The sequence below is a fragment of the Cervus canadensis genome, chromosome 32, assembly GCF_019320065.1.
Source record: "Cervus canadensis isolate Bull #8, Minnesota chromosome 32, ASM1932006v1, whole genome shotgun sequence".
In the NCBI taxonomy this organism is placed as follows: domain Eukaryota; kingdom Metazoa; phylum Chordata; class Mammalia; order Artiodactyla; family Cervidae; genus Cervus; species Cervus canadensis.
Window position 1 is genome coordinate 28,776,879 of NC_057417.1, and position 283,152 is coordinate 29,060,030.

General features: G+C 50.9%; 8 protein-coding genes, 2 long non-coding RNA genes and 1 other non-coding gene across 17 annotated transcripts in view; 8 read left to right on the forward strand and 3 right to left on the reverse strand.

Moving 5' to 3' along the window:
• Positions 1 to 2,865: 2,865 nt before the first annotated feature.
• On the reverse strand, positions 2,866 to 168,236 carry COL26A1 (collagen type XXVI alpha 1 chain). 3 transcript variants are annotated; one of them, XM_043456419.1, is made up of 13 exons: positions 167,842 to 168,236; positions 126,393 to 126,515; positions 98,698 to 98,795; positions 26,686 to 26,747; positions 18,564 to 18,720; positions 16,244 to 16,342; positions 15,454 to 15,606; positions 13,264 to 13,347; positions 11,433 to 11,485; positions 8,514 to 8,549; positions 7,163 to 7,210; positions 5,256 to 5,340; positions 2,866 to 4,487 (listed from the first exon to the last, which is right to left on the reverse strand). In XM_043456419.1, exons 1-13 carry the CDS (start codon positions 167,997 to 167,999, stop codon positions 4,327 to 4,329), a joined length of 1,317 nt encoding a protein of 438 aa, XP_043312354.1. In that variant the 5' UTR covers positions 168,000 to 168,236; the 3' UTR covers positions 2,866 to 4,326. The 3 variants fall into 3 exon arrangements, with proteins under 3 accessions (XP_043312354.1, XP_043312352.1, XP_043312353.1); XM_043456417.1 differs by having other exon boundaries at positions 98,698 to 98,801; XM_043456418.1 differs by having other exon boundaries at positions 13,264 to 13,343; positions 15,450 to 15,606; positions 98,698 to 98,801.
• A 12,401-nt stretch (positions 168,237 to 180,637) lies between these two features.
• Positions 180,638 to 180,710, forward strand: TRNAE-CUC. The gene has a single exon. It is a non-coding gene; the product is annotated as a tRNA-Glu (tRNA).
• Positions 180,711 to 193,360: 12,650 nt separating this feature from the next.
• LOC122433279 lies at positions 193,361 to 194,797 on the reverse strand. The gene is made up of 2 exons (XR_006267061.1): positions 194,697 to 194,797; positions 193,361 to 193,794 (listed from the first exon to the last, which is right to left on the reverse strand). It is a non-coding gene; the product is annotated as an uncharacterized LOC122433279 (long non-coding RNA).
• A 34-nt stretch (positions 194,798 to 194,831) lies between these two features.
• IFT22 (intraflagellar transport 22) lies at positions 194,832 to 199,567 on the forward strand. Its single transcript, XM_043456452.1, has 5 exons — positions 194,832 to 194,972; positions 196,980 to 197,056; positions 197,182 to 197,271; positions 198,112 to 198,314; positions 199,093 to 199,567. Exons 1-5 carry the CDS (start codon positions 194,934 to 194,936, stop codon positions 199,239 to 199,241), a joined length of 558 nt encoding a protein of 185 aa, XP_043312387.1. The 5' UTR covers positions 194,832 to 194,933; the 3' UTR covers positions 199,242 to 199,567.
• Positions 199,568 to 203,626: 4,059 nt separating this feature from the next.
• On the forward strand, positions 203,627 to 215,567 carry LOC122433052. The gene is made up of 4 exons (XR_006267014.1): positions 203,627 to 203,855; positions 203,940 to 204,418; positions 205,891 to 206,173; positions 209,986 to 215,567. It is a non-coding gene; the product is annotated as an uncharacterized LOC122433052 (long non-coding RNA).
• Positions 215,568 to 231,748: 16,181 nt separating this feature from the next.
• FIS1 (fission, mitochondrial 1) lies at positions 231,749 to 242,094 on the forward strand. Of its 2 annotated transcripts, XM_043455491.1 has the most exons (5): positions 238,387 to 238,544; positions 239,425 to 239,557; positions 240,838 to 240,914; positions 241,350 to 241,455; positions 241,784 to 242,094. In XM_043455491.1, exons 1-5 carry the CDS (start codon positions 238,500 to 238,502, stop codon positions 241,879 to 241,881), a joined length of 459 nt encoding a protein of 152 aa, XP_043311426.1. In that variant the 5' UTR covers positions 238,387 to 238,499; the 3' UTR covers positions 241,882 to 242,094. The 2 variants fall into 2 exon arrangements, with proteins under 2 accessions (XP_043311427.1, XP_043311426.1); XM_043455492.1 differs by lacking the exons at positions 238,387 to 238,544; positions 239,425 to 239,557 and adding an exon at positions 231,749 to 232,186.
• A 1,306-nt stretch (positions 242,095 to 243,400) lies between these two features.
• CLDN15 (claudin 15) lies at positions 243,401 to 249,127 on the forward strand. Of its 2 annotated transcripts, XM_043455489.1 has the most exons (6): positions 243,401 to 243,432; positions 243,925 to 244,389; positions 247,025 to 247,254; positions 248,221 to 248,333; positions 248,411 to 248,527; positions 248,608 to 249,127. In XM_043455489.1, the coding sequence occupies exons 1-6, from the start codon at positions 243,416 to 243,418 to the stop codon at positions 248,683 to 248,685; spliced, it is 1,020 nt and encodes a 339-aa protein (XP_043311424.1). In that variant the 5' UTR covers positions 243,401 to 243,415; the 3' UTR covers positions 248,686 to 249,127. The 2 variants fall into 2 exon arrangements, with proteins under 2 accessions (XP_043311424.1, XP_043311425.1); XM_043455490.1 differs by lacking the exon at positions 243,401 to 243,432 and having other exon boundaries at positions 247,090 to 247,254; positions 248,252 to 248,333.
• A 3,168-nt stretch (positions 249,128 to 252,295) lies between these two features.
• On the reverse strand, positions 252,296 to 259,999 carry ZNHIT1 (zinc finger HIT-type containing 1). Of its 2 annotated transcripts, XR_006267001.1 has the most exons (6): positions 259,836 to 259,999; positions 254,895 to 255,065; positions 254,373 to 254,452; positions 254,098 to 254,267; positions 253,788 to 254,007; positions 252,296 to 252,769 (listed from the first exon to the last, which is right to left on the reverse strand). XR_006267001.1 is itself a non-coding variant. In XM_043455423.1 (5 exons), the coding sequence occupies exons 1-5, from the start codon at positions 259,855 to 259,857 to the stop codon at positions 253,986 to 253,988; spliced, it is 465 nt and encodes a 154-aa protein (XP_043311358.1). In that variant the 5' UTR covers positions 259,858 to 259,999; the 3' UTR covers positions 253,771 to 253,985. The 2 variants fall into 2 exon arrangements, 1 of the variants encoding a protein (XP_043311358.1); XM_043455423.1 differs by lacking the exon at positions 252,296 to 252,769 and having other exon boundaries at positions 253,771 to 254,007.
• A 472-nt stretch (positions 260,000 to 260,471) lies between these two features.
• PLOD3 (procollagen-lysine,2-oxoglutarate 5-dioxygenase 3) lies at positions 260,472 to 268,365 on the forward strand. 2 transcript variants are annotated; one of them, XM_043455421.1, is made up of 19 exons: positions 260,472 to 260,938; positions 261,532 to 261,623; positions 261,791 to 261,927; positions 262,012 to 262,175; positions 262,307 to 262,419; positions 262,584 to 262,647; positions 263,203 to 263,300; positions 263,517 to 263,618; positions 263,827 to 263,952; positions 264,158 to 264,279; positions 264,503 to 264,607; positions 264,724 to 264,849; positions 265,142 to 265,283; positions 265,373 to 265,486; positions 265,643 to 265,711; positions 266,228 to 266,332; positions 266,853 to 266,999; positions 267,437 to 267,562; positions 267,916 to 268,365. In XM_043455421.1, the coding sequence occupies exons 1-19, from the start codon at positions 260,803 to 260,805 to the stop codon at positions 268,069 to 268,071; spliced, it is 2,244 nt and encodes a 747-aa protein (XP_043311356.1). In that variant the 5' UTR covers positions 260,472 to 260,802; the 3' UTR covers positions 268,072 to 268,365. The 2 variants fall into 2 exon arrangements, with proteins under 2 accessions (XP_043311356.1, XP_043311357.1); XM_043455422.1 differs by lacking the exons at positions 266,853 to 266,999; positions 267,437 to 267,562; positions 267,916 to 268,365 and adding an exon at positions 266,495 to 266,695 and having other exon boundaries at positions 260,478 to 260,938.
• An 8,173-nt stretch (positions 268,366 to 276,538) lies between these two features.
• LOC122433576 (2-acylglycerol O-acyltransferase 3-like) lies at positions 276,539 to 278,446 on the forward strand. Its single transcript, XM_043456631.1, has 5 exons — positions 276,539 to 276,551; positions 276,685 to 276,712; positions 277,192 to 277,301; positions 277,717 to 277,827; positions 277,918 to 278,446. Exons 1-5 carry the CDS (start codon positions 276,539 to 276,541, stop codon positions 278,115 to 278,117), a joined length of 462 nt encoding a protein of 153 aa, XP_043312566.1. The 3' UTR covers positions 278,118 to 278,446.
• A 1,325-nt stretch (positions 278,447 to 279,771) lies between these two features.
• The window catches only part of LOC122433577 (2-acylglycerol O-acyltransferase 3-like), a 4,691-nt gene continuing 1,310 nt past the window's right edge, over positions 279,772 to 283,152 (forward strand). The window contains exons 1-8 of the mRNA XM_043456632.1: positions 279,772 to 279,780; positions 280,053 to 280,164; positions 280,938 to 281,039; positions 281,225 to 281,479; positions 281,924 to 282,031; positions 282,289 to 282,359; positions 282,629 to 282,833; positions 283,144 to 283,152. The exon at positions 283,144 to 283,152 is cut by the window's right edge and continues 166 nt beyond it. Of these exons, the coding sequence (XP_043312567.1) occupies positions 279,772 to 279,780; positions 280,053 to 280,164; positions 280,938 to 281,039; positions 281,225 to 281,479; positions 281,924 to 282,031; positions 282,289 to 282,359; positions 282,629 to 282,833; positions 283,144 to 283,152 (871 nt within the window). The remainder of the gene's footprint in view (positions 279,781 to 280,052; positions 280,165 to 280,937; positions 281,040 to 281,224; positions 281,480 to 281,923; positions 282,032 to 282,288; positions 282,360 to 282,628; positions 282,834 to 283,143) is intronic.

The window sequence follows — 283,152 nt, forward strand, 5'->3', positions numbered from 1 at the left end:
GGGAAAGGAGATGCTCAGAGGTGACCCCTGAACCCCTGGGGGATCAGGTGAATGTCTGATTAATTTCCAGCCTCACCCTGATTCCCTCCTGGTCCAAAAACAGGTCACCATGTTCTCTTGAGTTCAAGTCCCAAGGGGGTACCCCAGAAAACGGGGGTCCTCTTGGAATGCCCCAAGAACCCTAGCGTGGGCTCACTGGGGCTTCTGGCCAACTTCTGGGTTTCCGACCATGACCATCCAGGCTTTCCTTCCAGGGGCCTGTCCCAAGGCAGCACATGCATGCATGCTAAGTCGCTTCAGTCATGTCTGACTCTGTGACGCTATAGACAGTAGCCCGCCAGGCTCCTCTGTCCATGGTATTCTCTAGGCAAGAATACTGGAGTGGGTTGCCATGCCCTCCTCCAGGGGATCTTCCCAACCCAGGGATCGAACCTGCATCTGTCTCCTACCTTGGCAGGAGAGTTCTTTACCACCCGAGCTACCAGGGAAGCCCCAAGGCGGCATATTCGCTATGAATTTCTGCCTGAGGCCATCATGTTCCCCCAGGCAGGGGCAGAAGTACCCTCTGGCCCCCAGCTCTGCCATCAGCTTCTCATTGCCTGTGTCAGGAGAGACACTAAAAATATTTTATGATCAGTGTAGCAGAGGAGCCCATTCATCACCATAGGTTCTGTTCCTGGCACTGGAGCCCGGTCCTAGATTCCAGGGAGGCTAGAGGAGGGGTCGGGATGGTGGGGGCATGCGGGGAGCTGTGGTCCGTCAGCACAGGGGCCTTTGGATGTTTTAACCACAGGTGCTGCTGACCCGGTGGGAGCCACTGAAGGTCAGCGCAGCCCGAGTCCCCTCCACGCTGTGGCCACCACATGCAGGCACTTGCCAAGAGTCACTGTCTGACCTGAAAGTGAAAGTGTCTTGCGACACAACTATGCTCAGTCATGTCTGACTCTTTGTGACCCCATGGACTGTAGCCCGCCAGGTTCCTCTGTGCATGAGATTCTCCAGGCAAGAATACTGCAGTGGGTTGCCATGCCCTCCTCCAGGGGATCTTCCCGACCCAGGGATCGAACCCGGGTGTCAGATTCTTTACCAACTGAGCCACTGTCTGACCTAGGGGATCCTGAATTTCTGTTTTGGCTGGTGGTCGACTAAGGTAGGGCTGGCAGGGGTTCCTGGCTGTGGGTGTGGAGGAACTGCATCCAGGCCTAGACTCCCAGCACCACACCTGCCCTGCCCAGGAGACCCTGGGGAACCCGGGCAGGGAGAGGGGGGCCCAAGTCAGGGCCCTGAGTCTGCGCCCTTCAATGTCTTGCTCCCCCAGGCTCAGCCAGGCAGGGGGGTGGGGAGAAGAGGGTCCCACGGACTAGGGAGCGGGCCTGGAAGGGAAAGTGTTAGTGAAGAGCTGTCAGCCCCTGTTCTGATTTGATCTGGACACCAGGGCACAGGAGGCAGTGCCTGGAGAGAGGGTGGGTGTGCCCTGAGGGTGGCAGGGGGATGGCGAGCTGAGCAGGCTCGGGGAGGAGATGGGGAGGGGCAGGGTAGGGTGGCAGGGGGAGAGGCTGAGCTGATTCTCCCTCCTTATCCCTCTGGGTGGACCCTGCAGGTGGGTGGTGGGGTGGGGGCTCAGGGATGCCTGCCCCCTGCACTGGGCTGACCCTTAGGAACCCCCTCCCCAGGGTCTGCAGGGAGATGTGCAGTTTTGGGCAGAGGAGGGGGGCCCACACCATGGAAGCCCCATCCCAGATAGCAGGGGCACTCCAGGTGACGTGCCTCACTGTCCGAATCCATCGCAGGACCTGCAGGCTGAGCAGGTCAGGGCCTCCACCCATCAGCACAGACATTCATGGTCACGACGGAACCAAGGACCAGAGGGGCCCGAGCCAGCTGTGGGCTGTGGGCGTCAGAGGAGGCAATGCGTCTGAGGCTCTCGCCCAAAGCCAAGAGCTGTGATTCCCCCAGGGTTATGAGTACCAGTCACCCCGGCCCCATGTCCTGTTCTCTCCCACACCCTGCAGGCACCAAACGCCTTGCGGGGCATCCGCACCCACAGGCGTTACAGAGACAAGACCAGGTGGTTCCTCCGTGTGGCTAGCAGCCACGGGGATGGAGGCTTGGATGACAGTGACAAGTCACAGAGCAGGCTGGGGACCAGGAACAAGGGGCCACTGCTGCTTCATGAGTAAAGGGGGTGCTGCCCACGTGCACATCAGAAAGGTCGTTCCACCATCCAGGTGGAAGGGGGAGGCCGGACTGACGGTGAGAAGCGGCCACAGCCGCCCAGCCCCACTGGGTCAGCTTCTCCCCATCCAGTGTTTAGGGTCCTCCCAGACCGGGCCCCTGGCTCCTGCTTCAGCCCGACACTTCCAGCTGGAAACACACCGTCTTGCCGTGAGAAGGGGGCTGCCGTCAGAGTGTGTGTGGTGGTGGTGGGCCCAGCAAGTCTCTGAGTTCTGGTGGGACGCGGCCTGCAGGAAGCCCTGGGCGGCATTCAGCCAGTCCCCGACCTCAGCTGAGGACTCAGGGGACGGTCCCAGGGCCCCCATCTGGACTTGGGCCTGGACGAAAAAGTCCAGGACCCCAGGCCCGGGGCAGGAGCATGGTGGGGAGGGGTCCTTCTGCCCAGCACCGGGAACCCTCCCACCTCACTCCCTCTAGCAGAGCTGGCCCAGGGCCCAGCCTAGACTGGAGGGTGGGGCGGCCTCCGAAGAGCACCCCTCGCTCTCCTAGGCCCCCACGTGGGGCTCCCAGGGGGCAGAGCCAGGCTGCCCTGCCTCGGGCCCTTGCGGTCCCCTCCTCCCGGGGGCTCCCATCAGATCCCCCAGGGCTGGGCCCGGCCTCCCCGACGGCCGCTACCATGCGACGCCCGACCACAGGGGGAGAGCACCTTTATTGTCAGAGGGTGACCACCCCTCCATGAAGACAGGCCTGCAAGAAGCCACATCCTGGCCCCCCACCCAGCCAGCCCTGCCTCCCGAGGGGCAGTCCAGGCCTCGAGGGCAGGGAGAGGTTATCAGGGCCCAGAGGGATGGAGCACAGCCTCCCAGTAGCACCAAGGGTGGTGGGACAAGTCACTCATGCCACAAGGGGAGACCACGGGGGCGGCGCCAGCACCTGGGAGTGTCTGCGTTTGCTGCCGTGGCTGAGACAGCGAGAGAGGAGCACCAGGGCAGGTCCAGGGCACAGAGGACCCAACGCCCAAGAGGCCTTGAGGGCCCTGGTCTGAGCTGCTCTAGGGCACCGGGACCCAGGACCGGAGCCAGGCTGGGCCCACAGGACCGAGCGCGGAGCGTCTCTCCCCAGCAGGGCCTGGGAATCAGGTGGCGACCCCTCCTTCTCCTTGGGACACAGGACTTGCCTTGTAACTTGAAGGGGCCACCTTAACCCTGCCGGTTCTCAGCGAGTCTGGGAGAGGCCGGGGCTGCAGGGACACCCCCAGCGGGTGCACCGTCCCATTCAATCCTCCTCCTCGCTGCTCAGCGGTGGGAGGCCCTGGGAGGGTGGGTGGGGTCAGAGGGATCAGGATGCAGCAGGGGGCGATGCCAGTTCAGTCTGGGGAGCCTGGCAGCCCAACGCTCCTCTCTCACGGTCTCCAAGTCCACTGACTGTCAGGGGTTTATTCAAGGTCTCCCTGGCCTTCAAGAGCAGCTACAGGCCAAGCTGCCCACCTCCCCACCTGTGAAGTAGACCCCCGAGCCCAGGGAGGGATGTCAAGGAAGGAGGCTGGAGGGCCCCCAGGGTCTCGAGCTGGGCAGGGCCTGCCCTCCTTCCCGGCTGGAGCCTCCGGGGCCGTCTGGCCCAGCGCCTGCCCTGTGTGAGTGTCCCCGTGAAGAGGGGGAGCTGGCAGGTAGAGAGAACACGGGTTCAAATCCTGCCCCGGTCCTCCACGGTCCAGGGGCCTCGGGCAGGTAATTTATCCTCTCCCAGCCTCTGCCCCCAAGTAAAGTGGGAGAAACAAACCTACGTCCTAAGGGTTAAATGAGACAATGTAGGGAAGTTCCTCGGATGGGCCCAGACGACTCAGGGACCCAGTAAATGGCGAGTATTATGACGATTCCCGCGCCCCACCCAGCCACCAGACCCCGTCTCCAGCAGGGAGTGGGGGTGGGGAGGGCAGGGACCAGGGCAGAGCTCGGCCGGGGGCGCTGGGCCCCTCTGGCCCCGGCCCCTGGCGTTGCCATCTGTTCCCAAGGCCCCCGGGAGCCAGTGTCCCTGACGGTCGTGCAGGTCTGGAGCCCAGTCCCATTCAGGGTGCCCTCAGTGCTGACAGCAGCACAGGCCTCGGGGCGGGGTCTCTGGTGGAGCCGGGGCTCCTCCGGGAGAGCTGGCCTCCTACTTCCCACTGCTGGCCCGGCCAGCGCTCCTCTGCCCGGGGTCGGGCCCGAGCAGGGCAGCCAGGGAGCCGTCAGGTGGGGGGCCTCCGCGCTTCATCTTGAGGTTGGCTCTCAGGGCGGCGTCCTGGCCAGAGCCCCCCTCAGGGGTGGCCTGGGGATCTGGAAGGAAAGCAGGAGGGTGGGCTCACACAAGGCCTCAGGAGCCCGCGAAGCCCCTTCACTTCCAGTCCTGCCAGCCAAGGAACCTTTGTGCCCAGTGAGGGTGGGACAAAGCAGCTGCCAGCGTCTAGTCTTCATGCATTCATTCCCTCACTCATTTATTCATCCATTCATTCACTCATTCATTCATCCATTCATTCACTCATCCACTCATCCATTCATTCACTCATTCATTCAGTCTCCCACTCACTCATCTACTTATTCACCATTCACTCATTCATTCATTCTTCAAACAATGCTGACCAGGGCCAGGTTCCAGGCACTGCAGAGGTCCCAGGGAGAGATATAGACACCCCAACCCGTAAGGGAATAGAAGGCTCGGTGGAGAACAGGGAGGAGACAGGAGGGCGGCTTCCCAGAGGAAGAGATCCTAGAACAGGCCCTGAGGCCAGAGCTGGTGTTCAGGAGGCAGAGCGACCAGTCTGAGCAGAGGTGTGGCGGTGGGAGGGGCCCGGGGCGCCTGGATGACGGCTCTGAGTCACCGGACACCAGGCTGTGCTAGGGGAGGGACTTGGGAGCTGTACCTCGTCTCAGGCAGCAGGGAGCCACGGAGGGTTCTTGAGCAGGGGTGGCACAGGGGCAGACTGGCCGCCAGGTGCGGGGCCATCAGGGCAGGGAGAGAGGGGACCAGAGGCAGCACGGGCGAGGGCAGCAGGGGAGGCGGGGCGGAGGGAGATGCTGGACTCGGCGGCCCGGGTCACTGCTCACCGTGGATGCCAATCATGTGTTCCAGGATGAGCACTCTCTCGGCCAAAATCTTCAGGGCCTCCCGCAGCTGCTGCACCCCCTCGCCCTGGGGTGGAGGAAGCCGTGGGGTCAGGGCCGCCCTGCTCCAGCGTCCTGTCCCAGCCCGCCACTTCCCTCTTGTCACCATCGTCAACGCAACGGCCACCACAGGCTAGAGACACCCCGGCACCAGGGCTTGGGTTCGAACTCCAGTTCACAGACACGGAACTTGAAGCCCAGACGAGCCGGCCCCACAGCCCGGAAGTGGCCAAGCCGGAAGTGGCCAAGCCGGAAATGGCCAAGCCCGGGGCTTCACACAGCCCTGGCTGCCTCCGGCCTGAGCTTGCTGCTCCCATGGCCGCCAGCTGCCTCCCTGTGCACCCTTCTTTCTAGAAGATATCCTGCTGTGGGCAGAGCACCTCATACGGGCCCATGGGTGGGAGGCGCTTTGCTGGTCTCCGTCCCGGTCCCACCCATCCGAGGGCAGAGCCGAGGCTGCCGGAAGGCCCGTGGGAGGGCACAAAGATGGCGCCTCTGCGTTCCTGGGAACCGGCCTACACACGGCGAAGGACCTCGGGTGTCAGGACACGTGAATAGGCTGATTAATGGAGAAGACAAGATGACAAGGTCACTTTGAAAAAAAAAAAGTGATGGTAGAGAGGCTAGGCTCCGCCCCGGCGGCAGCAGCAAACAGGAACCTTTTTGGCTGGTGGAACATGACAGCTCTGTCATGACACTTAGATTAATTGCGCTTAAAGCAAAAGAAAACCGGAGAGCATGCTACTGAGTTACACAAGAGAGCCCTTCCCGTCAAAGACCGTGAGAAGCCGGGCTGTGGGTAGTGTCTGGGATGGGGGTGTCCGCGGTGAGGAGCAGGGGCTCCAGGCCCCCTCTGTCAGGACCCAGTTAAGCCCGGGTGCCCGGGCCATGCTGATGAAACTGGACAGGGGGAAGTCGTGGGTACCCTCCCAGTCATCCATCGCAAATGACCCCAGCATCCACATCTTCCTCCCACTGTCTCTCTTGTCCACCATGGCTGCCATGGTTCCAGCCTCTTCCCCCTTCAATCCCATAAGGACCTCTGGAAGGTCCCCTGATCCCAGCTTTACCCCCTCCAGCCCAGCCTGCCTCACACAGCTGCCCACCTCCAATGCCCATCGCCCACCTCTCCAGACACCCCCACCCCTGGCTTAGCATCTCCCCAAGCTCACTCAGGGGGTGCAGCGTGCCCGCTGTGCTGGACATCTGGCCGAGCCCTGTCACACCAGGTGACTCATTCCAGCTTGCCCCACCGCCCTCGTTCCCTTCACGCATCACCCTGGCCCCCAGCCTCCCCTCCGCTTCCCAGAAGGTATGGTCCCTACAGCCGCACTCGCGCTCCATCTGTGTCCCTGCCCTGCCCCGACTTGCTCTGGCTGCTGTGAGCTCCCAACCCCCTTCTTCCATCCGTCCTCTCCCACATCCACCAGCCAGCTCTCCGCCTGCCCATACACCCTTCAGTCCAGTGGCACTGTGACCTTGGGCACGTCCGTGTGCCGGGCGCTGTCATGGGAGGGTCCTAGCCCTGGAGAAAGACCCCACAGCCCGAGGCCTCCTTCAAACAGAGGGTCTTGCCCGCTGGTCCGTGGCTCCTCCGCCCTCTCCGGCGGGGTCGCCCCCACCCTCAGGCCCCGGGCCAGTCATCCCATCTGCGCTCCCCCACTGCAGCTGACTTCACACCGGGCCGCAGTCACGATCCACTCCACTGCCTCCCCCGCCGGGTGGGCCCCCACTCGCACTGCGGCTGACGCCCCGCTCAGGATGAAGTTGTCGGTCCAGCTCTACTGGACTGTCCCGCAAGGACACAGCCAGGGGGCAGGAGGGAAGCACAGGCCCAGGGGCACAGTTACCTCAGTGGCGGCTTTCTCCTCCTCTTCCCCTTTCCCGCCAGGCTCCCCCTGGGAAGAAAGTCACGTGGTCAGTGATGGGTGCTCAGCTTCTCTACCTGGGACCCCTGCACAGGCCGGCATGGGCTTGACTTTAGGGGCTTAATTCTGTTTCTAGGGAGGGAGTGGTCAGGTTGGAACTCAGGTTCCTGCCCTTCCAGGGATCAGGCCCCCTGCCTTTCCCCTCTGTTTCCCTGACTCTAAAATTGGGGCCAGGGACTTCCCCGGTTGGTCCAGTGGTTGAGAAGCCACCTTCCAGGGCGGCGGGACGTGGGTTCAGTTCCTGGTCAAGGAACTAGGATCTCACATGCCGCACTGCAATTAGAGAACCTATGCATGGCAACAGAGACCCAGAGCAGCCAAAATAAATGAAATGTAAAAAAATTAAAATTTAAATAAATAAGTAAAACGGGGCCAGTAATATCAGCCTCACAATAACACCTAGGAGGCCACTTACTCTTATGTGACTTTACCTCTCTGTGCCTCGGTTTTTCCATCTCCAAAATGGGGATAATAACAGTGCCTGCCTCACAGAGCTATTAGGAGGATTAAATAAATCACTGTCGATGACAAGCTTGGGGAAGGCCTGCCTTTGGAGGCTAACACTCCTCAGTTTAAATCTTGGCTCTACTTTGGTATAGCTGTGTGACCTTGGGCAAGTTGCTTAACCTCTCTGGGCCTCAGCTGCCAGTTCTGGCAAAGAGGGAAAATAAAGCACCATCTCACGGGGGCACTGTGAAGCTTAAACCCACTAAGGATGAAGAGGGCCTCCACATAGAAGATGCTCCCCCTTCTCCCCCAGCCGTGTGCCTCTGACATAAGACTTGGGCACCTGCCCACTTCCTTGGCCCTGAAGATGGGGCTGAGTCTTGTGAATTCTTATTTTTAAGATGGGAAATGAGTGGTCAGCCGTCTATATCTATTCCTGGGAAGTTCAGAGAAAGCAAGGGACTCTGCAGGTCACATAGCACATTAACCCAGGGGCCTGGGCTCCTGGCAAAGACCTTAGGACTCTCATCCAAGCCCCTCGACGGGTAGCTATTTCAGTCCTTACTTCATATACCCGGGGACGGGGGGAGTGTCCCACTTCCCAAAGTCACCCCTTCCCAACTTGGGCAGCTGGCACTGCACCCAGGTTGCCCAGTTCTCTCCCTCTGCTCCGTCCTGGCTGGGCTGGATCTGGCCATGCCCGGGGAGGCTGGGGGCCTGAGCTCAGTCAGGCTGCCTGTGGCAAACACCCACCCAGTTGGTACCCGGCGCCTGCATCCGAGCCCATCACCCTGGGGGTGGCCCCCACACACAGCCCCATACTTACAGACGGCCCCGTGGTGCCCCGCTCTCCAGCCAGGCCCTGCAGAAAATCAGACAAAGTAAGTTAGGCTTTGCCCTTCACAACCCCTTAGTCCTCTGCATGCCCTCGCCCTGCTCTGGGCTCTGGAAATCTGAAAAACAGGACAGGAGGAGGGTGGGCGGGAGAGGAAATGGGGGGGGTGCCGCGGCGGGGGGCCTGTCTGCTCCTGGAGCCCCCCCACTGGCCAGTGGATGACCGTGGGCTTCCACTGAGTCCTCCATCTTCTCGTCTGTGAAATGGGCCAATGCCAAGTATGGTCATCACTTGGAGAAGGCACGTGCGTGCGTGCATGCTCAGTCATGTCCGACTCTCTGCGACCTCATGGACTGTAGCCCCCTGGGCTCCCCTGTCCCTGGGATTCTCCAGACAAGAACACTAGAGGGGGTTGCCATCGCCTTCTCCAGGGATCAAACTCGAGTCTCCTGTGTCTCCTGCATTGGCAGGCAGATTCTTCACAGTCTGAGCTACCGGGGAGGCCCTTGGAGAAGGGGACCGGATGGCCGCGCACACATCCCCCCAGCACTCGGAAAGGGCCCTCCTAGAATGAGTGACAGCAGTGCTGGTCTCAGGCTTCCCTGGAGGCTCAGACGGTAAAGAATCCACCTGCCAATGCAGGAGACCCGGGTTCGATCCCGGGGTCGCGAAGATCCCCTGGAGAAGGGAATGGCAACCCCCTCCAGTACTCTTGCTGGGGAATCCCACGGACAGAGAAGCCTGGAGGAGCCATGAAGAGTCACAGGTCACCCATGAAGGGTCACAAGGAATCAGACACGACTGAGCCACTAACGCGACTCCTACTAGTGGTGAAGGCGAGGGTCCCCGCGTGGGCTCCCCATCAGCATTGAGGCCCGGTCAGAAGGCTCCCTGGAGCCCCAGACCTGTGCATCAAGCCGTCCCCCAGCACCCTGACCTGGCTGGCCAGGAGGCGCCCCTGCTCACCCTCTCCAAAGTGGAACTCCTGGTCTCCCCCCGGCCCAGCCGTCCGGCCCCCAACCCGGCGGTCTCTCTTTTCCATGAAATGGCTCTGCGGTCCACAGCCGCTCCTATACGCACCTCGCAGCTAACCTTCCCCTTCCCGCCCTCACCGAATTTATTCCATCAGCCAGACCTGTCAGGTCCACTTTCTAGATACATCTGTGTCCTCTGCGCTGCCCCAGCCTCCTCCCTGATCTCCCTGCTCCACTCCCCCGCCCCCGCCTTCCGCTCCTCAAGCCACAGCCAGAGGGGCCCTGAAAAGACGAAAATGGGGCCCTGGACTCCCCCTCCCTGACACTCGGTAAGGCCCCCTTTCACTGTGACCCGGGTCCGCGCATGGGCTCTGCAGGTACCGCCCTGCCCACTTCCCTCCCACCTCACCTCCCCCGACACGCTTCTTCGCTCAGGACCTGCCTGGTGTTTCCCGGCCTCAGGATCTTTGCACTTATGCTTCCCTTTACCTGAAACGCTCTTGGCATCTTTGCGTGACTGCTCCTTTCTGGGTCCTCGGGTCTCAGCCGAAGCGTCACCTTCTCCTATCTGTCACCCCGCTCCTGTTGCTGTAGGTCCCGCCCCAGTTACTCTCTATCACATCTGCCTCCCCCATCAGACTACCTGCTCGCAGAGGGCAGGGACCCCAAGAAAGCTGGAGTGGGGCCTAGAGTGACCTCGGCCTTGCCGGGACCCCCGATCTACCCCCCTGCTGGGTGACTCTGGCAAATGACAGAACCTCTCTGAGCCTCTGCGTCCCTGTCACTGCGGGGATAACACAGTGGGGACCCTGAAAGGAGTTGGCACGAGCAGGTGGGGGGAAGGGTCAGGGACACCATCATCTCTGACCTTGCCTGTTGTTGTGGGCTTGGGTCTCTAGAGGGGGGTCCTACTGCCCCCAGCCCTTCTCACGAGAGCCTCTGTCAGCCTCACACCCCCTCCTGCCCTTCTGTCAGGGGTGAGCTGTCCAGCCTTGCAGTGGGAGCCCGGCTTTTCAGTCACCCCCGCCCCGCCTCCCACCCAGGCCCGAGTTCCAGGGAACCTGAAGCCCTCGGCCTGGATGAGCTGCAGGAAGCTCTGTGCAGACACCCCCAAACAAAACCCTGCCTGCCTTGGTGTCCAAAGTCCCCTCCTCCTCCGTATGACATCCCCCCCAGACCCCTGGGGCCCTGCAGCACAAGTCACTCCCCCCTGACACTTTATTTCTCTCTTACTCCCTGTTACAACCCACTCCGTCTCAGCAGCCAAGGAGCCGGAGCCCAGAGAGGCTGTCTTTCTGCCCAACATCACACAGCTGAGGAGGCAAAGCCATTGCCCCCCCACCCAGGCAATTCTCATCAAAGAGGGGCCATGGCTGTGATCCTGGCCCAGCTCCACACACCGCCTGCATGACCTCGGGTTACCTCATCTATGAAATGGGAACGATGCTAACTTCTCTGGGGCCCAGGTAGCTGCTGCTGCTGCTGCTAAGTCACTTCAGTCGTGTCCGACTCTGTGCGACCCCATAGACGGCAGCCCACCAGGCTCTGCCGTCCCTGGGATTCTCCAGGCAAGAGCACTGGAGTGGGTTGCCATTTCCTTCTCCAATGCATGAAAGTGAGAAGTGCAAGTGAAGCCGTGTCCAACTCTTAGCGACCCCATGGACTGCAGCCTACCAGGCTCCTCCATCCATGGGATTTTCCAGGCAAGAGTACTGGAGTGGGTTGCCATGGGGCCCAGGTAGGGTGGGCAGCAAAGGGCTGTTGCTAAGAAAACAGGATTCCACGCCTGCCTTCCCCTGGGGCCCACCTGGACCCCGGTGGGGACCAGCTAGTTGGGCTGGTTCCTTCCTGAGCAACTGTGCTGCTAAGAAGCCCGGCCCCTTTCTTCCTGGGGAGACAGTGCCCTCACCCTCCCCAGAGATGGACGAGACCTTACCTGGGATCCAGGTGCACCCGGGGGGCCAGGGGGGCCGTGTGGTCCAGGGGGACCTGCCGGCAGAGTCACAGATGGTCACCTGGAGCCAGAGACTCCCCCTGCCCCCTCATCGGCTCTGGAGAGGGGCCCTCCTACCCACCCTGGGTCTGTCTCCTTGGGCAGCGCAGAAAGGGGAGGTGAATAAATGGTGAGGGAGGGGGCATGGGCTCCCCGGCCCCCTGCCCACCCCCAGAGCGGAGAGCCCACTGCAAGCCCCTCTCGCTGCCTGCAATCCCTAGACCACAGCCCGCTGCTGCTCCCACAGCCTCATCCACGGGGCCGGGGGGCACCCTGCAGCCTCTCCCCAGCCGGTCAGTCCTCGGGCAAATCTCCCTCGAGCCTGCCCTGCCTCGGGACCTCAGACCTCACCTCCCTGAGACCATCCTCCTTGCCTGGGTTACAACTGCTGCCTACCACCCGGAGTGCTGGTCACCCATCCACGCAGCACAACCCCCCTCCCCAAGTGACTTTTCAGACAGGTCCCTCTCTGCCCAGCCTCCTCCACCTTCATTGGTCAAACACCCTCCTGGAAAGTCCCTCTGGGTCCATGCCTTTGTGGTGGCTGTTCCTTCCTCCTGGAGTGTCCCCATCCCCTCCACATCCCAGCCAACTCCCACCAGTCTCAGGCTGAGCGTCACCTCCTCCAGGAAGCCTTCCAGGCACCTACCCCCGCCTCTTCCCTAGGCAAATCCCTGACAGTGACCAGCCACTGCCTTGGGCCACTGCTGGTTTGAATGCCAGCCTCCCCTCTGGGCCAGGGAGCGCCCAGAGGATCAGGCCAGGCCCAATGGGTGCAGTGCAGGGCATGGTGTTCGTGACTAAATGCCCCGAATATTTGGAAGAGTGAGGTCTCTGTGCCCCCTGGACTGCTAGTCTGTACCAGAGTGCCCCCTGACATACCTAGGGAGGACCTACAGCAAAGTGCACCCCTGTGGGGGGTAATGGTTTGGACTTGGTCTAGCTAAAAGGCAAACACCCTCCCAGCACCCTCCTCAATGCTACCTTTTAAATGGGGGCACCCTGGCCCAGCCGCGAGCCCAGCCCTGCTTTCTGGGAGGATTCACCGACAGCAGGAGGGCACCGCCCGCCTTCTCCACTAGAATGTAAGTACCGGGAGGACAGAAATCTTTTGTTTATCTAAGGATCCCAGGAACCCAGGACACTGGCCAGCCTGTAGGAGGTGCTCAGTGGGTGTTTCCTGACTGCGTGAGACACTGAACTACTGGCGGGGAATGACTGCCTGGCCTGGAGCCGAATCAAGAGGCGCCCCCAGCCCACAGGTGCCCAGCGCCTCTGTTGCTTTCATTCAGGAGTAGAACCTGTCAGAGGAGACGGCCACACATCTGGGCTCCCGCCCCACCCCACACCACCCCCTCCCCCAGTGAGGGTCCCATCCCCTCTCCCAGGACCCCGATTTCTGCCTGAAGGCCCCGGGCCCCCTGTCTCGCCCAGGCACCTGCCCTACCAGCTCCCTCGGTCTTCCCACCCACCATCCCCTACGCAGACCTCCTGGACCTAGGCCTCCAGCACCCGGAGTACCCCTGCTCTGGCTTGCTCGAGGGCGGCCTGGGGCTGCTTCATGTGGGTGTCAGGCCACCCAGAAACACTGTGTCCAGTCGCAGGGGAGCTGCCACCCATGAGCCCCCCCTCAAGCCGCTGCTGGCTGGGGCAGACCCAGTGCCCTGCCAAGGCCATGAGCCCCCAACCGGCCCCTTCAGGACCCCCAGCCCAGGTGAAGCCCAGGAGTGGGTACCAGTGGAGACCAGCTGCTGCTGCTGCCCTCTGCACTCACCTGGGGGGCCAGGGGGGCCCCGGGGCCCCGGGACGCCCGCCAACACTGTGTCCACAGCCGCGGAGGCCAGCTGCACGTGTCCATCTGTGGGAAGGGCAGAGTGGCCTGTGACCCGCGGGGCGGGGCTGGGGGGCTAGAGCTGAGTCCCCCAGAGCCAGGAAGAGCGGCCCGACCCTGCTGGGCCTCACTGCAGCGCCTGCCCCCTCGGCTCAGAGGAGCTCCCTCGTGTGTAGTCACTCAGTCGTGTCCGACTCTTTGTGACCCCACAGACTGGGGCCCGCCAGGCTCCTCTGTCCATGGGATTCTCCAGGCAAGAGTATTGGAGTGGGTTGCCAGTTCCTTCTCTGGGAGATCTTCCCGATCCAGGGATCGAAAACGGGTCTCCTGCATTGCAGGCAGATTCTTTACTGACGAGCCAACACAGAGGCCAAATCAGAGAACGGGAAAGCCCTGTGGGCTCTGTTTAAAGTACAAACTTCTTCCTGAAAATTCCAGGCCCTTAGGCTCCGGCTCTGCCTTGCTCACCTCCCCGCTGTCCAGGCCGGGCTCTCTTCCAGGCTCCCCTCCACATGCCCATCCCGACACTCCTGACTAGCTAACTCTTGTGGGGCCTCCTCTAGGAAGCCCTCCCTGACCACTCGTCTGAGCCACAGGACCCCGGGCCGGATGGGGTCTGTCTCGTGGCCTGGGTCCCTCCAGAGTGAGCCCCATGTGACCTCACCCCACGCTGTCCTGACCCAGAAGCAGACAGCCAGGCTTGGAAACCTCTGGGCTGGGGGTGTTCGCCTCTGCCTTTACCCCCTTACCCCCACCACGGAAGCCTGGGCAGCCCTTCCATAGGCCTCCCGGCTGGTGGGCCTCCTATAGCTGCTCAGTGCAGGCTAACCAGGTGCCTCCACAGGGACCCGCCCCCCCACTCTTCCTAAACGTTCACATCTGCGCCCTCCAGGCAGTCTGCCCTCTCTTGGGGACCCCAGGGCTGGGGAAGGAGGGTCCTGTCTGAAGGGGGGATCTGAGCACTGGAGGCCGTCAGCGGCAGACGCCGGGCATCACGCCCAGGCTGGGGCCGGGTGAATTCTCGTGGCCCGGCGATGCCGGGCGGTGGAACCCTTAGACCCCCAAGGTACTAAACAAGCATCACCCTTTCTCCTCCACCAGGGGGCACCACTGAGCCCACCACGACAGTGAGACTGGGTCGCCAGTGACTTCTTTGCTCCGGCCCCCGCACACGCGGAGGGCAGCCCAGGCACCCTGATCCCCTTGGGAATGAGTCCTTCCCTCGTGGCTGGGGGCTGTGTACCCCAGAGCAACTCCGTCCGGATGTATTACCACTCCTGCTCTAGGGATGGGGAAACGGAGGTTGCAAGGAGCGGGACCCTGTGATTCAGGCCCAGGTCTAACGCTCGGGGCAGAGCGGCGCTGCCCGGGGAGCCGGGCGGACAGGGCGGAGGCGGGCGCGGGGCGCGGGGCGGGAGGGGGCTTGGGTTTCTCTGACGGCTGACCAAGAGGTCCCTGTGCCCCCACGGTGCCCGGGATGTCACCCACTCAGAATGCCAAGTCAATCTCATCACCCGCTTCTTAAAACCTTTCTCTTTTCCCAGGGCCCTTAGCCAAAGCCACGCCCTCCATGGGCCGCAGGCCCCACCCCCACCCCATCTCTGGGGCGCCCTCCCTGGACCCGCCCTCCCCCCATGCTCCCGGCGGCGGGTTCTGTGTGTGCTCAAGGGCGCCCTCTTGTGCTAGGCTGTGGCTCCTGCAGGCAGGAGACTTGTTTTGCTCACTGCTGTATCCCGGAGGTTACAACACACAGCCCCACACGTGGGAGGTGCTCCATCCATCAGCGCCTGTCCAGTGGCCTACAGTGAGGGGATTTGTGAAGAGCACAGGGGTGACGGATGACCTTGGTGGTGGTACTGTCACCAGGGGGGACCCCAAGGCCAGGCCAGAGAGCAGAGGGACATCAGGGGGTCAGACCCCAGGGGCAGGAGCTGAGCACAGAGGCAGGGACAGGCCCCTGGGGCCAACAGTGGGGTTTGGGGGACCACCCTCCACCTAGGCTACCCCGTCCCCCCGCCTGGCAAAGCCGAGGCCCTACTCACGGACAGTCTGCTTCACGGGGTCCTTTTGGGGGAGTGGACCCTCTGAATTCTGGCCCGCCCTCCCACCCCAGCCCTCAAGCGTGACACTCACTGTCCTTGTCCGTCGGTGGCTGCAGGGAGTAGAGGACGCCTTGGGGGCCGTTTGGAGGGAGGCCCGGGCTGCCTGCTGGGCCAGGGGGGCCGGGGGGGCCAGGGCGCCCCATCTCTCCAGGAAGCCCACGGGGCCCTGGCGGCCCCAAGAGGCCTGCAGGGGAAAAGAGGAGTCACAGGAGGGCCGGGCCTCATGACTGACATTACAGAGGTGAGAAATAGACCCGGGAGGGCAAGGTGATGGCCTTTAGTCCCAGAGACTCACTGGAGGGTTGTCCTGGGATATAATGAAATGACTTCCCTTCTCCAGCCAGTGCAGAGGGGACCCCGGGCAGCCAGGCGGGAGGTCAGGGAGGTCTGGTCAGTGAAGTCAGTGGGCGCTGTGGCCAGATGACCTCAGCCCTGGGGTAGGGGCAGCGAGGGTGGCTGCCAGCCTGGCCCAGCCCCGTACCTGCCCCGGCAGGGTCCAGGAGCAGCTGCGTGACCTCTCGACGTTGTTTACATGGCGGAGCACAACCTCCAGCCCCCAGCAGCCCCGCCCCCATAGCTGGAGCCTCCTCTTCCCATAGTCCCGGGTGAGACCAGGCCCCAAAGTGCTTGGAAGGAGGCTGCCCCGGGAGGTGGTGGTGGGAGGGAGGGAACCTGGAGCCCTGCTAGATGGCAGTCATCAGCCCCACCAAGAAAGAGGGCGTCTGGGGTGCCTCACCTGCTCGGACAGGGGAGAAACCCCAACCCCCTTCCCCCAGTGGACGAAGTCACGTCGGGGTATGTGTGTGGGCGGGTGTCCTTACCAGGAGGCCCCGCTGGGCCCTTTTCTCCTGCCTGACCACGGTCACCTTTGGAGCCTGGGGGACCTGCAGGCCCTGGTGGTCCCGTCTGTCCAGGGGGCCCTGGGGGTAGAATGAAGTGAGGCCTGAGAACATTGTGGGCTGAGCTGCCTCCATTGGCTCCAGGCTAAACGACCTTGCTGTCTGGTCAGACCTGCCCCCTCACCTGCCATGGGCAAAGGGACCACATCATTCATCACAGTATACAAACCAGTTTTGTTCCTGTTCACTTCTATGATCTCAAGAGCTACTTGTGTTCCCATTTGACAGGTGGGGTAAACTGAGGCTCAGAAAGGTGTGGCCCCTTGCTCAAGGTAGCAGTGCCAGGCTGTAAATGAGTCAGAACCCTCTTTCCACGTCCTGCTGTTTCTTTGCTCAGGCTTGGGGACTGGGATTCAGGCAAAGATCATCCCAATAAGGCCTCCTTAGAGACCCCAGGAAGCCCTGAAAGACTTGCCTGCCCTCTGGGGATCTCCAGGTCCCAAGGGTGGGCAAGAGTAGATGGAGAGGCAGGAGGCCCACTAGTGTGGCCTGCAGACAGCCCCTTCTCCCTCAGAAAGGCCTGGACCCGGGGAGGATGCTCAAAAAATGCTTGCTGAACAGATGGAGGGCTCTTTGGGGACCCCGCTGGGGCTGCCAGTTTCCAGGGATTCCCACTTGGCCCCTGGGATTCCAGGATGCACCCAGGTGTAACCATTTGTAGGGTTTGTGCTCCACCTGGTGGCCATATTGGGAATGACATGCCCCCATAAGAAAGTTGCCTTGGGAGAACAGAAGCCCCTCCCAGCGTCCTCCCTCCCCTCCAGCGGGCACTGGGGCCTGGGGCCTTCAGAAGAGGAGAACCATCCCCCCACTTCCCCCTGACCTCTGCTCCCTCTTCAGTCCCAGAAGAAGGATTTGAAGAAGACAGGTCTTCTGGGAGTGAGACTTTGGGGAGAATGGCTAGAGAGGTGGGCTGGGGACCCGGGGCAAGTGAGACACCCCCTCTTCCCACAGCAGCCCAAGCTCACCCTCCACACGGCCTCCAGGCCCCTCAGAAGCCTGCAGAGTATCTGCTGCTTCCCTGGCCTCGGGACTGGCCACTGGCGGTCAACTCTCCCACTGCTGGGGGTCTGCAGGCAGGGAGGGGTCAGAGTTGGGTCTGGGCGGGATTGCTAAGACGCTGGGGGCTAAACTGGAGGACAGTAGGAGGAAGAGTGTCCCCTGCAAAGGGCTCCGGTGAGGCTGTGAATTATTGAGTCAAAACGGCACTGGATCGCTGGGTGACCCCAGGGGTCACTTCTTTGAAACTTGGTTCTCTCTCCTGTAACTTGAGCTTTACGAGCTCACTGGAATGATTAGCCATGATATGTGTAGAGACTAGAGTGCTATAAAAATACTGAATAACTGGCACAGCACAGATCCTCACCAGTCAGATGAGACCTCAGCCCTGAATCCTGGAGTTCAGCCACACGGATGATGGCAGCTACACCTCCGCTCAGGGTAAAGTCCCAGCACAGTGCCAGGCACGCGGCGGGCATTCAGCAATCCTAACTATAGTATTACAGTTACTATTACGGTTCTGCAGTCCCAGAGAGCGCAGTCCAGTGGAGAGAGACTGCAGAGAGAAATTTACCCCTGACTTCAAAACGTAGTGGGAAGAGTGAAAGCAACAGACCAGTGGGTGTCCCCCAGCTCTGGTCAGAGAATTCAGAGAGGATCCCCCGGGAGGCTGGGGGGAGGCAGCAAGCTCCCCACCCCTGGGGGTGTGCAGGCAGGGCCTGCTCTAAAATCGAGCCAGTCAGGGATGGAGCTGGGCTGGGGGCCTACGTGTAGATGCTAAACGGTGAAGCCAGTTTAGACAGCCAGTGAAGACAGCAGCTGGACTGTGAGACAGTAGGGAATTGTGAGGACGGTGGCAAACTGCAGAGCTCGAATGAGATCTGTGGGGGCGGCCATGACTTAGCTGCAGCCAACTGTTTCTTTCTTTTTTTTTTTTCCAATATTTTTTTGGCCACATCACACGACACATGGGATCTTAGGGACTGAACCTGCACCCCTTACACTCAAAACACCAGGGAAGTCCCAGCCAACTGTTTCTATAAGGGACTGCCAACCCCAATGGCCAGCTCTTCCATTTTTCTAAGAGAAATGAGAAATCCTGACTTTTCTGTGAAATCCCCCAGGTTTTAAATGTTAGCTCAGTTTTCCAAAATGCCCTTTGGGTGTGTATGACCTACTGGTGGAGGCCCTGCGAGGCCTCCCTGCCCATCCCACCCCCCTCCCCCCCCCAGGCCTCACTCACCGGCCGGGCCTGTGGGCCTTCTCCTCTGGGGCCCGGGGTGGGCAAGCGGGATGGCGTCAGGGAGGAGACCCTCATTCCAGGGTGGTGGGGTGCTCTGGGGCATCGGCAAGTCATTGTCTGGGCCTGAGGGCCGCTCTGCTGCTTCCAGAAGGAGAACCTGGACCGCAGAAGGGCAGAGGGTCAGCCCCAGGGCACGGGTGAACGGGGATGTGAGCCCCAGGGGACCAGCAGCTGCCCACTGCTCATGCGACCACCGTCCCCTCGCTGGAATGTTCTCCCACCCCACCCCCAGCCCTTCCCATCTCAGAAAGCCCTCCGACCCTCGGGCTCAGGCAGGGCCCCTGCAGACATGTTCGGAGTCACCATACTTTTCTCCTAGAGTGGCCGTCACTGGGATTAGACAGTGCTTGTCTGAATAATGACCACGGTCACCCCCACTTCACTGGTCCTTCCCTAGAGAGGGACCAGGCAGGCTTGTCCCCCACACTGTCTGGCTCAGGGCACAGTGTGGTCAAGGAATATTTGTGGCAGGATGGATGGGTGCAAGGAGGCAGAGATGGGCAGAGGGAAAGAAAGAAAAGGAAAGGGAAAGGAAGGAAAGAAGAGAAGAAAAGGGAAAAAAAAGGAGAAAGAAAAAGCGGGCCCAACTCGGTGCGTGAGTTTAGCAGGAGCTCCAGGGAAACAAAGGGGGCCATGGTCACTCAGGGCCCGCCTGGAAAGCAGCCCATCCTCTCCCCCGGAGGAGAGCAGGGGTTAAAACCCAAAAGAACACAGGGCCTCAGTAGGGAGACTCTTCCTAATTCACGGCACCTGGGAGCCAGGAGGGCTTCCCTGGTGGCTCAGCTGGTAAAGAATCCGCCTGCAGTGTGGGAGACCCCGGTTTGATTCCTGGGTCGGGAAGATCCCCTGGAGAAGGGATGGGCTGCCCACTCCAGTATTCCTGGGCTTCCCTGGTAGCTCAGATGGTAACGAATACGCCTACTAATGCAGGAGCCACAGGAGACATGGGTTCGATCGCTGGGTCGGGAAGATCCCATGGAAGAGGGCATGGCAACCGACTCCAGCATTCTTGCCTGGAGAGTCCCATGGACAGAGGAGCCTGGCAGGCTACGGTCCACGGGGTGCAAATAGTCAGACACGGCTGAGTAACTAACACTTTCACTGATCAAAATTGCACTTGGGGCTTCCCAGTGGCACAGTGGTAAAGAATCTGCCTGCCAGTGCAGGAGAGGTGCATTCGATCTCTGGATTGGGGAGATTCCCTGGAGGAAGAAATATCAACCCACTCCAGTCTTCTTTCCTGAAGAATTCCATGGACACAGGAACCTGGTGGGCTCCAGTCCGTGGGGTCACAGAGAGCCGGACAGGACTGAAGCCACTCAGCGCCCCGCAGCACAGGGAGCCGGAGGTCCGGCTGTTCCCAAAGAGACCAGCAGGGGGCGCCGCACACCGGGATCTGCAGAGGGCAGGCGGGCAGGTGCTCACCCACCTGGACCTACGCGCCCCAGAAGAGGGGGGCACTGGGGTTCCCCCCCATATCAGATGGAGCCCGACTTCCCGTCCCGATCTGCCAGACAGGAAGGAAGAAGTCCAGCGTCTCACGTTCCCCAACCCCCCTGCCCCGCCCCCCAACCCGGCTCTTAGAAACTCCACATCCGGCTAGATTCTCCAGACTCGGCGCCGTGAGATGAAAGCGTTCCGAGGACGCGGGGCTGAGGGTGGGCCTGTCTGGAGGCCGCTGGGAGCGGAATCGCTGGCGTCTAATTCTGCAGATGCTGCTGCCTGAAGACGTCCAAGCTCCAGCGCCTGGCCTATACCCCACCCCACCCTACCCTGCGCCACCCCAACCACCAGAGTCCTGGCGCACCTTAATTACAGGAGGACCCCATGGGCCCCCGGGCCTCTCCCTGGGCCCTTCGGCCTGCCTGGAGCCCGCTGCCCCTCCCCTCCACCTGCCCCCGTCCCCTCCTGCAGCCCCCCACAACGGCCGTGGGTGAGGACCTCATGCAGGTAAACCCGGCGGAACTCCCCCCCCACCCCCCAAAAAAACCACCAGAGACGCCACACGGTGCGTACACAGGTGACCAGCTCAGCCTCCCCTGCATCTCCTCCACCCGGCTCTGCTCCAGCCGCCCTGAGCTCGCCCAGCCCCCTCAGGCCGAGCCCTCCGCCAGCGCTGCCCCCGCCCCCAGCCCCTGGAAGATTCTGAGACTCCGGAGAGCTGTCCCCTCCTCGCTGAGTCTGTCTGACCCTCTGGGCAGAAAGGGTATCCCCCCAGCCCCTGTACAGTCACTCTGGAGCAACGCAGACCGCCCGCCTTTGGGAGTCAGGACCACCTGGGGAGGGGCGCCCTGCTCGGTCTGGTCGCCAGGCCCCTGCCCACGTGAAGTACCATGTGATGGGGGAGGAGGCTCAGGCCCTGCCACCAGCCAGGCTGGGTCAAATCCCGGCTCTCCCACTAGATAGCCATGATATGCAAGCATCGTGATCTTTGTGGGCCTCAGTTTTCCCATCAGCAAAATGGGGATGATAACACTGACCCTGCAGGGCCACAGAAGATCAGGGGCGCACAGCACGTGGGCACCCGGTTACTCCTGCTAATGCTGGGGTGGCGTTCGGGAGGGGAGTCACGGGAACAAACGGCTGCCTTCACAGCGCCCAGGCCTGGGCTGGGCTGAGGTTTTCTGGGGGCACAGAAAGGGTCCTTCTGAGCGCCTCCTCCCACCAGCTCTGCAGCATCCCCCGGCCTGGGTGACAAAGTTTCCCAAGACCCTTGGGAACAAAGTGGCACCCCAGATCTCAGGTCCCCGTCTGTATTGGGTGGGCTCCTGACCTGTGAGGCTCTGGCGACCCCCAGGGCCTCTGTCTCTCAGCCCCTCTCCTTCCTGATCCTTAAAGGGCTCATGAAACAGGAAGGGCCACTGCAGCCACGCCAGAGGCGAGAAGGAAAGAGAGGCTCAGAGACCGCAAGGGACTTGCCCAAGGTCACCCAGCCAGTTGGCGGTGGGGCCAGGGCCCCGCGTGGCGCCTCATCCACCTCTCCACTGCTGGGCTGCTGCCCTGGCCTCAGTGGAGCGTCACGGAGGCCCTGAGCAGGGGAGCGGCAGGCTCAGACCGCATAGCGGCTCGGGGGTGGAACTCCTCGCGGAGGGGAGGGTTACAATGCCTGCCCCCGCCACGGAGGCGCCGTCCACTGGGATGCTGACCGGCCATGGCCAAGGGGTGGAGCTGGGGGGGTGGGGACAGGGCAAGGAGACTTGGCTGTCGGTGTAGGGGATGGGCGCCCGGGGCCGTGAGCGAGAGGCTGGGGGTGCGAACTGTCAGGACCTGGAGGCCAGGACTTGGGGGCAGGACGTGAAGGCAGGGGGTGGCCCTGTCTCTAGCCTGGCTTGGGGGGGGGGTAGGATCGCCACCATTCAAACAGCGGCACAGGAGAGGACAGGTTTGGGGGTGAAGGTCCCCAGTTGGGGGGATGAGTTGAGATACAGCATCTTGGTGGGGGTGTGGAGGACTCCTCCGGGTGAACACAGGTAACGGGGCCGGGGGGGGCGCCAGGAGCAGGGGGAGTGTGGCTTGGCGGGATCAGGGTGGGGGCAGCCAGACTGGGCTCCTGGGCTCCTTTCGTGGTAGGGCTCCCGGGCTCCCTGAAGGGACCCTCTGCCTACAACCTCACCCCTGCACAAAAGATCAAGCTCACTCCTTCCTGGGGCACCTCCCTCACAGACATCAAGGCCCACAGAGACCATGGACCAAGGCAGAGAAGCCATGGGCACCGTCAAGTTAGAAGCAGCCCACTCCAGAGTTCAAGCCCCCGTGGTCTGGCCGTGGCCAGCCTCCTGGAGAAACTGACCCGTCTCTGCCAGGCTGAGCTCACCGGGGTGCAGTGGGCGGCGTGGGGACTCAGCTGAGAAAACCAGACGCCAGCCAGCCTTCCATCTCAGGGGCTCTGATGACGTCCTTGTGGCCTGGCTGATTGGCCAGGACACCACCCTCCTGCACCAAAGACCAGGCCTCACCCAGGGAAATCCCCTCGGGCTCCCTCCCACTCTGGTCCTTGGAGTCAGAGTGTAAACTGAGGGGAGGAGAGGAAGGCAGGCAGGAAACTTTTTTTCTGCTGGCTTTCTACCCCATGATCCCCCAACAGCTGCTCTAGCCTATCCTAGGAAGGGGGTGGGAGGAATCTAGATCAGCTCCTAGGTTTGGATCCTTAGGCAACTCGGGCACTGCAGGGAGTGAAGGTGGAGCAGTCCTTTGCAGTTGCCTGGCCTCCAACCACCTCCTCTTCCTTGGCTCTAGAACCCTTACTGTGAGCCAGTGAGTATGCCCCAGAGAAGGAATCACCACTGGCCAATTACTCATTTTCCCAGCTCCCTTGTACCTAGGAGGTGGGCATATAGCCTAGTGTTGGCCAATGAGACATAATGAATTTCTTGAGATACTTTGCTTCACCCTCTACTACCTGCCTTTGAACAATGTATAAGGATGTGAGGCTTTGAGCTGCAGCAGCCACTTTGTAATCATGAGGCACTGACCATGAGGCACTCTGGTGACTCAGACGGTAAAGAGTCTGTCTGCAGTGCAGGAGACCAGGGTTCAGTCCCTGGGTCAGGAAGATCCCCTGGAGAAGGGCATGGCAGCCCACTCCAGTATTCTTGCCTGGAGAATTCCATGGACAGAGGAGCCTGGCAGGCTACAGTTCTTGGGGTCGCAGAGAGTTGGACACGACTGAGTAACGATCCTTTAGCACTAACTGACATGAGGACAAAAGCCAATTCACTAAGAAGGTGGAGAGGAAGGCTGTGGAGCGAGTCTGGTTTCTTGAGTCACCAAACCAATCCCAAGACCACAGAGTCTGGACTTCCTATTGAACTAACAATAAATGCTAAGAAATAAGCTGCCAATGGCTGGGTTCGCATTGCTGGCCACTGAATGCATCCCTCTTGACATGTCAAAACAGGCTTCTCGTCTTGAGGAAGCAGAGGTCGAAGTTTCCAGGCCTTGGACTTACTGCTGGCTGCCCAGGTTCTGACTCCCCTTCGGGGATCTGCCTGCCCGCTTCTGCCTTCACCCACCTGACCCCAGCTCCGTGCTCTCTCTGACCCTGTGGGCTCCCCTGACCTCACACGCCCCTGAGGCTGTGGGGCTGTCCTGGCTGCTAGCCTGGCCTGTGTCCCCACCCTCTCTAGGCTGCTGCCCCTCAGGGCCCTCTGATGGGGCGGGTGAAGCTCCGAGGAGCCCTGCTTCTCCAGGGGACACGTGGGCACCCAGCAGGCAGGTGGGCAGCTGGGAGGTGACCCAGACTGGACACAGGGGCTGAGACAGGAGCCTCCCACCGCCATCGGGAAATCCAGAATGGATGGATTTCCATGGCTGCCACCTTTCTGGACACCTGTCTCAAGCTCCCTCGTCTATCTCCCCACCCAAGGGTCACCTGAGGTCATCTCTCTACGAGCCAGGGAGGGGCCGGGAAGTGACCCCTTCCGCTTCCACCTTTCAGGGCAGCAGGCTGAGGCCCAGAGCTGAGAAGGGCCCTGTTATCACTGGGTCATCACTGGGACAGCCTGATCCCCACAGTCTGCGGAGGAGACCCCCTGAGGTCTGCGGAGGAGTCACGACCCTCACCCTCGGGGCCGGAGAGTAAGCCCACCTCCAGCCCTCCGCTTTGGCCGGGCCGGGGTGCGTCATCCCCAGGCAGAGGGCGGCGCAGGGTGGGGGCACCAAGGGAGGACTTGCCCATGGCGGGCAGGCATGGGTGAGGGCTGGGGCGGGGGGACAGCGGGCATGGTGCCAGTCCTGCCTCAGAGCTGTGACTTGTAACACCCCGAGGTGCTAGGCCGGCGCTCTGCCAAACCACGCGGAGGTTTCAGGTGTCTGGAAAATGTCTGTCAGGCCAGCGAGCCTGGGGAGCCCGCCTTTTCTAGAGTCTCGGGTACCATGAGTTCCTTCTAGCATCTTCCCCAGCATCTCTCATCCCTGCCAGGGCTGCCCCAGCCCCAGCTTGGCTCATGTGGCAGCATCCGCTCCCTGAAGCCTTCCGCCCCCACCCTGCAGAGCCGCTGACCCAGGGAGGGCACGGGGTCTCCACCCCCGGCCTCTGCCCAGGCACCTGGGCTGCTGGGGGACCCTCCTGCCTGCGGGGACAAGGGAGGCCATTCACGCTTCTGCCGTGGGGCTCCTCCCATGTACCCGTGCCTCCATCAGAAGAGGCCACAGCGAGGTGGCACATATGGGAACAGAGAACCTCACACCTGTCCAGCACGGGGCCCCCACCCTGGCCCCTGAGGCCCCGAGCGGTCCTGCGAGGCTGGCACCCCCGCGCACTCCACAGGGGAGGAGGTGGGGCTCAGTGGGTCACCCAGCAGGCGGGTGGGGGGTGGTCCCACACGTGCCCGGCTCCAGCTGCCAGTCACCGCAGCCCCCATTGCACTGGGCAGACGTCCCCACGGTCAGGCTTCAGGGCAGGAGGCACGGCCGAAGGGTGACGCAGCATTGGCCAGGGCTGCGTGCGTCTGTGTGCATCTGTGCGTGTGTATGTGTGTTTATGTATATGTCTGTATGTGTCTCTCTGTGTGTGTATTTATATGTGTGGCTATGTGTGTCTGTGTATCTGTGTGTGTATCTGTCTATGTGTCTGTGTGTGTATCTGTCTATGTCTCTGTGTGTGTGTCTGTGTGTGTGTCTATCTATGTGTGTGTCTGTGTGTGTGTCTATCTATGTGTGTGTCTGTGTGTGTGTGTATCTGTGTGTGTCTGTGTGTGTGTGTATCTGTCTGTGTGTGTATCTGTCTGTGTGTCTGTGTGTGTATCTGTGTGTGTGTGTGTATCTCTCTGTGTGTCTGTGCGCGTATCTGTCTATGTGTGTGTCTGTGTGTGTGTGTATCTCTGTGTGTCTGTGTGTGTGTCTGTGTGTGTGTCTATGTGTGTGTATCTGTCTGTGTGTGTATCTGTCTGTGTGTCTGTGTGTGTATCTGTGTGTGTGTGTGTATCTCTCTATGTGTGTCTGTGCGCGTATCTGTCTATGTGTGTGTCTGTGTGTGTGTGTCTGCAGGGAGGCCCTGCCTGTCAGGCTCCCCTGGGCTGGGGTCCGACCTCTGGGTCTGCTCCGTGTTCCCGCCGTGGGGGTCTCGCAGCCCACCTCGGCGCCCTGTCCCCACTCCGGCCTCCCTGCCGGCCGGCCATGCTCACAGCGCCCTCCCGGGCAGCGCCCTGGCCCAGCTGTTGCAGTCTGCCCTTGAGAGAGCGCTGTCTCGGCTCAGGTCAGTCCAGCCCCCCGTGCTGGCTCTGCCCTGGGCCAGGAGCCCCCAGCAGTCCCGCTGCCCCCAGAGGCTCCTTGGAGGTTGGAGGCACAGCAGCCGCAGCCCCCAAGCCTGCCTCCCCCAGACCAGTCACCCCGCGCTGCTTTCCAGGTGAAGGCGGTGGGGCTTGTCCGCAGGGGCACGTGGGGACGGGCAGCACGCAGAAGCGCGTCCCAGCGAGGGCCAGGCCGGCCCCCAGGCAGGCTCTGCACTGTCTCCCAGGGGCCAGAGCCCCAGGTGTCCCCCTGGGGCCGCTTCCCTGACACACCCGCACCTCTCACATCCTACCCTTCTCTGAGCCCTGTCCTCCTCACGCTGCTGCCTGGGGCCACTCCCAGATAAGTGACCTGGGCTTTACTGAGCCCTTCTGCCTCTGGGCAGTGGGCTGCTCCACCCCGCTGCCCCTTGATGTAGGCGGGGAGAAAGCTCGCAGGGGCCAGGCGGCTCCTCCTCCATCAGCTCCTGAGCCCAGCCCCATGCAAGACCAGGAAGGAGGAGCCAGAGTGGGGGTCAGCAGCCCTGGGGGGACAGCGACTTCCCTCCTCTTTCCACTGAGGGGTCAGCATCTGGGCTTCTGGTCTCCCAGCCATCGCGGCCTACACACAGACCAGCCTGCTGCCTGGGGCCCTCGGGTTTCTTACACATCCCACTCCCCTCTCCCACCCCAGGAGGCTGTCCCGGCCTAGAGAAAGTTACCTAGAGCCACTGAGGCCCCAGATAGCACCCAGCCCCCGGGACCAGGCTGCTCAGGCCTGCTGGGCTCCCTGGGGCTGACACCAGCTCCTCCCTCTTCAACTCCCTAGGCCCAGGATCCCCAGACCATCTGACCTTGGCCTCCAGCGTGGTCAGCCGCTCGCTCATGTCGCTGAGCCGGGTACAGTTCATACATTCTGAAAGAGAAGAGGTGAGAGTGGAGTGGATCCTGGGGAGAGAGCAGCCTGGCCAGGCAGGATAGCCTCTGCTCAGGCAGGCAGGGAAATCTCTGAGTTGCTGCCTGGAAAACTCCTACACATCCTTCAGAGCCCTATCTTTAGTGCCCCCTCCTCCAGGCAGCCTGCCTGACCTCCGAGCCTCCTTTCTGGGCATCCACAGCAGAGTATTGCGAATCGTCTGAGCTACGACCTGGGATGCCTCATCAGCCTGTGAGTGTTATATGTGCAGGGTCTTTGTCTATTTTGTTTGTTTATGAATTTCAGTACCTGGCACAAAGTAGTGGCTCAAAAAAGGAGGACTTCCCTGGTGGCACAGTGGATGGGAATTCCCTTGCCAGTGCAGGGGACCTGGTTCGATCCCTGGTCTGGGAGGATTCCACATGCCGCAAGCTACTAAGCCTGTATGCCTCAACTACTGAAGCCTGCAAGCTCTAGGGCCCTCAAGCTGTAACTAATGAGCTCCTGTGCCAAAACTACTGAAGCCCGCACCCTAGGGCTGGCAAGTCGCAACTACTGAGCCTACATGCTGCAACTACTGAAGCCCGTGTGCCTAGAGCCTGTGTTCCACAACAAGAGAAGCCACTGCAATGAGAAGCCCGTGCACCGCAACTAGAGAATGGCCCCTGCTTGCCACAACTAAAGAAAAGCCTGTGCAGGAACAAAAACCCAGTGCAGCCAAAGATAAATAAAAAATAAATAAATAGAGCAGTGTGTACATGTCGAAAAATATTTTTTTGAAATAAACTCCACCATTTAAAAAAAAAATCTGATAGTTAATGAATGGGTAGTAAATGAGACACACTCCCTGCCTTTGAGAACTACAGTCTGAGGAAGGGGACAGGTAAAAAGACACAGGCTGCTAAGGGCTGTAAGAACAGAACGTGTAAAAGAGCAACGTGAAAGTGAAAGTTGTTCAGTTGTGTCCAACTCTTTGAGACCCTGTGGATATATTGTCGATGGAATTCTCCAGGCCAGAATAATGGAGTGGGAGCCATTCCCTTCTCCAGTGGATCTTCCCAAATCAGGGATCAAATCCAGGTCTCCCACATTGCAGGCGGATTCTTAACCAGCTGAGCCATCAGGGAAGCCCAAGAATACTGGAGTGGGTAGCCTATCTGGGGTTGCCAAAGCCCATCTGGGCTGGGGGTGGTCCAGGAGGGCTTCCTGGAGGCAGTGGCATCTAAGGTGAGGCCTGAGGGATGCACAGTGATTAATCAGATTCCACAGAAGGAAGAATTAGTGCTGACACCAGAGGGGAACAGAACGGGGAGGGTCTTCCAGCAGCCTAGCGGGCCAGAGCACACCTGGGGACCACCAAGGCTGGAGCAGGAGGACAGTGGGGAGGAGCCTGGCAGTGTCCTGAGACCAATGGGCAGCTGTTGGAGGGGGTGAAAGCCAAGGTCAGATTTGCATTTTTAAAAGCTTGCTCTGGCAGCAGAGTGTACCGTGGGAGGCTGTGGGAGGGCCCTGGAGCCGGAAGGCCAATTAGGAGACTAGTAATGGTTAACCTCCCAGGCACACATCTCCCTGGGCTGTAATCATCTATTTATGTCTGTCTCCCCCAGAGACCCAGAGCTGTTTAATGAGGAAATAGATGGTTCAAAGCTCTTCCTAAGAGCTTTTATTGCTCTGGAAGTCAAGAGATAGATTCCTCCCTCAGTTCAAAGCCTGACCCCACAGGCCCCCCTTTCTGGTCAAGCAGACACATGAGAGGGATTAGGGTAACTCAGCATGTCCCACTTGGCGTCCAGAGGCCCCTTGGCTGCGGCGAGGACCCCATGCTCACTGGCAGGGTCTCCGCCCCCCATCATCAGCCCTGTCTGTCTTTGGAGAAGTCCTGTATCTTTATCACTGAACATGAACCACCTTGGAAATGTCCCTGTTTTACAATAACGCTTGTCCTGTGAGAGATGCAACGAAACTCCAGGATCTTAGGACCTTGGGAACAGATGGTTCAAGCTGTGTCTTCCCCAGGGGTGCCCAGCCTCGGGTCCCTGGGGGCTGACAGCCCCTTACTTTCTGCTCACCAGCCCTACCCTGGTTTCTGTGGGCCGGCGGGGACACCCTCATCCTCATCTCCTTCCCCATCCACCCTGGGCTGTGCCCAGTTCATGGTTTATAAGCCTTTTTTTTTTATTTTTAGAAACAGAACTCTTTTTCTTCCCCCAATAAAACCTTGTCAGTAACCCGGATACATAAAAGAGATTAAAGACTGAGGTATAAACACTGGAACTTTAAAACAACTAGAAGAATGTCTGACTCAGGGACGGGGCAGGACTTCACAAAGGACCAGCAGGAACGGAGGTGGTTTTCTGGTTAAATGCGGGGGGTTGAACACACATGTTTCCCTCCAACTCCTCCCAGCAAAAGGGATGGTAAAGAAAGTAAAAGGTACAAGGCACAGAGCAGAGAGACGGGCAGAGGGGACTTCTCAAGGATGAGTCACTAGGGGAAAGGCAGAGAGGGGCCGAGTCCCAGGCTGGCAGACACAGGAGGGCTTGGAGAACAGGGAGGGCTGATGGTCCTCTCTGGGCTCAGGGATACACCCCAGGGGAAAGGCCCACAGGCACTGAAATTTGGGGGGGCCCTCTGTACAATTTGGAGGTGGGAGGAGGGCAGCTCTCTGGAATGGCTCTGCGGGTAAAGAATCCACCTGCAATGCAGGAGATGCAGGAGACGCAGGTTCGATCCTAGGTTGGGAAGATGCCCTGGAGGAGGAAGTGGCAACTCACTATAGTATTCTTGCCTGAAAGACCCCATGGACAGAGGACCCTGGCGAGCTAGAGTCCAGAGGGTCGCACAGAGTCGGACACGACTGAGCACGCACACATACCCTGTACAATGGCCAGGTGCCCCTAGGCCCCCAGTCTACAAGGCCAGACACACGGAAAGATCCCCAGGGGACATTCAGTGCCTCCCTCCTAAATACGGCAGGATCCTGGTGCCTCTGAAAGCGGCCTTTCGTGGGAAAGACAGACATCGAAGCAAAACAAGCCATGTGTCATGCCACCCACCCCACCTCCACCCACCCACTCCCGCCCATCCATCCACCCACTCATCCGTCCTCCAGCCCGACATTCACACCCCGTCCCCTACCCATCCCCGGCCACCCCCTCCTCCACCTGGAGGCCTGGTGGGTGCCCGTGGGCCCCTTGGTGACCCTGTGCTCATATCCTTTTGCTTTTGTTCTAGATGTGGACCATTTTTTAAAGTCTTCATCGAATCTGTTACAACATTTCTTCGCTTTTCATGTCTTGGCACTTCGGCCACGAGGCATGTGGGATCTTAGCTCCTCCACCAGGGATCGAACCAGCAACCCCTGCATGGGAAGACGAAGTCTCAACCAACCACCAGACCGCCAGGGGGGCCCCACCCTGTGCTAATGCTGATGCGCAGGGGGTAGGGTAGCGGGAATGGGGTGCCTGCCCTCGCAGCAGAGGCCCAAGAGCATCTTATGGGACAAAAAGGGCGTCGACTCTGGAAGCGGGCTGGTCCGGAGAACTTTCTGGCTTGAGCTTCATCTGTTCCCTGCATACACAGGAGGGCGCCACCCCACCCTGGGGACCACCTCCCGAAGGAAGAAGGTGGGGCAGGATGGCCACGGGTTAGGTGTCCGTCGGGCCTCAGCTCCACGCAGTGAATGTTCCCGAGGCGTCCGGGACCCGTGAACACATTTCCAGGGTCTGAGGCAGCACACAGACGCCCTGCAGGGGGGCTGGTCAGCAGAGAGAGGGGCTCGCCTGGGGCTCACATAGGAACCTGTTTCTGGAAAGCGTGCGGGTCCCCGGGCCTTGTCTGCGCTGGCACCGGGCACCCTGCTCGGCCCGCGGGGAGCGGCTTGGCTGTCAGCCGGCCTGGGCAGGGGTAGGGAGGGGTCTGGCGCCCCAGCCGCAGAGAGAGGCCCAGCCAGCGGGCAGGGCCCCAGGCTGCCAGCCCGGCCTCCCGTGCCACCTGCCCGGGCAGGCACTCTGAGGCTGGGCGGGTTTTATGGCTCCCCTGGCATCCTGTCATCGACAAGCAATTAAATTATGTGTGTTTAACTTTCTCTAATTATTTCTCAGGGTGGCGGAACTATGGAAACGGGCCTGGCGGGGCGATGCTGGCTGTGTGACCGGCCGAGGCCCTGCCCGCCTGGCTCCGGGCCTCGGTTTCCCCTCCCTGAGAGGCAGACTCTTCCCTTTCTGGGGTTCCGAGGATTCCCACGTTCCCAGCACACGCGGGCCCGCGAGTGTTTCCTAGAGTCTAGGACATAGAGGCAGAACTTGGGCTTGGAGATCTTTGCCAGTATGTGTGGATTGGAGGTGAGGGGTGGGTGTGTGGCTGAGACAGAGGACTGACTGCTCAGTGTGGCCGGCAGAGAGAGAGCTAGGGAGGCCGCTGGCTCACTGTGGGGCTTGGGGCCCGCTTTCTCTCTGTACCTCAGTTTCTCCATCTGTAAAAGGGGTCTATACTTTTTTAAAAGTGAGTTTTATTTCTGTATATATTTTTGACCCTGCGGGGTCTTTGTTGCTGCATGAGGGTTTTCGCTAGTCGCAGGAAGCGGGAGCTACTCTCACGGCGGGTGGGGGGCTTCCCCTCGCGGTGGCTTTTCCTGTCGTGGAGCACAGGCTCTCGGGTGAGCAGGCTTCAGTAGTTGCGGTTCCTGGGCTCTCAAGCACAGGCTCACTAGTTCTAAGGCACGGGCTTAGCTGCTCCGAGGCATGTGGGATCTTCCTGGACCAGGGATCGAACCCATGTCTCCTGCATCGGCAGACAGGTTCTTTACCACTGGGCCACCAGGGAAGCCCTAAAGGGGTTTACACTGACCAGCTCCAGGGGCCCCAGGCTCTCTGCTCCTGCCCCCTGCCCCCTCGGCCTCTCACTGCTGGGCTCGCACCGCCCACTGCAGAGGGTAGGTGGGGCCAACCCACCACGTGCCTTTGGCCAGCACTGCTTCCGGTCGTGGCTCTGAATCCTGAAGTCAGGAGCCTCCCCCTGAATGAGATCGGATTCCCAAGGTCTGGGCTTTGCTGACAGGGCAGGGGTTGGCTACTGCAGGGACTCCTAAAGAGGCAGAGTCGGTCCACTTTGCGGCTGAGACGCTGATGGCGGCAGCCAGGGTGGCCCTGCCCGAGGCCCATCGACCCTCTCAGAGGTGGTCTGCGGGCAGGGGGCATACACAGGGTGGGTGTCACCCGCAGCCCACCCAGTGGGGCCCGGCTGGAGGAGACCCCCACATCCCCTGGGAGACCCCTGACCCTAGCCAAGACTGCAGGGGAAGACAGTTCCACGGAGGTCAGCAGGGTAAGATGCTGCGGGGACAGGGGTGGGGCAGGCCAGCTAGACCGACTGTGAGTGCCTACAGGGCGCCGCAGGAACAAGAGGGTCCTGAGCGGCCTCAGTGTCCCTGACGTGACGAGAGTGGTGGAGGTAAGCGTTCCACTCCCACCCCAAAAAGCCTGACTATCGGGAATGAAAGCTGGCGGCAAAGAGGGGTACTGAGAACTCTCCTCTCTCATGGGAAGCCTTGAAGGGCTAGTGGCCTTTTTAAAACAATATACATATTTAACATATTGAATACATGAGTGCGTTCTTATTGCTTCAGTCAAGTCCGACTCTGCAAACCTACAGGCTGTGGCCCGCCAGCCTCCACTGTCCACGGGATTCTCCAGGCAAGAACACTGGAGCAGGCTGCCCTGCCCTTCTCTAGGGGATCTTTGATTTAAATGTTTAACTGGGTAAAAACACAGAACTTGCTTATGATGCTGCGTGGAAAATATACAAAACTGTGTCTCTTCATGAGCTGGCAGGAGACAAGCCAGCTGCAGGCTGGAGTTCCCGAGTCCCTAGGGATCCCCAGGCTCCTGGGGCCACCAAGAGGTGATCATTCTAGATTTTTCCAATCCTGATGTTTCCAATTCAGCCTGAGGCTCTTAACCGCCCTCTGGTGCTCTGGAGCCGAGCCTCGTGGGTAGCAGAGAGGCCCTGATGGGAATTTTGTAAAATATCAATATCTCTCCTGGACCTGGGAAGTCACCTCTCCAGTTAACTTGTAGAGAGCCTCTTGTCCAGGTGACCGCAGACAGATGGGATTTTTCTAAGACACAGACCCCAAAAGGAAGGGTGGAAAGGGCGAGGCCAGGCCGAAGGTGGGGGCCCTGCCCTGGGTCTCCTCTGTGCTCCCTCACACATGCCAGAGCAATGAACCCCAGCGGGGGCGGGGGGGCCTGCTGGTCGGACAGAGCAATGGCTCCATGCCAGGCCCTGCCGTGGGGCTCATGGACAGGACAGAATAATTAAATTCCATCCTTTTTCTATATCAGGGATCACAGAGAAGGCCAGGAACTTTTTCAGGAACTTCTGCCAAGAGTTTTTATTGAAAAGTAATTTGAGTTCCTTCTTGAAGAGGGGCAGCCTTGCATGGGTGTCCTCACCATGGAAATAAAAATCCCCAAAGGACCAGCTGCACTGAAGCTGCTCAAAGCACAGTGGGAGCTGGCAACCTACCCCCCCACCCCCCAACACCAGCATCCTCTGGACTGCAGAAATTTCCAGCAATGTTCAGAAAAACCCCATGGGGAAAAGAGACAACATGGGTGAGTGAAAACTATTCACCAAGGTTCATCAGTCACCTATGAGGTGAGAGGCAGAAATACCCTGGTATGCGTCCCTCTCTTTGTGAGTGAGGAAGATGAGACTCAAGAGAGGTTTAACAACGTAGTCAAGGTCACCCAGCTTGTTGATTAAAGGCAGCCTTCCCTTCCCAGAAGGCCATGGTGGGCGAGGCTAGATGCCCTGGTTGGGGGAAGAACTCTCCACGCGATGTGAAAACAGTGCCTGGACCATGACTAGACATGGGTGAAGTCTGTGATTTTTGCATCCCCCCAGTTTCCCAGGTGGTGCGAGTGGTAAAGAACCCACCCACCAATGCAGGAGACATAAAAGACGTGGGTTCGATCCTTGGGAAGATCCCCTGGAGGAGGGCATGGCAACCCACTTCAGTATTCTTCCCTGGAGAATGCCATGGACAGAGGAGCGTGGCGGGCTATAGACCACAGGGTCACAAAGAGTCAGACACGACTGGAGTGACTTAGCATGTGCACGTGGCCCTACAGACTCTGCCAATCTGACTGGTCAAGTCTGTCTTCTTCCCTCTCAACCTCCAAATCCAGCCCAGAGTTCAGGATTGTTGGGTCTTGTACCATGGCTGGACCACACCCCAAAACATCTTTGCCCTCAAAAAATCTAAAGAGGAATTATTGGAATTACTAAGTTAATTTAGCAAGGATTATAGAGTTTTCAAAAATCAACCATATTCCTATACATTGACAATAAACCACGTAGAAAATGAAATGTTAAAATACCATTCACACAGCATCAAATTATCTAGGAATATTTCTACTGAAAATTATAAAACATCACTGAGAGAAATTAAAGTAGACTTAAATAAATGAAAAGATACACTATACTTATGGATTGGAAGGTGCCATACTATATATGTTAATTTTCTCCCAGTTGATCTATCCATTCAATGCAACCCCATTCAAAATCTCAGAAGGTTTTTTTGTATGTTCTGTGTGTGTGTCTCAGGTTGTTTCTAAAATATATACAAAAACGCAAAGGTCCAAGAATAGCCAAATGCAAAGATGAAGTAGAACAAATGTGGAAGACTTATACAACCAGAACTGAGATCTATTATAAAACTACAGTAATTAAGACACTGTATTATTGGTGCAAAGACAGACAAATAGATTCACACTTAACACAGTCACCTGGTTTATAAAAAAAGGTATATATGAGTACAGGAGAGAAAGGAAGGACTTCAGTAAAGAGTACTGGCTCAATTGGATATCAAAATGGAGAAGTAAAATAAAAGAATCTGACCCCCCAACCCATACCACACACGACAGTCGATTCCAGATACATTGTAGATCTAACTGTCAAAAGAGAAACCACAGTTTTTTGGAAATTCCCTGATGGTCCGGTGGTTAGGACTCTGTGCTTTCACTGCAGAGGGCACAGGTTCAATCCCCGGTTGGGGAACTAAGATCTCGCACACCATGCCAAATTTCGCCAAAACAGCAATACAAAAACATGAAACGAAAACAAACCAAAAAAAAAACCCAATACAATTTTAATAAAATATAGGTAACTTACCTTCATGACCTCAGAATAGACAAAGATTTCTTCTAATACAAAAAGCACTAACATTAAGGAAAGCTTTGATAAGATGAAGTGCATTAAATGTAAGAATTTCTTTTCATCAGAAGACAGCATTAAGAGAATGAAGAAGCCTATCATCAAGTAGAAGAGGTCCTTGGAATACATAAAACCACAAAATAAGATGCCAAATGGCTGAGTCATTCGTAGAGGGGCTCAACTCCCTAGCTCTATCAGGAAATGCAAATTAAACTACACCCACCAGGACAGCTGAAAATGCAAGACTAACAATGCAAGCATCTGAGTATCCAAGAGGGTGTTAGCCACTGGAACTCTAAGACAGTATCAATGCAATGTCCATGAAATAGCCACGGACATTGTGGCTGTTTCTAATAGGGATGAGCAATTTCCTCTGATAGGAGCAATTCCATCTCTAGGTACAAAAATGAATAATTTCACCAAAAGGCTTGTGTAAGAATAAGCAGTGTTGCTCCAAATAACCAAAAATTTTAATAATCTGAATTCCCATTGGTGGCTGATGGGATAAACTAAATATTCACAAAATGGAATATTACACAGTAAGAAGTGCACAGGAACCACATACCCAGTGGATGAACTCACAGAAATGACAGACCCCAGAGAGCACACACCCATGTCAGTCCATTTACTGAAAGTTCCATCACAGGCAGGACAGCTCGAAGGCGGTGGCCTGTGGGTCAGCAGTTACAGAAGAGGCAGGGGGAGGACTTCGAAGATGATGAAAATAGTCTCTTTCTTGACAAGATTGCTGGTACACAGGCGTGGTCTGTGTAAAACATGTCTAACCCTAACCTTGCTCATCCTAAACCACCAATTTGACATGTCACCCTCCAGTGTTCCCCATCGCCCTGAGGAAAACCCCCGTCCCCCCTGAACAGGCTGCTTGCCATGATCTGAGCACCCCTCACTCTTCTAGTTCTTTGGCATTTGCCTGTCTTGTTATCATATCCAGAAATAGATTCTAACCCACTTCAATGATTAGTAAATTCCTACTGAAGCACCACCTCCTCCAGGGAGCCTTCCTTGACCACTCCAGGAGGACCCAGGCAGCCAGCTTCCTATTAATTGCCAAGAGTGCAATATGCACCTTGCTAAGAGCACACAGCAGCCTGGCTGGGGAACATCTTGTGTACCCCTCTTCCCCGTGGGTCCATGTCTCATCCATTCTCGTATTCTGAGAAGTGGGGCAGGCATACCCCTCTGTCACACGGGGCTGCAAAGAAGCTCATGTGTCCTCTCGGACAGAGGCAGCACCACCTTGGGGGAGGGGGTAAGCAGATCTTGAGGAGACCCTCAGCTCATTGTCCAGGTGGCCCACCTTGGAGGACCTCAGGGAACTTGGGCAGGGGAGGGAAGGGACCGTTCTCCTCCCTCAGCGGGCAGGGGTCGTGTGTCCCAAGCGAACCCTGGCAACTCTGTGCCGGGAGCTTCCTCCCTGCTCCCCGCCCCCGCCACCCTGAGCAGCTGGTTTCCATTTCCACCGAGGCCAGGAGAAGTGGAAGGGGCTTAAGGTAGAGATAAGAAAGCCGTTTGGACGCTGAAGGTCATTACCTTCTGGCTCATGTCTCGGTGGGAGGAGAAGAAGGGAGGAAATGCTCTCTTCCGATTTCACAATAGCAGAGAGGGTCTGGCCCGTGTGGAGCCACGCGGGTCACAATAATGATCAAAAGAAGAAAGAGCAGCTGGCGTTCACGGAGTGCTCACTCTGCCAGCCGCTCACGGAAGGACGAGACCCGAGGCACCACTTTTCACGGATACTTGCCTGATTCCTACAACAACCCAGTGAGGGAAGAACCTTTGTTATCTCTGCTTTGCAGATGAAGCAACCCAGGCACAGAGAGATTAGGTAATTTGCCCAAAGTCACACAGCTAGCAAGTGCCCACGGCTGGATTCAAAGCAGGCAGTCGGGTGGTGGCGGTGGTGGGGGGATACCGCTGGCTCTTAGCCGGCTTAGTTGCACCTCGCATGCTGGATCTTAGTTCCCCAGCCAGGGACTGAACCCACGTTTGTTTGAGGCAACATCTTTCTCATCAGCACTGTTTCCAGTGGACTGCGGAGGGACTCCCCTTCAGACTGACTGGCACAGCTGGGAGAAGTCTCCAGAAATCCATGAGTATGCAGCAGCCAGAATTCTGCAAGATCAAGGTCTTCTTGGTCCTACTCAGAATTCTGCTGGAGTGGGGTTCCCACAGCTGGGGGTACTTGGATTAAAGGGGTCATGTACCCGTTTGCTCAGTGGAGAGACTTCCAGTCTCCTAGGACTGTCCCACAGGACTCGAGGGGTGTTTTATCCAGAAGTAAGAGATTCAGGGTCTTCTCTGAAGGCTCAGTGGTAAAGAATCCGCCTGCCAATGTGGAGACACGGGTTCGATCCCTGATCCGGGAAGATCCCATAAGCCTTGGAGCAACTAATCCCGGGAGCTGCAACTACTGAGCCCACGTGCCTCAGCAGGGGAAGCCCATGTGCCCTGGAGTCTGTGCTCCGAAACAGAGGAGCCACTGCAATGAGAAGCCCACACACTGCAAATTCAGAGTAGCCCTGACTCGCCGAAACTAGAGAAAATCCCGTGCAGCAACGAAGACCCAGGGCAGCCAAATAAATTAAAAAAGAAGTAAGAGATCCAGTCTCTGCAGCCATTTGAGGGGTTGAGAAAGCGGAGGACACCCCTGCATACATTTTATTTTTCAGGGTTCACCGATCTGGCTGCTTCTCTTGGGTGGATTTCTGAGGTTTGCATTGTTAATCTGAAGTTATTGTCTGAAGTGCTCTCTTTCTTTTTCCCTCATCCAGAACAAAATCATAAATATCTCCAGGGTCCCAGAACGCTGGCAGGCGGCCCTGCCTGGGTCTGAAAGATGACACCAGGCGCAGCCCAGGGAGACCAGCTCTGACTCCCCTCCCCCTCCCCATGGACATGTGGCATCGGTGGACATGCCACCATCATTCCATATCAGCAGGAAAGGATCCTTTTTAACAGGGCTCCGAGCTCAAGGTCAACGTTCAGGAGCCCTAAAGCGAAGCAGGCTGACCGAGGGCCTCCAGAATATGGGAGAGGCTGCCTGATTCTGCTGGGCAGATCACCCACAGTCTTGGACCCAAGGCAGGGCCTCCCCCTCCTGCATCACTGGTCCGGGCTCAGGCGGGTGATGAGCTCTAATCTTAGGGAAACAGACGAGGTGCCCCAAAGACAGCCAGAAGTGGGCAGAGTCACTTGGGGGTTTGGGGCTTTCAGGGGGAAATGGCGGTAGAGTTCAAAGTCCCCAGGTGGGAGGTCTGGGGGACCCCCAGGCATTGGAGGACCCCCTGGGAGCAGCTCTGATCTTTCCCTGTGTGCACTTGGGCAGACCCCTTCCCCTCTCAGGGTCTCTACTCCTCCGAAGGTACGGGAAGGCCCAAGGTGGCTTCAGCTTTAATTCAAGGATCAGCTGGGCTCCAGGGAAGCCCTTGGTCTCTTAACAGCATCGTCTACGTCTCAAAGGTTGTTCAGGGGAGCTGGGATGCGAGTGCGGGGTGCTTCCTCTGACACCAGGTCTCCCAATCTCTCTTTTCTGTTGGTCGCTCTGCATGGCTCATGGGATCTTAGTTCCCCAACCAAGGACTGAACCTGCACCCTCGGCAGTGAGAGCACAGAGTCCTAACCACCGGACCACCAAGGAATTCCCAAAAGGCTCCCAAGTTCTCTATCAGAGGATGAATCCCAGGCTGGAGAGACCACAGGCCTGACCTCCTACCAAAGAAGGGCTCAGAGCAGCAGTTTTCAAATGTTCTTTTTATAAAATAATAATAATAATTTTCTTTATTTTGGCCATGCCAGGTCATAGTTGCGGCATGTGGGATCTAGTTCCTTGACCAGGGATAGAACCCACGCCCCCAGCATTGGGAGTGTGAAGTCTTAGCCACTGGACCACCAGGGAAGTCCCTCAAATGCCTTTTTAAAAGGACGAGGTTTTGTTTCTTTTCCTATACACACGGCTTCTGGAGCCATCAAAAGATAACAAGTCAAAGAGACGTTGCTCTGACTGCATGGGGTGGGAGCCCAGAGCCCCGGCATCAAGCACCGCCTACCCCTCGGCTCAAGGTGGGCAAGAGGGAGACGGGTCTTGGTGCCCCCACCCCCAGTTCTCGGCCACTCAAGGGAACAGCACGTGATGAGACCCACCCCACGTCCAGCGGGGGATGTAGTGACCACACAGAAGGTTCCTGCTTCACAACATGGGGCAGTCTGGGCTCAGCTCCCCTAGACAATGTCTGCGGTTTATATTCTTTCAGGTCTGACCTGCTCCCTCCCTGCATACCTATCTCTCAGGGACCACCTTGCACTGGTCAGCTGCCCCCTCCTAGCCCAGGCCACCTGGCCTCCTGTTGAGACAGGGGATGAGGGAAACCAAGAAGGAGGAGGAGTGGGCAGGTGACAAGACTCCAGATTCCCAGGGTCAAACCTGGACTGCATCCTTCCCCACAGGAGGAGGTTGTCATGGCAACTAAAGGACCACTTGACAGAGCCAGTCCCCACATCAGACACAGACCTTCACTGAGGGTGGAGTTTTCTGCTCATTGCCTGTATTTTCCAGCCTGGACAATCACTCGGACACAATCTGGCTCTTTCTTAGAGACATTTTCCCTCCCCCGACTGACCTGATAGTTTAAAACACATTCGAGCAACAGAGAGGCATTTGTTCAGGATTTACTGTGTTTGCCTAATAGCTCAAGGCTTAGTCATCTCTCTGGGCCCTCCACCTCGACAAGCTGTGTGACCTTGGGGAAGTGACTTAACTCTCTGAACGTCAGCTGCTTTGGCCCGGAGGATGAGGGTAATCAAGGCCACCTTCTCGGACAGAGAAGGGGCAGCTATACTTGTACCCATGTTAGAAAACAAACCTCCTATACCATTGTAAAGACCAGAAGAGCCTTAGGCCTACCTCATTGGGCCCTTTCTTTTAACAGGTGAGAAAATAGATCGGAGGTGGTACGTCGCTCATGGCCATAGCCACATGTTTGAGGTGATGGTCCACCCAGGGCTAAAACCCAGTCCTTCTCACCATTGCAGGGCAGGCACGCCACTACTTCCCGTTAGTCATTTACACCATAGTAAGAACGAATCCATACGCCACCACTGGAAGCCCAACACCATACAAAGAGTTCTGCCTTCCCTCTCTCCTGCCAGGAGAGCCCAGCAGGGAGATAATGTTATCGCCATAATTAAGGAGGGGCGAGAGACAGTTCCGCCCCCAAAGGTAAAACGTGGCCCAGGATCTGGAAATGCCAAGACTCCCTGGTCACCTGCTCCACGTGTGTGCAGATTAGAGGAAGGGACGAGAAACCTTCTGCTCAGGCACAGAGCGTGGTTCCTGGATCCAGGCTCCTACTGGCCGTTTTCCCCGCATCCAGATGCTAGGCTAGAGCCGCGGGAGAAGCTTCTGTTCCATGAGCAGGGCTCTCGTCCACACTGGTCCTACCCCAGGCTCCTGGGAGCCCAGCTGGACTCACCAAGTGGCAGATGTGAGAAAGCCCGGGCCACTGCAGGGGAGGTGAGGGGACAGCCCGAGGCGGACCTTGGAGTCTGATGCTTGCGCCCTGCTCACAGCTGGGCTGCCCTGTGTGGGGGAAAGAGAGCCCCGCCCTCCTCCCTCCAGCCCCTCCAAGCTTTAGGGATGCAGTGGTGGGGTCTGGGGTGCAGATTCTCTCAGGGGAGGGGTCAGTCCAAGTGCCAGGGAGGGGCAGTCTGACCCAGTTACCCCCAGTTCCTTTCTCTCTCTCTTCTTCCACCCAGCTCTGCACACCAGACCCGGGCGCTGCAGCCAGAGACACATCTGGCTGCCTGGGAAGGGGCCCTGACGCCAGCAGAGTCCAAGGAAACAGTCTCGGAGACCCCAAGGGCCTGGGGTGGGGGCAGGGGGTGGGGAGGAGGGGCTGGGGTAGAACCCAAACAGCTCGGGACCCCTTGCTGGCCCAGCCTCAGCCAAGCCCTGAAGGACAACAGGAATCCAGAATTGAGCCTCCCTATTAGTGGGGGCATCTGGTCCCCCTTCCTCCAACACCACCCTCTCAGCCCTGCACCCTTGGAGCGATCCAAGACTACAGAAGTCTGCCAGTCTAGTGGGTGTGAAACGCCCCCGCACTGTGGTTTGAATTTGCATGTTCCACACTGCTAATGAGGCTGAACATCTTTTCATAAGTTTTTGAGCCATGTGTCCCCACCACCTCCCCTCCAGCCTGTGAAAGGCCTGTCCATGTTCTGACCCATTTCTCTATTGGCTATTTCTTGTTGATTCAGGGGAGTTCTTTATTTCCGATGTCAATGTGTTGTCAGTTTTCGGCACTGCAAATATCTCCTCCCAGTCGTGGCCTGTGGGGCTTTTTTTGGTGTTTTTTTTTTTTTTTGCATTTGGTAACGCTGTCTTTTTTCTCAGACAGAAGTTTCCCAAACCATTTGCTTTTAATTCCTTTAAAGGTATGGTGTGGAGTTGTAACAGGTACCTCCGTATCCCACTCACAACTTTCAAAGGGGGGCAAGTCTACTGACTCACTCACACCAGCACGTGATGTTGGCTGTCGGATCAGTAGCGGAGGTCTGTGCGGTCATAAGTTCCTTCCTCTGTCTTGTTTGCCAGGAGTTTCCATCATGAAGAGGTGTTGAATTGTATCCTTAAACTGTTCGTGAGCTGAATCACATGAATAGATTTTCTAAATTCTCCTTGGTCACGATCTATTTCTTTTCATGCATGACTGGATTTAAAATAACTAATATTAAGGATTTTTCACTTGACTCATCTATAGTTCCAACCCGGAACCAACCTGGTGGCCCCAGACGGAGGGTAAATTTCAGTCTTGAATTTGTGGGAGGTTGAGGCCCAAGGCTTTGATTTCTCAGGCTTGTTTTTTTCCTTTCCTGAGTCCAGACACACAAGCTCCCTTGTTGTCATGAACCAGGGGTAGACTTTTCCAGTCTCCTCTTTCACCACGTCTCAGCTATCACTTAACACAGGAGCCCACCCCATCCCCCTCTTCTGGTTCAGGTATAAACTTTGGTCCACATCCCCACCTACCAAAGGGCAACCATAGCCACAGGGTCAGAACCCTCTGCTGCTTTGGCTTACTGGCCACCGGAACGTCAGGGGGTCACAGTGCCTGGGTAAGTCCTGGGGGCCCCCACTTGGTCCCTGCCCTGGAGGGGAGGTACAGAAGGACTGACAACCTCTTCCCTGATTTTTTCCAAGTTGAAGTTCAATTTAAAATGTAAAAGGAATGGTTCTTGAAAATGCTGATGAAAACGGCAAATGGATACCATCTTCCTACTGGTCCGCCAGCTGACCCAAGCACAGGTACATGGTACGTAAGAGCTGGGAGAACTCATAGTCTTCTAAGGGCGAGAGGTCACTCGGGGGGACGTCTCCAGCTGTCCCGTGGTTACGACTCCACCTTCCAGTAGAAGGGGTGTGGGTTCGATCCCCAGCTGGGGAACTGGATCCTGCATGCATGCCACAGCAAAGGAGTCGCAAACTGCAACTAAGACTTAGCATAGCCAAAACTGATTAATTATTTTTTAAAAAAGATAGAGTCCCATAAAAAGACCCTCACAGAGTGGCCTCTGGACCCTCCAGTCCATCTCCTTCACCTCTCCCCTTCTCCACAGCCTCCCTCTGCACCACATCGCATGGCCTGTGGTCCCCAAAACAGACCGTGCCCTTCTCTGGCTCCTGAACTTTGCACATCATCTCTGCGGCAGGGGCCTCCTTGTCCCCATTGACAGACTCCTCCATCGCGGCCAAGCAGTGGGTGTGGAAGGACTGGGGGCCCATGTGGGGAGGTTGGGGGTCCTGGGGGACTTCGAGGAAACCATTGTTCCTTGATGCTTTGGGCAGGGCTGGACTGTGCCCATATTTAGAACCACTGTTCATGAGCTAACTGCAGCCCCACCCTGGGACAGGACATGGGGACTGCAGGTTTGATCAAAGGCTACAGAATCCAGGCCAAGTGCAAATGCCAGGAGGGAGCAAAGCATCGTTTCCTTTGTGAAAAAGGACTGTTTACCCTGAATAAAGATAAAGAGAGGGATGCAGATCGCAGGTGTAAACTATTATATACATATGAGATGGATAAATAACAAGGTCCTACTGCATAGCACTAGCTTCCCCAGTGGCTCAGCAGGTAAAGAATCCACCTGCAATGCAAGAGACAGAGGAGACTCGGGTTTGATTCTTAGGTGGGGAAGATCCCTTGGAGGAGGAAATGGCAGCCCACTCCAGTATTCTTGCCTGGAGAATCCCATGGACAGAGGAGCCTGGCGAGCTGCAGTCCAAAGGGTCACAAAGAGTCGGACATGACTGAATGACTAAGCATGCACTGTATAGCACAGGGAATGACATTCAATATCCTGTGATGAACCATAATGGAAAAGAATATGAAAAAAGAATACATATTTACGTTTGTGTACCCGAATCACTTTGCTGTCCAGCACACATTCACGCAACATCGTAAATCAACTGTATTTCAATAAAATAAGATTTAAAGAAAGAAATGGACACAGAGACTCAGAGAGGAGATGGGAATTAGACAAGATCACCTAAAAGGAGCCAGGGCAGGGTGACCACAAATAAATGAACTCATTTTTTTAAAAGTTGCTGTTGGAAGGTGGTGCCGGGCTGCGTGTGGGAGGTGGACAGGGTCCATTTTCTTAGAAGAGGATCCTGCCCGCTTTTTCTGGACACACAATAGGGTATTCTGGGAAAGCTTGCTGATGGAGTGAGAACTGCCCTGTCCCTTTGGGAAAACCTTTCCTGGCCTGCCCTGAGTGGGATCCAAATGCTGAGGGCATTTCCTATGGAGAAGCAAGACTCCCATCACTTGTGGCTGGTGATCCTGACATCTCCCAGGCCCACACATGACCCCCTGGGACGGGGCAGCTGCAGGGAGCTGGTGGCAGACCCTGGCCTGGGAAGACCAATGGCATCTAATATTCAATCTGACATCATCTGGCCGCGGTTTCCAGAGACTAAAATTAGGCCGAGGAAATTTAGGATGCTGCTTCGAATTTCCAAAAAAAACAGGGGTGGGGGCCAGAAAATGGATCATAAAAGAATTTTTGTGACTCAGTCCTAGCTAGGGAAAACAGCCATGAGCTCCACTTATGGGAAGAGGCAGAGGAACCTTTTATCCATTCACTATAAAGGGAGACCCAAACTCTCTGAGCTAGCACGCTCCCACTAGCGGTTTCCTGGTTTAGCTCCATTTCATCAATGGCTTCCTTAGTGGCTCAGATGGTAAAGAATCTGCCTGTGATGCAGGAGACCTGGGTTCGATCCCTGGATTGGGAATATCCCCTGGAGAAGGGAATGGCTACCCATTCCAGTATTCTTGCCTGGAGACTTCCCATGGACAGAGGAGCCTAGCGTGCCACAGTCCATGGGGTCGCAAAGAGTCGGACATGACTGAGAGACATGCTTTCACTTTTTCTTCTTCGGATCAGACAGACACCAGGCCCTGTCCAGGGTCAGCCAGCAGCTGGCGGGGCTCACCTTGAACCCAACTGCTTGATACAATCCTCTGCCCCCACCAAGGACATTCAGTTTCTTCCCCAGTTATGAGGGATGAGGAGGGTCCCCAAAGTCCTGCTGCTCCATTAGAATAAAGTGTTTATACCCAGGGATCAGCTGAGAAAGGTCCAGGCTACTCTGGACCTGAGAATTTGAGAAGTGACCCCTGTCCCAAGTGGAATGGGACCTGGCAAGGATTAGGGGGTGTCTCCTTGTTTTCCCACCAAGGCTGAAGGACCTTCAATACAGGTTTCTTACTGAGAGATCAGGGAACACTTGGAATCTAGAAGCAAGATGATTGCTCCTGGGCATGTTTTAGGAGAAACTGTCTGAAGTTCTGTCCAATTCTCAGAGTTGGGGATCCATAACTCCTCTAAATGTCAAGACCACGGCCTTGACGTTGCAGTTCAGTTCCACCCCTGACAGATGAGGAGAGAGGGAAGACTGGCTGGAGATGCTGACACACACACGCAGTGCAGCAAGTCAAAAATGGGTGGAAAGATGGAGGAGGGGAAATTCCTGCGCAGAAAAGTCAAGAAACTAGAGGTAGGTTTCTTTGGTGGTTCAGAGTCCACCTTGGTGGTTAAGAATCCACCTGCCAGGGCAGGGGACAAGGGTTCAATCCCTGGTCCAGGAAGATCCCACATGCCGCAGGGTCACTAAGCCCGCGCACCACAGCTCCTGAGCCCACACGTCCTAGAGCCCATGCTCTGCAACAAGGGAAGCCGCCTCCATGTAAAGTCCACACACCGCACCTAGAGAGTAGCCCCCACTCAGCAACGAAGACTAAGTGCAGCCAAAAAAAAGAGAGAGAGAAACCAGGGGTGAGTGAGGGGATGAAGAAATGGAACTGGGAAAATTGCCACAATTGTCAACCATCCGATACAAATGGGGCGCTAGGCTTTTTAAAAGGAGAGGCAAAAAAAAAAAAAATAAATAAAAGGAGAGGCAGAGAATCACATCCCTAGAATAGAAACCACTAACTGCTGGAGGAAAAAGGGAACTTGCACTTCTGGCAAAAGTCTGAGGAGCTCCTTCAGGGGCCTCCTAAAAAGAAGGGTAAGTGGAAACGTGATGTCCCCAACACCTCCACAGCAGAAAACCACATCAGCGCACAAGGAGCCTCTCCCAGGACCTCCAGAGGCTTCCAAGAGCAAGTCTGGGAGAGGCAGCGCCCTCACGTGTCCTGTGGGCCATTATACTGCCCTCACATGGCCGTGGTGGGAATTACAGGAGCAAGCTGGCCTGAACCCCTGCTCCACCCTACACAGAGCCAGGCCCAGAGTAGGCAGGAACTCGACACAGATGTGAGTTTTCCTCCTTGAAATGAAAAGAACAGGACAGTGACCTGAATGGGAAGGAAATCCAAAAAAGAGGGGATGTATGTATACGGATAGCTGATTCACTTTGCTGTGCAGTAGAAACTAACACAATGCTATGAAGCAACTACACTTCAATAAAAGTTAATTTAAAAAAAGAAAGAAAAGAACAGGACACGTCACCATTAAGAACTGTTGAGAGGGAGGGAAATGCTGGGTGGGCATCGGTGAGGAATTTTCTGGTATCTTCAGGATCGTGGTATTCCGAGTGTACCCCTGGCAACACAGCAAAGACTCGGGTCTGCTTTGGGGATTTCATTTCTGACGTACTGGGCAAATGCTTTCAGAGTTGCAGAATAAATAAACAGGAAGCTGGACGGGAAAACTAGCATCCCCCTCCACCCCAAATAGGAGGTTGAAAGTCTGATTTCAACACGAGGGTGCTGTGAGTCTGTGCAGACCGGGAAGATCTGCAGTAGCCCCACCCACGGGAAAGAGAAGCCACAGAGGGATCGGCAATGCACGGGGGCCAGGAGAGGGCGACCCCCGTGCGGCGCAGGCAGAGCCAGCCCAGAACCGGCCCGCCCACGGCGATTGCAACTCGGAACGCGGAGCCCCTGAAGCTGCCGCCACCTGAGTGCTGAGCAGACCCGAGGATTCATCTCCCAGACAAGGAAACGGAGGCTCAGAGAGACAGGCCCTCCCCACAGCACACACTGGGAAGCAGCAAAGCCAAGGAAGGAGCCCAGGCTTTTAGAAACGCCAGAACTGGGACTTCCCTGGTGGTCCAGTGGCTGAGACTCTGCGCTCCCAATGCAGGGGGCGGGGGGCAAGGTCCAATCCCTGGCCAGGGAAGGAGATCCCACGTGCTGCAATGAGGAGCTTGTATGCCACGCTGAAGACCCTGCATGCCGCGATGGAGACCAGGTGCGGCCAAAGAAATAATTTTTTTTTTAAAAAGGTCAGAACTCTGTATCTTGACCAACTGATTTTTATCAAGCTTTCCAAGATCGCTCAATGGAGAAAGAAGAGTCTTTCCCATAAATGGTGCTGGGAACACTGGATATCCATACGCAAAGAATGAAGTGAGACCCCTACCTCACACTATACACAAAAGTTAACCTGAAATGGGTCAACAACCTAAATGTAAAGCTGAAATCATAAAACTCATAGGAGAAAACACAGGGTAAGGCTTTGTGACCTTCAGTTCAGTTCAGTTCATTTCAGTTGCTCAGTCATGTCCAACTCTTTGCGACCCCGTGGACTATAGAGTCCATGGGATTCTCCAGGCCAGAATACTGGAGTGGGTAGCCTTTCCCTTCTCCAGGGGATCTTCCCAACCCAGGGATCGAACCCCAGTCTCCCACATTGCAGGCAGATTCTTTACCAGCTGAGCCACAAGGGAAGCCCCTTGTGACCTTAGATTTGGCAATTAATTCTTAGAAAGTACACCAAAAGCATAAGCAGCAGAAGAAAAAATAGATAAATTGGATTTCACCACAATTAAAACTGTTTGTGCATCAAAGGGCATTATCAAGAATATGAAAAGGCTACTGACAGAATGGAGAAAATATTTGCAAATCCTGTATCTGAAAAGGGTCTAGTGTCCAAAATATCTTACAGTGTGGCAACAAAAAGACAAACAACTCAATTTAAAAAGAGCAAAGAACTTGAATAGACAATTCTCTATTCTCTGTATAGAGAATTGCCACAAGGGAAGCTCCAAGAATACTGGAGTTGGGGGGGCTATCCTTTCTCCAGCGGATCTTCCTGACTCAGGAATCGAACCGGGGTCTGCCTCATTGACAGTGGATTCTTTACCAACTGAGCTATCGGGGAAGCCTATTCTCTGTTTAAGAATGGCCAGCAAACACACGAAAAGATTCTCAACGTCATGAGTTGTTAGGAAAATATGCATCAAGACCACAGTGAGCTACCACTGCACACCCTCTATGATAGTTAACGACAAAAATATTTTTTTGGGGAAAAAAAAAAAAACAGAAAATAGCAAGTATGTATGAGGATGTGGAGAAATATGGAACTCTTGTATATTGCTGCTGGGACTGAACAAATGGTCCAGTTGCTATGGAAAACAGTTTGGTAGTTATTCATTAAGGTAAACATTGAACTACCCTATGATTTAGCAATTCTACCCTTAGATAACTAAAGGTTTTAGCCAAGAACTAAAAACAGGTCTTCAGACAACCAGACATACATATAGGCTATTCACAGCAGCACTACTTCCAAAAGGTAGAAATAGCTTAAATATTCATCAACAGATGAATGGATAAACAAAGGATGGAATACTCTTCAGCCATAAAAAATGAATAATGTACTGATAAAGGTTACAAAATGGACAAACTTCAAAACATTATGCTAAGTGAAAGAAGCCAGATAGAAAAGGTGTGGTTCTATAGATAGAGTCTATATAGATATTGATATGTGATTCTAGATAGATATTGTGTGATTCTATTTATAGGAATAAATATGATAAATCCTCAGAGACAAAGCATAGATCGGTGGGTGCCAGAGGCAGGTAGAAGGGGGCGGTGCAAGGTGGAAAATAATTGGTTAAGGAGGTACAGGTTCAATTCCTGATCAGGGAACTAAGATCTCACATCCCACACGCTACAGGGCACAGCCAAAAAACAACACACACACACAAAAAAACCCAGTGTGGAATAGTAAAATGCTCAAAATGAGCCGGAAGTGATTTTCAGGACAAACTCCAGGAAGTTCCCGCTCTGAAGCCTGCACTGAGCCAGGACCTCAACATTCACAGCCTAGTAAGACCTCATTCCTGCTGGCAAGGTGCTCACAGCTCAGGGACATCTAAGGGGTAAAGGCTATGCCTGAGGGTCACTCAGGGGCTGGGGGAGCCTGGAGCAGGGAAGGGAGGGGACCTGCCTGGCCTTGGTCAGGAAAGGCTTTCTAAGCCTTGAAGTATGAGTGGCCGACCAAGCAAAGAAGGGCAGAGTGCAGTGGGAGAGAGGCCCTCTCTCAGCAGAAGAATGCATGCAAAGGACAGAGATGTGAGACAACCATGATGCTGGTGATGATGATGGTGATGATAAAAGACACTAGTAAAACATGTCAATGCACCAAGCCCTGTTTTAAACATTTTACAAATATTAACTCACTTAATCCCCCCCAAAACCCAATGATGATGGTCTCCCCCTTATCTCCATTTTACAGACGAGGAAACTGATTGGATGCAGAGGTTACAGAAGTTGACAGCAGGTGCGTGGCTGAGCTGTATCCTGTCTCCCAAATCCTCTTTAACCACCGTGCATTTGGAGCCTCAGACAGCTCAATATCCTTGGAGGGTAAGATGTGAGAGGGTCAGAGGCATGGGACATATGAGGGCCCTTAGATGTCTGGATTCGGGAGACTGCGTGCACAACCGTAGGCGGTGCCATCACTACCCAGTCAGCCGAGATTTGTATATTCATTACCACCATTTCCCAGCAGATGGCGGTCAAGTGCCTTGAGAAAGAAGCACCTTTTCCTAATCTGCACAAAGACGCGTCTAGCGGTGGTGCCATTTGGCTTGTGTCCAGAAGGATCTCAAACAGGGAAGGGGGGATGTTCAATTTCCATCTTGGACTGCAGGCTGGTGGGGCGGTCCAGGTGATAGGTGGGTGAGGTCCAACCAGGGGCCAGAGAAGAGAAGATGGGTTCAAGGGCTGTGAATACACGGACTTGGGGATCCCTGGAACTGTTGCAAAGGCAAGTATTGGGGTTTTGAGGTTTCTGGACTCGACAGTCAATAGAGTAACATTCATCCTTAAGCAAGGAGAATCTGGGATTCCCCTGGCCGTCCAGTAGTTGAGCCTCTGAACTTGCAGTGCAAGGGGGTTGGGTTTGATCCCCGGTTAGGAAACAAAGATCCCTCATGCTGTGCAGTGCAGCCAAGAAAACATATTTTTTTTTTAAAAAAAGAGGAGAGAGAAACTGAAGTGGTTCTAGGGAGTGTTGATGAATTGGTTTTTGGACATGTAGGGGGTGAGGGGATCATGGGAATCTAAGAGGGACATCCAGAGGGTGGCTGGACGAAAAGGAGTGAATCTCAGTGCACGACCCTTCAATTTGAGACGCTGGCGCTCTGGCTGGGAATCCCATCGGGTCTCAACCATCTTGCAGAGTTATCGCGGGAAACCTGGGAGGAAGTAGGATCTTTCTGGGGTCTTGGAGCAAGTCGAGATGAAGCCAGGGTTACACTTCTGTCCCGTCTGAGTGGGACCCTGAGTCACTGTCCCCGCTCCTATGCCAAGAAGATCCTTAAACATACTCTCTCCATGAGGGCTGCAGAACCCACTTACTAATAGGAAGGAGTCCGTGTTTCTGGGAACACACAGAGTTCTGACACCCCAGATTGCTGCAGCTGAACCGAAAGAACAAAGCGATCCAGAGACCCACAGCCTGGATGCAGCAGACACAGGCTGGCACCGAGGACCGGCCCCCAACGTCTGGCCCGCTCAAGGTCTGGGGTCCCCTTCTCAGGGCCCTTGAGCCTGAGGCCCTGTCACTGTCCGTGGGGGTTGGGCGGGCAGGTCTGGCCTGGGATGGGTTTGGTTTCTGCTAAGAGGCCCCCACCGGCTCTTTGATTAGCAGCCAAGACATGCTTCTTTCCAAGTCAAAAATAAAATAAAAGAAAGCATGTTACAAAGTGACTCCCTCTCCCCGGCTCATTTTAATGTGGTTTTCGGCATCGGCTTATTAGAGAACATGTGTGTGCAATATGGCTGTCACAGCCGGGATCCCGGGAGGCCGCCGGGCCGTGCAATCAAGACAAGCAGGAAGGAAGTCGAAGGCATGTCTTTGAGGATCAGGTAATTGGTGACTCTCAACTATTTGTCCTCGAGGCTCTGAACGGGTCCACCTTCACCGTGTCCTTTCCCCTTATAAAACCAAGGCTTTCTGGAGCCTGGCAGAGGGGAGGGGAAAAGACAGGGAGGTGGGGGGACAGTCCCGGGTCTGGCTTTTCCTGTCTTCAGGTCCTCAGACGTGGACAAGGTAGGGAGGGGAGAGCGCTGCAGCAGGCGATCAGGAGACGGAAGGTTAGCCTCTATCCAGGCTGTGTTATCTTGGGCAAGTGCCTGTTCGACTCTCGGCTGCTGGGCCTCAGTCTCCTCATCTATTAAGAGTTGGTGGGACTTCCTGGTGGTCCAGTGATTAAGAATCTGCCTGCCAATGCAGGGGACACAGGTTCGATCCCTGGTTTGGGAACTAAAATCCCAGATGCCAAGGGGCAACCAAGCCGGAGAGTCACAACTACTGAGACCGCACTCTGGAGCCCAGGAGCCAAAACTACTGAAGCCCACACACCCTAGAGCTGGTGCTCTGCAACAAGAGAAGCCCACACACCGCAACTAGAGAGCAGCCCCCACTTGCTGCAAAGAGAGGAAGCCCAGGCGCAGCAACGAAGACCCACAGCCGCCACAAAGAAATTTTATTAAGAGAAGGTGCCTGACCTAGATGTCAAAAGGTGACTTTCATCTCTGATGTTCCCTGGTTTCTCTTGGTTCGAAGGGGATATAGGGAGGGAGGAGAGTGAAGCAGGGCTGGAGGTGTGGCCCCCATCCTGATTGGACCTGGCAGCGGGGGGAGTCCTTGCAATCCTGTAGAGTCAGAAGGTGACTTAAAGACAATCGAGCCCACCCCGGTGTGGCACATGACTCTTGGCCTCAATGCCCCTCCACCAAGAGGAAGTCACTGCCTCTCTGGGAACCTACCAGCTGGTCATCTCTCCCTCTCTCCCCCCTGGTCCCAGGTGTGCTCACTGGTCCTCCTTCCCGATCCATGACTCAGCCCTTCAGATGTCAGGGGAGCAAGGACAAGTCTCCTCTGAACCCATATCCTTGGCCCAACAGCCCTCTCTCTGCCCTCCACCTGTAGGTCTGGTGTCCACCCACGGCAGGCTCGTGCAGACAACGGCCCGTTCTGCTAACAGCCACCCCACCTAGCGGGCGCATCCAGAGAGACAAGGCAGCAGAGGGCAGCGCACCTCTTGAGCACCTAGGATGTGCCAGGCACACTTCCAGACCCCTGTTTCACAGTCTTGTGACTTGCCCAAAGTCACCTGATCCGTCTGTAGCACCCAGAAGTATTAGGCGGCCGTGGAACCCAGTGGTTAGGACCCAAGTCCGAGTCCGGCCTCACCGCTATTCAGCTGGGTGAGTCCAGGCCGGTCGCTTAACTTCTCTGAGCCTCAGTGGCCTCACGTGTAGAACAGGGGCCACTTCCTTGGGCGGTGGTGGGGTCCAGTTCACGTAAAGCAGAGCATTGCACAGGGGTGTCAGTGCCATGCTGAGGCGCCACGTGACCCGGCTCCATCGGACTCGACCAGGATGCGGGGGGACCACCAGCCACCTCGCAAAAGACCCCTTTGGGGGAGGGGGTGAAGGCTGCATTTGTTTCTCTGAGAAATGACAAATCCCTACCGATTTTAGAAGGCTTCCAAGAATCGGAAGCACCGATTCATTATCGGAGCCCCTGTTCCCCCGGCCATCAGCCACGCCCCACACTCCCCACCCGGGAGGCTCAGACCAGCAGTGGGAGCCCAGTCACAGGTCTGGTCCTTTCTCCTTGTTCACCTCCCCGTTGTTCTCTGGATGCCCTGCCCCAGCTTACGAGAACCTTCGGGGGCCTGGCTCCGAGGGAGACACACTTGCCGTGGCTGCAAAAGGGTTCCAGGGTGGGTTGCAAATAAAGAGAAAAGCAAATACTGCACAGTTGGTGGCCTTCCCGTGATCACCCCCTGTCCCCGGGCCATTTCTTCATGGCCGGGGAAGGACAATGCCACACACGTGCTGTGTACAAACACTCACACACATGCTTGCACACACACACACACACGCACTCAGGAGCACACACAGCAGGCTCACACACACGGCCACTTCCAGACCCACTCAGGCCCATCCATACACGTGATTGGACACACAAGTACACACACAGGCCACACACACACACACACACACAGTGGGCAGGGCTGGAGTCAGAGAATCTGAACAGCAATTAAGAGCCCAGGCTGTGACGCTTGGTGGCGGGGGCTGCGGGCAAGTCGCTGAATTCCTCAGAGCCCCGGAACCTCATGGGTGTAACAGAAAAGATCATAAAAACCCTCTGTGCCCTGATGGCTTCTCGGGACGCAGGGAGAAGGCAGCAAACAGGGACATTTTATGAATCACAGACTCCAGCACACACAGCAGTGCCCAGCACCAGCATCGCCCAGACAGACAGAAACACTGGCATCTCAGATGTGGAGGGGAGTGTGGTGGAACCCCCCAAATTGGGAGCTGCCTACGAAGGAGGGCACACAGCCTGGATTCCTAAATCTTAAAGCGTGATGAGGGGCCAGTTGGAGACAAAGAAGGGGTCCTGGCTCACTCGGGCTTCCCTGGTGGCTCAGATAGCAAAGAATCTGCCTGCAATACAGGAGACCCAGGTTCGATCCCTGGGCTGGGAAGATCTGGTTCACGCCTGATTTTCCAGCCTTGGTTTCTGAGATACAAAAAACCAGGAACAGGGTGGTGACAGCCGTGCTGCCACCAATACCCTGCGCCCCTGAAGCCTCAGGAAGGAAAGCGTTCAGGAACAGAGGAGAAGGGGAGCCCTGCAGAGCCTCTGCTCCCAGGACCCTAGGCCCGGGTTCCATCGCTGATGAGAGAAGTAATAAAAAAGGTGTGTGACAGGAGGGACCGAGTACATATAACCCAGGCCCGATTCTTTGGGGGTGAAGGGAAAATTGGGATGATCCTGGGGGGAGCAGGCAGGTGGGGTCCTAGGGAGCCACAGGAGGCACCGGGCCAGCAGATGGGCCCTGGGGACAACCAGAGTGAGTGTGCAGACACCACGCAGGGTCCCAGCCCCACCAAGGAGATGCACCCCACAGAGGGCTGGGGGCTGTGCCAAGAGGGAGGGGGGAGTGCCCATCCCTAGAAGTGCCCAGGAAGAGGGTAGACAGCCACAAGAGGGCATGCCCAGGGGAGGACTGGTTCCCCAAGAATGCATGGGCTGAGCCACGCCCCCACACGGGGCCAGGGAAGGGGGCTTCCAGCCAAGCCGCCCTCCCAGGTTGCAGTTGCCAGGCCCTGTTCATGGGTCCCCAAGGATGGTGGGGCTCCCGCTCAACTCCTTCCCAAATCCCGTCTCCTCCCTGGCAGCCTCCAGCCCATTAGAAGGCTCAGCCTCCAGTTTTGAAGGCGTTTTGGAATCAGGGCCAGTTCGTGTGGAAAGCTCAACCGCCCCCCTCTGAACCTCGGTTTCTCCACCTGAACACAAAGTAGGTTGGGCCAAATGACCTCTAAGGCTTTTCAGGGATAATACATCCCACGTGTACTTTTCTAAAGAGCTGTTTGAACTAAGATCGCAGAACCAGGTACACACAGCTCACATACCAGCTCACACAGAGCTTGTGTATGTACCTACATCCTAAGGCCACACGCCTCCCAGGCAGGCACACACTAGGCGCACAGCCCAGGCTTGCACACGAGGTGCAGGTACACACCTGGCTTAGGCACACACATTTTACACACATCTGCACACACACCTAGAGTCTGAGTACCACCGTGGACCAGGGTCTGTGGCAGGCCCTGTGGGGATGAACCCAAGGACCATCTTGCCAAAATGGAGCGTGCGGCTGAGCAGGGATCCTGACCTGGGGCAGAAATAACAGGCAGAGAGTGAAAGAGCCAAAAAGAGGAGCAACTGCTAGAGAGAGCTGGGCTTCCACCTGGAGAGACCCAGGTAGATGTCTTGCAGGGGGTGCCCAGGGAACGTGAACGAAACAGTGGACGATCTGGGGCCCAAAGAGATGGGCCATCTCCAAGGAGAGTCACCTCTGAGTTCACAGCCCCTCCTGGCCTTGCCCCACCACCACCACCACCTCCAGACCCAACGGGGCGGCAGTGGGAGATGGAGCAGGGCTGGCCATGAGGCCCACAGCTCCTACGGCCACCAACCCATTTCCTCCCTAATACTGCAGGCTTATTTCAGTTGGCAAGTCCCTGTGTGATATTTAACGGCCGCGTTTAAATGATCAGGGCGATTTTCTTTTTAATAAGAATAAAAATAAAACACCTCCGGGTACGAGCCCCAACTCCTGAGCCCTGCAGTGAAGGTCTGGTTCTAATGAAGCTGATGGCCCCGCCCCAGAGGCCTGGCTTCATCCCAGAACCGATGCTGCTGGACCAGTGTGAGCAGATGGTCGGCTCACACGGAGGATGTTAAAGATGAGTGTCAGTGACACAGGATGACCCTGGATGTCTGTCATCATAGGCTTTGTCCGAAGACCCCCTTCCGCCCCAGATCAGGGGGTCTCTGGATAAGGCCAGGTGCAGCATGCTCCTTGAGCCTCACTGTGATCTGGAAGGGATGCCATCAGCTCACCAGGCCCTGTTCCATGCCCACTGGGCCATCTATCTACTATGTGGTTCCCGGAACCTCGGATACCTAAGCCCTGGGCATGTCAGCTGGTGGAAAGAAAGCCCCCACTGGGCATTTCATTTTTGTACCCAAATGCTCACAACAGCTCCATTCACAATGACCAAAACCTGGAAAACCTGGAAATACCCCAAAGGTAAATGTCCTTCAACAGGTGAATGGATAAACTGTGGTTCCTTCATACAATGGAATGTCACTCCGTAATCACATAAACAAACTTCTAAATACATGCAACAACATGGACACAGACACCGAATGAATCGAGTCCTATATGAAAGATGACATACTGCAAAATTCCAATTATATATGATAGTCTAGAAATTGCAATGGCAACCCACTCCAGTACTCTTGCCTGGAGAACCCCTTGGACAGTGGAGCCTGGCAGGTCGTGGTCCATAGGGTCGCAAAGAGTTGGACACGAATGAGCAACTTCCCTTTCACTTTTCACTTTCATGCATTGGAGAAGGAAATGGCAACTCACTCCAGTGTTCTTGCCTGGAGAATCCCAGGGACGGGGGAGCCTGGTGGGCTTCCGTCTATGGGGTCGCACAGAGTCGGACACGACTGAAGTGACTTAGCAGCAGCAGCAGCAGCGACTTAGCACTAGAACTTGCAAAGTCAATCTGTAGTTTTAGAAGTCAGGATAGTGATTCCCTTTGTGGGGTAGTGAGTGGGTGGGAGGCGAGAATTCTACCACTGAACCAAGGAGCACACGGAGTCTTGTGGGAGGACCGGAAGTATTCTATCACTATTTCTCTGTCAAGTGTTGTTGATTTGTCTGTCCTTTTATGTACATGTGTGTGTTCAGTCACTCAGTCCAGTCAGACTTTTTGCGACTCCATGGATGTAGCCCGCCAGGCTCCTCTGTCCATGGGATTCTCCAGGCAAGAATCCTGGAGTGGGTTGCCATTTCCTACTTCACCCACTGGGCATTTTTACACACCCTCCCAAACACACCAACTCCCAGCAGAGCCTGAGATGCTCAGATACTAAGGAGGGAAGAGAGAGGCTTGCAAGAACAGTCCTGCTCCTTCTGGCAAGGTGCGGGTCAGCAGCTCAGCTGTGCTAGTGTCTCCAGGCTGCCTCTGCCCTCGTGGGCATGAGTGGTTCCTGCACATGAACTATGGAAAGAGGCAGATTTCCTTCTGGTCCTTACACCTGGATCGAGGCAGACAAGCCCGGGGGGCAAACAAAGGCCTGGCTGCGACTGGCCACGTGCTGGCTATGTAGCCTTTGGCAAGTTACTTGATCTCTCTGAGCCTCAGTTTTGTCATCAGTAAATGGGGATAACAATCATATATGATAGGGACTTCCCTGGCAGTTCAGCGGTTAAGACTCCGTGCTTCCAATACAGAGGGCATGGGTTTGATCCCTGGTTGGGAAACTAAAGCCATATGCCGTGCGGTCTGGCCAAAAATCGATAAGCAAATAAAATGAAAGGTTTAAAAAATTTTAAATAATAAATGATTATATATATTATTATGTTGGGGCTTTCTGGTGGCTCAGACAGTAAAGAATCTGTCTGCAATGCAGGAGGCTCAGGTTGGATCCCTGGGTTGGGAAGATCTCCTGGAGAAAGGAATGACTATGCATATCAGCATTCTTGCCTGGAGAATTCCATGGACAGAGGAGCCTGGCAGGCTACAGTCCATGGGGTGGCAGAGTCGGACAAGATTGAGCAACTAACACTTTCATTGTTAGGTTGTGTAATTACACATATATTACTGGGATGAAATGATATAACATAGAATAGCCTGCTTCATGGCATTGTTGGGAGGATTTCGTGAGAGAGTCTCGGCAGAGTGCTTTGCACAGTGGCTGGCAGTGAGAAAGAATTCACTCACTGTGGTGATGTTTCCACTGTGAATATTCCCACTGGAAGTCTCCACTAAACCACCAAACTGTCAAACACCAAAGTGAATTTACAAACAAGCCATCATGTACGATGCTCTGTGATGGAGAGCTTCTCAGCTTGCCTCCATCAGAGCTATCCAAGGGTTGAGAGGGTTTTTGAAGTTTCATTCAGAGAGGATGGGGCATGCGGGGGGAACCCAGAAGTGCTGACCTCTCACTCAAGACTGGTGAGGAGGCTTCCACAGGACCGGTGGTCCGGCCACTTGAAGAGTTCAAGGGGGGTTCCCTGTCATCACAGGACACTGAGGCTGTTGGACGGTCTTTGCCCTGGAAATCTAGAAGGCTGGTTGGCTGGTTGGTCGCTTTGGTGGTGACACCAACAGGAATTGTAGGATCAGCCTGCGTGGGCATCATTTCAGCTCTTATCCATCCATTGTGGATGAACAAACCTCAGCAGAAGTCAGAGGTGGCCTCCGAATGCCTGGCTGTTCAAAAGGCAGCTGCAGCTGTCAGGAGAGAGTAGACCTATCCAGGTGATGGGATGGGGGCATGCCCCTCCAAAGAGAGAGGCCACTCCAAGCACGGTGGCCCCACACGAAGAGGCCACTGATGTGTATCCCACAGGTAGCCACCCTCCTGCCCTTCTGGCTTTGCCTCCACCCTGAACCCCTGCTTCCGCCCCACCCTGTAGAGGCTGAGAGAGGTGGGGGTGTGGCGATGAGGCAGATAAGGTAAGAACACCTACCCCACTCTGAGCCGGTCAAGGGCTGGGACAGAACTCCCACTTTGAATACATTCTAGAGGGAGCATGGGGACTTCCCTGGCAGTCTACTGGCTAAGACTTTACGCTTCCAGTACAGGGGATGCAGGATCCATCCCCGGTCAGAGTTCTAAGATCCCACGTGCCTCGCTGTGTGGCCAATAAAATAAAAACAGCAAAAAACAAACAAAAAATGGTTATCTGTAAAAACATGAAAACATCAATGATGGAGCATGCATGCAAGCTCAGTCGCTCAGTCATCTCTGACTCTTTGTGACCCTATAGACTGTAGCCCGCCAGGCTCCTCTGTCCATGGGATTCTCCAGGCAAGAGTACTGGAGTGGGTTGCCATGTCCTCCTCCAGGGATCTTCCCGACCCAGGGATCAACCCGGCATCTCCTGTGTCTCTTGCTTTGCAGGCAGATTCTTTACCACTGAGCTACCGGGGAAACCCAGGATGGAGCATGAGAGACAATAATCAAGGCGCTCCCCGACCACACCCAAAAGTCCCACTTCTCACACCTTCCAGGATAAAGGCGTCTGCCCCATGGGAGGGCATGTCCACCGCTTGTTTTCCAGCATCCCTAGAGGGATGAGCAACATTCCAGTGGAGAAAGAGAATTAGCAAGATAATTAACTAGCAATTAGTTAATAATAGTCAGTTATGTGGCACACAACATTTGTCGGGGGTGATACACGCCATGGGGAGAAATAAAGCGGAGCAAAAGAGAAAGTGAGGTGGGGCAGGGGCCACTCTCATCAGATAGCTTAGATGGGAGAGTGTCCTGGCTAGAAGAAACGGTGAGTGCAAAAGCCCTGAGGTGGAAGGAGGCTTGTGGTGTTAAGGTAAAACCAGGGGGTCAGCGGGGCTGAGATGGAGAGAGCAAGGCGGGCCGAGAGGTGGGGGGGGGGGGGGGTAGAAGGCAGATGCCAGAAGTTGCCCTTTCCTGTGGCTGATTCCCAGGGTGGGCGGAGGCCAGTTGGAGAATGGCCCCCACGTACCTGACAACAGATCACACAAGAGTTGGGCTCTGCGAGGCATTTCCTGAAGCATTTCTAGGGCCAGAAGTGAGGGGCCCGGGAGGAGACAGGAGCCCCCAGTCTGTCCCCACCCCTGCGAGGTCCATTACCGCCACGGCTCAGCTGTAAACCAAGTCCTAAAGCCCACCTTCCGGGATGGCAGGGAGGGCGCGGAGACCACAGCTGGGGATGCCAGGTCTCGGGGTCAGCCAGTGGCCCTGGATCCATGCAGGGAGAGGGGCTCCCCCTTCCCCAGCCCGACCTTCCCAGAAACAAGCATACCTCTGCTCCCCCAATCTGGAAAGCATTGAGACCTATGGCTCCATTTCAAGTGCAATTATTACAAACCCTTCAGGGAATGTGAGTTCCAAAATGAAATCTCTCTGTCAAAACTTTCATTAATGCGCCGTCGCTGTGCGCGGATCAGCTTACACCCGTGCCTGCGAGCGCTCGATGGAGACCAGATCCTCAGGGGTGCCGCGTGCAGGGAGCCAGCGCCCGGCCTCTCTGTCCTCCTCGAGTTTGCAAACCCCAAAGAATACATCTCCAGTCTGTGTCTCTTAAATAGCCTTCGCCCTGGGAACACGTCCACTGGGGATTTCACCAAAGCCGGTGACAAACAAGTCAAAGAAGACACACTACTGCTCATTAGCCTCCAAGAGTCTTCGCTGAACTCAAACTGGCATCAGGAGGGAACTCGTGGGTGGGCAGTGTGTGGAGGACACCAAGCATGTTGCAGATACACACATGAAGCTTCGTGGCGTAGGATGCTCCCCAAGGCACACCAGGTTGCTCAGAGCCAGCCTGAGAATCCAGAGCTCCCAACCCCATGCCCAGATCTCACACCTGGAATCTCAATCACTCTGACGCAACTTGGATGGTCCCCGAGGATGGATGCCCTGGGAAGCACCAGGGAACCCAGCCTAGGAGGCAGCCCCGGGATTTAGTTTTCCTATAAAGCAATCGGAGGGCTTTAGTTTGCAGCAATTTCTAGACTAGAAGCTTCCTTCCACCACAGGGCTCTTTTCAAATGGACATGGTGAGGGAGACTAAAGAGCAGAGCAGTGACGCCCACTGTCCCTGAATCCCCTCCCCAATCTGGAATCCTCCTCTTGGAACTCCATGGCTTCTTTCTGAAACATGGGTCTGAGTTCCGCTCGATCCCTGCTCATCAGTCTTGAATGGCTCCCCATCGCTGACAGTTCAAGTCAGCCTGGGCAGGCGGCATCACGGTGTGCGGCCATGCACTCCACACACCCAGAGAACCACTCAGTTCTCCTGGAATCTGCGTCCATGTTTCTGCATTCACTGTTCCCCCACCAAGAGGACTTTCCCAAAGCATCTCACCTGGCCAATTCCTCCTCCTCTTTCCAGGCCCGCCTCCTCAAGGAAGCCCTTTCAGGTCCCTGCGTCCTCTGCTATGGTACATATAAAGCTATAAAGGGCTTCTTTGATGGCTCAAGACGTAAAGAATCTGCTCCTGCAAAGCAGGAGGCATAGTTTCGATCCCTGATTCGGGAAGATCCCCTGGAGAAGGAAATGGCAACCCACTCCAGTACTTTTGCAAGGAAAACCCCATGGACAGAGGAGCCTGGTGGGCTACAGTCCATGGGGTCGCAAAGAGTCGGACATGACTGAACACTCATGCGTGGAAAGCCATATGTAGTTTACCTGTCTCTCTGTCTCCCTGCTGACTGACATGAGCTCCTCAAGGACAAGGACTGGGTCTTATTTTCCTAAATTTTCTACTTGCTGCCTTAGTGCTTTGGGCCATATAGATCATGACAGGTTATGAGTTCAGGTCCTGGCCCTGGTGCTTAGGTGCTGGGTGAGCTCAAGCAAGCTATTCAACTTCTCTCGACCTTGAGAGATAAGCTTCCCTGGCTACAAAGTGATGCCAGCCTCTCACAGTAGCTGGGGATTCAGTGAAGATTCAATGTCTTTATAAGGCTGAGCCCAGTTCCTCGCATGCGAGGTGCTCGGCACAGGACAACTGGAATGAGAGGAACATGAAATGGGATGAATTTCCCACCGCCCTTGCCCCAGAGCGCAGCTCGAAATCCTGGGAGTGCGGAGCGATCGCCTGCCTTGCCCGCCAGCAGCCACACTGTCAACGCCCTACTTCGCTTCCCAAATGCTGCAGACCCATTTTGGTAGCAAACTAGATTAAGAAGAAGAGAAAAAAAAAAAAATGAAGGCTAAAGATGATGAAAGTTTTCCAGAAGGCCAGACAGCATACTGTGAGCCATGAGCACCCACCCCTTGGGGGCATCTTACTGTGATGAGGCCACGCTGCCTCTGGTACCCGGCAGGTATACATTGTGAGTGTGTGTGCTTACTGGCGTCCTGTCCGACTCTTTGCGACCCCATGGACTGTAGTCCGCCAGGCTCCTCTGTCCTTGGGGATTCTTCAGGCAAGAATACTCGAGTGGGTTCCCATGCCCTCCTCCAGCGGATCTTCCCAACCCAGGGACTGAACCCAGGTCTCCCGCATTGCAGGTGGATTCTTTACTGTCTGGGTCACCAGGGAAACCCAAGAATACTGGAGTGGGTAGCCTATCCCTTCTCTAGGGGAACTTGCCAACCCAGGAATTGACCTAGGTCTCCTGCAGTGTAGGTGGGTTCTTTACCAGCTGAGCTACCAGGGTGTACGTTCCTTCCTGCTAACCCCCAACAGAGGTCAACAGCCAAAGCCACTCTGCTCCTGAGACCTGAATGGCTCCTGCTGGACGTGGCCTGCCATGAGATCCGTGGACCTGGCCACAGTCTATTGGTCCAGAAGTCAGCTGGTTTGAGACCTTGCTCCATTCCAGACAGTAGCAAATTATCTTGGAAAGTGTCATGGCAATTCTGCCCGGAGACACAGGGATGCTGGGAGCCGGGTCACATCAAGGGACGCCGAGCCACTTTCTGGTTTATGCAGGGGATCTCGGAAGGCCCCAGGCCCAGAGTGGATGGGGTGCTCAGCCTGCGGGGGGCTGTGGACAGCCCCGAGCCTGTCCACAGAGCCTGCTTGTGCCCTTGAGCCGAATCCCAATGCCAGAAGTCCCCTGGGAACTTGGCGAGCTTCTCTTGGGGAGAAAGGGAAATTGAGGACACGTGCTTCGCAATGCCCCGAGCTGTGAAAGCTCGGGTAACATTACGGCCCAGCGCTGCGTGCCGGTGACAGCGAGGGGTGGCGGCTCCTCTTCCCGGACAGCTCCCTGACAGTCTGACATTCTCAGCGGGTAGTGTAATGCCTCTTTAAGACAGCCCTTGAAATCTTTTCTTCTCTGGGCCAGAAGAGTATCAGGTCAATTAATTTCTCCAACCATGGCAGCTCCTTCAGGCTGCACGTGCCAGAGGGCAGGTTTAGAGGCAGCGGGGACGGTGGGGCGTGATGAGCAGCAGCCCCCTCCCCCAGAGATAAGACGAATCACAGCCAGTGCGGGGCAGCAAGTGACAAGTTCTGATTCCGAGAGGGGGTCTTGCTTGCAACCTGCGGTGATCTGGACAGCCGACGTATGCTCGCCATCACGGAGCAGGGCCAAGCCAAGTCACGTTCACGCCATTAAATCAGTGCAGCTGGGGAACCATAGCCTGGGGAGGAGTGAGGCCTGACCCCCCGCCACGCCTCCCTTCGCTTAATTCACTCACTCACTCACTCATTCAACAAACCAGCCGTTTGCTAGATTTGACTCGGGCGCACAACTCAAATCAGGCACAACTCAACGTCCTGGAACTTACAGACCATCTTGGCCCTCAAGGAACCCTGACTCTGGAGCACAGGTTCTTAGCCAAGGTCTAAGGATAGAAACCAGGAATTTGTGAACTGTGATGGGAAATAGAATTAGAACTTTAAAAAATTTTATTTTTAAATTTATTTTTGGCTGTGCTGGGTCTTTGTTGTTGCACAGGCTTTTCTCTAGTTGCGGCGAGTGAGGGATACTCTCTAGTTGAGTTCTCCGGCTTTTCACTGAGGTGGTTTCTCTTATAGGGGAGCATGGGATCTAAGGTGTGTGGGCTCAGTAGCTGCAGCTCCCGGGCTCCAGAGCACAGGCTCAGTAGCTGTGGGGCACGGGCCGAGCTGCTCTACCGTATGTGGGATCTTGCTGGATCAGGGGTCGAACCTGTGTCTCCTGCACTGTAGACTGATTCTTTACCACTGAGCCACCAAGGAAGCCTTATTTTCACCAGCCTCTAGCTGAAATTCAGCATTTCTTTCCACAGTGATCACATTAACAGCAACATGAACAATGCAGAGGTAGAAATATCACACATACATATATATACTTACTTATTTGGCTGTGCCGGGTCTTAGCTGCAACATGTGGGATCTAGTTCCCTGACCGTGAATGGAACCCGGGCCCCCTGCATTGGGAGCACGGAGTCTTGGCCATTGAACCACCAGGGACCAGTCCTTGTTTTTGCTCTTAAGAAAAAACAAAGAAGGCTTTTCCTAGAAGGTCCCACTGTCTGAGCAAGAAGAGAGAGGAAAAAAATGTCACTTCCGCAAAAGTTCAGTTCTTATCCTCTTAAGGGCTTCCCTGGTGGCTCAGATGGTAAAGAATCTGCCCACAATGTGGGAGACCCAGGGTTCTATCGCTGGGTCAGGAAGATCCCCTGGAGAAAGGAATGGCAGCAAGCTCTAGTATTCTTGCCTGGAGAACCCCCATGGATAGAGGAGCCTGGAGGGTTACCGTCCACGGAGTCGCAAAGAGTTGGACAAGACCGAGTGTTTGAGCTTGCACAAACACACGCGCGTGCACACACACACACACACACACACACACACACACACACGTGGCGGAAATATTCCCACTGTACCCCAAGCCACCAAAACGACATCACTGAATGCAAAGGTGGGAGAGTGCTCATGAGCAAGCAGGCAGGGGCTCTGGAGCACAGCTGACAAGACCACACAGGGGAAAAACTCTGCTGCCCCCATTTCACAGATGAGGAAACTGAGGCTCGAAGAGCTTCCCTGGAGACTCAGAATTGATGTATTTCCACTTTACCACAAGGCCTCCCGGAAAAGCGCATTCTTCTCAGAACTGCCCTGGAGAGCTGGCAGAGGAGAGATTGACAGAGAGACTGGGGGATGCTGTGACTGCCAGGAGCCAGCTGCAAGGGGAGCTCCACCATCCACAGACCCCTGGGCAGAGGGGCTCAGCCCGCCCCTGTCCCACCGTGCCCCCTGCAGCCCTGAGCCCCAGGTGACCTGCCGGCTCACACAGCTTGCAGAAGGGACCAAGCCTGCAATTCCCCCCAGTGACAGATACATTTTTTTTAACCACATGAGCAGCCACCCAGCAGGCAGTATTTACATTTTCCCTGCAAATGCTTTTTATTGTTTTGGTTTTTTCTTTAACGACCGCCTTTCTTCTGAACCAAACAAAAACTCTTTTGTCCAAGCAGTCCCAGGCACTGGAATGTTGTCTGCTCCCCCAGGGACCACATGGGTCCATCTGCCTCTGGACAGTCAGTGGGAGGACAGAGCTGGAGGCTGGGACCTGGCCGCGGTGTGACCTTGGGCTGCTCACCTGACCATCCTTGGTACGTTCATCCCCACACCTCACAGGGATGCCCAAGGGTCAGCGAGAGCAGACGTGATGGGCTCAGGGTGGGCGCTGGCACACGGGGAATTGCTCGGAGCCCTGCAGGGTCCAAACTGGCCCTGGGGCCTCGGCAGGGACATGAGCAAATTGGCAGGTGACTTGGTCTCAGGGTCGTGTCGAGCCCTGGGTGGCTGACTGTGTAGTTACTGTCATTTTCTCCCAGGGTGACAAAGGATGGAATGTATCTGGCACCTCTTTCCCTGGCTCTGACAACTGAGAAGACCCCCAGCTTTGCACTTCCTACAGCTGGGTCAAGGCTCACACACCCCCAGCACCCCCACCCCCACCCGACTTTCTCACCTGTCAGACCTGAGCTCACAGATTCCCAGTGAGGCTACAACAGAGAACATCCCCAGCCCAGCTGAGTGTCCACAAGTTCCAATCCCATGAGGAAACGTGACTTTGGCTGAGAAATTCCAGGGTTTAAACCACAGCGCCCCCAGCTCCACAGACTAAAATCTTTTGCTAAAGGACCCATTCTCACAAAAGGGGGGAAAAAAATATGGTTCTCGTACAAACATTAAATGAGCACGTGTCAAAGATTTTATTTAACATATTAATTAAAGGGGGAACAAACCAGTAAGACACTACAAGCATTTCAAAGGAAAGTTCTTTACAGCCACAAGACCATGTAGGCAAACAAGGGATGCTGGGATGAATTTACAAAGAAACGCAAACAGGCCCATCCCGAGGGCCATAACCAGCTGCATTCCACTGGACTCCATTAATTTACGTTAATACGGACAAGGACTGTTCGCGTTATTCCTGGTGTGGTACAGCTTTACAGGGCTGTAAAATACCTCAGAGACATCGGGAGGTGGGGATCACCCAGAAGAACACACTGGACAGGAGACATGGTCAACTTTTTCCCCCTTTCAAAGTCTGCAGCTTTGCTGGGATGATGGAAAAGCTCTGGAGACCAATGCCAGGCGATGGTTGCACAACAAACGTGAACGGACTTAATATCATGGCCCTGTGTGCTTAAAACTAGTTAAAATGGTCAATTTGTTCTTATGTACATTTTTACCACATTTTCTTTTTTTTTTTTTTTAAAGGCTTCCATGTAAAAGATACTGTACCAACCCCATCAGTGACATGGTGGGTTCACTTTGTGGCCACAGAGACCAGTGCTGCGAAGGGTTTTGACCTGCCCCGGGGGGCTCCTTTCTGCCCAGAGCCCCTTCATACCCAGCTTTAGAGGGTAGGCATCCCTTACAGGGGATGGGCAACCCAAGGGCTCGGGTGTGGGCTGGAGACCTCAGGCCTGCACGTGAACTTGACCATCCCAGAATGCCGGGAGCCAGCACACGAGATCCCGCCCATGACAAGGTCATGAGGAGAAGACCTGACAAGCAAGGCAAGTCAGGACTTCAGGGATTTCGAAAAGCTGCCCCGGCGCTCACCTTAAAGATGACATCTGTCTTTCTGATGCTTGCTATATTAGACTACTCCCTAATTTCTGTGACACGGGTAGAAGGCCTTCCCCGATCTCTTTCCAAGCAGAATCAACTTAGAACTTTAATCAATATGTCCCCCGGATGGTGGTATCCTATAAGATTATCCAGGATGAAAGGAGTGTTTCAATTTAGACCCCTTTGCTGGCATTCTAGCCTGCTTGGCAAATGCGTACTAATGTACATGACTGCTCACAACACCTTAATCATAAACAGCATAAAAAACCTGATTACACAAGAGGCCCTAATAGGCACAGAGCCCTTCGCGGGGTGAGGAAGCCCTATTAGAGAACACAAAAATATTATTCTAAAAGTGGTTATAGTTAAAGATTTAGAAAAATAAGAGTTTAGAATTGTTAATTTTAACCAGGAATGCTAAACAGGGGCTGCCTCACCGGAGCTGCAGAGTCTTTGTGTGGTAAACCTTTTAGATAAATTTAACTGATAACTTCTGCAAAAGGACTGACCTTTGTGTTCAATAAAGAATAGATTACAGAAAACAGCTTTGCACTCACCTAGGTTATAAAATGTCAATAGGCCTCCAGGCCAGAAGATAATGTACAAGACTCTCATAAACAAAGAAGTATGCAGAAAACACCCTGGTTTCATGAAGGACAAGCTGATGTATGTTAAACTATCTTCCCCTTAGAAATGTACCAACTTAGGGTATAAAGGCTACAGTGAAAAATAAAGCATTGCCAGGCCCTGCTGCACATCCCCAGTCTGGTCTATCTTTCTCTCTCTCTCTGTCTCTCTCTCTCTCTCTCGCCGACGCCGTTCATCCTGAGGGTACCCCTGGATCCTGCTGAGGCTGGACCCCGGCACTGGGGGAGGGAGAGGAGCCCTGGACTCCACTCTCCTTGAAGCCCCTTCAAAGCTTATCCCCAGGCAGGGCGGCTGGTCCTAGCCCCTCCCTTTCTTATCAAGTGCGCCCAAGAAGGTGTCCAGGATGGTGGGGAAGAGCACCAAACGCTTGCTCAGAAGGGAAAAGGTGAAGGTCACGTGGAGGACGCTCCCCCATCCCAGCCCCGGGTGCCAGGTCAACCTCCAGCCCCCAGGCCTGGCAGCAGGCAGAGGGGGCAGGCATGGCTGGGGAGCCCAACATGGGGTTGGGGCACTCAGACTACAGCCCAGGCTGCCCGGTGAGGAGAGGGCTCAGGATGCAGACAGCTGCCTCTTCCTCGGCCTCCTGGGTACCAACTGCCCTGGGGACGGGAAAGCCCCTGAGATCTGGCAGGCTGTGCACCCCTGGGCTGAGAGTCTGGACTGTGTATAGCCCTGAGGCACAGGGTACCAAAGAGACCTTTGGGTCTCCCCCACTCCCAGCGCCTGGAGGAAGAGAAGTCCCCAGAACCCGTGCTCCTAGAGGCTCTTTCCCTGAGTCACAGAAAGCACCGTGGGGGCAGGGGACCTGGTGGGGCTGGGACAGGCTGCCCTGTGCCCTGGACACACTCAGCCTTCAGGAGCGAGATCCACAGGCTTGTCCAGGACTTGCACATGCCTGCAACACCTCTGTTGTCTCTCTCGGGCTCAGTGGTGGTGCTGGGCAGAGAATGCCAGACTCAGCGAGGGGCAGTCACCATCCCGGGGTCAGCCATGAGCAAGAGGACTCAGGTCACCAAGCTTGGCCTCGGGTCCAGGCCCAGCGGCTCTGAGGGCAGTGTTCCTGCTCACGTGGCCTTGCCCTTGTCCGGGAGACACCTCCTTGGGGCTTCGTCCCTCCTAAACGTCCAGAGTCCAAGTTCTCTTCCCCACAGAGGTTCTGCTCATCTCTGGGTTTTTCGAACATCTGTGCCTCCTCCTCCCGGCCCTGCATCCTCTCGGCTCCCTTCGTCTGTCTCCCCCAGCACCCTCTGGCCTCCTCTCCCACGCCTGCCTGGAATTCCCTTAATTGGGAGCTGTCGGCCTGGGCTCCCTCCCCCTCCAGCCCCTGGACTGTGTTGAGTTCCCAGTGCCTGTCTGATGACCACGGGGGCAAACAGAGAACTCCGGCCTCCCTGGAGATTGCCCAAAGGCTTTAGAATTAATAGTATGGAGTCTGATTCCAAAATAGCATAAATTACATCCTGGAATCCATTACATTCTGATCTGTTAGGCAGGAGGAAACGTGGTCTGTAGCAAAATAAAAGACATCCTGGAACCCATTACGGACTCTGATAGAAGACAAAGGCAGCAAAAAAAAAGGGACATTATGGGATCGACGTGCCTTATAAACGACGTGTTGGCATCCCCCTTCCACCGGGACGTGGATTAACAACAGATGTACTACACTAATGTCGATTTGTATGCTAATCTAAAACAACTGCATGGCCTTTGCAGACAGAAATGCTATAAATGCAGCCGGGGTCCTATTCCCCACAGCTGCTGGGGACAGAGACAGCGGTCGGCTGGAGGGGTGGGGGTCTGGCTCCAGCCCTTCCCCGCAGAATCGCCTGTGGGGGACCCCCAGCTCAGGGTCAGAGCCCCCAGCCTCCTCATATCTCAAGGTCTCTGCTGAGCCTGGTATGTGAACCCCAAGGCCTGAGGCAACCCCCAACACTGCAGTAAGGCAGATACATGCAGGCTTGGGTTCTGAAGGAGAATTGGAATTGAGAATTCATTAAGGTCCTCTGCGGGGTTTGATCCCTGACCAAACATTTCCCAAGTTCAGGCGTGCTGGAAGGTGAGGAAGGATGCCAGAACATCAGAGAATCTCAGACCCCCTGGGATGACTTAGGCACCCACAGCACCATCCAGGATGGGAGTCAGAGGCTGAGCAAGAGCATGGAGCCATTCCAGAGTCACATGAACACAGCGGCCAGGAGTGGACCCACCCCAAGCCTCCCCTGTCCACTCCCCAACAGCCCAGGCAATACAGGTTTGTAACAGCCTGCTCACAAGAGTGTCAAGACAGTCTGTCTGTCTTGACAGTTCTGTCCCACCAAAGAGCCTTTCCCGAGCCCTCTTCAAGGTCAGGCTCTGTCCGAGATACTGAGATAAATCAGATGATGATCCCAACATTCTGGCCAAAGTAGTCATTCAGAAACAGGTCAGGGGACAGAGGCTGGGACCATGAGGACCACATCTGTGCTGGTCCATGAGCTCCCAACTGTATGTCCCAGTGGAGCCTGGGTGTCCTCTGAAAACACAGTTGCCTATGGCACAAAGGATCCAAACTCACACTTATCACAGAGCACTCACACCTGACTTTAGAATGTGTCTACAACTACACACGTGTCTGGTATGGCATGACATGACTAGCCCCTGAAGCCAAGGGGAGAACCCCTCACACAGGGGAGCTGAAAGGCTGATCGGGCTCCCCTGCTGTTGGGGCTCTGGCAGAAGCAGCATCACCTCTCAGGGCCAATGTGTCTAGAGCTGACCTCTGGCTGCCTCCCACCTCCCTGCGGGTCTCTGGCCCTTTTCCTCCCCTGGTAGAAACAGACAATGTGACTCAGAAGGCAGAATCCAAATTTTGGCTCTACCAGATGAGAAGTGGCATCTCACATGAGTTCCTTAATCTCTTCTGCTCCCGTTTCTTCACATGCAACGCTACCTTGAAGCATTGCCGAGAATTGAGAAAGTAGGACAGGCCTCATAGTGACTCAGATGGTAAAGAACCTGCCTGCGATGCAGGAGACCCTGGTTCGATCCCTGGGTTGGAAAGATCCCCTAGAGAAGGAAATGGCTACCCACTGCAGTATTCTTGCCTGGAGAATTCCATGGACAGAGGAGTCTGGTGGGCTACAGTCAGTCCATGGGGCTGCAAAGAGTCGGACATGACTGAGCAATCAACACTTTCTTTTTTTCAAGAAATAGGACACTTTCCTGGCATAGTGCCGGACACTTAGAAGGTGTCTGAGAAAAGTTCCTACCTTTCTATCCTGCCTGAGGCAGAGACAGATATAATCACCCCATATCCCTACATTTCCTTGACCCTTTGGAGTTGACCAGGGCCACATGACTAGCTTCGGACAGTAAGCTATAAGAGGTTGAGGCAGTGAAAAGTCCACGGCTTTTCAATTCCCCACTTATACTGGGTGCAGGTGCAAGATGGTGGAACTTCTGTCAACTTGGGGCCCTTAGGGACTCTGACATGCTGAGCCCTCCACTGCCCTGCACCAGACATGCAGCTCGAGCAAGAAAGTAACTTTTGTTGGATCAACTCCCCTCTAAGATCATGGGGCTGTTTGTTACCAAGTATAACCTGGTCTATTCTGACTGTCACAATATCCTATGTCATGGGGTTATATGGATGGTATGAAATAATATATATTATTGTAACTAGCATACCTTTGAAAACAAAGATATGTATAGTCAAAGCTATGATTTTTTCCCTAGTTATGTAAGGATGTGAGAGTTGGACCATAAAGAAGGCTGAGCACCAAAGAACTGATGCTTTCAAATTGTGGTGCTGGAGAAGACCCTTGAGAGTCCCTTGGACAGGAAAGGGGTCAAACCAGTCAATACTAAAGGAAATCAACCCTGAATATTCATTGGAAGGACTGATGCTGAAGCTGAAGCTCTAATACTCTGGCCACCTGATTCGAAGAGCTGACTCACTGGAAAAGACCCTGATGCTGGGAAAGATTGAAGGCAGGAGGAGAAGGGGACGACAGAGGATGAGATGGTTGGATGGCATCACTGACTCGATGAACATGAGTTTGAGTGAGCTCCAGGAGATGGTGAAAGACAGGAAAGCCTGGCGTGCTGCAGTCCGTGGGGTCACAGAGAGTCAGACAGGACTTAGCGACTGAACAACAAACAACTAGCATACCATGTGAACACTAACTTTTAGTTTATTGTTTTCTTCCTTAATTTATTCCCTCTTAGAATAAATTTAGCACAACTAAAGATTACAATCTGCACTGGGAGAAAATTAGTTATTTTATTTTCAAAGACCTCCAACTAGGCTACCCACAAATATCAAAAAGAAAAAGAAAAAACACATATGGTATCAATGTAACAGTAATAATCACTGCTAGCATTTATTGAGCACTTGTTCTATGGCTAGATCAATTATGTAAATCCTTAACTGATTCTGATTACTCTTTGTAGAAGGCAACATTATTCCTACGTCCTAAGTGGAGAAATTGAGACAAAAGGAAATTAAGAATGGATTTCAGGTTCTAATAGATGGTATATAAGAAAATCAGAAAAACTTCTTTCTATAAGCACTTAGAAATACTGGATTAAAGAAGAAATGCTGGATAAAACACAATGCAAATTATTTTAAATGCACAGCTGAGTTCCGAAGAAAGAAAGGAAGTATTTACAAGAATAAAGAGGAAACTGAAAATAGAGTAGATACTATATGAGCAGATGCTCTAACTGGACTTGGGAAATGAGGGAGGGGGTTATCACTACAGTAACACTGGCTGCTTCACTGTGATGTTTACACACCATTCTGCTTTCAGTGTCCATGAAGGGGGAAAGGGCAGCATGCCCCATGAAAGGTTTTCTAGAAGACTATCTGTCAGTCAGCACAGGGAGGGAACAATGAAGCTTCTCTCTTTTCCCTAGATTTAAACAGAAAATTTCTACTGATGCAGCCAAATCTCAAGCCTGTGCCTTGTGTGGACCTGGGGTTTGAACTGATATTATAAACCCAGAACAATTTACCAGAAATCCACAAACCAAGAAATTAACATAAAAATCCATTCCTAGCTAGTGATATTCTGGAGTGCCTTATAACACTCTATGGGAGAATGGTTCCATAATCCAGGCTACAGGGGATTCTTAAAAAAAAAAAAAAGCTGTAACAAAGAAGAGCTCCCTATTAAAAAAAGATACATAAAAAACAAGGAAAACAGCTATTATAAGGGAGAGAGCAAAGAAGACAGCCAGGAAGATTAAATCCCAACAACAGGAGAAAATAAAATAACAAAAATAAAGAAAATATGAAATGGCCGATTCAAGCTGAAGTTTGACAGAAAACAACAAAATTCTGTAAAACAATTATCCTTCAATTAAAAAATAAATAAAGAATATTTAAAAATAAATAAATAAATTTTTTTTAATGTAAAAAAAGAAATATATATACATATGTTTTAAAACATTAGAGAGTGGGGGTTTCTTTGGTGGTCCAGTGGTTAAAATTCTGCACTTCCAAAGCAAGGGGCATGGGTTTGATCCCTGGTCAGGGAACTAAGATACCACATGCTGCATAGTGCCACAGCCAAAAATAAATAAGATTTTTTAAAAATAAAATATTAGAGAGCTAAAAGAAAAATGCTAAAAATTGGATAGAAATGGAAAAGAACAAAATATAACCTATGGGAATTAAAAATATGCTAATTAAAAATAAAAATGAAATGGACAGGTAAAAAGGCATATTGGATATTGCTGAGAAGAATATTAATAAAAGTTGTATCTGAGGAAATTTTGTCCAAACTGCAAAAGTGAAACACAAAGAAGGAGTGGTTAAGAGACATGGATGACAGAATGAGGACCCTATCTTTCTAAAAAGAGTTCCAGAAGCAACAAATAGAGAAAATGATAAAGAAGAAAAATCTGGAGAGATTATGACCCAGAATTTTCTAGAACTGATTTTAAAATATATGGATCTTCATATATCAAGGGTTCAAGGATTGTAGGGGGTCATAAACAGATAAATAAGCTGATCCATACAGTGAATCTGCAGACAAAATCTTATAACCAGCCAAAGCAAAAGGATGAACTATCTCCAAAGACATCTTCAGTAGACCTCTCAATAGCAACAATAGTCCAGAAAATAATGGTATAGTAGCTCCAAAGTGCAGGGGAACATGATTACCAACCTAGAATTTTATACCCAACTAAACTATCATTCAAGAGTCGGGACAACATACAAACATTTTTGGACAAACAAAAGAAAGAAGCTGAAACTAAGATATACTAGGGGAATGAAGATCTTTAAATCAATATACAGTATCTCATCTACCAGAGTACAAAAAAAAAAAAAAAATCACATTTGGCAACACCGAATATTGGTAAAAATATAGAGTAATGGGGAACTTTCATACGGTGCTGGTGGAATGGAAAGGAAAGAATGGGATTGGAGAGCAAAACAGCAAAACACTGTCTAGGGGCTTGCTCTAGTTTGAGCAAGCTCCAGGCGTTGGTGATGGACAGGGAAGCCTGGCGTGCTGCAGTCCATGGGGTCACAAAGAGTTGGACTGAACTGAACTGAGGGGCTTCTCTGGTGGCTCAGATAGTAAAGAATCTGCCTGCAATGCAGGAGACCCAGGTCCAAACACTGGCTCAGGAAGGTCCACTGGAGAGGGAAAATGGCAGACCACCCAGTATTTCTGCGTGGGAAACCCCATGGACAGAGGAGCCTGGTGGGCTGCAGTCCATGGGGTTGCAAAGAGTCAGACACAACTTAGCAACTAAACCAGCACCATAGCAGAAGAATTAAAGATCAGCTTTCTCAGTCTGGGCAAGCCCGTGCCTGTGTGCAGGATGATCTGAGGGCATTCTCTATTTGTATTTGTGAAAAAGTGAAAGCAGTATGTCTTTCAGTGGGAGGATAATAAATAAACTGTAGTACATTCATGCAGGAGACTCCTAGAGAGTGATCAATGAACTAGAGGTTAAAAGGTCATCATGGGGACTTCCCTGGTGGTCCAGCAGATAAGACTCCAAGCTCCCAATGCAAGGGGTATGAGTTCAATCCCTGGTTAGGGAACTAGATCCCACATACTGCAACTAAGAGTTTGCATGCAGCAACTAAAGATTTCACATGCCACAACAAAGACCCAGGGCAGCCAAATAAACAAATAAAGACTCTTACAAACTGAGTTCACAGATTTAAGTGAAAAAGCAAACTGTAAAAGCATGCATTCAGCAGAACATTATGTATGCAAATTTAAAAACATGCAATCATATATACTTTTATAGATATTCTATGTGTTAGTCACCCAGTCATGTCTGACTCTTTGTGGCCCCATGGACTGTATAGCCAACCAGGCTCCTCTGTCCATGGAATTCTCCAGGCAAGAACACTGGAATGGGTAGCCATCCCCTTCTTCAAGGGATTTTCCTGACTCAGGGGTCAAACCTGGGTCTCCTGCATTGCAGACAGATTCTTTACCATCTGAGCCACAAGGGAAGTATATATATGTAAAACAATAACACAGAAATTTGCCTCAGAAGGGCACACACCAATTTGAGGTTAGTGTTTTGTCTGGGAAGGAAAAAGAGAAAAGGCATGGATGGTGGGACTTCAGCTGTACCTGGCTTTAGTCATACTTGTTAATATTTCATGTCTTTAAGACACTGTTTTGAATTATTTTAAAATAAAAAATTTTAAAGTTAAAAAAATTGTTTTGAGGCAAATATGACATAATGCTGACAATCACTGTTAAATCTCAGTAGTGGGTACCTATGTCTCTTATAGTTTGAAACAGTTCCTATGTACAATTTTTAAATTAAGAGTTTAACTTGACCATGTGGATGGTAAGAGGTACTAAGGGTTACTGAGCCAAGTTCACCTGCCTCCACAAAGGAACAGCACTCTGTTTTCCTTGGCTTATGTGTTTTCTGCAGAGATGTAAGGTACACATTTGTCAACACTCTCTGAGGACTTCTTTGGTGGTTTAGTGGCTAAGACTCCACGTTCCCAATGCAGGAGGCCCAGGTTTGATCCTTGGTCAGGGAAGTAGATCCCACCTGCCACAACTGAGTTTGCATGCCTCAACAAAAAGATGCCCTGTGCCACAACTAAGACCTGGTACAGCCAAAAAACAAACAAATAAATAAACACTCTCCTGAAACCCCACTGAAGTGACAGGAAGCTTTTGGGGGTTTGGTTTTTTAAAGATATAAACTGACAAGGATAAAGAAAAGAGGAAAGAAACTGACTGCAGCAGAAATGTGAAAACTGCAAAACAAATGCAGAAACGGGAGCAGCCTTTGCTGACCCAAGTGTTGAGTCCCGAGTCAGCAGGGAGATGGGCTGAGAAAAGCTCGGTTCCCTCCTGCAAAGGGCAGTGCATCAGGTACTGAGAAAAGGGAAGTTCTGTGGAGGTGCTAAAAATAGGACAGATGTGAAGTCTACAAGGAGGAAGACATTTCAAGGTACTCACATCACTCAGGCAGAAAACTGGAGACTTATTCTCTGGAGAGAAAAAAAAGGATCTTGTGATGGAATGATACCAGGTGTGAAGCGGGGTGAGGGAGCCATGCTGAAAGCTCGTGGGTTAAGTGCAAGTTAACACTCAAAGGGTCAGACCCGCCCCACCCACCCCTCCCCGCCGTCTCAGCTTCCTTTGTGCAGGTGGCCAGACGTACAGCCTCCAAGTTCAAGATTAGACAGATTATCTCAGGGGAATCTAACCAGTGCCCAAGAACATCACAGAGGGTTTATTACACACTCACTGCACATCTGCACACTCACACACAAACCTCACACACTAACGCACACATGTGCACAGACTTTACACACATCACTACACACAGCACACATATACCACATAGACACACATCCACTCACCAACACACATATCCCCCACGTGCTCACACGTGTCACATGCACCCACCACGCACAGACAGCACCCCTACCCCTCACACACGTCTGCACCTGCACCAGTGCTGTGCATACACGGACCATATGCATAGTCACCACACATATCCCATACTCACAAGGTACACGCACGCATCATAAACACAGATGCACACGATATATGCAAACAGCCCTGCTCTGTGAGTCCACCCTGTGACCTTGACCCTGGCCCTTGGTCTCTGAATGAGGCCTCTGGAGACCTATCCTTCTGCCAAGCCAACCCAGCTGATGACCTGCTTTTCTTCACCCTGCCCAGGGCTTCTCCCTCACAGCTCGGGGATCCCAGAGCTGGCTACAGCCATGGACCAACCCTGTATATAATCATCCATTCATTCATTTATTCCTTACTGAGTGTGGCGTAAGTCCAAAGGCAGGACCTGGGTGTGATTTGCTCTTGGAGCAAAGTGACTTGCTCCAAGATCAATCACTTACCAACCATGTGGCTTTCATCTACCCACTTAAGCACTTAGCCTCACCTTTCTCATCTGTAAAATGGGAGCACCGTGATGCTTGCCTGTTCCCTGGGGTTACTGGGAAGGTAAAAGGAAATCATGTCCCAGGGCCAGGTACCAGGCAGCACGTGTTTCTCATGGGCCAGGCCCTGGTCTGGTTCCCTGGGTGCTCCCAGGAGCTGGGCACTTCTCAGGAGCCTTGAGAACCTCCTAAGACCCCTGCAGGGTAAGCCCCAATTTTCCCATTCATTGATGGGGAAAGTGAGGCTCCAGGAAATCATTTGCTTGTCCAGCATTTCGTAGCTAGGAAGTGGTGGGGCCAGATTTGACTGTAGGTGAAACCCCACATTTTTTTCCTTAGGGTGGCATCCTTGCAGACCAAAAAGCAGCAGAGAAAGACGCAACCCCCAGGCAGCTCAGAGAATAGTTGGAAAAATGAACATGTAGGCAATTGAGAGGAGGAGAAGGGTGGGAGGGAGAGAGTGGGGAGGGGCAGGAGGAGGAAACCCCAAGCCTGGGAGAGAAGTGCTGAAGGAGAGGCCCAGGCAATAAATAACTGTTCAAAGCAGAGCAAGGCACGGGGGTTCTGGAACATTCCAACCCAAGTCAGGAAATACAGCCCCCTCTGAGGGGAAGTTCAGGCAACGCTTGGCCCTAAAGAACATGTGGGAGGTTCTTGTGGGAACAGGGGACCCAGAGCCAAATGTACTCCCTCTGCAGAGCCCGAGGGTCCCCGGGAGGCCTCTCCTCCCCACGACACTTCAGTGGTAAGGAATGAGGGTTTGCGCACATCCTCCAGTGTTTATGGGCTCCGCAGAGCAGGTGGGCACTTCATAAATGCGACAAAATGGTGAAACAGTTGGCTGAGGACAGACCGTCCTCACCCCAGCTGCTCCGCGGTCCCCTGGGGCTCATTCTCCTGTGACGGGATGAACATGACCCTGGTCCACACGTCCTGGGATCACAGAGCCTGTATCCTTCATTCACGCGGTATATACTGCCCTGTGGCACCGATGCCTTCTGAGACTGAATGGCTCCATCCACAGGCAAAGGCCTGAGCATCCTGCAATGCCAGCCGCCCCGTTCAAACGCTCGGTCATCCCTCTGCCACGCGCGTGACTCCTGCCGTGATGCACACCGGGGCATCTGGAAACAGACGCCTGCGTTGTGAGCAACAGCTGCTGGAGCCGCAGTGTGTCATTACCAGATGCCAGGGCCTCCCCTGCCTCAGATCTAGGGACCAAGGTAGGCATCCTCAGTGTATTCAGTACCACCAGCTTACAGAGGCGGTATTATAAAATGTTTATGTTTGACCTTCGTCCCCAGTTCCTGGAATCAAGCTCCCAAAACCCTTGGAATTTCCAGAGTGATGGGAGCCTCTTTTATTATTCACAAAGAGCCCCTTTCAAGCACACCTGAGTTCATGCTAATCAGGTGACTCCAGGTGGGTCCCTAGAGGGCTTTAGGTTGGGGGCTGGTGGCCAAAGGAACCAACCATCTGGTTAGGAGGTTGGAACTTTCAGCCTCAGCCCAGACCACTGGAGAGGGGAGAGGGGCTAGAGACTGACTGCAGTCACCAGGGACCATGACTAAAGCAACCGTGTCTATGTAATGGAATTTCCATAAAGATCCCAGAGGATGGGGCTTAGAGAGCTGGGTGGGTAAACACACAGAGGTGCTTGGGAGGGCGGTGCACCCCAGAGGGTGCGGAAGCTCAGCACCCTCCCCATCCCTCAACCTGCGGCTGTTCCATTTGGCTGTTCCTGAGTTATATCCTTTATGATAAAACTGTAGTGGTAAGTACAGTGCTTTCCTGAGTTCTGTGAGTCACTCTAGTGAATTATCACACTCGAAGGGGTGTCATGGGAACCCACAGATGTGTAGTCAGCAGGGTGGCAGAGAAGGCCATGTGGCCTAGGGACCTCAGTGCAGCTGGCACCTGAAGTGGGGAGCAGTCTGTGACGGAGCCCTTCATGTGTGGGGTGTCCTCTAACTCCGGGCAGTAGGTATCAGAATAGGAATTGGGAGTGTCAAACCCCCAGTAGCGGTCAGAGAATTGGAGAACTGCTGTTGGAACAATGTATTTGGTATCAGAAAGAAAAAAACAAAAGCACAACAGTGTCCATCTTTTCCACAAAGACATCCCCTCAATTTGTTGTTCAGTCGCTCAGTCGTGTCTGACTCTTTGCGACCCCTTGGACTGCAGCATGCCAGGCTTCCCTGTCCATCACCAGAGTTTGCTAAAACTCATGTCCATTGAGTCGGTGATGCCATCCAACCATCTCACCCTCTGTTGTCCCCTTCCCCTCAATTGCTACTGGCTTAACTTTCAGCCCTTTTCAGAGGAGACCCCAGGATCTCCAGAGGAGACCCCAGAGGCCCCCTCTTGACAGCACGGCACTTCACAGCCTCTGAAGCTGCTCCTTTGCCTTGCCACATTTCTCATCACCAAAGCTGCAGGAGGTTGGTCTTAAAATGCAAAAAGGCATTCCTTCTGCTCAACACACGTGTCTACTGCTTTGCTCTGCCAGGTCCTTAAAGATCAGGAGATGGAAACGTTTGTGCTGGAACGTTCTCTCTCTCTTCCATCCCCATTTTACAGATAAGGAAACTGAGGCCCTGTGAGGTTGAGACTTGCCCCAGGTCCACCCAGCTCAGCAGGGCAGCAATCCAGCTCCCGGGTGTCCGGAAACCAGCACTGGTCACTTCCTGCACTGGAGGAAGCTGCCACCTGGGACCAGAGTCTCCGTGAGCCCTGAGGGCCTTGCCCCAAGCACAGATGCCGGAAAGGAAGTGAAAAAGGAAGAAAGGGCCTCTCCTCCTTCTCCTCCTCTGAAAGCAGTCTTCCCCAGCACATGCTGGAGTCACAGAAATCTCTCGTTAAAGTTTTACAGTCTAACCACTGAACATGCTACTTTGTCTCCATAATTTATACCTGACCTGGGTGTCTAGACATGACATCATGGTAAGGTATGCCTCGTTCTGCGGGAAGTTTACAATAACCAGAGCTCCGCCTCGTTGTTACAACAGCCTTGCTCCTGCGGAGGAGAGCCCAGAACCACAGGCTCGCAGACCTCAAAGGCTCACCCCTCGCCAGCAGAACAACCCGGTTTCCAGAGGAGAAACTGACGGGCAGGTGACTTAATGAAGGTCACATACCCAGGAACAGTCTCGGCTTCTGGCCTCACGCTCCCAGTTCTGTCCACACCACCTGCCACCTCCCAGCTTCCATTCCGAGCAACATTGGTGCTGATCAGCTGCCTTGAAGGGGAATCGGTCGGAGCCCAGCCCCTGGCTGCAGACCTCCTCTCCCTCAAGGAGAACAGCACCTCGGCGGGTGAGATCACACCTGGCAGTCGACGCAGGACACCCAGCCCCGGCAGCAGGACTAAGGACCCTGATGCCCTCTCCCTCTTGGGGCCGCTCAGCGTCTCTGGCAGCTGACTGAACCCCACTTCCGTGGCCCCTGGTGCCTGGGAGTCTACGGGTTAAACTTCACATTGTGCTCAGACCTCAGTTCAGTTCAGTTCAGTTCAGTTCATTCGCTCAGTCGTGTCCAACTCTGCGACCCCATGAACCGCAGCACACCCGGCCTCCCTGTCCATCACCAATTCCTGGAGTTTACCCAAACTCATGTCCATCGAGTCAGTGATGCCATCCAGCCATTTCATTCTCTGTCGTCCCCTTCTCCTCCTGCCCCCAGTCCCTCCCAGCACCAAGGTCTTTTCCAATGAGTCAACTCTTCACATGAGGTGACCAAAGTATTGGCATTTCAGCTTCAGCATCAGTCCTTCCAATGAACACCCAGGACTGATCTCCTTTAGGATGGACTGGTTGGATCTCCTTGCAGTCCAAGGGATTCTCAAGAGTCTCCTCCAACACCACAGTTCAAAAACATCATTTTTTCAGTGCTCTGCTTTCTTCACAGTCCAACTTTCACATCCATACATGACCACTGGAAAAACCATAGCCCAACTAGACGGACCTTTGTTGGCAAAGTAATGTCTCTGCTTTTTAATATGCTGTCTAGGTTGGTCATAACTTTCCTTCCAGGAGTAAGCGTCTTTTGATTTCATGGCTGCAGTCACCATCTGCAGTGATTTTGGAGCCCAAAAAAATAAAGTCTGACACTGTTTCCACTGTTTCCCCATCTATTTGCCATGAAGTGATGGGACCAGATGCCATGATCTTAGTTTTCTGAATGTTGAGCTTTAAGCCAACTTTTTCACTCTCCTCTTTCACTTTCATCAAGAGGCTTTTTTATTCCTCTTCACTTTCTGCCATAAGGGTGGTGTCATCTGCATATCTGAGGTTATTGATATTTCTCCCGTCAATCTTGATTCCAGCTTGTGCTTCTTCCAGCTCAGACATCAGTCACGTTCAAAAACAGCAGAGATTAAATCAACCCCCTCCCCTCACATTTCTCACACACACATACACACACACACACACACACACACAAGGACCTAATAGATATTTTCAGGTCCATTTCAGCCCTAAAGCACCCATATTCAGAAGGAAAGGACACCATGATCAGTCGATGTATATTTCTGATACCTAGCACTTGGCATTGTACCCAACAGAGGGCAAGTTGAGAGAACAATAATAGTAACAAGAGCCACTTATTAAGGGCTGCTTGTGCCCATCAGGTACTTTTTAATTCATCTCATTTGATGTACAATAGAATTAATAAGTCTGCAAGACACGCACCATTGAGCCCACTTTACAGATGAGGAAACTGAGGTTCAGAGATAGGAAGAGACTTGCCCACAGAGCGAGGGTGTGGAGACAGCATTTCAGCTCCTGGCCTGGGTTGACGTCTGTGGTATTTCCACTGTCCGGGAGAATGAGAGATACGGAATCCTTCTACAGGGAGAGATGGATCGTTTCATGGTGCTGGGCACCAAGCCCAGACCCCCTGTCTGGGAACTCTAACTGGGAAACGGCCACCCTGGGCAAAGCAGGATCACAGGAAGCAGGGTGTGCGTGACCAACCCTTCCTTTCCTCCAGGATGGGTGGAAAGCCATCGTCCCACGCTGCCCAGGGTACCCTTGCCCTCAGCCAGCTGGCCTGGCTCACCCCACACTCCAGGGGATCATGGGTGGGCCCTTGGGGAGGTAAGACACTGTTCTCCACTCTGCTTGTCCTGTTGTAACATGACCACACTCTGCCCATGGGTTTCCAGTTACATGGGAAGGGCCCTGATGCTTTTATCACTGCAAGGCACTTCCTCATATCTGTGTGGGCTGGGGTTCTCCCCTCCTCTCCCCTCCCCAGCCCAAGCCCAGGAGCTAACTCTGTTAAAATGGTTCAGAGAGAACCTTCCTGAGCTCCCAGTGGACCCCAAGCTGGCCTTTGTTGGTCACATGGCACTGGAAGAAAAATATTTAAATGGAGCCCATAAAGCAAATCAGACGGAGGTCCCACCCACTGATTCGGGTATAGCTCATCCACCACTGTCCCCAGGGACAGAAGAACCAGACAGGGCAGCGAGGATGGCGGCCACGGTGGCCTGTCTGATCTGGAGGAGGATTCGGGAAACCGAGTCTGCTCAGCAAGAGAGAGGCAGAGATACTATATGATGGGAAACTAAAAATACACAGCAGGGCTCACAGACACAGGCCCAGGATGAGATGCAGTATAAATGTATGTGTGCATGCTCAGTCGTGTTGGACTCTTTGCGATCCCATGGACTGCAGCCTGGCTGGTTTCTCTGTCCATGGGATTCTCCAGGCATGGATACTGGAGTGGGTTGCAAATCTCTGCTTCAGGGTATCTTCCTGATCCAGGCATCAAACCTGAGTCTCTTGCATCTCCTGCATTGGCAGGCAGGTTCTTTATCACTGTGCCACCTGGGGAGCCTGGGGTGAGGTGCAGATGAGATATTAAAGAAGCTGACTGTCAGGACTTCCCTGGTGGTCAGTGGTAAGATTCTGCACTCCCAATGCAGGGGGTCCTGGTTTGATCCCTGGTCAAGGAACCAGATTCCACATGCTGCAACTAAGACTCCATGTGCCACAACTAAGAGCTTACATGCCAAAAGCAAAGATCCTGCACGAAGCAACTACACCCCAGTGCAGCCAAATAAATAAATAAATATTTTAAAAGAAGACAAAGCTGCCTCTCTGAACCCGTCCACCCAGGACACGAGGACCCAGGTACCAAAAAGTAAGATGGAGAGAGGGATAGAGGAATGGGTAGATATGTCACCAAGCAAATCTTGGGGGTGGGCCCCATGATGGGATTAGTGAGTGCCTTTACAAGAAGAGGGGCTTCCCTGGTGGCTCAGATGGTAAAAAATCTGCCTTCAATGCAGGAGACCCAGGTTCTATCCCTGGGTTGGAAAGATTCCCTGGAAGAAGGCATGGCAACCCACTCCAGTATTCTTGCCTGGAGAATCCCATGGACAGAGGAGCCTGGCGGGCTACAGTCCATGGGGTCGCAAAGAGTTGGACACGACTGAGCGACTTTCACATAAAGAGACACCGGAGAGCTCTCTCCTTGTCCCTGTGTCCCCACCTCCCTTTGGGGACACAGCGAGAAGGTGATCAGAAAGACAGCTTTCACTGGAAACCAAATCTGCCAGTATCTTGATCTTGGACTGCACGGCTTCCAGAACATTTGTAAAACAAATGTCTGTGGTTTAAGTCCCCTTGTTTCCCTGGTGGCTCAGACAGTAAAGAATCTGCCTGCAATGCGGGAGATCTGGGGCTTGATCCCTGGTTCGGGAGGATCCCCTGGAGAAGGGAATCACTACCCACTCCAGTATTCTGGCCTGGAGAATTCCATGAACAGAGGAGCCTGGCAGGCTGCAGTCCATGGGGTGGCAAAGAGCTGGACATGACTGAGCGACTTTCACTTTCACTAATGCCCCCAGTCTGGGGAATTCTGTTACAACAGTCTGAGCTAAGCAAGCAGATCCAATGAGCCCGTCATCGAGGACATGAGAACACAAAGTGTGCCGTCAGCTCGTACAGGTAAAGTGGGTCCAGCCTATCTCTGGGGCACGCATGCAGCCCAAGGGTGGCCGCATGGAGGAGAACAGCCTGGCCACAGCTCACAGAACAGTGCCTGGGGGGGGGGGGCAGCCTCGTGCCTCCTTGGGGGACCCTGGACATTGCCTGCGGAGGTGGGAAGAGTGAGCCTGGAGACGCCGGGCAGGACCCTGGCACCCGCACCACCTCCTGCCATGGCTCTAGTGTGGCCGGTGAGGATTACGGCGAGGCCCTGAGCACGGACTCCTGCAAGCTCTGCCGGTGCTTTGCACAGGGCAGCTGCTCCCGTGATTCCAGGAGACTCAGCGCCCACCACCCCTTCCTCTCCAGGAAGGCTCTCAACCTCCCATCCTGAGAGCTGGGCCCTCTCAGCCCCACCTTAGGAGCAACTGTGAGAAAATGTCCTGTCCAGTCTTCGGAAGGGCTGGATCCCACCCACCTCCATCCTCTTTCGGGAAAAGACTGAGCTGAGAATCAGGACGGCAGCAGGCTTCAGCAGAGAAAGCCTGGTCCAGGGAACTCATTTCTGCCTGTCAATCCTGGTCTGTCCTTGCTGTCTGCAGAGCTGTCCGGTCCACTCTCCTGGGGAAGGAGAGGATGGTAGCAGGGTCATGTCACTCCTTAAGCACCTGGGTCACGTGGGACACCCTCCCTGGAAGCCCCTCCTCGGCGGGAGGCTCCTGGTTTGCTTCACTCCGTCTCACCCAGCAGACGCCTACATTCTCCAGTCCTCAGTACATCCCGGTTCTAGGACTGTCGTGATGGGTCCAGACCTCCCCCACCCTCCCCGTCTGTCACCTGGGGTCAAGACACAGAGGGATGAGAGCATGAGATGAGAACATGAGGAGCTGTTGATAATACTGCAGTCCTGGAGGTCCCGGGGAGAGAAGCAGAAGTATCTAGAAGACGAGGCTGTCGAGTTGAAAGGGATCCCTGAATGGGGCCCATCCAGCACCACCCACCATGACAGGCCAAGGCTTCTGCCAAGCACAGGTACGTCCCAAACAGTCAACTGCATAGACTCTGTGGGTGGGACTGGGGTAGACCAGTCGCCTCTGCCAGCCACTGGCTCCACCCAGTCTGAGCTAGTATCATGTGGATGAGTTTACAGTTGATGACATTGGCCAAGGCCCCGCTTCCTCTCTCCCGGCCACAGCATGGGTGTGATGTGCTCAGTCCCTGAGACCCCAGCCCCAGCTGGAAGGTTCTGGAAATGCTTTCCTGCAGCAGGCTGATGGCCCACCCATCCTCTCCAGGGCACTGGAGCCGCCCCCAGTCACCCAAAGCCGAAGTGTGTGACCTTGAGCCCTGGTGTGTGAACTTGGCCCCAGAGAGGATCCTAACGCAAAGCAGGAGGAAGAGGAAGACCAGCTCCTGGATCTGCTGAATTCATGAGACTCCTCCTCTCCTTATACTTTCCCCTCTTCTCTTAACATCAGCACCCACCCGCACTGCTGACGTCTCCCCGCCAACACGCAGGCCATGTGCTAGACAGCCCTTCCACTCCTTTCCTGAGTGCTCTGGAAAGAAGCCCACTGGCATCTCTCAGGTCGCTTAGGGGATGAACATGTTCTCCCTGGAGCATCAGACACTAATTGAGGGACCCGGTCCTCCCCCCACCCCCCGCCAAAGGCTGCGCCCGGCGGGTGGAACGCACATCTGCTATCCTTTGCTCAGCCCCTCCTCCTCACCCATGCACAGCCCCCTCTAGCATGGCATCTCACTGCAGCGTGTTTGTGCCATTCCAGGCACACGTGGCCCACCCCCTGGTCTCTGGGCTGGCCGATACTCACCTCTTGAGGAGGTGACTGACTGCAGAGAGACAGAGCCTGACTGTCCTGGGCTCTACCAGCCTTTCCTAGATCTCTGTGGAGGCCCCCATCTCCCTCCTCGTGTTCAGCACATCAGAGGGAGTGACAGGAGAGCCTTGTCTTGCACCCGGAGCCTCTGCCCTGGAGAGACTCTGGACCTCTGCGGCCAGTGGGAAACATCGGGTTCCCCCAGAGGTCATGTAACTCCAGCCAGGAGAGTCTCAGAAAATTAACCAGCTTAGCAACCATCTCCCGTGGCACCATGGTGGCCCCAGCCACGCCCTGCAAAGTGCCCGCCACCGGCAGCGGCCACAGGGAGTGCTGGGAGCCCTCTGGACGTGCAGACAGCCCAGCAGCTGAGCGCTGCGCCTGCGAACTGGGCCAGCCCCCGTGCAAGCGCTTTCCAGAGAAAGAACAGGCAGGTGACATCTGTGGATATTTACAGCCCCACCCAGCATGACGGGAGGTGCCGAAAGATGCTTGCCTGACAACAAAACCCATCTCGACGGCTGGAACCACTCCAGGCTGGGACGGAGTATCAAAGGGCCCCGAATCTCATCAGTGAGGCCACGCTGTCTGTTGAGGCTGTGAGCAGGAGCAGATGCTGAACAGAACAGATTCTCAGCTCACTCTCCCCAACAGGCCAGGGTCAGAAGTCTACCAAAGAGGCCAGCAAAGAAGCAGGTGTTAGAAGCGGCTAAGTGGTCAGTGCCCAAGCGGTCCTCTCCAGCTCAGCCAGTCGGAAAGCAGTGGCCCTTTCTTCTTCCCATCACTTGGTCTTCTGCTTCCCCATGGGCTCCAGCAAGGCCTCACATAGATAATAACATTTCTCTAAGCCTCAGTTACTCGTCTCTACAATGGGGAGACTCAGCCATCCATCATCTGAACCTCTTATCACACACCTGTGAAAACTGCCTTTCTAATCTTTCATTCATTCATTCAAGAAATGTATTGGGTTCCAGCTCCTGGCCAGTGGATGGTGAAAAGACCCTCTGAGTGGTAAGTGGGGCTAAGGCTTTACCTTGCAAGTTGCCAGAAGACCCTGGAAGCAAGGAAGCTGAGGATGGGAAGGTAGTTCTCCCAAAAGGCTTGGCCAAGAAAGGAAGCCCAAAACGGGACTGTGGCTAAAGGGTGACGCAGATTCAGTAAGACTGTTTTCTCAAAGATGAGAGATGCTTCATGTGCTGATGGGAAGAAACCAGTGGGTGAGAAGGATGGAGCTTATGAGGGCGAGGGGATGCTCAGCGGAGTGTAGATCTGAGAAAGTGAGCCGAGCTGGACATAGAGGGTGAGGTCGTGAGCTGGAGGAAGACTCCCTCCCCAATTTCTACCCTCTGGGGGTCACACAGCACCTCTAACTTGCCTTTTGCTGTTGTTCTTTAGTCGTGGCCCACTCTTTTGTGACCCCCATGGACTGTAGTCCACCAGGCTCCTCTGTCCATGGGATTTCCCAGGCAAGAATACTTGGAGTGGGTTGCCCTTTCCTCCTCCAGGGGATCTTCCCAACCCAGGGATTTAGCCCACGTCTCCTACATCAGCAGACGGATTCTTTACCACTGAGCCACCAGGGAAGTCCCTAACACGCCTTTAGCAAAGCCCTTTACTTGGCAGTATTATGATGATCTGCTCACACCTCTATCCCCAGCACCCTCCAACATACTCCTGCCCCCTCCATTTAGGAGCTCCTCAGGTCTCCTTTTCGTCAATGTGACCCAAGCATCTTGCACAGTGTCTAGAACCCCCAGGCTAATTTGAATATATGGCTTGTCCCCCTCCCTTTAATGGCAGCCGTGGTAGCAGTTCTTGGAAACATCATCAGATTCACTAAGAATCATTTCCCTAAAATGCTGAGCTCTGCAAATTAGCCAGGAGGCTACAGCCTTCTCCCAGGAGAACTCCTTCTGGCTTTGAACACTCAGCCATTTAAAACACAAACACACTCATACACAGAGCTCTAGCCAGAGGTGAAATGTCAGCATCGTCTTGGACTCAAATCAGTCAGTTCAGTGCTTGGATGCACTAGCTGAGCTACCTCGCCCCGGGCCTGCCCTAGCCCATATGGAGGCCCAGAGGATTCATTTCCTGTCCTGGCCAGGACTCCAACACGCATGTGCACGCACGCACACACACACACACACACACCACCACACACAGGAAGCATTCCCTGGTTGAATTAAACTTGTCATCTCCTGATGAGTTTGTGGCAAAGCTCCTCCATGACACCAAAGCAACATGAGATCTCGCCTCTAAAACACCAGGGACCAGACCACACACAGCAGGTATTGCGTGAAGGAGCCAGGTGAGAGTCCGGCTGATCTGTCCTTTGTGCTGGGGAAGCTTTGAGTGGGATTTCCCAGTACCTTAAAGGTCGCGGGTAATTTAGAGTAAGGAGCATTTAATCAGGAGCACGAGATTCAGGTCTCAGCTCTGTATCAGCAATTGCTCAGCTGGATGACCTTGGCCAAGTTCCTGGTTCGCAGGCATCTGTCTTCTTCACGTGTCCTCACGTGGCAGAAAGGGTGAGGGAGCTCTCTGGAGTCTCTTATAAGGTCACTAATCCCATTCACAGGGCTTCCCAGGTGGCTCAGCGGTAAAGAATCCTCCTGCCAATGCAGGAGACATGGGTTCGATCCCTGGGTCAGGAAGATCCTGTGGAGAAGGAAATGGCAACCCACCCCAGTATTCTTGCTTGGGAAATCCCATGGACAGAGGAGCCTGGTGAGCTACAGTCCATGGGGTTGCAAAAGAGTCAGACACAACTTAGCAACTCAACAACAACCAACAACAATCCCATTCATAAGGGCTCTACCTTCATGACCTAATTACCTCCCATGCTAGATTGCTTCAGTGGTGCCTGACTCTCTGCAACCCTATAGACCAAAGCCCACCAGGCTTCTCTCAATTACCTTCCAAAGGCCCCTAATATACCTATATCTTGAGGAATAGATTTCAACATATACATCTGGGGGGTAGACACAGATGGTCTGTAGCAGCGTCTGTACTGTGGAAATATAAAATAACATGACTGAAAGGCCTTCTGAAAGTATAAAATTTCAGACGTGAGGAATACTGACGTGATTATACGATGTTGATAAAGGTGTTGGTATCATCTCTGCTGCCAGCCAGTTGAACTCACTTAAAGGGCCATCTGTTGGCAGAAGGTGGCTGAAGGAACACTTTTAAATGTACCTCTAGTGATGAAGTAATGGTCCTCTGTCCCAAGATTACAGCCGACTCCTTTGATCAGCACTGGCAGCAATCATATTCCAGGTACAAAGCTGGTCAACGGCCTTTGCAGATACTAAGTGTCAGCACTGTGTCGGGTACCACAATGGGAAGTTAGTCATGACAACACTACCCTCCAGAATTTCTCAACCTGTCCACAACACTGTAATAATCAACCTTTCTAGGGACTTGTTTGGCAGTATGATTCATAAACCTTGATGTGGTGTACATGCTCCTTGACCCAATAATTCTGCTTAGGAGTTTATTCTAAGGAAATCACTAAAGATGTGGACAAAGATCTAACTAAAAAGATGGTCACAAAGTTCCGAGTGCCAGCCGGATGGAGTAGCTTGTGTCAGACTAATTCCACTTAAGATAAAAACAACACATTCTAGATAAAAATTTTAAACAACTATTTGGAGGCACTAGAGAATAACAAAAAGCCAGCAGAAACTGGTGGGAATCCAAAACTTGCAAACAAGAGAACAGCACTGAGTGAATACCACATTACATGGTTTTTCCCTCAAGGTCATACCCCAGTTCAGGCAATGCAGGGTGGCCAGAATGCAAATCAAAAACTGCAGTTGTTGAGTCTTAAGGCTGCCAGAGAACCTGGAAACTGGGGGAAGAAATCTAATTAGAGAAGAACAACACGGAGCTGAGAGCCTTAAACTCTGTGTACAAACTACCCTGAAATCCTTGGCTGACCCCTGAACTGTGCATGTGTAGGGGAGATTCCAATGAGCTTAGCAGAAAACAACAGTGGGAAAGCTACAAAAGCTGAGCAGATGTATCAGCTGCTGTCTAATAAAAGGAAGGTGATCTAGAGCTTCAGTCTCTCCAAGTTAGGGGGCTTAATAAAAACCTCAGTTAGGTGTTTATTATTATAGCTTGCCTTTGAAACCACAGAAAGGCTACACCTTAGGTGAAAAAGCTGTATCCCAAGTCTGATTTACATATCCACCCCAATAAAGTTAAAAAAACCAAGCCTTCACAAATGTACAGTGATTTAACAGTTTGCTACACAGAAGTCCACACTCTCCCCCAAAAATCTTAATCTCTGAAGTATATTTTTCAAAGTGTCCAGAGACAAGCAAAAGCTATTAACATGGAAGGAAGGAAGGGGAATGAAAGAGAAAGAGATAGAGAAAGAAGTAAACGCTACTCAAGTCAAAAGTGTCAATACAAACAAACCATAAGATGACCCAGATGTTGGAAATAGAAGACAGGGACTTAAAAGCAGCTATTACATACACATCCTTGGATACAAAAATAAATTATGGTCATAATGAGTGAACAGATGGGGAAAGCTTATCAGGGAAATATAAACAAAACAAAAAACCACACATATATACCCACATGGAAATTTCAGAACTGAAAAGCACAATATCTGAAGTGAAAATTTCACTGGAGGGCTTAACAGAAGCTTGTAAAGTCATAAGAAAGAGTCAATGAACTTGACGACAGATCAGTAGAAATTATCCAACCTGAAGAAAAGAGGGGAAAAAACACAGATCCTCAATGACAGTCTCAAGCAATCTAACATGGATGCAAATGGAATCTTAAGAGGAGGGGAGAGAATAAGGCAGAAAAATACATTTGAAGAAATAATTTTCTGACAAAAATTTTCCAAACTTGGTCAGAAACATGGACTTACAGATCCAAGATGTTCAAAGAAACCCAAGCAAGACTTTTAAGATCTCACTTGGTAACATCATAGTCAAACTGCTGAAAGGCAAAGATGAAGAAAAATCTTGAAAACGACCAAAGGAAAAAAGGAAACATTCTTAGTGGGGAAACATGATGACAGCAGACTTCTCACCTGAAATAATGGATGCAAGAGGACAATAGAACGACCAAGCTGTTTAAAATAACTGAAAGAAAAAAAGATCAATCCACAATTATAAACTCAATAAAAATATTCAAAAAATTAATGGAAAATGAAGTATGGTAGATGATGTGGAGAAACTACAGCCCTTGTACATTGCAGGTGGAAATGTGAAATGGTGCAGCCACTATGAAAACAGTCTTGCAGTCCCTCAGCTAGTTAAACAGAAAATTACCATATGACTCAGAAACCCCAATCCTAACTATATATCAAAAAGAATCGAAAACAGGTGTTCAAACAAAAACTTGTACGTGAATGTGCATAGCAGCACTAATCACAATAGTCGAAAGTTGGAAACAACCCAAATTGTCCATCAACTGATGAATGAATAAACAAAAGCAGTGTATCCATCTAATGGAATATTATTCATTATTCAGATACATGCCACAACTTGGATGAAGCTTCAAAACGTTATGTTAAGTAAAAGAAGCCAGACACAAAGGCCTCATATTGAATGATTCCATTTATATGAAATATCTAGAATAGGTAAAGCAGTAGAGACAGGAAGCAGATTCGTGGTTGCCAAGCACTAAGGGAAGGAGACAATGAGGAATGACTGCTTAATGGGTGTAGGGTTTCCCTTTGGGGTGATAAAAAATTCTGGAATTAGATAGCATGATGGTTGCAAAACACTGTGAACATATTTAATACCACTGAATCATATGCTTTAAAATGGCTGAAATGGTAAATTTTATGTTAAGTCACTGATTCAATGGACATGAATTTAAGCAAACTCTGGGGATAATGGAGGACAGAGGAGCCTGGCATGCTACAGTCCATGGGGTCATGAAGAATCAAACATTGCTTAGCAACCAAACAACAACAAATGTATGTTTCTATAGATACAAATATCTATAGCTTTATAGACAGATAGATGATAGAAAGATAAACATTAACACAAAATAGATACTAAAACATTCTTTTTGAGTTCAGAGAATTCACCACAAGTAGATCTGTAGTATGAGAATTGCTGAAAGAACTTCTTGGCGCTGAGGAAAAAGGAATCTAGAAGAAAGCTCAGAGCTTCAGGAAGAAATAAAGATCATTGGAAATGATAACTACAGAACAAAGGGAAGACTGTTTTTCCTTCTCTTCATTTCTTAAATAGTAATCTGACTGTTAATGCAAAAAGCACAATGTTGAATTGTAAAATTTCTAACACATTCACATTTAAAGCATATGACAACAATAGCACAAAGAATGGAGGGAGTAGATAAATGAACTGTTAAAATTTTCTTTCACTGTACATGGAATAGTCCCATATTTACGCTAAGTTTGCTATGATAAGTTAAGGCTACAGATTGTAACCCTTTGGAGCACTAGTATATCATACGAAGAAGTATAACTAAAAGCCGGTAAAGGAAAATATGCAACTTCTGATTCCAGTCATGATAGACTAAGTCATATTGAACTTGCCCTCCCATCATGAACAACTAGAACATGAGATGAAATTTATGAAATGAATGTTCACAGACATGGAACCACGTGGAGCAGTGATTCCTGAGAGAAGGAAAACAAACAAGGTGATTCCTGGGAGCACTTTCTGGACTGGAGCGCATGATGGTGGTAACAAGTAGCACACAGCAATCCGTCTGAACTGAAGAAAGAGAAATGAGAGTACGGCCAGGCTAAGGCAAATCTGGTGGGTGGAATACCGGAGAAAAGAGAATTATACAGACAATTATTCATTCATGGGGGTCAAAAGTTATTGAACTGTATACTTCTGGTGTATGTGAATTAAATACATGTAATGAGTTGTATGTAAATTACACTTCTATAAAGTTGATTTAAAATGTGCAAATAATTATTAACATAAGAAATAGAAAACATGTGTGGCCCTATATAGATGAAAGGGAATGAATTTGTTATCAAAAATTTCCCCACAAATAAAACTACAGGTCCAGATGGTTTCCCTGTGAATTCAAAGTTTAATTAAACACTTGAAAAAGCAATACGATCTTCAAAAAAAAAGAGCTTTCAGAAAACAGAGGAGGGAAAATTTCCCAATTCCTTTTATGAGAACAGCTTAACCCTCATAGTTAAAAATTGATACATAGTAGAAGGAAAGAAATCTACAGATAGACATCAAATATGGAAATATAAAAAAGAATAAAGTATCCAAACGAAGTTCATTCCAGTAATAATAAGGCTACTCCCAGGAACAAAAGATTGGTTTAGTATTCCAAATTAATCAATGTGCTGCATTAACATAACAAAGGATAAAAATATAATCACCTGAATATAGATGCAGAAAAAGCATTTGATAAGATTTAGCACCTATTCCTATTCCTGATGAATACTCTCAACCAACTTGGAAGTGACTGTCCTCATCTGATAAATAGCACACATAGAAAGCATTAGTCGCTCAGTCGTGTCCAACTCTTTGTGACCCCATGGATAGCCCGCCAGCCTCCTCCATCCACGGAACTCTCCAGGCAAGAATACTAGAGTGTGTTGCCATTTCCTTCTCCAATACATAGAAAACCTACTGCTAATAACATATTTAATAATAAATTTTTAAATATTGAGAACTTCTCCCCTATGATCAGGAACAAGTATATCTATTCTCACAACTTCTATTAAACATTTTATTAGACATTCTAGTCAGTCCAATAAGACAAGAAAAAGGAATTAAAAGCAAAATATTTGAAAAGAAAAAGCAAAAATGTTTTTAGTCACAGAAGACATGAGAGTTTATGTAGAAAATCCAAACAAATCAATATGTAAGCTATAATCAATATATAAGCTAATCAATATATAAGAATTAAAAAATGGATTTAGCATGGGTTTCAGACACAAAGTCAATAATAAAAAATCAAATATGTTTCTATATACTATCAGCAAAATAATTATAACACGAAAACTTTAATCCCATTTTTTAGAAGCACCAAAAAAATAGAAATACTTATAAACACATCTAATAAAAGATAAGAAAGCCATCTACTGTGAAAACTACAAAATATTGCTAGAAAAATTAAAGCCTTATATAAATGCAGAGCAATATCATGTTCATGAATCAGAAGATTCACCAGTAAGAGATCCATTCTCCCCAAACTGGGTCTGCAAATTCATCACAATCCTAATCTCAACCCAGTAGACATTTTTGTAGACATTAATAAATGGACTGTAAAATTTTTACGGAAATGCAAAAGAACCAGAGTGGCCAAAACAGACTTAAAAAAGAAGAAAACTAGAATTACATATCATTCCATCCTTACTAGAACAGTTCAGGTTAAAAAAAACTAACACCACCAAATGTTGGTGAGAAAGGGGGACAATTGGAAAACACTCTGCTTGTAGGAGTACAACGTGTTAACACTTCTTTGGAAACAGTTTGGCTGGTTTTATTATTATTATTAAACAACTCAAAAATGAGCAAAAGTCTTGAAGAGACACAAAAGAAGATCTAAGAATGGTTAGTAAGCACTCAGATAGGCATACGGAAAGATGCTCAACATCATAAGTCAACAGGCAAGAGCAAATTAGAAAGCGTTTCATACCCATTGCTGCTGCTGCTTAGTCGCTTCAGTCATGTCTGACTCTGTGTGAACTCATGGACTGTAGCCCGCCAGGCTCCTCTGTCCATGGGGATTCTCCAAGCAAGAATACTGGAGTGGGTTGCCATGCCCTACTCCAAGAGATCTTCCCAACCCAGGGATCAAACCCAGGTCTCCTGCATTGCAGACGGATTCTCTACCATCTGGGCCTCCAGGGAAGCCCAAGAATACTGGAGTGGGTAGCCTATCCATTCTCCAGGGGATCTTCCCAACTCAGGAATAGAACCAGGGTCTCCTGCATTGTAGGTGGATTCTTTACCAGCTGAGCTACTGGGGAAGCCTCGCTTCATACCCACTAAAATGGCTAAAATTAAACGCTGACACCACCAACTGTTGACAAGGATGTGGATCAATTAGAACATACTTTGCTGATAAGAGTGTAACATGGTAAAACCACTTTAGAAAACAGGTTGACTCTTAAAAAGTTAAGCATACATCGCAACCTAGCAATTCCACTTCTAGCGATCTACCCAAGGGAAATAAAAACAGACATGTTGATAGAAAGACATAAACAAGACTGTTGACAGAAGCTTTCTTCATAAAGGCAAAACTATAAACAACTCAAACATCTATCCACAGGAAAATGGGTGAATAAAACCGGTTATTTTTACAATTGGATGGGCTTCCCAGGTGGCAGTAGTAGTGAGGAGTCTGCCTGCCAGTGAAGGAGACATAAGAGACGTGGGTTCATCACCTGGGTCAGAAAGGTACCCTGGAGAAGGGAATGGCAACCCACTCCAGCATTCTTGCCTGGAGAATCCCATGGTCAGAGGAGCCTGATGGGCTACCATCCACAGGGTCACAAAGAGTCGGACACAACTGAAGTGACTTAGCACGTACACACGCATACAATGGAACAATCCTCAGTAACAAAGAAACTACTGATACACATATAAGGACATGAATAAATCTCAAAAACATTATCCTAAGTGAAAGAAAGCATGCCCAAAGGAGTATATACTGTAGGACTCCTTTTACATGAAGTTCAAGCATGGATAAAACTGAGCTATGATGTTAGAAATCAGAACAGAGGTTGTTAAGGGGTGGGGATTTTCTGTGAGGTGATATATGCATGTATCAAAATTCATCAAATTGTACACTTAAAATGGGTATCCGCTGGTATATGTAAATTTTATGTCAGTCAGAGAGAGATGCTTGCAGCAAGATTATGAAAAATTTTTAAATGGAAACAAGTTAAATATTTTCTAGTAGGGGGTTAGTTAATAAAGTGTGTACCCAAATTCCACAGCCATTGAAAATGATAATAGAGAAAGCAATCTATTGACAAGGAGACGTGTTCATGACAATCGATGTGAAAAAAAAAAGTTATCGAATGGTGTGCAGAGTATAACAGACACGAAAGCACAGAAAAAGGTCTGTGGAACTACCCTGGCAGTCCAGTGGTTGAGATTCGCCTTCCAATGCAGGGGGTGTGGGACCCAGGGTGTTCCCCTGGTCCGGGAACTAAGATCTCACAAGCCTCTGGGCAACTAAGCCCACACCACAACTAGAGAGCCCCGCTCTGCAATAAGAGAAGCCTGCGTGCCACAGCAAAGACCCAGTGCAGTCCTTCCCCAACAAAATAAAGGATCTGGAGGTTTTCCTTCAAAGTGAGACTGGGGATCACCTTGAGAGGTAAAATTCTGGATGTTTTCACTTTTCTACACCCAACACGTACTTGCTTGTGCAATAAGAAAAAAATATTTCTAGATAGATGCAGATATTACAGTTAATTCTCCTTATTCAGGGTAGCCACATTTCATCAAGTCCCCAGGGAATCCTGAATCAGTGACCACTGAACCATCGCTTGTGGGGGAAATACAGGATTAGATTCCTGTGAATATCAGGTCACAACATGTTCGTCAACGGATCAATACGATCAATAAGCTTGTTTTATGTGGGCTTCCATCTAAAGACATCTTATTGAATCTACATTGTAGATTCGTTAACATTTAACCCACAGCCAATAGCAGCACTATAACTCATGCCAAACAAAGCTTACTTAACACATGTTATTTTCTCAGGAGGTCACATCAGAGTCTTTTTGCACTAAGAACATTGGCCCACTATGCTTGGGGACATTTTAGACAAGAATATCACTCCCCTCCACCCAAAAAAGAAAGGCACAAAAATGCGAAAAACACGGCATTAAACAGGCTGTGAAAAGGATGCTTGTTTGCATGAGAATTGAAACCAAGACGCAGGGAGCCATTTGGTTCAACCTCCTAACATGGGAACACACATGAGGCGACTCAAATTTTTTCTCTCTCTGCACACAGCTCTGAATGGCCACAAAAGTGCTTCAGGTATTAATTTGGGTTACAAGTAAATTTTAGTAAGATTCACAAATGCAGACTCATCAAATAATTAGGATGGGGGAGTTCCCTGGTGGTCTGGGTGGCTAAGATTCCACGCTCCCAAAGAAGGGGGCCTGGGTTCAATTCTTGGCAAGGGAACTAGATCCCACATGCCACAAGTGAGAGTTTGCATGCTGCAACTAAAGATCCCACATGCTGAAACTAAGATCCGGCACAGGCAAATAATTAAATAAAAATACATATTTTTAAATAATTAGGATCGACGGTATATAGACATGAGGCTTCCCTGGTGGTTCAGTCGGTAAAGAATTCTCCTGCGATGTAGGAGACACGTCTATGAAGGAGAGCATTCTCAAGCCTCGGGCCAGCACTCCTGGGGCATCCAGGGAGGAAATAGAAGCGGAGACCGAGGAGAGGGAAACAGGTCCAGAGACAGGCCATCAGGGAGGCGGGAGCCAGCTACCCCCAGGCAATCCCAGCCCAAGTCGTAAAACCAGAGACCCGACAGCTTGGAAGGAAGGCCAGACGCATCAGAAAAAAAGATGCTCCTCCTGGGGAATCTCATCTGAGGCAAAGCGAAACCACGGAGGAGGGCCTCTCTGACCTGCGGGCTTTCCAGAGAGGTCAGCCTGGGAGCCGAGGGGGAGGTCACGGTCCAGGCCCCTCCATAACCATCTCAGGAATGTGTCTGACGTCACAGACACCGCCCTGGCTTTGCCTTCGGTCATTATGGGTTCCTCCTTGGGAATGTAAAGTCGTTACCAGGGCTTCCAGGAGCCAGTCCCAACCTCAGCCGGGGGCCTCCTGCTCCCAGGAACCCCTCAAGCCCATAGCGTTCCCAGGACCCTCACACTCACAGATGGATAGGAACTGCTCAACCCCAAGTCTCCCTGAAAAAGGCAAGCCTCATCCCAAGTCCTAAGACGCACACATGTCCTCATCGAGATAGGCAAGTCTGGAAGATCCTTCCAGAGCTCTGGCAGAGGCTCTGAGGCTGAGAGTGTCTTGCAAGGTGCCAGCACCTCTTACTAATTAGCTCAGGACACCCAGATGTTTCTGGTGAGCGCGCTGATAACCCACATCGGTGCGGTTGACCAGGGATGATCTTTCTTCCGGAGGGGAGGTGCCACGCGCTCTCAAGGGCAGGCGCCTCTGGGGGCATTTGCCCAGGTCAGAGTCACCCCATCTCCTCTCCCAGGAAGGGGGGGCCCCTGGCCCTGCTTGAACCTACTGCTGTCCTGGTGGGCAGAACCTCCCTGAGAACAAAGCTCGACCCTCAAACACCCCTGGCCTGCTGCCGCTTGCCAAATGTTGTGCTTCCTCTGTGCAGTCTGCAAGAATTACCCAAAACATGCGCGTGGGCCCAAAAGGTGATGGCCCAACCTTTCAATGTCATGGAGCCCATTTCAGGGCCACGGGTCATCCTGGGAGAAGGTCACTTTGTTTCCTTGCCATTTACCACAGGTTATAGCTCAGGTTCTGGGAAGTTGGATGTTAACTTGTACAAAACTGTAGAGACGTAAACGATTTCTCAGTAGAGAGGAAAAGCCCAAGGGTTTTGTTTTTATTATTCTGTAGGATCTAACCTGGGCTTCCCAGGTAGCTTGGTGGTAAAGAACCCGCTTGACAGTACAAGAGACAGAGGAACTTGGCAAGCTACAGTCCATGGGGTCACAAAGAGTCGGACACAACTTAGTGACTAAACAACAACAAATAGTATTTTAACATACATGTAACTAAAATCAGGCTTCCTGGTGGTTCAGTGGGTAAAGAATCCACCTACAATGAAAGAGATGCAAGAGACTCGGGTTCAATCCCTGGGCCAGGAAGATCCCCTGGAGAAGGGCATGGGCTTCCACTCCAGTATTCTTGCCTGGAGAATCCCCAGGGACAGAGGAGCCTGGCGGGCTACAGTCCATGGGGTCACAAAGAGCCAGACACGACTGGAGTGACAGTGCATACACACAAAACTAAAATCAGTAAGTCAGGGAATAAGAAAAAAGACAAGGGAGGATCATGTCAGAAAGTCAAGGTTGAGGACAGCTACTGTTTCCAAATACAAAACCGACCCCTGAGCGGGGGGACAGCCCAGCTCTTCTGGAGAACTGGGTGAGCTGCAAACCTGCTCATCAGGCTGGACCCAACCTTCGCTGGACATGAGCGGCGTGGCAGTGGGCTCTGTCACCCGCTTTGATTCCCGCCTGAGCACTGCTGTCCGGCCCCTTCGGGCTCCAGAGCCAGACTGAGCCCAGGGCCCGGGGCTCGGAAGGGACACCTGGCCCTGGGCCCTGCCCTCCTCTGAGCACCGGCCGGGCAGAGGGGTCAGTGGGGTGAGGCCCTCCTGCTCCTTCCACCTACCAGGTCCATCTGCCTTCTTCTACAACAGGTGCGGCTTCACGGCTCACACGCGCTCATCTGCCTTTACTCAGAGCACATACCCAGCCCTGCCTGCCCCAGCTGCTGCGTGAGTCGGAGCCAGAGCAGAAGAAATAGGCTGTGCATTGAATTTCCTCCCCAGGCTGGGGCTTACAATTCTCCTCCAGGCCTGGCCGGAGCAGTGCACACACAGACCCCACCTCGGTGCCTCCCGGGGAAGGGTGTCAGGCTCACCCCAGCTGGCCGGTCCCGAGCGTTTAGTTCAGAGAAGCTTGGGAGAAAGAAAGAATGTGAAAAAGAGAGGAACTCCTCCCCAGAGGAGGGCAGGCGGGAGAGGAGCATCCAGAGACTCTGAGGACCAGCCTGGCCAGCAGCCATCCCCCAACCCCCTTATTTAAAATTAATAAAATGATAAACACAGTTACAGGTAAATGACAATTCAGTACATTTAGCTGGATAATATAAAAATTTACATATTCACAAGCATATAGCTCCTTCATCAACATCGATCATTTTAGTCCATGTAGTCAAAGTCTTCTGGCATCCCAGAATTTTTATCAATTTTATTTTCTCCAAACCCAAATTTTCCCCAGAGACTCACCTTCATCACAGTTGCTCCCGGTAAAGCCAGGGCAGCACCTCCATTCCAGCGCCGTCACCGTGCGGTAGGACACTCTGTACGTGGGTCTGATCAGAGTCCTGTAACTAACACAAGGGCAGCATCAGGACAGTGTGAGGACCCCCCTCCGCCCACCACAGACCCCACTCCTGCAGAGACCACCCAGCCCATCCAGATACAGAAACACAAATATCATATGATATCGCTTTTATATGGAATCTAAAAGAAATGAACTTATTTATAAAACAGAAACAGACCCACACGCATAGAAACTAAATTTACGGTTGGCTCAGATGGTAAGAAATCTGCCTGAAATGTGGGAGACCCAGCTTCGATCCCTGGGACAGGAAGATTGCCTGGAGAAGGATCTGGCAATCCACGCCAATATTCTTGCTCAGAGAACCCTATGGACAGAGGAACCTGGTGGGTTACAGTCCATGGGGTCACAAAGAGTTGGACATAACAAAGCAACTAATACACATACACACACACAAAGGGGATGGAGGGATAAATTAGGAGTTTAGGATTAACAGATACACACTACTACAAATAAAATAGATAACCAACAAGGAGCTACTTTATAGCACAGGGAACTACACTCAATATTTTGTAATAACTTCTAAGGGAAAAGAATCTGAAAAAGAATGTATGTACGGGCTTCCCAAGTGGCACAGCGGTAAAGACTTCACCTGCCAATGCAGGAGACACAGGAGACGGGGGTTCAATCCCTGGGTTGGGAAGATCCCACAGAGCAGGAAATGGCAATCCACTCCAGCATTCCTGCCTGGGAAATCCTATGGAAAAAGAAGCCTGGCAGACTACAATGGGATCGCAGAGTCAGACATGGCTGAGCACACACACATACAGATAAAACTGAATCACTTTGCTATATACCTGAAACTAACATATTGTAATTTACACACTGGAAATCAACTATAGTTTAAAAAAGGAAAACATACATATGATTGATTTTCACAAGGGGCAAAAATCCAGCTTTATTATTCAATTTCCATCACTGCTTGATCAAGTCTGCACAGCTTCCTCTTGAAAGCAAAACTGCATGACTTCACAGAACTTGCGTCTGCTGACACCAAGCAACTTAATCATGAATGGGAAAATTATGAATTAATTGAGAGCAGCAGGCGTGATGTTTTTAGGCGCACTGTTGACAGGAAAACACATAAGTCATGTTTTGAATTTCAGAAATAGTATGCTAAATCTGAAAAATCCTGTTACACTAATTTTTCTTTAAAAAAAAAAAAAAAAAAATCCTCTCCCTTGTGTTTCGTAAACATTCCAGCAAAGCCGCTTCCCCCTGGAGCTCTAAGCTGGGGATGGGGGAGGAGGAAGGGTTGGCAGGGCGCAGCACAGCCAAGGGCTAGAACCTTCAAAGTGAGGGGATGGGAGTCTGCAGGGAGCGGTGCCCAGGGGCAAACCCAGGCCTTGGGGACTCTCAGATCCATGGCAGGAAGATCTCAGGAAGCAGCTGGCACAGGCCACTGGGGTGGGGGGTGGGAGGGCAGAGGACCAGTCATTGTCACCACCCCTCACAGCAAGGGACCTGATGAGACACAGCGGGGTAGGTGAGCCTGGGTCCAAGGAGTCCAAATAGACTGTCTGCATAAGCAACATGGCATCACTGACTCAACGGACATGAGTCTGAGCAGACTCTGGGAGTCGGTGATGGACAGGGAGGCCTAGCGTGCTGCAGTCCATGGGGTCGCAAACAGTCAGACACGACTGAACGACTGAACTGAACTGATAAGAAACATACACCATTTCTCACCCACGCGTTCACTCACATGCTCACACACACACACATACACACTCACACGCTCACAGCTGCTTCTTGCTGCAGCTCTCCCAGCCAGAAACAGGCCCAGCTGGGAAAAGGAAGATGCTTTAATATCTATTTAAAATGTCATTTTTTTAAAAATTGGAGTATATAGTTGCTCTGGGACTTCCCTCATAACTCAGTAGGTAAAGAATCTGCCTGCAATGCAGGAAACCTGGGTTTGATTCCTGGGTCTGGAAGATCCCTTGGAGAAGGAAATGGCAACCCACTCCAGTATTCTTGCCTGGAGAATCCCATGGACAGAGGAGCCTGGCCGGCTACATACAGTCCATGGGGTCACAAGAGTTGGACACAACTGAGCTACTAAACTGACCACCACAGTTGCTTTACAAAGTTGTGTTAGTTTCTGCTATATAGCAAAGTGAAATCAGCCACACTGATCCATATATATGTAAACATACATCCCCTCTTCCTTGGATTTCCTTCCCATTTAGGTCATGACAGAACATTGAGTAGAGTTCCCTGGGCTACACAATTGGTTCTCCCTTTTTTTTTTTTTGGCCACACTGCATGGCATACCGGATCTTAGTTCCCTGACCATGTCCCCCGAATTGAAAGTGCAGAGTCTTAACCACTGAACTGCCAGGGAAGTCCCTCGGTTCTCATTAGTTATCTATTTTACACATTAATAGTGTATATATGCCAATCCCCCCAGAGGAGGGCATGGCAATCCACTCCAGTATTCTTGCCTGGAGAATCCCACGGACAGAGGAGCCTGGTGAACTACAGTCCATGGGGTCTCAAAGAGTCGGGCACAACTGAAGTGGCTTGGCACACACGCCTGCATGCCAATCCCAATCTCAGTTCTAAAATCAATTCTTAAAGGCAGGTTGTTGCTCTGGCTAAGAGGGGCCGGGAAAGCGACGGAACCCCTCCCATAACCACAGCACCATGGAGTAGATGGAGCCCCGGGCGGTGGGGACACCAGCTGAGAATTCAGGGTCCTGACCCTAATTCACAATGGAGTTGCTCATGTTCCTGAACCTCCCTGAGCCTGTTTCCTGGTTTGCACGCTGAGGACCAGGATGCTGGGCGTGAGGCTCGGTGGAAGGGCAAGTGTGAGAGCAGAAAGGGGTGTGTAGACGCTAGGTTTGCAAAATACAGACCTGACCTCATTCCTCCTGGCCCGCACCCTTTGGCCATCCCCACTGTGGCCAGGAGAGGGTCTGAGCTATTTAGCCCCAGGGGCCAGCCCTTCCCCAGCTGCCATGGCTGCCCCCAGGCCCCTTGTGCCATTGGCTGCCCCTCGGCCTCCAGGCCAGGCGCCCTCCAAAGGGCTCTTCACTCTGCCTTGAGTGGTGATGGTGACAAAGCGATAGCAGATACAATGAGAGCTTTGAGTACTTGCCATGTGGCAGGCACGGTTCTGACATATAACAACCCTAACAGGGGGATGCTACCACCATTCCTAATTTACTGAGAGCTTCAGTAACTCTATCAGGGTCACACTGCGAGAAGGTGGTGGAACTAGATTCCAAACCCAGGCAGAACTGGCAGAACCTAGGAATACTAACTTGTGTGCATGCAGTACCAGGGCACCCTGTTCCTCTCTGCATCTGGCCAAGGTACTGAGACGTGGCCCCTGAACCAGAGAGCGAGCTCAGTCCCCAGAGAAGGTCTTGTTCTGCCCCTCTTTCCGAGCGAGGGCCATGGGCTGGTCTGTCCCCTGTGGGACCAGAAGCATCTGGGTGGCTGTGAAGTCCAGGAGCAGGGTCCGCCAGTAGGTGGCGCTGCTTCACCAGCCCAGCAGGCCAGGGCTCAGACCCTCCGCCCTCCCCTGAATGGCCAGGGCAGGTGCAAGTGTCCATGGGCTTATTCCCACCACTTTGCCCTCCTACATCCATGAAGAACTCCCAGCCCTTCCACTGGGGTCCAGTCCACAGATCCATTGATCTTTCTAAAATGATTCTGTTTTGTGGCTGACCTCTCTCAAAACTTTCCGCGGCTCCCATAGACCAAAGACCACACTCTCCAGGTCAGCGAGTAAGGCCCCACCTAGCGTCCTCCCCTCCCCTCCCTGCACAACCAGCAGCAAGGCTCCTCCCACCACAACACAACAAGCAGCTCTTCCTGCCTCCCGGCCTTTGCACGTGCAGGTTCCTCTGCCTACTGGCCCTTCCTCCTGTACTCGGCAGAGAAAAGCCCCCAAGAGCCTTCAGGGCGTGATGCCAACATCCTCCTCCCTGTGAAGCACCCCCAGTCCTGGCCAGAGTGGATGGGCTCCCTTACCAGCACCCCCACACCCTGTACAGAGCTTGGCTTTTCATGCAGGGTGCCCGCTGTATACCAAGCACTGGAATTACAAGAATAAAGGAGGCTGCAAGAGCTCTCACGGGGCTAGAGCTGGCGGCACAACTTCTGGATCATAGGTGTGAATACGTGCCTATGCACGGTGCTTCCCTGGTGTTTCAGATGGTAAAGAATCTGCCTGCAATTCAGGGGATCCGGGAAGATCCCCTGGAGAAGGAAATGGCAACTCGCTCCAGTATTCTCGCCTGGAGAATTCCACAGGCAGAAGAGCCTGGCAGGCTACAGTCCATGGGGTCGCAAAGAGTCAGATACAACTGAACCACTAACACACACAGGATGGTAAGTGCCAGGGAAGAAAGCACTGAGTTCACTCCTCACATTGCAATGGATTAGTTTTCTTTTTTTTAAATTAAAATATAATTTACAGGGACTTCCCTGGTGGTCCAGTGTGGCTAAGACTCCAAGCTCCCAAAGAAGGGGGTTCCATCCCTAATCAGGCAACTAGTTCCCTCATGCCGCAACAAAGATCAAAGATCCTGCATGATGCAACTAAGACCTGGTGCAGCCAAATAAACAAATGAATATTTAAAAAGGAAAGAAACAAAAATATCTTGCCATGTGGATGGAAGACCAGGTTCAGAAGCTCATACCACTTAGCAAACTGACAATCCAGGCTAAGGCAAGACGTCTTTCAATACACTAAAAAAGCATGCCCATGATCCTATAAGTAACACACATGTTTATACCAAGTCATGGCTGGTTCCAATGCTTCAAAAGGGATCATAATTTTCATAATGTGAAAGTCAGCAGTGAGGCAGCAAGTGCCAATACTGAAGGTGCCAAAGCTTTTAAAGAAGAGCTGCAGAGGATAATTGTGGATGAGAAATATTTGCCAGAACAAATATTGAATGTCGATGAAATGAGCTTGTTCTGGAAGTGTGTGCCGGAGCGAACATACATTCATCAGGAGTCCAGGACAATGCCAGGATTCAAGGCTTTCAGAGACCGTGAGGAAGGCTGCTTTGGGGGTGGATATGTTACAGGGCTCAAATGAAAGTTTTTCCTAATCCACCAGTGGGAGAACTCCAGAACATTCAAGTATGTGAGCCAGGTACTCACTTCCCGTTTGTTATGGCCGTAACAAGAAAGCCTGGATGACATTAACATTGTTTGAAGCCTGGCTTCTTTAAGTGTTTTATCCCTCAGGCAAGAGAATACTGGAGGCAAAACAACATCCCATTCAAGATTCGGCTGATCTCAGACGAGGCTCCGGGGCATCCACAGCCTATCAGGACAGGCATCCTGATGTCAAGGTTGTGTAGCTGCCACTGAACACAAGTGCACTCATTGCACCCAAGGACCAAGGCGCCACAGCCACGTCCAAACCATACTCTTGACACCAAATGTCTGTGCAGGCCCTTGAAGCAACGGGAACTGGTCGAACGCTCTGAGAGTTTTGGAAAGGTTTTAACATAAAAATGCTACCCAGACCATCCATTACTGTCCATGGGAAGAAGTCACACAGCAGTGAGTGAACAGTGAACTGCATTTTGCAGAGAGTTTTAAAGACATATGTGAACACGTTCAAAAGTTTTAACCAAGAATTCTCTTGTGGATGAAACAGTCCTGAGATATGAGTGCTTGGGAAACACCTAGAATTGGACATTTGAAGAAGAGGATATTCGTTGTTGGTACCGAGGGTGAAGAACTCTCCAATGAGGAGCTGTTTGAACTGGAGAAAGAAAGAGGGAGAGAAGTTGAGGCAGAGGAAGAAGTTATGCCCGGGGCACCAGGAAAGTTCACAGCAAAGAAACTGGCAGAGATGTTTGCTGCCATCAGCAGTGGTGGAAGGATGTTAGAAGAAATGCATGTCAATTACGGGAGGTCCCCAAGAGCTGACAGGCAGATACAAGATGTTCTTGCTTGCTCTAGAGAAATATACAATGGAGAGAAGAAACTCGCTGTATAGTCAAAACTTGGTATCTTCCCCAAGAACACTCCACCTGCTGAGCCATCAACTGTTGATGACCTGGTGCCTTCTCCCAAGCTATTCTTGAGCCTCATCCGAAGAGAGGAATGGACGACCCTGTCTCTGTAGCTTCCCCATCATCCGGCGATTAACCTTAGTTCAGCACTGCAATCATTCTTCAATGTGCCTTCAGCGGGGTAGGCTAACGGTGAGTACCCTCCCATGCTGCTTCTCACTTTTCACCTTCTCACCCTCGTGTAATAAATTACATGAGATGGCCAACATTTCATTATAAAACAGGCTTTGTGTTAGGTGAGTTTGCCCAACTGTAGGCTAATGGAAGTGTCCTCAGCATGTTTCAGGTAGACTAGGCAAAGCTACAATGTTCAATAGGTTAGGTGCATCTAATGCATTTTTGACTTAAGGTATTTTCAACTTGCAATGGGTTTATGGTGATGTAACCCCATTGTAAGTCAAGGAGGATCTGTAGATAAATCTAGTGTTTAGCTCAATGAACTCTGAACCTATGTATACCCCAACATTTCTATTGCTCCAAAGTCCTTTTGAACCCCTTCCAAGTTGATTCTCTAGCCCCCAGGCATAACCATTCTGACTTCTCACTAGAGATTAGCTTTGCCGGTTGTAGAATTTCATATGAATGGAATCATACAGCATGCACTCGTTTGTCTGCATTCTTTCTCTCAACCATCATGTCTGTGAGGTTCGTCTATATTGTTAAGGGTAGCACTCTTTTGTTTCTTTTTATTCCTAAAAAATACTTCATTATATAAACATACCAGTGTATCTGTTCTCCTGTTCATGGACTTGGGGTTATTTCCAGTCTCACTGTTGGTGAATAAACATGCTATGAGTGTTTTTATACAAGTCTTTGTGGACAAATTTCCACTTCGCTAAGGTATGTACTTAGAAATAGAATTGATGGGCCATAGGACGGATATATGTTTAACTTTAGTAGATGCTACAAACACATGTCCCAAACCTATTTGAATGAACAAGGTTCATATGCCCAGCAATAGTATATGAGTTCCAGTTTCTCCATAACCTTGCTAACATTTGATGTTGTCAGTCATTTTCATTTCAGTCATTCTAAGGCGTATGCAGAACTCTTTCATTATAGTTTTAACCACAGTTGAACCCGTTTTTCATGTTTGCCATTTAGATATCTCCTTTTGTGAAGTGTCTGCTCAGGTCTTTTGCCCACTTTTAAATTGGGTTTTGGGTCTTTTTTATCGGTTTGTAAGATATACAAGAGAGACCTTTTTCAAATGTATGTATTCTGAATGTTTTTTCCCCAACCCGTGGTTTGCCTTTTCATTTTCTTAAAGTATATCTTTACTGATCAGTTGTAAATTTTTATCAAGTTCAATTATCATTTTAAAATTTTTACTATCTGCTGGGCAGGAGTCAAAGTTCATCATTTTCCATTTGAATGTCCACTTGCTACAGCACCAGTTGTTGAAAAGACCTTCTTTTTGCCCAAATTTTCCCACTAAAATTAAATTATCTTAGTGCCTTGTTGTGGAGAAGGCAATGGCACCCCACTCCAGTACTCTTGCCTGGAAAATCTCATGGACGGAGGAGCCTGGTAGGCTGCAGTCCATGGGGTCGCAAAGAGTCGGACACGACTGAGAGACTAAACTTTCACTTTTCACTTTCATGCACTGGAGAAGGAAATGGCAACCCACTCCAGTGTTCTTGCCTGGAGAATCCCAGGGATGGGGGAGCCTGGTGGGCTGCCGTCTATGGGGTCGCACAGAGTCAGACACGGCTGAAGTGACTTAGCAGCAGCAGCAGCAGTGCCTTGTTGAAAAAAATCAAACGAGTGTTTAAATGTGAGTCTATTTCTTGACTCTGTTCTGTTCCATTGATCCGTTTGTCCATTCTTGCACCAAAACCACATTGTCTAAATTAATGTAGCTTACTAATAAGTCTTGAAATATGGTCATGTAAATCCTCCAATCTTGTTCTCCTTCAAGGTTGTCTTGGCACCTAGGTCCTTTATATTCCCATTGCCTTTTTAAATTGTCTTATCAATTTCTGCAAAAAAAAAAAAAAAACCCACTATAATGTTGATACGATTATATGGAATCTATAGATCAATTTGTAGGGAATTGACATCTTAATAATTCCAGTCTTCTTATCTATAAATATAGCACATGCTGTGCTGTGCTTAGTCGATCAGTCATGTTTGACTCTTTGCAACCCCATAGACTCTAGCCCGCCAGGCTCCTCTGTCCATGGGGATTCTCCAGGCAAGAACACTGGAGTGGGTTGCCATGTCCTCCTCCAGGGGATCTTCCCAACCCAGGGATCGAACCCAGGTCTCCTGCATTGCAGATGGATTCTTCATCTGAGTCACAAGAGAAGCCCAAACACAGCATAAGTTTCCATTAATATAAGTCTTCTTTAATTTTTCTCAGCAGAGTACCATCTTTTGTTAAATTTACCCCTAGGTATTTGTACTCCTCTGCTCAGGCTGCCATATTAAAATATAGTAGACTGGATGGTTTAAAACATCCTCACCAACACTTGATCCCAATATATCCCTGCCCATCTGTGAGCCACTGATTGAGCAAGTCTTGCCTCTCTGAGCCCCCTATGAAGTCTGTCCTTGCCTCTCTGAGCCCCCTGTGAAGTCTGGGCTAAGATGCAGCGGCATACAGATCTCTTGCTACCCTGAGACTCTCCAAATATGATGTGGAGTCTCCCATCTATGTCTCACTGACCCTGGTAGTTGCTGTTGCTGTTTTTTCCCAAGACAGACTAATTCTAGGGACTTCTGGTCTCTCTATTTTCACTCCCTTCATAGGGCACATCCTGGGAGTTCCTTCACTGCCACTCGGCACATTCAAGGACATACATTTTCCAGGGGGTGGTTATTCACTCAACAGATATCCATGGAAACCTTGACCCTACCCTTCTCTGGCCCCTCCTATCAACAAGTCCAGGGAGATTAGTTCCACCAAGTAGATCCTACCTTCCCACTGCACTCCCTCACCCTGCCCTGGCCCAGCCTCCATCAACACCCTCCCAGATAGCAGCAATGGGCCCTGACTGGTGCCCCAGTTTCCACCCCCACCCCTGGTATTCCACCTTCCACTCAGCAGCTGGCTCCAGTGATGTTTTCAAAGCACAGGTCTCCTCCATGAACCCTTCCCAGCTTCCCTTCAATCTCAGGACAAAAACCAAATCCTTAGTATGACCACATAGACTTCTAAGATCCGGCCACTGTGCTTCCTGGCTGCCCGCCCTTGCTCATGCCCACATCCACCACCTCCCCACCCTCTCCCCTCCCCAGGAACTCCAGCAGTCACTGGCTTTTGAATTTCTGAACCCACAGGGCTCTTTCCCACATCAGGGCTCAGCATCCACTGTTCCTTCTGCCCAAGACACCCACTAACACCAATGCAGCCCCCAGTGTTGCCTCCTGAGAAGCCCTCCTTGATCAGTCCACCCCTCAGTTCCGCACACTCCACCACAGGCTGAACCCCTTTGACTTTCACGTCATAGAACCTTTATAGAGCCCTGACTTCTCTCCTAAACTCTTATCACCCTTATAAGTATACACCTACCTGGGCGATCACTTGTCTGACATCAGTCTCCTCCACTAACCCCCAGGCCTAGTTCAGGGTTTGGCATATCATATGTGCTCAGTAAAAATTGGTGGAATGAATGAAACAATCCATGAATAATTTGCACCAGATGGAGTCCCAGGCTGGGAACTTCAGTGTTAACCAAGACAGGGTAGCCCCCGGGAGGAGCCCAGGGTGACATTCGTGGAAACTGATGGGTGCAGGGATGGGGAACAGGGCATGGCCACTTCCACCCACCAGGAGGGCCCAGAACAGACTGCCCACGTGAGGGGAGACTGGAGGGAGGCCTGCTGAGCTGACAAGGTGAGGAGGCAGCCAGCATCAGCAGAACTAGGAGATTTGGATGACGTTCGGGGGCAGAAGGCTTTGACAGGCAGACAGCACTCGGGGCGGCTGTGAAAGCCTGGAGTGCAGGCAAGGAGTCTGGACTGTGTCCCTGGAGACTGGCCATGCTCTCCAGGCATCCAAGGATGCTGATCAGGAAAATATTTCTGAGCCTGCATGAGATCATATTAATTTATACATGTACATAAACACGTATTATTTACCATCTTTGCATACATAAAAAAAATCAGTAAAGCTTAATTTCTCTCTTATTTTGTAGATTAAAAAATAAACAGGAGGTTTGATGTGGTTTTTCCACCCCTCGACAAGAGAGTCTTGTGTACCCACAGGGAGACCACCCTTCCAGACTGTGGGGAAGCCACCCAGACACTGTGGCTCAGAGGAACATCGTGATCAGATCTGCTATCAAGAGAGACCCCACCTGCGTTGGCAAGGCAGCCGGATGGGACAGAAGAGATGGGAGGTGGGGGGGCGAGCCAGGAGGCTGATGGCCAAGAAAGAGGGTGGGGCCGGCAGGGATGAATGACTGCAGGTGACAGAGAGGAAACTGAGGCCAAAGAGGAGCACGGGGTCAGATTCCAGGTTATAAAGTGGCAGAGGCTGGACCAAACCTGATCTCCTGAAGGGACCCCATGTTCTCTCCCAGGAATTGGAGGAGGGCCTTGCCCTCTGCAGCCCCCCGGGACCCACTCAGTGAGCAGAGCAGTCATGAGGTCCTTGGAGACACCTGGCCACAGTCCTTCAGCAGCCACTCAAAGACTGTCCTGGATAGGGGGCAGATGAGTCCTGTGTGTCCCCAAAGGTGGCCCTGGGTGCCCAAGATCACACGAGAGGGAATATGAAGGAAGAGCTCCAGAGAGGGATGAGATGCCCATCACTGGAGGTGTGCAAGCCAAGGTCATGGCTCTCTGGCCTCCAAAGGCAATGTCCCTACAGCACCGTGAGGTCCTTGAGTGGGTGCGACGACAGGGCCATCGTCCTGGACAGGGTCCGCTGGGAATGACTCTACCAATGACCTCATCTGGGGGAGGCAGGCGCCCCCTCCCTCACTGGGCACCGCAGCTCCTGCCCCGACCCCGCTTCCTCACCGGGGACCACCACGAGGAGGACCAGACTGGGAGGTACCGAGACAGACTGGAGACTCAACAGGAAACGGGAGTGGGGGTTTCAGAAAGGGAGGCAGGAGATTATTAATCTCTTGATTAATAGCAGCGGGGCCGGCGGGGAGGGGGCGGGGCAGGGGCGGTCCCACCGCAGTTCTTCCGCAGGAGGCAGGGTCCTCCCGGCGCTGGCCCCGCCACAGTCCCCGCCAGGCGTTCCCAAGTGCAGACGGGAGGAACAGCAGGCCCAGAGGGCAGTGTCCCCCCCCCCAGGTCATCCCTCGTCCCTCGCACTTGAGCCTGGGGCCAGAGTCCACTGGTGGGGGACGGGGAGATGGTGGGGGTCGCCCAGGCGGGGGAGGTGGACACATCCAAGCTTCTAGACCCGCCCAGGCCGGCTGAGGAGGGGCAGGGAAGAAGGCCGTGTTCTAAGAAAGCGCTAGGTCCAGGACTTCCTGTGGCCTTGTGGGCTGCAGGCAGCCCAGCCCGAGGTGGGAGGCTGGCTGGCAGGGGGCCGTCTGGCCGAGAGGAATGAAGGAGGCAGAAGTTCCGGCAAACCCCTCGGCTCAGCACATCTGGAAGAGGTTGGCTCTAATGCCATCAAAGAGCTCGGAGGGGCCAGGCAGAGAGTTGAGGGCAGGCCGAGGAAAACTTAACCCCCACAGCCCCGGGGCTCCTCCTTCCGAATCTGTCTGGCCCTGCGACCACCCCGTCCAGCCTCTGACCAGGGACTCTGGAGGGCGGGAGGGCGGTGGCTGACAACACCCCGACATCCGGCTGCAGGCCAGGGCTGTGATTCCCACCCGGGAGCAAGATGGGGCCGTTTATCCCCATTTCCCAGGTAGGGAAACTGAGGCACGGGGAGCTGGCAGCACCCCTCGTCCTCTGGACTGGTTCTGAGGGCCCTCCGTGGGCAAGGGTCCAGGTCCAGCCCCCTCATTACAAGCCAGAAGGAAAGGCCACGAGGGAGGAGGCTGCCCGCCTCCAGGGTCTTCGGTCCTGCTGTTCCCTCTCCCCATCCTGCTTCCCCAGATCTCAGCTCAAGTGTCCCCCAGGGAAGCCCCAGAACCAGGGCTCACAGCAGAGACAGCCTTCCCCCCATTGTCTGTGAGTCTTGGATGGACATGGCCCTCACGCCCCCGCCCCACCCCCATCTCTGAGAGGGAGGGGTCCTGATCTTTTTGCACACTAGTGCCTGGCACTTAAGTGCTCACTCATACCCAAACAGCTGAACAGACCAAACACAGGATCAGAGAAACCTGAGTCAGGCCTGCGGGTCACGAAGCCAAAGCAGGCATCACAGGACCCGGCTCCACACTAGCGTGGACAGACTGGGCCCCAGGCTCAGTCCTCCAGGCCTCACGTTTGTCTGTGAACATTAGTTTCGGGTGCCACCCCCCCCCAACACACACACATTACAAAAATCCTACATAGAAAAATCATAGAATGGGAAAATCCACCGGACACAGTTGTAATACAATTTTTTTCCTTCATTTAAGAGGATGGATTCGTTTCTTTACTGAATATTTGCTGAGCACCTTCATGTGCCCAGGCTCTGGGATGAGGACACTGTGGTCCTGCCACAGTGATGCATTCGTGGGTGGCTGGGAAAGTCAGCCCTGAAATCAGACCGCCTGGCTTGGTCACGTGCTTGGACCTGCTCGGGGGATGGGTGCCCCCTGCCCTGGCCTTCTCGCCTAGTGCTGCTCTGACAAGGCGCCCCCACTCCCTTCTGGGGTCCAAACCCCAACCCCCCCACTCTCTCATTTCCCCACCTCCCCCACTGCCACCCACCCCCCGCCCCGGGCTCCTCAGCACTTTTACTCCTGTGGCTGTCTGCCCATCTTCACCAGCCGCCTCCCCGCTCTCCCCACTCATTGCTGGCAGTTTACAAACATGCTCCTGTGTCTCCTGTCTTAAAAACCAAACATACACCTGCCTGGGCCTCGTGCTCCGCCTCCAGCATCCATGCCCCATTTCTTGCTTCCCTCACAGCAAAACTTCTGGAAAGAGTGTTCTGTTCTCCAGTCTTCATTCCCTCACCTCTCATTTTCCTCCTCCACCCATGCCATCTCAGCATCCATCCTTACCACTCCCCAAAACTGCCCTTGCCACGGTCCCCAGTGACTTCATGTTGCCAAACCCAATGGTCACTCCTTGGCCCTCATCCCATCGGCCACCCAGAAGCACTGAGAGACTCCTACTCTCCCTCCCAAAACTCTCCTCCCAGGACGCCGGGTTTTCTGATTTCCCTTCTGACCTGGCTGCTGCTTCTCATATCCTTAGCCCTACCTCCCAGACTCTTCTGGGATCACCACCCCTTCTCCATCTATTCATCCCTAAGTTCACCTCCAGCCTCATAGCTTTAAATACCATCAGAATGCTTGTGATTCTCAATTATATCATGTTCACATGCACATGCCATTGCACATGCATGCTAAGTCGCCTCAGTCGTGTCCAACCAACTCTTTGCAACCCCATGGACTGTAGCCTGCCAGGCCCTTCTGTCCATGGGATTCTCCAGGCAAGAAAACTGGAGTGGGTTGCCATGCCCGCCTCCAGGGGATCTTCCTGACCCAGCAATCGAACCCACGTGTTCTGCGGCTCCTCCATTGGCAGGCGGATTCTTTACCATTGAGCTGCCAGGGAAGTTCGCCCATACTGTTACATTTTAACACCTCTGATACTGAAATTCATGCAACAGTTGATAGTGTGCTATGGCTTAATTTGAAACATTCTTAGGGGTCATAGTATAATGCATTTCTTCCTACCAATGGCATATGAGAATCCCTGAAATTCAATATGGCTCCAGAGTCTTCCTGGGACTCCAAACTTCCTTACTCAACCACTTACCTGATACCCTGCTCCCCATGGATCCCCCACAGGCATCTCAGACCTCACTTGGCCCAAGTAGAGCTGTTAGTTTCTACCTCCTGGGGATGATCTCTGGTCAGTGTCCCCAGTTCAGTGAATGGCATGCCCAACCAGCAAGCCTCTCACACCAAAAATTTAGGGTTATCCCTAGTTGCTCCCACCCATAAGTGATCAGACACTCTGGTCATCTCAGCTTCCAGAGCACCCCCTGAATCCACCCACTTCTCTTCACTTCCCCAGCTCTCACCCACTCTCATCTTGAGCCTGTGTCCATTTTTCCCTCAGCAGCCAGCGATCATTTCAGAACCTAAATCAGCCCATCTCAGGGACCTCCAAAAAGCAGAGAAACTATAAACCCAAAGCAAGCACAAGGAAAGGAAATAGTGACCGACTGTATTTTCCTGGGGTCCAAAGTCACTCGGATGTGAAATTAAAAGATGCTTGCTTCTTAGAAGGAAAGCTATGACAAACCTAGACAGCCTACAAAAAAGCAGAAACATCACTTTGCCAACAAAGGTCCATATAGTTAAAGCTATGGTGGTTTTTCCCATAGTCATGTATGGATGTGAGACTTGGACCATAAAGAAGGCTGAATGCATCAATGAATAACTGATGCTTTTGAATTGTGGTGCTGGAGAAGACTCTTGAGAGTTTCTTGGACAGCAAGGGGACCAAACCAGTCAATCCTAAGGGAGATCAACCCTGAATATTCATTGGAAGGACTGATGCTGAAGCTGAAGCTCCAATACTTTGGCCACCTGAAGCGAAGAGCCGACTCACTGAAAAAGACCCTGACGCTGGAAAAGATCGAAGACAAAAGGAGAAGGGGACAGCAGAGGATGAGATGGTTGGATGGCATCACTGACTCAGTGGATATGAGTTTGAACAAACTCTGGGAGACAGAAGGACAGGGAAGCCTGGTGTGTTGCAGTTCACGGGGTCGCAAAGAGCTAGACACAACTGAGCGACTTAACAGCAAGCACAAGGAAAGACAAAGTATACAGAAGAGCAGGAATCAAATGGAAAAGAGAAAAACGATAGAGAAAAATCAATGAAACCAAAAAGCCGGTTTTCTGTAAAGTTCACAAAAATGACAAACCTCTAGCAAGACTGACAAAGAAAAAAGGAAAGAAGACACAAATGATTAATATCAGGAATGACACAGAGAAGAGCATGACACACATCAATTTAACAACTTAGAAAAAAGGGACCAGTTCATCAAAAAACACAAATTACCCCCAACTGACTCAATATGAAATAGATCATTTGAATAGCCCCATAACTATTAAGGAAATTGAATTTGTAGCTGAAAAACTCCCCATAAAGAAATCTCCAGGCCCAGATGTTCACTGGAGACTTCTTCCAAATGTTTCAGAAGAATTAATAGCAATTGTACATAATCTCTTCCAGAAAATAAAAGAGGAGGGAGCACTTCCCAACTTATATGAGACCTTGATACCAACGTCAGACAAAGACAGTACAAAACCAGAAGCCTGCAGACCAATATCCATCATGAATATAGACACAAAAATCCTTAGCAAAATATTAGCAAACAGAATTTGTATTACATTTTAAAAAATTATACATCACAGCCAACTGGAGTTTATTCCAGGGATGTGATGTTAGTTCAATATCCCAAAACCACTCAATGTAATCACCATATTCACCAGCTAAAGACATCCCATGACCATGTCAATCAATGCAAAAGAAAATTTTTTTTGACCAAATTCAGTGCCCATGATAAAAACTCTGATAAAAACAGTAATAGAGAGAACTTCCTCAATCTGATAAAGAACATGGATGATACAAAAATTTTACAGTTAATATTACAGTTGAAGGTGAAATGCTTTCCCTCTATAATTGGGAACAAAGCATTCTCTCCACTCTTATTTATAAGTTCTGGAAGTTCTCGCCAGTGAAAGAGCAAGAAAAGGAAATAACAGACATACAGGTTAGAAAGGAATAAACAGGAGTGTTTCTATTTACAGATGACATGATTGTCTTTGTAGAAAATCTCCAGGAATCTATACCCAAACTCCCAGAACCAATGCATGGGTTCAGCAAGGTTATAGGATCCCAGAAGAGTAATTGTGTTTCTATGTACTATCCGTGAACACATGGATATCAAAATTTTAAACTCAATTTTACCAAATGTATTTTTTAAAAAACCCTATTTACAAGCATTCCAAAAAAAAGAAGAAAATTTATATGCCAAAAACCTATAAGAAATCCAAGAAATCAATGAAGAAAGATGAAAGAAATCAAAAATTATCTAAATAAATGAAATCCATATTTCTGGATTGGAACAGTCAACATAGTAAAGATATCAATTTTCCTCACTTGGACATACAGGTTTAACGCAATTTCTATTAAAATTTCATCAAGATTTTTGGTAGATAGAGACAAAATTAATCTAAAGTTTATATGAAAAGACATAGGAACTACAGTAGCTAAAACAGTTTCAAAAGAGAAGAACAGGGACTTCCCTGCTATCCAGTGGTTAAGACTCCAAGCTTCCAATGCAAGGGGCACAGGTTCCATCCCTGGTTGGGGAACTAAGATTCCACATGGCCCAGCCCCCAACCCCCAAAAAAAAATTTAAAAAGAGAGAGAAGAAGAAAGTGGAAGAAATCAGTCAACCTGATTCCAAGTCTTACACAGCTACAGAAATCGAGACTGTGTGATATTGGCAGAACTATAGACACACATATCAATAGAATAGAAAATAGAACCTAGAAAGAGCCGGACTTGACTGTGCCCAAATGATTTTTGACAAACATACAAAAGCAACTTGATGAAGGAAGGATGTTTTCAACAAATGGTACCAAAATAGCTGGGACATCCCATAGACCAGTAAAATGAACCTTGCCCTAAATTACACACGTTGTGCAAAAATCAATCTAACCTGGACCACAGACTCCTGTGCCAAGTAAAAAACTATAAAATTTCTAGAAAAAAACATAGGAGAAAATCTTCTTAGACTTGACACCAAAAGCACAGTCCATAAAATGAAAAACTGATCCACTGGACTTCGTTGAAATTAAAAACTTTTGCTCTGCAAAAGACTGTCATAAGAGGATGAAAAGGCAAGCCACAGAGAGGGAGAAGATATTTGCAAACCATATACCTGACACTGTGTTAGCACCTAGAATATATAAAGACACCTCAAACCTCTACAGTAAAGAAAAAAATCCAACTAGAAAGTGGGCAAGTGACATGAAGAGACAGTTAATTTAAGAAGATACACAGATGGCAAACAAGCACATGAAAAGATGTTCAACATTATTAGCCCCTAGGGAAATGCAAATTAAAACCACAGTGAAACAGACTACACAGAATGGCTAAAATAAAATGTAGTGACAACACCAAATGCTGGCCAGGATACACGAAACTGGATCACTCAGACATTGCTGATGGGAATGTAAAATGGTACAGTCACTCTGGAAACGGTCTGGCAGTTTCTTTAAAAACTAAGCATGCAAGTACCACATGACCCAACAATTACACTCCTGGGCATCTACCCAGAGAAGTAAACACCGATGTTCACACAAAAACTTGAATGTACACAAATGTTTATAGCAGCTTTATTCATTACAGACCCAAACTGGAAATGACCCAGTTGTTTTTTAAATTAACAGACAAATGGTTAAACTAACTGCGGCACATCCATATTACAAAATACTACTCAGCTATAAAAAGGAAGAAGTCCTTTTTTTTTTTTTTGTACTGAGCACAGCGTGTGGGATCTTGACACGACAGTATAGATCCTGTTACACAGTATAGATACTGTGTACAAATACTTCTGATTTGTACACTTAAAATGGTTAAGATGGCAAACTTTATATTATGTGTATCTTAACACAATGTGAATTTACAATGACCTTGAAATAAAGTTTAATGTAAAAGAAAATTCTAAAGCAAGTCATTTATCATCACTACCTAAACTTTCAATGGGGACTTCCCTGGTAGTTCAGTAGTGAAGAATCCACCTTCCAATGCATGGGATGCAGGTTCGATCCCAGGTCAGGGAACTAAGATCCCACATGCTGCGGAGCGTCTAAGCTCACGGCAACAGTGCCTTGTGAGCCCAAGCACCGCAACTACAGAGTCCAGGCGCTGCAATGAAAGAGCCTGCACAACACAACACAGATCCTGCAGGCCACAACTAAGACCAGACCCAGCCAAATAAATCAATAATAAATGTGTTAAAAATAAAACCTTCAGTGGCTTCCCAACACTCTCTTACAATAAATTCCACGCTGACCCTTGCTGAGATCAGTCTCTGCCTCTGTACTGTCCTCACCTGCTCTGCTTCTGGACACGGACCTTTCTCTCTCAAGGTCCTTCATCCAGGACCTTGCTGCCTTAGGGCCTTTGCACCAACTGTTTCCACCCCATCTTCACACGGAGGCTCTTTCTCCCCATTCATGACTCAGCATCCACGTCATCTCTTCAAAGAATCTCTCCCACGTCCTCTAAAGTTCCTGAGTCTTAATCAGTCATGATACCCTTTTTAAATTTCCTGAACTCATTAGGAGGGTATATTTTTTTCTTGTTTTCATATTTAGGTGAATATAAACTCCACTGGGGGACTTCCCTGGTGGTCAGACAGTAAAGAACCTGCCTGCAATGCAGGAGACCCAGGTTTGATCCCTGGGTTGGGAAGATCCCCTGGAGAAGGGCATAGCAACCCACTCCAGTATTCTTGCTGGGAGAATCCCACGGACAGAGGAGCCTGGCAGCTACAGTCCGTGGGGTCGCAAAAAGTCGGATATGACTGAGCGACTTTCGCTTTCACTTTTTCCAACTCCATCAGAGAGAGGATTTAGTCTTATTCACCATCATATTCCACCCCTGTCCCCTGGCACAAAGTAAGTTCCTTTATAAACATTTGCTGAGACCCTTGAGTGCATGAACAAACACAGAGAAAGAGGCCTACGCGGGGCTCCTGGGGGAGAGGGTGGGGGCACAGGGAGGGACTGGGGACACAGGCCAGTCCCCCGGTGCATTCCAAATCAGCCTCACTGTGCCCAGATTCGGTTACACTCATGTTTTCACAACCACACCCTCCCTTCCCCCACCTGCGCAGTTTTGTCATAAAAATGTCATCAGGGTGTAATGAAATAATGTGATGACTTCATAGTGCTCAGCAAAGAGAGGCCCCACCAAGGATTACGGCCCCGCTGATCCCCAAATCTCATTCTGCAGACGTGCGGAGACCCCTCCTCCCTGCCGTGGCCCCAGCCCAGACTTCACACGGAGCCGGCTGGGCGGCAGGAGGGGCTAGTGCAGGTGCCCCAAGCACTCGGCAGCAAAACAGCTCCGCATCAGCTCATGAGTCACTGGATATTTACACCTCTTCTCTGGGCGTCGGAGCCAACGTACCAAGGGCATACCACCAGCAAGACTGGCCTGGACGTGCTGTCACCCCAACACCAAATCCCCCCAATAACTTCATACGACGCATCATTTTTACAGAAGAATCAAGCCAAACCCCAACGCCCTTCCCTTCTCTTCCTACCCTCAGTCCATCCCACGCAGGGTGTGTGGGCCAGCCCGCATGCACCAGTTCCATTCATGTGCCAACCATGCTTCTCATTCCCACAAAGAGCCATCCTTCAGCACCCCCCTTAAGGCTTGCATAGGCACTGTCCTCCAGATTCAAGGGAGAGGCCAGTGCAGGCCTGGAAGCCAGTCAAGGCTATTTAGCCAGGTGCCCAGAGAATGGTCTAGGAGAGGCCGTGGGCTCCGTGGACACGTCCCCCTGGCCTCATGGACTCTGTACTCCATGAGGATGGGCATGGCTGCAGGGCCAGAGTGGCCTCCCTGAAGGGTCCCCTTGACCTGAGTGGAAAGGCCATCTGCCCCAGGCACTCTGCTCTCAGGGTGGCGGAGGGGTGCAGGCAGGCCCCCCCTTCAGGCCTGTCCATCTCCTACGGCTCCACAGGTGCAAGAGAACATGGCGAGACTGCTGCTCTGAAAAAAACCCAGAGCTCTGAGCCAGCAGGACACTCCCAGGCACAAAGTGATAGGTGGAGGGCTCCACTCAGCTCACCCTTCTTTCCGCCTCCAGCCTCCTGCTTTGGGTCTTCACTGCTCAAAGTGCTCCCATCAAAGAGAAAGAAATGCCTCAGCCAGTTGTCTTGGCAGGAAGGGTAGGGGAGATAAATCTATTTAACCAAAGGCTCCTGGACTAGACGCTGCAAAATCTATGGAAGGACCAGCTAAGCCCCAACTCCTCAGCTGTGTGACAGCGCAGAGGTCCCTTCTGTCATCACCCAGCCCCATGCAGGGGCCCGGAGCCTCTGCGATCCTCCCATCATGACCACCAGCTGTTACTGCTTCTTTGCTGTGAGTCCCTGACTCAGCTCCGACGTCACCTCATCCCAGAAGACTTCCAGATCCCCCCCCAATCAGGATGAGGTACCTGGCAGAGAGGAAGTCAAAGGAGGCCGAGATCTCGAGCATATCGTTGGCCCCACGTGGAAGCACCTCTTCCAGACTGCTGTGAGGTTAATAGGCTCCTGTTACTGAAGCCTCTTTTGGCAAACGCTGCAAACGCCGGCTCCTGCGTTCGACCCAAGGTGTCGAGAGACACGAGAGGACACACACATAAGACATAGTGCCTGCCCCAAAAGGCCCCCAGGAACCTCCCAGGCTCCTCCTGCCCGCTCTGCTGAGGGTGACCATGCAGACTCTTAAGAAAACTATAAAATGATGCTTTACAGGACTTCCCTGGTGGTCCAGTGATTAAGAATCCACCTGCCAATGCAGGGAACACTGGTTCAATCCCTGGTCCGGGAAGATCCCACATGCCAAGGAGCAACTAAGCCCACATACCCTTACTGCTGAAGCCCAAGCTCCACAACAAGGGAGGCCACCGTAATGAGAGGCCCTTGCATCACAGCCTCCGCTCACTGCAACCAGAGAGAGTCCACGCCACAATGAAGACTCGGAGCAGCCAAAATAAATAAATAAATAAAATGTTTAAGTTTTTAGAAAAATTAGTCTAAGAAACAATAAGCACCTCGAGACAGCACCATACAATCTGGAGCTTTTTCTTTCTTCTAATTTTTTGGCCACACTGTGCAGCATGTGGGATCTCAGCTCCCCAACCAGGAATCGAACACACACACACCCGAATTGGAAGCTTGGAGTCTTAACCACTGGGCCACCAGGGACATCCCTGGAGCTTTTTCTTACCTTGGTAAATGCCCCTCGAAGAAAGCCCCAGCTCAGGAAAGCACCCCCCCACCACGGGTCTGGGCCCCCACACTGTATCCACACAGCATCAGTGACGATGTAACTACACTTATTACTGTGGTGCTTTGACTAACATCCTCCCTTCCCACCCCACTGTCATCTCCCCAAGTCAAGGACTGGTCTGTGTTCTCACCTGCACTCTCCCGGGAGCTTTGGGGCATGTACAAAGGAGGAGATCAACAGATGTTCATTTGGGAGGAAAGGGGAGCTGGGCCTTGAGACCACAGGAGCATCCCAATGGGGCCTGTTTGATGGGCCAGAGTCAAACCCAACCCAGACCCTGTGACTCCCTGTGACCGTGGGCAAATCACTTTGCCTTTCTGAGCCTCCATTGCCTCATTGCAAGTTTGTGGACCAGTTTATCAGACAAGAACTTGGCTCCATAATGATCTGCATTCACAGCTCAACATCACGAGCTCACTGTGCGCGAATTCTAAGTATCCTGACAACTCTGATCTCATTTCATCCTCCCGACATCGCATCGTCAATTTGGTTATGTTTCTTGAGCCCCCAAACGCCAGGCACTGGGAGCCTAGAGGCACTGAGACAGCCCCCTGTCTGGTGGCCCCCAGGCTGGTGGGCTGGGCAGACGATGACCAGGCTGACCACGGAATGAACGCTGTGGGTCAGAGAGCAGCAAATGCTAAGAATGAGATTAAGTGGGATAAAGGGCTGGAAAGTTAAGGAGGGGAGAGAGAAGAGAGATGCTGGAACAGAGGACGGAATCCCGTAAGGCGATCCAGCGTTTCCAGCTGCTCCAGAGTGAAAACAGTCCAAACTAAAGGATGGCAAAGGTGATGCCCCGGGGAGAGCTGGAGCCTCCAGGCCAGCCTGGTCCATGTGCCCAGAGCCCAGGGAGCGAGACCGTTCAAGGCGTCAGGAAGAGAATGGTCAGCCACAGAGAGGGGGATGGGCTTTTAAGTGAGATGGGAGCTCCTGGAAGATCTGGAAGAGGGCCATGCCATGATCAGCCAGAAGGAGCTAGAAGGGGACACAAGTGTGGTGGCTGCTACCAGGACTATGCCTCTTAGATGCGAAAACTGCAGAACTGGGACCTGAATGCAGGTTGCACTTGGTTCCCCAGGTCACCAGGCAGCGACCCACCACCCCTCCTGCCCGGCCAGCAGTCCGAGGTCACAGAGGGCATGCACCCCAGTTCTAACTCAGACATGAGTTACTGGTGAGGAAGAAAAGGGTGTTAAACCCTCCCTCCTTAACAAACAACAGTGACAGAAGTAGCGAGGACAATTACAACAGAAATGCTGTATTTCTTGAAAGAATGAGAATTGAGTTTTACTTCACAAAGCTCCTGCTGGCTGAAGTTTTGAAGACAGAGGGCAGGCCCATGACAGACGCATGATTGAACATCCTGTTCTTGACTCCTGATGCCAAGGGGAGGGAGACCCCTCCCTGAAAGGCCTGTAAACACCCACTCCAAAGACAAGGCCCTGATGCTCCTGAACCATTGTTCCTGTTATTTCTTCAGTCATAAAGCAAAGGGCCCTTGTGAAAATCAATGAACATTTGACATTTTTTCAGTTGAGGTCAGTGATTCAGTACTTAGCTCACTTGGCTTTTCTTAAAGGTGCCTTAATGTATTTAGAAAATATAAAAACCTCAGGCTGTAATTTTGACATTAAGAAAGCCAGCCCACTGCTTCCTTCCTTCCAAGGTTTTCTAGTAAAGGCAATCCTGACAGTTCATTCTCTGAACCCAAATACAACACAGTGAAGTGTGTGTGTCTGCATGCATGAACTTTTTTGTTCCACCTCCAGTGCTCTGCGTTTTTCCAGATTTTCTGATGCATAGCCCACTAAGTGCTCGGTCACGTCTGATTCTTTGTGACCCCATGGACTGTAGCCCACCAGGCTTCTTTGTCCGTGGAATTTTCCAGGCAAGAAATACTGGAGTGACCCACTCCATGGGGTCTTCCCGACCCAGGGATTGAACCTCTGTCTCTTGGGTCTCCTGCATTGGCAGGTGGATTCTTTACCACTAGTGCCACTTGGGAAGCCCTTGCTTCCACCATGGGAGCTGACCGTGGAGTGTACCCAACACAGGGGACTGCAGTTAAAGCCCAATTTGGAAAAACAAAAATACAACTGCTCATGTTTATGCCTCAACTCTGAAGACAATATGAGTTTCCTGAAGTCAAATCCCATGTCTTGTAAAGAGCCGTTTCCGAGCTTGGCTCCCTACTTGCAGAAATAGAGACTAGTGGGGTTGGCACTGTGAGACAGGTATAGCCTCGCTCATCATGGCCTGAATTCCGGCCCCAACCAGCAGCTTCCCTGTTGGAGTGGTCACTCTTCACACTGAGCAGGACGCTCACTGTCAGGGTCACTTATAGATTAGACTCCAAAGACCCTTCTTCTCAGAAGATGCTCCCAGGATCGGGAGATGATGACCTGGTCCTCAGATGATCCCTGATGATGAGAAAGGCAGAAGAGTCTTGGAATTTGGGTCCTGGGACGTGAGGGAGGGAGGGAAAATGGGGTCCCTGTGCCCTCTGCTGAAAAGGAAAGGGAGTTAGGGGTAACTTCCCTGGTGGTTCAATGGGTAAGACTCTGTGCCCCCAATGCAGAGGGCCCGGGGTTTGATCCCTGGTCAGGGAACTAGATCCCACATGCCACAACTAAGACTCAGTGCAGCCAAGTAAATAAACAAATAATAGTTTAAAAGAGGAAAGGGGGGCTAGAATCTTTTTTTCATTATCGATCCGTTGGTCATCCTCTAGCACAACATTTAAAAGTAGCCTTTTGCCTTCGATTTTTAGTGGATGTATCCATTTACTTGGGCTTCCCAGGTGGCTCAGTGGTAAAGAATCTGCCTGCCAAGCAGCAGATGCAGGTTCAATCCTTGAGTCAGGAAGATTCCCCTGGAGAAGGAAATGGCTACCCACTCCAGTATTCTTGCCTGGGGAATCCTATGAACAGAGGGGCCTGGTGGGATACAGTCCATGGGGTCACAAAGAGTTGGACATGACCTAGTAACTAAGGAGCAGCAGCAGAATCCATTTACTTAGCCATTCCTCCCGAAGAATGAGTATATCAAAACACTTGCATACAACGCAGACCCCAATTAAAGAACCTCTACTACTAAAAAAGCGATGAAAATCAAAAATCACTATTGGCAAACACCATAATAATAATTATAGCAAGCAAGAATCATCAATGGATGTTAAAATTACTGGGAGAAAGTAGGAGGAGGAACAGCATATTTGTCTAGACTCCAAATATCTCCCCACAATATACTTATTAATGACAAAGGGAGAAATAATTACACAACAGGGGAGAAACCTGGCTAAGACACCACCTTAACCAAGTGATCAAAGTTAACATCAGCAGTATTGATTCTATGTACCTCTTAATATGTGCCCCAAGAGAGGTACAACATGCCTTTCACAATCTCCTTCCCAAGAATGCATAATCTCCATCAAATAACTGGCTAGTACTTTCACAAGTGCTGAAGTCATGAAAGACAAAGTAAGACCAAGATATGGCCCCAGACTGGAGGAAACTAAGGAGATATGACAACTTATATGTAAAATGGGGAAAATAAAACCAGAAAAATGAGATGAGTAGGATGGTTGGTAAAATTTAAACAATGTCTTAGTTTAGAGTATTATATCATGGTTAATTTCCTGGCTTGGATAATTGTACTATGGTTGTAAAAGATATTAACCTTAGGAAAATGCTATAGATTCAATGTCTGTGTTTCTCCCAACCGCACCTCTAAATTCTTATGTTGAAACCTAATCCCCAGTGTGATGGTATTTAAAGGTGGGGCCTTCAGGGAAGTGATTAGGTCATAAAGGTGGAGCCCTCATGAATGGGATTAGCACTCTTTAAAGACCCCAGGGAAGATACATTGAGAAGAGGGCTGTCTATGAACAAGGAAGAGAGCTCTCTCCAGATAAAGAATCTGGCAACACATTGATCTTAAACTTCTCAGCCTCCAGAACTGTGAGAAATAAATGTCTGTCATTTAAGCCCCCCAGTCTATGGTGGTTTGATACAACAGCCCAAAAAATGGACTAAGACAGGGAAGTTGGTGAAAGGAAAAGCTACACAAAAACTCTATTTACTAGTTTTTGTAACACTTATATAAATATAAAATTAAACTTTAAACAAGGTTTGAAAAAAGCCTGTAAAATTATTAAAATATATATGTATGATAATGTGATTGAAACATGGTCTGGAATGGCTATATTAGGAAACCACCTAAATATCCATCAATTGAGGGAATGGGAAATAAATTATGCTTTTCTACAGTGGAATACTACACAGCTGTTAAAAAGGAGGGGTCTCAAAAAAAAAAAAAAAAAGGAGGTGTCTCTATGGGAATATATCGCAAAATATTTTCTTGGGGGAAAACCAAGTTATAGAACAAAATAACATCATTTAATATTTGTTTAAGAAAATATGTTTACAATCAGGGACAAAGAGAATAGTAGCAGCCAAGGGTGGGGAGCCTTGGGAGTTTGGGATTAGCAGATGCCAACTGGTATATACAGAAAGGATAAACAACAAGGTTCTACTGTTTCGCATAGGGAACTATATTCAATATCCTGTGATAAACCAAAATGGAAAAGAATATGAAAAAGAATATATATATATATGTATATGCATAACTGAGTCACTTTGCTGCACAGCAGTAACAAACACATTGTAATTCAACTATACTTCAATAAAACACAAAAAAAGAAAAAGAAAATATATTCACAGATATACATATATGTGGAGAAAAAATCTGGAATGACATTTTAACAATGGGATTATGGAGGTGACACTGGAAGAGGAGAGAATGTTCATTTTTTACTTTACTCAGTTATTACCAAATGCTTGAACTTCTTTTTAGCAGTAAGGATATATCACTATCTTCATAATAAAAACAAACAATAATAATTCTGGCCTAGGAGCATACTCCTGTGGGTCCCACCAATTCATGCGGCAGGCTGATTCTGGGTTCAGCTCCATGCTGAGTCCTATAGTGGGCAGCACTGTGTGGGCACAGGCCCCAACTCAGGGGCTCACTCTTCATCTTTGGTGATGAAAACTTATCCAACTCAAGATGACCCTGTGATGGTTAATTTTATGTGTCAACTTGGTAGAGTCACAGTACCTAGCTTTTTGGTCAAATGTGAATGGATGTTGCCATGAAAGTATTTCTTTAGATGAGATTAACATTGAGGGAGTAAACTTTGAGTAAAGCAGATTACCCCTCCATAATATGATGGGCCTCATTCAATCAGGTGAAGGCCTTTAGAAAAAGACTGACCTCCCCTGAGAAAGAGGAAATTCTGTCAGTGGATTGCCTTCTGACCCCAGCTGCAACAGCAATTCTTCCCTGGGTCTCTGGAGCCTACCCTGCAGCTTTTGGAGGTGCCAACCCACTCCACCACATTAGCCAATTCCTCAAAAATCTCCCATATAATCTACTACCACACATTACTGGTTCTGCTTCTTTGAAGAACCTTGCCTAAAACAGACCCCCCATGCAAATGTCCTCTTAGTGGAGGGCACAAAGTGTTCTCTTAACACAGAAAGGAGAGGGATTTGCAGTTTGAGGAGGATGGTCCCAGGCAGAAGATGAGGAAGGGTCTTTGAAACAGAAACCTAGGGCTGGAGAGGAGTAGGGGTGAGGGGATAAGGAGTCCAGTTCCTGGAGCTGGAGCAAGACCTGAAGGGGCAGAGGACAAGGAGGCAGGCAAGGCTGGGTCTCAGAGTCCCTGGAGTCTAGTCACCCATTCAGACCTCTCTCTGTGAATGCCGAGGAGCTCCTGAGAGCTAGGAGCGAGGACACTGGAGACAGAAGCAAGTCGGTGGAGGGGGCGGGGCTTGAGGTGGGCAGGGCCATGAAAGGGGCAGGGCGTGGTGGGGTGGGGCTGGGCAGAGGCGGGGCTTGGGTGGGTGTGGCTTGAAAGGGGCGGGGGCTGTGGTGTGGTGGGACCTGAGGGGCGGGGCTGTGAGTTGGGCGGGGCTTGCGGTGGGTGGGGTTGTGAGAGGTGGGGCTTGAGGTGGGCAGCTCTTGAGAAGAGGGGCTTGTGGGGTTTTGTGTGTGTGTGTGTGTGTGTAGAAGAGGGGCTTGTGGGGTTTTGTGTGTGTGTGTGTGTGTGTGTGTGTGTGTGTGTGTGTGTGTGTGTGTGTGTGTGTGAATGGCCTCGCCTGGCCCTTTTGCTCATCAAATATCCACTGGATTATGAGGATCTTTCAGCTGGGGAGTAAGTCCCTTTCATCTTCGCACACACCTTGTCCCCATATCCCAAACACAAAAGGTGCTCCATGTATGCGTGCCTGACTCTGTTTCCAGGCGTCAGCCCTCCTACCCCAGCAGCTCTGCTAGAGCTGGGTTTACCCAGAGGAAGTGAAAGGAAAGGCAGAGCTGGCCAGCCCTGCGGCCGTTACCTCACGAGGTTCGCGCAGGGGCCAGGCCACCGGCAGCTCTGGTACACGCGCTGGACCACCGTCTCCGAGCCGTTCTGCACCTGGCAGGACACCGTGCGTGTCACCGTGTGATGGCACCAGTGCCTGTGGGGAGAGCAACAGTCACGTCAGTCCCGCCTGTTCCCCAGGCGTCTGACTGGGGATCAAAAGGCCGTCCGAGGCCAGAAGGGGCCCCTCCACATGCCTGCAGGGCCACTGCTGCTGGGCAAGGGGCCCACTGAGACCCTCTGCCCGGTCAAAGAGTAGCCACACCCCTTAGCCATCAAGCACCCCCCCCGCCCCACCCCCCGCATCATTCCAGTCTTCCAACAACTCCGTGTGAAATCAGGATGGGGCTGTACCCCTGCCAGGAAATCCCCCTCTGGAAGGGAAGACTGTCGGGGAGATGATTAGAACACAATGGAACGCGGGGTCATAGGGAGAATCACAGGATGAGCATGGGGCTATGAAACTGTGGGAACCCAGCAGGGCCCCCAACCCAGGTCCTAAGAAAGGGCTCCGGCTGAGAACTGAAAGATCCAAGTCAGCCAACCCTAAGTGTAGGGGCAAAGAGTGGGGACAATCCGCAGAAGAGACAGCAGAGTGAGCAAAGGCAAGGAGCTGAGACGGACCGTCGTGGGTTCAGAGACCTGCCTGCGGCCAGAAGACTGGAGGAAGGGGAGGAGCCAGGAGACAGGAAGAGGCCTGGAAGCTGCCAGGCTAGAAGTGGGTCTCATCCTGACGTTGGTGGGAGCCACTGAAAGACTCTGAGCTGTGGGCAATGACTCAGATGGCTCTGATTTTAGAAAAGCCCCTCTGGTGCAGTGTGTAAGAGCTGAGGAGGCCTGAGCTGGGACCCAGGGAGCTCGGGGTGCAGAACATGTGCAAACAATATGGTGATTGGATCAAGAAGGCAGACATCTCCCCCCTCCCATCTCCAGATCCTAGAAATTGAAAATCTAAAAGTAAGTCCCCCATGAAATCATCAAGACAGTGGCAGAGGAGGTCCCTTACTCAGTACCCCCCCAGTAACAATAATTTGGCAGTTGTCCTCAGACAAAAATGCCTTTGTGGGAGCTTTGGGATTTTTGCAAACTATTTATCTGATAAGGATTGATATCAAAATATATAAGGAACTCATAAAACTCAATAGCAAAAATTAATAACAATCCATAAAAAATGGCCAAAGAATCTGAATAGACATTTTCCCAAAGAATACATGTAGAATACATACAGATGGCCAACAGACACATGAAAAGGTACTCAACATCAGTTTGTGTAAGTCGCTCAGTCATGTCCCACTCTTTGTGACATGATCCCATGAACTATACAGTCCATGGAATTCTCCAGGGAAGAATACTGGAATGGGTAGCAGTTCCCTTGTCCAGGAGATCATCCTAACCCAGGTCTTCTGCATTGCAGGCGAATTCTCTACCAGCTGAGCTACCAGGGAAGCCTCATCAGGGAAATGCAAATCAAAATAAGGTATCACCTCACACCTGTTAGGATGGCTGTTATCAAAAAGACATGAGACAACAAGGATTGTTGAAGGTGGGGAAATAAGGGAACCATGGTACAGTGTTGATAGGAAGGTAAATCGGTGCACCCATTATGGTAGGTTCCTCAAAAAAATTAAAAATAGAATTATTATATGATCCAGGAATCTCACTTCTGGTTTATCTATCCAGTTCGGTTCAGCTCAGTCACTTCTATCCAAAGGAAACAAAATCAGTATCCCAAAGAAATATCTGTACCTCCTTGTTCATTGCAGCATTATTCACAATAGCCAAGATGGAAACAACGTAAGTGTCCATCAACAGATAAATGGATAAAGAAAATGTAGTGTACATTTACAAGGGAATACAATTATTCAACCATAAAAAAGAACGGAAACCTTACCATTTGTGACAACATGGATGAATCTAGAGGACATTATGCTAAGGGTGTAAGTCAGACAGAGAAAGACAAATCTGTATGATCTCATTTATAAGAAGAATCTGAAAATGTCAAACTCATAGAACCAGAGAGTAGGACAGTGGTTGTCAGGGGAGAGGGGGATGGGAGAGATGGGGAGATGTTGGTCAAAGGATACAAAATTCCATTTATAAGATGAATAAGTTCTGGGGATCTAATGTACAGTTTAGATCTGTACAGGGTGATTATGGTTCATAATACCATGCTATACACTTGAAGTTTGCTAAGAGAATAGATCTTCAGTGTTGGTACTTATGCTCTTATACACATAAAGAAAGGAGCTATGTGAAATGATAGGTGTGTTAATAATCCATGGTAATCATTTCACAATGCATATGCAATTAAATCATCACATTGTAAACTGAAAGAAATCAAGTTGTACAATCTAAATACTTTTTAAATTTGTCAATCAGAATTCAATAAAGCAGATAATACAAATAAAAAAGTCCCTAGGAGCCTTGGAAAACAAAAAGCAGTGGGACAGGTACTTTGAGGAATTTGAGGAGCTAAAAGCACCAGGGACTTAATGGAAGGAGGAAACACAGTCCAAAACACACAGGGAAGAATGGGCTCAAGGTGGGCGCACTGTAGGAGCAGCAAATGTGGCTAATGGGAGAGGGGAAGGGTGCAGAGGTGACTGTCAGAGGACCACAGTAGAAGGAGCCAGACAGGGAGGACCAGGATTCCTAGCCTTGCTGGTGTCAAGAATCAGGCATTGGTGTCATACAGATGAAGTAAGTTAGAAAGAGAAAAACAAGTACGTATATTAACGCATGTATGTGGGATCTGGAAAAATGGCATATAGATGATTTTATCTGCAAAGCAGAAAAAGAGACACAGACGTGGAGAACAAATACACGGATACCCAGGGGGAAAGCGGAGGGGTGGGGGGGCTGGAATTGGGAGACTGGAATTGACACACAGACACTGTTGCTACTGGGTATAAAATAGATAACTAATGAGAACATACTGTACAGAGCGGGGAGCTCTTTTTTTATTTCAATCTTTTTTTTTTTTTTTTTTTTATTAGTTGGAGGCTAATTACTTCACAACATTGCAGTGGGTTTTGTCATACATTGATATGAATCAGCCATAGATTTACACGTATTCCCCATCCCGATCCCCCCTCCCACCTCCCTCTCCACGAGCGGGGAGTTCTAACGCACTGTGGTGACCTGAACGGGAAGGAAGTCCAAAAAGGAGGGGATGCAGGTATAAATATGGCTGATTCACCTTGCTGTTCAGTAGAAATTCACACAACATTGTAAAGCAATACTTCAATAAAAAATTAATTAAAAAAAAAAGAATCAGGCATTGAACTCTCCTGTTTCATGGCGGGTGTGATCAGAATGGGTGCCTCAGAGGCTGATGACCTGCAGGAAAAACTGGGACTCTCTCAAGGTCAGACCGCTGAATTCTTGAACATTCTTTATCCTCTACCTATTCCACCAACCCACCAAGAGGCAAAGCAGCAATGAACCGGGAAACAGAAACAGCTAATGGAAAACCCCAAATGCCAAGAATTTCAAACTATTTAAGAAAAAAAGGCCAATACCCTGAAAGGCACTGACTCAACAGAGAATAAATCACACTTCAAGAAAAAACAATGAATGAAGCAATTGGAGATGCTGCCTATGGAGATGGTTGTCTCCAGTGTAATTCATGTCCTCAAGGAGACATAATCTTTCACACATAAGAAATACTATGAAATGAAAAAGTTAGATACCTTGGAAATGAAATATGACTGGGAAAAGAAAAAAGGCTCAACAGGTGGGCTGAAAATACAGAGTAGACAAATTAATGAATGAGCTGATGAAGGGATAACGTGAGCCACGACCTCTCCAAGGATGCACTGTAAAGGGACACAGAGATGGAAAATGTGTGAGCAAAGGTGAGGTACCCAGAGGACAGACCAAGTTCCAACACACATCTATGAGGGGAGACCAGAGACAGCACAGGAATGTACAGACTTGAAGCGATAATAAAGAATACATCCCAGAGCTGGAAAAAGACATGAATTCTTGTGTGTGTGTGTGTGTGTGTGAATAATTTTTTCATTTTTAAATATTTTTATTGAAGTACAGTTGATTTACAATGTTTCAGGGCACAGCAAAGGGATTCAGTATTATATATATATATATATATACACATATATATATATACACATACATACATATATATTCTTTTTCAGATTCTTTTCCGTTATAGGTGATTACAAGATACTGAATACAGTTCCCTGTGCTATATAGTAGGTCTTTACTATTTAGTTCATTTATGTATAGTAGTGTGTATCTGTTAATTCCAGATTCCTAATTTATCCCCCTCCTATCTTTCTGTTTGGATAATCACAAGTTTGTTTTCTATGTCTGTGAGTCTATTACTGTTTTGTTAAGAAGTTCATTCATATAATGCTGTTAGATTCTACATATGAGTGATATCCTATGATATTTATAAGACATAAGTTCTTAATTCGAAAGGGCCCACTGAGTGCTAAGCAAGATTAACAAAGAAATGAATGAAAGTGAATCAATAAAATCAAACACAGGCTTTTAAAAAATCAAATAGACAAAATTTGGATAATTATTGTTGAGAGACAAACAAAATACATAAGTAGACACTGAGGACAAGAAAAAAATTTCATACAGAGATTAGACATTGTAAATAAATATTGTGTCTGATCGTAACATCAAAATTTTTCAAAATCTCGACAACTGGACAATTTTCTAGGAAAATATATTGGCACTGTCAAAAATACCATGAAAGAACATGAAAAAGCAGTCAGAAGTCGACCCCTTTCCCCAAAGGCACCAATTAACCTGGTTCTGCCACCAGTCTGCTGCGTAACTTGAACCGAGCCTCAGTGAAATAAAGTCTACCTCTCAAGGTCATTGTGAGGATTAAATGAGCAGGTCCAGGCTACTGGTGTGTGAACGACATGGCACTACCTACCCCAAGGTGTCATGACTGATTAGCTGGCCACTTGAACCCCACAATGTTCATAAAAGTGTAAGAATTGTCCTTCCTACTTTTACAGATGGGAAAATAAGTAGTGGGAGGTGAATTTCCACTGCCCATGACTCAAATCAGAGGCCGAGTTGGGAAGGGAATCCAGTTCTCCTCTCCGGGCTTGTACCTACACAGTACAAACAACTGTCTCTGCCAGTTACGCAGGGAAGCCGGGCCTGGACCCTTCCTCCACGTCTACCAGGGGGCATCAGCAAGAATCTCGAGGGACGAACTGCTGCCCATTCCAAGGCCCATGCTCCACCCCGAGAGTTGCCCCTGGCGATCTGGAACAAAGTCCAGCCACTTCTGGGTCAGCGCTTTCTATAGGGAAATGAGCTATGAATTGGAAAACATTTTCAAATGCCTCGATTCATCATCTCCAGACACTTGATCTTTTAATGGGCTGTAAATGGCCTCCCAAAATCAAAACCTGGCCAAAAACAACCAAGAAGGCAGGCAGAGACAAGGAAGGAGGGCTCCGGGTCTTTTCAGATGGAATTCTAAACCCTGTTCATCCCCAGGCTCCCGAGGTTCTGGGGAATTTTGGGAGAAGACACTCTGCCCTCACATGGGGTCCCCCTTAGAATCCCCAGGTCCTGGGTATCACACCTATGTCTTCTGCTTGCTAGGTGGCATCGCACCACCGCCCACCCTCACCCCCACCCCTGACCATGATGAGTGCACAATGGTGGGTGAACAAGGCTATATGGGCTACAGAATGACTCCACCCAGAGACCGGCTCGACAGTGGAAGTATAGCTCGTGATTGCACCGGAAGGACTGCACCGGAAGGACTGGCCAGGGGCGCAGAATTTGGGAGTGGCAGGGGTGGTCTTCAAACTGCCTAGGAAGTGAGGGTGGCCTCAGCAGCCTCCATCAGGATCGGGGGAGGGGGGATGACTGGCATTATTTGGGGACATCATCTCAGCAATATCCGTTCACCATTGCCACCCGCCCTCCAATTGAGCTTTCATGGTGGGTCCAGGATGGGAAACTGACTCCCAGATTTGGGGACAAATCTGCTCTCCTCCATGCTTGTTTCCTTAGGAGGAGAGGCCCAGGGCTACAGTCTATAGGGTGTCACACAGAGTAGGACACAACTGAAGCGAATTAGCACGCACGCACATACACACACACACACACACACACACCGCACCTCTGATATGTGTTAGTCTCTCAGTCGTGTCCGGCTCTTTATGACCCCATGGACTGTAGCCCGCCAGACTCCTCTGTCCATGGGGATTCTCCAGGCAAGAATACTGGAGTGGGTTGCCATGCCCTCCTCCAAGGGATCTTCCTGACCCTGGGATCGAACCCAGGTCTCCCACATCGCAGGCGAATTCTTTACCATCTGAGCCACCAGGGAAGCCCGATCTACCCCTAATGGAGAAGAGCAACCGATGTGGCCCTGCTCCACCTGGCCCCCAGAGGGGCCGCTCCCAAGCAGCTTTCACCACACTAAGTGTCTGGCTCTCTGACTTGGTGAATCGTGAAATCCTTCGTTGAGTCCTTTGGGAAAAACCAGTGCTAAGTGGCTTTAGGAAACCATGTCATGATGAAACGGAGAGGTCTTCAGAACACCCCCAGCCCATGCCCTCCTCTGAACAGGACTAACCAACCCGTCTCTGATGCTATTTTACCCAGGAGATGCCACTGCAGCAGTCCTCCCCGCCTTAGCCCCGGGACCCCCTCCCCCACCGACCCCTGAGCCCCAGTCCTGTCTGAGCTTTGCTCTGGGACCTGATCTCGCCTCCCCCACCGACTCCTGAGCCTGACCCAAGCCTGGGGGCATTGACAGTGCCCTCCTTCCCACAAGGACCACACAGTCTGCCCCCATGTTCCTGGCCCACGCTCTGCTCCACTCCCATGTGGCATCACCTCAATGCTTCCTCTTGAACTCCCAACATATGTGCCCCACTTGCACGGACACACCTCGTCACAGCCCATGGAACACCTCAAGACACACCACTGCAACCTATCCACGACTGAGACCATTGCTCTCCAAACCCTTGTCGCTCCATCTTGGTGACCAGCTGCACTAAGCTTCTGGTCCCCTGACCCAGAATCCCCAGGGGGAAGCTGCCCCACCCTCCATCTTTTCCCTCCCTCACGCTCCATGGCTGACCAGCCCTACATCAGCAGAGTCCTACCTGCACCCTGGCCCTGGGCCCATGGTCCTGATACCCACAGTCCAGCCCCTGCTGGTCTGCCAGTCTCCCTGCAGTCTCCTCCAGGTGCCACCAGAGGGCGCTCCCTAAACCACAACCCATGGGTCCTGAGCACATAGAGACCTTCTCCTGCAGAGTCGGGCCCAGCCCCTCAAGACTGGTTTCCTGGTTGACAAAGCAGTTTCACATACATTGTCATAGGATGACTTGTATCCCCCCAAATTCGTATGCTGAAGCCCTAACCCTAGTTACCTCAAAATCTGACTATTGGCAATAGGGTCTTTTAAAGAGATAATTACATTAAAGTGAGGTCCTTACAGTGGGTTCTAATCCAATATGACTGGTGTCTTTATCAAAAGAGGAAATTTGGATGTGATATGAACAGAGGCGGGGTGGGGGGGGGGTGTTTCTCTGGTGGCTCAGACGGTAAAGAATCCGCCTGCAATGAGGGAGACCCAGGTTCGATCCCGGCGTCAGGAAGACCCCCTGGAGAAGGGAACAGCAACCCACTCCAGTGTTCTTGTCTGGAGAACCCCATGGACCAAGGGGCCTGGCGGGCTACCGTCCAAGGGGTCTCAAAGAGTCAGACCCGACTGTTGACTTTCATGAACAGAGGGAAGGAGGCCTCAGGAGAAAGTACCTTTGCCAGGACCCTGATCTTGGACTTCCAGCTTCCAGAACCATAAGGAAAGTAATTTCTGTCGTTTCAGCTGCCCCCTGTGCAGTACTGGGTTATGGCTGTCCCGGTCAACTCACTCGCGTACATGACCTTGTTCAACTTCTACTTTCGTTCAACTTCTCAACAAGTCTCAGGTAGGAATTCTACCAAGAAGGAACCCAGACTGCAGGGGAGATTCAAGGTCACGCAGTGATAAGTGATCAGTGTAGGTTCTTCTTTTTTTTTTTTAATTGAAATATAATTAACCTACAATACTATGTGTTTCCGGCTTACAACAGAGCGGTTCAATATTTCTACACCTCACAAAATGATCACCATAATAAGTCTTGTGACCATCTGTCACTATACAAAGTTTTCACGATATCATGAATTATATTCTCCGGACTGTACATTCTATCCCTGAGATTCATTTATTTTGTAACTGTAAGTTCATCCCTTTTATCTTGGGTCTTGAAGGGCAGCCTTCTAATTCCAAACCTCATGTGGTATCCACGTGGCCATGAAGGACAACGGAGAGTTAGTAAATACCGCATACTGTTAGCAAATACAGCATACTCCGGCAGGCCCTCAGGGGACCACCTCACACGCCAAACAGCAGGCAGAGGGGCCAGCCCCTGCCTCATGTGTGAAACCATCGGGACAATTGCTGAGGGTGATTCGGGCCACAGCAGAGCCCACGGGGTGGGCTCCGAGCGGGTCCTGTCCCCTGCCCCCTCCCCTCTGCGGTTACCTAATCGGGACCTCCTCACACAACCCTGGGCAGTCAGACCTGCTATCACGCCAGTTTTCCAGGTAAGGAAGCCAAGGCATATCCAAGGCCACCCAGCAAATCAACGGACAACCCAGATTCAAGCCCAGCCCTTAGTCACCTGGCTACCCTGCTGGCTTGACCTGAAGCTCGCCCTGAGAGCGTGGGTCTCTGCAGACAGGGGTCTGTCCACCTGGGGCCATGCTGCCAGGAGGGGACAGGGCCGCAGACCGTGACAGACAGAGGCAGCGGGGTGGGCGGGGGGCTTGGGGGGTGGGGGTCGTGCTGCTGACGGAAACTGTGGAAGCCCGGGAGCTGGCATTTGCAGAGGCCTAGGTCCTGGGAGGGAGTCGGGATCCAAGCTAGATCTCCCCAGCCCATAGCGAGGAGCCAAATCTAACAAGAGGAAACACGACCAGGCAAACGTGGAGTCCAGCACTGCAGCCCCAAAACCCAGCGGACGAGCCCCAGATGGGGTGCAGTGGTTCTCGCCAACAATAAGTTCACTATGAGTCAGCAGAGTGTGCGGTCCACAGCAGGCAAAGGCGATCTCAGGCCGTCTGAACAGCAGAATAATGTTGAGAACATCCCTGCTCGCCTCTGCACCGGCCCAAATACGGCGGACCCTGGGCTGCACCACCCAGAGCCCCTCAATGCAGGGTCTTTAGCCCCAGGTGCTAGAAACACTGCCAGGGGTCATTCAGCCTCGGCTGCCCAGAACCACCTCCCCCAGGTCCCAGGTCTTCCTGGGGCCCCATCCAGTGTCTGGTCCCTGCACAAAATGAAAGGCCCAGTCATATGGACCGCAGGACAAGTGGGAGGGCCATTGGAGGTACAGGGTCCACATCACAGCTCAACTTCTGCCTCTAACTCCTGCTTCAGCCCACCCCACCCCCCGCCCCAGCTTCCACAGGCATCAATCTTAAGAGCCGCCCTAAGACACATCCTCCCTCTTGGACCCCCATGGAGAGGAGCAAATTGAGAGGCGGTGCGCTGGGAGGAGAGGGCTGCTGGCCGCTGTCCTGCGAGCAGGAGACGACAGGGCTGGGAGCGAGGCGGGGCTGAGGATCAGTGAGCATCCACGGGAAGAGGACAGGTCAGAGGCCCACGATCTGGGGAGGGAGAGGGGAAGGCCCCATGCCCCCCAGGCTCCCACCTGCCCTCTCCAGTAGATGAGACCTGTTGGCAAGGGATCATTCAGACATATTCAGATATATGGGCTTCCCTGGAGGTTCAGTTGGTAAAGAATCCTCCTGCAATGCAGGAGACCCAGGTTCAATCTCTGGGTCGCAAAGATCTCCTAGAGAAGGGCATGGCAACCCACTCCAGTATTCTTGCCTGAAGAATCCCTTGGACAAAGGAGCCTGGCGGGTTATAGTCCATGGGGTTGCAAAGAGTCAGACACGACTGAGCAACTAAGACTTCAGATATATTGAGCAGAAACAAGCTGAAGGCCACAGTGGGGTAGCTTGGGAGCCCAGCTCTGCACCCAGAGATAAGTACAGGGGAACCAGATGACCCTTGCTCGCGGGGCCACCAAGGGCCCAGAGCAGGGTCAGAATATGGAGACCATCAGAAGGTAGACTTCCACTCAGGCTGGAAAGGTGTCTGCTCCCAGAAGGGCGGGCCACGGTGCAATGAGCTGCCCATATAGTTGTAGTGGGTGCCCTGTCCTAAGAGGTGATGGGTGAGCAGAGGCAGGACCCGCACTCAGTGGATGGAGGGTGAACATACACAACTGGCCCTCAAAGAGCTTGGAGGAGACTCACCCTATTGGAAAAGAGGAGGTAAGACACAGAAGATTTTCAAATGAGATGGGAACCTGGTCAGTGGGGTTCCAGGAAGACCAGCTGGTGGCAGAGGCCAGAGGCTGAGCCCATTCGGGATAAACAGGCACAGTCCTTGAAAGCATCAGCCAAGGCCCCACGGAAGCCCCCTGAAATGGCCTTTACCACCTAGGTCGAAACCGGGCCCATCCATGGGCTACCATGCAGCATCTTGCAACAAATAATCGTCCAAGAAACTGGCTGACATTTCTCTCCATCTCTCATCTCTCATCCACGTAAACCACTGTCTGGAGTTAGGGCTTTGTTTGTGTAAGGATAATTGAATGTGTGTTACACTAAGGCCTGATGGGTTTTCAGGGCACAAAAACCAATAGGAGTGTTTGGATAAGCAGATCAATTTGCATGCATCTCCTCCCAATCGTTTTTACTGGAACTCTCCGTTTCAAGGCAACACTGGGGAGGAATTTAAGTACATGTGAGGTCACTGGCTTTCAGAGGGAAAGGATGCTGATCGGAAAGTCCCGTGGCAACTGACCAAATGTTTCTGCAAGAAAGGAGCGTGCTGGCACAGACTCCAGGGTGCCAAACAGAGACTTCGAGGGGTAATTCAGATTCGTGGGCGGGTGGGGGGTGTGCTGGAGAGCCAGCAGACCCCGGGGATCTCGGCTGTGCTGCAGGCAGCCTCTGGGCTTCCTCCCACTTCATTATTGTCTACACTCATCCTCTAGCACCTTCCACAGCGGGGAATTCTTGAGGCCTCCCCCACCAGAAGGGAAGCTGGAGAGAGCCCTGCACGGAACATCAGCTACTTAGGAGTTGAATTTCTCATTCAGAGGAGGGCAGCTAAGGGAGTATATGATTTGGCCGAACCGACCGTGTGGTTTTTGAGCATTTATATCGATCCGCATCTACTCCCCTTAATGGGAGCACCAGAATCAGCGAGTTGTGAGAAGATGGGGCCAAATGCGTTGTGTGGGATCAGCGTTCCTGCACATGTTTAGGGGGACCACATGCTGAGACGCTCTCTGGCCACAAAGAAACCCCCCCATGACCAGCACTGGAACTGACCAGCACTTTTCCTGAGTGCCCACAGTGCATCAACAAGGTGCTGTTCATTCATTCTGGACCTCCCAATGGTCCTAGGTATCCACAGGGGACCAGGATGCATTTGGTCAGTGAGTGATCTCTGTGGAGAGTAGAGCCTTCTCGTGTCCAAGATCAGGATGGACCCAGCAGTGTTTTTCTCAGAAGACATAGTCCTTTGTCGTCTTTCTCAAGTGCATCATCTCTCAAAACCACCTCCTGACTCAGATTCTGTGGGGACAGGCCCAGGAACAGGCAGGTGTAATGGGTTCCCAGGTGATGCTGAGTAGGAAGGAGTGGCACTAACGAGAAAGTCTTCTTTCTCCCCTAGTCTCTTTCCTGGATTGGAGAGACGCGGATTGGCCCAGCTCCTTCACCCACACCACGCCCCAGTAGGTCTAGTTGCTTTGGGTCAGATGCTCACTCCTAGGTGGCTGCGGGGGAGGGGGAGTTACATGGTACAAAACAAGGGGGCCCAGGACCACGACAGCAGGTACTCTGGGGAACTGTGTCCCTTTAGAACAGACTCTGAGACAGGCAGGCCCAAGCTGACCTCTCATAGGTGACACGTGTGTCCCAAGTAATCATCTCCTCCTCCTCCTCCTCCTTCCTTAGGCATAGACCTCTGGGTTTCTTCAGACTCTGGGCATCAGTAAGGAAAGTAGGCAAAATCATAATCTCATTGGTTGAGGCACAGGCACGTTCACCCAGTTCTGGTCAATGACAAGAGGAAGTTGGCTAAAGGGCTTCTGGAAAACATTATCCCCTATGGGAGAAAGCAGGGAGTGCAAGAAGGGAAGCTTATCCTTATTTCTAGACAGAGTTGTATGAGAACGTGATGCCTGGAGCTGTGGCAGCCATATTAGAGCCATGAGGAAAGATAGCCCGGGGAAGGCAGAATAAAGGACAGGGCCCTTGAGCATGTGATGCTGTTGAATCAGCTAACCTTGGAGCCACCCACTTCTTAATACGCAAAATATTAAATCACCTTGTTGTGTGAGCCCATATCACACAACATGTAGCTTTTTACAACCACCTAAAAGCAACCTAATGGAAACCTGCTATCAAACAACACTGTTGAGACATAAGAATGTGAGACCAGGAGGCCCAGTTTGTGCTCGACCTGCACCACTTACCACCTGCGTGACCTTGGGCAAGTCTCAACTTCAGAGTCTCAGTTTCTCATCTGCAAATGGGAGCCCACCTTCCAAGGACTGCCAGAAGTCTCAAGAGGAATAACATCTGTATGAATGTAATCTGCAGACTGCAAACCTCTAGGGAGGTAATAGGTGTTACTTTCAAACTATAAAGATTTACTTCGTAATGCAAATCATGGTCCTGAACTAGCTTGATCTCTTCTGGGATGAAAGAAGACTTTGCTCTTTACCCAGTGGTATCTGCATTTTAAAAATATTTATGTGCTTATTTTTTTTGCTGTGCTGAGTTTTTGTTGTGGCACATGGACTTAGTTGCCTTTCGGTATGTGGGATCTTATTTCCCCGACCAAGGATCAAACCCGCCTCCCCTGCATTGGAAGACAAATCCTTTTGGTTTTTTAACCTCTTATTTTGTATTGAGGTATAGCCGACTAACAAACAATATTGTGACAGTTTCAGGTGAACAGCGAAGGGACTCAGCCATACATGTATCCACTCCCCCAAACTCCTCTCCCATCTGAAGGTGAATTCTTAACCACTGAACCATCAGGGAAGTCCCTGGAATCTGCATTTTTTTCCTCCACTAGATGATGAACAGTCTCAGAGGCTGTGTCTAGGTCTGTGAGGGTTACATTGCTGTGGTTTGACCAACCTTGGTTTGGGGTCTTAGGATCCCTGGGATGTAAATGCTTCACTTCCATAAACATCAGTGTAGCACATGCCCCAAGATTCCCACAGCTGAGTGCCAGCCACGGTGCTGACTCTGCCTGGTGGGCCCAAGTGGGCATCACTCGCTGATCCCACCAATGTCCATGGAGCCCCCTGCCTCATGCAAAGTCCCCCAGTGAGCTGCGTGTGGCCCTGTGCACTCTGGGATGCAGGAAATGCCCAGGTCCTGGGGAGTCAAGAGAATCAGGCTACAGTTCCGCCTCGCTGAACAGGCTTCATGGCATCCGAGCCTCTGTGACCTCCTTTATAAAATGGGAATAATAACATGCAGCCTGGGATCCACAAAAAATAAATGAATGTGAGAGCCGTTTGTCACTTGTTAAGGAGCATCAGTAAGAGTGATGCCATGGTTATTATCACCGAGACTGTTGGGAAGACGGCGGCTGCAAACTCACTGGAGCCTTCCCTGACGGCCCAGCCCCTTGGAACTCAAGAGTGCCCGTCTCTGAGAATCCCTGCTGCAATGTTCAGGGGGAGGAACAGCACCCCGCGAGGGAGCGGACACATGGGAAGCCCACCTCTCCTCAACCCCCACCACTGTAGATGTGCTGGAAGGCTCTCCCACTTGGTGACGTAGTCGGAATGTGGTTTAGGTGTGTTTTTCTGGACAGCGTCTTGCTATGGACTTAGATGGAGGATTAAGAAAGCTTTGTACCCTCAAGAAGTTTTGCAAAGATCATCCTGTCCCTACCCCGGCTCTTTACAGGTGAGAAGAAAAGGGAAGGACCCAAGATGGATGGCATGCTGGTGGCAGAGCCTGGACAAAAGCCAGGACTCCTGTTTTTAATTTTCTCCCATCCTCCTACAATCAGCCAGGCGAGTGGTTCCCAGTGTTCACTTGAGGGAAAAGAAAAAAAAAAAGCTGATAAGAATCTGAAGAATGTGACGGCTGAAAGGGACTGACTGTGGAATCTGCATTTGATACCCGCCCGAGGATCACACACAATCACGACCAAGCGAGTCTCCCGTGCGCCAAACACCTTCTGGACCTGCATCCATTTCCAAAGGAACAGGGTTTGGGCTCTCAACTCCGGGCCCAGCTGGGTGGCCCATGACACCCCAGAAACCTGCAGTTGTCGGAGCCTCTAAGGGATTCCTCAATTCCCCTGCAAAGGGCAGAATTCGGGAGAAGGAATGCCGCCTTCCGAATTAAATCCCGCTGTTTGTGAACTCTGCCTTTTCTTTGGGATCCCCACTTCTCAAACCTGCCTTTGCTTCCTAATCTCTTAGCGGTCTCTTGCTCTCAGCACCCTTCACTGGCAGCTCATCACCCCCTCCAGCAGGCAGCAGGGAAACAGGGGTTAAAACCAGTGGATCCTGCACTTTTCATCCAAGACAAGCCAGTGGGTTCCAGGGACCTTCCTCACAGGAGCCTCCAGGGCCCTGACTTGGGGATCCAGCTGCAGGAATTGCTGTGTGACTTGTTCGGGCCCCATCCCTCTCTGGGCCGCCACCTCCTCCTCAGCAGCAGATGGAACAGACAAGACAGCCTCCGAGCTGGGGGATTGTTATCGAGGCCATCACCCTTCACCTCAGCAGAAGGGCCCGAGAAACACTGCCCCTCGCCTAGAAGTCAGACAGCTGGGAATCCAGACTGGCCAAGAGAGGTACCACATTCTCCAGTCGGCCAGGGCCAGGCTTCTACTGCCCACGGGGCTGGCGGTGTCGGGGAAAGCCTTGACCTACACCCTCTCCGGGCAGGTAGTTCTGCAAACACCTGAGTCTGCAGAATCCCCCACACCACCCCACAGGGACTCTGATCCCCTCGAACCACACCCACCTGGGCGGGGGCCCTCCTGCTGGTGGCAGTTCATCTTCCCTGGTCCCCCCGCCCCAGGATGTTCTGCTGGCCTCCCCCTCCCCTCCTTTCCTGTCACCTGCAGGCCGCCCACCTCCCAATCCACGGAGAATGCTGAGGCCCCCGGTGTGCACTCCCTCGGCTCCCCCGCCAGCCTCCTCCAGGCTTACCCGGCTCATCCTCCCCCTCCCACTCACCGGGAAGAGGTGGCCTCTGCGCCTCTCAGCTCACCTGGGATCAGGAGGCTGTGCCAGCTGTCCCCCCCGCCTCCCAAGCTCCATATAGTCCAGGCTTTCACGTCCATCCTCCGCTGGATCTTCGTCCAGCGACCCACAGGCTCCGGGCTCTCGCATCAGACCCCAGTCCCCACGCCCAGGCTCATCCTTCTCTCTCCTTCGCTTCTTTGGGGCCACAGTTCTCAAAAGAGGAGTCCCAACGCCCCGGCCTCCTGAGTCTCCACTCCTGACTCTCTGAGCCCCATCAACACCTCCTCTTCCTCCTTCCTCTCTGAGCCTCATCTAGACGTTGGGGTCCCCCAGGTCCCATGAATCCATCCCGCTCCCTCTATGCCCGCCTTTAGGGAGCTCGTCTACTCCAGGTGTCTAGACGGAAGGCCCCTGGTCATCGTCTCCAGGCCATCCGGGCACTGGACTGTTCCCAAGCTCAAAAGCGAACCCAGCGTCCTGCACACCAAACCGGCTCCCCTTCCCCATGACTCGGCCCTTCACTCAGCAAACGTCCCCCGGCATCTCAGCCACCTCGCCTGCACCAGGGCTTTATGCTGTCTCCTTAGCACCCACTGGGCCTCCCCTGCTGGCTCCTGCTGCCATTGGTCCCCGCCTCCTGGTCCCTCCCAGGACACTATTCTGCTTCCTCCAGTGCCCCCCACCCCAACACCGGGGCAGGAAATGATCCTTAGCATCCAGCATCAGCATCAGTCAGGCCTGAGGAATGTTCGTGAGGAGGACGGGCATTTGCAGAAGCCTGGAGGTTCTAGAACTGCCAGAGAAACGGCTGCGTGGGGCTGGAGGGGTCATGTGGTTCCAGCCTTGGCCTGAGTACAGGGAAGCCCTCGAAACAGTCTGCAAGCCAGGGCAGGATGTGAACACAGCTAAGTTCCAGAAGGTTTTCTCCAGCAGCCCCTGCATGCGCGACCCCAGGGCTGAGACCCCACCCCAAGACGGCAGCCTCCAGAGAAGCCGGGTGGAAGGCAATCCCTCAGCCCCGCTTTGTTCTCCACTGTGACTGAAGGCAGATGTCCCCCCCATCGGGCAGCCCACCTTCCCCTCACCTTTCCCCTCTCACGCCGCTGTTCTGCCCAAGTCCTCCAGGCACCGTGGGGTCAGCCACAAAAAAAGAGACAGGATCACCGGAGAAGAACTGCCCCTCTCCCCTGGAACCCGGCGGAGACAGACTCTTTCAAGTTCTTGGTTTGTTTCTGCAGAGCCATTCCCCCACTGTCCCGCTGATGAAAGGCCTTTCCTCCCAGGAACCCCTGCAGACAGGCGGCTCCCACAGAGCCCCCCAGGAGGGCCCTTCCGTCTGCACCTCATCTGTCCTGGGAGCACGGCCGCAGGGGCTGGCCTGGCTAGTGCACTCCTACAGGCGGGCTTTACCGTGAGATCGCGACAGAAAATTAAAGCCATCACAAGCTGCAGGATGCGAGGAAGCAGGCCACCCAACGGTCGGTCACATGAGACAAAGCTGAAAACTAATGACTTGCAGTTTCCCTGCTAGAAAGGTTTCTTTTCATCAGGTCTGTGGTGGGATGGCTGAGCTTTTGGTTAGAATTCCTCAGAATAAGAGTTTCTCCTCTCCAAAAGAGACCTCACAACAGGACATTGGGGATCAAATGACGGCGAGGCCTGCAGACCCACTGCTTTTCTTTTCTCTAAACCATTTTATTGAGGTACAATGGACATACGAAAAGCTGTACATTATCTAATGGATACAACCGGATGAATTCAGAGACAAGTATACGTTAGGGAAACGATCACTACAATCTCTGCCACAAATACATCCATCACTTCTTCCAATGCCTCAGTTTCCCTACCTAAAAAAATGGAGATAATACCAGCACCTAACTTGTGGGTCTTTCCAGGCAGCGCTAGAGGTAAAGAAGCTACCTGTTAATGCAGGAGACCTAAGAAGATACAGGCTTGATTCCTGAGTCAGGAAGATCCCCTGGAGGAGGGCATGGCAACCCACTCCAGTATTCTTGTCTGGAGAATCCCCATGGACAGAGGAGCCTGGTGGGCTACAGTCCATAGGGTCGCAGAGTAGGACACAACTGAAGCGGCTTAGCACAGCGCAACCTGTAGGTCACTGTGGGGAATAAATGAGTTGAGATACAGGTAGATCAGCTGGCCCAGAATAAGCATCAATGAAGGCTTTGCCATTGTAACTGGTTGTCAAGGATGTTCCAGGAACTGCAGTGGGCAAGAGAGACCGTGTCTAAGCTCTCAGGCCTCTAGAATTGGGTCCAAATGCAGAGATGGCTCCCTGCCCCAGAGAGCCTTAGAGGAGATCTGAGGAGCACCACCGAGGAGGATGGAGAGGAGGACGCAGACTCTCCTGTCCTTCTCCAGTTTCCTGGGTCCAGCTGTCACTCAGCCAGATGGGTGGACACACACCCAGGATATGCAGGGCCTTGGGCGGGGCGTGTCATGGCCCCTGCCTGGGATGAGCTCACGGCTCAGACCCAGTCAGCCCTTCAGGAAGGTAAGCAACAACCAGGATCCCCAGCAGACCCCAGCACTTCCAGCAAAAAGGGAGTGACCCACACACACATTCCCACGTGGGCTTGTGTGTAAGCAAACACCCAAGACCGGAGAAGCTCCCATCTTGTGCTGGAACCGGACGCCCCCGGCGAAGCAAACAAGCTTCTTTTCTTCGCCATCTGCTCCATCTGCTCCGGCTCCCAAGGCTGGGGCTCTCCCCTCCTCCCCCTCCCCCTTTCCTTCCGCTGCCCCATCCCCCATGTGGCTTCTGTTACCACCGCCAGGCAGCGCTGACCTCCGCACAGAAGGCTTTGGTTAGCGGGTCAGGCTGGAGACGCAGGGCGGGGGGCAAAGGGCACAGGCCCAAGAGGAGACCTATGGAGGGGGATGCTCTAGGAGGGAACCCTGGAGCCACAGGGGAAGAGAGAGAAGGGTAAGGAGCTCTGGGGGGCGGTTTTGGGGGACCCCCAGCTGGCCAGGCCCTTCCCCCCACCCCCATCAGCCCCCACTCCACCCCAGAACAGCCCCCTGCAGCTTCTCAGCCCTAGAGAAGCAGTTCCCAGTTCCTGAGACCTCACCAGATATTTATATTGAGGCTGCCACAAGGAATTTTCTGGAAAACTCCTCCTTCTCCGCCCACTCCCACTTCAAAGGAAGAAGCCAGACCCCTAAAGCTGGTGGCCTCTGTGGCTCCTTTAAAGTGGCTTCTGGAAAGTGGGTCTGATGGGAACAAAGCACAGAAGAGGCCTCTGCTCCAGGACCCCTCGGAATTCCAGACCAGCCCTGGAGGGAGGGGGGAGGCCAATGCCTCAGTTTCCCGGAAGAGGGTGGATCAGGCACTCGCTCGTGGGTTCACTTTTGTCCCTTGCTCTTGTCCCCAGTTATCTGCACCCATGACTAGCTGAAGTTTGGGTCTTTGCTCCCAATGGGTGTCTGACCTGTAGACTTGTAGTCAGGCAAGGCTGACTTTGCCTCAGTCGACCGCACAGTTCCTGGCACTCACGGGCCCACTTAGAGCATCTGAGTGTGAATTCACAGTCTTCTCCCTGCTCTGGGGACTCTGGAGAAAGGCTCTGGTTCTCATCTTCCCTGAATGGTCCTCTTTCCCTTCCTCACCCGAGGCCCTTCTCTTGCTCACAAAATCCTTTCCAGTTCAGGACAACTGATCAGACTGGCTAAAATATCAAAACTATGTATTATATTATTGAGTGCATGGCTAAGTTGGAGAGAAAGGAAAGGGATTTATACAAGAGGCGAGAAACTAATCATTGCAGATGTTGACTGCAGTCATGAAATGAAAAGATGCTTGCTCCTTGGAAGGAAAGCTATGACCAACCTAGACAGCATATTAAAAAGCAGAGACATTACTTTGCCGACAAAGGTCCATCTAGTCAAAGCTATGGTTTTTCCAGTAGTCATGTATGGATGTGAAAGTTGGACGACAAAGAAAACTGAGCACCAAAGAATTGATGCTTTTGAACTGTGGTGTTGGAGGAGACTCTTGAGAGTCCCTTGGATTGCAAGAATATCAGACCAGTCCATCCTAAAGGAAATCAGTCCTGAATAGTCATTGGAAGGACTGATGCTGAAGCTGAAACTCCAATACTTTGGCCACCTGATGCAAAGAACTCCTTAGAAAAGACCCTGATGCTGGAAAAGATTGAGGTCAGGAGAAGGGGATGACAGAAGATAAGATGGTGGGATGGCATCACCAACCTGATGGACACGAGTTTGAGTAGGCTCCGGGAGCTGGTGATGGACAGGGAAGCCCAGTGTGCCGCAGTCCATGGGGTCGTGAAGAGTCAGACACGACTGAGCGACTGAACTGAACTGAACTGAGAAAACGGAGAGGGAGCACAGGCTTGCAAGGATAACAGGTCACAGCGGGTCAGAGGCTCCAGGGGCGGCTGCTCCCAGAAGGCGAGAGCTGTGGAGCAGCTCGTACAGGGTCAGGAGGAAATCTGCCCAAAGTGGGGGAGAGTTTGGAGATGACTCGGTAAAAACTCAGAAAAGCTAAGGGAACAAAAACAACCATGAGAATCGTGATTCAAAATTGGGCCAAAGGGACTGCCCTGGCGGTCTAGGGGGTGTATAGTTTCTCTTCTGCAAGATGAAAAGGGTCTGGAGATGGATGGCGTTGATGGTTGCACAATAATGTGAATACACTTAATGCCGCTGAACTGTACACTTAAACGTGGTTAAGGTGGTAAGTTTTAAGTTGTGTGAATTCCATCACAATATAAAACGCCACGCTCCCAAGGCACGGGGCCCAAACTGGGTCTCTGGTCAGGGAACTAGATCCCACATATGCCACCACTCAGAGTTTGCATGCAGCAACTAAGACCCGGCACAGTCAAATACAAAAATAAATATCTTTTTTAAAAAAGAGAGGCAAAAAAATTCGGCAAAGGACTTAGACATGTCTCTGAAGTTGACAAACAAGTGGACAATAAGCGCATGAAGAGATGCTAACTATCACTAATCATTGGACAAATAAAAACTAAAACCACAATGAGATACCATTTCACACCCATTAGGATAACTATTATCACACACAAAAAAAACTACAAAATAACAAGTGTTGGCAAGGGTGTGGAGAAATTGGAACCCTTTCACACTGTTGTTGGGAATGTAAAATGGTGCAGCCACTATGGAAAACAGTGTGATATTTCCTCAGAAAAGTTAAAAATAGAACCACCATATGACCCAGCAATTCTACTTCCAAGTATCTAGCCAAAAGAAATGTGTACACCCATGTCCCTTAACAGCATTATTTACAACAGGCAGAAGGTTTGGAAGAAACCCAAGTGTCCATCAACAGGTAAATGGATACACAAAATATGGTCATCTACACAATGGAATATTATTCTGTCTTTAAAAAAATGAAGAAATTTTGACACTCACTATAGCATGGATGAGCTTTGAGGACATTTAAAAAAAATAAAATAATAAAGGGGTCTCCTGCATTGCATGCAGATTCTCTACCATCTGAGCCATCACAGAAGCCCGAGTGAAATAAGTCAGTCACCAAAGGACCAATCCTGTGTGATTTCACTTACACAAGGAACCCAGAGTAGTCAAAACCATGGACACAGAAAGCAGAATGGCAGTCGCCAAGGGCTGGGGCATGCGGGCAGGGGGAAATAGGGAGTTAAGTGTCTAGCGGGTGTATAGTTTCTCTTCTGCAAGATGAAAAGGGTCTGGAGATGGATGGCGTTGATGGTTGCACAATAATGTGAATACACTTAATGCCGCTGAACTGTACACTTAAACGTGGTTAAGGTGGTAAGTTTTAAGTTGTGTGAATTCCATCACAATATAAAGAATTAAAAATTCAAAACCTAAAAAAAAAAAGAGAGCTATAAATGATTTCTTTCTTTCTATTTTTCCATATTTCCCAAATGATCTATGATAAATATAATCAAGTGGGAAAAAAAATAAAGCTTTTTTGAAAGAAGATGTGTCAGGCTCCTTTCACCTAAACATCTGTGCTGGCCACTGGAGCCCCAACCCCTGCTGCTCCCAGGCCTGCCAGGCCCCGGGCTTCCATCAGCTCTCTCTACCTGACACCAACATTTGGTTTCCATTCTCAACTCTTCACATAATTCTTGGAGATCGGCTCCTGCCGGTTTCGGGTCCAGCGGAAAGAGAGCGGCCCTTGGGAGGGTCAGCTTGCATCCCATGGGGGTGCATTTGGCTGGGCCAGCCCTGAGCTGTCTTGCCCAGACACCCCCTGAACCCCCAGAGCCCATCCATCCTGCCGGGCTACCCACCCACTGTCAGCGGGGCAGGCGAATTTCCTGGTGCGTGGTAACCCAAGCCCTTCTCCGCTCCCCACGGGCACGGTCCAGGCTCTGTTATTAATCTTGGGGCAGATCCTATGTCCAAAGCTGAGACAGCTGTCCCCACGTGCAGCTGCCCCAGGCCTGCAGGCAGACAACTTCCAGCCCTCCCACCTCCCTGCCAACAGCCAGGCAGGGAATTGATCTTTTTCCTGCCAAACGCCTTGCTCATGCAATGCCTGGACCCTCACACCACATTAGGGTCCACCGGGCCCCCCTGTTCACTCCCTGGTTCATTCCAGGCTAGAATGTAACTCCAGGATCCTGAGTTCCAGAGCGACTTAAACTTCTCAGCCTGGAAGGTAAACTCTGCAATGTCCAAGTTGGGTCTGCCACTTGAATCAGGTTGAATAAATGCTCAGCCATGGGTTACTTGCTGGGGCAGACAAAGCCACCAAGGATGGGGTTCCTGACCCCAAGAGGCTCAGAGCCCAGTTGCAGAACAAGAGCATGAAATAAGAATAAAGCAAGCCAGACAGAACCTGGGGAAAACAGCCCATAGCAGACACGTGGCCAGGTGCTCTGCATCCAGAAGGCAGCACATCCCACCCCAGGGGCCACTGTTCACACTAGACTCCAAGCGGAACACATGGCCCTGATTCAAACGGCTCATTGAAAGCTTCCACGGGAACTGGTTAGGACTGGCCCCATCTCACAGATGTGTAAACTGATGCAAGGTAATTGGAACTTGCCCACAGCTAGATGAGGGGCCAAGGTTCTGACATCAATTTGCCTTTCTCCAAAGTATTAGGTTTATGCTTTTGGGACTATCCACCACAGTCCAACTTGGCTGAAACTTTATAAACTGACCTGCCCAACTACTCACAGATGGCCGATGCCCACCCAGCATGAACCTATTTGGCTTTATCACCTATTTCTGACTCTAAATGGACAGATTCCAGGGATATTGTGATAACCAAGGCAGACAACCCCAGGCTCCCGGAAGCTTCCCTGCTAGGGCATGCCAAGATCTGAAGCATTGATGATTTGGCCTTCTGTATTATCTGAGACACAGCTGCGACTCAGTCTTACCTATCCCTGTGATTTCATCACCAATGGTCATGGAGGGACCAGAGCTGGCACACACAGCCAGCCCGTAGTCCATATGAAGCAACTGGACAGAGACTAAAATACAGCTGGCTTCGGTCTGTAGGAGAATGTCATGCCAGTCTGAAACACTGCCCTCTGGCCCTTAGGAATGCTTTGCGACAACTGAGGTTTGGGGTGGGGGGAGTGGACACCATATACCTGGGATACCTGTGTGGAAGGACATAGGTTCATGTTCTTGCCTCTGTTAATCAAGATGGCCTTTGGTTTTCCTTGTAACCAAATTTCCCAGCACAGGACAAGTTGGGCAGGGGAAGGGAGGAATTCACATACTCTCCACCCCCAGCTCAGCATTCACCTCCTCTCCCACTTCAAACAGATGCTGGCTTTGTTAGAGAAAAAGATATAGACCAAACAGAAGCTGACCAGGGCTGTCCTCAGGAAGAATAAGTTGTTGCTGATGGGGGAGGAAAGGACAGATGGGTGATAATGGCAGAAAAATTTAGCCTCAAATCAGAATGATTGACCCTACAAGGAGTCGAGAAACCACAGTCCATTATTAGGCTGTTTGTTTAATAAACAGGGGGGTGAAGTGGAGGGAAAGGTAGGTGAATCCTGGGTCCTCTGACTCCAAAAACATTCTACCTATAAACCAAGAAGTGAGGCGAATATATCATCATCTTTGTAGACAAGGAGGAGAAGAGGGAGCAGAGAAGATGATTCTGGGTGAGACCAAAACACAACCCACTTTCTCTTCTCTCTCCTCAGAGCCCTCGACCTCATCATCCCCATTCTTCCAACTCAACCAAGATGCTGACCTGCACATGACCAACAAACAAATACACACACATACCCACTGGAAGACAACAGGGTTCTCTACCTCAGAAATCCTAGAGGACCACCTGAAAAACCATTAAAACATGTTTTAATGCCTGAAGGTAGCAGCATATACAACCAACCTGCTCCAAATCAAGTTTTCCTATTTGCCAGATATAAACATTTACAAGTGTCAGGAACAAACAGAACACATTCATGACAGCAATAAAAACTACAAAATGCCTCGGAATAAATCTAACAAGGTCTGGATAAATGGAGCAATGTTCCTTGTTCCCGAAAAACATGCGATATTATAAACATTGAATTCTATTAATCCACTAAGTCAACACAGTCTAGATCAAAACTCCAACAGCATGTTTTATAGAACTAGACAACATGATTCTAAAATTCACCCAAAAGAAAAATGTACAACACATGCTAAGAATATTTTGATAAAGATGAACAGCGAAAGAGGAATTGCTCTATCAACTAACAAAACAATGAATAAAGATACAGTAATTAAAATAGTGTGATTTTTGGCACCAGATTAGATTAAGAGTTCAGAAAAAAAAAAAGCTGTGTATATAGCGAAATTTAGTATGCGATTAAAAAAAAAGCATTTCAAATTATTGGGAATAGATGGATTATTCAGTAGAAGTGTGAGGGGAGATTTGGGGGGGAAAAAAACTACAATTAAATCCCTACCCCACAACCTATGTAAAAACTTAGGTGGGAAGCCATGTCTTTATCACAACTCTTCCCACAAGGCTGAGTCTTAACAGGCTTTTGAAGCTCAAAGACACTTTCAATCTTAATACTGTCTGAAATCTAGGATCAATACAACTCTCCAAGGCTCCAACTGTCTGGCGTATCATTCCCTTTTCATTTCCATTGTGTGGTGGGGGGGCAAAATAATGCCCAGCCCAAAAGATGTACTTATCTTAACCCTGGGAACCTGCAAATATGTTATCTCACGTGGTGAAAGAGACTTGGCAGCTGTGATGAAATTGAGGATCTTGAAGTGGGGAGTGAGCCTCAGTTACCCAGGTGGGCCCAACCTAATCACAAAGATGCTATATAACGGAGGCAGGAGGATCAGAACCAGAGAGAGGGGCTGGAGAATGACTTTTGGAGCCAGATGGAGGAAGGAGCCAGAAGTCAAGGAATGCCAGAAGCCTCTAGAACTGAGGCAGGAGGTAGATGGGCCCCCCACCACCACCACTACCACCAGTGTAAAGCCACTGGAGACTCACTCTCTGTGGCCTGAAACTCCAAGATGAGAACAACAGGACAGTTAAGGGAGGTGGCTGGGCCCCGCCCAGACCATGTATTTCTCATTCTCCAAGTCAGGAGATCTCCCAAACCACACATGTGGTTGGAAAAGGCTCCTTGGAGGTCAAAAGGGAAATGATGCCGAGGCACGTCCTACCCAGACACCTTTCTGGTAAAATCCATCTTAGCTAACAGACGTGTGCGCACACATGGGAGGATCCTGAGATGAACGAAATATGGGCTGTGAACCAGGCAAATCAAAATGATTGGCCAAAGGAAAACTGAAGAAATGCCCCATAAAAGTAATTCAAACTGCCATGAGGGCACAACTCAGCAACTCTCTCTCTCTGAATCTACCCATGCATCCATGCACACATGCTGTACCTTTTTTCCCTTTTAATAAACACTTTACTTGTTTCACTACTTTCTGTCTTTGTGGAATTCTTTTCTGCAAAGTCCAAGAGCCAGGGCCCTTGTCACTGACCACTGGTCTAGTGGTTAAGATTTGGCATTCTGAGCACCTCAACCCAGCCTCAGTCTTTGGCTAGGAACCTGAGCCCTGCTCCAAGGTGCTGCAGGCTGAGGCCACCTGAGATCAGAAACTGGAAAAAGTAAGGAAATGGATTCTTTTCCAGAAGGACCAATCCTGCGAATACCTTTCATCCCAGTGAGACCCACTTCAGATGTCTAACCTTGGGAACTCTAAGATAATAAATTTGGGCTGTTTTAAGTCACAAAGTTCATGGTCATTTGTTACACCAGCCAGTAAGAAACTAGTACAGCTTGCAAAGTGGTTAGTTAGTCCTTTCCTGGATGCTCTCTGTAACCTGGGCACTCTGCAAGAACCTAGAGATACAGCAGGGACCCCTGTCCTCAGAGGACTTATAGTCTTGGACAGCTATTAACTAATTATCAATCAATTAATTGTAGGATTGACTTACAGTTATCATGAGATTCTAAGTATGAGAGTAAGCTCTGAGGGCATTTAACAAAAGGTCCTGACCTTTACCTTGAAGGGGTGGCAGCAAAAGGTTCCCTGAAGATGTGATGTTTAAGTTGATCTCTAAGCTTTGGGCAGGAACTAACCAGGCTAAGAGAAAGCAAAGACTGGTCAAGGCAGTGCAAAGGCTGAGGGGCAGGAAGCAGCTTGAGATTAAAGGGTAGCCAGAGGTGAGCGGAGCACCCAGAGAGACAAGAAGCAGGCTAGGCAGGGTCAGACTGTGCTCCCTCCAAGCCCCTGATACAGGGGTCTCTCCCACTTGTTCAGCTGCCTCTCCAGGAAGGCACATGTTCAGACTTCTTACATGAAGACTTTCAGGATCTGAGCTAATTATCATCACCCAAGGGACAAAAGAGAGAAGGAGCCTGGCAAAGCCCGAAGAGACCCAGGAACTCATGACCCCCCCCATACAGAGAGTGTCTGGGCAGGTTGAGACCTCTCAGAAGGGAGAATCAGCCACATAGCCAAGTCCATCACAGAGGGGCAGGAAGAGGTACATGCTGACTCCCCAGATAAGCCCTTGCAGGAATGACAAAAATGTCAGACGCCAGAGGCAACTGGTGGGGGTGCAGACAGCTGGAGCCAAATCAGAAGGAAACTGCCACCCTTCTCCCCAAAGGCCCTGGCGCCTCCGGGGGCCAGCAGGAGTGGCAGGGTCAGCAGGCAGCCTGCAGCCTGCAGTAGGGCCGGATTCCAGAAGCTACCTTCTGGGGAAGAGGAAAACCTGAGTCTTCACAAGGGCTCCAAAGCAGAGCAGCCCTTCAGCTGGGCCTCCCAAGTGTTAGGAACTAGGGGGCTTCCCGGTAAATGCCACAGAGTCCCATACCTTCCAGAGGAGGAAAGGGGAGGGGACCAGATACTTTCAAAGAAAAAAGATGTTTCCACTGCAAACCGCAGCCAGGCAAGGCCGCAAACACCACGCGGATGCACGCCCGCGCGCGCACACACACACACACACACAGAGTAAACATCCATCCTCCCGCAAGTGTTGGTTCCCCTGGTCTTATTCAGAGGGTGGACTTGGGCCAGACAGAGCTGCAGAGCTGGGGCCCTCGGCCAGTAAGCAGGCCACACTGAGTAATTAGTCTGCATATTTCACAAACACGTTCCTCATTTGATCTCAGCCCGATCCTGTTCCTTTCACGTTACAAGTGAGGCACTGAGTCAATGAAGGGAAGGGCCGGCTTGACTGTGGATCCCCTGGTCCCTTCTCCCCCATCCTGGGGCCACATGAGGCCCCCTCAGCTGTCACAGTCCCGGGACAAGAAGCTCCTCAGAACTCCTCTGCCTCTGACTCACCATGGGCATCTCAGGACCCCAGATCCTCCAACCTGCTCCCCAGTCATATTCCAAGGGCCCTTGGAATATTCCAGTCATATTTCAAGGGCAAACCTCAGTGCTCACTCCCCACTCGTGGCTGAGGTTCTGCTGGGAGTGAGGAGATGGGCCCCCATCCTTCACTCTTGGTCGTGAAAACCTGAGTGGGGTCTAAGGCATTCAGAAAAACCAACTGGCTTCTCCCTTCTGTATTTCTCTGGCTCCCCTACAGCATCAATGGAGGCGACTGCAGGGTGAGGTTGCAAATGACCCCCCGAAAGAGGTCCTCTGCAAAAGGTGGAAGCTGCCACAACCACTGAGGCATTTAACCTTGACCCACTAGGCCAGCCTTCCCCAGAGCACAGCATCTGGGACCCCACCCAAAAAACATGCTCCCCAAAAAAGGATCTGGTGGCCATAGATGTCTGCAAACCCCTACTTCTTCCCAAGCTCTGCAAGGCCCAGCAGTCCACTGCTCCCTCTGGGAAAGCCTTTATCACTTCATGGGGCTGCACAGAGCATTTACTAGATATTGTTCCAAGCCCTTTGTGAATATAAACTCATTGAAGCCCCAGAACGACCCAAGGAAGGACCCATTTTACAGATAAGGAGACTGAGGCACAGAGAGGTCAGGTGATTCAGTCAGGGCCACCCAGAGTCGGAATTCAGAGCCAGGCTGCCTGGCTTCAGAGCCTGCTCTTCACTCCCTCCCTCATTCTGAAGGAAACTCTCAAGCTTGGTTCACGAGCACTTCCCAGGCTGCTTCTCATAACTTCCATTAACACCTGACAGAACAAGCTTGGCAACATCACTACGGGCGGCAGGGGAGCTGGCAGAGGTCAGCAGTCAGCGTGGCCAGCTCTGACCTTCCCACCCATCACTCTGGGGGTGGCTAGGGGTGGGGCAGACGGAGGCCCAGGAGGTGGGGGCCCCCTGCCTCTCACCCGAGTGTTACAGAATTAACCTGGACTGGATCCAGCTCCTCTCAAGGTGGTCTCGTCCAGGCCACCAAAGAACCATCTCGACCCTGGGATGTTTCTGGGAGGCAGGGCAAGGAAGGACCAGGCAAGGAGGCTGGGGACCCCCTGATTCTTCAGAGAGGAGAACAGGGTGCTGTGTGTCTCCTACCCCAGGATCCGCTGCAGGATTCCCGAAAATCCTCTAACAGTTAGTTATTGTTACTCGATTCCCCCGCCCCAGGCAGAGTTGGTCCGTGTCCAGCTCGCACACTCGAAGCGGCAATGAAGTGTCGGACCAGTTCAAGCCAAGAGAAGCCTGGAGTCGTGTTCTTATTGCCATAGGAATTGTTTCTCTGGGAATGGATTTTAAAATAACAGAGAGGCTGGCGGGGCGGGGGGTGGGTGGGTGGGGGCAGGGGGGAGACCGGACAGGAGAGATGAAGGGCAAGGAGATGCAGAAAACCCGGGGAGCTGAGGGGAAGGCCTCACCAGATATTCACATTCAGGCCATTCTGTGTGATTTCCACCCACTCCTACTTCAAAGTTGGCTCAGATGGTAAAGAATCTGCCTACAATGCAGGAGACCCAGGTTGGATCTCTAGGTCGGGAAGATCCCCTGGAGAAGAGACTGGCAACCCACCCCAATATTCTTGCCTGGAGAATCCCATGGATAGAGGATCCCGGTGGGCTACTGTCCCTGAGGTCGCAAAGAGTTGGACATGACTGAGTGACTAACTCTTTCACTTTTTCACTTTCGTACTTCAAAGGAAGAAGCAGGACCCCCTAAAGCAGGGTGACCTCTGTGGCTCCCCTAAACATGGCTTCTAGCACTGGTCTGGTGGGGGCAAAGCGCAGACAAGGACCTCACGCCAGGACCTCTTAGAATGACAGACCTGCACGGGGGCAGAGGCCACCCCCTCAGCTTCCCGGAGGATGGAGATCAAGACACTTGTTCATTCACTTGCTCGAAAAGCAACCGTGGAACACCTGATGCGTGCAAGCCTGTCAAATACAAGTATTTGACAAAAACACAAGGTACGTGAACACCATGCCGTGTTGCTTTTCAAAGCTGAGAAAACACCGTGGAGCCTTTGCCAGGTCCCAGGGAGCTAAACAGCCAGCTACTGGCCTCCCTCGGGCTCTGGGAAAGGCCAGGAGCTCAAGGCCACAATCTGCTCCTGCTGATCCTCCGTCCACCAAGGGGCTTGATGCTGCCAACCGCACAGACTCGGAGCACTCCTGTCTCTACTCCATCCCTACCGCCCCAGCCCTGTTTCAGGGTTCCTGACACTGCCCGTGAGCTGCTCCTCTCCTCTGATTCTCCTTCTTCTGCCTGTCTCCTCCACACCAGTGAAGCTGGCATGGGACCCACCGTGACCAAGTCTTGACACAAAGCCAAGGCTCCTTGCTGCTGCTGCTGCTGCTAAGTCGCTTCAGTCGTGTCTGACTCTGTGCGACCCCATAGACGGCAGCCCACCAGGCTCCCCCGTCCCTGGGATTCTCCAGGCAAGAACACTGGAGTAGGTTGCCATTTCCTTCTCCAATGCATGAAAGTGACAAGTGAAAGGGAAGTCGCTCAGTCATGTCCGACTCTTAGCGACCCCATGGACTTCAGCCTACCAGGCTCCTCCATCCATGGGATTTTCCAGGCAAGAGTACTGGAGTGGGGTGCCATTGCCTTCTCCGCCAGGCTCCTTAGGGTGGCAGAAAAGAGGCTTCGCCCTCAGACTCTGAAGGCCCCAACTGCCTCACACTCCCAGCCCTCAGGCAGCTGTTCTGTCACCCGAAACGCCCTTTCCAGTCGCTCGCGTAGCCCTGGTCCACCAGGCCAGCGTCTCCCAAGGTGTGGAGTCTGGAACGGGCTTCCCTGATGACTGCATAAAGAATCTGACTGCCTTGTAGGAGACAAGGGTTCGATCCCTGGTTGGGGAAGATCCCCTGGAGGAGGGCATGTTAACCCACTCTGGTATTCTTGCCTGGGAAATCCCACGGACAGAGAAACCTGGTGGGCCACAGTCCACGGGGTGGCAGACAGTCAGACGTGACTGAGCACACACACAAGCAGAGCCTGGAACACCATCCCAGCCAAAGGAGTCTGTGGCCTCCTAGGTTTGTGAACCACCCCCCTTCTTGGCACTCTTTGCAAGGTTAGCGCACTATACACATTACAAGCATGAACAGAATGTTTATGACATATTTCTCAAAGCACTTTTAACTTTCACTCATCTAAGCCTACAACAACCTCACAAAGCAGATCTGATCACCCCCATTTTATAGAGGAGAAGACTTAGACATAAAGATGCCCAAACGCCCACACACCTAGCTTCCTTAAACGGGTACTTGCTCATATGCCCCTTGCCTACCTGACCCACTTTGCACACATCTGTGTCACAGCAAATTCCATGACTTGCTCTGGGGGCTTCCCCAACCAGCCTCTGAACTCCTCAAGGGCAAAGGCTAAGTCTGAATCAGCAGTCATCTCACTACCCCAGCACTAAGCATGCAGTAGGTACTTGCTAGTAACTTCTTTAAGGTAAGGCTCCAGGCACCATGGATCCAGTGGCAGGGACAAGGCCCATGAGCAGGCGGAAAGGACCATCCACTCCTGTGGAATCAGCAGAAAGCCTCTCCCAATCAAGGGTCAGGGCAGAGAGCCCCTGCCCCCAAGGCTCAGCCCCCCAGCTCCAGCCTGCTGACTGACCCCGACCATGGGCTGAGAAGGTTGGGTGGTTAAACTCCCAGCTTGGATAAACTCACATGGGTGTGTGTAGACAGCCCGGGCTCAGGGCACAGGCTGGCTCACGCATTCTGGTCCCTGGTGGACCAGTCAGAGCCATGCTCCGGAGGAAACAGTTAGGAGAAATGATTCTATCTTCAGGAAAGGAGAACAGGAAGTGAGTTCTTGGTACAAAGCCCACAGGCAACCACAGATACAGGAGGCAAAGGAAACCACCCAAAGAGAGGGGAACAAAGCAATCCTGGAAGACTTCCTGAAGGAGGGGGTTTTGTGACCACCCCAGAAGAGGGTGGAGCCAAGGTATGAGGTGGGGAGTGGACAGGACAAGCACCTCAGCTCAGCAGAAACAAGAAAGAGATTTCAGAGCCAGAGATGAGCCTAGAGGACAAGGCACAGGAACTGGGATGAGGTGGGTGGGAAGCCAAAAGATCCCTGCATTTCCCCAGAGCAAGAGGTCTTTCACTGCAGGCCCTAAGTCAGAGGGGCTGTGGGATCAATTTTCTGAGTCTTGGCAAGCAGTTTTTCATGAACTAGATAGACTACGATAAAAAAGAAAGGATCACATATGGTAACAGTAAGCACGATTTTGTGAAACTTATTTCAAGGGTGGGTGTGTGTGTGTGCATGTGTAAGTGCACACGCACAGACTCAAACACCATATAAAAGGTATTTCCTACTATGGTTCATGATAAAAGAATCTAAAAAAAAAACTGTTCTCCATGCAGTGCTCCTCAAACCTGGCTGCATCAAAGAAAAGAAAAATAAAACACTTGGGGAGGCCATTAGATACAGGAGGCCATTAGATAACAGCTCTCCAGGCCTTAGAGTCTGCATGGGTCTGGTTATCCAATTCTTCAATCTCCCCAGTTCATCCTGATGAGCCAGCCGGTGCCCTGCTATGTAAGGGATGCTCTATCGAAGACCAGCTAAATAATCTGTGGGATGCAGTGCAAACTGAAGTTACGGGACCCCTCATTCAAAAAGCTGGACCAGTAAAGATAGTAGAATACAAAGTGTTTTCCTCTCTTCTGCAGTTCTGTCTCTCTCTTTCTCGACCTGTCACTTGTTTAGTGTTTCACATGTGTTCCCTCATGCACAGAGATCTTCGTGGTTAGCAAGGGCAGACCCCTCCCTGCAACTCCACGGGGTATAAATGCACACGCACGCCATCCTTCCCGCTAGCCAGCAGGCTGTAGCATTGCCCAGGTCAGGGGCAGGGAAGTCAAGCCAGGCATCTCCCCCTACCAAGGGCCCATCATCATACGGCGGATGGGCACCCTTCCAGGGTATTACCATCTCTCCCCAGGACATGCCAGGATCAGGGTAGCCAGAGGCTCTGCCCTGCTGAGTCACCCGCTGAGCACGCTATGTTCTTGCCAGCCCAGGGCGGGCAACACAGCTGCCATGCCCCACTCCAGGGTGTCACAGGGTGCACGCGCCCGATCCCAGCCCTCTCGGAGCCCACATCCAGGCTCCAGCCAGAGGCAGAGGGAGGCAGTGGTCACTGCGCAGGAGTGAAGAGGGGGCGGCCAGGTGGACCTGGGGTGCCAGCGGGTGGGGAGTGGGCTGCGGAGAACAAACACCAGGGAGGTGGCAGGAGGCGTTGAGAGGTGGGTCATGGTCAGCGCTAAGGATCAAGTCCCTGCTGCCTCACGGTCCCATCAGACTTCCCTTACAAAGCACGCGTTCAAGGCTATGAGTATTGACAAGTGGGCGACAGTAAGCATAAAGCACTGAACTCCAAGTGTGGACCCTGCTGGGCACTGCACCTGGGCCCCTGCACTGGTCCAAGGGCCCTGCCTGAGAAGCCGGCGGGAGGGAGGCAGGTGGGAGGCCCGGGCGAAGAAGGAAGAAATAGCCCAGGTCCAGCACTGTCAGCATATCAGGGATCAGACCCTTTCCAAAACCTTGACTGGCCACAGAGTTTCTAAAACCAAAAGCAGTCACAAGTTTTGAATTCCATCCTGTCACTTCTTAGAACAGCGTGAAAATCGGTAAAGGCTCTGAAGGTCAGGCCAGAATACAGATGTGTTTCTAAAAGAGCCAGAACAAAATCCCTGTGAGCCACCTTGGACCCTCCTTCCCAGAAGCTCCCCGTCATCTCTGGATCTTTTCATTCCCAGCTACTGCGTGTCCCATGCCACTCGCCTGCACAGTGACCCCTGGCAGGACCCGCATCCGCTCTGAATTCACAGCCTCAGCGGGTCCTTGGTGGATGCGATCTGGTTCACTCTGCACAACTGGCAGGGTCCGACCCTATTCCTGACCCTGGCCCAGGCCCGCAGCAGGCAGGTGACATCCCCTGTGGCCCTCACAGTCTAACAGGGGACCAGGCAGAGAGGCATGGGACGGGAATATCTGGACACAGACAGCTTAGCTCAGTCACCGCAACCTTTTGTGGCCATGGTCATCTGGGGAAAGGCCATCCAACTTTTGAGGATTTGGGGTACATGCATCCTTGCTCCATCCCCAAGACTCACTCCACATCCCCCCAGATCTGCCTTAAACCTGGGCAAGAGGAGCCCCATCCTAGGCAGTGAGCTATTGCAGCCCCAAGCTGGCCCCCTCTGGCCACATCCCACCCCACAGGGCAAGGAGACCATGGGGCTGAGGGGGTATGACCCCCAGAGCCCACAGCCCCCCTGAAAGCAAGTGTGGGTACCCAGGAGTCCAGAACTTCCTCCCCAGACACACTCAGGCAGGAGATATGGCCAGCTGGCAGTGGTTGGGTGAGAAGCAGGTGGCGGGCTGGATGGACAGGAGTGTCCAGGGTGTGTGGGTGAGGCCAGACCAGGGTGAGGTATCCAGGGCACAAGGAGGGAAGACAAGGGTGGTTTTTCCTGCACCGCCAAGTCCCCGCACAAAATTCACGGAGGCAAGATTTCTAAACGTGAGCCCCAACCCCCACCCCCAGGTCATTAAGAGGGTGTGTTTGTCAAGGTCAATGACAGAATTTATTTTAACGATTTACAGTTTTAGACCCTCGGTGTCCAACTCTTTGCAACCCCATGGACTGTGGCCCACCAGGCTCCTCTTTCCATGGGATTCTCCAGGCAAGAATACTGGAGTGGGTTGCCATTCCCTTCTCCAGGGGATCTTCCTGACCCAGGGATCGAACCCAGGTCTCTTGCACTGGAGGCAGATTCTTTACCATCTGAGCCACCAGGGAAGCCCACTCTATCTTTTAAACATTTAGACATAAAATGTTCAGCCTTCCATCTGTGACCTCACAAATGTGAGGGGTGGGCGGAGCTGACAGGGGGTATTGGCCAGGGAAGGCCGTTTTCATCCCCTCCCCAAGGGCATTTTGACCCAGCATCACTGAACTGTCATCTTCAAATACACCCCAAGAAAAACCTGCTGATGGGAATACAAAACAGTATAACTTCTATGATCCAATCTGGCAGAATTATGCATGTATTTACCTTCTCACTCCGAAAGCCCACTTTTTAAAATGTATCTTAAAGAGGCATTGGCAGAAATATGAAATGAGGGCTTCCCTAGTGGAGCGGCTTATCCCCTGCCCATGCAGGAGACACGGGTTCGATCCCTGGTCTGCAAAGATCCCACATGCCGGGGAGCTACTAAGCCTGTGCCTTAGGGCTTGGGAGCCACAACGACTGAGTCCAAACACCCTGGAGCTTGTGCAGCATCTAGAGAAGCCACTGCAATGAGAAGTCCTCGCCCCACAACTCGAGTCTCCACCGCTCGCCGCAGCTAGAGAAAAGCCTGTGCGGCAATGAGGACCCAGCACAGCCAAAAATAAAATAAAGTGTTTTAAAAAAATTTAAAAATATGAAATGAATGACTCACAAGGCTATTTACTGTGGCATTACATGTGACACAAAATGTTAGAATAACACAATGTCTATTAGCAGGGGACTCGCTGAAAAAAACTACAGTCGTGGGCACCACCAAGAACTATAGGGCTACAAAAATGAATGCAGGCGAGATGAACATTCTGGAGATGGATGGTGGTGACGGGTAGACAACACTCAACCTTTTTAATACCACTGAACGCTATACTTCAAGATGGTTAAGATGGTAAATTTTATGGTTTATGTAGCTAAAAAAATTTTAACCACAAATTTTTTAATTGTGAAAAACAAAATGAATGCAGAAAGCTACCTATGCCCTGATCTAGAGCAATCTCCACAGTCCATCGTGAAACAACGAAGCTAAGTGCAGAACAGTATAACTAGTACACCACCTCTGGATAAGACTTAGTTGCTCAGTCATGTCCTACTCATTGTGACCCCATGGACTGCAGCCCACCAGGCTCCTCTGTCCATGGGGATTTCCAGGCAAGAATACTGGAGTGGGTTGCTATTTTCTTCACGGGGGGATCTTCCTGACCCAGGGATCAAACCCTCGTCTCCCACAAGTCTCCTGCATTGCAGGCGGATTTTTTTTACCACTGAGCCAGCGGGGAAACCCTATAATCAACAAAACCTTAAACAAGGAGAATGTTATCAAGGCCTAGTTTCTTCAAAATGAATTGAGAAGAAAAGAGAGAGGAAGAAGTGGGGACCTGTAGAGAGTGGTATTCTGGTGGAGGTTTAAAACCCAATTCTCCAGGAGAAAAAAAAGTCATGTCCACCAGTACTAGTCAGCTCGGGCTGCCTTATCAAAATACCATAGGCTGAGTGGCTTAGACTCCAGACGTTTATTTCTCAGATCTGGAGGCTGGGAAGTCCAAGATCAAGGTGCCCGATTCAGTTCCTGATAAGGACTATCTTTTTGGCTTGTGGACAGCCGACTTCGGTGTCTACACATGGGAAGGGAAAGTGAGAGAGGGTACTCTAGTCTCTCTTCCTCTTCTTATAAGGACACTATTCCCATCATGGGGACTCGACTCTCATGACCTCATCTAAATCTTCATCTTCATAATTATCTTCCAAAGGCCCCACCTCTAAATACCATCACATTGAAATTTAGGGCTTCAACATATGAATTGGGGGGTGGAGGGAACATAAACATTCAATCCATAACACATGATCTAACAAGATCCACCGGACCAACTATGAAGCATTCTTGCCCTCCCCCATTCTCCCAAATAAAAGATCCTAAATCTAATCAAGCATTCACACCTAATCTCTAATATAGATGAGATACAGGGGATAGTGGATCAAATTATTTACACCACTCAGGAGTAGCCAGCCAAGTCTAGAACTTGGGATCCTAGAGGACAACTGGCCTTCTTCACCAAGTTAATGGCAGAAGGGGAAAAGCCTTCTTTTAAAGAAGAGGATAATTTTGGTCACTGCCTCCTGTTAGAACTAGACATGGAACAACTGACTGGTTCAAAACTGCAAAAGGAGTATATTGTCAGCCTGCTTATTTAACTTATATGCCGAGTTCAGTTCAGTTCAGTTCAGTTCAGTCGCTCAGTTGTGTCCAACTCTGCGACCCCATGAATCGCAGCACGCCAGGCCTCCCTGTCCATCACAAACTCCCGGAGTTTACTCAAACTCATGCCCATCGAGTCAGTGATGTACATCATGCCAAATGCTGGGCTGGATGAATCACAAGCTGGACTCGAGATTGCCAGAAGAAATATCAACAACCTCACATATAGGCAAATGATCCCACTCTAATGGAAGAAAGTGAAGAGGAACTAAAGAGTCTCTTGATGACTGTGAAAGAGGAGAGTGAAAAAGCTGGTTTGAAACTCAACATTAAAAAAACTAAGATCATGGCATTTGGTCCCATTACTTCATGACAAACAGAAGGGGGGGAAAGTGGAAGCAGTGACAGATTTTATTTTCTTGGGCTTCAAAATCACTGTGGATGGTGACTGCAGCCATGAAATTAGAAGATGTTTGCTCCTTGGAAGAAAAGCTATGACAAACCTAGACAGCATATCAAAAAGCAGAGACATCACTTTGCTGACAAAAGCCCATCTAGTCAAAGCTTTGGTTTTTCCAGTAGTCATGTACGGATGTGAGTGAGTTGGTCCATAAAAAAGGCTGAATGCCAAAGAATTGATGTTTTCAAGTTGTGGTGCTGGAGAAGACTCTTGAGAATCCCTTGGAGAGCAATGAAATCAAACCAGTCAATCCTAAAGGAAATTAACCCTGACTATTCATTGGAAGGACTGTTGCTGTAGCTGAAGCTCCAATACTTTGGGTGCCTGATGTGAAGAGCCCACTCATTAGAAAAGACCCTGATGCTGGGAAAGACTGAACCAAAAGGAGAACAGGGTGGCAGAGCACGAGACGGTTAGAAAGCATCACTAGCTCAATGGACATGAATTTAAGCAAACTCCAGGAGACAGTGGAAGACAGAGGAGCCTGGCGTGCTGCAGTCCATGACCTCGAAAACAGTTGGGTATGACTTAGTGACCAAACAACAAAGGAGAGGTTGTTCTGTCTCTCGGTCCTGTCCGACTCTTTCTGACCCCATGGACTGCCACACACCAGGCCTCCCTCCCAAAAAGTTTAAGAAAAAAAGGCAGTGAAGACAGTTGGTCCATGAGAAGCCTTCCTCCTACCACCATTTTCCAGAGCAGCAAATTCTAAAGTATCTGAGAATTCCTCTTTGGACTTGGCTTTCCAGGTTGATTTCCTTCAGGATTAACTGGTTTGATCCCTTGTAGTCCAAGGAACTCTCAAGAGTCTTTTCCAGCACCACAATTCAAAAGCATCAATTCTTTGGCGCTCAGCCTTCTTTATGGACCAACTCTCACATCTGTACATGACTACTGGAAAAACCATAGCTTTGACGATCCGGACCTTTGAGTATACGGAGTAATTACTCATCAAGGTTGGAAGATCAAACCTACTTATTTAACCGTCCATTAGCTTACTGTGTAACCGGTAGACATTCAGCATGTGGTCTCCCTTTGTCCTCTCCCAAGCCTCACACCCTGTACAGAAGGAACAGGTTTATGGAACGCGAGCCATTCTTCAGGGCAGAAGCAAAAGCAACTCTGTCCCTCACCCCTGCCCCATGACCCCACTCTGTGGGTGTATTCATTCCTTCCTCTGCCTAAAATCTGGGCAGATCTTCACCACTCTTCTGGTTTCTCTTAGTAGAACATTCTCACTCCAAGAATGAATATTAAAACTCTTATTCAAATTAAAACCTCTCCCTCCCCAGCTGAGAACTGTGCATCCAGAATGGGGTGGAGGGGCCCTTTCTCTGGTTTTCACTCCTCACACTCTGATCACTCACTGCTGTGTTGGACCCTTTAGAGTTGGATACAGAGATGAGGAGGTGACAACAGATGAGACATCTAATCACCATCTGTGAAAGGGAGGGAGGGGAGGATCAGGGAGGGAGGCAGGAAGAAGAATGAAATACACATGCCGGTGGCCCCATGGTGAAGAAACCACCTGCCATGGGGGAGACCTGGGTTCAATCCCCGAGTTGGGAAGACACCCTGGAGAAGGGAACAGTCACCCACTCCAGTATTCTGGCCTGGAGAATTCTTGAACTGTATAGCCCACGGGGTCATGAAGAGGCAGACACGACTGAGTGGCTTTCATTTTCACTTCAAAGAGCTTCACCAACGTGTTAGCCTTATTCAGGTACAATGGAAGGACTAGGGTGTGGAGCTGGGGGCTCCATCCTTATGCAACCCTCCCGGTCAATTAATGTTATATTTCCCTTTAGCTTTTACTTGGCATCTGAACCCTCTGTGGCTGACAAAAGTCATTAGTGGCCCAAACACAGGGCTGCAAGATTTTACTGGAAATGGGTCTCTAAGGAATTGATGTCCTCTTCTTTCTGCCAAAATAGCTTCATCAGAGGGGCCCACGCTGGGCTTGTGATGGAGGTGACCAGAGCAGAGCATCCCTGTGTAAAAAGCAAGATGCACCCAGAACGTGTCAGACCCAGATGCCCAGTCCAGGAGGGCAGGCACAGGCACATATACACACAGAGAAAAGAGAACACAGGACCAATAACGGTGAAATAAGAGAAGACCACTTGTCAAGAAATAGCCCTGTCATCCTGCCCATCAACTGAAACCAAGCCACTATAAACACATGCTGGAGCCAAGCAGAGGCCAGCACTGTGAAGAGCCGGGTGCCAAACGCTGTCCCCAAGCCTTCTGCTTCTGGAGTGAATCAGACTCGGGACTGTGTGACACCAGCCCACAACTCGCCCAGACCCGAATCTCACGCCTGCAGTGCCCACACAGGCCTTTGGGTGGAAAGGCTCAGTCAGGCTCCAAAGCATCTACCTCAACCTGCCCCAAGCCTCCTTAACACCTCCCAGTATCCCATTTGGAAACCCATTTTCTACACATTCATCCAGTTCGTCCCTGAACTTAATACACCTTCTCCCTGCTCCCATCCTGGTAGAAAGAGTTCTGCGAGATGACATTTGTTGGGGACTCTTTTTATTTGTGCCAAAACCATCCTTTCCAAATTATCTCTGGAAGTCCCCGAGTTCCAATCTACCAAATGCCAGAACCCGCATCCCCCATTCACCGGCTCCCTGCATGGACTTCCCATCTGGTCCCTCTCAGCACACACAGTCCAGGCTGTAGGAGCCTTTTCCACCTCCCTCCCCACCCCCAGTACACACAAACACACTTTTGAATTACAAAAGTAAGACCTGGGTATACAAATATGCAAACAAGACACAAGCAGACAGAGCCAGGAGGGGGGTGGAGGGAATGGGAGTTCTCTTTCACTCTCTCTTAGGACCTGGTCAAGGCCAGGTCTCTCCATACAGGAAACTGCCAAAAATGGTTTCCTACCAACTTTATACAGGTTCCCGAGGTGGCACAGTGGTAAAAGATCCACCTGCTTAAGCAGGAGACACAGGAGAGGTGGGTTCAATCCCTGGGTGGGGAAAATCCCCTGGAGGAGGAAATGGCAACCCACTCCAGTATTCTGGCCTGAAAAATCCCATGGACAGAGGAGCCTGGCAGGCTGCAGTTCATGGAGTTGCAAAGAGTCGGACATGACTGAGCACACACAGTATTATTAAGTATTACCAGTTGTATACATATATATATATATATATATATATCTACATATAGATTGAATTTTTCATAAGTGAGATCTTAAACATATCATTTTTCAACTTGAAAAACTTAGTTTTTAAAATATTCTCCTATGGAAGTGTGCAGATTTCCACACTACTCTGGGTGTTTGGAGAAAAATACTGATAAAAGCCTTGGGGGAGCATTTCCAAACAAAATGAAGGAAATAAAATTGCATGCAAAATTTTCCAGAAGTACTTTTTATATGCTTTTCTGAGAACCGATTGAACTAGCCGTGCAGTGTACCGACACAAAACATCCCGGTCTCCTCAATACAAGGCGCTGCCGGAATTCACCCTGGTAGCCCTGCCAGGCTTGGTAAACACCAAGGAGGACAAAAGAACCAGGACCTGTCGCTTCTTGCCTAGCCCCGCAAACAATAAGCCCCGTGGTACCCTAGAAAGCACAGGATTTGGAGAAAGAAGACAGGAGGTGAGTCCTGAGTTGCCGCTGAACCTGGGGACCTCTCTCAGAGCCCATGTTTCCTCGGTTAAAGAAAAGACAATATGATATTCTAATAGCTAACCCTGGCGTGGTTTTAGGATCAAAAGAGACGGATGGCACCAACGCAGGATGTGTTCAAGAACGGTAACACAGTTGTGCCAGTCATAAATGGGAAAGGCTAAATTCGAGCGAGCTGCGCAAACGAAAAGACTTGGCAACTTCTACTCGAGGGCTCACGCGTTTTCTGGGGGGATTCAATCATGGATTGAGGAGACGCTGCCCGAACCTTCCTGGGGTGGCCAGAGCGCCACCTGCCGGCGGAGGAGGTGGCCGCGGGGGGGTCCCGGCACCGCGGGCTCGGGAACCCAGCTCCCTTCTCCCAGCCCGCCGCCGACTCTTGCGATCCGAGCCGGGTCCTCGTTCCCCGGACGGCCGGGGAGCCGCAGCCCAGGCTGCTCCGCGGGCCCAGCCCCAAAGGCCGGACGAAGTCGGCCCTCCGGTGTCTCTGGCGGCCGGCATGCGAGTGGGGGGCCCGGATGCAAGGCCTTGGCGTCGCGGGAACCTGCTCCCCAACACAAAGCCGCGGCCGCGCAGGTGAGCGCGGCGGAGCCACGTGAGCCGGTGAACTTGCAGGAACTGGGCCAGCGAGCCCCAGCCAGCCACGGTCGCCCCCCTCCGCGCACCCCTGCCGCAGGTTTGAGCCGCCTCCGCTCGGATTCGGGAGCCGAAGGGGCGAAGGTTCGGAGAGCAAGGAAACGAAGGAGCGGGGGTGGGGGGCGCGGCCAGAGACCACCCCAGTCTCAGCCCCGCACCTCCGGTCCCGAGGCCCCGCGCCCTCAGCCCCCACAGTCTGTGCCCCTAGCACGCGATCACCCCATGTCCTCAGCCCCCCAGTCCTCGACCGTCCTGCGCCCCCAGCCCCCAATCCCACCCTCCCAAGCCCCAAACTCCACCTCCGCGCCCCCAGCCCCGGACCGCCCCGAGTCCCTAGGCCACCAGTTCTCGACCCCCGGCGTCCCCAGCCCCGGCCGCCCGCGCCCCCAACCCCCCAACCCCTTGATCCGCAGCCCCTAAGCCCGCACCCCCGCGCGCCTCCAGACCCCGGCTTCCCCGAGCCCCCCGGGCCCGCCGCCCACCCCCCGGCTACTCACCGGCGGCCCCCGTAGCCGCTGCCGGGGGAGCCGGCGCCTGGGTCAGGATAGCCGTGCTGCTGCAGGGCCGCGGCCGGGAAGGGGTAGAGGAAGCCGGTGGCCAGCGCCGACCCGCAGAGGCAGCAGCACGCCCAGGGCAGGAGCAGAGCCAGCTTCATCTTGCGCGGCAGCCCGCTGGGACCCGGAGTCCCGGGCGGGAGGACTGTCGGCAGCGCACCGGCGGCCCCCGCCGGAGCCGAGCGAACGCGCCTACAAGCGAGCTGAGCCCGGGTCCGAGCTGGAAGTGCCTGGGGGGCGCCCACGCCTCTCAGGGCCGCCTTTTCAAATTCGGCGAGGTGGGCTCTGCGCCGTCAAAGGGGGCGTGGGGCTTTCTCATTAACCCTCGGCGGTCCGGGGCCGAGGAGGCAGCAGTGGAGGCCGAGCCGGGAGAGGGGGGCGGGAGGGGCGGGGTTCCTGCTCCGCTGGGGGTCCCGGGAGCCGCGCGCCCCGAAAGCCAGACCTTGTGCCTGGGTCCCCGCACACAAGCTCTTTAGAAAGCTCCCAGCCAAACCTTCTTCAGGTCGCAAGCCTTCTGGAGCACCCACCCTGTTCCGGGCATGCTCACCTGGGTAACGTGGCTTTATCCCTACAGCATGGCTGTCTGTATTAGGTGGTGCCATTCCCATTTTTCAGAGGTAGAAACTGATGCTCAAAAAAGTTAAGCAAGAAAGATACACGCTCCTTGTCCAAGGCTCTTTGAACCAAATCGTTGCACACCCAGATGTCTGCAGAATCATCTCCCATTTTTACCTCCAGACTCTGTCACCTACCAGCTGTCTAAGTCAAGAAGATGCTTCGAAGGAAGAGGCATTCCGTATGGGGTGCAAAGTTGTCCCTAGACTCACAGATTTGTGAAGCACCATATCTGGGAAGGAGCTGGGGGAAGACGTGACACAATCCCACCTTTTACGGGTGTGAGAACTGGGTTCCCAGACTACACAGTGAGCCCAAGGCCAGCCTGACCCCAAGTAGGTGTTTTCTGGACCGTGTTATCCCCTCGGGGCTTGTACCCAGCACAAAGGGCCAGTGGGAGCTGAAATCCAGCCTGTGCCCCACTCCCCAGGTTAACATCTTTTTCCAGTTCTCCCCACAGCATCCTAGGGGCTGGCAGAGGCCCTGAGGCCAGCTCTGTGCCTGCTAACAGTGGGAAGCTCCTAGTTCCTAAAATGCAGGTAGAACCGGAGAGAAGCCATCAAGTGTGGAAATGCTTGGTGGACTGCAACCCATTTTATAGAAGAACTGTGGCATTGTTTTTAGAAGAAGAACAGGAAGATGCTGTTGAAAATGTGGAGGGAAAGCGCAGGTTCCAAGGCTCTTACCCTCCTGTTACATACCTAAGTGTATATCCATATATACAATTCCCATATGTACCTTCTTGAGGGCTTCCCTCATAGCTCAGTCGGTAAAGAATCTGCCTGCAATGCAGGAGACCCAGGTTCTATTCCTGGGTCCAGAAGATCCTCTGGAGAAGGAAATGGCAACCCACTCCAGTATTCTCGCCTGGAGAATCCCATGGACAGAGGAGCTTGGCAGGCTACAGTCCATGGGATGGCAAGAGTCAGACACAACTTAGCGACTAAACCACCACCACCACTCTCATGAGTACAAGTCCCAAGATTTCATATCCAGTCCCCTTCACCCTTTCCCCAAACTGCCCATCCTTATCCACTCAATTCCCTCAAACCCTGCCTGGGCTTTTTATTTATTTATTTATTTTTACTATTTCAGTTCAGTTCAGTTCAGTCACTCAATCGTGTCCGGCTCTTGGCGACCCCATGGACTGCAACACACCAGGCTTCCCTGTCCATCACCAACTCCTGGAGCCTACTAAGACTCATGTCTATCGTGTTGGTGATGCCATCCAACCATCTCATCCTCTGTTGTCCCCTTCTCCTCCTGCCTTCAATCTTTCCCAGCATCAGGGTCTTTTCCAATGAGTTGGTTCTTCGAATCAGGTGGCCAAAGTATTGGAGTTTCAGCTTCAGCATCAGTCCTTCCAATGAATATTCAGGACTGATTTCCTTTAGGATGGACTGGTTGGATCTCCTTGCAGTCCAAGGGACTCTCAAGAGTCTTCTCCAACACCATAGCTCAAAAGCATCAATTCTTCAGTGCTCAGATTTCTTTATAGTTCAACTCTCACATCCATACATGACCACTGGAAAAACTATAGCTTTGACTAGATGGACCTTTGTTGGTAAAGTAATGTCTCTGCTTTTTAATATGCTGTCTAGGTTGGTTATAGCTTTTCTTCCAAGAAGCAAACGTCTTAATTTCATGGCTGCAGTCACCATCTGCAGTGATTTTGGAGCCTCCCAAAATAAAGAAGTTTTAAAATCTTCTCTCACTGTTTCCACTGTTTCCCCATCTATTTGCCATGAAGTGATGGGACTCAGTGCCATGATCTTAGTTTTCTGAATGTTGAGCTTTAAACCAACTTTTTCACTCTCTTCTTTCACTTTCACCAAGAGGCTCTTTAGTTCTTCTTCACTTTCTGACATAAGGGTGGTGTCATTTGCATATCCGAGGTTATTGATATTTCTCCCAGCAATCTTGATTCTAGCTTGTGCTTCATCCAGCCCAGCATTTCACATGATGTACTCTGCATTTAAGTTAAAAAAGCAGGGTGACAATATACAGCCTTGACGTATTCCTTTCCCGATTTGGAACCAGTCTGTTGTTCCATGTCCAGTTCTAACTGTTGCTTCTTGACCTGCATACAGATTTATTTTATTTATTTCCTTGGCTGCATCAGGTCTTACATGTGGCACATGGGCTTCTCTAGTTGTGGCACACGGGCTTAGTTGCCCCTCACTTGTGAGGTCTTAGTTCCCCACCTAGGGATCAAACCCGTGTCCCCTGTATTGGAAGGTGGATTCTTAACACTGGGCCACCAGGGAAGCCCCATGCCTCAGCCTTTCAAATGGGACTTCCACACTTCCCAAGTCTGGAGTTTGCACCTAGGAATAAGGATGCACAGAGTCCATCTCCGAATGGACAGCCCCCTAATGGGAAACATCACTTGGACAAAGGACCACTTTCTTCATCTTGCCCTCCATCCCTTTCTCAAGGCCTAAAAGATTTGCAGAATTTGGGTTATCAGGGGATTTTCAGTGCCTCCCCCAAAAGGAATCTGAACTGTGTTCCTTGGGCTGTTTTCCAACACCCAATAAATGATGAGGTCATCCCTCCCCTCTTCTCCCCCCCGCCAGGAATTTGTGAGCATCTGTCTTCCTCCTCTCCCTCCTTCACTTGCATAATGAGACCTTAAAGACCAGAGGAATTCCACGTTGCTATAAATTGGCTTTATGCTGTAGGCATTGCAGTAGAGGAACAAGAGTTCACTTTTTATCTTAAACTCATTTTTCCAGTGCCATGGGCAGCACCCAAGCTAGAGGGACCAAGGAGAGAAAGGGATAACACTCTTCTGTAACTGCATGATTCTCTAGGAGGAAAAGCTTTAGGGAAAGAATTAATACATCCCAGAAACTTCAGGACTAAGGCGGTTGGTTGAATTTGGTCCTCTGTTTCACCTCTAAGACAAAAAGTTCACTCTGGCCCCGTGAATGTATATTGAGAAACTTCTGCATGCCCAGCAGCACTCTGCTGGGTGCAGTGAATGCTCTAAGAGAAGCAAGTAACATATTTCTCACCCTCAGGGTGCTTACATTATTTTTTAGGAAGAGTTAAAATAACCTTTTTTTTTTCCCCTTCAACAGCATGGACTTCCCTGGTGGTCTAGTGGTTAAGAATCTGCTTGCTAATGCAGAGAACACAGATTCAATTCCTAGTCCAGGAAGATCCCACATGCCGCGGAGCAACTAAGTCCATGCACCCTAGATCCCGTGCTCCGCAACAAGAGAAGCCCCCACGATGAGAAGCCCGTGTACCGCAACTAGAGAGGAGCCCGCACCCGCAGCAACTAATGAAAGCTGATGAGCAGCAACGAAGATCCAGCACAGCCATGAGTAAATAAATAACTCTTTTTAAGCCAGCTGGAAGTCTGGACAAATGCTCTGATAACAAGAGGAGATTCCATTTAGAGGGCAAGGGATAAAAATGCAAAGATGCCGAAAATCAAGAAAAGAAATGTGATATCACACAAGTCTACTCCTGGTGCCCCTGCTGACTTGCTGGGTGACCTGGAGTAAATCCCTTCCCTCTCTGGTCCTCCCCAGCATCTTCATTTGGAAAATGAAGAGTGGACTGGCTTGTCTCTAAAGTCTTTTCCAGTACCCGGCCCCCCTCCAAAGAGGGCATGGGACCCAAGAAGAACGGAGAAGAATTCTCCATTCTTAGAACGTGTGGTATCACATGGAATGTGTGGTATCACATTCTAACCCCTCCCTCACCTCCAGAGGACACCAGGTAATAGGGTTCAATTCCAAAGGGTACCAGCTATGTGACCTTGGACAAGTTACTTAACCTCTCTGAGCTTCTACATCTGTAAAATCAGAATAACGGTACCCAATGTATGGGTTTGCTAAAAGAATTCAATGAATTATTTACACAAAGTTCTTGGAATCATGTGCCTGATGCATTGCAATGTTCAATAAATGTTAATGGTTATTATTTGCAGAGCTTTGGTGAGAGATTAAAATTAAACTATGCCCCCCTGCCCTTCTCAAACTCCCAAGTGGGCTCATAACCCAGGAGTGATGGGAGCTTTCTTAGAAGAATCTGGAGCCTGGAATAAATCTGGTATATCGTTCTCTGTGGTCAATAATTTAAAGCAAAACTTCATTTTAAAACAAATACGGGAACATCATTGAGTAGAATGTGATATTTGCATTATTTTTCAAGCTTAAACATAATTGTGGGTGGCGGCAAAAGTGGGGAAGTTTGAGCAGCCTTGAAATAAAGGGCCTTCTGGTGTCCTCAGAAAGATCCAGTGACTCCTCAGATTCTAGCCACCCCAGCGGGACTCTGGTTCACACTCCACACAAGTACTCATCTCTGTATTTCTAAACTATGCCCACGGCACTCACCGAATACGTGTTAAAGTCTCACGAGAGGCAGAAGCCACTGTTCCCGAGAGTCCGAGAAGTCATGCATGAAAGCCTTGGAGTCGGCATCCAGCCCGTACTGCTGGCTCCCTCTCCCTAGTGCCATGGCAATCTTGGGGCATCACCTAGCCCCTCCCCAACAGGACCTCAATAAAATGGGAACTGAACAGATAAGGGTCATCGGGGTGCCACTGAGCCCTTAACTCCTTGACCACTCACCACAACTCTGGCACAGACCATCAGGCTTCTCATAATCTCCCCATTTTTCATACGAGGAGACGAGAGAAGTGATTTGTCTGTGATTTTGTGCTCTCTCGCCGGTCTGTAAGTTCAAAAGAGCCTTAGAAACTGGCTTGTTTGTACAAAGAGGGATCAGATTTCTTGGTGGAAGTAGACAAGCCCCCCAACACACACACACACACACACACACACAAACACACACACCCTTGAGAAGTGGGCTCCTCTGCAACTATGTTTCCAGGCCTTTCTGATAAGAAAATATCAGTCAGCATCCTCTTGGGCAGACAAAAAGCAGAGCTTCGCTTCTGCTGAAGTCAGCAAAGAGACCAACTGAACAGAGAAGTAAATACTCATCAAGCTGAAGCCAAGGTAAATATTGACCTTCTGGCATGATAAATCCTCCTGTTAATCTAAAACAGAAATCTCCCCCTCCCCCACCAGTCCCCTTCTAGGACACAGATCCTGTAATTCTCCCAGAAGTTCAGGGAAGCAATGGTAGAGACCGGCTGGTTTTCATACTGATTGCTCCAACAGCCCTCCCTCCCAGCTGTTCCAGATCCCAGACCGGCACAGGAGCGGGCTGGATTGACTCAAGGTGGCTATACAGTCGCAACAAAGGGGCTTCTTTGTTTTGTTCCAAGCTCTCTGTGCTTCGCCAGGGGCAAAATACGAGCAGAGCATGGGTAGAACGGAAGATGCTGACTCTGTTTTCTTCTTTACCTGGACACCCACAACATTCCACCCACTCCCATAAAAGGGAACACCTCCTTGCTCAGCATACATACAAGTGTAAGCTTACTGGTTTCCCTAAACATTGGCGGTGAAACAGACGTTTACTGCAGACATCTAGGTCTTTTTAGCATTGTTAACATTTACATACGGCTTTAGTGAGTCAACTCTGTGTTCTCTTACAAGGAGTAAAGAAATAATCAGACACACAAGGACAACAGCAAATTAGATGGCTACCACAGTAGCCCAGGATCTTATTAAACAAACACAAGCTTGAAAGGGGAAAAAGTAGTATTAAAAGTGAAAGTTAGGTCTTCCCTGGTGGTCCAGTGGTTAAGACTCCACACTTCCACTGCAAGGAAGCGCGGGTCCCATCCCTGGTCCACATGCCACCATGCAATGAGGCCAAAAAAAAAAAAAGCAAAACCTAAAATACGCTTCCCTAGTGACCAACTAACACAACAGCAACAATAAAACACTTAAAAACATGGAGTCTGCCCAGCTGCCAACACCAAAGGCCCAACTCAAATATGGTGATAAGAAGAAACTGCTGACTGAGATAGCCACAGCTAAATAAACGCTCCCCTAAAAACTTAATGAGATTGTGTGTGTGTGTGTGCGTGCTCAGTCATGTCCAACTCTTTGCGACCCCCTGGACTCTAGCCCTCCAGGCTCCTCTGTCCATGAGGATTCTCCAGGCAAGAATACAGGAGTGGGTTGCCATGCCCTCCTCCAGGGGATCTTCCCAACTCAGGGATCGAACCCAGGTCTCCCACATTGCAGGCAGATTCTTTACCATCTGAGCCACCATGGAAGCCCCCTTTAATGAGATTACTAGGTGAAACAATGAAGAAAGGAAATGTCTTAGTTTGTCTCCAGTCAATCCTAATGGAAATCAACCCTGACTATTCATTGGAAAGACTGTTGCTGAAGCTGAAACTCCAATACTTGGACCACCTGATGCGAAGAGCCGACTCATTGGAAAAGACACTGATGCTGGGAAAGATTGATGGCAGGAGGAGAACAGGGCAACGGAGGAAGAGATGGTTGGATGGCATCACCAACTCAATGAGCCTGAATTTGAGCAAACTGCAGGAGATAGTGAAGGACACGGAAGCCTGGCATGCAGCAGTCCACAGGGTCGCAAAGAGTCGGACATGACTGAGCAACTGAACATCAGCAGTGTGATGGTATTTAGAGGTGGCGCCTTTGGGAGATGATTAGGCCATGAGGGTGGAGCCCTCATGAATGGGATTAGTGCTCCAATAAAGAGACCCCAGAGAGCTCCCTCCCCTCTTTGGCCATGTGAGGACACAGCAAGAAGATGACCCTCTATGAATCAAGAATCAGGCCCTCGCCAGACACCAAATCTGCTGGCTCCTAGATCTTGGACTTCCCAGCCTCCAGAAACCATGAGAAATACACTTTTGTTGCTTGTAAACCCACCTCAATTCATGGTATTATCTCAGCACAAATGAACAAAGACACTCTTCCTGCCTCACCCAGGCTCCCCCTGGTGAGCGTTCTTCAGGACACAGCTCTTCACCAAATCCCCAACTAGGATTGATACCCATGCTGTGCTCCCAGAGATCCTTCTATGTCCACACCCACTTCCACCTGCCGTGCTTACCTCTTAACATATTTTTTATTTCCCATACGACACACTCTAAGAACAAGGGGGAGTTTCCCGCCCATTTCTGTCTCCCTGGACCTAACAGCATCACACTCAGTCCGAGCTTAATAAATATTGGCTGGGCTTCTGAGTAAATCTGTGAACCACTTGGTTTGTTCTCCAAAGTCCCCAGGAAGAGAACAAAGGACAGAGCTGCCCTCCAAGAGGTGGTTTCTGGAGGACATTCATTAAAGTTGGGGACCTGAGCAACACAGCTGTTTACTCTGTATTCTTTCTTCCTTGTAGGTGACAAAGCAAAGGAGAGAACCACAAATGGGGACTTTTCTGGTGATCCAGTGGCTAAAACTCCATATTTTCAATGCAAGGGGCCCAGGCTCGATCCCTGGTCAGGGAACTAGATCTCACATGCTGCAACAAAGGTTGAAGATCTCACATGCCACAACTGAGACCCAGCACAGTCTAATACATTAAAAAAAAAAAAAAAAAGGTTGGAAAGAAAAAGAGAGAATCATAAATTAAAATGCCAGGTGGGTCCTATAGATGGCCAGACCAAAGAAGGAACTTGACATTCATTTCAAGAGAGATTGATATCTTCCCTACTCACATCTCTATCCAAAATTGAGTTTAGTACTTCATAAAGGGCTGTCAGGTACAACCTTCAAACCAAAAGGCTCCAGATAACCCCATAAACACCAGCCCGCCAACGTCTTATAAGGATTTACCAACATCTTATGAGGTCTTTGTTGTACATAATCAAAAACACCTTCCCCATACTTCTTGGAAGGCATGTTTTGCTGAAAAGCAGAGAGGAAGACAGACCATGTGCCCTAAAGGAGGTTTTGCACCAATACCCAGACCCAAAAGAAAGAGAATGAAAAGGTTGTTCCACTTGATAAAACCTCACTGCAATTTACTATCATGAAGTGTCTGTTTGAAGTCGGGACAAGTTCTAGATAAGCTCTTCATTGAGAAACCAGGATAAAGGGGGGAGGGGGGAGAGAAGGCAGCCGGAGTGGAACTCTGATTACAGAGCCATTAATTAAGACCATGAAAGGCCACGGAGTTGCCTTTGATTGGAAAAATAGATGAGTGCAGAATTAAAGGCTTTGGGGGAAAATCTTTTCATGCTTAAGGAGAGCCAAAAATTATTTCAAGGGTTTTAACATTAAGGCACTATTAAAGCTAAGGCGTTGGTGGTGACCAGATGACCCTGTCAATTTAATCAAAATCTTATGGGGAGGAGGGGGACAAAGTAAGTGACCCGTTTTGTTTCAAAGCCTGTGCGGCTGTCTGGTTCCTTGCATGGGCATTTTTCAGGCTGGCCTGGGCCCCCTCACAGAGCCACCCAGAGGGGCCCTGCCATGGGGAAGCAGGCCCCCGAGTCCAGCGTGCACCCCTTGGTGCTCCCCAGAGACTGCCATCCAGCTGGTGTGGGGGTGGGGCTCAGGGTGCCGCCCCAGTCCGGCCTGCTTCAATCTCTCCCTGATATTCCACCACTGCCTCCCGACCCTCCAGCGAGCCTCCAGGCCCAACAGAACCCCGGCTCACACTGACTACAGGGTGCCTCAGGCAACTTTCTTCACCTCCCTGAACTTCAGTTTCCTACTCTCTCTGTGAGGCGGAAAGAATATTCCCACTGAGGGTCAGTCGGAACATCCACACCTATTTACATTCCAACATATAATATGATGGCTCAGCAGGTGAAGAATCTGACTGCAATGCAGGAGACACAGGAGATGCAGATTCAGTCCCTGGGTTGGGAAGATCCTCTAGAGGAGGAAATATGGACCCACTCCAGTATTCTCGCCTGAGATTCCCATGCACAGAGGAGACTGGTGGCCTATAGTTCATGGGTTGCAAAGAATCAGACACAACAGAGCACACACGTGCACACAGGTCTATGGAAGCTCCATGTGTGTTGGTTCTCTTCCTCACTTTGTCTCCAATTCTTCCCTAAGTGACATTCAGAAAAGATGGTTCTAGAATGCAGATCATGCCATTGCCCTCCAGGACTTTGCAGAGAATGTCAAGGATTTAGACTGGACCTCGCTTTGAGCCTGACACTCAGAGCTAACGGCCCTCTTGGCCTCAGCCCTTGTCCTGGCTGGTCTCCCTCAAACACCTGCTATGGCGCCACACTGCCTACAGAACAAAGTCTGAACTCTCTTTGAACTGGCATTCAAAGCCCTTCATGAACTGGCCTCACTACCCTTCTGGAATCATCTCTCACTCCTTACTTCCTTACATGCACATATCCCAGAGCAAGCCATATACACAGGGTGGGGAAATTGCATGAGCTAAGATGGGATTGTGCATGGTTTGGTGCCCAGGACCCAGAGGACTTGGGTAGACAAATAAGCAAACCCACAGGTACAAGCAGTGTGACACCTGCAAGGGGTGTGTAGGGAGTCCCAAGAGAGGGACCGATGGCTAGACCAGCCTGTGGGAGTTAAAGATGTCACAGGTCACAGAAGAGCCCTTTGAGAGCTAAGACTGAGAGATGAGGAGGAGTTCGCCGGAGAGAAAGTGGGGGCAGTGCCCAGAAGGGGAAAGAAGGAGAAGGAGCAGAGGCGGGCTGAACAGAGAGGACGTGGGCGAGGGCAGAAGATGAGGCCAGTATAGCTGGACTGCCACAGACGCATCGTGAAGGCTTTGAATGCCAGTTCAAAGAGGGCCTTCTTGCCGTTGACAGCGTGTGTGTGCTCAGTCGCGTCTGACTCTGTGACCCCATGGACTGTAGCCCGCCAGGCTCCTCTGTCCATGGAATTTTCCAGGCAAGGATAATGGAGTGGGTTGCCAGATCCTCCTCCAGGGGATCTTCCTGACCCAGGGATCGAACTTGCATCTCCTGCATCTCCTGCATTGGCAGGCGGATTCTTTACCACAGAGCCACCTGGGAAACCCATTGACAATGGGGAGATCCTTAAGAGTAGAATGACTCACACTGGTCCTCTGCCTCCGGTGACAGCTGGTTAGAAAAACATCTTAAGGAGAACCGGTGGTCCAGTGGTTAAGACTTCACCTTCCAATGCAGAAGATATGGGTTTGACCCCTGGTCGGAGGTTAAGATCCAACATACCTTTCAGCCAAAAAACCAAAACATAAAACAGAAGCACCGGGATGGGGAATACATGTAACTCCATGGCTGATTCATGTCAATGTATGACAAAACCCACTGCAATGTTGTGAAGTAATTAGCCTCCAACTAATAAAAATAAATAAAAAAAATAAAAATTAAAAAAAAAAACAGAAGCAATATTGCACTAAATTCAATGAAGACTTAAAAAAAGAAGAAGAAACTCTGTCTAATGCAAATGATACTAATCCAAAGAGAGCAAATGGGTTTTTTTTTTTTTAAGTACATTGGAAAATAAAGTAAATATGCTATGTGGGTTCAAAAAGCCCCTCCAAAAATCACTGAAATTGGGACCTCCAGTCATTATGTGCCTCGTAAGATGATGTAATGGGAAATACACAGCATCATCCACAAAGAAGCCCTGTCTTGAAAAGACATGGAACCTCAATCTAACGAAGCCTCGAAGTCTAATCACGAATTTATAGGAAATATGCGAGACAGAGGAACATGTTTAACAATATGAGAGCAGGACTTCCCTGTGGTCTAGTGGTTAAGCCTCTGGCACTGCCAGTGCAGGGGGCCCAGGTTTGATCCTTGCTCAGGGAGCAAGATTCTACGTGCTGCAACTAAGATTGAAGATCCTGTGTGCCACAACTAAGACTCACCACAGCTAAATAAATAAATAAAAATCATTATGTTTTTTTAAAAGGGATGGATTTCACTTGATGTAAATTACAGCTCAGTTCAACTGCCTTCAATATAAAGAAATACGGAAAAATTCATTCCCGGACTTCTCTGGTGGTCCAGTGGTTAAGACTCTGGGGCTTCCACTGCAGGGAGCCTGAGTTTGAACCCTGGTCAGGGAACTAGATCCTGCATACCACAACTAAGTGACATAAATAAATTAAAATAAATACTTTTTAAAAACACCAGAGGCAATCAGCCAAGTACAAATGCAGGACATTCCCTGGGTCAATTAACCTGCTTTCTTCCCAACATAATTGGCATGAGAAGGAAAAAAAAAAATGAGGTGATTAAATTAGGTCAAAATTTAGATTAGATTAAAGAGATTTGCCAAATGCAATATGGTATCTTGGATTGGATCCTGGGGCAGGAAAAAAAAAAAAGATGTTGGGGGGAAAAATTATGAAATCTTAATTAACTCTGAGATTTAGTTAATAGTAATGTATTCACATTAATTTACTTTCGACAAATGCACCATGCTTGCCTAAGAGATTAACATTAAGCAAAATGATGTGAGGGATATACAGGAACTCTTATACAAGCTTTTTAACTTCTTTATAAACCTAAAATTATTCCAAAATAAAAAGGTTGGGACTTCCCTGGTGGTCCAGTGGTTTAGAATCCACCTTGCAAGGCAGAGGGTGCATGTTCGATCCCTGGTTGGGGAACTAGGATCCTTGGAGCAGGGCAGACAAATAAACAAATAAATTTTTAAAAAAGAGAGAGAGAGGCTTTGAAAGTTCAAGAGCCAAATACAATGGATGGCCCTTGTTTGGATCCTGGTTTGAACAAATCCATTAAAAAAAAAAAAGTCTTTAAGATAATAGAGGAAAATTGAATATGGACTGGAGATTAGATGATGTTTTCAGGATTAGCTGTTCATTTTATTAGGTGTGATAATGACATAGTGGTTACGCTTTTTAAAAAGCCCCTATCTGTTAAACATATGTATGTACTGGTGAAATGATATGATTTCTGGGATTTAGTGTAAAATACTCCAGGAAAAAAAAAAGTGGTGATGGTAGATAAAATGAGGTCGAAAATGGTCGATAATGGTTAAAGCAGATGACGAGTATGCATTTTAAGTTGTCCATACTGACAAGTTAAGAAGAGGAAGGAAGGGGGAAGGAGGGGCAGGGAAGGAAGATGACAAGGGTCAGGGGAGGAGATGGGGGGAGGATGTCTGTACCCTCTCTTCCCTGTTAATGGGTTTAGAGGTATCCCCCTGAAATGCAACAGTCTGGTCACCAACTTGCTTTGTTTCCCTGATCAAGGGAAATGATCAAGAAATTGTCAATGATCAAGATCAAGATTCCTTGCCAAGGGACTTCCCTGGTGGTCCAGTGGCTAAGACTCTGAACCCTCAATGCAGGGGGCCCAGGTTCGATCCCTGGTCAGGGAACTAGATCCCACATGCCACAACTAAGAGTTCGCATGCAGCGACTAAAAGATCATGTAGATCCCGAAAGCGGCAATGAAGATCAAAGATCCTGCATGCTGCAACTAAGACCGGAATGTCCAAATAAATAAATACCACAAAAAAACTCATTGCCAAGCCACCGAGCAACACACATCCCACCATAATGATGGCACCAGCAAGGGAGCAGGGCAGGGTAGTGGCAGAGAGCTGGGTCCCAGCCTCACATAACCTTCATTCAAATCCTGGATGACTTCTACCAGGTCAGTCTCTGTGTCTTGGTTCTAGCTTCTATAAAATAGAAATGAAGGTAAAAAGAGTACCTACCTAAGAGGTTGTTGTTAGCTGCTCCCCAGGCGGTGCTAGTGGTAAAGAACTCGCCTGCCAGTTCAGGAGAGTCATAAGAGATCCAGGTTTGATCCCTGGGTGGGGAAGATCCCCTGAAAGAGGGCATGGCAACCCACTCCAATATTCCTGCCTGGAGAATCCCATGGAAAGAGGAGTCTGGTGGGTTACAGTCCATAGAGTCGCAAAAAGTCAGACATGAATAAAGCAACTTAGCATGCACGTACCTATGAGGTTGTTGAGAAGGGGCACTCAGTATGGGCTTCCCTGATAGCTCAGTTGGTAAAGAATCCACCTGCAATGCAGGAGACCCCAGTTTGATTCCTGGGTCTGGAAGATCCCCTGGAGAAGGGATAGGCTACCCCTTCCAGTACAGTATTTTTGGGCTTCCCTTGTGGCACCTTGTAAGGACTCAGCGCACATTAGGTGATTTCATCACCATTAACATGCATTCCCCAGCCATGATAACTTGGTGACCATCGTGTTTCTGCCTCCTGCTCCCCAGACTCTCCTGGACTTCGTAATGTAATCCATATGAATGCTGAGAATCACCTCAAATTGTTTGGCTCGAACTGTGTCTTTTAGTTTTCACATGCTCCTAATTTTCAAATTAAATTCTCTTGTTTTCATGGTCTTTGTCAGAAACAATTTGATTAATCCCCTTCACCATTTTGAGAGTCTTCAGATGGGTCAAAGAGATCTCTTTTCAAGTAGGAATTTGCCAAACTCTCTGACCTTTCCTTATAACTAGCTGATGACAGAAGCGATGTGATGGTTGATCCTTGATACTTCATTTTCCTGGGGGAGCAGGGACTTCACGTCTTGTGGCACCAGGCTCTCCCGCCATCTGTGTAGGAGTGAGCATGCCTGATTTATGATCTGCTCTGCTATCCTACAGCCCAGCTTCCTGTCCAGCCTTTGCATGACTGCTGTGCTGTGAGCTGAAAGTCCATGAAAGACATTAAAAGGAGTCTTCTGCTGACCCATTGGTCCTCATCTGAGCATAACAGCTCTTTGCAGGACAGATGCATAACTAGTCGGTTTACATTTGATGGCATTACATAACACAATCAAGCCTCTTCCTGGCTCCTCTTGTGGTCCTAATTCATAGTAATCTTAACTACCTTTCTCAGCAATTTTTCATGCTATGAATAAAGACCAGTCCACGAAACAGCATTACCCTAGAGCTGGGCCAACTTTGCACAGTTCTAAAATCTGATGGTGATGGAGCTCAACAAGGGCAGGTACCAGGAACTGAGCTGAGTTCCTGGGGTGAGTTAGCACATTGATCCTCACAAGAGTCCTTCAAAGCAGGTCGCTATTATTATGGCCATTTTACAGGCAAGGATACTGGAGCACAAAGCAGTTAAGTAACCCCTCCAAGGTCACCCACCCAGGAAGTGGTGGAGCCAAGCTTTGAACTCAGACCAGCCAGCTGCAGAGCCCAAACTCCTTGTATCCCTGCTTCAAACAGTGACTCACCCAATAGGGACAGCCAGGGACTGTAAAGGTCTCGTCTGATTGGCTGCGATGTTTTCGTGAGGGCTACTGAACTGATTGGATCAAATCATTTTGTTGTTGACGATGATAATGATGGTGTTTGTTTATTTGGTTGGTTGGTCGGTTATTTTCCCTGACAATGAATCCTGGCTATGATATGTCAAGCATCTTCATGTACATGATCTCATTTTATCTTCCCAATTATCCCATGACATGCAGATTACTATTCCTATCTAACAGAGCCTCAAAGACATGCTTACCCAAAGTCATCTTACTAGCATTTAGACAGAATTCACAAAGTTGAGTTGCCAACGGCAATGGGAGAGGGCCTTCAGTTCATGGAGTAGGTCAGGGGTTCCCAACCCCCAGGCCACAGACTGGTACTGGTCCATGGCCTGGTAGGAACTGGGCCGCATAGCAGGTAAGCAGCAGGCCGGTGAGAGAAGCTTCATCTGTATCTGCAGCCACTCCTCATTGCTCGAATAACCACCTGAGCTTCACCTCTTTGTCAGATCAGTGGTGGCATTAGATTCTCACAGGAGCACGAACTCTGCTGTGAACCGTGCATGTGAGGATCTCAGTTGCCTGTTCCTTATGAGAATCATCCTGAAACCATTACCGCCCGCCACCCTCTGGTTCATGGAAAAACGGTTTTCAACAAAACTGCTCCCCGGTGCCAAAAAGGTTGGGGACCACTTGACCCGAGAACATGACTATGAGCCCCAAACATCCACCCAGAGACAGAGAAGGCAGAGGTCGACACAGACCAGGACTCGCCCAGAGGCCCCAATGGGAGGACAGTTACAGGAAACCCGCCTCCTTCTCCTCCTGCTTCCGGACTTGCAGTCCCCATGACAGGAGGAAAACCATCTCCCTTTCCAAAACCTGCTCTGAAGATTGATTAGATAATAGGAGCAAAGAGCTTTGAAGGGAAGCAAAGGAGGAAACATCCTGTATTTGTGTTTGGGTTGATTCCCAAAGGACTTTTAGACAGTGCTTAAGGCCAATGAATTGGATCTGCTCTGGTGGCTGGGCTGTTTCTTGTAGGAAAGAAATTGTTTCCCCAAACACATCTCCTGGAGGGACTGCCAAAATCACCCGGCTCAGCTCCACGCCCAGGCAAGTCTTCCTCCAGCCTAGCCATCACCCGAGGAAAAGGAAACTCGTACGGTCAGGTCCACCATGAGCTTGTATGTGAAATGTTGACGCGTACTTAAGACATCAAAGTATGCCTTTGGAGAAAACAATTACCAAATGTTTTTAGAACACGACTCCAATATGTAAGTTTTATTGGGAGAAAAGAAGATGAGATCAATGGATGAGACAGAGCATCAGACTAGATAATTAGGATGGAAGGAGCATCTCAGGACATTTAGTCCAACCCCAAAATTTGTGATCAGTCGCTTCAGTCACGTCGACTCTTTGTGACCCCATGGACGGTAGCCCGCCAGGCTCTTCTGTCCATGGGATTCTCCAGGCAAGAATACTGGAGTGGGTTGCCATGCCCTCCTCCAGGGAATCTTCCTGACCCTGAGATCGAACCCGCGTCTCCTGTGTCTCCTGCGTTGCAGGCGATTCTTTACTGAACCACTGGTGAAGCCCTAGTCCAGCCCCATCCGTGGTCTATTCCCCTCTTCCATGTCAAGCAGTCACCAGCCTGTATCTGAACACCTTGCCCACTGAGCAGGTGGTATATGAATTACTACCCTGATGATAAGTAAGAGAAGAAACACATCATAGAAATTAGCTGATGTTTGCAACATAAATATCCCTATTCCCAAGCCATAGGCATCATTAAGGTGGGACCTTTGTAAACTAACTTTATAATATACTCTGTGGTTGACACTGAAGGAACACAGAGGCTGTTATACATTGCTGATGGAAATACAAAGTGGCACAGTCTAGGTAAAGGTCAAATTAGCTCTCTTTATTCAATTCAAAAGTCCATATACCCTTTGAGCAGTAATCACACTTCTGGGAATTTATCCTAGAGCATGTTTCAGAAATGAGATGCATACATACAGTGTTATTCATTGCGGCTCGGTTTGCAATAATATCATGCTGGAAACCACCAAGTATATATCAAAATGGATCTGGTTAATTAAAGTATGGTACATCCACATGGCAGAACACGATGAATCCAAGAAAAGGAGATGAAAGCTCTCACTACACTGATATGGAAAGATCTCCAGGCTCTTCTGCTAAGCGAAGACGAGGAAGGCATAGAGGAGGAGATATAGAGCTTAATGCCTTTTTGCAATAAAGGGAGAAATAAGGTCACATGCTATTGATAATATTTGCTTATACGATGCATGAAAAACCAAGAAAAGTGGTTCTGTATCTGGGGGAGGAGGCCCAGAGAGGTGTGGATGAGAACAGGTGGGAGAGAGACTTCCTCAGGAATTTTCTTTTTCTAACATTCTTATTTTTAACCATGTGAATTTGTTACCTGTTTAAACACACAAATAAGCACAAACAAAACAAAAGTTAGCCTTGAGGGTTTTTTGGAAGAAAGTTGGTGAGCAGGTAGCAGAGTATCCCATTTAACGCAAGGTCTCCTGAACTTTCTCTTCTCCATCCCCCTCCACCCTCCAGCCTTTAGAATGAACAGTAGCCTTCATTTTCAGCAAACATACAGAATTTGGAACAAAAAAGCAGGAAACCAGCTAAGTTCAGCAAGAGTGAAGTAACTCTCTAAGAAGAAATTTTAACAGAAGTATATCTGAAGTGTATCAGAAGTGTTAGTCAAGGCATTAACTTATTTGCAACAGGTTAAGCATATGAATGCTCTTTCCTCCAAAAGACAGGGGCAGAGGGGGCTCAGCAAAGTTCAAAAGGTAAATCAATGTTCAAAAGGTACAACTGGTGTAGTGGGAAAACTCTTGTGATCAATGGGATGGAAAGAGTGCATCAAAAGTATCACAAGGGACTTTCTCGGTGGTCCAGTGGCTAAGACTCTGGTGCTCCTAAAGCTGGGGCCTGGGTTTGCTCCCTGGTCAGGAAACTAGAGCCCACATGCCAAAACTAAAATATCTCATACGCCTCAACTAAGACCCAGCACAGCCAAAGAAATAATATTTTTTAAAAGGCATCACACGTGTTACAAAGATTTGAAAGTATTAGAAGTAATGGTAATTGTCCATTATCAACCATCTAACATACCAGGAACTAGACTGGATTGCCTGTATGTCTCATCTCATTCAATCCTCCTAGAAACCCTATCAGGGCTTCCCTGATAGTTCAGTTGGTAAAGAATCCGCCTGCAACACAGGAGACCCCGGTTCGATTCCTGGGTTGGGAAGATCCGCTGGAGAAGGGATACCCACTCCAGTATTCTTGGGCTTCCCTTATGGCTCAGCTGGTAAAGAATCTGCCTGCAATGCAGGAGACCTGGGTTCGACCCCTGGGTTGGGAAGATCCCTTGGAGAAGGGAAAGGCTACCCACTCTAGTATTCTGGCCTGGAGAATTCCATGGACTGTATAATCCATGGCGTTGCAAAGAGTCAGACATAACTGAGCGACTTCCACTTTCACTTTCTACAACCCTAGAGGACTGGTCTAGAATCCTTCCACTGGGTGAGACACTAAGGTTCTGTGCTATCTATTGCTACATGACAAATTACCCCAAAACTTAAAACAATAAACACTTGCTATCTGTTTCTGCGGGCTGGGGATTTGAGAGAAGCTTAGCTGGGTGTTTCTGGTTCAGAATCTCGCAGGAGGTTGTAGACAAGATGTTGGCCAGGGTGCAAGTCATTTGAAGGCTGGATCGGAGCTGGGGGGACCCACCCAGGATGGTGCTCCACTCACAGTGGCTGGCAGGTTGATGCCAGTCGGTAGACAGGAGGCTTCAGTTTCTTACCCCATGAGGTTCTGCACAGGGTGGCTTGTGTCCTTAAGACACGGCAGCTGACCTGCCCCAGAATGACTGGTCAACGAGAATGGAGGGCAGAAGTTACGATGTCTCTTTTTTTATGACCCAGTTTCAGAAAGTCACATATCCCTTACTATCCTGTTGGTTACATAGGTCAGCTCTCTTCAGTGCCAGAGGGACTACCCAAGAGTATGAAAACCAAGACGTGAACATCATGGGGCCATCTTGAATGTTGGCTCCCACTAAGCCCAAGAGTATAAGTATTCTTCTTAAGATCGGTCAGCTAATTTCAAATTCCGCCCTACTTCAAAATCAGTGCTCTTTCCACCACACAACTGCCTCCCCAAAGCCTGCATGCAGGACATTGCCAAATGAAGACAAAAGGTCCTAGTTAAGCCACATCCCTGTTTCATTGTTTTTGCCAAAAGTTTTATCTTCAACCCGCTGGGAAATACTTTTTTATATTGAAAGCATAGCTCAGGCTTTCTAATGGGGATTGATGAAAAATAATTTTATTTTATTGATCTTGCCCTAAACCAAACTTGCTGAACCTTATCCTTGGCTAGAGCTTTTTAAAAGACAATAATAAAAATAAGGGATGCCTGCATTCATAGAAGACAAAATACTTCCAGATTACAATCCATTTTGTGATCATTCCTATCTTTTAGAGTTGAACCAAACATGTTCAGATCTCTGTGTTGTAGGAGGAGGTGATTGAAGGGCATTTTTATTCCCTCGAATAACAAGAAATCCATCATTTACTCTTTGGTAATAAAAACTGCATGTGTAAGAATTGGGACCATGGAAGGTCAAGTCAAATTAAAGATTTTATGACTGGCGGTTATATTAAATCTTTTCAACAATTTATAGAAAGGATTTGAAGTATGTCAAGTGTATTTCTTTAAGTTTTTTCAACTGAGAGGTTTTATTGCATCAAGTCACAGAATCAGGAGAAAAATTACTCTTAGGTCATCCAGGCCTGGCCCCTGCCAATGTCATATTGCTCCCTTCAGGACCAAAGACCAGATATTAAGCCATCTGAAGTCAACCTCCCCTAATTAAAATGAAAGTCATAAAGCAACGTATTTCAATAATCTACCATAATAATAATAATCCCAAATTTATATAGTACTTATACCCAAGAAATCTAAAGCAGTTCACATTTTTTATTTCTCTCACCTGGAAACAGAAACTAAAGCCCCCAAGGCAAGTATAAGGGAACTTTCATTAACTTACATATTTACAGAGTAAATGAATGTGTGTTTGTATGTGTGTCTGCATGCATGTGCCAGGAGAGAGGGAGACAGAGCTGAAATTTATTGAGTACCTACTGGGTACCAGGCTTTGAACTGGGTCCACTGGACCCAAATGCGAAGAAGACTCTTCAGAGAAGTCACGGGTTGTAAAGGGATGGAGCACCTCCCAGAGAGGCTCAGGAAACGCGGAGGCTGAGGAAGCCCTGGCTCAGGACCCAACGCAGCTGGTGCAGACTGAGAGGCAAGGCCATTTTCTGCGCACAGAGGAGACACAGCGTCTCTTCACACGGGAAGGAGAACTGCTATAAAGCCTCGTGGTTCCTGCCTCCTCCCTGACATCAGTTTAGGGTATGGACTCATCATCTGCCTTTTAATAATGGCTCCAGTTGTGAATTAAAATGAGATGATTATATTTGGTAAAGCACAATATAAAAAGCAGTAGACAGGATGGTCTCCGTACCTAGACTGGAGCTCCCTGGGTGGAGAGGGACTGTACAGATGCATCCCTGAAACCCAGCGCCTACCCAAGTGCCAGGCATTGGTTCTTCCAAAGCCCCACCCAGAGATCTAAGACGTGCCCCCAAAAGCCAGGAGGTCGGTGTGAAATTCCCCTCAATTTTTCAGGTGCGAAAAGAAACAACTTCTTTGAGGTTCCCTGGACTTTTAGTTGTTTTTTTTAATACACACAAAAGAAGGTGTGTAATATTTGATGGTTATGAAGTAGTATTAGCAAAATAAGCACTAGGGAACATGTCATGGCGCTCAAAAAGTAAGGCAGAACTCAGAGAAGGAGAGAGGTAGCCAAAAGGACACAGTTTCATGGGGCCCCAATGACCAAAGGAAGGACAATTGGAACATCAGTATTAAACAATAATGATAACAGATTATAACCAACTGAATAAAACAGGAAATCAGCAATGCTACGTGACAGCCTGGATGGGAGGGGAGTTTGGGGGCGAATGGATACATAGATATGTATGGCTGAGTCCCTATGCTGTACCTGAAATTGTGACAACACTGTTAATTCGCTACACTCCAATATAAAAGAAAAAGTTAAAAAAGAGAAAAACAGGAAACCAGGAACTAAGAGAGACTATGTATGTGCAAGATGTAGACACAGATACCGATATAGACAATAGATACAGACATAGAAATACAAATATATATCCATATTACACAGCAAGGCCACTCCTAAGTATTCACCCAACATATATGTAAACATATGTCCACACAACGTTTTATTTCTAGCAGTCATGTTTATAATAGGCTCAGACTAGAAACAGCCCGACCCAAATTCACCATCAACAGATGAGCAGATACACAAGTCCTGGTATAATTATACATGAAATACATCTCAGCAATAGAAAGGAATGAACTATTCCTACTCACAATATGAATAAATATCAAAAATATTATCCTAAGTGAAAGAAACCAGACACAAAAGAGTAAATGTTGTGTGATTTTGTTTGTATAAAATTCTAGAACAGGCAAACTAATTTATAGTGACACAAAGTATAACAGTTTTCCGGGAACGAGGGGTAGGAAAGAGTCAACTTCAGAGAAACATGAGGGGACTTTGGGGGTAATGGAAATGCTCTGTATCTTGTGTAAGTTGGTAGGATGATAAATGTATATGAGTCTATGCATTTTTCAAAACTCAAAGCCTTACAATCTATTACAGTTACATTATAATCAAATAATATTAACTTTTTAAAAAATGCAGACTCAAGCAGAAAACCACCATCATCTTTCTACCTGAATACCTTCCTAACTGCCACTTGTTCTTCCCTCTTCTTCTTTCTTTAATTTCGAGCATAATGCCACCTTCTGACTATGAGGTGACAAGCATGAGGATGAAGACTAAACCTTAGGAGAGCAGAGACATAAAGGTATAAAGATCCTGGTCCATGAGGCCATTTTTCAGCTGCCACACCATCTCTAGACTGTCAACCTTCACACTGTCTTGTTGCCACTAGAATAGGATTTTGTCATTTCAGTCAAATTAATTTGCACCCAGAATACAAAGTCCTTCCATCCAGATTATTTCCACTTCATCTTCATTTTTTCATCAACTGAGAATACATCCCTCCTCCTCCAGAACCCCAAACTAAGAATTCAAGCACATCATCTCCAAAGGTGCATTTTGAAAACGAGGGTTGGACTTGTCTGGTGGTCCAGTGGTTGAGAGTCTGCCTGCCAACACAGGGAACAGGGGTTCAATCCCTGGTCCAGGAAGATTCCACATGCCTCGGGGCAACTAAGCCCATGTGCCATGACTACTGACACCCAAGACTAGAGCCCGTGTTCCACAACAAGAGAAGCCACCGCAATGAGAAGCCCTCGCACAGCATCTAGACAGTAGAGTTGCTCATCACAACTGGAGAAAGTCCACACACAGCAACAAAGACCCAGTGTTGCCAAAAATAAATAAATAAATAAATTTTAAAAGGAAAGAAAACAAGGGCTGTCCAAATGCCAGGGAACAAGTTCTCTGAAGCCCCATCTCTCACTTGACCCAAGATGAGCGAACAGCACACTCTCCAAAGAAATTCTCCCTCTCCCTCTGCAACCTCATGACACTTTGATAACTTCCAGGTGACATGCTAAGTCCTACAGAATGGACTAGATTCTGGGAGACACTCAACACCTGTTGTCAGACTTTAAAGCCTCAGCCAAAATTGGAGTCACCTTTTAGCAACCTGTTATGGATCTCTATGTACTTAGAGTCTTGTAGAATGGGGATGTATGAGAAAAACAGTGAAGGATACACCCCAGGGTGGAATCATAGCCTCTCCATTGGGAGTTTACTCTTTGTCTATCTCTTCACTAGAATGAAAACTTCAAGAGGTAAGGAGGGGAAAGGAGAGGTCAAAGGTGAGGTAAGGGAGCCAAAGTATTCGTTGCTCAGTCGTGTCCAACTCTTTTTGACTCCATGGACTGTAGCCCACCAGGCTCCTCTGTCCATGGGATTTCCCAGGCAAGAATACTAGAGTGGGTTTCCATTTCCTTCTCTAGGGGATCTTCCTGACCCAGGGATCAAACCCAGGTCTCCTGCATTGCAGGCGGATTCTTTACCATCTGAGCCACCAGGGAAGCCCAAGGGAGCCAAACAAAGAAAAAGAAGTTACCCCAAATGAAAGGAAACACATGATCACATTGAGCCATTTTTATAAAACTATATGTGTGCGTGTGTTCACATGTTCAAAGATATTAAGTGAAAAGTAGCTTTTAAAAGTGATCCATGACTGTCACTGCATCTAATGGTCAATTCTTCACCTTCCTTGACTTCCCTGGATCTCTCGGCAGCATCTGATAACATGGATCACTCCCTGTCTTGCAACACGGTCCTGACGTGGCTTGCATGATGGCGTACCCTCCTAGTTTTCTTCCTACCTCTCTGGACATTCTTCTTCAGCTTTCTTTGCTAGATTCTCCTCTAAATAGCAGAGTGTCCCAGGGCACTCTCTGTCTACACTTATCTTCTCTGCCGACACTTACCCCCTACTTGTTCTCATCCACAGCCCGTGGCTTCAATGGCATTCCACATGCTGACTGATATCTCATCCAGATTCGAGCTCCAATCCTCACCTCACCCATCAGGTACAGAATCTTATCTCCCATTTTTCCCTCAACAACTAATGGGCATCTCAAAACTAACACAACCAAAACAGAACTTTCAATCTCACACCACAAATCCTCCCCCAGCCTTCCCAAGTCTGGAAATGGCACATTAGTCACACAACCACATGAGTCAATGTCCTGGGACTCATTCTTAACTCCTCTTTCCCTGACATCTAATCTACCAGCAGCTCCTGTTAGTTCTACCTTGAAAATGTGTCACAGAGAGGGAGGGGGGAGGGGGGATCAGGATGGGGAATACGTGTAAATCTATTGCTGATTCATGTCAATGTATGACAAAACCCACTGAAAAAATAAATAAATTAATTAAAAAAAAAAAAATGTGTCACAGATTCAACCACCACTGCTACCCTAGCCAAACCACCATCATCTCGCTCTTAAGCTACCTGAATACCCTCCTAATTGTCATGTGTGCGGTCACATTTGACCCCTCTGCTCCACACGGCAGCCAGTGATCACTTTCAAAACATAAATCAGATCATGTCAATCCACTGCTCAGAATCCTCCATGACGACTTTTTTGGCTGGCCAGTTTCCTAGCCAATACCAAGCCCATATCCCCATGCCCACCCTCACTCCCATTCTGTGCCCCACTTCTTGGGAAGAGAAATGTGCAAAGCTACAACCTCTATTTCCCAGTTTCCTTTGCAGTGAGGGAGGCCACGTGACACAGTTCTGACCAATGAGACATGAGAAATTACTGGATAGGGATTCTAAGGAAGCCACTATTTTCCTTAGAAAAGCAGAGTCTGTTGTCCTTTGTATTTTTTTTTTAAAGTTCATTTGGCTTTAACCTTTTTTTGGATATGTACACACCGCTGTATCTGTTTACTATTTATTTATTTATTTTTAGCTGCACTGGGTCTTCGATGCTGCATGTGGGCTTTCTCTAGTTGCAGAGAGCAGGGTCTACTCTCTAGTTGCGGTGCTCGGGCTTCTCTGGGTGTGGAGCGCAGGCTCTAGGTGCATGGGTTTCAGTAGTTGCAGCACTGAAGTAGTTGCAGGCTCAGTAGTTGCAACATGCTGACTCCAGGGCATATGGGCTTCAGCAGTTGCGGCATAGGGGCTCAGCAGTTGCAGAACACAGACTCTAGAGCATGGGCTCAGTAGTTGCAACTCATGGGCTCTAGAGTATGGGCTCAATAGTTGGGGCTCAAGGGTCTAGTTGCTCCAAGGCATGTGGGATCCTCCTGGACCAGAAAGTGATCCCGGGTCCCCTGCATTGCAGGCGGATTCCCATCCACTGCGCTACACAGGGAAGTCCCACTCTGTATCTTTCGACCTTTGCTCTTCTCCTTTGTTCCTGCCGAGAAAGCAGATACACAATAGGAGAGCAGCCACAACAAGGATGTCAGCAAAGTAAGGAGAAGGCAGCTGCCTCAGCCCCTGTGTGCCCGTCCCTGGACTCCTGGTTACGCGAGAAAATAATAAATCCCTTATTTGGTTAAGTCGCTGTGGTGAAGTTTCTATGACACGGAGCCAAATACAACCCTGGCGCAGGCTTCCAATCACCTTTAGGATGAATTCCCAAAGTCTGACATGGTCTCTCCAAAAGCATCTCCTACCACTCTCCCCTTATTTCTTCCTGCACCGGGGTTCCAGCCAGGTTCCCGGCTATTTTTGGAACATGCCAAGTGTATTTCCACCTCCATGGCTTTGCCCTTCTTCTTCTGCTGGAGTGTTCTTACCCTAGATCTTTCATATGCTTCGTTTGAGACATCTCTTCACCCAGTTTTCTGCTCTAATGTCACCTCTGCACCAAGGTCTTGCCTTAACTACTCCATCCAAAACTGGCTCCTTTACACACTTTAACTCCTTTGTTGTTGTTGTTGAGTTGCTACACCGTGTCCGACTGTTTGCGACCCCATGGACTGTAGCCTGCCAGGCTTCTCTGTCCATGGGATTTCCCAGCTAAGAATACTGGAGTGGTTGCCATTTCCTCCTCCAGGGGATCTTTCCGACCCAGGGATCGAACCCACGTCTCCTGGAGCAGGCAGATTCTTTATCACTGAGCCACACTTGGAAAATTTAACTCTTTAGTGATTTATTTTTATTCATAGCACTTGTCAATATCTAAAATTGTCTCTATCTGAGAGCAGACAGTTTTGTTTTACTTAATATCCATCTACTCCACTGGAATCAAAGCTTCAAGAGGTACCGGCACATCCCTAAGATCTAGAAGAAGACAGCAGGTATTCAAAATATATTTACTGAATGACATCTTTCTGAGTTCTTTTTTCTTTTCTTTCCAGTTGTAGCACTTGGGATCTTCGATCTTCCTGGTGGCATGTGGAATCTTTAGCTGATCTTTAGTTGTGGCATGTGGGATCCAACTGTTGGGCCAGGGATGGAACCCAGGCCTCTGCCTTGAGAGCACGGAGTCTTAGCCGCTGGACCGCCAAGGAAGACCTGTACCACATCTTAAAATTAAGGTAGACTCTTCTTTACAGTTCATCCTGTATTGCAAAAGAAAGCAGTTTGGTATTGGACTTATTTTGGTTTTATTGTTGTTGTCATACTATTAACAGCACTTTCGGGGGACTAGCATATTTTGTATTGACGCTCTCCGCATATAGACACAATTTCAGGGCCTCACTCAAAATTCTGGAGGGCTCTGTAATTTAAAACTGACCTAAGGGGCTCCCCTAGTAGCTAAGTGGTAAAGACTTTACCTGCCAATGCAGGAGACGTGGGTTCAATCCCTGAACTGAGAAGATCCCACATGCAGCCCAGCAACTAAGCCCTGAGCTCCACAACTATTGCGCCTGAGCTCTAGAGTCTTGGAGCTGAAACTACTGAAGCAGAGACCCTAGAGCCTATGTTGCATGATAAGAGGAGCCATCCCACTGCAAGGAAGAGTAAGTAGCCCCTGCTCACAGCAAGGAGAGGAAAGACCGCGCAGGAACAAAGACCCAGCACAGACAAAAATAAACTGACCTGAAATAAACCTCACCAAAAATAAACTGAATGTAGCAGCAATGCCTTCCGACCCCCGCACTATCAGAAAGTCAGGCCAGGGCCTTTTGGTTTCTCCCAGATCATCCAAATGACAGTGAGTGGCCCCTTACAGAGATTCGTTTTTTCCCTGACCTTTCCTGGACTGGGCTAGGGATATGATAAATCCGTTCTCAACATGGACAGTATCATGCCAGAGCGATACAGGCGTCAGATACCTGGTTCCAACCCCACCTCACCAGCTACTTGACCCGTTTGAGCTCTGGGGGTTACAAGGAGGAATAAAGGAGATCGGGGACCTGCAGTCGATCTCCTCCCCACAAAGAGAGGTCAGACTCGCAAGCTCTACGGGCTTCCCCACTCAGAAGAGAATCTGCATCCGGATTTTCTGCTTCTCTCCTACCTTCTTGCCTTGCTGCTCACTTCTAACCCAAAGCCCACGCCTCGCATCACGCTGGCGGCATACCACCCCAGAGCCCTCTAGGCGCCCGGCCCCCGGCAAGAACCCGCCCACTCCCGTCGGCCCCCGGGGCCGCTCCCGTCTCCATGGGAACGAAGGTAGCCAACCCGCGCGGTGACTTCCGCTCCGCCCAGACTACGGCGCGGGCTCGAGCGGCGCCTGAGTGGGCCCCGGGGAGAGATGCTGAAGGCGAAGATCCTCTTTGTGGGGCCCTGCGAGGTGAGGCCAGGGCCGGCGGGGAGGCAAGCAGGGCCTGGGGGCGGGGGGGCGGGCACGGGGTCGCCCCCGGGGTTGTGCCTGGCACCCGGAGCCCCCCAGGAGCTGGGAGCCCATTCCCACCGCGCCCACCCTGGTGTGTGCTGCTGGCCTCACCAGGAATTCAGCGTTCCCAGACCTTGACCCTGTTGGACTGAGGCCCAAAGGCCCATGGTAGTGAGTGGCGTTTGTGATCAGAGCCTAGATCTCACGACTTTGCTTTGCGCCTGTGGCTTTCCCTAATGAAATACATCAGCGGAACAAGAAAACCAGGAGGAAGGACAGAACCATTACCTGGTCTTGGAACAATTAGCCTTTAACGTGGGTGGTGATGGCGGGGTTTAAATCTATGTGTAGGTCACATCGTACACAAGAATAAAATTAAGATGGACTGAAACGCTAAATGTGTAAAACAACTGTGGAAGTTGTAAATAAATAACTCTCCAACTTCAGCACCCGTCAAAACTGCCTGGTAGGCCTGTTACAAGTACAAGTTGCTGATCCTATCCTATCCTATCTTGATTCAGTAGGTCTGGGAGGGACTTGAGAATTTGTATTTTGTCCATGCGGGTTGTCAAGGGACCACTCGCTGGGAACCATGATAGTAGGTGAATATATGGAAAGACATGTTTTTAATCTGGAGTCAGGGAAGGTTGTCTTAAACACAACACAAACATGAAGAAACTGTAGAAGAAATGACAGCAAAGTTAAAGCCAGGGGAACATATTAGCAGAATGCGTGACAAAAAAAAACAGGAAAGTTTAAGAATCAGTAAAGAAAGTAAGAAGCAACTCAATAGATAATCTAGCAAAGTCTGTGTATAAGAAATACAACTGACTGAGAAGTATGAAAAGACTTCAGAGTCACAGGAACACAAAACAAAAAGATGACACTTGTTTGCCCATCAGGCTCCCCCGGTAGTGCCAGTGGTAAAGAACCTGCCTGCTAATGCAGGTTTGATCCCTGGGTCAGGAAGACCCCGTGGAGGAGGGCTTGACAACCCACTCCAGGATTCTTGCCGGGAGAATCACCATGGACAGAGGAGCCTGGTGGGTTCCAGTCCATGGGGTTGCAGGGAGTCGGACATAAATGAAGCAACCCAGCACACAGGCATGCAACATGCAATCTTAGGATGCTTTGAGAGAAAGGAGTATTCTAGGATTCTGTGGATGTGACTATAAATTGATAACACCTTTTTTTTTCTGAGATCAAATTATTAAGGTTTAAAATGTGCATAGCTTATAGTGTAGTAGTTACATTTCTCAATCTCTGAAACTAAAGATCCATCCACATTCCCCATGAGTCTATACAATATTGAACAGGTGGAAACACCCCAGGTGCCCATAAATCAGAGAATGTCTAAATAAACTAAGGTACATTCTTACTTTGGAAGATACTGCAAGAGTGAAACAAAGTAAGGCAAATAAACTGACACAGAGAACTCTCCAAGACGTCAACTATTAAATAGGCAGGTCATAACATATGCTCAGAATTATGAAAAGCAAAACAAGCATAGATATATCATTTTTTAAAGGAAATTCCCAAACATATACAAGGGGAGAAAGAATGACGAATCCTAGTACCCATCATCTCACTTCAACAACAAAATATCTTTCTGCATTTATGTATCTCCTTCTCCCTTGCTGCTCTCCAAATTTACCAGCCTTTCTGTTCCTTAAACGTGTCACATCCATTCCTGCCCTGCTGCCTTTAAACTAGCTATTCCCCCTGCTTGGTAGTGAGTAAAGTCACCTAGCATCAGAGCCAGCACTGAAATCTGTGCTCCCCACGACCCAGAGTGGGCACGGCACCCAACCAGAGAGAACCCCTTGCCCTGGGTGATCTCAGGGTGGCTGTGGCCTCTACTCCATCCCACCTGGGTCCAGGCTGGCTTTTGGAGGACTTGCTTATGGTTGACTTTTCTGCTCTTCTTTTACTGTCCAAGATCTTTTACTGTCTTTGTTTTCATAGAGTGGAAAAACCGTGTTGGCCAACTTTCTGACAGAATCTTCTGACATCACTGAATACAACCCAACCCAAGGAGTGAGGTGAGCCCTGACAAACCCGTGTCCCAGAGTCCCTGCTCCTCACTCGCCTCCTGACTTTGGTGGCAGTGGCATCCCCAAAGCACAGTGTTTCCTAAGGAGAGGTGCTGCTCTTGTTTTATCTTTAGGATCCTGGAATTCGAGAACCCACAAGTTACCAGCAACAACAAAGGCACGGGGTGTGAAATTGAGCTCTGGGATTGTGGCGGCGATCCAAAGTACGTTTCCTTTAGAGCACTGGCTCCATCAAATGATTCAAGGCCTAGCACCCTTCCTAGCATGTGTCTGGGGCTTGATCAATGACTGGTAACATGCATTGCTCTTGAAATGTCGGTGACGGGGTTATGATACAGTGAGAGGTCATCTATCCATGATTAGTTCTTAGACATTATTTTCAAAGTCTATGATTAGAAACTCGAACTGCTGTTTATATGTGGAATCTTACCAAAAAAAAAAAAAAAAGTACAAATGAACTTACTTACAAAATAGATTCACATATGTGAAAAAACAAACTTAGGGTTAGCAGGTGGGGAAAGAGGGCTGGATAAGTTGAGAGCTGGGGATTGACATACCCACACTAAAATGGGCTTCCCAGGTGGCACTAGTGGTAAAGAACCCTCCTGCCAGTGCAGGAGACATAAGAGACTCGGGTTCCATCCCTGAGTCGTGAAGATCCCCCTGGAGGAGGGCACAGCAATCCACTCCACTATTCTTGCCTGGAGAATCCCATGGACAGAGAAACCTGGCGGGTTATAGTCCATAGGGTCGCAAAGAGTCAGACACGACTAAAGCAACTTAATGTGCATATATAAAATAGATCAACTAAAAAAAAAAAAATAGATCAACTAACAAGGACCTACTGTATTAGCACAGGAAACTCAATATTCTGTAATGACCTATATGGGAAAAGAATCTAACACAAAGTGGACATAGGTATATTTATTACTGATTCACTTCTCTGTACAGCATAAACTTAACAGTGTAAATTAACTAGACTCTAATAAAACATTAAAAACAAGACACAGAAACCAGAGCCACCTACCCTTCACCCCACGCAGGTTCGAGTCTTGCTGGCCAGCCCTGATGAAGGACTCTCACGGAGTGGTGATCGTCTTCAACGCCGACATCCCAAGTCACCTGAAGGAAATTGAGACGTGGTATTCCTGCTTCGTCCAGCAGCAGTTCCTACAGAATACTCAGTGTCTGTTAATTGCACACCACAAGCCAGGCTCCGGAAGTGACAAAGAAAACCCAGCTTTGGGTAAGGAGCCAGGAGTTCTGGCTTTTGTCTGAAATGCTCTGGGCATTTGTATGTTGCTCTGTGTCCTGGAAGCCAACAGCTCTGTGTAGTTTGAGCACCTGCTGTGCCCTAGCCATTTGTCTTCCTCACCACGTAAACCAGAATTGCCGGGTTAGTAGATCTGCTAGACCACCCAGGCCAGGATGCAGACACTAAAAGCAGAAAGACACTAAGAGGGGGAAAAAACCTGGTTTTAACCCCTCATCCATACTATTAGGGACACTCTTTCCTGACTTGCCTTTAAGCTCCAATCTGCATGCGACAGACCCATTAGAGAGGTGTCAAAGTAATCATGGAAAACAACTCAGAAAATTCAGAAATACCTTCCTCTCTGGTATAAGAACCAGGAGGGCCTAAAAGTGGCTTGCAGAGCTGTGAGCCTATTGCTGGGGGTAATGAAACCTTTCTCTGTGAAATTGTGTCACGGAGGCCCCACTTTATTTTTGGACTTGGGAAAGTTAAATAAATTGGCTCCTGGAAGACTCAGGTCCTTTGGAGCTAGAAATAGCCCCTCATTGAAAGCTCATGGCCTAGGGACTTCCCTGGTGGTCCAGTGGCTAAGACTCCGCGCTCCCAATGCAGAGGGCCCAGGTTTGATGCCTGGTCAGGGAACTAGAGATCCCACATGCTGCAAGCAAGATCAAAGATCCCCCACGCTGCAACTAAGACCTGGTGCAGCTAAATAAAGTAATTCATTTTTTAAAAGTTTATGCCTAATTACATTATTTTCCTTTTTAAGCACCACCCTTGAACAAGCTGAAGCTGGTACACTCAAATCTTGAGGACGACCCGGAAGAGATCAGGATGGAATTCATAAAGTATTTAAGAAGCATAATCAACTCAGTGTCCGAGAGCAGAGACCGGGAAGAGATGTCCATTATTACCTGACCGGCCTCCATCTGGAAGCTTCCACATCCCAAATGAAGTTAATGTCAGTGCAGAGCCTGAAGTCCATCCACCTAAGAAGGTTCTCATTGCCCTTTGGCTGTAGAAGGCATTTTCTTTATTTGCCCCAAAGACCAGTCAGCCAGGGAATTGACTCCGTACTATCTGTTCTCCATCCTTAGTTCAGCTGAGAAAATCCTGTTGTTGAATTCTGATTCCTTTGCCCCAGATCTCTCCAAAGAGCTGAAAAACCAAGGTGGTTTCTTTTTTTTTTTTTTGCCTCCTTCCATATGTCACATCATTAAAGTTGTGGAATTGTACCTGTCATAGCCCAGTGATATAACCATAGTTTAATTCACGTGAATTGGTTTAAATATGATTTTCATTCCTTAATCTGTACAATTTGCCTAGGGACATTTTAGAAAAATACTAGCATTTAACCCCTCCAAGATTGTATTTTTACTTCAATGTCCTTGCTATCTGGACACCATATCACATTGGATGGTAGAATACATATACAGTCTCTAAAAAGTTTTTTATTTTCTTAGGGGAATTTACTTCTTAAATATTACTTTGTGTAATACAGGGGAAAACTATGTTATGCTGTCATAACACCTAATCTATAAAAATGGCTAAAGGAGTTAATGCTCAGAATAACCAAATAATGGCGAGTTTACAGCTTATTTGTACCAGTGAGTGTGTTTTAATGATCTTGGGAATTACTGTTCTTTCATAATTTTTACTTCCTGAATTTTTTAATATAGCCAACCTAAAAATATATTAAGTAGATCAAAAGTTAAATGTATATCATTTCAACTCAAAGTAGAAGAAAAGTAGAGACACTTAAGAGGTGAATAAATATGCTTGGCTGCGTTTCACTCTCACAATGAAGGGGGATAAAATGTGGCCATGTGGGTGGTCTGGTTGAGAGAGTGAGATTGGCAGATAATGACAGTTCTGGTAACTCAGGGCTTCCCTAGTGGCTCAGTGGTAAAAAAAAAAAAAATCCGCCTACTAATGCAGGAGATGTGGGTTCGATCCCTGGGTTGGGAAGATCCCCTGGAGAAGGAAATAGCAACTCACTTCAGTATTTTTGCCTGGGAAATCCCATGGACAGAGGAGCCTGGCGGACTACAGTCCATGAGGGTCACAAAAAAGTCAGACACGACTTAGCGACTAAACAACAACAAAACTTGTAGTAAACTGCCCGGATCATCCTTGAGCACATTTTAAGCCTAGCTTGAGTTCCTTCTTCCTGGCCTGCTCTCAGTTGGAACTTTTGCAAGAACACAAACAGGGGATTACACTAACTCAAACTGTAGTTAAATCTTCTTTACATAACAGTAATACTGCAATAATACTAATTTACATAATAATACTAATTTACATAACTGCAATACTGCAATAATACTAATTGATCGGAACTTCCCTGAAGGTCCAGTGGTTAAGAAGCCACCTCCTGGTGCAGAGGATGCGGGTTCGATCCCTGGTCAGGGAACTAAGCCCCAGGTGCCGCCACTCAGCCCCACATGCATCAGTGAAAGATCCCGCAACTAAGAACTGACATGGCCAAAAATAAATACTATTTAAAAAGATCCCTTTCTCTGTATCACAGATGTGAGGAGCCACAGATGTGTGAAACAGCCTAGACATGTGGGAGCATCACTCAGTGGGTGGAGAAGGGAGTGTGTGAGTGAGATGGAGTGTGTGAAGGTGGCTGGGTGTGCGTGTGTGGGTGAGCAGACAAGGGGTCAGATGGTGAAAGGATTCTCAGACCCGACCAAGGAGTCAGGCTTTGAGGCACCGCTGAAGGATGATCACTGCAGATCAATGTAGGATCTCCATGGTAGAAAAGCCCCTCTGACCACAGCAGGAGGGCTGGATCAGAAGGCAGACAAGTGTAGAGGCGGCTGCCGTCATTCCTTGATTTGTAGCTGCGGTCACTCCAGTCTTGAAGGCCAGCATCTTCAAATCTCTCTCTGCTCCTTCTTCACATTGCCTAATCCCCTGTGTACCTGACTCAGATCTCCCTCTACCGCACTCTTATTAGGACACTTATAATTGCATTTAGGGCCCACCCATGAAATCAAGGATAATCTCCCCATCTAAAGATCCTTAATTTAGTCACATCTACAAAGATGCTTTTTCCAAGTAAAGTATATGTGCATTACAGGGAGTCACGTCTGATATTTTGGGGGCCATTACTCAGCCTACCACATACGCTGTTCACTGAGGCATTATGGGAGCTTCCCTGGTGGATCAGATGGTAAAGAATTGCCTGCAATGCAGGAGACCCGGGTTCGATCCTTAGGTCTGGAAGACCCCCTGGGGAAGGGCACGGCAACCCACTCCAGTATTCTTATCTGGAAAAATCCTATGGACAGAGGAGCCTGGCGGACTACAGTCCATGGGGTCACAAGAGTTGGACTTGACTGAGTGACTAAAAAGGAGGCATTATGGAAGAAAAGGAGTAGGTTTGGGGGTAGTGGCAAATGACTAGGTCAAGGTGACTCAGCAAGTGACTCAGAACTGGACCCCATGCCCCAACTCTTTCCACTATCCCGTGTAACTGGGCAGATGAGTTCCACAAGTGGACCTGGCCAAGAGTGCCACCCTTTGAGACTGAACTTAGTAAAGCAACAACTACGGCAACAACGGCAGGGAAAACAACCACTTTTGAAGCTAAACCATCCAGAAAATGGTTTGCAAGTATGTGGCACATAGATCTAGCATCATATTTCTTGAAACCAATCAAATGACCGAGTAGCATTCTGAAGCTTTCTCGGTTGTAAAGAAAACTACAACTCACATTGTAACCTGAATGTCCATAACTTGAAATTGCCCAGGAATGTTCCTGGAGATCATTATATGTTTTCTGGAACACCAGAAGACCCTTATATCCATAGTGTAGGATATAACAACAAGTAGAATTTTGCTGGCAACTCGGAACATGTAAAAGTTAATGAGAGCGGTACTCCGATATCCATGGAAAAGGTAACTAACTGCATTTGCACCACTCAAAACCATTCTGAATTATGGTTCTTTTAGATCTTGACTTCAGCCTTCCCCATCTGATTCCTGAGAAGTACATGAACATCTTGGCCTTGTTGTTTAGTTGCTAAGTCATGTCTGACTCTCAGTGACCCGATGATCTGCAGCATGCCAGGCTTCCCTGTCCTTCACTATCTCTCAGAGTTTGCTCAGACTTATGTCCATTGAGCCAGTGATGCCATCTGACTGTCTCATCCTGTCACCCCATTCTCCTTCTGCCCTCAATCTTTCCCAGCATCATCCTGACCTTGGCTGATGCTTTTTCAACAAATGTACTCTTTCCTCAGGCAAGACATGAAGGCGTCTATGTTTTAAAAACCAAAACCAAAGAAATTAAATAAATGAGGAAGGAGGAAACTCTCTGTTTTTGAATGTTAAGAAGAGATTACATATTTTTTACTGTGACTTCTAAATTGCTTTATCAGGTAAATAGCTCTCTACGTTTATGATCTGAGCCATTCTTCCTACCAAAGTTAAAAGCTAATGGAAATATTGTGTCTGCCAAGTATTCCCACTTCAAAAGGCAAGTTCTTGGTGCTTTGATGTGAGTAACACCTCATCTGTCATTTTACACCACAGAGTTCATTCCTATCTAGGCTTTCTGATAGCCTTTAAAAGTATGCCTCCTTTCTCTAAAGCCTCAGGCAGATTTACTCCACACTTACAGCTCTTTGGATCAAGCGTAAATATAGAACCTAAGACTTTCAAAGTGTTTGGGGGGGCGGGGGGGAGAAACACATCTATTTTATATTTAGAGTCTTATCAGAGCTTTGTAAAGTAATTTATGTAAGAACCATCATGTTTTGTTTTTTTTTTTTAAATAAATCTTATAAATCTTTCAGGTGACTTTACAAGACTTGGAAAAACATCTAGGTGTGAGTTAATCAGATCATGTAATAAAATATTTTGTTTGGAAAAATAAAACTCTAATTTTATCAAAGTATGAAGAACATGGTTTCTACAGATAGAAACCTACTCAAGTACTTTTTTCAAGAATATTTTGCAAATCCAGCTACTCTTGAAATTTATCACCCTCTTTGGGAGGGCAACTGTTAAAAGCAAAAAGTGGTGCTCTGCATTAAAAAAGAAAAAAAGTGGCAATGGCTTTAAGATATCAACACAAATGAGATGAACAATCTAGAGAAAACAGTTCTTATCTATGAGGAGACTTGTGGGAGACAATAGGTGAGAGGTCAAATATATCATGCCAGCCGGTTAACATGGACTTGATTTTATTGTCTGTGTAAGAGTCCTAAGCCGAGCAGGGACAATTACTTTGGTGGCCGCGCGGGGAATAGATTTAAGGGTGTGTCTAAAATACAGCACTGAGGGTTGGCAAGAAGAGAAAGGGAAAGATTCTGTAAGTATTGGCCAGACAAACGTGTTTGAGCGGAAACGGGAGAGGTAGGGAGGACTCAATCCCACATCCTCGACTGTGAATGCTCCAGGTAGTGGCTGTTAATCAATGACTACATTTCCCATAGCCCTTAGGGCAGCACCGCCCACACTTCCCAGAGGGCTGTGCGACGCCCGCGTTGACCCTGAGCATCCGTGGACACTAAAAAGGTAAACAGGAGGGAGTGTACCTTATGTTGCTTTATAACCAGTTTTCCCATCCTCCTCATTTCTTTTGTCCTTCTCTGTCTCCAGCTCCTTTGTCCACGGACTTAAGGGCCCCAAATACCCCCGGACCGGTCTCCTTGACAACTCCTTGTTATCTTTTCGGCGGCCCGCGACCGGAAGCGGGGTGTGCCCGGAGGCTCCTGGGAAGTGTAGTTCAGCCTCCCGACGGCCGCGGCCCAGTCAAATGGCTCGGCCTCCTCGGGCACCAGAACCAAGGGGCGAGGGCGCGTGACCGGCGTTCGGAAGCCACGGAGAGTGGAGGCTCATCTGCACACGATCACCCGCAGGCCCAGACCCCCGACGGTTGGTGAACCGACGAGCCCAGCCTGTTTCCGTGGTAACCGGCTGGCCGCAGAGAACTGTGGGAAGTGTAGTTGGGCAGGGCCGGCCAGTACTCAAGGTCAGAAGGGTTGCTGTTATGCCGCTGGCCACCGCGGGCAGAACGACTTTGCGGCATCCGGGCGACGTCGTCCCGCCGTCACCTTGGCCTCTGATCACCCAGGCAGGTGGGCGGCCGCCCCCTGGGAATAAGTTTGGTTGAAATTTGCGGAGACTCACACAGTGGATCGTAGTGATGAGAGGGGGGATCCGAGTGGATCAGATTGGAGCCTTTAGAGACAGCATCTAGTCCAATCCTCTTTACTGTTAGAGAAGGGGGTAGCCAAGTCCAGAGAGTGTCAAGTGATTTGCCCCGGATCTGCTCACGCCTTTATTTCCAGCACAAAGCACAGTGCCTGGCACAGAGTTGGCGCTCGAGCGTCTGTTAAGTATCACTTGTATCACTTCGTACTAAGGACAAACTGCTGAAATACTTCAACAAATTACAAGATAAAAATGGGAAAAAAAATTTTAAGAGGGAAGTGAACCTGAAGAGACTGTCAACTAAATGCAACCTGTAGACCTGATTTGGGTCATGATTCTAACAACCAATTGAAGATTTTTTTTTTTTTTTAAATCAAGGAAATGTGAACATGGATGATATTAAGGAATTACTGTTCAAAATTTTTAGTTGTGATAATGCTATTGGGGTTTATTCTTTACAAAGAAAAAGTGTTTTGAAGACACACACTGCAGATCTTATGGGTGAAATGATGCCTGAGGTTTCCTTGAAAAACATCAGATCTGGTGGGGTAGGGGACAGTAGATGAAAGGAGATTGGCATGATTACTTTCCTCCCAGCTCAGTTGGTAAAGAATCTTCCTGGAATGCAGGAGACCAGGATTCAATTCCTGGGTTGGGAAGATCCCCTGGAGAAGGAAGTGGCTACCCACCCCAGTATTCTTGCCTGGAGAATTCCATGGACAGAGGAGCCTCGCAGGCTATATGTAGTCCACGGGATCACAAGAGGTGGATGCGACTTTGAGACTAAACCACCATATAATTACTGGAGATGGAGATAGGTCCAGGAGATTACTATTCTGTTATATATATTCCCCAAAACATCAAGTGTAATATAATTTGAATCTACTAGAGATACATACTGAGTTATATATCAGGGGGGCAAAAAGATATACTGTCTAAGATTTATTTTTAAAATACTCCATAGGGACTTCCCTATGGAGTTCCCTACTTCCCTGGTCCAGTAGCTAAAACCAGGATCCCAATGCAAGGGGCCCAAGTTCAATCCCTGGTCAGGGAAGTAGATCTCTAAGTTCAAATGCCGAAACTAAAACAAATCTCTCATGCTGCAATCAAGATCAAAGATCCCATGTGCTGCAGCTAAGACCCAGTGCAGCCAAATAAATAAATACTGAAAGGGAAAAAAAAAATACTACACACACACACAAAAGTATGGTGCGGCGAGCTAGAAACAGGAACGGCAGGAAATGAATACGGAGGTCGGGGGATGGGAACATGAGAGTTTGTTGTAATATTGTACAATAGTCTACAGTATTGTATCTCCAACTAGAAAGTGGGATTGAAATTTTCCATAATCAAGAGACTTTTATTTTTTTTTCAAAAAACTTGTGTATTTCAGAACATTTCTGAAATTAAGCTCATGAAGAGTTTATCTGAAACATAACCCTCCCACGGCACAAGTTAAGCCTCCTTGGGGACTTTTCCAGTCAAGAATGAATGACCCCAGCAATGGCGGGGTCTGTGTCCTTGGCCTCCGCCCAGATCCAGTCCCATAGACCGGCGTCCGGGGAACCTCCCAGAGGGGAGGTTGAGCAGCTGGCCTGCCCCAGAGAAGAGTTTCGAGCAGGAGAGACAAGAGAGGAGCCGGGAAGGTGACCAGAGAGACCAGAACAGCCAGCCAGGTGAGCTCCTTGCCCTCGGCGGGCAAAGGCAGAGACCCCGTGGATGGATCAGGCGTGGCTCTATAGTTTCTGAGCCGACCCAGCCCTCATCCTGCGTCAGAGCTCACACAGCAGAGAATCCACTAGGGTGAGCCTGAGGAACATGCGTCCGGGTCACCCAGAACCCGGCGGGCGGTCGGGGCCACTGTGAGACCAGACTGGGAGGGTGCGACCCTGACGGGAGAAGGGCAAGCGCGTGAGACAAAGACAGAGGGGCAGGCACCCGGAGCCCAGGTCTGTGTGAGCCGAAGGGCTCAGCTAGACAGAAACGGCCGGGCGGGCAGCCCCCAGGCAGCCTGGTCCCCGCGTGGCTCTGTGAGCAGCCACACTGGCGCTTTGCAGCTGCGGAAAGACACAGGGCTGCCGGGGCAGTGGCTCGGCTCGGCTCTCAGCCACCTGGCCTCCACTTCAGCCCCCCTCTTGGGGCACTTTTCTGTCACTTCTGCTCTTTTTAAAAACAACAAAATACTTCCCCCCCCCCCCCAACCCTCTAATCAACAAAAGTAGTACACGTCCAAGTTTTAAAATACATATAAACAACATTGAAAATTTTTAGTCACGTATTCCAGAATCACTGATAACGCTGAGTGTCTTTTTTTATGCTTAGAAAGAAAATGCTAGAAAGACACTCAGCGTTACCAGTGATTTTAAGCATATATACACACACACACACACACATATATATATACACACACATTTTCTCCACCGTTCAGGTTTCTCATTTAAAAAGCAAAACAAAAACAAACAAACAAAAAAAGGTTTCAGGTGGGAAACTTCCCGGAGTCCCCAGCTCTGTGCCGCCGCCGCGGCCTGTTTCCGGGCTTCCCCAGGGAGAGCCTAGAGCCGGGCCTGTTTGGGAACACGGGTGCAGTACCCGCTTCGGCCACAAGAGGGGAGTGCCCACCCACGCACGTCTGCCCGGAAGATCCGTTGGACTCTCAGGTCCGCCCTTCACGCACCAAAGGTTTCCTCCTTGGGATCAAGGCACCGGCACTTAGTTCGAGCTTTATCGCTCACTCTGCTAGCGGCGCCTCATGGAAAACCTCCTTAGTTAGTGAAGAAAAAGGACAGAACCCACACACCGACTATATCTGCCCTGGTGTGAAGAATCCTTGGACGGCCCTCTCCGGGCTTGCAGGGAAGGGATGGACTAAGACTGCCCAGGGCCTCCCCAAGATTAACATTCTCCGCGGCTTCCTATTGTTCGCTGGGTCCAGTCTGAGCGCCTTCTAGGAGCCCCAGGTGACCTGGTCCCTCCTCGCCTCCCTCCCTCCACGTCAGCTCCGTCCCGTCCTGCTCCTCATCCACAGACCTGCCATCGTCGTTCTCTGGAAGACGCTCCCCAGCACACACCAGGTTGATGCTTATCTTTCAGGTCTTCCCTGACATGTCGCCCCTTCCCAGAAGTCAGCCTCAGTGATGCGAGTAAGGGTCAGGATTCTCCTCTGGGCTCCCCCTTTCCAAACACGTAGCCTGTTGGATCGCCTGCCTCCTCCTAGAAGTTCCATGAAGGCAGGAGTGTGTCCATCTTGCTCACTCACGTCCCCAGCACCGAAGCACAGCACCTGGCCCTCCATAGGGCTCAATGAAGATTTTCCTAATGGATGAACAGAGGAGTGAATGAATGAATGTCTTTCCCTGCCCACTAGAGTCTACAAAAGCCAATGCCCTTCCCCGCTTCCGTCCCCTCTCTTCCTGTTTCACCAGGGGCCTCTCACTGTCCCTGAAGCCTCTGGAAACATTACCCAAGGAACAGTGGTGCTAAAGGACCCTTTCTCTCCCAGCGCTGATGGACAGACAGTGGCATCAGGAGTGAGACAGACCTAGACCGGCTGTGCCGCCTGCTAGCCGTGCACTCATCTTTTCTTTACAAAGTAAAGATCACAGGTCACACAGGCAGGGGTCTCAGAGAAGCACATGGTAGCCTGTCGTGTGGGAGGCAGTCGTTAGATCAGAATTCTTCCTCCTCCCTTCCCAGCACTCTCTCCAAAGGCCCATCCGAAAGCCAGGACACAGACACCCCTGCAGTCTCGAAGGTACTCCTGTTTTCCTGACTCCCCTCTTTCCCTGGGTAGCCCAAGCCCCTTGTGACTGACACTTCCTTTCTCCCCTGTCCTTGATCCCAGCACAAACAATGTGCCAGCTACAGAGTTGAGCAGATGCTCGAAAGATACTTGTAGAATGGATGGATGAATGGTCCAGGTACAGCAGCATCCCTGGGGCACATTCGTGAGTTGTCAAAGGTAATGGTGGTCACCAGCCTCTTCGTGGGCAGGTGGCCTGCTGTCCCCTGGGAAACACCAGAGTCAGGTGGGCACATGGCAGACACAAGGCCAGGACTTACCTGCCTGCCAGGAGAGGAAGGAGGCGGGACTGTGAAGAAACAGGGACACGGAGGCCCTGTGGGAAAGTATACTGCTGAGAGCTTGGGAGCCCCTCTGCTTGTCTCTTGCAAGGCACCAGGTCCCCCAAGGGCACGTGGACCCCAGGGGCGCAGGTGCATGACCTTGTCACCGAACCAGCCTCCCCCACAGGGTGTTTGCGTTCCTTCTAGGCCAAGCCTGTCGTTCCATTACAGGTGCTAAAAGTGCAAGTTCCAACAAAATCGTTATCTAAATTGGCCCTCTCACCATGTCTTTCTCATCCATGACCATTGTATACAACTTGTGCTCTGAGGTACCGCTGACTGTCCTCCCATGGGCCCTGCATGGCCTCCCAGTTTCCCGAGGCCAGAGGACTCCCAAGAGTCCCCCTCATTCACGATGAGCATCTGCCCTCTCTCCAGCCCGAGCCCTCGAGTGATGAATGAGGGCTGATTTCTCCTGAACTGATCATCACCCCCGATTCATCACCTGTGAAAGACTTAGCTCCAGAATGACTCGGCCAAGTTGTGCTTTCTCAAAGCGCCACTGCGCTAATGAAGATACAGGTTTTTCGGTGTTTTGGGCTCCAGGCTGAGCTCTTTGTTAACGCGCTCTCTGCGTCCGTGCCCCCGTCCCTCCCCCGTGAGTTCTGATAGCTGCTGCCGCACTCGGAGGATTTTCCTACATTGACGCCATTCATGGGGGAATCTCTCTAGTATGAGTTACGAGATGAATGGAAATTTCCCCGTATTCAGAATGTTCAAAGATTTCCTCTGCCGTGTGAATTCATTGATCTTCTGCCAGAATCGGATGCAAGTGTTTGGCCACGTGCGTTGTGCCAGGCTTAGAGCCTGTGCTGTCCCAGCGTGCTACCTTCCGCGTAAAGGCTCCAGATCCTGGCCTCTGAGGAGCGGCGGTCCCCCCAGGACAGCCCCCACCATGCTGCTCTGGCAGAATGGCTGGGCATAGGTTCCGACAGCACGCTGTGGCCCTGGCCTCACACTGTGTTGACGCCGTCGGAAATGAGAGTGTCACAGGCACCTCCGTTCAGGCAAACCAAGCTCTGTAGCTCTGTGCCGGCACGGACCCTTGAGCCTCTGGCTGTTGGGATTACAGCAGCCAGAAGCAGAACCACTGGTTGGATCCTCTGTTTCCCAAGGGGGCAACAGAGGAACTGTGTTTGGAGCACCCACAGTTCTGGCTCACAAGAAGCTACCCCAGGAGTGCTTCCCACCTGCCAAACACGGCCCAAAGCCCACCTCTTCCATGAAGGCTTCCTGGGACCCTGCGGGCCTGCAGTTGGGCTCCCAGCCTGCACTCTGCTCACTGGGTCCACTGGGCCCCGAGCCCCCTCTTGCACCCAGCCAAGCTCTGGTCCTTCCTGACCTTCTCATGCATTTTCCTCCTCAGACAGATGTAAAGCTCTTTGAGGAAGAACCACCCAGTGTCCCTTGGACTCACAGCACCTCTGAGCGCCGAGGGACTTGGGATGCCATGGGGATCGGTGACTGCATACAGCTGTGGACGCAGACAGATGGATTTGTGGCTCAGGGTCATCACGCATGGAGACACGCTTACCCTTGACTGAAGACATGACCTGCCTTCTCGGGGATGGCTGTCGGCCATTCTCTTCCGGGTCACACAGGAGGAAGGTGATCTCATCTTTATTGCCACCTCTTCCCCCATCCCTGACCTGAAAGCTGGATTAGCGCTGATGTCCATAAGGTGGCAGAGGCCCTTGGCTCTGTCTGGGGGGCACTGCTGGCTGTCATGCATTGCACTAACCTTGGGAGTGACCTTGACTGGGGAGGTGGGAACAAGCAAGAAATTAGTATGTTGGAGAGCTGGCTAGTGTCCTGGTTAAGGGTAGCTGGCTCAGGGTCCACCCCGAAGATGAACTTGGAGCTCTTTGAGATCAAGACCTATGTCTGAAGCATCTCTATATTCATAGTGCCTCAATTAACACCTGGCACGTAGCAGGTATTCATCCGACACTGGGCGCTCCTGTAGCTGCCAGCAACCAGAGTTACCAGCAAGGAGGTAACAGGAGAACAGATGTTAGCGACTGTACTGAAAGGTCCCACCTGTGCTGGCCGCCACAAATGTATCATCCTTTACCATAAAACAGAGCGCTGGGTCCCAAGCACAAAATGCAGGAACATCTCTTGTCTTTTGTCAACTGCAAAATCTCTATCTCCCCTACAAACAAAACAAAACAGGGACAGACTCTGTGTATATATCCATGGATTTATATAGCCATGGCGTGCTCTTCTAAATGTCTTTAAAATCTAGTAAGTTAGAAATGTTGGAGGTGGAGATGATAAGAGCTAGTCCCTAGATCTGGCATTGCCCATCAGAACTGCATTTCCTAGAAAGGCAAGGCTGCTCTGAACAGCTGAAACTTGAACCCAGTAAAGCCTTGAACCCGGTGAAAGGATGAGTAGATCATGGAGCATTAAGGAGAAAAAGGGAGGGTCCTTGCCAGCCGCCTCTTTGCCTGCGTACCAGAGGCTCATGAGCTCACATGGCGGTCTCTGGGCAGGAGGACAGCTGGTCACTGGATTTCTGTGCTCCTGTCCTGGGAGTTTAGAGCTGGAACGTCACTTATAGTAGATCTCCAGATACCCTCTCAGATCACTCCTTGAAGGGCCTATCCAAGGAACAAATAGAGTAGGAAGTGATAGAAACAGGCAGAGGAGATTGAAATGGCTAAACCAGGGAAGGCTGTTGGGAGAGAGGGGACTGGAGGGACAGGGACTGTAAGCTCTGCGAAGTTAGAGACTCTTAACTCCTGGGGGGCTGGGTGAAAGCTGTTCCAAAGGCCTCTAGGAAATCGCTCAAGAAACTAGAAGGAAAGCTGTCAAGTGCTTCATGGGGTGCACCAGTCACCCCCAGCCCCACTCGCCACCATGGAGGGCCCCAGTGGAGCTCCCCATCAGAACCGCCACGCCACGCCAGCTCTTTTGATGGGTGCCAGCCAGCGGGCTCTCCCCTGGGGCTCGGCCCCACCCGAGCATGTGACAGGCTCTGAGGACAGCAGTCACTCACATGCGTTTAGTGCTTTACACACAGGGTCTCATTTAATCCTCCCAACAACCCTTGAAATGGGATGTTTCTATCCTCACGTTACAGATGAAGAAACTAAGACCTAGAGAGGTGCAGTAACCTGCCCAAGGGCATGCAACTAAGAAGTAGAGGAGCGAGGCTTCCCAGGTCTTGCATGTTCTCATTTTCGTGTTGTGGGACTTTTCACTCCCTTTGCTGGAATCACCAGTCCATTTTCTGTCCCCGTTACGTGGTATCATGTTGAGTTAGTCCTGCTTCTCCAGTCTCTTCCGTGGCCTGCCAAAGCCACAAAATGGTTTCTAAGCTCTAAGTCCAGCGGGTACCAGATGCTGCCAGGCCCTATTAAAGCCATGTTCATGAGAAAGCCTGGCTTCCTACTAGCAGTCCCTGGAATTTCTCCTGTGGGAATTCAGGGGATATATCAGGGCAGACTCAAGAAACTGATTATGTTGTTCATTCTGTAAGTCAAGTAACGGGCCCTCAGAGTGAGTGACCTGAACAACTGGATCCAGCTGGGCAGGTTCAGCTGCAGCCACAGGTCAAGGGCCTTGATTTCGTCTGCCAGCCGGATTCCTCTCTTCTCCACTTGGCAACCACTGAAACGGGACTGAAATGTGCAAAATGGCCTTTTCCCTCTTGTGTCCACCTGGCATCTCTCTAGTAGACTGGCCTAATTTCCTTATCTTGTTGCCCTGGGCTCCAGGAGCCACTGTCCACGCCCTCTGTCCTGCCCCACCCCCATACCCCACCTCGTTCAGCCCAGGTGGCTGTGTTGCATCACATGACTCTGCCTCTGTCCTCCTCGCACCACACACACAAACACACACACACACACTCACACACACACTCACACACTCATGCAGGTCAGTGACCCAGGATCTGTGTACACTGGTCAACAACTTTTGAAGTCCCCTGACTCAGTGAATATTTGGAAAGCCAGTCAGGCCAGGCAGATTCCTCTTTTAGGAAATTTGAACCTCCAAATCAGACTGCATAGGCAGTGTGTGACAGGAGGTCTCGAGGGCAAGTAAGGCCAGAAGTACATTGAGGTGGAAGGTTGGAGATTGAAGAAAGGCAAAACAATACTTATCGCTGGGGGATTAATGAGCCTCTTTGGGAAGAAGACAAAGGATGTCCAGATTAGAGGCAGGGCTCCAGGAAAGGCAGAGAGAGGAGCCAGCCCTAGAGCCTCCCCAGGGCTCGCCAGGCCTGCCTCCCCCATGTGTATCATTGCAGCAGACTCCTGACTTAGTCCCTCTGCTGTCTGTCGGCTCAGAATCAGGCATGCGACAGTTCTGCCAACATGACTTACAGGGAAGTGGCTGGGGGACCTTCTGGGAAGATTTTGCTTCCTGATTAAAGGAGAATGAAGAGGCCCGTCTCTTCCTCCTGCTTTGAACAGGGATGTTTGAGATTTGATACTTGGAGCTGTGGCAGCCATTTTGAGACCAGGTGTCAACAAGACCAAGGGAGAAAGCCAACATACCAAGGTTGGCCGAGTAGACAGACCAAAAAAGGCTAGGACCTCGGTGATACCGCTGAGCCACCACACCTAGCCTGGAACCACCTACTTCCAGTCTTACTGATCTTTAAATTGAACTGTCTTTATTTTCTAAGCACATTTCTGCTATTTGCAGCCTAAGGCATTCTTAGCCAACATGGTGCTCCTCTGAACTTCCCTGTCATCAACTCCTCAGAGCCCCCACGACTCTTGGTACAGCTCCAAATGGAAAATCAGCCCAATTTAGCCGCTGGAAACCTTAATTGTATGGTAGGAAATACAGGTCAAGATTGGTCATAGCCCACACAGGCAAGCAGCTTGAGCACTTCTGATTCCCAGAGCCTTCAGGGCACTGATGAGGAAAGATAGATTCAGGACAGTTTCAGATGTATGAGCCTGGGTCTTCTAAATTGCGGCTCCATGAGGAACTTTACAACAAATCAGCATGGAAGGGGTGGGGGGTGGGTGTTAGTCTCTGGATGCAGAGCCTGAGCATGGGTCAGAAGGCCGTGGCAGAAGGAGAAGCAAGCTGGAATTGGCAAATGGTGAGTTAGGTTGGATGAATTCTAGAGGAGGCCATTGTCATACAGCAGGGTTTTATGAGCCCCATGTACTAGATAAAGGAAATGTATGGCAGCCAGAACTTAACTGATGGAAAACCAGGCTTTTTCGTTACTCTCCAGCCAGCCTAAGTGACATTTCATGTCCTTTGGGGAATAGGGTGCCCTGACTTGAGGCCACTTCCCACATTCTCCATGTTTTGTCCCTTTGCCACCTGGCCCTTTTTTCTTTACCTTTCCTTCCTATCTTCTCTAAGCAAAGTCAGGAGCCAGAAACGCACAGGACCTGAATCACTTCTTCCTCAACTGGGGAATGGATATAGTGGCAAGAGCAAGGATGTCTCCTAGAAGACTTAGAATCCCAGGCTAGGGATAAGGAGTTTGGTTGGGAGGTGAGAACGCAGTCGGTGGATAAGGACTAGATGAAGCTTTCTTCTGATCCAATTTTCATCACTATGTGGTTTTTGTGTTGCTTCAACACAAGAAAATGTGCCTGACCCTTGCTTCATGAAAAGAGAAATTGAACTTAGGAACTCTAGCCCTTCCTCTTTAAATGTCTAGTTTTAAATATAAAACAAAGTGAAACTGGTATCCTCCTCATGTAGCTGTCAGATGCATTCAGAACTGGAGAAAAAATTGGCCCCCCTCTTTTCCCATCTGAAAATAGTCTTCAGCAGTAAAGAGACGTGGCCCATAGAAGTTTCTCAAGCTAATGGGGGCTGAACACGAATGTGTTGCAATTAGGGTAGAATTTGCAACCTCCAGATCCTGCCAGTAAGCCTCGCCCCCTCCACACAGTCCTTTCACACCCTCCACAATTTATGGAGTCCTGCCCTTGAAGGTTCAGACTAGGCTGACTCTGCTGTTTGCCTGTTGTATTACCTCATTCATTCAGCAAAACTGGACTAAATACCTACCAGGAATAGAAGTTAAGCTTATAAAAGCAAGTTTATAAGCTTATCTTCCTAAGTCATTAGAGATAAATAAATAAATATATATATATATATATATATATATATATATATTCTATGAGACAGAGAATGAAATGGAAATCTTGGTTGCAGTGAAAGAAGCAATAAAGTTTAAGCCCCTACTTAATGCTTTAATTGACAATAAACCCTGAACCCCCTCCCCTCCTCAAAGTTTCCCCATTTATCACTGAAGATTCTCTGAAATCCAATAAAGAAAAGACCTGAAGGCTTTTCCTCATTCTCCACAATCAAGGCTTTTCTCCAGAATGAATTAGTCTGATTACTGGCTAAAAGCTCTCCCACAATCTTTCCAATAAGAGTGTTTCTTTCCTGTAAATTCCCCAAAGATGATGCTCCACGTTGGTTCCACTCACAGGCTGCTCTCCAGCGTGAATGAGTTCAGTGTACCCCACACCTCCCCCGGACGGCCTCCCCCATTCAGCACACACGCCTGCTTCCCGTCCCCGTGAATCAGCCGACATTGTCCGAGGCTGGAACTCTGATTGAAGGTTCTTCCTCATCCCTTCTGCTCCCAGGGCTCCTATCCACTCTGAAATCCCAGATGTCTAATTAGCTCTGAGCACCATCTAAAAGCGCTTTCACAGCTATGACGCGCATGTGGTTTTTCTCCAGTGTGAATTCTCTGACGTTGAATGGGCTTTGCTTTTCCCGAAAGCCCTTACAGTTACGGCATTTGTAGAGTTTCTGCTGCATGTGAATTAGCTGGTATCAGGATGCTGCTGGATGCCTCCTGCAAACGGATTCTCTCCAAGATGAACATCAGAATGTTGGGGAGGTGGGGTGCCCGGAGAAAAGTGGCCTCTGTTTCATAAGAAAGATGTTTTCTCCAATATGTGTACTGTAATAAGGAATAAATTCTGAATTCTGTTCTAAGATTTGGCCATACCTATCTTACTTGTGGGTTTTCTCACCTCTTAAAAAATGTGTATGAATTGCAAATGTTCTCATGTTCATCCCATTCATGGGACGGGTTCTCCAGGATGTCTCTGTATTCACGGACACCTCAAAACTCAGACCTGGTCAGTGTCCCCCAGGGACCATCTCGATGCAGCTGCCTATGAATCTAAGACTGCAGAAAGTTCCCATTCAGGCCAGGTGTTTCTGGTCCCAGGCTCACATTATGAAATTAGAGGAAATGTAAATTTCAGCCATTGTCTCTTAAAATATAAAATTTCTTGGACTGAGAATGAAAAATTTGAGTAGATCGATGATAAGAGTGCCTTTGGGGCGAATATATAAAGTGATGGGTGTGACAGACTGCTGGTCTCTGATATTCTTTTGTTCTTTTTTTTTTTTAATAGTTTTTTTTTTTTATTAGTTGGAGGCTAATTACTTCACAACATTTCAGTGGGTTTTGTCATACATTGATATGAATCAGCCATAGAGTTACACGTATTCCCCATCCCGATCCCGCCTCCCACCTCCCTCTCCACCTGATTCCTCTGGGTCTTCCCAGTGCACCAGGCCCGAGCACTTGTCTCATGCATCCCACCTGGGCTGGTGATCTGTTTCACCATAGATAGTATACATGCTGTTCTTTCGAAACATCCCACCCTCACCTTCTCCCACAGAGTTCAAAAGTCTGTTCTGTATTTCTGTGTCTCTTTTTCTGTTTTGCATATAGGGTTATCATTACCATCTTTCTAAATTCCATATATGTGTGTTAGTATGCTGTAATGTTCTTTATCTTTCTGGCTTACTTCACCCTGTATAATGGGCTCCAGTTTCATCCATCTCATTAGAACTGATTCAAATGAATTCTTTTTAATGGCTGAGTAATATTCCATGGTGTCTTCTTTCTTAACCCAATTTTGGCCACAGTGCGAAGGTGCCCATTAAAAATGCTCACCTTCTCTAGTGACTGGGAGAGAGCATGTGGGCAGTTGCAAGGAGCCACTGTTTCTTGATCTGGGTGCTGGTCAGACAGGCGTGTTCACCTAGTGAAAATCCCTAAGTGGTATACTTTTTAGTATAAAATTAAAAAAAAAAATCACTTCCCCATCCTTCCAGGCAGCCCCAGGACAGTTCTAGTAAAGGAGATGGGATCAGAATTGGGCTTCCAAGAAACACATGTGACAAGGAGCAGACTCTGGAGCAAGAGCCTTTGGCCTTTTCCCTACCTGCCCCCTTGTTTCTGCCAGATCGTGGTCATGATGCCTGGAGCTACAGCAGCTATTCTATAAACACGTGGAGGAGGACGGCCACATGCCAAAGAGGGCACAGTGAACCTAAGAAGGTGCCTGGCCCAGGTGGCCTTGAACTTCTCACCTCCAGAAGTTTCATTGTTTTTAGCCTAGAGGGACAGAAATGATTTACATTTGACTGTACGGTTAGGCATCTTTTCCTGTGTTTTTTGCCTTTTTGTTTTATTTTCCCCACTCAAAGAACATCTGTACCCTCTGAAAATGTTAGCCCTTCGTGTATGAAAAGGTTGCAGAAAGCCTTTCAGATTTGGCGTTTGTCTTTTGAGTTTGTGTGTGTGCATGCACGTGTGTCTTTAAATCAAACAGAGGTTACTGCATTTTTGTTTTTTAGCTTCTAAATGTTGCATAATTTTATACCTTTTCCATTCCAGAACTGTTAAAATGCTAACTCTTTATAATGGTATCTCATGGTTTCATTTTATTAAGTTTAAATTTTGGATCCAAGTGGAATTCAATACTATGTGTAAGGAATTAGGTCAAGATCCAGGTTTCTCCCTCCCACCACCTCTCAACATTGTCTAGTGAATAACTATCTTTCCCCAGCTGTTTTGAAATGCTACCTTTATCATGTGTGAAATTCCATTTGAATTGGAGTTCTTTCTTGAATCTATTTATCGGTCTGTATCTCCACCAATACATCATTATCTTAATTATTTTACTGTATAAGTTGTTTCAATATCTGATAAGGTTACTTCCCTCATTACTCTTCTTTTTCAAAATGCTCATGGGTCAAAATAAGGTGGGTAAGTTGGAGCTGGTGAGAGTCACTCAGAGATGGAACACTGTCCTCAAGAGATGTTGGACTCAATGTGGCCAGTCACATATATGACCGTGGCATTTGATCAAAGGGAAAAGGGCAAAAGGAGAACAATGGAACATCCTCACAAAATGTCCTATTTATTATGAAGTCAGGGATTGCACAAAGGTTTCTCAACACAGGGAGCATTTTAACAATATATTTTAAACACTTATCCTTTTCCCCTACAATGTATTCCTGGAACCATTTTGTTAAAAAAAAAAAAGTCATATTTTCTCTTAATAACTACTCATGTCCAGAAACTCAGCATCAAACAACTCATGGTTCTAATAAGTAGGTCATAAGAGCAAAAATAGAAAACTTCAGATGGTCTTCAGTACTACACAAGCGTAACAACATGTTTCAAGTCCTATTATATGGCCACGTGTGCACTCAGGGTGGTTCTTCCACAGCCCTCAATGTACTGTGAAGTCTGCACAAAGCACAGATCATTCTATCTAGTCTGAAAATAGCCCTGTCTATGACAAAGGGACAAATATAACATTAACAATCATGCTTCCCTTTTTGGAACTTCAGAGAGTCGTGAGGAAATTATATTTAAGATCCAAGACTCTTCTTAAAATAAGCTTTCTAAAGAGAACTGAAATGATCCTATTTCTTCTGATAACTTTCCTTGAGACAAAGGGAAGCATTCAGAATAATTCCCTTGGTCTTATAGCTGCAATATGGTTTTAAGTTTTTCCTAAAAAATGGCTATTATGGTATTTAAAGGCCTTCTTAGGACATTAGTTTTGAGTTCTCAGAAGTATTAAGAGAACTAGCCTCTCAAATCATGCCTTTATTATTCATCTTTGCTATATAAATGTTTGGTATTGGTGTAAAGAACATTAAAATCAAATGTTTGGGAAAATATGGACTCAGTAGCAATTAATGCCTCTAATAAGTGAGAATTTATAAGAGGAAAAGCAAGATCTGATGTGTTAAAAAGGATACTATGTTGGCTGCACATAGTGACTTCCTTCCAAAAAGCACAGTGTGGAAATGGGACGGGTTGGGGGACTTCATAGTGGAGAAGCCGGACATAGATGACTTCAGCCAGGTGACGGTCAACATCACCAGTGATTCAACATGTTGAGAGGAGATGCCCTTGATATGACGTCATGACAGCGGTACTTTGCCTCTGTCTGTGGCCTTTACCCCCCAAGTCCATAACCCCAGTCTTATCATGAGAAGAACTTCAGACAAACCCCAGATGAGGACATTCTGCAAAGTGTCTTGAGTCCTCAACTGTCAAGGTCATCAAAAACAAGAGAAGTCTGAGAAACTGTCATATCTAAGAAGAGCCTGAGAAACATGAAGAAATGCAATTACTCTGGATGGCATCTTAGAACACAGGGTAAAAACTAAGGGAATCTAGATGAAGTATGAACTTTATTTACTAATATGTTAGTATTGGTTCATTGGAGTTTGCCAGGTGGCGCTAGTGGTAAAGAACCTGCCTGCCGACACAGAAGACACAAGAGACGTGGGTTTGATCCCTGGCTTGGGAAGATCCCCTGGAGAAGGGCATGGCAACCCACTCCAGGATTCTTGTCTGGAGAATACCATGGACAGAGGAGCCTGGCGGGCTACAGTCCATCAGTCACAAAGAGTCGGACATGCCTGAAGCCACTTAGCACAACACAGCGCATTGTTCCGTTACTATAACAAGTGCACCATTAAATGTTAATAATAGGGGAAACTACGTGTGGGCATATGGGAATTCTCTACCTTTGCAACTTTTCTATAAACCTACAACTATTATAAAATAAAAACTTTATTTAAGAATAAGCCAGGGAGGGACTCCTTGGTGGTCCAGCGGTTAAGAATTCCCCTTGCAGTGCAGGGGACATGGGCTCAATCCCTGGTCAGGGAACTAGATCCCACATGCTGCAACAAGAGTTTGCATGCCACAACTAAAAGAAGACCCCGTGTGCCCCAACTAAGACCTGGCACAAATAAGACCTGGCACTGTTTATCAAATAAATAGATAAATATAAATTTTTTAAAAAAAATAAAGAATAAAACATTGGGGACTTCATTGACAATCCAGGGGTTACGACTCCACACTTGTGCTGTAGGGGGCATGGACTCAATCCCATATGCCACGCAGCAGCATAGCCAAAAAAAATTTTTTTAATAAAAGAACAAGACATTGGATGGATGGTGGATCCTGGACAAGCCAGCAGGCATGTGAGGGTCCAGGCAGGAAGCCTCACACTGACTCTCTTCCAGGTTCTATGACATTTCTAAGTTCCTACGTCAAGGCCTACCCACCAGGGAACCAGAAATCCTCATCAGAGAAGAGACTGATGAATGGAGAGATTGATGAACCACATCCAACGCTGGCCTACCGTCTGCCAAAAGAGATGGCTGAACGTGTAGCCAGAGAAGCAGCAAATTGGGACCTACAACTAGATGGTGTCAAGCTAACGGCCCCCTGACGATACACACACCAAGCCATACAGCACCCTGGGGGTAGTAGTGGAAAGTTTATTAGGTCACACGTCCCGCTTCCACCAATTTCAGAGGAATTAGCCCAATTCTCCCAGAGCCAGGATTCCAGTAAAATGATCTCACCCAGTTCTTTGGTACAGAAAACCTAAAATGAAATAACACTTGTCACCGCTGGAGTGATGGTCTTAGGTCTGCCCTTCACCTTGGGTGGAAAAGAAGATCCACAAATCTTTTCTGAACAAACTACCTACTTACTTCTACCCCTTGAGAGAAATTCCTGATTAATTCTCATCACCGGTCTACCCTGGTGGTCCAGTGGTTAAGAATCTGCCTGCCAAAGTAAATAAATAACAACAACAAGGAATCTGCCTACCAATGCAGGGGACACAGGTTTGATCCATGGTCCGGAAGATTCCACATGTTGAGGGGCAATTAACCCCATGTACCGCAACTACTGAAGCCCAGGCATTGTAGAATCTATGCTCTGAAAGCGAAGCCACTGCAATGGGAAGCCAGCACACAGCCATTTAGAGAGTAGCCCTCACTCGCTGCAACTATAGAATGCCCTCGCAAAGCAATGAAGACCCAGTGAAGCCAAAAATTTTAATTAAAAAATTCTCATCATTTCACCAGAGAAAGATCAGGAAATCAATGCCCCACACTTCTGGGCACCCACGCCAAACTCAACACAGAGCCGACCACAGTATGGCGGAAAGCGGAAGACATCTGTATAGATAGTTTTCCAGCCATTATCACCCCGGTCAGTCATCATCTCATCCAAGTTGTACCGAACCAGGTCATTTGCAAAGCACACACATGAGAATCACAGCCACAAAACCCAGCAGTAAAAACATAAGCACCAGGCAGCCGATGCTGGACAAGCAGCAGATGGCCGGTATTCGGGGAAAGAAACCATCACCACCATCATCACGACGCCTGTCACTCCAGCACTCCACTGAAGCCTCAGGCCAGCATGTGGGTAAGGCTGTGACCCACCCAGGCTGTTGGGTTTCACGTCCCACAGTGAGATCCTGGCAACTATAATTCAATCTCCGTGGAATTCTAAAGAGGTTCACAGCCCTATCCTTTGGCTGTGTGGCAGGAAGCCACTCCCCTCCATGTAGCCCACAAAGCCATGGATTGTCAAGTCATTCACCACAAGTTCAAAACAATTCAGCCTTGACTGGCCTGGCACAACTGCTCCAACTACAAAGAGCCGGTCAGGAGTCAGATGCCGTCTCCCCAGGCGTAGGCTTAAAGTAGGGTTGCTTCACTTTGGCGCTATGACATTATGGGCTGGATAATTCCCTCTCGTGGAAGGCTGACTTGTGCATGGTAGGATATTTAACAGCATCTCTGGCCTCTTCCCATTAAATGCCAATAGTAACCTGTAGTTATGACAGTCGAAAATGCCTCCAGGGACTTCTCTGGTGGTCCAGTGGTTAAGACTCTGAGCCTTCAATGCAGGGGGGCGTGGGTTTGATCCCTGGTCGGGGAACTAAGATCCCACATGCCACTCAAGTAGCCAAAAAGATATTTTTTAAAACGTCTCCAAGCACTGCCCAGTATCCCTTGAGGGGAACAAATCTCCCCTGTTGAGAACCACTGGGTTAGACATTAGTACGCTGGGGTCTCCAAAAAGAGCAAGTTATGATTTGACCTAGAGAGAGGAGAGGGCCAGGAGTAAGAAGGTCTGGAAAAGAATAAGGAAAAGATCTCTAAGATAGGATTTGCTTTTAAAAAAAAGGGGGGGGGGAAGAAGAAAAGCATGACATGGTAAGTTAGGTGGAGAATAAAGAAACCAGTTAAGCAAGAGCTGAGAGATCGGTATGGAAGGAAACAGAACTCCTTGGGAGTGATATCTGAACCTTATTATCAACAGAAAAACTTGGAGATAGGAACCCTGCGCTCTAACATTAACTCTGCAATTCCCTATCCACATAGTCTTCCTACAGGAACAGACCCATAGATACAGAGAACAAATTGGTGGTTGTCCACAGAGAGGAGGGTGGGGGATGGGCAAAATAGGTGAAGGGGATTAAGAGATACCAACTTCCGGTTTTAAAATAGTCACAGGGAGGGAATATATAACATAAGGAATATAATCAATAATACTACAGTAACCGTATGGTGACAGACGGTTACTAGGCTTATCATGGTAATCACTTTTTATTATATTTAAATGTTGAATCATTATGTTTTACACCTAAAACTAACATAACGTCATATGTCAACTATATTTCAGTTTTGTTTTTGTGTTTTTAAAGTATATATCTTGGACTTCCCTGGTGGCTCAGTGGAGAAGAATCTGCCTGCCAATGCAGGGGACATGGGTCCAATCCCTGGTTCAGGAAGATTCCACATGCCTCAGAGCAACTAAGCCACAACTACTGAACTCACACTCTAGAGCCCGCGTGACGCTACTGAAGCCCACAGGTCTAGAGCCGGTGCTCCGCAACAAGAGCAGCCGCCGCAGTGAGAAGTCCGTGCACCACAACTAGAGAGCAGCCCCCGGTCACCAAGACTGGAGGAAGCCTGCGCAGCAACGAAGGCCCAGTGCAGCCACACATAAATGGTTTATTTTTTTAATCTTGTAACAATTAAAAAAAATAGAATTTGTAATTTCAAAAAAAAAAAAAAACAGCTTCCTGTCTCAGTGCTCCCACAACTAGTTTGATGACTCATTGAACAGATTCCCAGGATGCCATATAAAGTTATATTCAAGGTTAAGATTTATTATAGCAAAGGAGGCAATGCAGGAACAGTAGGAAAATAACATTCGGAGGCAAAAGTTGAGGGCTACAGTCCATGGGGTTGCAAAGAGTTGGACACGACTGAGCAACTAACACTTTCATTTTCATATATATATATATATAGCAGAAATTAATACAACATTGAAATCAACTATACTTCAATTTTAAAAATTTAATCTACCACATTAACAGGCTAAAGAAGAAAAGCCATATGATCATATCAACCAATGTAGAAAAGTGTTTGACAAAATTCAACACCCATTCATGATTAAAAAAAAAAAACTCTCCACAAACTAGGAATAGAAGGGAACTTCTTCAACCCAAAAAGTAGCATCTACTAAAGACCTACAGTTAACATTATCCTAAGTAGTGAAACGTTGAATGCTTTCCTCCTCATACTGGGAACAAAACAAAGATTTCTGCTCTCACCACTCTTATTCAATATACTATAAGCCATAACCAATGCAATAAGGCAAGAAAAGGAAATTAAAAGCATACAGATTGGAAAAGAAGAAATTAAATTATACCTATTTTCAGATGACACATGACTGTCTACCAAAAAAAAAAACCTCAAAAAATCAACAATTTAAAAAACTTTCTAAAATAAGTGACTTCAACAAGATCTCAGGATATAAGATCAACATACAAAATTACAATACATGTATACAATGATATCAAATAACATTAGAATGACTAAAATGAAAGTACTGATATAACAAATACAGGAAAGAATGCAAAGAAACTAGATCTCCCCTACTGTTCCAATAGAACATTCCCTTTTGCCATATCTCTGGAGCACTATCAAAACCGGAACCACTTTCAGCTAAATTTCCTGCTTGAGTTTTCTTGTATCATCTCTGAAATGCAAATGTAGTCTACCATTTCTCAGAGAGGCTAGGTTTGGTTTATCATCTCACATGAATCTTACCCCTGTAAGAACATAGGTTTACATCTCTTCTGTCTAACCTGACCTTGAGTACATGAGTTGGATTAGGGAGAGTTGGCTTTCTCTTATCGCTCACCTTAGATGTCCCTTGGACTTTCACTTCTGTCCCTCTCAAGCCATGAGGTAATCGAAACTGTAATCAGTTTCATAACAGTTCCCTGCTGAGTTGGTAAATGCCTTCAGGGCAAAAGTAGTTTTAAGAGCTCATTCACACACTAAAGCAAAGGCAGTGAAAGCAAAAATAAACAAGACTACATCAAAGTAAAAAGTTTCTGTACAACAAATGAAATCATTATCAAAATGAAAAGGCAACCTATGGAATGGAAGAAAATATTTGCAAATCATGTATCTGATAAGGGGTTAATGCCCAAAATATATAAATTAATTATACAACTCAACTGCAAAAAGCAAAGAAACTGATCAAAAAATGGACAAAGGACCTGATCAGACATTTTTCCAAACAAGAGAACAAATGGCCAACAGGTACATGAAAAACTTCTCAATATCAGGAAAATGCAAATCAAAACTACAATGAGATATTATCTGACACCTGTCAGATAGTTATTATTAAAAAGATGAGAGACAACAAGTGCTGGCAAGGATGTGGAGAAAAGTGAACACTCATGCACCATTATGGAGAATGTAAGTTGGTACAGCCACTATGGAAAACAGTATGGTGGTTCCTCAAAAAATTAAAAATAAAGCTACTATATTATCCAGCAATTCCACTTCTAGGTCTTTATCTGGAAAAAACAAACAAACAAACAAACCACTAACCTGAAAATATGTCTACACCCCCAAGTTCATTGCAGCATTATTTACAACAGCCAAGACATGGAAACAACCAAAGTGTCCCTTGATGGATGAATGGATAAAGAAGCTGTGATGTGTGTGTGTGTGTGCATGCGTGCACTTAGTCAACCTCAGTTGTATCCAACTCTGAAACCCCATGGACTGTAACCTGCCAGGCTCCTCTGTCCATGGGATTCTCCCAGCAAGAACACTGGCGTGGGTTCCCATTTCATTCTCCAAGGGATCTTCCCGACTCAGGGATCAAACCCACATCTTCTAAGAAGAGTTCCCAAAGCACTGCACACACTTCACCATTAGAGGTTTTGTCTTTATTGTTTTTATTGAGTCTCAAGAAGTGCAGTCTGTGTCTTCTTCATTCATAAAATATTTCTTGAGTGCCGGCATACATCAGGCACTGGGTTTGGTTGAGGACATATAAACGTGACCTTTAGTCCCCTACCTCAAAGAAGTCATAAATTTTAAGGGAGAAATAGGTTTATAATTATACACAATAAGAGCCAGGAGGGTTGGGAGCAGAAGAGGCTGCCAAAATCCACAGAAGAGACACTTCACTGAGACCAAAAGGGTCTAGGAGAAGGTGCTTGAGTTGAATCTAGGAAGATGTCTATGAGTTAACAGGCTAAAGAGGGAATCGAGCATCTTCAGCAATGGGAGTTATCCATGCAGAGGCCCAGAAGTGTGAGAGACCTTGGTGTAAGAAGAATAGCTGTGAGAGGTGAGACAGGACTAAGAAAATCTTAAACTGATTTGTGTCAGGAACAGGTCTGCCATTGAGATTTTTCTGATAGCAGGGAGCAGACAGCCCAAGGTATGGCGGGAAGGGACCCAAGACAAAGACCAAGTCGATAGCAGAAGTGCTGCGGAAGTTATTAATCATTTCTGTCCTGTATGCCACTCTCATCTCTGCTGCCACCTTCCCAGCTGGGACTTAACCATGTGCAGGTCTGTTTCAATTACTTATTAATGATATTAATCAACTAACTATAATAAGTACATATACAAACCTGTAACCACGTGTCCCGCCACCTATCTCATTTCTCCTATCTCGTTTCTCACCTATCTCCACGGCGTGTGGTAATACGGACCCTTCCCTTCTTCTTTTTACTTGTTTATTTATTTGGCTGAGCTGGGTCTTAGTTGCAGGATGTGGGATCTAGTTCCCTGACCAGGGATCGAACCGGGGCTCCCTGCACTGGGAGTGCAGAGTAGCCACTGGACCACCAGGAAGTCCTCAGCTCTTCTTCTTAAAACTCTATTTCCTTGGTGTAGGCACACATCTTCCTTGTTCGCCTCCCACCTCTTAGGCTATTCTTCAACCTTCTCTTAAATGGGTTTCTGAATATTTCCCTAAGCTCACCTTTTCCTCACTCTCCAGTCTAAGGGAGCAACTGCTTTCTCGCCCATCCTGATGCTGATACCCCTCGGATCCCCACACCCTGCACATCCTCCTGATCGTTAAGCCCATCATCCCCAGCACTGGGCCTCTTGCTCTTCTTCCTCTGCACATTCCCCTCCCTCTGCTCTCTGCATCCATTCTATTTAGCAGACCTGGTGATCCTATGATCAAATATCCCTGGCATCCATTCTTCATCCCCTGCTTAATCCAGACCCTCCCTAAATCATGCCTCACCAGGATCAAAGCATCTCCTGGTCTTACCCTCAATATCATTCTCCCTTGTGCTGCCAGACTGAGACTGTTAAGACATATATATGATCATGCTATTCTCCTGCTTAAAACTTTCAACAGCTCCCCACCGCCCACGGGATGAAGGCCCAACTCCTTTAACTTAGCACACAGGTCCTGCATTCTCTGGACCTTGCTGTCTTTTAGCTTCATCCCTCATCCCCTACCATACCCCTATAACAGTCTTTTATGGAAACCCTTTATGATCTATTGAGCACCTTTTTTTCCCCCTCGGGCTTTCTTGGTGGCTCAGACAATAAAGAATCTCCCTGCGATGTGGGAAACCCGGGTTTGATCCATGGGTTGGGAAGATCCCCTGGAGAAGGGCATAGCAATCCACTCCAGTATTCTTGCCTGGAGAATTCCATGGATAGAGGAACCTGGTGGGCTATAGTCCATGGGATTGCAAAGAGCGGGACACAACTGATCAACTAACACTTTCACTTTATTTTTTTTTAGGCAGAACTCATTATTTCATTTGATCTTCAGAGCAACAGTATCAACTGGTTATTATTATTATTTTCATCTTAAATATGATTTAAAAAGAGGCAGAGATGTTGAGAAACTTGATCAAGGTCTTTCAACTATTAGGTACTGGACCTGTATCCAAGTAGGGGCAGGACTCCAAAGACATATTCTTAGCTTTTGCCCTAAACTCTGCTTCATCCTTTTCTCTGCCTGGCCAGCTACTCCTCAGCTTTCAAAACTCAGTTCTGCCATCACTTCTTCAAAACTTATCTTCAACTTTGCAGTCTTGCCTTCAAGACTCCTCCCCTCTGTGCTCTCATCATCAGCATAATTGAAAGAGAATACCCTGCCCATCATTTTGCAATAATTTCTTTCCCATGTTCCCTCATAAATCAATGACTTTCCCATGAGAAGGGTCTGGATTTTTCTTTACCTTTGTAGTTCTCCCACCTGACGTTGTACCAGGTATGTGGTGGGTCCTGACTCTGCTACCTGCTAGCTTGTGGAGACCTAGCAAAGTTATTTCTCCTCTCTGTGCCTCAATGTTCTAATCTTGAGTTTGTGTCCTTATCTGGAAAATGGGTATAATAAGAGCCACCATGGAGAGCTGCTGGAAGGATGCAGGGAGAATTTATCTCTAGGCTGGCACACACTAAGTGCTCAGTACATGATGCCTGTTATTAGACTGTAATAGTTCGTGGAGGTTGATCTCTCCACCCCACCTTAGGGCTAAACATTTTAATTAACATTTCATCTGAATCAACAGGGACCTGGCTCCTGCCCCACCAGCACTGTGAGGCTGCAGGCTGTGTAGTCAGAAGAAAGACCCCTCCAGCTCCCTGGAGGGCTCGAAGGGCCAGCTGAGGGGGAGTAGGATGACCCAGGTCTGGTCAGAGCATGGGAGGAAAGTGTGTTGGGCCTCACAGGTCCTCAAGTCTAGCCCCTCACTGAGCACGGGCACTACCACCCCACCTGCTTCAGGAAGGGCACTGAAGCCCAGCTTTGGGCTCGTCCCTCCAGACTCACCAAGTGAGGGACACCTCCCACACTGCAAATCCATGCAGCAGAACACCAAGTGTATGGTTATGGGAACGGGGCAAGCCAGGAGACCCCTGGCAATCACAAGAGGTATTCAAAGACCTTTATCTCAGGGCCTTTTGGAGTTAAGCTCCAGTATCTGAAAGACTGGGCTTTCCCAGTGGCTCAGTGGTAAAGAATCCACCTGCCAATGCAGGAGACCCAGATTCCTGGGTCAAGAAGATCCCCTGGAGGAGGAAATGGCAACCCACTCACTATTCTTGCCTGGGAAGTTCCATGGACGAGGAGCCTGGCGGGCTACCGTCCATGGGGTTCCAAAGAGTCAGACACCACTTAGTGTCTGAATAACATCTGAAAAACTCTCTGCATTCCAGACTCAGAGAAAATGGCAGAAGCTGTCAGAGAGGCCAGGAAGGCACAAGGCTTGCCTGGGAGTCTGATCCACAAAGTTCTGGAACAGAACCCAAGGGAGGATTGCATTGTGCATTTACCAATATTGTGTAAAGAATATTTCTGTAGGATTGGAAAAATGAAATGAGTTTTCTCATGCAAAATGACTTTTGCACGTTGTATTATTTTGCTAGGGCTGCCCTAACAAAGCATCACAAACTAGGGGAGTGTAATGAGGTGGGAGGAGGGGGGAGTCTTAAACAACGATAGTTTATTCCCTCCTAGTTCTAGAGGCTGGAAGTCCAAGATCAAGGGGTCACAGGTGTCTGAGGCTTCTCGTCTTGAGTCACTGTTGGGTGTCTTCCCCCTGCGTCCTCACACGACCTTCCCCCTGTGTGTCTGTGTCCTAATTTCCTCCTCTTCTGAGGACACCAGTCATACTGGCTAACGGCCTCATTTTAAATTAATTACTTCTTTAAAGATCTTGTCTCCAAATACATTTATTCTTTGAGCCTGGAGGTTAGGCTTTCAACACAGGAATTTGGGGGCTCACCCTTCAGTCCATAAAGCTCAGGCAATTCAACATTGAACAAAAAAACCTTCCAAGCACAGATTTATCTAAACTTCCTGTTTCCTTGGGCTCTTTCACTGCTTTCATCTGGTCTCAGCCATTAAGTCAGTAAAAGTCTTAACGTTTTAAAAAATACCTAAACAATTTTGACATTTAGGAAGGTTTGGTGTCTTAGCTGGCTCTCAGATGTGCGAGCTTGATATGATCTCATTTTTTTCAGAGGAAGCAGCCTCTGTTCAGCTCTTAGTCACAGCTGACCTTCTGCAACATCCCTTCTAGCATCTGAACACTTCCAAGTGGTGGGAGGGGATGTTTTTGAGACTGGAACATTTTGAGTAATCTAGCTCACGCAGACATTCTTCTTCATGAATGATCAAGCTACCTAACTTTCTACCAGACACTGATGATTGTGCATCAGAATTACTTTTTTAGAAAAGCTGATCTACCACATATCAAAAGAGATAGTAGCGCATAGAAAAACTGCTATGGATCAAGAACCGGAAGACCGAGGAACTGAGAATGCTACTTCACTTCTTTAATCCTGGTTTTTCACTTAAAAAACGTGAGTGGCTAAATTAAAGGTCTTCAGTCCTTTCTAAAGGTTTGATGTAAAACAAACATGCAGCTTTCATCACACTGGCACCCTCCTAATTTACCCTAAAAATACAGATTAAATTGTGACCTTCAGCAGAGTTACCAGCTACTGCTCATCTCAAATATTCCCTTTTTTTTTTTTTTTTGCTCTTTATTTTTTGGCTGCACAGCTTACAGGATCTTAGTTTCCCAACCAGGGACCAAAGCTGGGTCATAGTGAAAGCGCCAAATCCTAACCACTGGATTGCCAGGGAAGTACCCCTCCTCCATAAATTTTAGTATGCTATATTTCGGTTTTCATTTGTCTCTAGGTATGTTTTGATATCTCCTTTGACTACTTTGATAACACTGGCTGATCAGTAGCATGTTGTTTAATTCCCACATTTTTGTGATTTCCCCATATTTTTCTTGTAATTGATTTCTAGTTTCATAGGAACGATGCTACCTTACCTCCCCCACTAATATTAACAAAATGGAATTTACATGCACATGCACATAATGGCTAAATTAAGAGTTGTGGTCATTAGAGCAATGTCTTCACTAGAACAAAAACTCAAAAGGCCTCCTCTCTACAAGGCAGAATCCCTACCAACTAAAACCACATTTTTAAAATTCTTTAGCATGACAGTCTCGGAGAAGGCAATAGTACCCCACTCTAGTACTCTTGCCTGGAAAATCCCACTGAGGGAGGAACCTGGTAGGCTGCAGTCCATGGGGTCCCTGAGTCAGACATGACTGAGCGACTTCACTTTCACTTTTCACTTTCATGCCTTGAAGAAGGAAACAGCAACCCACTCCAGTGTAGCAGCAGCATGACAGTCTAGAAAGAGGCCCTCTGACCCTGTTCCAAGAAACTCTATTCATCTTTGGTAATGTATACAGCTTTATCCTGGAAGGTCAATGAGTTCTGAAAGCATTCCTAGAGTCAGTACTCTGGCAGCTCATGGTTGGATGAGAGCAGTGTATGAGGCAGGGATGACAGATATTTTAGTTCTTTTGGCAGCTTGTATTCATTGCTGAATAAAAACTGATCCAGAAATTTATCTTGCCTGTTTCTGATTTTGCCTTATTCCCCTTTTTACATCCTATAACCAAAGCGGTAAATGGTGATAGAATAGACAAATAGGAAAATCACACCTAGATAGTTTAAGGCACATCTGTTGTTTGAAAACACACACACGCACACAACAAACAAAAGCAAAAATTTTCTTTTTGTCTGTTATTGCTCTCTAAAATTCACTCATCTGAAAGAGGCACTCCAAATAAGTGAATTTATTCGCTGTCCAAACGAAAGGTTTTATGGATAATCACCACGGTTGAGAGGTATCACTGTTGTGTTAACTACCATTGCAGCCGTCTTTTCCGCTTTAGTGGCCTGCAAGAATAAAATCATTTCTGCATATGCTTAGGAGATCTCCCCCTATCCCTTATTCCTTTTAAAGGCTTTTTCTGTCCCCTCACACTAATGTTCTGATAACCGTTATAAAATGTTTATTATGTGCGCCAAGTGATTTACAGTCATTCTCACGTTTCCTCCTAAGAGATTCACTAGGAAGGCACCAGTATTTTCACCCTGAGTTTTCGGCTGAAGAGACTTAACTAGATAAAGCAAACTAACACAGTCACAGTCTGTTGAGAAATGAGGCTCAATTTTTTTGTTGTTGTTCAGTGGTTCTCAAAGTCTGGTGAGCCTGAGCACCAGAATCACCCACAGGGCTTGTAAAAACAGCCGACTGCCGGGGCCCCAACCCCAGACTGCTACGCAGGTGTGGAGCCGGGCTCAATAATGTGCATTTCTAAACAATTCTCAGGTGATGTCCAAGCTGCTAGTCCGGGGACCACCTCTAAGAACCACTGTTTCACACCTTTGCTCCTCAAAGTGTGTTAGAGAAGGCACAGCATCAGTGTCCTCTTGGAGCTAATTAGGAACGCAACATCTCGGGCCTCGCCGTAGACCTACTGAACCAACTCTGCACTTAACAAGATTCCAGGTGATTCCTGGGCACGTTGTGCGCCCTCATCACATAGATGCGAGACAGACTCAAAAGGAGGCAACAAATAAATTTTCATTTACAGAGAGCGTCTCTGGCTTAAGGATTAGCAACGAGAACCCCTCTCACCCCGGACCACAAGGGCGAGAACTGAGATTCGGGGATCCCAGGCCTCGGCACCGCCCCTTCCGCCTCTCAGTCGCACCGCGCCCCGCCCCTCCCGCGAAGATGCTCACGTTAATTGGCCAGCGGGGCCTCCGCGCCCCGCCCAGGGCTCGTCTCGGCTCCGCCTCCTTCCAGAGGGCGGAGACTGCACAGACCTAGACTGCGCGCTCTTCCCGCTCGAGTCTTCCCGGGTCCTCCGGGTCACCGAGCCCTCCTCCAAGAGCAGACGCTGGGGGTCACCCTTACCTCCGGGGCCGACCGAGCCGCTACCAGGAAGTGCAGATGTCGCCGAGGTTCTTAGCGTCTTTTTTTTTTTTTTTAAGAATGCCTGCCGTTACTCTCTCATTCACCCCACGAACAATTCTTGGGTGTCTGCCCTTTGGCAGAGAGATAAACAAGACACGGTCCCGGTCCACATAAAGGACTGTGGGACTAGGTGATAAGAGCTGCCCCGGAGGGTAACGGCCCTGAGCCTGGCAGTTAGTTGCCGGCCACGCAGGGACTCAGATGTTTGCTGGATGGAGAGCTCTGGTTGGAGAGCATTCCGAGTGGAAGAAAGGTGGCCGTCATGAAAACTCTCCGTGTGCAGGGCGCATGGGTGCCTGGAGACGAAGCTGGAGAGGTAAGCAGAGGCGATCCTGAAGGGCTTTGTATGGATCATAAGAAATTTCAACCATGTCCTGAGTAGCCTAGACGGTATTTTAATCAGGAGATGTGGGGCCTGATCTGCACTTTAAAATGCAGCTGGCAAAAAATAAAAAAATAAAATGCAGCTGGCAGCCAGGCTGGGTTGAAAGAGGAAAACACATGAAGGCCTAAAGAGTATGATGACAGAATGGAGGCAGCCATGGCCTGATATTATGTATTTATTCCTTAGCTGTCTTTTCTCTTCCGCTAAGATTGACTTCCATGGGAGAAGGATTTATGTCTGTTTAGTTCATTTCTCTTACCCAGCACTTAGAAGGGTGCCTGGAACACAGCAGACCCTTAAGAAATGTTTTGTTGGATGGATGAATGAATCAGTTGGGGGTTGACAGGACTTCCTGTCTAATTAAACAGTAGATGAAAGTGGGAAGTAGAGGAGACTGGTCACTGAAGATTAGAACAGGAACAGTGGAACCCTTGGGACTTCCCTGGTGGTCCACTGACTAAGACTCCGCACTCCCATGCAGGGGGCCCAGATTCCATCGCTGGTCAGGGAACTAGATTCCGCATGCCATAACTAAGACCTGGCGCAGCCAAATAAATAATAAATTGTTGTAGTTCGGTCATTAAGTCGTGTCCGACTCTTTGCGACCCCGTGGACTGCAGCACGCCAGACTTCCCTGTCTTCCACTATCCCCCGGAGTTTGCTCAAACTCATGTCCATTGAGTCGGTGATGCCATCCAACCATCTCATCCTCTGTCACCCCTTCCCCTTCTGCCCTCAATCCTTCCCAGCATCAGGCTCTTTTCCAGTGAGTTGGCTCCTCGCAAAGTATTGGAGCTTCAGCATCAGTCTTTCCAATGAATATGCAGGGTTGATTTCCTTTAGGATTGAATGGTTTGATCTCCTGTTAACTTTTTAAAAATAATAGTGAGATCCTGTTTGGTGGGCGTTTGCTGAGAACTTCTGGGCTGACCTGACAAGATGCTGTAGGGCAGAAGTCCGAAACAGGCTCCAATTTCTGATGTCGTCAAAGAAGGGCCTCTGCCACCAAGTACCAATTCTAGGTTTTGGTTCCACCAACAAAAACTGTCCGTTTCCCTTCTGCCCACTCACAGGACTGAATTTGAGAAGGTCATATGTTTTTGTTTTGTTTTAAATATCATCAGCCTAGAATCCAGATGACTGACTTTAAGGCTGTTTATTATTATATTGATATAATATTGATGTAACATCATTTAATAAAACCATTCCTTGGTGATTTAGTTGTTTGTTTATCTTCAGAGATATGCAGGAATGAATATCTTCATGCCTTGTCTTTCCTTTCTTTTTTTTGGCTTTTGTTGAATACTTTTTTCCCCCACAGAAGGAGATTACTAGTCAAATAATACAGCTCTTACTATATATTGACTGGTTTCTCTTCCAAAAAGTTAATCATAGCAACTGCAATAACCACTTATGCAACAATTATTAGTACTAATTGAGTATCTACTGGTAGAGTCTCTGAGTTCTATGGCATAAGATGAGCAAAACAGACAGACCCTGCCCTCCTGTAGCTTCCAGCCTAGTACAGGAGGGTGGCATTCATCAGCAAATCACACAAGTGTATAATTAGAAAGTAACACATAGTATGAACTAAAAATACAGGCCACTTGCCAAGAGACAGAAGTCAGTTTTACAACAATATCAGCAGCTCTGGTGGTGGTTTGGGGGGTTTTGTTTTTAATTTTACTGTATTTTACTAAAAAAACCGGGGGGGGTGGGTGGGTAGTGGGATTGCTTTGCCTGTTTTCATTTTGAATTAATCTGAATTGTTCCTTCCTCATTCATCTGCTGCTTAAGGGAAGTCCTCTACTGTGCAAAACAAACAAACAAACAAAAGACAAATTTACACGTAAATTTTTTAAAGATAAAAACTGGAGCATACTTACAAACTCGTCATATCCTTTCTGTCTGTTTATTCTTTAACTGACTCCTCGTCTCTGACGCTGAAGCAGGACTCAGGTTTAAATCCCAGCTCCTCCACTTCTAGCTCTGTGACCTTCAGGAGATGAATTAAGCTTTTTGAGTCTCAGTTTCCTCATGGATCAAACAGCACTCTTGCCTTCCCGGTGTGATTTTTGGACCCAGGTCACATGTGAGCCTTCCTTAATGTGGGGGAAAAAAGAGACAATAGCAGAATAGGCTTTGGCTCCTGGAAGATGTTCTTACCATACCCAAACCAATACTCATGTGGTTCACAAAAACACAGGGCTAAGAAAAGAATGAGCGGGTTACAGTCTTATATTCTGAAAATGCAGGATGGGTACTGCTCAGCCTCTCAACAGGAGCCCTCCTAATCTGGATGCCAGGGAAGGCCTTCCCTAAGGAGGAGTCTTAGAGCTTAGAACTGAGGGTCAGTAGGAATTCACCAGGTCAGTCAGGGCACAAACCTATGTGTTATCCTACCGTCCTCTCTCACATCCAGTCCATCTGCTGATGGTTCTTGCCGACCATACTTTCTGACCACATATCCTGAACTCCTTCACCTCCACTGCTGCCGCTGTAGACCAGGTCACCACTGTCTCTTGCCTGGGCCACGCCAGTAGCCACCAGAGGTATTGCTCTATGCTGGATCATTTCACTCTGCTGCCCAAAACCCTCCAATGCCTTCCCATCACTTGTCACATAAAGTCCAGATTCCTTACCATAGTCTACAAGGCCCCCCACGATCTGCCCCTGGCTACCTCTCTGCCCTCATTTTCTAAACAACTCTTATGTGTCCCTTCCTTAAGGCTTTGACTCTTGCCGTTCTGTCTCCCTGGAACGTTCTCCCCATTCACCTGCATGGCTACTTCAGTACTCTGTCCAGGTGTCACTTCTCCACGATGGGCTTCTTTGAGCTCTCCTCCACCAGCATCCTCTTCTCTCACAGTCCCTTTCCCCTGCTTTTCTTGTTTTCACAGCACTTTATAAACTCCTGCCATTCTGTTTTTAGTTATTTACTTGTTTGATTATTTTTTCTGTTTTCCTCACTAAAATGCAAGCTCTGTGAGAACAGGAACTTTATTCAGTGCTGATCCCAAATACTTAAACAGTGCCTGGCACATAACAGGTGCTCAATAAGTATTTGTTGAATGAACTAAATGGTAAATGAATGAATGAGTCATATAAGCAAAGCTGGGGGCAGGGGTGGGGGGAGATGTTCTAGATAGATAGCAGGGACTGCATGTACAGAGGGACTGTAGCCACTAGGGGTTGCAGAACTGAAAGAAGGCCTGTGGGGTTGGTGTACGGACAAGCTGCAGTGAAGGAGAGATGATGCAGAGCAGGAACCAGACCAGACTACAGAGAACCTTCTGGGCTTTGCTGCAAGGTTTTGGCCTTCGTTCTAACAGCAATGAGAAGCTATTAAAGGGTTTCAGATAAACTGAGAGTTGTATTTTTATAAGGTCCCTCTGACTACTCCAAAGTGACAACAGTTTGCATTTGGATGCTATTGAAAAAGATCAGTCACTCAGTCGTGTCCCACTCTTTGTGACCCCATGGACTGCAGCATGCCAGGCTTCCCTGTCCATCACCAACTCCCAGAGCTTACTCAAACTCCTGTCCATCGAATCAGTGATGCCATCCAACCATCTCATCCTCTTTTGTTCCCTTCTCCTGCCTTCAATCTTTCCCAGCATCAGGGTCCTTTCCAGTGAGTCAGTTCTTTGCATCAGGTGTCCAAAGTATTGGAGCTTCAGCTTCAGCATCAGTCCTTCCAATGAATATTCAGGACTGATTTCTTTTAGGACTGACTGGATCTCCTTGCAGTCTAAGAAAATCTCAAGAGTTTTCTCCAACACCACAGTTCAAAAGCATCAATTCTTCGGCGCTCAGCTTTCTTTATAGTCCGACTCTCACATCCACACATGACTACTAGAAAAATCATAGCTTTGACTAGCCGGACCTTTGTTGGTAAAGTAATGTCTCTGCTTTTTAATATGCTGTCCAGGTTGGTTATAGCTTTTCTTTCAAGGAGCAAACATCTTTTAATTTCATGGCTGCAGTCACCATCTGCAGTGATTTTGGAGCCCCCCAAAAAATAAAGTCTCTCACACTTTCCCCATCTATTTGCCATGAAGTGATGGGACTGGATGCCATGATCTTCGTTTTCTGAATGTTAAGTTTTAAGCCAACTTTTTCGCTCTCCTCTTTCATCAGGAGGCTCTTTAGTTCTTCGCTTTCTGCCATAAGGGTGGTGTCATCTGCATATCTGAAGTTATTGATATTTCTCCCAGCAATCCTGATTCCAGCTTGTGCTTTATCCAGCCCGGCATTTCACATGATGTACTCTGCATATAAGTTAAATAAGCAGAGTGACATTATACAGCCTTGACGTACTCCTTTCCTGATTTGGAACCAGTCTGTTGTTCCATGTCCAGTTCTAACTGTTGCTTCTTGACCTACATACAGATTTCTCAGGAGGCAGGTCAGGTGACCTGGTATTCCTATCCCTTTTAAGAATTTTCCACAGTTTGTTGTGATCCACACAGTCAAAGGCTTTGGTGTAGTCAATAAAGCAGAAGTAGATGTTTTTGAAAAAGACAGAGAAATGTAATTTGGAAGTAAAATGAACAGGCACTACTTCTTATCCCTATAATCCAGGGTGGATGGCTATGCTTACTAGACCCAAGAAACAAACTTAAGATCTCTTCATTGGCACAGAATTGAGCCATGTAACAACATTGTTTTTCCCTCCACAAATTATATTTAACAAACCCTGATGGAGCTTTTGCCACACACCAGGCCTGTGCCAAGAGCTGCAACAGATACAAACATGGATGAGGGGTAGCAGACCACCCAAGGAAAGTAACATCCTGATAGAAATAGTAGACTTTTGCCTTTCTTAATTCCCTGCCTTGAAAGGAAGATAAGTTCTACTTGCCCTTAGTGTTCAGCCCTATTTTCACTCATCTGCTTCATATTATGTACACCTTTTTACCCTCTCTGCTCACCCCAATGCCCAGCCAAACTTAGGCACTCAGTACATCTTCGAAGGGACGTAAATTTTTCTCCTTGACTATTATGGAACCAGTTCCCTAAATGAGGTTTCTCTTAAAGTTTACTGAGCTTATATCAACTGTCCAAGCCAAGTAGAGAAGAGTAACTTCCTACCTTAACTCACAAGGCTATTATGAGGAAAAAAGATTCAAGGGGCTTTGCAAATGTGAAAGGTGTTTGGATGCTAACCCCCTGCATTTGCACTGTGGTCATTACTATTATTTCCTAACAATTCAATAAATATTTCTTGAACATTTCATTTACCTTGTGCTCAAAGCTAGAGATGGACAGATAAATAAGATACAGTTTCTGCCCTCAGGGAACTTACATTCACATGTGTGCTGGAGCACTGTGGGTCAAGGTAAAGAGAATTTGAAAGTCACTGCCTACTCTTCACTGCACAGAACACAGATGCCAGAGCAGCATGCAGCATTTCCCCTTTCCAGGTTTTGTTGCTTCTCACTTCCAAGCTCCTTATTGCTCATGACCCCACATAGAAGGCCTTTCCCCCTTGAGTACACCCAGAGGATGCTTTATTAAATAATATTTAAAATATTGGACCTTCTGTGCAAGCAGAGGCAACAGCTTTTCTTTAAATTCCCATTAATAGCATCTCCCATTAGTATGCATTCCAGTCTCTGGCTTACGGTTGACAGTTATAGTTTTCTTTGCTCTTGCATTTTAAGTCCGCCCGGGCCCTGGAAACCCTGGTACTAGTTAAAATTTTCTTGCAGGCACTAAAAAGTCACATAGCCCCTAGGGTCCTAGATATCTGGGAGCAGGGAGTTGGGGTGGGCGGCGGGGGTGGGGCGGAAGGGAGGAAAAGAGAGCGTTAGACTAGATCCTAAAATTACGGGATCCATGCCCAGATCCCCACCTTCTCTTTCCGCTGTTTTCAGTCTGTGGGCTAACCATCAAGACATAGTCTCGTACTTTACTGAGGCAGCCTCTGTAGACAGAGGCACTTGCAGGGTACCCAGGAAGACCAACTTCAGGACTAGCCAGGCGCTGTGCGCGACCTGCGGGCCGTGGTGAGGGAGAGGGGCCTGTTGGAGCATGCGCATCACTGAGCCCAGGTGCGCGCCGCGGCGGCGGTAGGCGGAGGCGGGTTCGGCGACGGCTACGGGAAGCGATTGGCTCTGCGTACGGGAGGGCGGTCCCGCTTCCGCCGGGCACCGGAAGTGGCCCTCCGCCCCTGTTCAGTGGGCCATGGAGCAAGTGGCGCTGTAGCGTCTGAGTTGTGAGACCTGCGGGGCCGGCGGCCATGGAGGCCGTGCTGAACGAGTTGGTGTCTGTGGAGGACCTGCTGGTGAGGCCCGGCTCCGAGGGAGGGAAAAGGAAGATTCGGAGGGGCGGGCCCTGAGGAGAGTCGGGTAGGGGCCAAACTCTCCTCCCAGCATCAATTTTGGGTAGAGAAGCCGAACTACGGCTCCCGGCAGCCCCAGCAGCGTTCGGCTCTTTCCCAGAGGGTCCACCTTGCCCCAGAGGCTAATGGGAGTTGTAGTTTCCTATGCCACCACGCCTCAGACTCGGGGCCTGGAGTCTGACGGGTGCTAGGTTCTGTCAGAAGCTTGAGGTCAGGATGCGGGCACTTGATTTTAAGAGCTCCTTCAGTGGCGGGGGAACACAGCGACCACCGTAAAGTTTCACATATTACTCAATCCGGCACAGTGCTAAGTCCCTTGTAGGGAAGGTCTCAATCTTTGTAGCTCTAACAAGAAGTAGGCACTGTTTTTATTATCGTTTTTTCCTTCAGATAAGATAGGGTCCAGACTAGGCAGGGTGGGGCTGAGAGAAGCAGTCTCCGACGAGGGGCCGCGTGGGCTGGACTGTTGTTGAGCTGTTCTGACAGCCTGTTTACTGTTCAAGCCGGCCTCTCGGGGTCAGCTGCTCCGGGAGCGGTGCCTGGAGCCGCCACCAGGTGGCATCTCCACTCGGCACCACTAGGGGGAGGGAAGCAGAGAGGGGAGGTCCAAGGAGACAAAGGAGACAACCCGGCACTAAGAAGCAGAATGCCTGGGTCCCAGAGATGAAGATTGCAGAACCTGGGGTACCCCATGGTCGGGTACCCCAAGACCCGAACGGGGGATGTGGCAAAGGAGAAGATGGATAACAGGGACACCCAGGTCCTGCTAGAGTTCAGCTTGCCCCCTTCACTTCTAAATGACTCCTCTCCTCTCCTGCCGCAGAAATTTGAAAGGAAATTTCAATCTGAGAAGGCAGCAGGCTCGGTGTCCAAGAGCACGCAGTTTGAATATGCCTGGTGCCTGGTGCGAAGCAAGTACAACGACGACATCCGTAAAGGCCTTGCTCTGCTGGAGGGTGAGGTGCTTGGCTGACTCCCCAACTAGCTCCTTCCCAACTTGCCATCGTCGTCCTCTGCCACCATTGGCCTGGTTTGCTCCCTCCGTCTCCAGTGTGGGGATCCTTTTTCAGCATGGGATCTCAGAGTACAGTCACCTCACAGTTATCTTCCAGTAAACTCACTGCAAGAAAGGGCTATACTTAGTCTGACTTCTCCCAGTGTGCTTTTGGCTACTTGCTACCTCATTGGTGTTTTGCCAGACAGTCATAGCATGTCAGTCCCCGTGGGACTTTGCTGATCTGGTCGTCTAGACAGAAGGAAAGTGACTCGTCTCAGGTCAGACAGGTGGTTAATAAATGGCTGAATTGGGACCAGAAGCTCCTGTCTTCGTGTGTCCCAGTCATGTCTTTGCCCCCACACCTCACCATGTTGCTTATTTAGCAGCTGTTGAAAACCTTTGGGGGGAGTCAGGTAGAAGTCCAGAAGACTGTCCTCAAAACCTGTGAGCAGATGGTGTTTTTTTGATCAGAATCCTGTTTTCCGTTAACTTTGGATGGGTCACCATTTGTCAGAGGCCACAATACTTGACCTTTAAATTTCTCTGTACCCCTTTTCTCTTGGTCAAGTACTGGTGTATAAACAATCACTATACTAGCCAAGGATACCTATTGTAAATCCATAAAAGTAAGAATCTTCCTGAATGCAAATCATCTCAGCTTCCATTTGTATATTTCTCAGGTTTCCTGAGAAATAGGACACAGCTGCAGAAGTAGTCTCTAAACATTGCCAGTCTAGTTGAGGAGACAGATGCTTGGGAAGCTGTATAAACACCTGCCCACTTAGCAACAAATTCTAGTGCACAGAGTACAGCTGAACACGTAACCTTATGGGGAGTCACTGAACTTAGAAAGTTATGTGGGATCTTTCAGGGAGGGGTAGTTGAAGGCGAGTTTGGAGCTATTTTTTTAAAAGGAGAAGGAGTGAAAACTTATTTTGAACACTAGTCTGGGCAGCAAGCAATTGGAGTAGAGATGCCTTTGGCTTGTCCAGTGCCCTGATTTGCTTTTAGTTCACTTGGATGGACCAGAGTTGACTGGAGTATTGATATGGGGGCTGCATACACCTCAGTGTTGGCTGGGGTTCATGCTGCCCCACGGCTCTGGCTAGAAAGCCCAGAGTGACTGGAGCTGAAGTGGAGGCTCGGGACAGTGAATGTAGGGAGTGGAGGGGGTGTCTGGGACATAGGCACTAAGAAGAGAAGGGGTTTTCACCCTTTTCCTTCCCCCCGACTCCCCAGAGCTGCTGCCCAAAGGGAGCAAAGAGGAGCAGCGGGATTACGTCTTCTACCTGGCTGTGGGGAACTACCGACTCAAGGTAAAGCAGAGCACTTCTCCCCCTCCACCCTGCCTGGGTGGCCAAGCACCCGCTCATCTCTCTCCTCCAGGGTAGAGCCCAGGCCAGAGAGGCGCTCGGCAGGGGGTGGTGTTGGGTACAGAGGTGCAAGGTGAAAGCAGGCCAGGACACTGAGGGAAGGCGAGAGACAGAGGATCAGGGTGCTGAGGGTGTGGGGAGCAAAGTGATGTCAGCACTGGGGTGCAGCCCCAAGCCTTGGGCTGTTATCTCTTTCAGCTTATCACCCCCACACAGTTGGGGTGGTTTGTGGACTCTACTCCTCTGGGTGGGGCTGGAGCGAGGGAGCGGGTGGAGGTCGAGGGAGGAGCCCCAGGGCCAGCGGAGAGAAGGCCCCTCTGATGGGCAGGCAGAGGGATGGAATTCTGAGGGGGCGTGTGTTGTTTTCCCTGAGTGCAGGAATATGAAAAGGCCCTAAAGTATGTGCGAGGGCTGCTGCAGACAGAGCCGCAGAACAGCCAGGCCAAAGAACTGGAACGGCTCATTGACAAGGCCATGAAGAAAGGTGAAGGCCGTCTTCTCTGCCCCTCCGCCTCCCTCCACTCCCTGCCCTCATGTTTCCTTGGCCTCCAGCATCCCCAGGTTCCCTTTCCACTCTATTATCTCCTCTTCTGTCCCCCGTGCCTGGGCCCTCTGGGCTGTCTTCAGACGATGCCCTCTGGGCACTTCCTCCTCCAGCTCTCTTCTTTCCCCGGCCCTCAGGGCCCCTCACCCCAGGACTCCAGGGAAAGAGGCATGTCTTCTGCCAAGGAGCAGCAGGCCGTGAGGTGGTAGCCAGGTCGCCGCAGGGACTGGGTTTGTCCTCGTGACAGTCTCCCTTTTCCTCTCCACAGATGGACTAGTGGGCATGGCCATCGTTGGAGGCATGGCCCTGGGCGTGGCGGGACTGGCTGGACTCATCGGACTTGCTGTGTCCAAGTCCAAATCCTGAAGGAGACGGCATCCCTGCGTCTGTGCAGGGACATGTGGGAGCCCGTGGAGGACACTGGAAGAGCGGTCCACCCCCCGGGCCATCCCTTTCTTCTCCTGCACCCCCTCCCTGTCCCCTGTGGCCGTCACCCTCCTCTCCCCTGAGACCTGTCACCTATCCCCAAATCATGTGCTTTGCAATGAGTGTAAATAAAATTGGACTTGGGCTTGGGAACCTCTTATGTCCATGTTGAGAAAGGGGTGGGTTTGGTTGGGCCCGGGAGATCAGAAAATGGAATATAAGGCTAAGCTGATGGGGGTCACACGTGGGCCTTTCCTGCTCTGCGCCCTCCTACTCCCACCCCAGAGGCTGCTGTGGGGTTCTCCTTTGTCTGCCAAGCTGCCCAGACCCCACACCCTTCCTTCCTTCCCCCACAACTAGCCATGTCCTTGAGCAGTGGCAGGCAGCATAGGGACGTGGCCTTCGCACAGCCTTAGAATCCTGACAAAAACAGTGACCAGAGGCGGGAAGGGCAGAGCTAAAGGGACAGGCAAGAATTTATGTCTCCTCTGACCCACTCAGCTGCCTCTCAGCGCGTGGATTTTTCCACACCAGGGAGGCCCCCACTCAGTTTCCTCCAAAACCTCCTCCCTTCCCTCCCTTTGTCCTCCTGCGTCCTCCCTTTCCTCCTCCCTGTCCCTCTCCTTAAGGGAGGGGGGCTGGCGGGGGGGAGGAAATGGGCATTTGGCATGGAGTTGGCAGGGGTCATGGAAGAGGTCAGGAACCCAGGACATCCCAGTTGCAGAAGGAAGGTCAGGACCCAGTCTCTACCCAGCCCACTTGGCCCCACACCCGTTGCCCTGTGCCAGGCTCAGCCTGGGCCTGTCTTGCTTCACTTCATACCTCTCATTCCTTACCCCTGCTGGGGGGACAGGGGAGGAGGCACCTGTGGGCAGCATGGAGGAGCCTGACTCAGGGAGGAGGATGGGGATTACACCCCCACACAGTGATGTCCTGTGTGACTGCCTGGGTGTAGAATGGGCCCCTTGGAACTGAGCCACAGCCACCCTCGCCAGAAGAGAACCGGAGCTGTCCCGGCTGTGGCCTCAGGGTGGGAAATGAGACTGTCTCTGCCAGGACAGGTGCTCAGCATTGGCTTGGGGTGGGGACCCAGAGGTTTCTAGTCTGTCATAATTAGTAGAGCCGGTGACAGTTCTGATAACGCTGAGCTGCTTAGATTATCAGAGGATCACGTCCTGGGCTTGTGATTTACCCTACTTAGGGCCCCTTTGGCAGCAAGATCAAGCTTTTTGCCGAGAGTCAAAGATCAACCCAACAAGGGGAGAAATTCAAGTTCAGGAAGTTGGAAGTTTGGAGAACATCCCCGGTGGCCTCAACCTGGGCCTTGGACACCCAGGGCATTCACCAGGTGCTGAGCAGTTCATACTTGCAAGGAGCTTTGATCTGTGGTCGCAATTCTTAACATAACCTACGAAGTGAGGAGTAATAGTTCTAGTTCATGGAAGCAGAAACAAGCTCAAGGGGCTCCGACTTCATGCCTGTGCCGCTTTGGTAAAGGGTAGGACCTGGTTTGAATCCCAGTTGGTTGGATTCCAGAGCCATGGGTTCCCCCAGATTGCCCATTCCCTCATTCAGCCTTACTCTTCCTTGGAGACTCAACCCTGAGGTCTTTGAGTTTCTTGAGCTGTTCTCAGCAGCATTCAGAGAGGGCAGCTCAGCTCCCCGGCTCCTTCCCCACTGAAAGGTGCAGGGGACGTCTGTGTTCAGTCTCAGTCTCTCGCCTCTCAGCCGCTTCCTCTTTGCTTGCCCCTCTTACTCCATTCTCGGCCCCTGACGAAAGCTGAGTCAGAAGCCGACGCTTCCCTTGGCTCCCAGCGCCTCCCATGGGAGCCCCTCCTTGGCGGCGCGTCCGTTAGTCACTCCCCGGTAAGTCCTCTCCCCCCACCCTCGAGGGGCGGGGAGCCCAGGGCAGCCCAGAGGCCAGGGGGGAGGGGGTGGACTTTTGGCCCGTTTGGTTTATTCCCTCCATCTCCTCGTCAACAGCTGCCGTGCGCGCTTGGCTGTTTCCTCTGACGGACCTGCGGGGAAGCGAAGAGACCCGGGGAGAGGGCAGGAGACAAACCGGAGACGGACCTGGGCCACGGAAGAGGCCGAGGCTGCGGCCTGCCTCCCTCTCTTTCCCTCGCCTGCCTGGACCACCCTCCTTGGCCACAGCCCCCTCAGGTTCCCCCGGGGCCCAGCCCCTCCCCGTCTCTGGGGCCCCGGGCTCCCCTCGGGGCCTGTGTCCCACCATGCCCGTGGCTGTGGAGATCTTCGGCTTCTTCCTCACAGCCGTGGGGCTGCTGATGCTGGGGGTGACCCTGGCGCACAGCAGCTGGCGAGTGTCCACCGTGCACGGGAACGTCATCACCGCCAACACCATCTTCGAGAACCTCTGGTACAGCTGTGCCACCGACTCCATGGGAGTCCACAACTGCTGGGAGTTCCCGTCCATGCTGGCCCTCTCCGGTATGGGCTGGGGAGAGCCGAAGGGAGCAGAGGGAGGCGGGAGGCTGGAGAGACCCCGGGGAGGGTGGGCGCTGCCTGTGCTCGGACCTTGGGCGCCATGCAGATGAGGGCAGCCAGACGCAGTGAGGAAACCTGGTTCCTGCAGCCAGGAGTGCTGGGGGCATCTCTCTTGTCTGAAACTGCGGCAGAGGCCGCACCACACGTGGCCCCCTGCCCTAACATGACCCTCTGTCTTTGTGGCTACAAGTTCAGGCACCGGGGCTAGAGTGCCGGCCCCAGCACCTGCCGTGGACCTGCTCCGAGCCTCAGGCCTGATAAAATGAGCTTCATTTGACCCATCTGTTAAAATTTGGGTCAGAATACCACCGGTTCACCGGGTGGCCGTGAGGATTACGTGAGATGAAATGTGCAGAATGTTAATGCGAGGTTGGCATCTACATTCACTCAATCAAATTGAGCACTATAGTTTTGGGGTGAGAGTGCTGGGACTCATGGGGAGAAGAGGAAACCCCATCTTGGATTCCTGGGGGATGAGATACTTAGAAGTCTCAATAACTGCACCAGGCTTCCACTGGGGCATTGACCTCACTGCCATGGCAAGCTCTAGAAGGCTGTTTTAAATGGAGTCCTCTTGTATGCCTCAGTACCCACTGTAGTCAGGGGTGTGTGTGCGTATGTGTTTGGGGTTGTTAGTGGGCTGGAGCCTACAGCCCTTTTGGCTCCAAAAGGTCCTCCCTGGTGGCTGGAGCTCATGCTCTGAGCTGTACCCATCACTCCCCGACCCGGGGAGTCCTTCAGTCGGCCCCTTGCCAGGCCACGAGGGGATGACCAGGAACCTAGTGCGCTGCAGCTCCCGCGCCCTCACTGGGGGCTGTTGGAGCCGTCGTGGCTTCCAGGTCCCCCAGCTGCAGGGGCCGGGTGGCAGGGGAAGGAGCTGAGGCCAGCACACCAGGAAACTGCCTCCCCAAGTATCAGAGATGCTATGAGCCGCTAGGGAGTCTGGGTGGGTCTCCCCTGCCCCTAACTAGTCCCAGGGTCTCCTGAGGCAGCTATAGGGGCTTCATGCTCTCATCCCATCCAGGACACCAACCCCACCCCAAAAAAAAAAAAAAACTTCTATGAAAGCTGAGTACAAGCTGGGTCAGACACCAGATCGGATACCAGAATGCTGGGTGGGCAGGAGGGACATTGGCTGCAGCCACGCAGCAGCGTGGTGTGAGGGGCCCCACTGGGACTGCTGCCGAGCGGGGAGGGCAGAGAGCACGCAGCTGTCCAGGGATACGGTTGAGGTTCCAGGCATCATTAGTGCTTCGCGTGCACCATTTCAGTGCTGTTTACAGCCCCACCATTGGCAGCATTAGTAACCTCATCTTCCAGAAGCAAGAAAACTGCATGGTGACCTGCCCTGAGGCACCCAGGTGGTTGGGGGGCTGGAATTCAGAGCCAGCCGATACTTCGTTCCCAGGCTAGTTCTGGTCCTGGGAGGGGTCCTGTCACTTGTTCGTGCTACAGCCACCCAGCTGCTTATGGGCCCTTCAATAATGTCTCCTTATCTACAAGAGCTCCCTGGGGATCCGGAGCTGGTCTGCCCAGGTGGGGATGGGTGGGGGGCGGGGTGGATGGATGGATAAATAGGGGGAGAGGCTGGGGGAACTGCAGAGGAAGTGACGGGGAAGGAGAAAATGCTCCCAGGGAACTCTGCCCCTCCTCCCTGGCCCCCAACTCTGGGCCACTTCACATCTTCCTGGCAGGGGCCCAGCCTTTCCCCTTCAACACAGGCGGCACTGCCCCACCCAGGGAAGGGGTGCAAGGTCCTTGGGAGTGCTTGGCAACTGTCGAGGACCGAAGAGGAGGAAGGGGGCCCAGAAAGGGAGCTGCCGTTTCCTTCGGCTTTGAGGAAGGCGCATGTGAGCTAGACTTGACTCGCACAGGTCCTAGGCCCAGGTATCCCACCTTCCAGATTAGAAGCTGCCACTGCTGCCCCCTATCGGTCACTCCAGGAAGAAGCTCGGTTCAGGATGTCAGGCACTGTGCTAAACGGGACCTAGTAGGTGTGAGGGAGGGGAGGGGTGCTCACAGAGTGTACTGTCTGTAATACCCAGCAGAACATGGCAGTTCTCAACTAGTGGTAGTTTTTTGACAATGTCTAGAGATTTTGATTGTCCTGTCTGGAGAGACTGCTATTGATGTCTAATGGGCAGAGGCCAAGGATGCTACTAAATACCCTACAATGCAGGGACTTCCCTGGTGGTCCAGTGGTTGAGGTTCCGTGCTTCCACTGCAGGGGGTCACCAGGTTCGATCCCGGTCGGGGAACAAAGATCCTGCATGCCAAGTAGTGTGGCCAAAAATTAAAAAAAAAAAAAAATCCTGCAATGCAGAGTATGGCCCCCAGGACAAAGCATTATTGGCCAAAGTGTGTAAGTGGCGCTGAGCAGAAGCCTTGTAACAGAGGTAGAGGCAAAGTGCACCTGGAGGGTGGAGAGGTGCGGAGGTGAGCTCCTGGGAAGGAGGGGGTGTGACCCCTCAGCCTGACCCCCTCAGACTGGATGGGGCCCGAAGGGGAAGGAGAGGACTTGAGGGCTTGTAGGGACTGAGACCCGAGCAGGTTACATCAGGGGCTAACTCTGTCATAGGCTGGAGAGCAGACGGAGGGGAAAGGGCCGGCTCTGGGACCCATGGCTGCGCCCCGCCTCCCCAGGGTACATCCAGGCCTGCCGGGCGCTCATGATCACCGCCATCCTCCTGGGCTTCCTGGGCCTCCTCCTAGGCATGGTGGGGCTGCGCTGCACGAACATTGGGGGCCTGGAGCTCTCCAGGAAAACCAAGCTGGCAGCCGCCGCAGGAGCCCTACACATCCTGGCTGGTAACTGGGGGAAGTGATGGGTGGACCCTGCTCTGCAGTGGGCGGGGGTGGTACTGCAGTGGGGGGGGTGGGCAACCCAGACCCCACGGTTGCCTCACCTTCCCCTTTGCATTGACACCTGTCCGCTCTCCCTGCTCACCCCACCCTCACCCATACTCACCAAATCCCTTGGCTACAAATCAGTCCATCAGCAATGTTTCTTGAGCCTGTACTAGGAACCAGGCATGAGCGAGGTATGGGAGGGAATCCAAAGGTGGGAGTTTCTGCCTTCCAGAGCTTACAGTCTGGCTGGGAAGATCAGAGCTAGGACGTTGCACACATGCACACACACACACACGCACTGTGCACAATAACAGTACCACAAGACTTGCCATCCCTTTTCAATTTTCAAAACATGTCTGTGCACATCCCCTCAACACGCCTGTGAGGTAGGGCAGGTCTTGTCCTGTTCTCCAGATGTGGACACAGGCTCAGGGAAGCCAGGTGGCTTACTGGAAGACACGGCCCCAGGGGGCGGCCAGGCTGGACCTGTAGTCCAGGGACCTGGCGGGCTTCAGGCCTTCATACACCGAGCCGTGAAGACCTGGCACCGCCCCGAGGGCTCTGGGAGGCCCAGGAAAGGGGAGTCAGAGCAGGCAGGCTGATCAGGGAAGACTGTTTGGGCTTTCGAGAATGGACAGGAGCTGGTGAGCAGATTCCAAGTGCGGAAACTGTGGTCCAGGCACTAGAGGTAGGAGGGACAGGGCAGGTGTGGGATAAACAGAGGGAACAGGGGCTGAGGAGCAGAGTGGGAGACTAGACAAGAAAGGGGGGCTGCAGTGTGTCTGGTGTTGGATGGAGTAGCCTGCAGTTGACGTAGGAAACAGAAGTGAGGAGCTGGCGAGGGGAAATGAAAGGGATCCGATGAAGCTTGCTCTTGGACTTGATGCCCATGTCCTTTCTCTGGGCCGCCCCTTCCTCCGCCAGGCCTAGCTGGGTTCTCCGGTTCCTCCCCCAGGTATCTGCGGGATGGTGGCCGTCTCCTGGTACGCCTTCAACATCACCAGGGACTTCTTCGACCCCTTGTACGCTGGAACCAAGTGAGTGTGGGGGACGGCGGGTGGGTCTCGGTGTGACTCCCGAGCTAGCGCCACCTGCTCACCGTCCTCGTCCCCAGGTACGAGCTGGGCCCTGCCCTCTACCTGGGCTGGAGCGCCTGCCTGCTTGCCATCCTGGGCGGCATCTGCCTCTTCTCCAACTGCTGCTGCTCTCGGGACTGGGACCCCGCCGCCGGGTAAGTGGGGGCATGCCGCGAGGGCGAAGCGCGGGGCGAGGGCCGCACCTCCCTCTGACCCGGGTTCTCTCCCCCGCCAGCGCCCAGCTTCCCTACAAGGCCCCCGTGATACCGGCCGCCAGCCTCGCTGCCCGTCTGCCCGCTGCAGCCTCGGATGAAGAGGGCGACAGCAGCTTTGGCAAGTACGGGAAGAACGCTTATGTGTAGACGGCCGGGCCTGTGGACCCATTCCCTTCCCACTGCCCCCAGTGGAGAGGGGTCCCCGGAATACCGGGACTGTGGGCGCGGGCCCCTGCTCCAGGTTATCAACTTCTGGGCCAAGCCACGCTTCAGGCTCCGCCCCCTGCCCGGAAGCCACACCCCGCTCTGGCCTCAGGCCCCGCCTTCCCACCGGAGCTCCGCCCTGGCCACGCCTCTTTCCTCTGGTTCTCTGGATCCTCCGCAGCCAAGAACTGGCTGCCTGAGAACTCATCTCTGGCCTCTGAGGCTGGACCCCTCTTAACCTTCTGAGTCTAGGTTCCGGGCCGTTAAGCAGGGGGAGGCGTCCCCGAGTGTTTTCAGTCTGTATAAATTCATGCATAAATAAACTTGTGAACTGTTGGGGGGTTGAAGGTGTCATGAGGCAGTTGACCCAGCAAGGGGTGGCTGAGGCGGCACCCAGGGTCACTTCAGTTCCTGGACCCCAGGCTGTCACCTGTCCACTGCCTTTGGACTGTCCCATCTGGCAAAGGAGGAAAGGAGTTGCAAGTAGTTTGTAGAGTGTGGCATTCTCACAACTACTGATAACGCCCAATAAGGAGCAGATAAGGACCGGAACAGCAGAGATACCCTATGGCCAGACTGATAACAAGTCACTCCTTTTACTCTGGACCTTTCTCACAGCTATATGAGGAGATGATTGGTCTAGAGTTTCTTTACCTGGACCTGAGAGTGGATATCAGAAATTTGACAAGCCCTTTGAAATGGTGTCAAGTCAGCCAGGCCTGGACCAAGTACGTTTTTCTGGGGATGGTTCAATAACTTCCAGAAAAGGCACTGGAGGTCTGTTCAGAGGCCTGTGTATTGGTGGTGTGTGTGTGTGTGACTGAACGGTATCCAGCTCAGACGTGGCTACAGGGCCACGGGCATGCTTAGCACAGGCCCAGCCAGCACTGAGCAGAGTCAGTACACACTTGAGGCAGGAAACTGAGGCTGAGGGCAAGAAGCCTGGCATCCAGTGTTAGGAGCGGAGAGCAGAGTCTACCCTGGCACCCATCCCCTGTCGTGCTGCGTATGGCAACGAGTCCCTTGGCAGTGGCCTGGCACTTGACCTTCCTTTGATCCCATCTGCTCACCCGCACTGACTTTCTCCTGGGATGTAGAGACCTCCCACACCTGCGTTCTAACTTGGCCCTCTCTCCTGAGCTTCAGGAGTTGTGCAGCCCTCGAGTGTTGTCACCAGGCTGGGTGAATTCATCACTTTCCCCCAAAATCACAGTTTCTGCCCGGCCAAACTCTTGAGTCTCACAGACTGACCACCTCAGTCCTCTCTGGCTGCTCCCTTCACTTCCTCTTCACCACCTCCCTTCAGCTGGCAGCCAAATCCTATCAGTTCTCCCTCCATAGGAGCTTTCCACTTCACCTAGTTCTCCCCCTTGTCCTGCCCGGTGCTGGGTCCAGCCCTCATCTCCAGACTCTAATGTTAGAGAATCCCCCTAAGTGAGCTTTGTGACCCAGTTCCCATTTCTCCCTATCTGTCATCCTGCCCTGGCAGCACCCTGGTGCCTCAGGAAAAAGGCAAAACAAAGACAATCACACCTTGACACACTGCCTGGCCCTAGCCCAACTCTTTAAAAGATTTAATCTGGCTGCATTGTGTCTTAGTTGCCACACTCCACACTCGTGGGCTCTTTATTGCAGCAAGTTGGCTCCTCTCCAGCTGTGGCACACCACCTTAATTGCCCTTCGGCATGTGGGATGTTAGTTCCCCGACCAGGGATTGAACCTTCGTCCCCAGCATTGGCAGGCAGATTATTAACCTCTGAACCACCAGGGAAGTCCCTAGCTTGCCTTTCTATCCCCATTTCTTACTATTCCCCCATGTATCTGTGGTCTCCCAGCAAGCTGGACTTTTCACGTGGACACACACATTCGAATCAGGGCTTCCTACTGGATTCCACCCAGAACACATGCTTTCCACGCTATTCCCTCCCTGCCCCTTCCCGCCCACACTCTGCTTTCATACCGTTTGTGGCTGTCCCAAGGCCAAGTCCAAAGTCCACGTGGAAGGGACTGTACAGAAACACAGACACTGGGAAGCGGGTTTCACGCAGGCCCTCAGTGTAACAACCTACCGGACAGGCCCTGGGCCACGTGATGCTCACCTGCCTCTTCTCACCCCTTCCCCCTTTCAGGAAAACCAACCTGAGCCAAGTTTCACATTCGAGCCTTGACTACGTGACCATGGGGTTAAGTTTTGGTTTCTTTGTCCATCAAGGTGGGTCACATGGCTATAAAGGGCTATGGAACTACTTTTTAACATTATTTTCTTCTTTGCTAGAAGCTACAGAAGCAAGATCTGGTCCCTGCCCTCAGAGAACTCACAGGCTGGGAGCAGACAGAAATACAGACAGCTAGTTACCATGTAATGGGCAAGGTGCTATGGCTGCTTATTCCAAAAAGCCTCTGATTTCTGAGGAACTGGCTATGAAAAAGCTCAACAACAAACTGCTTAAGTCTTGGGCAATGATGTCAATAGCTGAGCACTCACCAAACAACAGGCACCGGGCCTGGTACAGTCTCTAGTCCTCCGATTTCTGGGAGGCGGCTGTAACAGAGTCGGAGAGGCAAAGTGATCTGTCCAACCTTGTAAGCGGCACTAATAATTAGTAGTATAGTGAAGTCAAAGTGTTAGTCGCTCAGTTGTGTCCGACTATTTGCGGCCCCATGGACTGTAGCCCACCAGGCTCCTCTGTCCCAGGGGATTTCCCAGGCAAGAATACTGGCATGTGTAGCCATTTCCTTCCCCAGGGGATCTTTCTGACCCAGGGATCGAACCCGGGTCTTCCACTTGCAGGCAGATTCTTTACCATCTGAGCCACCAGGGATTTCCCAAAGACCCAGGCGTTTCCCAAGGTGGGGACCACGTCTCCACTAGTACATAGGAAGCTGGCAAAAACTGCTCAAGATTTTCCTTGAGCAATTATGGTTTTAAATGAGGGTCTGGAGATCCTTCCTAGAAAAGATCAATAAATGACTTGTAGAGCCAGTCAGCATGAGGAGGCCCCTGGGATCCTATCAAGGCCAGCAGAGGAAGACTTGAATGTGTCAGAGTAGACCAATCTTACACCATGTGGAACAACAAAATATGAATCAAAGTCAGTACACTTAGGAAATAGACCAAGGAGACTGTGCTGACTCAGCAGCAATCTGACAGGAAATCCAAAGCAGGTGATCACAGTGAAGCATAGGAGGTGTTCCTCAGTCAAGAAATAGTCATGTCTTTTTTTTGGTCACACCGTGCACCTGTGGGATCTTAGTTCCCTAACCAGGGATCGAACCTGGGGCCCAGCAGAGTGACAGCACCGAGCCCTAACCACTGGATCGCCAGGAAATTCCCTCTATTTTCTTTCTTGAGTGCACTTCTTGGCGGAGAGGAAAACAGAAAGGTTAGGATCCAAGAAGGTTTCCCTGCCTGAGAACAAGATAATTAATCTAGGCCAAAGAGTCAGCAGCCAGTGGACTGAATCACTGATGTCCCAGTTACTACTGCTGTCCAACCAACCATCCCAAGGCTCAAAGGCATAAACCGTTTTATTATACACATGGATCCTGTAGGTCAGGAATTTAGAGCAGAGATGGCCAGTGTCTGCTCCAAGATGTTGAGGACACAGCTAGGAAGACTCAAATGGGTGAGGGTGACTTGATGTCTGGGGTTTGGAATCATCAGGAAGCAGCTTCACTCCTATGATGGAAGCCTGGGCTGGGATGGCTTGAAGGCTTGCTCACCTGGACCTGTCAACGGGAGGACCTGCACACAGTGGGCTTCCTCACAGCATGGCGGCTTCAGGACGGCAGGATTTCTTACAAAGTGGCCGAGGGCTCCAAAGGCAAGAATCGAGGGACGGGGCAGAAGCTGCACTGCCTTTTACCATCTGGCCTTTCATGTCCCATGATCACTCTTCTACCACTGTCTACTGGTCCAAGCAGTCGTAAGTCTGACCAGATTCCAGGGGAAGGCGACAGCCAGCCACTTTTTGATGCCTGAAGGATGGTAAAAAAAATTTACAGCCATTTCTGAAAACCACCACGCTGAGGATTATCTCCTAAGCCCTGTCCTTACCACCATTCAACACAATGCTGTCACCCAATACCACTTGCCCAACCACCAGTATCCAGAAGAAAGAGCAAGCAACTTCCCAGGAAGAGACTGGCAACGCCTGGCGAGAAAGTCCAACCACAAGAAAGTCCCCAAAAGCGGGGAGAAGAGCCTAAGAAGGCCCCTGACACCAACCTGGCTGGATCTCATTAATAGCTTACTGAAATAACCCGTGTCACAGATATTTCCTACGCATCTGCCTTGCTATGTTGCAACAAGGTACTGAGCCTGAAGATAGCCACTCCGAGGCATTTTTGAGCTCACGGCTTATAATCCACTTACAGAAGGTGTGGTGCAAGAAGCTCCAGTGCCACAATGTTGTATCAGTAGCATCAGGGTCACCAAGAACAGAGGCCTCTTACCATGAACTCCGACGCTTCCCAGAAATGTCTGGGTTTTCTCTACTACTAATAAATCACACACCACAGTCCATGATTAAGACGGGCTTCCTAAGGACAACTCAGATGGGTGGCACCAAGGACAAGGGCCCAGTCTCTCCCCTTTGGGTAAGAATCAGAGACAAAGCCAGGGCTGGCTCCTTCTGTGTTACCCTTCTACATCCGCATCCCCAGCCCTCACTCCACTTCCCCATCACCAGTCCTGGGAGTCAAAATACACTCAGAAGAACTAGAGAAACAAAATGCAAAAAAAAAAAAACCAACTAGATCAATAACCAAAAAAGTGACAAAAAGCAGCAGCCAAGAACCGCAAAGACATAGGGGTGGCAGAAGAATAGGACAGCATCTTTCTTGGTCAGGGGCCCAGAGGGGCAGGCAGTAGGAGGAGTGATTGACAGGTAGGCAGAAAAGACACAGAGTAGCGACTTCGGGAAACAAAGGACCCACCAGCCTCACCCCCAAAATCCCACAGAACCAACCGGGCAGGCTCCTCCTCGCACGAGACCTTTTATTACAACTGCACTCTGAGGGCTCAGGCACCACCCTGCCTCCGGCCCTGGAAGCAAGGCTGGTCTCCCTGGAGGAGAGGACACGGGCTTTGCTGGGCTGCCCTCCTGGCCCGGGAGGAGCATCTTTTCTTTCGGTGATGCTCTCTCCGAGGCCGGGCGATGCACAGGGTCTTCCTCTCTGGGGACGCCCAGGGTCACACGGTCCACTTCAGGCACCTGCGGGCAGAGGAAGCCCTGGATGAGGAGAGGGTCCCAGGCTGCTGTGGGGGGGGTGGGGGGGTGTGGCCCCGGGGAGGCCCCGCTCACCTGGTCTCCTGGTGGGTGCCCAGACAGCGCACAGTGCAGTACCGGGCACCACAGCTGACGCAGGTGTAGGGGGAGGGGAAGCCGCAGACAGCACAGAAGGGACGCTGGGGCCGGGACGGGGGTCCCGCGCAGGCCGTCAGGTAGTTAGGACCCTCGGCCACACTCAGGTTCTGCAGAGACAAGGGGGCGGGGCTGGCTCTGACTGCTCCGCCCACCCAGGGATCCCAGCAGATGCGTACCTGCCCCGTGGAGTCCTCCCAGCCAGCTCCTCTCACCTGCTCCTCCAGCAAGGCCTGAAAGTTTTTTCGGAAGCGGAGCTTAAAATGATCACCTCGTGTTTTCTTCTTTTTCTTTCCTAGAGGTCAAGGGCGATGAGTTACTTGGCCCTCACCCAGGAAGACTCAAGCTTCTCTGCCCCACCGTTCCCAATGCCCCCGTGTCTGTTCCCTGCCCAGGTGCCTGCCAGGTTCTAAGCCGGCCTCCCCTCTCTCTACCATCCTTCCCCGCCTCCCACTTCTCCAACCCGAGCCTTCCTCCATCTCCACACTCCCGATACCTAGAGCTCCGTGTCGGAGACAATCTCAAGGGCTCATCTCCCTGGCTTCTTTACTCTACACACAGGAAAGGAAACTGAGGCTCAGACTGGGAGAGGGCTTGGGTCCAGGGAGCCAGAGGAGCTCCCAGTAAGCCGGCGTCCTTACACAGCCCTGACCCGGCCAGGCTCTTCCCTCTTCCTGCAGCCTTGCCTCCCGACCAGCCCCCTCACCGGCACCCCCTTCTTCCTCCACCCGCCTCACCAGTGTCTGCATCGTCATCAAACTGAGGCAGCCGCTTGCCCAGCTGGGGGAGGCCCGCGTGGGGGTCGTCCTGGAAGTTGTCATTCTCCAAGGCCTCGAGCTGCCTGTTGATGCGCCGCTGCCGGGCTGCCCGGTCCAGCACCCGCCGCTGTCCAGGGTCCTGGGAGCGAACTAGATGGGACAGGGCCACAAGAGTTACGGGGGCAGAGAAGAGACACGCTGGGTGGCCTTGGCTCTGGGCCATGGGTGGAAGGAAGATGTCCAGGGGGTGGGAGCCACAGTTCTCTGATCTCACCCTAGTCCCCAAACCCTTGGCCCCTGGATCTCCTCCCAATATATCGCCCATTCTGGCTGCTTCCTTCTCAGTCACCTAAGACTGCTGTTTCAGTCATTCATGCCTGGTTTCCATCCTTTTGGCCCCATCCTTTCCTCCCAATCCCAGACCTGGTCAGTGAAATGTCTCCTGGAGACCTCTCACTGCTGGCGGAAACCACACAACCATGCCGGTGGAGACCACAGTGCACTTGGGTTTTCCAGGTGCCACTGGGACCTTGTTGCACTCAGCCTTTATGAGCAGCAATCTTATTTCCCACCTCAAAGGACAAGGCGCCATGCAGAGATGCTTATCCATCAGCCCACCCTCAATCATAACTGCATGGGTACCCCCATCTCCTTCCATTCCAAGTGGATGCAGCCACAAGTCCCACTGCTAAACCCAAATCCTTTACTCCGAGTTCAAGTCTTCCCCCTCCCTTGCATCTTCAACACCCCCACCACCCACTCAACTGGTACTTTCCCCTCCATAGCAAAACCTGCTAAATTCTCGTGTGTCTAACTTCACAGCCACTCTGCTGCGAGAGCGCAGTCCATGTGATGTTTTATTTGCTTACCTCCCTTCCACTCCAAACTCACCCCCAGCAAACCAACTCCCACTCCATGGGAACCAGTCACACTCAGGACAGCTGATGCAATTGATAAATGGGTGTGAGTTCTGGCTGCTCCACCAATCAGCTGTCCCAAGCTAGCAGAGGTTGGTTCGTGAGGTTTAAGGAAAGAAGCCTTCGCCATAACATAAAAGTGCAAAGTGATGCAACAAGTGCTGACATAGAAGCTACAGCAAGAACGAGCTAAGGGAGCTCCCTGGTGCTCCAGTGGTTAGAACTCTATGCTTTCAGTGCTGTGGGCCCAGGTTTGATCCCAGGTTGGGGAACGAAGATCTGGGATGCTGCATGGTCTGGCCAAAAGAAGAAAAATCAGAAGAGCTAGCTAGTGGCTACATTAAACAACAGACTTTCAGTGTAGACAAAACTGCCTTCTACTAGAAGAGGCCATCTAGGACTTTCCTAGCTAGAGAGGAGAAGTCAATCCCTGACTTCAAAGCTTCCAAGGATAGGCTGACTCTCTTGTTGGGGGCTCAAGTGGCTGATGAATTTGAGTTGAGGCCAGTGCTCATTTACCATTCTGAAAATTCCAGGCCCTTAAGAATTAGGCTAGATCTACTCTGCCCTTGCTCTATAAATGGAACAGCAAATCCTGGATGACAGCACATTTGTTTATAACATAGTTGACTGAATATTTGAAGCCCACTGTTGATACCTACTTCTCAGGAGAAAAGATGCCTTTCAAAATATTACTGCTCATTGACAATGTACCCAGTCACTCAAGAGCTCTAATGGAGATGTACAACAAAATCAATGTTGTTTTCATGCCACAATAACCATTCTGCAGTCCATGAACCAAGGAGTAATTTTGATTTTCAGGTCTTATATTTAAGAAAGGTATTTCATAAGGCTATTGCTACTACAGATAATGATTCCTCTGATGGAGCTGGGCATAGTTCATGAAAAACCTCCTGGAAAGGATTCAGAATTCTAGATGCCATAAAGAACATTTGTGATTCATGGCAGAGGGAAAAAATATCAACATTAACCAGAGTTTAGAAGAAATGGATTCAATCCTCAAGGGTGACTGCGGAAGTAACTGCAGATGTGGTGGAAATAGTGAGAGAACTAGAATTAGAAGAGGAGCCTGAAGATGTGACTGAATTGCTGCAATCTTATGACACAATTTTCATGTATGAGTCAAGAAAATGGTGCTTAAAATGGAAACCACTCCTGGTGAAGATGTTGTAAAGATTGTTGAAATGACAACAAATGATTCAGAATATTACATAACTTAGTTGATGTAAAACCCTGGCAATGGCAGGGTTTGAGAGGATGAACTCCAATTTTGGAAGAAGTTCTACTCTGGATAAAATGCAATCAAGCAGCATTGCAGGCTACCGAGAAATCCTTCATGAAAGGAAGAGTCAACTGATGTGGCAAACGTCACTGCTGCCTTATTTTAAGCAATCGAAACAGCCCCCCAGCCTTCAGCAACCACACCCTGATCAGTCAGCAGCCATCCACAGTGAGGCAAAACCCTCCAACAGCAAAAAAAGAAAGTTACAAGGTGCTGAAGGTTGAGATGATGGCTAGCATTTTTTAGCAATAAGTATTTTTTAATTAAAGCATATACAGGGACTCCCCCGGTAAGCCAGAGGCTAAGACTCTGTTCTTAGAATGCAGAAGGCCCCGGGTTCGAATGCTGGTCAGGGAACTACTAACAGACCCCACATGCCACAAGTAAAAAATAAAAGAAAGATCCCACATGCCACAACAAAGACCCAAGATAGCCAAATAAATTAAAAAAAATTTTTTTAATAAAGCATATATATTGTTTTAAGACATAATGCTACTGCACACTTAATTGACTATAGTGTAAACATAATTTTTGTATGCAATGGGAAATCGAAAAATTGGTGTGACTCAACTTTATTGTGATACTCACAATCATGGTGGATGAGAATCAAGCCTGTGTATCTGAGGTCTGACTGTACTAATCTTTACATCAACCCTCTGAGACAGGTATCACTATCATCCCCAGTTTACTGGAGTTCAGAGGTTAAGAAACCTGTCCAAAGTTTACACAGCTAATAAGCAGCTCCTGGGTCAGAATTCAAACCCAGAACTGCCTAGCATCAAAAAAATCCTCTTGATCACTGTAATATACTGCCTCCCTTTCTAGTACCAGGCGGTGCCCTGGGTTCTGGGAATACAACCAGAGTTTAACATCAGGTGGGGGATATAAATGATCAAATCAACAAGCACAGTGCAGGACAGTATATGCTAGGATGGGAAAGTGCAAAGTACTATGAAACACATGACAGAAACACATAGCCTATTCCTGGGGTGTGTGTTAGTCACTGTGTCGTGTCTGACTCTTTGCGACCGCATGGACTGTAGCCCACCAGGTTCCTCTGTCCATGGAATTCTCCAGGCAAGAATACTGGAGTGGGTTGCCATTTCCTTCTCCAGGGAATCTTCCCAACACAGGGACTGAACCCGAGTCTCCTGCATTCCAGACAGATTCTTTACTGTCTGAGCCACCAGGTCTTGGGGTAGTCAGGAAGATTTTCCAAGGGAAAGTAAGTCTAAGTTGACACCTGACTGATGAACAGAAGTTAGCCTGGTTGGAGGAGGGGAAGGTGATTGGTACCAGCATGAGAGAAGGCCTGGACGAAAGACTGCAGTGTCTTCAATACATTTTTTAAAGTTCTATATGGCTGGTATTACAAAGTATGTGGGCAGGGGATATGAAGTCAGGCAGACCATTAAGAATCTTACCTTTAAGTGTCTATATGAATTTGGATTGGGGAATTATATTTTATTTTTTGGCTGTGCTGCAAGGCTTGTGGCATCTTAGTTCCCCAACCAAGGACTGAACCCAGGTCTCGGCAGTGAAAGGGTCAAGTCCTAAAGGTCCATTCCACTGGACCGCCAGGGAATTTCCTGGGCTTGGGGACTTTATGGTGAGGGTGACAGAGATCCAGTGAGGGGTTTTAAGAGGACATGACTGGATTTATTACAAGTCAATCTGGCAGATTGCTCCCACCCTCATCACTTTTTATCTGGATTACTCAATAGCTTCCTAACTGGCCTTCCAATCTATAGACCTGTGCTACACAATAAAGCAGCCACTAGTCACATGAGGTTATTTTCGTTTAAATGTAGATTAGTTAAGATGTAATTAATTAAAATACATGAAATTTTAAATTAAGTGCTCAATCTCACCAGCCACATTTCAAGTGCTCGATAGTCACAGGCGGCTATTGGCTGCCATACTGAATAGTGCTGATTAAAAATATTCCCATCATCCCAGAAATTTCTACTGGACAGCGTGGCTGTAGCCCCCTCAATCCACCCTCTGCACTTAAGTCCTTTTCTAAGAGATAAATTTGTTTGCGTCAATCCCCTGCGTTAAAAGCCCTTGAAAGCTCTTCACTGCCCTCTTTATAGAGCTTAAACTCGTCAGCCGTGTTTAAAATGCCTTTCAAGGGTGCCTTTCCCTTGTCCTCCAGCCTCTCTCTCCTCAAGCCTGGGAACTATGAACTTGGTTTCCTAAGCGATCTACGTTTTCTTGCTCTCCTACCTTGGCGCGTGCGATTACCGCCGCAGGGAAGGAGTCCCCACGCACTTGCACGGAGCGAAACCGTAACTTTCAAGACACAGTCCAAGCGTTTTCTTTCCCTCCAAGCCTTCCCTGTCCCCTCCTTCCCAGAAGCTGGGTTGTATGCCACTCCTCTCTGAGCCCAGGCGCTTTGCATCCCTCTACCATAGCACGTATCACTCTGAAACGCAATGCTAGGTCTGCGTGTCTGCCCCGCTCCCGGAAAGTCAGTTCTTGGACGCGAAGGATCTTTCTTCTTTCTTCATCCCCAGCAACCGGTTTGCAGCACGCATGAATAAAACGTGAACAGAAAGGAGCTGCCCCGGGTTTAGGGGGCTGTCAGTATCCGAGCGCCGGGGGAGGGATTTGAAACTAATAACCGGGTGAGGGAATCCTAGGCCAGGTTCGAATCTGAGAGGAAGAGAGTGGGCCAACAGCCACAGGCTGACTTACCCGAAGTTTTCTTCTCCACCATTTCCACAACACAGCTGCGAGATGGGCCTACTGCGCACGCGTGCTAAATCACGTGGGTCGTAGCATCATGACTTCCGGCGACGAGTGCTCCTGCGCGTGCATCCCACAGGGTTTTGACTAATTACGCGGTGTTCCCTTGGAGACCAGAAAGCTTTCCGCCATATTTTTTACGGGCAAAACTACTTCCGTCCTCGGTGCAGCTGTGTTATTTCGGAACCTCCGAAATGGGTCGTTTTAAAGAAACGGTGCCAGCGATCTTTCAAGAAACGTCATTTTCCTTTGGCCCTTCCGAACGTAGAATCATCACAGAGGCAGCCCCTGGAGCTCCTCCCCCGGGCCGTGGAGATGATGGGCCAGAGTAGCGATGGGCCAGTAGCAGGCTTGAGTGGGAAGTCCCAGAGGATCCTCTGCCAAAACCTCAACCCCTATCCCTCCTGAGGCTGCAGCCTCCCGGGCCTTCTCCGTTCCTGCCGCCGTACCCGCTCGGCGCAGCCCCACCGCCTAGCTCTCCGGGTCTTCCGCCCGGCTGCTCCAGGCTGGGCTGTGGCAAAGACCCGCCTCCGCGTCCTGCCGGACCCTCAAGGGGTCACTTCCCCTCTCCGCGTTTCAGTTTCCTCAAGTGTTAGGCTGGCAGGGGGCCGGGCTGGCTCTAAAAGAACCTCGGCTCGGGATCGCCAGCCGCAGTCCCTGCCCTTCCCCCGCCTCCGGGCCGGGCGCCCCCTCCGCTCTGCCGGCGGCCCGGGACAATCCTCGCCTTGTCTAGGGCTCCGGCATCTGGAGTTTTCTGTAACCTTCGGCTACGCCTTTCCCCCCCCCCCCCCCAGGGCGGAGCCCCAACAGGGCTCCTCCTAGCTGCTGGCCGTACAGCAGCCCAGGTCCTTTTTCCGAGAGCCCCTCTCCCGAGTTGGGATCCAAGGCAGACAGCCAGAGCCGGGTGCGGGCCTGTATGCAGCTCGGCCCGCTCTCCGCCATGGCCTCGGGCCCGGGACTCCGGCCCCTGCTGCTACTGTTGCTACTGCTGTCTCCGTCTCCTGCCGCCTCGGCCTCAGATCGACCCCGGGGCAGCGATCCCGTCAACCCAGGTGAGAACCCCGGGAGGAACGACCGGCGCTGGGCTGACGTGTCTGCGGGCTTGGGCCGGGGAGGGGGATCTAGACTGGCCTCTCCCTCGGTGAGCGGGCTCCCTAGGGCTGAATCACACGGTGCCTCGCCCAGAACTGGGGTTTCCAGCCGCCCCCCCCCCGCCCCCCCGCCCTTCTCGCACTGACCGCGAATTTCTGAGTGTTACTAGCATTCCACTCTCACTGGGGTTGGTTTCCCTGAATTGGAATAATTTAAGAAGGTATAAGGGAAGAGAGATTGGGCTTCCCTGGTGACTCAGACAGTAAAGAATCCGCCTGCAATGGGGGAGACCTGGGTTCGATCCCTGGGTCGGGAAGATCCCCTGGAGAAGGGAATCGCAACCCACTCCAGTATTCTGGCCTGGAGAATTCCATGGACAGAGGAACCTGGTGGGCTACAGTCCATGGGGCGGCACAGAGACAGACACGACTGAGCGACTAACACGCACACGGGGACAGGAGCAGCGTTGGGGGGGGTGGGGGGAGGGGAGGGGTGGTCGGTGAGCTGAGCGCATGGGGCAGCAAGCTGGGTGCTGAGTCCCGTCTGGTGACAGAGAAGCTGCTGGTGATCACCGTGGCCACAGCCAAGACAGAGGGATACCGGCGTTTCCTGCAGTCAGCGGAGTTTTTCAACTACACTGTGCGGGTGAGGAGAGGAAACCCTTCCTGGGCCCCTCGAAGGGGTGGCGTCTAGCCCCCCACTCGGAGTGGGCCAAGGGCTGGATGCCTGGGGCCCTCCGGTGAGCCTGGTCAGGGCGATGTGCCCACCTGGCCACCTGAGACCCTCCCTGGCATTCTGGGTCTCCTCCACAGACCCTGGGCCTGGGAGAGGAGTGGCGAGGGGGTGATGTCGCCCGAACGGTGGGTGGAGGACAGAAAGTCAGGTGGCTCAAGAAGGAAATGGAGAAATACGCAGAGAGGGAAGATATGGTCATCATGTTTGTGGACAGGTAAAGGGGAGGGGGCGGGCAGAAGGGGAGAGGATAGGGTGATTCCTAGTGGCCGTCCTCCTCATCGTCCCCTGCCTTCCCCAGCTATGACGTGGTTCTGGCTGGCAGCCCTTCGGAGCTGCTGAAGAAGTTCGTCCAGAGTGGCAGCCGTCTGCTCTTCTCCGCAGAGAGCTTCTGCTGGCCCGAGTGGGGGTTAGCAGAGCAGTACCCTGAGGTGGGCACGGGGAAGCGCTTCCTCAACTCTGGTGGTGAGTGGCAGAGGGTCCAGCAGTGGTGGGGAATGGAGCGTCCCAGGTGCTTGAGGGAGGGCGAGGGAGTGGGGACCGGCCCTGGGACACTGGGGAGTCTGGGAGTCAGCACATCCTCTCCCCCCACCCAGGATTCATTGGCTTTGCCCCCACCATCCACCAAATCGTCCGCCAGTGGAAGTACAAAGATGACGATGACGATCAGCTCTTCTACACTCGGCTCTACCTGGACCCAGGACTGAGGGTAGGGAGAGGCTGAGGAGGGTTCGTCCCCCCCACAGCTCTGAGGGGGTGGCAGGCCCTGAGGGAAAGGGTCAAGAGGCTTTCAGAAAGACAGGGAGAGGAAAGAGTGGGAAGAGATGTCTCAGCCCCTTCTTTAATTCACTACCCCCACCTCATCCCATCCAGGAGAAACTCGGCCTTAGTCTGGATCATAAATCGCGGATCTTTCAGAACCTCAACGGAGCTTTAGGTGAGGAGACAGCAATGAGAGAAGGGGCGATGAGAGAGGCTGTTGGGGGTCCTGAAAGTGGGCGGGGCTCCTGGTACAACTGGGGTGAACTTCAGCTCACCTCTGTGTTAACTTCAGCAAACGTCTGAATGGCCCACAGAGTAAGGTGCACTCTGCTACCAGGAGAGCAGCAGCCCCTGTTGCACATGTCCATCGCTCCGTGCCAGGCTCTGGGTCAGGGTTTTCCTTCTTTAATTTCACTGAACACAACAGTCCTACGAAGGGCGGGTCTGTGATTATCCACCGGTTACAGATGGGGAAACCACCTCCCTGAGGGGCCAGAGACTTCCCCGGGGTGCACAGGTAGTAAGTGGTGGGGCTCCCCAGGTGGCAGCAGCCTGGCCAGTGCCCTCGGAGAGAGACGTTATCCCATCCCTGCCCCGTGGACCACGGTCCTTCATCCTCTAGACCACCTGGGTACCTCCCCCCCACCACCACCTCCACCACATTTAGAAGCACCTGCTGGTTGGCAGTTTCTAGAGTAAGGGAGTCTAACGCCTGGACCTTCTTCCCCAGACGAGGTGGTTTTAAAGTTTGGTCGGAATCGAGTGCGTATCCGGAATGTGGCCTACGACACGCTTCCTGTTGTAGTCCATGGGAACGGCCCCACCAAGGTGCTCCAGTCTTGCCTCCCCTCAGCCCAGCCCCTGCCCCAGTCAGCCCCGGCCCCAGCCCCCCAGGTTCCTCCAGCCCTTCCGTGGGACCTCCCCGGCCCCAGACGCGCAGGAGCTGGGAGAGCTTCTCCGTGCCCATGCTCCCCCGCCCCTCTCTGGTCCCTGCCCCCACCTCCCTCACCCCTGGCCCCGGCCTCTCACCGCCTCTGCCGACAGCTCCAGCTGAATTACCTGGGAAACTACGTCCCCAATGGCTGGACTCCCGAAGGAGGCTGTGGCTTCTGTAACCAGGACCGGAGGCCACTCCCGGGGGGGCAGGTGAGGAGGGGGTGCCAGGGTGGCTGGGTGGGCTGGAGAGCACTCTGAAGCAGAGGGTGCCAGGAGGGTGCTGGGCAGCAGGGCTGGAGGCAAAGCCCCTGGAGACCCCCCCACCCCCCACTAAATCTGACAGGGTGCGGAGGACAGGCTGGGTAGGGGGAGCCGGGCTTTCCCCTGAGCCCCATCACGTCATCATCGTATCTTCCAGCCTCCCCCCCGGGTACTTCTGGCTGTGTTTGTGGAACAACCTACCCCGTTCCTGCCCCGCTTCCTCCAGCGGCTGCTGCTCCTGGACTACCCCCCCGACAGGGTCACCCTCTTCCTGCACAACAACGTGAGACACCTTGACTTCCAGCCTCTCCCTCCCAAGGGACCCCCCTGCCCCGCTGCCCAGATCAGACCTCTCCCCACACCCCAGACTCCTTCCTGCAGCCTTCCTCCTGCAGGAAGTGTTCTTCCCGCCCCGTCCTGCCCCTTAGATGCCATCTTTTCTGCCCTCTCAGTGTTCCCCCGCCAATCTCTTCTCCCCGCACCTCCAGGAGGTGTACCACGAGCCCCACATCGATGACTCCTGGCCCCAGCTCCAGGACCACTTCTCCGCTGTGAAGCTGGTAGGGCCCGAGGAGGCCCTGACCCCAGGAGAGGCCAGGGACATGGCCATGTGAGTGAGCCTCGGGCAGGGCGGGGGGCCTCCACCCGCACCTTTCCCACCCTTCCCCTGCTCCCCACGATCTTTTTTTTCCCCTCCTGACTTCCAGCTGGTCAGCTTCCTTCTACTCACTCCCTCTCCTCTCCTCCACGGGTCGGGGGAGTTCCACCCCCTGCTCAGCCCCGCCTCCCCCTCCCTGCTCCTGCTCATCTGTGTTTTGGTCTGTCCCCTCCAGGGACATCTGCCGGCAGGACCCCAAGTGTGAATTCTACTTCAGCCTGGACGCCGACACTGTCCTCACCAACCCACAGACCCTGCGCATCCTCATTGAAGCAAACAGGTCTCTCTCGCCGGGATTGGCCAGAGGGCCCCCAGATTAGTACCCAGGGAACCCCCACCTCCCGCTCTGGCCATGGGGCTTGCCCCTTCCCGGCTCTCACCTCCGCTTGTCCACAGGAAGGTCATAGCGCCCATGCTGTCTCGCCACGGGAAGCTGTGGTCTAACTTCTGGGGAGCCCTGAGCCCCGACGAGTACTATGCACGCTCGGAGGACTACGTGGAGCTGGTGCAGAGGAAGCGAGTGTGAGTCCTGTAGCCTCCCCCCACCCAGGAGCCTGCCCAGACCCCTCCATCCTGCCCCAAAGGCCCGAACGCAGGGGCCCAGTGTGGCCACCACGAAGGCATGCTGGGTTGTGGGGGTAACTAAGGACCGATGGGGGAGCTGGGTGTGAGAGGGTTGTGACCAGCAGGGCTTCCCTGGGGAAGCAAGAGGGACCTCGCAGCTCTCAGCCGCTGAGGGAAGGGGCTTCAGGGGTGAACTGGGCAGGACTGTGGGGGGTGCCCACCTGGCTGACCCCTGTGTGTGGGTTTCCAGGGGCGTGTGGAATGTGCCCTACATATCCCAGGCCTACGTGATCCGCGGGGAGACCCTGAGGACGGAGCTGCCCCAGCGGGAGGTGTTCTCGGGCAGTGACACCGATCCAGACATGGCCTTCTGTAAGAGCCTGCGGGACAAGGTGAGGGGGCCTGGGGCTCCTGGCGGGGTTACTGGGAGGCAGCCCGCTGGCTCCCCATCACCCTCCTCACACCCTCTGCCCACTGCCAGGGCATCTTCCTCCACCTCAGCAATCAGCACGAATTTGGCCGCCTCCTGGCCACCTCCCGGTATGACACGGACCACCTGCACCCTGACCTCTGGCAGATCTTCGACAACCCCCTGGTGAGTAGGTGGCCCCTGGCTCAGATGGCATGTGCCCGTCCCTGAGGGAATGCCACGCCCCGGCCCCATCCTGCCGCCTGGCGAGGGGGCCTCCTGGGTGGGAGCGAGCGGCGTGAAGAGGGCAGAGGTCAAGGTGCACCCCCCGCTCTCCCCTAGGACTGGAAGGAGCAGTATATTCACGAGAACTACAGTCGGGCCCTGGAAGGGGAGGGGCTCGTGGAACAGGTGAGCCCCGCTCAGGACCGCGGTCCAAGGGGATGCCCACCGCCCCTGGGGCCCACCACCTGGATGAGGGGTTCTCCCAGGGTCCTTGCCCAGGTGCCTGGGGGTTTTCTGCTCAGGCAAGATGAGGGCAGAGGCTGAGCTGATAGGCGTGCAGCCCCCAGCCCAGCATTCATCGCAGTGGTCCTCCTTTGTCTGTTGGGTGTGTTGGTGTATGGGTGAAATGACGTTTTATAAAACGAGGTTGAAAACCACTGTCGCCAAGCCGAGGGCTCCAGGAATCGTGCCGTCTGTGCCGTGTTCTCAGCGCTGCTCTCACCTTCTCTGGCCAAGTCGTTCCCCTCCCCAACTCCCCCCTCCAATCCATCCCCATGCTCAGCTCCGCGTTCCTCCACATTCTCTCATGTCCTGGCTTACCTTTCTGCTCTCTGCTTTCTGTCCCCTCGTGCTGGCTGCCTGTCCCCTCCCGGAGCATCACCCAGCCCTGTTTTCTTCTTCCCCTGCCCCATCCCGTCTCAGCCCTGTCCAGACGTGTACTGGTTCCCTCTCTTGTCCGAGCAAATGTGCGACGAGCTGGTGGAGGAAATGGAACACTACGGCCAGTGGTCAGGAGGCCGGCATGAGGTGAGGGGCCGGGAGCATGGAGGAGGCGGCCCCTAGGATGAGGGAGGGGAAATTTCCCTGATTGAGGGAAAATGGAATCCGGAGAGTGGCAACAGAGAGGGGGCCCCCAGCAGGAAATGGCACACAGGAGGCACCTCTGTATTCTTTCATTCCTCCATGCAGTCAAGAAATACTCCCTGGGCGGGTCCTTAGACACCAGCCCTGATCTGGATGTGCAGGTGGAGCTCCGCCCTCCACGGTACCTCCTGGAGTTGGTAGCAGCAGGGACCTAGCTTCTAAAGTCTGTGATGGACAGCCTGGGTGCTGCGGGAGTCACAGGAGGGAACCTTGACCCAGATGCGGGGGGCCTGAGGGCTTCACAGAAGAGGTGACATCTTCGCTGAGACTTAGAGGAAGGACATGTGAGTCCGTTAAGACGTGGTGGAGACTTCCAGAGGGAGGGAGCACAGATTTCAAGTCCTGGAGCAAGAGAAGAGGAGGTCGGCACCGCCGCCGTCAGCTCAGTACCCACTGCCCGCAGGACTCCAGGCTGGCTGGAGGTTACGAGAACGTGCCCACCGTGGACATCCACATGAAGCAGGTGGGCTACGAGGACCAGTGGCTGCAGCTCCTGAGGACATACGTGGGGCCCATGACCGAGAGCCTGTTCCCCGGCTACCACACCAAGGTGGGCCACTGCCTGCCACCCCTGCTCCCTCCTCCGCCTTCCCACACCCGTCCTGGCTGGACATCTCCACATAATGCCTTTTGGCCTGCGAAGCATTTAAATCAGCCCCATAAAGTGAGATCCGGCCTCCCCTGGTGGCTCAGATGGTAAAGAATCTGCCTTCGATGCGGGAGACCTGGGTGGATCCCTGGGTCGGGAAGATCCCCTGGAGGAGGGCAGGGCAGCCCACTCCAGTGTTTTTGTCTGGAGAATCCCCATGGGCAGAGGAGCCTGGTGGGCTACAGTCCACGGGGTCGCAAAGAGTCGGACACGACCGACTGGCTGAGCACAGCCCAGAGTGAGACCTCGCAGGAGGGCAGCTCTGGGGGAGCAGCCCGCGGGGAGCAGCGAGAGCCCTCCCGGCCGTCCCCCCAGCCTCTCCTCCGCTGCACCCGCAGACCCGGGCGGTGATGAACTTTGTGGTCCGCTACCGACCGGATGAGCAGCCGTCTCTGCGGCCACATCACGACTCATCCACCTTCACCCTCAACGTCGCCCTCAACCACAAGGGCCTGGATTATGAGGTGAGTCTCTACTGCCCGCCACTTCAGGGCGCCCCCGGGGCCCCTCCACACACACAGGCGCACACCCCCACCCCCAGGACCTGTGTCCAGCCCCCTTACAGCCCCTACACACGCACGGTCACCTCCCTGCCTCTTGTCTGCCCTCGTCACGTTTCCCAGTGACTTCGGCGGTCATATTCTGGACCCCTTCCAGGCCAGCTACCCTCTGTGTCCTGTGTCCCCCGTCTGCCGATGCCCACCCCCCGTCCCGTCCTTCCCTGAAGCCCGGGTCGGCCTCTCTCGCCTCGGGGCAGCCAGCCGCCCAGTCCCCACGTCCGCTCACTCTCCACCCCGCTCCCCTCTTGTCTCTCCAGGGAGGTGGATGCCGCTTCCTGCGTTACGATTGTGTGATCTCGTCCCCCCGGAAGGGCTGGGGGCTCCTGCACCCGGGCCGTCTCACCCACTACCACGAGGGACTGCCCACCACCTGGGGCACCCGCTACATCATGGTGTCCTTTGTCGACCCCTGACACTCAACCACTCTGCCCAACCTTCCCTGCCATCGTGCCTTCCCATGCCCCCCTCCTCGGGGTTGGGGGGGTGGGTGTCGGCTCCTCGCCTCCTGGGTGTATGGGGTCTGTGTGCCTGGGACTGAATGTGTCGCCTTGCTCCCCACCACACAGCCCTCAGGAAGCTCAGGGAGCCCCCTGTCCTGTTCCCCGGTCCCCAAGGGCTCATGGGGACAGGACCTCTGGAGGTTCGCTACATGATAAATTATTGTTTCTCAGTCTCCCTCTCAATAAAGGAGGATTTGTAATTCTTGAGCCCATTTATTGTTTCATTACCTGTGGACCCCTTGTCCATCCCACCACCCAGAGCACAGAGGAGACCGGGGATGACCCCAAAGGAGAATTGGAAAGGAGAAATGACGGAAAAATGATATTAGAGCAGAGTGGGAATCTAGAAGCTTCCTTGTCATTCCAGAGCTCAGGAGGGATGTGTTGGAGGCCAGACCCAGAGAAGGACTTCCCCTGTTAGGATGAGATGAGAGTCCCCCACCCCCACACAGCCCCCAAGCTGTCATCCCCAATTCTCTCCTCACCTGATGGCATCTTCTCCCATGCAGGAAGGATGAGAGAGGCACTGCCCTGAGCTGGGCTCCAGGTATAGTGCTGGGACGTGCGTTGTAAGAGGGAAAGACAGGCTGGAAACTTACTGGGGCCTCTTGGACCTCAGCTTTTAGTCACATAGAATCAGGAGAGGGGAATCTGGAGGGTCAACCCAAGAAAGCTTCCTGGAAGAAGGGGAAGGGAAGCAGCCTAGAAAAAAAAAAGACCTCCTGGAGCTGGTTTTGCCTCTAGTCTTAAGGAGACCATCAAAGGCTTGCAGAGACCCCTGGAGGTGCTCTGAGGACAACAAAGCAGGCCCCCTTAGCCTGGTCTTCCCCAGCCTTGCACCTGCTGCCTTCCTGTGTTGATCTCCCAATGTTCCCTGGCAGAAGCCTTTTAAAAACCAAGCACCCATCCTAGGACATTTCCAGCTTCCAACTCTCCACTTGGATCCACAGCTAGATTGTCCTTCTTCCTTCCTCCTACCTGGATTCCCAGGAAAACATCCATGAAACCATCCTTCCATCCTTCCTGGCCCCCTGGGAGGATCACCTTCCCATGTGGACTGAGCATCTCTCTGGCCAGACTCTAAAGTTCATCTCACCCAGGCCCCCGCCACCCTCATCACTTGTCCTGTGATGCGAGTGGGCTGATCAGGGACAGGAGGAAATATCTTTCTTAACAGAAGGTCCCTGGTCAGTGAAGCTGCACAGGTGTGAGGCCAAGGACAGAGGCAGAAAGGGTGCGTCAGCCTAAGCGGTATCGGAAGCTGCCTGTGCTGTCTCTACCCTTCATTCATGGAGCATCTCCCACGTGCTGGGCACCCATTGTGACGGCTGCAGAGATGAGCACAATTTTCTTGTTGCTCACAGTGTGTGAGAGACCTTGATCAGAAAATTGGCGTGCTGGGGGACTTCCCTGGTGGTCCAGTGGTTAAGACTTTGCCTTCCAATGCAATGGATGTGGCTTTGATCCCTGGTTGGGGAGCTAGGATCCCACATGACTTAAGGTCAAAAAAGCAGAATGTAAACAATAGTAGCAACGTTGTAACAAATTCAGTAAGGACTATAAAAATGGTCCATGTTAAAAAAAATCATGGTGATGGAAGGAAAGTATTCTGTGCCAGGAGAGAATGTGACCCGTGACAGAGGCTTCTGCCAGTTGCGCTTCAGACTTCCATAAAAGAAGTGACATTCAATGTGGCTCAGGACTTCCCTGTGGTCCAGTGGTTAAGAATCCACCTTACAACGCAGGGGAGGCTGGTTCGATCCCTGGTCGGGGAACTAAGATCCCACCTGCCACAGACAAACTAAGGCTGTGCAACTACTGGCTCCTCTGGATGGGGAACCCTTGTGCCAGAACTAGAGAGTCTGTGTGCTGGAACGAAAGGTCCTGCCTAATGCAGCCAAATGAGCAAATTAAAAAATAAAGAAGTGACATTCAAAAAAAAGACGTGTCCTACCAGCGGGGAGGGTCAAGATGTAGGGGTGGGGAAATCAGCATCATCATAAAATACTGAGTTTAACATGGGCTCAAGGATGTTTGTCCAAGATGAGAAATAGCTCCAACATGTTATAAGAACAAGAAATGAAAAGTAACCTTTAGGGACTTCCTTTTTAAAGTGACATTCTAGGAAATCCTTGTAGGTCCAATGGTTAGGACTCTGCCCTCTCATGGCCAAGGGCCTGGATTCGATCCCTGGTGGGGAACTAAAACCTCCCAAGGCAAGGAGCAGCAAAAAAAATTAATTAATTAATTTAAAAAGGTGTCAGTCCCTGACCTGGAGAAAGTGGTTGCTCCGTAGCCTCTAGTCATGTTGAACAGGGCCGTGGTCAAAGTGAGGACTGGCCCGGCCCACACGGATGGAGTGCTCACAGCCCAGGGGGCTCTCACTTGCAGGGGCTCCCCAATCCTTAGCCTTTCCCATAAAACCCTTCCCTCCAGAGGTCTCCGCACAGAGGCTTAAGCTGCTCCTTAGAGAATAAACCCTCCTGCAGGTCCTCTAACCCACAGCGGCCAGGCCTGGGTGACAAATGGGGAGCCCTGTTATGCAGGGCACACACACACACACATGGCAACTTCCACTGGCCCAGGACCCTGCCAGTCTGCTCATCACAGGGAGCCAGTCCTGACCTCCACAAAGTCCAAACACCTTCCTCACTGCCAGACTCCAAGCCACGTCCCTGTTCTCCCCTTTGGGTCCTATTGGTCACAGCCCTGTGAACTCAAAGAGTTGGTTAACCCTCCCTTTCCAGAGCTCACGATGGTCCAATGTGCAGGTCAGCAGAGCGGCAGAAAAGAGGGCAGAACCCGGTTCAGGGGTCAGGGCCAGGGGGTTGAGCCAGAAGACAGAAAGCTTCAGAGCCACAGTGGCCCCTGTGTGACTCCCCTCTGCGGAAGGCCAGCCGCCTCCACCAGCCTCCAAGTGTGTGCCCTCCTGCGAGGGGTCTTCTCCATTTTGGAGCTTGGTGAGCCCCTGAAGCCCTGAGGCCCCCTGGGTCTGGCTCTCTGCATTCCAACGCCTATTGGAAGGGAGGCGAGGCTGGGATCTCTTGGACGGGGGCGGGGGGGGGGGCGGTCCTTCAAAAGATGAGGAAGATGTAGATTGGCCAGCTGGACCTAAAACCATGCAATAGGGAAGGGGGTAAACGGGAGAGCTGGGACTTAAACCTCTAGAGTCAGAGTCCTCACAACCCCTCCCACCACCTCCAGCCCAGGGGCGCCTGACTGCCTTATTCCTTGTACTCTTGAGCCGGGCTTGGATCCTAGAATTCACTACCTGAATGGACTCTATGGAGACAGAAATACACCTTGGGCAGGAGGCCGCGGCTGTGCCTGGGTCCCCAGCTGGGCCGTCTGGAGACATTTCTGGGACCACCTCCCCATCTCACTGTGGCACTATGGAGTTCTGTACTGGGTGGGTGCTGGGCTTCAGGGTAGAGCCTGGTCCCAGGGTAGACCCATGGGACCGTCACCCCCAAAGTCCAAACTTAGAAGCCCCAAACTGGTGTGCACCCTGTGTCCCCAGCTGGTGGACACCTCAGAGTTGGGTCCCTCCCACAGCTATGTCTTGGTGGAGCTTCCACCCTCTCGGGGTCCTGGTCCTCGGGGCCTTTAGCACCTTCAGCACAGAGGCCAGCGGCTTCTCTTGCCTCTTCCCTGGCCTCCTGCCCCACCTGCTCCAGCTGCCCCATCGCCTCCATCTTCCTGTCTTCCTGGTGCTGGTGAGCAGGGGACCCCCAGTCCCTGCGGTCACCTCCTCCCCGCCCTCCTCCCCTCTGGGGGCACCTGGTCCCAGCTCCATCCCCCAGTGCCCTCTTCCCTCTTTTCAGGAGGACTCAGATGTCAGTCTTCAGGCCTCTACCTGTACTGAGAGGTGAAGGTCCCTATTTGGGACCTGAAATTCTGGCAGCTGGCCTTGTCCCCAGGCTGGCCCTTGACACCTGGGCTGACTGTGAACTCTGTCCTAGTTGATCCTGGGGGCCAGGAGGAGGAGTTGCTGGCTGCTGCCAGTGAGCACCGCTCTGGCCTCTTTCTGCCCAAGCTGGGTCCCCAATCTGAGTGCAGTGAACCCCGAGGCTCACCCCTGCGCTGGTGGATGGCTGAGTGTGGACTACCTGTAGCAGCTCTCCCAGCTTCCAAAAGCACAAGACACGCTATGGGGTCCCCAGCCACAGGCACCTCCTTCTCAACTAGGCGGCCCCCAGCCTTCAGTGGTTCCCTCAATGGATGTCATGGGGACTGAAGTTAAAGGTGGAAACCACCTGTGGTGTTGCTGTGTTTGTGCTTGGCTGGAATATCGACACGTCTAGCTGCACCTCCCAGTGGCCTAGACACTGCCAAAGACCTGCAAACACACCAGGGTCCGCTGGCCACACTAGAGATCACAGAGTCCCTAAAGCACCTGGGGGTGGGTCTTGGTGTCACGCCCCACCCCACCCCCCCCGCCCCCCGCTTGCTCCAGCTTGCTGGAAGTGAAGGTTCGCTTTGGGGGCCTGAAATCCTCCTGGCTGCCCTTTCGCAACAATACCCGCCCTGGACTCTGTCCTGATTGACCTGCCGTGCTGGTGGGTTTGATGCTGAGAAAGCTTGAAGGCAGGAAGAGAAGGGGATGACAGAGGATGAGATGGTTGGATGGCATCATTGACTCAATGGACAGGAGTCTGAGCAAGCTCCGGGAGTTGGTGATGGACAGGGAAGCCTGACGTGCTGCAGTCCATGGGGTCACAAAGAGTCGGACATGACTCAGCAACTGAACTGAACTGGCTGGTGGGTTTGTGTGCGCCATGGATATCCACGCTCCTGGCTGCGCCCCCCAGTGGCCTAGACACTCCCAGAGACCCACAAACAGAAACAGGGTGAGAGTCCAGGATCTGCTAGCCATTCTGGAGATCACACAGTCTCAGCTGAGACCCAGTCGGTGGGCTCTGGATTCTTCCGTGGCCCCTCCCCCACAAGATTCCTAATGCACCTGGGGGGGAACCTGGGTGTCAGGCCCTAACCCACCGCTCAGCCCCACCCAGCGGTCACACAGACCCACCCACTGGAGAAGTTTCAAGATCAGTTGTCAGGAGCCTGGAGACTTGTGGAGCTCCAGATTCAAAGGTCTCTACCCTCGCACAGGCCCCTATGAGCAATCGCAGAAGGCCCCAGGGACTTAGCCACTCAGGCTGGAAAAGTTACCCAAGCTCCTAGGAAAGCCTCCATCTTTTGTCCCCCTGGTCCAGGAGCCCTGCTGGCTGAAGGGCAGCGCCTGAAAGTCTCCACCGCCCTGCTGCCTTCCCGCAGCCTGAAAACCCTGCAGAAACAGTGGCTGGAAGTACTGAGCACTGGCCAATACATGCTCACTTTCCTCTTCATGGGTGAGCGGAGCAGTGCCCAGGGTACATAAGGGAAAGAGGGGAGCCTAAGAATGGGGAGGGGAAGGTAGATCCCCACCTGCATGGAGGTCCAAGGCAAAGGGAGGGGGAGAGACCCAGCTGGGAGATGAGAAGAGTTCTCACTGCTGAGAGTGGAGGGGAGAAGTCCTTAAAAGTGCTTTTAAAAGCTAACTGATTTTTCTTTCTCATTTGTACCCAGACCCTTTCTTTTCCTTTCGTGCCTTCTTCCTCCTCTTCACCTCCCTCTGGTGGCTCTCTGTTCCCTACTTGGTGTGGTTATTCCTGGACCAGGACACACCCTGCCACGGTGAGCGCTTAAACAAGGGCTCGCGGAGAAGAGGTGATAAAGGGTGTCTCCAGGAATTCTTCCCCCGCTTATCTCTCTGCCCCAGGCGGAAGGTTTTTTTGAGTGGATGAGGAACTGGACTGTTTGGAAACACCTAAGGGATTATTAGGTGTGATCACTCACCTAGAGCCAGACATCCTAGAATGTGAAGTCAAGCGGGCCTTAGAAAGCATGACTACGAGCAAAGCTAGTGGATGTGATGGAATTCCAGTTGAACTATTTCAAATCCTGAAAGATGATGCTGTGAAAGTGCTGCACTCAATATGACAGCAAATTTGGAAAACTCAGCAGTGGCCACAGGACTGGAAAAGGTCAGTTATCATTCCAATCCCTAAGAAAGGCAATCCTAAAGAATGCTCAAACTACCGCACAATTGCACTCATCTCACATGCTAGTAAAGTAATGCTCAAAATTCTCCAAGCCAGGTTTCAGCAATACGTGAACCGTGAACTTACAGACGTTCAAGCTGGTTTTAGAAAAGGCAGAGGAACCAGAGATCAAATTGCCAACATCTGCTGGATCATTGAAAAAGCAAGAGAGTTCCAGAAAAACATCTATTTCTGCTTTATTGACTATGGCAAAGCCTTCGACTGTGTGGATCACAATAAACTGTGGAAAATTCTGAAAGAGATGGGAATACCAGACCACCTGACCTGCCTCTTGAGAAACCTGTATGCAGGTCAGGAAGCAACAGTTAGAACTGGACATGGAACGACAGACTGGTTCCAAATAGGAAAAGGAGTACGTCAAGGCTGTGTATTGTCACCCTGCTTATTTAACTTATATGCAGAGTACATCATGAGAAACGCTGGGCTGGAGGAAGCACAAGCTGGAATCAAGATTGCCAGGAGAAATATCAATAACCTCAGATATGCAGATGACACCACCCTTATGAGAGAAAGTGAAGAGGATCTAAAAAGCCTCTTGATGAAAGTGAAAGATGAGAGTGAAAAAGTTGGCTTAAAGCTTAACATCCAGAAAACTAAGATCATGGCATCTGGTCCCATCACCTCATGGGAAATAGATGGGGAAACAGTGGAAATGGTGTCAGACTTTATTTTTTTGGGCTCCGAGATCACTGCAGATGGTGACTGCAGCCATGAAATTAAAAGACACTTACTCCTTGGAAGGAAAGTTATGACCAACCTAGATAGCATATTAAAAAGCAGAGACATTACTTTGCCGACAAAGGTCCGTCTGGTCAAGGCTATGGTTTTTCCAGTGGTCATGTATGGATGTGAGAGTTGGACTGTGAAGAAAGCTGAGTGCCGAAAAATTGATGCTTTTGAACTATGGTGTTGGCGAAGACTCTTGAGAGTCTCTTGGGCTGCAAAGAGATCCAACCAGTCCATCCTAAAGGAGATCAGTTCTGGGTGTTCATTGGAAGGACTGAAGCTGAAGCTGAAACTCCAATACTTTGGCCACCTCACGTGAAGAGTTGACTCACTGGAAAAGACCCTGATGCTGGAAGGGATTGGGGGCAGGAGGAGAAGGGGACAACAGAGGATGAGATGGCTGGATGGCATCACCGACTCAATGGGCATGGGTTTGGGTGGACTCCGGGAGTTGGTGATGGACAGGGAGGCCTGGTGTGCTGTGATTCATGGGGTCGCAAAGAGTTGGACACGACTGAGCGACTGAACTGAACTGAACTGAACTGAACTGTTTTAAGGTAACAGGTCACCCTCCACCCTCTGCTTCTTCTCTGTCCCTTATCTGCCCCCTCCCCGGGCTGAGTCTGAGCCCTGGCTGCCTAAGTTCAGGCAACAGGTTAGGCAGTGGGATGGTGATCAAGAGGGCAGCCCTTGTGCCCTTACACCCTAGTAAGACCTTGAACTCTCACATCTGTTGGTGTGGAGGGAGGTCTTTTCAGCTGGTATCTTGCCTTCTCTGCTTTCTTCCCCTCATTGTGCCCACCCCCCTCCCACAGCTGGTGAAAACGGCAGAGCTGCCCCCAGACCACAGTTACCTGCTGGTCGCTCACCCACGTGGGGTCACGTGCTTTGGACACTTCTGTAACTTCGCGACTGAGAGCATTGGCTTCTCCCGACAGTTCCCTGGACTTCGGCCCTAGACCACAAGGCTGAACAGCCTCTTCTACCTTGCAGTCTATTGAGACTACTTTTTGTCCTATGGTAAGTCTTGTTCCTGGTGGCTCAGACGGTAAAGCGTCTGCCTACAATGTGGGAGACCAAGGTTCAATCCCTGGGTCTGGAAGATCCCCTGGAGAAGGAAATGGCAACCCACTCCAGTATTCTTGCCTGGAAAATCCCATGGACGGAGAAGCCTGGTGGGCTACAGTCCATGGGGTTGCAAGAGTCGGATACGACTGAGAGACTTCACTTTTCCTTCAAGTGTTGACCTGAGGCAGAGGTGGGGTCCCCCCACTCCTGCCAGAGTGGCCCCCCACCCCCCACCCAGCCCCGGCACCTGACTTGAACATTGGCTGGGCTCACAGTGGGGGTCAGTTACTGGTTTGGGAGTGAGAGTCCTGCATCCTTGCTGGGAGAGGTGCTGTAGAGCAGATGGACAGAGGCACAGGAAAATGGGAGTTTGGGAGAAAAGGGGTGGAGAGCTCAGGCTTCCTGAGCTAAAGGGCAGGGTGAGGGACTAGGGAGCCAAGGAGCAGGTACTGACTGTCCCTGCACCCCCTCTTGTCCACATGAGCATGTTCTGTGAGCAACCAGAGCCTGGATTTTATTCTGTAGCAGCCCCAGCTCGGCCAGGCTATGGTCATCGTGGTCGGGGAGCCCACGAGGGCCTGATGCCATCCCAGGGAGCACTACCTCACTCTCTGGAACCGTCAAGGCTTCGTCCGCCTGGCACTGAGGCACGGGTGAGCGGGGGCCCAGTCAGGGCGGCCTTCAATGGTCAGAACCGCACAGCGTCTCTGGGGATCTACCCTTTATCCCTACACGCCAGCCCCCTGGAGGGGGACAGGGTGTCCCCAGAGCTTACCCCGGGACCACCTCTAGAGGGCGCTCTGGGCAGCTCTTGAATATTTCCTCTGTGCCCAGCCCTGAGGCCCATTCCCCAGGCTTCCTCCCACACAGAGACACAGACACGATCACAGTACAAACTGCAGGACCCTGGGACTCAGACACCCTTGGTTCACAATCTTTTATGACACCATCTCAGGGACAAGAACTTGCACACTTCTTTTTAAAAAAAAAAAATTCATCTATTATTTATGTATTTACTTTGGCTGTGCTGGGTCTTCATTGCTATGGGGGCTTTCTCCAGTTACAGTGACTGGGGTCTAGTCTCTCGTTACGGTTGGCGGGCATCTCCTTGTGGTGGCTTCCCTTGTTGCAGAGCACAGGCTCAAAGCTCACCTGCTCAGTCGTTTGAGAACACTGACTTCGTTGCCCTACTGGATGTGGGATCTTCCAGGACCAGGAATCAAACCCCTGTCCTGTGCATTGGTAGGTGGATTCTTAACCACTGGACAACCAGGGAGGGCCCCACGCTTCTTTACTTGTGATATAGGGTTAACGCCCACCTTACCATCATGTGGTGGTTGTCGACTGTATGGAAAAATGTACATAGGACGGCCCAGTACACACCAACTTCTCAAGAAACATTAAGTCCCTTCTCCCAGATAGTTCTTTGTAGCCACTGTCATTTGCTTCACATGGTACTGGGAAGTGGTATCTTGTGGGGGAGAATGTGGGGGCACTCCTAGAGCCCCTGACCTGACCAGCCCTCTTCTCTGTTGCACGCCTCCCACCCCCGCCCCCGCCACCAAGAGCCTCTCTGGTGCCCCTGTACTCCTTTGGAGAGAATGACATCTTCAGAGTTAAGGCTTCTGCCCCAGACTCCTGGCAACGTCTTTTCCAGATCACCTTCAAGAAACTTGTGGACATTTCTCCTTGCATCTTCTGGGGCCGTGGTCTCTTTTCAGCCAGGTCCTGGGTCTGGTGCGCTTGGCCAGACCCATCACCACTGTGGGTGAGTGCCCGTCTCCAGGGCTGAAGGCCACTATCCTCTGTGTGTGCAGCTGAGGCCCCTCCCCTGACCTGAGTCCCCCTGTCCCTGCAGTGGGCAGCCCCATCCCGGTGCCCCAGTGCCAGCAGCCCACCGAGGCGCAGGTGGACCACTATCACGTGTTCTACATGAAGGCTCTGGAGCAACTGTTCGAGGAGCGCAAGGAGAGCTGTGGCCGCCCGGCTTATACTCGCCGCACCTCCATCCAGCCCTGGCCTCACCCCTCCCCGCCTCCCGGCCCCCCCAGCCTCTGATCCCAGGGCCTGAGCCCCCCACCGGCTGCCTGCTACTGTGCCAGGAAGAGTCAGTTCTCTCACCTCTGCTTCGTAGAGTGTCTCTGGGAGGGAGCCTGCCCACGTGGGTTCCATCTCCACCTGATCGAGACAGACTTGCTGCCTTAGACTGATAGCAGGGCCCTGAATTCTCCTCCCAGAGACTGAATTCTGCTCTATCAGCTTCCGTCTAAGTCTCTTCCCTTGGCTAAGGCCTTTCTCCCTCTAAATAAAGGCATATGCTTAGTTAAGAGATATAGGGCATCAGAATGGTGGTGGGGAGGGTAGATCCCTGAAGAACTATTCTCTGAAGTGTGCACAGCGTTTAAGTAGGTGGAGACAATAGGGTAGATGGTGAAATACTGTGACCAAAGGCTGACAAGGGTCAAGAGTACCTGTCAGAAGGGAGGGTTGGCATGAGTTTCATGATAGAAAAGATAGCGTTAAGTACACAGCTTCCTTCTGCATCTCCTCCCATCCTTTCTCTTCCCTGGGGGCTGGGAGATCACATGAAGCAGGGATTTATTTTACCATATGAAGCCTTACTGGAAGCCCAGCATTTGGTCCACATGATCTCATTCACTCAGTGAGAAGGGACTCTTGGCAAAACTAACTTATTAGCATCAAAAAATTTAAAAGAGTTTGTCAAAAGAAGAGCCAATGAATTTATCACTATCGTATCCATCACCACCATCATCATCACAGGCATGGCACCAGTGAAATATTGTGAGTGACTTTATGGTTGGGAACTGGCCTGCCAGTGCAGGGGACACAGATGGGATCCCTGGTCCGAAAGGATCCCATGGAACAACTAAGGATGCCGAGGATCAGCTAAGCCCAAAGGCCACAACAACTGAAACCTGGCCGCTCTAGGGACCAAGAGCCGCAACTCCTGAGCTGGGGAGCCACAGCTACTGAAGCCTGAGCCTAAGGCCTGTATTCTGAAAGTAGAGAAGGCTCCGCAATGAGAAGTCCATGCACAGCAAGGCAGAGGACCCCCCATTCGCTGCAACCAGAGAGAACCCTTGCACAGCAATAAAGACCCAGCACAGCCAATGATAAATAAATAATTTGAAATATTTGTAATAGTTTTTTAATTTAATTTTTTCTATTTTATTTTTGGCTGCATTGGGGTCTTGCTTTTGCATGCGGGGCTTTCTCTAGTTGCCCAAAGCCAGGGCTACTCTCTACTGGCGGTGCACGTGCGGCTCATGGCCCTGGCTTCCATGATGCTGAGAACAGACTCTAGGATGCTCAGGTTTCAGTAGCTGTGGCTCCAGCTCAGTAGTTGCAGGGCATGGACTTAGTTGCCTCGTGGCAGGTGGAATCTTCCCAGACCAGGGATCGAACCTGTATCTCCTGACTTCCCAAGATGATTCCTAAGTGTTGGACCACCAGGGAAGTCCAATTTTCTTTTCATTAAAAAATTATTTCAAAAAGTGATGATCCAGGAATTTCCAGGTGGTATCGTGGATAAGACTCTGAGTTCACACTGCCTAGGACCCAGGTTCAGTCCCTGGTCAGGAAATAAAATCCCACAAGGCACGGTGGAGCTCAACAACAACAAGAAGAAAGGACACTTTCTGTGACCTGAAAACTGCTGGCTTACCGCCTCTGGTCATTGTTGAACTGGACCATGGTCACGGTGAGGACCGGCCCCAGTCTACCTGAGGGTGTGCCCCGCCCAGTGGACTCTCTGTTGGAGGGCCTCCCCAATCCTTAGCATTTCCCACAAAGCCATGCCCCCAGAGGTCTCTCCACCGGGGCCTAAGCTACTCCTCAGGGATTAAAGCTTCCTGCACATCCTCTACCCTTCAGGGCCAGGCCCCGGGGAAAAACGGGGAGCCCTGCTATTCAGGGTACACACCCACATGGCGAGCCCTACTGGCCCAGACCTCTGGCCTTGGGTGGGCCCAGGGACCCGCTGGAGTCAATGCCCAGATCCCAGATCAGGTCGCTGAGCTTGCAGATCTGCCATCAGAAGGGATTTGTCAAGTTGGCACTGGAACACCCGTGAGGACCCCGGGAGGTGAGGGGGGTGGGGGTTGGTGTCCAGGCCAGGCCTGGCTTCTTGGGCAAGGCCTCTTGGGAGGAGCCCCACCTCCAGGGCCCCAGAGTCAGGCGGCCCGTGTGCCCCCAGAGCCTCCCCGGGGCCAGTCTTCTCTTTGGGGGAGAATGAGCCCTTCCACAGTTTCTCTGCCCACCCGGGGGGTTCTGGGTGGAAAGACACAGGAAACACTGGGCTGCTGCTGAGACTGGCTCTATGAATGTTCCAGGCCCCAGGGCCTCCTCCTGCCCTTCCACACCTGGAACCTCTGCCTGCCTGCTCTGCTCCCAGGCTCCCCAGCCCGCTCCCCCCTCCAGGGTTCAAGGCCCCCGCATGGTTAGGAGGTGAAGCTCCCAGGTTGGGGCCTGAATACTTGGTGCCAAATGTCCCCAGGCTGGCATTTGGCAAACCCACCAGCCCTGAACTCTGTCCCACTGGAACCCCTGAGAGGGAAGGGGACTTCAAAGCATCTCGGCGATCACCCCTCTTGATCCTCTTCTGCCCACAGAGGGGATCCCATCCCGGTACAGCGGGGTGGGCTGTGGGGGCAGAAGGGGCACTTCAGCGCATGCGCACGCGCTGCTCTCAGTCTCGGCTCTCAGCTGAGCTCTTCCAAGATCAGACCCTGTGCTCCGGGGTCCCCGCCCACAGGCACCTCCTCTTCATCTAGTTGGCCTCAGGCCCCTGGAGGAGTGTGGCTGGCGACTGAAATTCAACCTAGGGATAAACTTGTGTGTTGCTGTGTTTGTCCTTAGGGTTGAGATACCGGCGCCAAGTAACGCCTCCGAGTGGCCTAGACACTCCCAGACCGCACTCGTCCAGGAACGGGGCGATCACACAGTCAGGGCTGGGACCCGGTGAGTGAGCTCTCTGGCTTCTTCTGCTACTCCTTCCCACAATGATTTCTAATGCACCGAGGGCTGGGCCTCCATGGCACGCCCCCTAGGCCGTCTCCCAGTCGCAAGAAGGGACCAGCCCAGACCAACCCACTGGAGAAGTTCATAAGTGAGAGCAGACTGGAGACCTCTGGGGCTCTGCTGAGACTCTCCTCAAGCACACAGCCCCCTGCAAGTGATCCTGGGACGCTCCAAGCGCTTGGCCACTCTACCAGAAAGGTTTCCTGTGCTCCTACCAAAGCCTTCATCCCATTTCCGCGGTTCGGGAGCCCTGCTGGCTGAAGGGGAGCGCCTGGGAGTCTCCACCACCCCACCACCCACCCCCAGCATGAAAACCCTAAAGAAACAGTGGTTAGAAGTACTGAGCATCTACCAGTATGTGCTCTGTTTCGTCTTCCTGGGTAAGGGGAGCTGGGCAGGGGTTCAACTGGGAAGGTGGGAAAGGAGAGGGGAGAGGGAGGAAGGCTGCAGCACCCCCTACTGGACCACCAGGGCAAAGGGAGGTGAAGGGAAGTGAAGCCTCTCAGTCCTGTCCCACTCTTCGGGACCCCCATGGACTCTAGTCTACCAGGCTCCTCTGTGGATAGGATTTTCCAGTCAAGAATACTGGAGTGGACTGCAATTTCCTTCTCCAGGGGATCTTCCTGACTCAAGGATTGAATCGGGGTCTCCTGCATTGCAGACAGACGCTTTATCGTCTGAGCCACTGGGGAAGCCCAGGGCAAAGAGCTAGCAGGGAGGCGGTCTAGCAGGGAGACGGGCAAGGATCTCACTGGTGAGGGTAGAAGGGAGAAATCATTGTGGCTTCACAATCTAAACCATTTTCATTTCTCAACTTTCCCCAGGCCCTGTCTTTTCCCTTCTTGGCGTCTTCCTCCTCTTCACCTCGCTCTGGTGTTTCTCTCTTCTCTACTTGGTATGGTTATTCCTGGACTGGGACACACCCCAGCAAGGTGAGTGCTAGACAATGGCAGGAGGAGAACGGGGTGACAGAGGATGAGGTGGTTGGATGGCATCATGGACTCAATGGACATGAGTTTGAGCAAGCTCTGGGAAACAGTGAAGGACAGGGAAGGCTGGCATGCTGCAGTCCATGGGGTCACAGAGAGTGAGACACAACTTAGCAGCTAAACAATAACAAGGGCCCCAGTAGTGAGAGCTGATAAATGGTGTCTGTAGTGATTCTTCCCCCCTTATCTCTTTACCCAAGGTGGAAGGCGTTACCAGTGGTTGAAGAACTGCACTGTTTGGAAACACCTGAGTGATTATTTCCCGATTAAGGTAACAGGTCACCCTCCAAGGGATGCTCCACCCCTCCCTCTCCCTTACCTCCCCACCTCCCCTCTCCTACCCCTGATGGATTCTCACCTCTGGCTGCTGAAGTTCAGGTGATGGGGCAGGGGGTGGGATGGTGTTCCAGAGTGGACCCTCGTGCCTTTGACCCCATCTTAGATCCTGAACTCTCAAGTCTCTTGATGTGGAGGGAAGTCCTTTCAGCTGATGTCCTGCCTTCTGTTTTCTTTCCCGCATCCTGCCCCCTGCCACCACAGCTGGTGAAGACAGTAGAGCTGCCCCCAGACAGGAACTACGTGCTAGGGTCCCACCCACATGGGATCATAGCCATCGGAAGCTTCTGTAACTTCGCCACGGAGGGCACTGGCTCCTCACAGCAGTTCCCAGGGCTTCGGTTCTCACTGGCTGTGTTGAACTGTCTCTTGTACATACCAGGCCATCGAGAGTATTTTCTGTCCTGTGGTGAGTTTGAGCTGAGGGACAGAGGGTGACCCCACCCCAATCTGGCCAGAGTGACACCCACTCACCACCCACCCCAGGCACTTGGCTTGAATTGGCCAGGTTCACAATGGGGGTCAGGAGGTGGCTTGGCCCAAGTGTCCTGCATCCATGCTGGGAGAGTCACTGTAGGGTACGTGGACAGGGGCACAGAGGTAGGGGGTTTGGAGAGAAGGGGGTGATGTCTAATACTTAGTGAGCTAAAGGGACAGGAGAGGGACTGTGGAGCCAATGAGGGGGTACTGACTGCTCCTGAACCTCCTCATGCCCACAGGAGTGTGTT

Excerpts from the sequence above, each read along its gene's own strand:
- COL26A1 (XM_043456417.1), bottom strand. The coding sequence starts at position 167,999 with ATGAAGCTGGCTCTGCTCCTGCCCTGGGCGTGCTGCTGCCTCTGCGGG. Across the intron at positions 13,348-15,453 it reads GCCACCGACGGACAAGGACA|ATGGACACGTGCAGCTGGCC; the intron begins GTGAGTGTCACG and ends CCCTTCCCACAG. Across the intron at positions 5,341-7,162 it reads AGGAGAAAGCCGCCACTGAG|GGCGAGGGGGTGCAGCAGCT; the intron begins GTAACTGTGCCC and ends CCTCCACCCCAG.
- IFT22 (XM_043456452.1), top strand. The coding sequence starts at position 194,934 with ATGCTGAAGGCGAAGATCCTCTTTGTGGGGCCCTGCGAG. Across the intron at positions 194,973-196,979 it reads TCTTTGTGGGGCCCTGCGAG|AGTGGAAAAACCGTGTTGGC; the intron begins GTGAGGCCAGGG and ends TTGTTTTCATAG. Across the intron at positions 197,272-198,111 it reads GATTGTGGCGGCGATCCAAA|GTTCGAGTCTTGCTGGCCAG; the intron begins GTACGTTTCCTT and ends CACCCCACGCAG.
- FIS1 (XM_043455491.1), top strand. The coding sequence starts at position 238,500 with ATGGAGGCCGTGCTGAACGAGTTGGTGTCTGTGGAGGACCTGCTG. Across the intron at positions 239,558-240,837 it reads AGGCCTTGCTCTGCTGGAGG|AGCTGCTGCCCAAAGGGAGC; the intron begins GTGAGGTGCTTG and ends CCGACTCCCCAG. Across the intron at positions 240,915-241,349 it reads TGGGGAACTACCGACTCAAG|GAATATGAAAAGGCCCTAAA; the intron begins GTAAAGCAGAGC and ends CCCTGAGTGCAG.
- CLDN15 (XM_043455489.1), top strand. Across the intron at positions 248,334-248,410 it reads CCCTTGTACGCTGGAACCAA|GTACGAGCTGGGCCCTGCCC; the intron begins GTGAGTGTGGGG and ends CCTCGTCCCCAG. Across the intron at positions 248,528-248,607 it reads GACTGGGACCCCGCCGCCGG|CGCCCAGCTTCCCTACAAGG; the intron begins GTAAGTGGGGGC and ends CTCCCCCGCCAG.
- ZNHIT1 (XM_043455423.1), bottom strand. The coding sequence starts at position 259,857 with ATGGTGGAGAAGAAAACTTCGG. Across the intron at positions 255,066-259,835 it reads GGTGGAGAAGAAAACTTCGG|TTCGCTCCCAGGACCCTGGA; the intron begins GTAAGTCAGCCT and ends TGTCCCATCTAG. Across the intron at positions 254,268-254,372 it reads AGGCCTTGCTGGAGGAGCAG|AACCTGAGTGTGGCCGAGGG; the intron begins GTGAGAGGAGCT and ends TTGTCTCTGCAG.
- PLOD3 (XM_043455421.1), top strand. The coding sequence starts at position 260,803 with ATGCAGCTCGGCCCGCTCTCCGCCATGGCCTCGGGCCCGGGACTCCGG. Across the intron at positions 263,619-263,826 it reads GGCCACTCCCGGGGGGGCAG|CCTCCCCCCCGGGTACTTCT; the intron begins GTGAGGAGGGGG and ends CGTATCTTCCAG. Across the intron at positions 265,284-265,372 it reads GTAAGAGCCTGCGGGACAAG|GGCATCTTCCTCCACCTCAG; the intron begins GTGAGGGGGCCT and ends GCCCACTGCCAG.
- LOC122433576 (XM_043456631.1), top strand. Across the intron at positions 276,713-277,191 it reads CGCCTGGCACTGAGGCACGG|AGCACAGGCTCAAAGCTCAC; the intron begins GTGAGCGGGGGC and ends CCCTTGTTGCAG. Across the intron at positions 277,828-277,917 it reads CAGACCCATCACCACTGTGG|TGGGCAGCCCCATCCCGGTG; the intron begins GTGAGTGCCCGT and ends CTGTCCCTGCAG.